General features: G+C 42.0%; 5 protein-coding genes and 1 long non-coding RNA gene across 12 annotated transcripts; 3 read left to right on the forward strand and 3 right to left on the reverse strand.

The window, feature by feature from the left end:
• Window positions 1–29,890: 29,890 nt before the first annotated feature.
• DAP (death associated protein) lies at window positions 29,891–66,570 on the forward strand. The gene is made up of 4 exons (XM_079984025.1): window positions 29,891–30,121; window positions 34,771–34,873; window positions 63,344–63,386; window positions 64,900–66,570. The coding sequence occupies exons 1-4, from the start codon at window positions 30,067–30,069 to the stop codon at window positions 65,017–65,019; spliced, it is 321 nt and encodes a 106-aa protein (XP_079840151.1). The 5' UTR covers window positions 29,891–30,066; the 3' UTR covers window positions 65,020–66,570.
• An 8,612-nt stretch (window positions 66,571–75,182) lies between these two features.
• On the reverse strand, window positions 75,183–111,215 carry ANKRD33B (ankyrin repeat domain 33B). Of its 4 annotated transcripts, none has more exons than XM_079983976.1 (4): window positions 110,389–111,215; window positions 90,898–91,027; window positions 82,961–83,101; window positions 75,183–77,738 (listed from the first exon to the last, which is right to left on the reverse strand). In XM_079983976.1, the coding sequence occupies exons 1-4, from the start codon at window positions 110,896–110,898 to the stop codon at window positions 76,906–76,908; spliced, it is 1,614 nt and encodes a 537-aa protein (XP_079840102.1). In that variant the 5' UTR covers window positions 110,899–111,215; the 3' UTR covers window positions 75,183–76,905. The 4 variants fall into 4 exon arrangements, with proteins under 4 accessions (XP_079840102.1, XP_079840101.1, XP_079840104.1 ...); XM_079983975.1 differs by having other exon boundaries at window positions 75,183–77,759; XM_079983978.1 differs by lacking the exon at window positions 82,961–83,101.
• A 19,335-nt stretch (window positions 111,216–130,550) lies between these two features.
• On the reverse strand, window positions 130,551–136,067 carry ROPN1L (rhophilin associated tail protein 1 like). Its single transcript, XM_079984022.1, has 6 exons — window positions 135,938–136,067; window positions 134,529–134,695; window positions 133,678–133,801; window positions 133,314–133,475; window positions 132,312–132,487; window positions 130,551–130,681 (listed from the first exon to the last, which is right to left on the reverse strand). Exons 2-6 carry the CDS (start codon window positions 134,657–134,659, stop codon window positions 130,624–130,626), a joined length of 651 nt encoding a protein of 216 aa, XP_079840148.1. The 5' UTR covers window positions 134,660–134,695; window positions 135,938–136,067; the 3' UTR covers window positions 130,551–130,623.
• A 160-nt stretch (window positions 136,068–136,227) lies between these two features.
• Window positions 136,228–141,191, forward strand: LOC307220266. Its single transcript, XR_013840796.1, has 3 exons — window positions 136,228–136,371; window positions 137,385–137,649; window positions 141,081–141,191. It is a non-coding gene; the product is annotated as an uncharacterized lncRNA (long non-coding RNA).
• Window positions 138,176–181,431, reverse strand: MARCHF6 (membrane associated ring-CH-type finger 6). 2 transcript variants are annotated; one of them, XM_079983947.1, is made up of 26 exons: window positions 181,219–181,426; window positions 174,468–174,564; window positions 173,285–173,358; window positions 172,570–172,713; window positions 171,121–171,193; window positions 169,826–169,994; window positions 167,571–167,763; window positions 165,920–165,981; window positions 164,594–164,626; window positions 164,117–164,168; window positions 163,360–163,418; window positions 161,840–161,920; window positions 160,848–160,916; window positions 160,679–160,753; window positions 159,612–159,746; window positions 158,428–158,547; window positions 156,293–156,393; window positions 154,656–154,793; window positions 152,648–152,849; window positions 151,251–151,320; window positions 148,026–148,207; window positions 147,033–147,167; window positions 146,441–146,530; window positions 143,268–143,400; window positions 141,055–141,190; window positions 138,176–140,504 (listed from the first exon to the last, which is right to left on the reverse strand). In XM_079983947.1, the coding sequence occupies exons 1-26, from the start codon at window positions 181,235–181,237 to the stop codon at window positions 140,414–140,416; spliced, it is 2,733 nt and encodes a 910-aa protein (XP_079840073.1). In that variant the 5' UTR covers window positions 181,238–181,426; the 3' UTR covers window positions 138,176–140,413. The 2 variants fall into 2 exon arrangements, with proteins under 2 accessions (XP_079840073.1, XP_079840074.1); XM_079983948.1 differs by lacking the exons at window positions 138,176–140,504; window positions 141,055–141,190; window positions 143,268–143,400 and adding an exon at window positions 145,997–146,019 and having other exon boundaries at window positions 146,395–146,530; window positions 181,219–181,431.
• A 5,770-nt stretch (window positions 181,432–187,201) lies between these two features.
• LOC307220258 (carboxymethylenebutenolidase homolog) lies at window positions 187,202–208,705 on the forward strand. 3 transcript variants are annotated; one of them, XM_079984018.1, is made up of 7 exons: window positions 187,204–187,549; window positions 197,517–197,596; window positions 198,615–198,838; window positions 202,068–202,175; window positions 203,232–203,374; window positions 204,031–204,122; window positions 208,175–208,705. In XM_079984018.1, the coding sequence occupies exons 3-7, from the start codon at window positions 198,624–198,626 to the stop codon at window positions 208,358–208,360; spliced, it is 744 nt and encodes a 247-aa protein (XP_079840144.1). In that variant the 5' UTR covers window positions 187,204–187,549; window positions 197,517–197,596; window positions 198,615–198,623; the 3' UTR covers window positions 208,361–208,705. The 3 variants fall into 3 exon arrangements, with proteins under 3 accessions (XP_079840146.1, XP_079840144.1, XP_079840145.1); XM_079984019.1 differs by having other exon boundaries at window positions 197,520–197,596; XM_079984020.1 differs by lacking the exon at window positions 197,517–197,596 and having other exon boundaries at window positions 187,202–187,549.
• The last annotated feature ends 3,961 nt before the right edge of the window (window positions 208,706–212,666 follow it).

Genomic DNA, 212,666 nt, shown 5'->3' on the forward strand with positions numbered 1-212,666 from the left:
CTCAAATTAATTATAAGGAAAGTAAATGTATAAAGTATAAGGATGTCTAAAGAGACGCCCAGAGAGAGCAAATTGACACACACACTCTCCCCCCCCCCCACAAACAGTGATGGAGTGGTGCAGCCGTGAGCCCAAGGTACGCCAGGAAAAGCAAGCCCAAATTACGCAAATAGCTCTAATAACTGAAACGTCTCCCTCACAAATGCAACGATTGTAGAGGGGGGGAAAGCAGCAGAAAAGAAAGAAAAAAGGTGGTAAAACGTCTCTGTTAAAGCTCCTCTTCTAGGCTAGATCCACGTGGTCGTCGCTGCTGGGAATGGACGGGAGACTATCCTGGCTCGCGACGAGACGACGGCGAAGAATGAGGCCGGGAAGAGGCTGGCGCTGCAGCAAAAGGCTGCTGGACACGGTCCCTCTGTGGCACCAGGTTGGATGCCTACCGGGGGGGGTGGGCGCCAGCCAGGTGAGGTGGAGGCAGGGGGCTAACGCATATTGGTTGGATTTGAAACTAGGAATTCATCAAGAGAGTACCTAGGCAGTGAGAGTTATTATAGGAATGATCTCTGAGGCATGAGTAAGTTTCTCCCGTAACCTATGAAGAAAGAACATCAGATGTGAGTCAGGCTTCAAACCCAGTTTAAATCACTTTATCCTAGATTTGTCTGAACCTCTGGAGTGTCAAAGAAAGTTTTATTGATCCAAGTAGCAGTGTTCTATTAAAGGGAAATTTTAGTGTATTGGAGCAGATCTCGTTTTATGAAATCAGGGCATTTGGTCCCCATAGCATAATACTATTTATTCTTATACAAGATGTCTACAATGGATAGTTGTAACTGCTGGTGGCAATTATTACAGTATGACATTTTGCAAATTATAACATGTTATTTTTTCTACAGATGGCCGTGCACACACAAACAGACACACATATAGAGAGACAGAGTCATTTACCCAGATTAGATTTTAACATTACATAGGATTTGACTTCAATTAATCACATTTATATTGCTTTTATCATTTATATTCTTTTTAAATCTTCCATTTCAGCACAACCTCCCAAAAATGTAATTTTTTCCTCCAAATGGCCTGAGAGAAATGATATTTTATTGCATATTAAACATTTTCACGCTTTTGTGATTTGACACTTGTTCTGGGTTGTCAGTTGTTTGTTAAACAATCCTCTTTTTTGACTAATGACCAGAAATCATGACACCCTTTTGCAGAACATCAAGGTAGGGATGGGGTAGAAATTTTGTGCAGTTTGTGTTTAAAAGCACTTTTTGAAACAATGCATGAATCAAAACTCAGTGGTACTTCAAAATTCGTATGTCTGTGAATTCTGCAATGCAGCTCTCCAGCCAATTAATTTGTACAAAAATTTGTATGCTAGGGTAAATTGTACATTAAAAAGTACATTTGAAAACAGTGTAGAAAAATACATTATACTTGCAAAAAATGTGTTATTGGGCAAAGCTGCATATATTAAGAGAAATTTGCACCAAAATGCAGATTAATATGCATGATGATGATTGTTTGTTTGTTTGTTTGAATTACAAACTGATGTGGAAATGAGGAAAATTGAGCTTAAGATTGGAAAAAGGAGAAGCTGGAGAAACCAAAGCTGACAGATTTGCACAACTTAGACCAAAGGTGCAGTCCTCTGTACACTTAAAGGTAAATGACCCCTGATAGTCGCAGATGAAATCTGGGGTTGCGGCGCTCATCTCGCTTTACTGGCCGAGGGAGCCGATGTTTGTCCGCAGACAGTTTTTTCCGGGTCATGTGGCCAGCAGGACTAAGCCGCTTCCGGCGAAACCAGAACAGCGCACAGAAATGCCGTTTACCTTCCTGCCGGAGCGGTACCTATTTATCTTCTTGCACATTTGGGGGTGATTTCGAACTGCTAGGTTGGCAGATGGGCCCGAAAAACGGGAGCTTATCTCGTTACAGGGATTCGAACCGCCAACCTTCCGATCGGCAAGCCCTAGGCTCAGTGGTTTAGACCACAGCGCCACCCGTGTCCCATACACTTACATGCGAGCAAATCCACTGAACTCACAGGGGCAGACTTCCAAGTAGGCATGCATAGGACTTTATTGGGAGAGGCCCCCGTTTTGAAGAAGTAAAACTGATGTATTTTTAGGTCTCTCTAGTAATTTGGCATACTTTAGACTGTGGATGGTAGCAGATGAGCCAAGGTAAGTTCATGGCTACAGCTTGTAGAGTAGTAGTTTAGATTTGATATCCCGCTTTATCACTACCCAGAGGAGTCTCAAAGTGGCTAACATTCTCCTTTCCCTTCCTCCCCCACAACAAAGACTCCTTTCCCTTCCTCCCCCACAACAAACACTCTGTGAGGTGAGTGGGGCTGAGAGACCAGAGAAGTGTGACTAGCCCAAGGTCACCCAGCAACTGCATGTGGAGGAGCAGGGAATCAAACCCGGTTCACCAGATTACGAGTCCACCACTCTTAACCACTACACCACACTGGCTCTCTTCACTGGCTTGCTCTTAGAGAGGAGAGAACTTTACCATGAGCTTGAGTGGCACACTCAGTGCGGCATAGCAGTAAAAAGGACTAGGAAGAAGCTGGGGGCCTTCATGTCCACATGGTGATTGTAAATAACTAACCACTCTCCTTTGCTTTGTATCTGACATTTCTTCCCTATGTGTACTAATGCTTACATCTGTACCACTGTTATGATTCCTCACCTACAGAAGGCAGATGTTTCTTACAGAAATAAAGAACAGAGGGAGGCAGGGAGGTGGAGAATGCACGCCTCTTTGATGCAAGGAAGCAAAGGCCATATTGGCTCAACCTCATCGAAGTACTCAAACCATCAATTTTGTATACGGTAGCTTTGCTCTGTGTTTGGGGCTCATGGGACGAGGAAGAAGAAAGCAGGGAGGCTTGGTTAGCGGCAGTTGCATTTGATATAGAACTTGCTTTTTAGAGCAACAGGTCTGTTGTGATGCATCCATAAAAAGATTGCTGAAAAGAAAGAAAGGCCATTGTGGGTCTTTGGCCTCCAGTCATATGAAAGCACAAAGGGGCAAAGAAGCATGATTGGAGATGAGCAGACTCTGCCTAAGCACTGGAGGCGTAGACGAAAAGAACAATAAGTTCTGCTGTGCTGTGTGATAGCAACTAATGGGTTTTACTTCTACAGCCAGCAGGATTTTCCTCACACCATTCAGAGTAAGAGATACTGGTGCCTGCTCCCTTTCAAACAAGTTTTCCCTCCTGCAAGTCGCTTCTGTTGATTCAGATCTCCCTACCTACAGATCTCCACCTACAGATGGAATAAATGTCTATAATAAAAACATGTAAGCTGATCAGTTATATTTGACGTGAGACACTAATGTTATAGACAGGTCCCTCCAGTGTCTAGTTATGATGTTCCTGGCTGCTGAGAGTAGGTGGCTTATGAGTACTTTGCAGTGTGAGTGTGCATTATTGTCTTGGAAAATATTCAATAGGGCCAGTTCAGTAGAAAGGATTCCATGAATGGAAAAGAGAGGTGCTGTATGCACTTTCGTAACAACAACAACAACAACAACAACAACAACAACAACAACAAACGACACACATACAAACAATTTGAAGCTCAAAAGCACACACAAATTCCTCCTTTGAACTTAGCAAGCTGATGTATTACTTTTCTAGAAAGCCCAGTTCATTAATACATGACAACTGCAATAAAGTCAATGTGCATGGGACTTGCTTGTTAATAGGCCATCTAGATATAACTTAATTTTTATTATTACTGTGTTCATTGTTTCCAAGCAGTTAAACAATGATTACTAGGTCCTGGGTGCTGCTTAGAGTTAAGTCCATGGTCACCTCCCAATTGGTTGGTTCTAGGACACAGTCAATTTGGGGTATCTATAAATATTGCCTGCTTCTTGTGACCAGAGCAAGTATTCAGTGTATGTGCAGCTAATCAAACTAATCCTATTGCTACAATGCCTTTGGATGAATCCCTGATTTCATTTTCCAACTCAAGATCACCCAGAGCACTTTGGTAAGAGGGGACCGATAGTACACCCTCAGTACTAAATTACTCTTGGGATCTCATATTGTCAACCAAAAAGTAATTCTGTAGGGGAGCTTTCTTTCTTCTTCAGCAGGCTTCCTCAACCTCGGCCCTCCAGATGTTTTGAGACTACAATTCCCATCATCCCTGACCACTGGTCCCGCTAGCTAGGGATCATGGGAGTTGTAGGCCAAAAACATCTGGAGGACCGAGGTTGCGGGAGCCTGTTCTACAGTGTCCCACACCCATCTTTGGATATATGCCTCTTAAAGTTCCCTCTAGCATTTTCTGGAGAGATGTCCTGCTGTTAGTTTTAGATTATCCACCCATCACATAGGTGGTTGTCCTCTTGAGCTTTTAAAACTATAGGGTCTCCACACTAGCACTGCTCTGTTCCATCAAACTTGAAACACTTCAGGTTGTAGCATATTTTCTGGAGTGCTTCAATAAGTATGTTTCTTGGCCTCTTTTCAGATCCATGTCACTTTGTTAGATTAGCTCTTCTTCCGTGGAATAGGACTCTTTGTGGCATCACTACTCTAAGAACCAGAGGTTTCAAATTAGTCTGTCCTACCAATGCCTCGATTTGGCAAAGCAATATTGTACCTTGTTCTCTCCCCAGACAAACCAAACAAGCTTAAATGCATGTATTACATATATATTTAACACCGGCTTTTTCAAGTGCCAAGCAAATGCAAAGCTGATGTTGCCAAATCTGAATTGAGATCATTTCAGCGCAAACACTTTGTTTTGCCCCAGACATTGTCATCTAGCAACAACAGAAGACTGAGATAAAGGCATTCATCTGCTTATATTTCCCGTGGATTTCTTCCTATGCGCAGTATGCTCTTGGGCAAGTTATCAAAACCATCTTGGCAGCGCACCAGGACAAGCTAATCATATATTGTGGAATCATAATTATCTGTCTGGGAGTTATTTGCATGGCTCTCGGAGTCAGTATTCTCTGCGCTCTTGCAAAATTAACCTGGAGCCTTAACTGCTCTAACAGCTAAGGCCTCTAATCATGGCTGCAACCCGGAAAGCTCTTTTCAGTATACCCATGAGCTTGCATGTGCCCTCTGGGAATTGATGTTGTCTATTTCCCCTAACTATTTTAGATGCTTCTCAAGCTTCAGAAGTGCCTTGCTATGCAGTATAAAGGAGCTTTGCCTGGCAGTGGTGGAAGGAATATCAAAGGTCCTGCTGTGTGTCTGAAGCTAGTTTCTGGTTCTCTGGAGAATACAAATATGTGCCTTCCGCTGTCTGTGATAGAGGCACTCATTAAAGCAGTCCACCTGAGAGATTATGGTTGTCTGCATTGTGCATGCAGATCTCTCTAAAGATCCACACATCCTCCTTTAAAATGTTGTAAGTTAATACATTTATTTAATGATTTGTAATAGCTGGTAGATTGATGTAGCAAGGCTATAGGATAAATGATACCTGTTTTCCTCCAAATCTCATGTTTCACAGGGTGGTAGGGTAACTAATAAGAGCCAGTTTTTCTGGAACAAAGCAAAAGTACTGGGGTGATGTTGGTTTTTAAATTTTTAATTGCATCTATTGAATGACAACTGGGATATTCGTTGTGGCTCCCATCTAAGTAAAAATGTACAGTATGCTGATGGACTGGTGGATTAGGGGCGCTATGGTCTAAACCACTGAGCCTCTTGGGCATGCCAATCAGAAGGTTGGCAGTTCAAATCCCCGCAATGGGGTGAGCTCCCATTGCTCTGTCCCAGCTCCTGCCAACCTAGCAGTTTGAAATCACGCCAGTACAAGTAGATAAATAGGTACTGTTGTGGTGGGAAGGTAAACAGCGTTTCTGTGTGCCCTGGTTTCCGTCATGGTGTCCCATTATGCCAGAAGCGGTTTAGTCACATGACCCGGAAAGCTGTCTGTGGACAAATGCTGGCTTCCTCGGCCTGAAAGCGATGAGCACCACACCCCATAGTCGTTTTTGACTGCACTTAACCGTCCAGGGGTTATTTACCTTTACCTATACTCTAGAAATCCTCTCTTCTTCTTTTTCACCAGTCCTTCCAAGAACTACTGTATTTTACTGGTCTGATGGGCTATCCTATAGATGCCTACTCAGAAGTAATCCCATTGGGTTCAGTTGGACATATGCTCATGTAAGTGTGTATAGGCCTGCAGTCTAACTTGGTTTTCAAGAAATATTGTTTGTGAATCATGTCAGGAGCACTGTGATTTTTTAAAAAAATAAATAAATGATTTTATGTTCTTGTTGAATATTTGTTTTGCTTTTTCTGATGTATAGGAAAATGTATTTATGAATTTGGAACGAGACTTGAAAACAGAGAAATAAAAGATTGTTTAAAATATAAACACAGAATCCCATTGGACTGTGTCAGGCTAAAAGGTAAAGGTAAAGGTACCCCTGCCCGTACGGGCCAGTCTTGACAGACTCTGGGGTTGTGCGCCCATCTCACTCAAGAGGCCAGGGGCCAGCGCTGTCCGGAGACACTTCCGGGTCACGTGGCCAGCGTGACATCGCTGCTCTGGCGAGCCAGAGCCGCACACGGAAACGCCGTTTATCTTCCCGCTGGTAAGCGGTCCCTATTTATCTACTTGCACCTGGAGTTGCTTTCGAACTGCTAGGTTGGCAGGCGCTGGGACCGAGCAGCGGGAGCGCACCCCGCCGCAGGGATTCGAACCGCCGACCTTTCGATCGGCAAGCCCTAGGCGCTGAGGCTTTAACCCACAGGCTAGCTGTGCATAAATGGTCACTGTACAAAGCAAGCGAGATGTCAAGAGAAAAGAGTGCTAAATCAACCTTCTCCATGACATATTGTCGTCTAACAACAAGAAAAACAGAATATTATAAAAACATATGGAACCCTTGGTTTCTCAGCAGCAAATCCCATTGATAGTCCTGGCTTCACTCCATCCCCACCACATAGTGTGTTCACTCCTTCAGCAGGGATGCTGGACTATTTATTATGCTGTTGGCAAGATAATGCCTTTGCATGTATGCTAGCCTTTCCAGTCTGGCGATGAATACTGAAGTGTGGATAATGAATACTGTGGCCAGCTTTGCCCATGTACGGACGTAGGTAAGGGGCTTATTGTTTCTCTAAATTGTTTGTCTCTCCAAATTGTCTGGGAATTTCTCAATAAAGGCCCATTTCAGTGCTGGAAATTCTTATTTATGTATGTAGTGTCTGGCTTTGCTCATGGTGAGACCTCCTTTTCCCATCAATCTCTTGGTACAACATTGCCCCCAGTCCACTAGTGGTGGTATCTGTGTGCCAAGTAGAGAATGAATGGCTTACCGTACTTGCAACTGCACAGGCTAACACTGGAGCCTATGTTAAGCACCGAATAATGTCATGAAACATTTTCTTGCAATCTTCATTCCATTGCGCTCCAAACGATTCCAGTGGATCATGACAGAAAGCCTTTGATGGTTGCCAACGTTGATATCGAAATCCAGCATCGCCTGAGCAAGTGCGGCTTTCTCCCAATTGAAGTGCAGAGTGTTTGAGGACTGGGACATTCACAAGGAAACCAAAATGCTTGTTTACAAAGCTATTGTACTACCAACCTTACTATATGCCTGTGAAACATGGACCACTTATAAATGCCATCTCCAACTCCTCAAAAGATTCCATCAATGGTGTCTCTGAAAAAAATTACACATCACTTGGGAAGACAGGCGAACTGGGTTTCTCAAAAACAAGTCATACCAAACGAATCTCATTTCTTTTTTCTTTTCCTTTTTGATAGAGTCACAAGCTTGGTGGATCAGAGGAATGCTGTCGACATAGTGTATCTTGATTTCAGTAAGGCTTCTGACAAAAGCCCCACATGATATTCTTGCAGAGAAGCTGTAAAATGTGGGTTGAACAAGGTAACTGCTAGGTTGATTTGTAGCAGGTTGACTGCAAAGGCAAAGGCTATCTGTCTGATACCTTTCAGGGTTAATTATTGTAGCCCTTGGTATTTGTGAATACGGCCTTCCAGGTGTATACGGTCTGTATAATAGTTACACATAGCACTAGTAAAAGGTTTGTGGTGAGCACCTAAAGTATTACCCCCAGCACTTGACACCTTAACACGGGAGCTCTTGCAATGGCTGGGCAACATCTATAAAGTCTCATGTACTCTCATATGTTTGCAGTTATCATGGGCATAGCCTGCTGTGCAAACCTGCGAGCCAACCTTGAGGAAAGCATTTATCTTAAGCAACAACCTTGCATCTGTACATTAAAACGTTCTATCCATTTTCAATTATAAAAGCATTCTGATGAAAAGGGAATCTTTATTTCAGTTTTGCACCTGCTGCTTGGTCCTCTTTTGACATCCTAATCCTTTGTTTGTGACACTATTCATTGCCTCAGCAACCAAGTAAATGCGAATTTTCCGAACAGAGGATTAGGACTCCAGGTGGGAAATAAGAACAACCAAGAACAATGAACCTCTTCTCCGCCCCCTACCCCCACTTTCCAAGTAGTGTGAAGACATTATAGCCCAGATTTGAAAATGTCAAAGAGGGCATCTAATGGCTTGCAACAAAATCTGGGCCATTTCTTGCCACTGAAGCAGTTTTGGAAACTTTGCCTCAACCAGTTAAAAGATCGCACCTGTTGTTAAAACGAATGGCGACCAGATGCCATTTTAATGGCGTAATAGACAAAACGCACAGATAGGGGATTAAGAGAGGAAGAGGCTGCAGGATTTCTGACTGCCAATTTCTCCTCAGAGTTACTAATATATTCACTGGCTTCTTGTCTGGCAGCCTCCGCAGAGGACTAAACAGGCTTGGAACAAAGCCCGCGAACTTCTTGTAGGCTGGCAAATCCTGCCATCTTTAATGGTGTTGACTAGATGGGAAGTGACCTGTGACAAGATCTTGGCAACGATATCCCAAAATCATTGTGAACGGGAAAATTAAAATAGCAACATTAACACATAGATTGTGGAGGAAAACACCTTCAAAAATAAGTGGGGGTGGGGGTGGGGAGAGGACTGGAGATAAGGTTGCAGTTCACTCCATCACACATTTCTTGACACATTTGTGTGGCGTGTCTCTTACAGTCTTGCCAGTTTGTGGAAGACCTGAAGGGTCATATTTAGAAGTTCTTCCTAAAGACATAATTTCCCAGCCGTGACATTTTGCAAGGTACATGTTCAGCAGACATATTATGTGGTGCATTTATTGGTGGACTGGCTTTGAATTCCTGAATGAATATGCGCTGTGGTTAAATTAGCTGACAACAGCCACTATCACTACCCTGGGTCACTTAGATGCTACTTAAATATTAACACAAGCTGTGGGGGAAATCTTCTTTAAGGCCAGGGACCAGACATACAAGGTCCTGAGTTCCCCCTTGGCTCATTCCCTTTTCTTTTAAGAAAACATGTAATTAAGCAAGACAGGGGAGTGGTTAAATAAAAGGTGAGTGCAAGCTGGTCCCCTTAGACCAGGAGAGAGGTACAAGTAGCCATCTAAATGTTGATGGACTCCCACCAGCCCTAAACACCAGAGTGGTTAGAGTTGATTATGAAAACTGCAGTCCAGAATTATCTGGAAGGCTGCACGCTCCCCATCTTTGCCTTTAGCTACATTCTGAGTGGATTCCAATGCAACATGCTCTGTGTAACACTACTTTTGAAAAGTGTTCAGAAACAAGCTCCAATAAGTGTTGGAAATGTAAAGAAAGGGAAGGCACATTTTTCCACATGTGGTGGAACTGTAAAATAATTTAAAATTACAGTGGTACCTCGCAAGACAAATGCCTCGTAAGATGAAAAACTCGCAAGACGAAAGAGTTTTTCGTTTTTTGAGTTGCTTCGCAAGACGAATTTCCCTATGGGCTTGCTTCGCAAGACGAAAACGTCTTGCAAGTTTGTTTCCTTTTTCTTGCAAGTTTGTTTCCTTTTTCTTAAAACCGTGCATTCAGGGGGTACAGTTGCGACTTGACTTCGAGGAGCAACTCATAGCACGTGGTGTGGTAGCCTTTTTTGAGGTTTTTGAAGACTTTGGTGATTTTGAAGCTTTTCCAAAATCCGTGCTTTGCAAGGCGAATAAATCGCAAGACGAAAAAACTCGCAGAACGAATTAATTTCGTCTTGCGAGGTACCACTGTACTGGGATATGACTTATAATGAAATGAAAAGAATGTTTAAGATAACCTTTGTTAAAAGACGAGAAGCTTTCTTATTAGGCATTTTAGGTCAAGATTTGCCAAAAGACAAGAACAATTTATTTATGTATGCTACAACAGCAACTGGAATTTTACTAGCTCAAAGGTGGAAAAGCGATGAAATGTCAATGGAAGAACAATGGCAAGATGGAATATGCCGAAACAGCGAAGCTGACTGAAAGACTTAAAGATAAGGCTAACACAGACTTCAAAAAAGATTGGGAACTTTTTATGATATATCTACAGAAACAATGTAAGGAAATGGACTCACTTGCAGGATTTGACTAAAACACTTACAATCAATGGACATAAACAGAAAACATAAATATGAGGTTAAAATATTAAGAATATAACAATGTACAAATTTAACTTTATTACATGAGGGATATAAAATAACAAGCAGGAAAAGTGAATATGTTATAAACCAGAAAGGGAAGTTGGGGGAAGGGGAACTGCGAATTTATTTTTTGACTTTTTTTAACCAGCAGTGATTATGTTAAAATTTGTTGAAAAATTAATTTTAAAAAATTTTAAAAAATGAAAAGCGTTTGGAAACTACAATGGCTGTAAAATGCTGCAGTCAGGCTTGCTGTGGCCAGAGCAGTTTGATGGAGCATGTTGACTCCGTTGCTGGATCCGCTTTCGTGACTTCCAAGGTCAGTTCAAAGGTGATCACCTTTAAAGCCCTAAGTACCTTGTCCTGATGATACCTGAAGGACCATCTCCTCCAATATGAACCTATCCATCTGCTCAGGTTGGGGAGGGCGGGGCCTTCTCAGCATTCTGCTGTCAGAGTGCATTTTGCATTCCCCATGGCAGTGCCCAGGGTGAAGACCAGTGAGTCACCTGGAAACAAGCCATTAAGAAACAAAGGCAGTGCCATGACCCATCAAGATTGGCTATCAGCAAAGCAAAGGCTGTACCACTGACTGGCTCACTCTGTGACAGTTTATGCATTCCATGTATTTTTCTGGAAATAAAAAAATTAAAAAGGAGTCGGCATCATCTTCATATGATTATTTATATTTGTGAATTCAAAGCAGCTTTCACAGACTGATATTTATCGCACTGCTTCGCAGGAAATGCTGTCAATCACTTCAGCTATACTCCCACTGAAGAAGTGTACGTTATTAGCTGCCCTCAGCCATTACTACGCTTGTTTTGTGACAACCACACATTGCTAAAAATTAATTAAAAGAGCTATTTAAGCAGAAAAAAGCGCATGCGTGGGGTAGGCAAATTCAACCTTTTTTTCCTTGACAACAACGTGCTATACCCTGTAGCAGTTGCTTTGTTTTGCTCTCCAACAGTAGGGTGTTTCCTACCGCTCACTTCCCATCTGTATCCCATTTTCTCAGTCACTGAACAAATGCAATTAGCTTGCAGTCAGCCACATAATGATCTCCTACAAGTACCACTAAGGTGTTCTGTATCCATGGATTCTCACATCATTTCTCCCCCCCCCCCCCCCGAATATTATGCTTTTCAACACACAGCCTGATTCACAGGTCAAGAGGAGTTCCTGCACTTCAGCCCGTTTCAAAAGTAAATCAAGCAGATTTTTATAGGGTTTTATTCTAAGAAATTTCGCTTATCAGAGCAACTTTAGATTCACTGGACGCATGCATGTTCATGACTGCGATGTGGAAAGATAACCTGAATGTTATCACAGATATAGGACCACACAGAGAGCTTGCCCTTCTGTGGCACAATGGGTCAGTGTGTCTGGCTGTTAACAAGAAGGTTGGGGGTTCAAGCCCATCCAGGGATGGCTGTGGGATCCCTACATTACAGGGGAGATGACCCTTCCAACTCTACAATTCTATGATTTCCCAACACTTGAAACAAAATGGAGTCAGTTTATAAATCCAGTTACCAGTCACACATATCCAGTAAATAGAATAGCGTACAGAAATGATAAGGTGTGAATCTGCCACTGGCTAAACTGGATTGGAGACCCCAGGGCATATAATACAAATCTTATTATTTCATGGCTAATTGAGAGTTATATATTCAGCTAAACATGATATGCTTTATGTCCTGGAATATCGCAGGGTGGGGAAACAAAGACGGAGACCCAGACCTAATGAACTTCTTTAAGGATTTTGAACTAATACTCCTACAAGAAACATGGTCAACTAGAGATATTAAAATTAACGGATTCATCTCCTATACGAAACCCGCATTGAAAACAAACACGAAGGGCCGGCCGAAAGCAGGGTTCTGTTGTATGATCAAAGACAACTTAGGGTTTGAAATCAAGCAACTAGAAATATGTTTACCACTTGCACAAGCTCTACTTTTAACCCAAAAAAAAGACTCTTTGCTACTTGTAAATGTCTATATCCCCCCAACCAAAAACAACATCAGTAGCGAAAATTGGTCACAACTAACCTTTTATATAGAAAATCTGTCCGATAAATACCCAAATGCCTCACTGATAATAGCAGGTGATTTTAATGCCAGAGTGGGAACCAACAATGAACAACTATGTAGCAAACTAAATTGGAATACTGATAATGATATCGCACATGCCCTGAAAATAGGACGATTCTCCAGAGACAGGGTTGTTAACAACGAAGGCTTACGCCTACTTGAATTATGTAACAACTTTAATTTGCAGATTGTGAACGGTTCAACAAATGGCGATAGAAGCGGGGAGTTTACATATTTCTCCCCCCGAGGATGCAGTGTCATCGACTATATTCTTGTCCCTTATAATATTATAAATTCGATCATGGACCTCAAAATTGGAACGCGCACTGAAAGCGATCATCAGCCATTATTGCTGTCTATTAGCTTAAAGGACGAAACCAAAATAACTAAGCACAATATCATAGAACCTTCTCAATACAAACAAATGACCCAATTAAAATGGTCCCAGGAAATGAGTGCAGAAGTGGGGCATAAACTTACAGCTAACCTGAGAAAACAAGTATTATTCAACTTAAAGACCACTAATTCCTACTGTGATATTCCTAAAATTTATAATGAAATCTTCCAAATGCTTGTAGAGCTTAGTACTCCACCTAAAGTTTGGGAACTTAAATATAGCGCTAGCCCTTGGTTTGATGATGAATGTTTCCAGCTAAAAAGAAAACTGCGCCAAACATTTAAAAATAATCGCACTAAACTAGAGCCCTCTTATCTTGATGAAAAAAGAAAATACCATTATATTCTGGCCGAAAAGAAACAGAAATACGCAACTCAAAAATGGCTACAATTATTCGACTCAATTCAGAGTAAAAACAACAAAGCGTTCTGGAGCCTAGTGTACGGAGGACTGAAAGCCGAAAATCAACTAACTCTGCCACCAATTGCAGAATCCAAATGGTCCCAATACTTTACATCTGTATTTAACAATCTACACGGTGAACTTAAAGGAAATGAAACCATTAAAAATAAAATTAATAAACTCCAGGAGTGGCCAAGGGTAGAGGAAGAGGAAATTAGAGAGATAGTTAAAAACTTCAAATCGGGGAAATCTCCTGGGCCAGACGGTCTACCAATAGAACTATTTAAGACCTATATAGATTGGTGGGCAGAACCCTTAGCTCAATTGTTTACTCTTATAGATAAATATGGGACCATACCTGAGATATGGTTAAGATCAATAATTATTCCAATCTTTAAAAATGGCGACCCAAAAGAACCAAGGAATTATAGACCGATAAGCCTACTATCAGTGATAGGGAAAATCTACGCTAAGCACCTCTTATCTAAACTTCTTACCTGGATGAAAAATCTAAATTTACCAGGGAAAGAACAAATAGGTTTCTCCAAAGGTTGCTCTACTCTAGACCACTGTCTTACACTTATGCATCTGGTTGAAAAATACAGATCCCAAAGGCAATCTAAGATATACGCTGCTTTTGTAGATTTTCGTGGTGCATTCGACTCAATTGACCGCCCAAAGTTGTGGAGGAAACTCACAGAATTAAAAATTGATCAGCGCTTATTGATTCTAATGCAAAATCTACATTCTTCCAATACCTGTCAAGTCAAACTTAACACCAAAGGTCACCTCTCCTCAGACATCCCAAACTCGAAAGGGGTAAAACAAGGGTGTATTCTTGCCCCCTTTCTATTTAATTTATTTTTATCAGACTTGCCAGATTACCTTCAAAAAATAGAATCACATGCCCCTAAACTCAATCAGAAACCAGTTCCTCTCTTATTATACGCAGACGATGCTGTCTTACTATCACTAACGAGCTTGGGTCTGAAACGTCTTATATCTTCACTGATCCTTTACTGCGAATGTAACAAACTCTCTATAAATTATGAGAAGACAAAAATTTTGGTCTTCTCGAATGGTTGGAAATTAGAGAAATGGAAAATAAGAGGGCAAGAAATCCAACAAGTGAAAATCCATAGATATCTGGGAATCTTATTCCAGAGCAACTTAGGGTGGGCAACCCATCGCACAAATGCCATAAAACAGGCAAAGTGCATCTCATCAGCAGTTGCCCGTTTTTATTATCAGAAAGGTAATCAATTTATTCCTGCGGCCAATCAGATATTTCAAGCAAAAGTGCAATCCCAGATATTCTATGGTATCCCGCTATGGGTCCAAGCATATAACAGTGATATAAAAAAGATTCACTCCAGCTTTTTGAGACGTATTCTTGGACTCCCTCTTATGATCAAATATGAAACAATGTGTGCAGAAATAGGCATACACACAATGGAATACTGGGCATGGTCCACCTCAATAAAGTATTGGTTACGCTGCCATTTTCGCTGCCCTCCATCAAGTCTGCTCGCTGATTTGCTCAAAGACCCTTATAAATCAAGATGGTATCAGCACCTTGAAAAAAAAATTGAATCTTTAGGCATCGAGCTGGAGCTCCTGTACAATTCTAATGAGCAATATATTCTCCATAATATCCTAACTAGACTAAAGGATGTCGAGAGACAAAATATTATGGCAGCTGTAAACAAAATTTGCTCCCCCAGATTCTACGATTTAAATATCTTAGATTGCAGAGCCAATTACGTCTCTAAATTAATAATCCCAGCCCAACGTAGGGCTTTTATGCTGGCCCGTTTGAATGTTTTTCCCTCAGCATTTGTCTGGGGAAGATATCAAAACATTCCCAGAAGCAAGAGATTCTGCAGATGTTCTATGAATGTCCCGGACACTGTAGAGCATATCCTCTTTCACTGCCCATTGTACAGTACGCTCCGTCAACGCGTGCTGTCCCCCCTTTCGGGTGGTCTGGAACCCCAGCAAGCTGAATGTGTGGGACTCTACCTATCCGACGCTGACCAAAGGGTAACGGCGGGGGTAGCCGAATTTTTGGCAGCAGTCCTCCAAGGAGCAGGTTAACAAGGAAAACCACTGATTCTATATGTATATATTTATATTTGTATGTAGCCAACTCCTGCCTTTTTATATATATCTCAAGGCTTTTATATGTTATTTTCCTTTTATGGTTTTACCTGCATAATGCCTAATAAAGGTTTGATAAGTAGATATGCTTTATCTTGGGGATCAAGTGTAGGTAATATATTTAAAAGGAGGAGGCAATAATTATGCTCCAGCAATATAAAATAAGTAGCAATACATGAAAAAGGTAAATGACCCCTGAACAGTTAAGTCCAGTCAAAGGCGACTATGGGGTTGCGGCGCTCATCACGCTTTTCAGGTCAAGAGAGCTGGCATTTGTCCACACACAGTTTTCCGGGTCATGTGGCCAGCATGACTAAACCGCTTCTGGTGCAACGGGACAGTGTGACGGAAACCAGAGCACACGGAAACGCTGTTTACCTTCCCGTTGCAGCAGTACCTATTTCTCTACTTGCACTGGTGTGCTTTTGAACTGCTAGGTTGGCAGCAATTGGGACAGAGCAATTGGAGCTCGCCCTGTCCCAGGGATTTGAACCGCCGACCTTCCGATTGGCAAGCCCAAGAGGCTGTGGTTTAGACCTGTGCTCCCCAACCTTTTTATCGCCGTGGACCGGTAAATGTTTGATAATTTTTCCGTGGCCCGCTTGTTTTGATTTAATAATTTTAATTTAATTGTATTTAAACATGCCTTCAAAATAAAATACAGCTACACCAAAAAATGAATATAAAGTGATTTATTTTATTTAACTCACTAGAATGCCAAATCAATGAGAACCCTGAGCTTGTTTCTTTGCAACGAGACGGTTCCATCTGGGGGTAATAGGAGACAATGACACCCGAAGTGTGTTGCTTATGTCCAGTTTATTCCGTTGTTTTGTTTTGGTTGCTGTTCACTGCAGAAAACCCCGCTTCACACAGATAGGTTGTCGGAAATGGCAATAGGGATTTAAGTGCTGTGGTGGCAATCTCAGGGTATTCCGCCATGACTTTAATCCAGAACATCGGCAGAGTTGTTGTCTCGAACATAGTGAAATATATATATAAATCACAAAAGATGACTGTGCCCCCTTTCAATACAGAGATGCCAGCGTGCTCCTTTCAACAGAGATGCCAGCATGCCCCTTTCAATACAGAGATGCTCCAGCATTCCCCCTATCAATACAGAGATCATCGCGCCATAGTGCTGAGTCTCCTCAATAGCAGAGAACCCCCCCCCCGTGCACTTATGCCTGAACCCGCACAAACACATTCGACCCAGGAGTTGTTGACCTAAATAAGTGCAATAGGCCTGGGTGAGTGAGAGGGCATTCTAATAAAACCATTGCTGCTCCTCTTTCCGTTTGATAGTGCTGAGTCCCCCCCTCCGTGCACTTACCTCACGGCAGCTTCTCTTCAGTCCCCGCGTCTCCGACCTCGAGTCCTCAGTCCTCCCGTGGCGCCTCCTCCTCGGCCAATGGCGAGAGGTTTGCCTTTCGGCCAATCAGGAAGCGGGAGGACCCGCTCCCTGATTGGCCAGGAGGAGCATCAGTGTAACAATAGCGAATTTTCCTTCACTATTGTCACACAATGGGCGGGCTTGAGAGGGCGCAATGCTCTGCGCCTCGGCCACCCGCCACAGTGAAATGATTTGAAGTTCCTCGGGTGGCCCGGTGCCGATTGATCCACGGACCGGCACCAGTCTGCGGCCCGGGGGTTGGGGGACACTGGTTTAGACCACAGCACCACTTGCTCCCTAGCAATACATGTATGCTTGTCCAAACAAAGATCTTATGTTGGGTCTCATGATATGGAAAGATAGCTGTCATATCTGTCTGCATACAGTGGTACCTCGGGTTAAGAACTTAATTCATTCTGGAGGTCTGTTCGTAACATGAAACTGTTATTAACCTGAAGTACCACTTTAGCTAATGGGGCCTCCTGCTGCTGCCGCGCCGCTGGAGCCCGATTTCTGTTCTTATCCTGAAGCAAAGTTCTTAACCTGAAGCACTATTTCTGGGTTAGTGGAGTGTGTAACCTGAAGCGTATGTAACCTCAAGCATATGTAACCTGAGGTACCACTGTATATGGATTATCAACAACAGGTATAATAAGATTGCCAGCAGCTTTTCCTTTTTTATTATTATTGAGGGGGTGGGAATCTTTGCAGCAGGAGATCACTTTAATTTTTGTGCCATGTAAACCCTACATGTGTAGGAAAGCAGGCCAAACCCTCGTGGATTCCAGTACACCAATATTGAATGTATCTATCAGTATTAATCTCAGATGGTCTCAGTACGTAGGAGAAAAAACCTTGAAAAGGGCAGGCTGGTGCTTATCACCATATGCATATGATAGAAGCTGCTAACATGGGAAAGCGCCCCAGGGGTTCTACAACATGCTATGCTTGGCAGCTTTCCTTGTCAAAACCAGCAACAAAACAAAAGCTTTTATTATTTTTTTATAGGTCTCTTTAGTCAGCTAGCATATGTTATCCCATTTTAGACTCTTGGCCCAGCCCAGTGCTGTCAGAATATTTCATGTCTCGCTACAGGAAGCTGCAATATGTCCAAGAAAAACAACTTTTCTTACACCTTAGCCACTCACATAAGGAATCCTAACAGCCTCCGCTGGGAGAAGTGGAATATGGAGGAGATGATTGACTTGAAAAGTTGTCAGCTATTTGAAAGTGTATGGGCCACCCCTTCTCAAGGTTTACAATACATAACCGTAGAAATATAAAATCCTGTTACATTCAGCCAAAAACAATACAGGCAGTGCCACATTCTTATACATGTCTACTCAAAAGGAAGTTCCCCTTACCACAGGGAATTGGAGATGGGATTGCAGACTAAAGCACTAATCCACTTTTAGATTAGCCCTAGCTTTGCCGCAAGACAGAAAAAATATATTGTTATAGACAGTGCTTTTCTTTTAGGAAAAAAAAAGGTGCCAGTACTCTTGAGTACTCCCAGAAAAAGCACTGGTTATAGATTTGAGGGGTGCCCCTCCCTAAACCGCAAACATTGATAAATGGTAGGATTATGATTATTTGTAGCATGGCAGGAACCAACAAATACAATTAGATTCAGTTCTGAATAAACATGCATAGGACCATGTTGCTAGCAACCACAATAAAGATTTTTATATAGGACACAGGTGGCGCTGTGGGTTAAACCACAGAGCCTAGGGCTTGCCAATTAGAAGGTCGGCGGTTCGAATCCCCACGATGGGGTGAGCTCCCGTTGCTTGGTCCCTGCTCCTGCCAACCTACCAGTTCGAAAGCACATCAAAGTGCAAGTAGATAAATAGGTTCTTCTGGCGGGAAGGTAAACGGCATTTCTGTGCGCTGCTCTGGTTCACCAGAAGCGGCTTAGTCATGCTGGCCACATGACCCGGAAGCTGTACGCCGACTCCCTCGGCCAATAAAGCGAGATAAGCGCCGTAACCCGAGAGTCGGCCATGACTGGACCTAATGGCCAGGGGTCCCTTTACCTTTACCTATATAAAAAGCATTGTTTAAGGAAGGCAATAAAGAGACACTTACATTACTAAATACAGAAATCACAACCAAATTTGATGTAAAAAAAAACAAACCCTGAAAATCTACATTGTGTTGTTTAACTCAGGAACTCTGGTTCCTGAGTTCCTTTCTGTGTTAAAAACAGAATGTAATCTGAAGCCCAGCTATAAGCACATTGAACGCATTGATTTCAATGTGACTGCATGCACTGCCACCAAAAATACTGGGGAAGTGTTTTTCTTCTTCTCATGATTGCTATTATCAGAATACCCAAATGTTAGTGATATATTTCTTTCTCTTTTTTTGCAGACTATAAACTTAACTCTAAGTGTTATGTTATCAGTTTCACTTCATCTTGAAAGGATTCCAACTCCGTCTCGTTTTTAAAATATTATACAGGTAGATCGCATCTCATGCTAATTTCACTTACAGTTACAGATTTATGTGGATCGACGATTTTTTTTTTAAAGGGGGGAGCAGGGGGGAACCCCTGGAAGGGCCATCTGAGATCAACCTGCTTACAAGCTGAGATCTATAATATGAAAAACTACACAATCTACATCTGCTGTATAGTGTATATATAAGATTCTACCTGACTAAATCATGCTCAGAGCAGACCCACTAAAATGAATGGTAGTTGGAAGTTTGCATTGACAACTCCATTGATTTCAGTGGGTCTCCTCAGAATAATACTTAAACATGTGGAATTATATTTCTTCCATATAACTTTCTGGCTGTTGGATACAAATTGCCATTATTTTGACCGCTGTAAGCAGATGAAAACATTAGCAGGATTTTAATGTCACTTGTAATGTAACAAAGATTATGGATAACATGGATGGATATAAAATATAGAGTATGGAATAATATGCAGTTGAAAATGTTGACAATAGGACCCATGGAGGGGAAGTCTTGAGATTCAGAGAATTTTTTATACAGTGGTGCCTTGCAAGACAAAATTAATTCGTTCTGCGAGTTTTTTCGTCTTGCGAATTTTTCATCTTGCGAAGCACGGATTCCCATAGGATTAACAGTTTTAAGAAAAAGGAAACAAACTTGCAAGACGTTTTCGTCTTGCGAAGCAAGCCCATAGGGAAATTCGTCTTGCGAAGCAACTCAAAAAACGAAAAACTCTTTCGTCTTGCGAGTTTTTTGTCTTACGAGGCATTCGTCTTGCGAGGTACCACTGTACATGGATATGTATTTGGTATTGTTATAAATTTCTATCTGTAAAATCAAATAAAAATGATTTAAAAAAAAACAAAAACAAAAAGCCATTATTCCATCTCAACCTTTACGTGATTCACAATGTCAAGTTTGCCCTCTGCCCCTTTCTTACCTTGTTTTCCATACCGAATCACTAGATTCTTTCTCCTCAGGGCCACTTTACTTTGGGTTCCTCAGAAATGCCATCAAATTCACACGTTTCTTATTACCTTTATCGGTCTTCAACTGCTTTTCTTCCGTTTTAGAAAACACACTTTTAACCTCTGAAAGATATAAAAATAAGAAACATGATAACTGCCAAAATGTAATAAACATTTCAAAGTCTAATATAATATGAAACTGAAAAAATTAATATTCACTACCATCCGCCAATATTTAATTGCCTTCCCATACTTCCAACATGTGTGCATGTCTGTGAAATCTCTTCGTTATTTACAAATATTTACAAATATTCCATCTCCTTGGAAGACACGTTCTTGTCACGGGGACTCTTTTTGGTTTTGTACAAATTTAGTACATTCAATCTCGTTTTCACCAATTTTATTCATTTTGCAGGCCCACAAGCACCACTGTACATCCATCTAAAAGCACTTTTCTTTATTGTCTCTCTACCATTTCTTGATAAAGGTTTTATATTCTTCTACCTGAGTATTAAATAATATCCCATAATCATTTGATAGCTTATTTCTATTGGTTGGTGTCAACTTTTCTGGTCTTTTTACCTTTAACCCATGATTTACTCCTCACATTTTTTTATTTTTTCCCTTTCATCCCCAGTAAAATTGGAAAGCGTTCCAATTATAAAGTAATGGGGGGAGTGCATTAATTTGGAAGAAGAATGTGCCTCCCACAAGGTGTTTAACTATGATGAATTGCCAATCCAACAGCATTAATTGTCTTTATTGTCTAAGTAGGGAGTGCCCAGGAAAAAAAGTGGTTATCAATTCTGAAAAAAACAGACTTCTGGTGATTAAGAATACAGCAGTCATAATTAGAGATTATATGGTACTTAAAAACGAGTGAAAAATACATTTCTATCTCCCTGAATAAATAATTTCTCTCTTAAAATAAACGCAGCCCATTTTAATACTTCCTGCTGCAGCCTAGCCATCTATATACTTCACCAAGCTCCCCACATGAAAAAGATGAGGTTATATTACACACAGACTTAGCGGAGACAGAATGCAAGGCCTTCACAATGCATTATTTATAGCCTACTACCGGTTCATATTCTTTGGGAGAAAAATGCACGAGGCAAAAGCCCTGAACCTTGTGATTGATAAAGTATGGAACAAAGTTAACAGAAATCTTAAATCATCTACCAAAGACCTGAAGGTAAAGCTCATGCAACAGCAAGGACCCAGCAGACTACATCTAAGATAGATAAACAGGGAATCAAAGCCTGCGACAGGGACTGGGAATATGGAAAGCTCAATATAGCACCAGCTCCTTTTGTTGGACCTTCAGATGCAGTTTTTGAGGCAATGTGCTGTATCACACTCATACCGTTATAAATCAGCCATATTTTTTCTATTTTTCTAATTCTGCAATTCCTGATCTTCACCACAGTTTCTCATGTTTAAAATTAGTTTTTTTTGGGGGGTCAGGATGAGCAGAGGACTGAGGGTGGGGAAAGAGAAAGGGTTGGGTTTTTTAAAAAAAAAAATCAATCTTTATTAAACGTTTTCAACATACAATAAAAGCCAAAATAATCTAGAAAGGAAAAAGCAAGAATAAGTAAGGGAAGAAAATTAAGAAGAAGAGCGGAACAGAGAAAGTAAATACAATATTTCAAACAGTGAAAATCAAGATGGAAAAGTTGTTGAGCTTTCTTTGGTTTTGCCCAAAGTTCAAAAAATGCCATTTTCGAGCTATTTTAACAGCAGCAAAATTGCCTGCTATACGTCCAGATTTTCCCAGACATTTGGATAATGCTGATGAATGTGGATATAGCATTCCGAGCGTATAGCAACCCTACAATTGTATCTTTACCCTTATTTAACATGCAGAAGAGTGAACCCCTCACCCAGGGCCCTTCAGAGAAAGGATTGTTTAACACTTTTCAGCCCAATAATCTCGCTGCTCTAATTCAGCCCTTCCCAAGATGCTTTCCTCCCCAGAGCTACACAGATATTTATGATATAGCTCCAGCCTGAGCCCTACGTAGACAAGCTGTATGGCCAGTGACCTACAGCGTACAGTTTGTTTGTTTGTTTGTTTAACTGCATTCGTGTGACGCTCTTCATCCAAAGATCACAGAAAGAAAAGAGATCAGAAATACCATACTCTGTAAGCAACCAAAACTACTTAGTGAAGTATCTGTCAGTAACAGAGGTGCAAAATCTTAGGCGTGGACAGCTGCATTTGGCCTCTGGAATTACACCCATCCCAAGCTTCCTCTCTTGGCCAGACCTAAATTCTTGGTTGCCTGGCTGACTTGTGAAACGTTTCTTTGCGTGTCGAGGTCCCCAGTAAAGGTAAAGGGATCCCTGGCCGACTCTGGGGTTGCGGCGCTCATCTTGCTTTATTGGCCGAGGGAGCCGGCATACAGCTTCCGGGTCACGTGGCCAGCATGACGAAGCTGCTTCTGGCGAACCAGAGCAGCACATGGAAACGCCATTTACCTTCCCGCAGGAGCGGTACCTATTTATCTACTTGTACTTTGATGTGCTTTCGAACTGCTAGGTTGGCAGGAGCAGGGACCAAGCAACGGGAGCTCACCCCATCACAGGGATTCGAACCGCCGACCTTCTGATCGGCAAGTCCTAGGCTCTGTGGTTTAACCCACAGCACCACCCACGTCCCTTATTGAGGTCCCCAAGCCACCCCCTAAATAAATTACAATTCACATAGAATTTTTGTTTAAGGTTTTTGGCATAATTTTGGCCACAACTTTATTAAAATACATTAAAATGTGAGTGGTTGCTTAGGCATTGGTTACGACCATCTGTCCCCCCGCCTGGGGACAGAACTGACTTCCGGATTCCAGCAAAAGCCAGCAAGAGAAAACAATACTGGGGAGAGAATGGGGCTGGGCACCATACCATCACCCCTCCCTGCATGCTCCCAGGGGCCTGCACGGCCCTAGCCCCTTGCCGGGGATACGGACAAAAGTATGGCAAACCCCTGGATTCCTTTAACGGAATTCCCTTGCAGCAGCAGCAGCATTGGAGGGGCAGGTACAGCCAACCCTTATCCCTTCACCAACCAAATTTTAACCAATGCCTAACTGCAATCTTACAAGTTGTGACGATTTGCTACGCAGTAGGCAAAAACCAAATGGCACCAGCCAATCTGCCAAATGGACAAAATTCCTACCAGGCCCGCGACCCCATGACAGGCATAGCAAGGTCAAAGGCAAAAGCCCTAAATTAGGGAGGGTCGGCAGGTGATCCGATGCACGCAGCAAAAGATATTGATAAAAGCTGCATGCCAAGAATATATAACCTTCGGGCCAATCCTCTAAATGGTAACATCAAAATCTCCCCAACAACCCAGATTGGCCCAATCACAGTCATGGCCAGCCAAACGGTCCTGCCCAGTAACCAAGAGGGGGTGTCCTGTTAGATCCCACCGCAACATGTGCTCTCCATGAAGGTGAACACGCTTTATCACAGGGACATCCCAAGAGATTGCAATCTACTGGGGGAGGGAAACTGGCAGTGATCTACCCCCTTTTTTGGGGGGGAGTTCAGAGTTGTTGATTTATTTTTAGGGGGGCCGGTCAAAATTGTTGAGCTTTCTTTAGGGGGGCTGGTCTCAAAGATGTTGAGCTTTTTTAGGGGGGGGGGGCCTTCCCAAAAATTATTTCACTCACCAACAAGACAGCCACTAACAGACAAACACAGCACTACAGCAGATAACAAAAGCAACCTTAGCAAGAGAAGGTTTGTTTAGGGCAGTGGTTCTCAAACATTTTACCTCAGGGCCACACCAAATTTTTAAATTGATAAGGAATACATTGGACAACAAAAAGAAAAACTGGCATTGCTAGGCGTGTAACATAGAACACAACTACTTTATAATATGATCATGGGACATGCCGCTTCATAATAATCATTCCCAAAATATAATTATAAACAAGCCTCTTACACATGTACCTTAAGTATGTATATAAATTCAGTGAGAGGTGGGAGCTTGCTTTTCCCACATAATCTCTTTTATATTAGGTCTCATTTGTGATAGACAAACTCTCACCAACACAAAGAAGCCTTTCTCTTTTGAGCTTTCCTATTTGTCAAGAGCTGAAAATCCCTGCTCCCATATCTATCCATATTCTGCGAATAAGATAAAATGTTTTGATACTATACTATACTACACCAAAATGTTTAAATGTTTATTTGTTTGTCCCTGAATCTTCCTGCCATATTTGCCATCCTCTCCTGCCACACCTTTGGAGAACCACTGTTTTAGGGCTTTCTGTATTCAGCATTTCAATATTATGGAATAATATTACGCATTTCAATAACCATTTTAAAAAGTGGAAACCTTTTCCACCTGATATTCCTCCCTAGTTTTCATTTGCGCATTCAGTCAAGACTACAAGTCATGTAACTCCTTTAGCTGACTAACTTTACAGCAGCATGTGCTTAAGGTGCTCTCATACCATTTGCTTTTCTAAACTTGTGCAATCGTTGTCAGAGTCCAGGTTACTGTGACATATTTGTTGGTTGTATCTTTAGCCCAATTACTGCTATCGAAAAAACAGACCGAGTTTCTGGTAGCAAACTCAAGGCAGTTTGCAACTATGGCTCCTTGGTGACAGGAGTTTACTATCTGCAAAAACAAAAAACACCTAGCAAAACCTCACCACCTGCCTTTTTAGCACCTTTTGCAACGGTTCAGTGCTAGGAGACCTTGCTAAATAACTCTTGGCTCTGCAGTTAAGAAAGGCATTAAATCCTCCTTCAGATTAGGGCCTGGAAATACTACAAATGAAGAAATAATACCAATGTCTATTTGTGTTTAGAAATCAAAGCAAAGGCTTTGCAAGATAAAAACTGGAGGTGCAAAGGTAACTGCAAAATGTACTTATTTTATTTTTAAAACACTTATTTATAAAATTCCTTTCCAACAGTCCCCCCCCCCCCCCCGATTTTTTAATTAGTTTTCAGTATAGCAAAATACAAATTCAACCAACATGACTTGTATAAACAATGGGTATGGAAGGGGTGTGTGTTTTACAGTATCAAGAATAATATGTCACTTCACCTTTTCACTACTTTTCTAAAAATGTTATTATTTTTCATGTAGGTCTGCTGTGGTATTAGTAAACTGGTGTTATGCCATAATCCTCAGGTGTACAAACGCTAAAAACAAAGTTAAAGTATAAAGACAGTGGAATATAGCCTATCCACAAACAGGACGACATCATCTTATATTCTCACGATAGCCAAACATTCTTATTTACTTCTGGAATCAAGTCACAAATTACTGTTATTAGCATATTGTTTAAAATCCCACCACACTGCACAAAAATCCAAAGGTTCTGCCTTTCCTTGAATGAATTTTAAACTAAATGTATTCCCCCCCCCCCAAAAAAAATTGCAATGTTCCATACAATTTATGCCATAATTGTACAGTTATCAAAACTTTCCTAAGTTGGATGATAGACAGCCTTGCTGTAATCAACAGCAAGGTGGTAAGTTCTTTAGATGCTAACCCTTTATTTGTACCTTGGGACATTGTTAAAATAAAAAAAGTTCTGGAGTGAATTCAGGTGTGTTCTTTATTATCGCTGTTAATTCTGAGTGAACCAGAGGCATGCTGGTACAGTGCCCCTGTACATGGCAGCTCTAGATAGCCAACCTGTTAAGCCAAGTAGGCCAAAAGGCTTGTCTTCCACAGCCTTCCAAACCCCATTTTTTAAAGAGCATGCTGTTCATTTCCTAAACATTTTATTGCCCTGCCTATTGAGCAGGCACCATCCCAGTGCTCTTTTTTTAAAAAATAATATTTATTCAAATTTTAAAGGTTACAAAGGGGGAAAAGAAAAAAACAAACAGAAAAAGACAAATCAAACCTTCCCATAACTTATCTTTCATTTGCTTGTTTCCTTGACCTCCTCACACCTCCCTTTTTTGTATTCTAGTTCAGTTAGATATTTCAGCAAATCCTTTCCATCTTTGTTTTTATCCTAATAGTTTATCTTAATATACTGTAATTTTACATTCTCTTCTTTCACCAATTAACAATCCATTTTTACTTAGTCTTTTATAACATTTCTGCTAAAACCACATAACTTCATTCCAGCATCCTTCTAACATTCCTTAATTTTACAATGTTTCTGTAAGTAAACTTTAAATATCTTCCAATCTTCATCCCGGTACTCTTTTAAGCACCGACTGAAAGCTGCTGTGTGTGTTTAGCCTAGAGAAGAGCGGACTGAGGGGAAATATGACAGCCACCTTCAAATATCTAAACGGCTGTCACATCAAAAATGGAGCAAGCTTGTTTTCTCCTGCTCCTGAAGGAAACAATGGATTCAAGTTACAAGAAAGGAGATTCCGACTAAACATACGGAAAAACTTTCTGACAATAAGAGCTGTTCAACAGTGGAACTGTCTCCCCTGAAAGGTTGTGGATCAACCTTCCTTGGAGGTTTTTTAGCAGAGGTTGGGTGGCCACCCGCCATGAATGCTTTAGCTGAGATTCCTGCATTGCATAGGATTGGACTAGATGGCTGTTGAGGCCCATTCCAACTCTACAATTCTGCGGTTCCTGTTTTTAGGACAATTGTATCAATAGTAATGGGACACGGGTGGCGCTGTGGGTTAAACCACAGAGCCTAGGACTTGCCGATCAGAAGGTCGGCGGTTCGAATCCCCGCAACGGGGTGAGCTCCCGTTGCTCGGTCCCTGCTCCTGCCAACCTAGCAGTTCGAAAGCACGTCAAAGTGCAAATAGATAAATAGGTACCGTTCTGGCGGGAAGGTAAACGGCGTTTCTGTGTGCTGCTCTGGTTCACCAGAAGCAGCTTAATCATGCTGGCCACATGACCTGGAAGCTGTACGCCGGCTCCCTCAGCCAATAAAGCGAGATGAGCGCTGCAACCCCAGAGTTGGTCACGACTGGACCTAATGGTCAGGGGTCCCTTTACCTTTAATCAATAGTAATGAGTTGTGGGCAACTTACACTTGCCAGGACCGACGCCTCAACGCCTTCCACATGCGCTGCATCAGGAAGATTTTGGGCATTACATGGCAGGACAGAGGACCTCTATGCTGGATTGGTCATGCCCACAGAACGGAAGGTGCAGGATCCCTAAAGATGTGCTTTACGGGGAGCTGGCTTCATGCACCAGGCAGATCAACTATGCATTACAAAGGTGTCTGCAAACAGGACACGAAGGTTGCCTACATTAACTCCACTTTATGGGAATCCCTTGCTAGACAACTACAGTGGTACCTCAAGTTACATACGCTTCAGGTTACAGACTCCGCTGACCCAGAAATATTACCTTGAGTTAAGAACTTTGCTCCTGCTCTGGTCAGACCTCACCTGGAGTACTGTGTCCAGTTCTGGGCACCACAGTTCAAGAAGGACACTGACAAACTGGAACGTATCTAGAGGAGGGCAACCAAAATGGTCAAAGGCCTGGAAACGATGCCTTATGAGAAACAGCTAAGGGAGCTGGGCATGTTTAGCCTGGAGAAGAGGAGGTTAAGGGGTGATATGATAGCCATGTTCAAATATATAAAAGGATGTCACATAGAGGAGGGAGAAAGGTTGTTTTCTGCTGCTCCAGAGAAGCGGACACGGAGCAATGGTTCCAAACTACAAGAAAGAAGATTCCACCTAAACATTAGGAAGAACTTCCTGACAGTAAGAGCTGTTTGACAGTGGAATTTGCTGCCAAGGAGTGTGGTGGAGTCTCCTTCTTTGGAGGTCTTTAAGCAGAGGCTTGACAACCACATGTCAGGAGTGCTCTGATGGTGTTTCCTGCTTGGCAGGGGGTTGGACTCGATGGCCCTTGTGGTCTCTTCCAACTCTATGATTCTATGATTCTATGATTCTAGGATGAGAACAGAAATCGCGCGGTGGCGGCGCGGCAGCAGCAGGAGGCCCCATTAGCTAAAGTGGTGCTTCAGGTTAAGAACAGTTTCAGGTTAAGAACAGACCTCCAGAACGAAATAAGTACTTAACCCAAGGTACCACTGTACAGCACATGGAAACCATCAGTCAGGTTGGGTATCCACAGCAGTGACCAGAGGAGGAATGACCGCTGGGAGGAGTGCAGATGAAAGGGCACACCTGCATGGGCACAACTAAACACCTTCATCTGCCCCAGCTGCAACAAAGCATGTCTCTCCTGTTATGTACTGAAGTTCTCACCCTGGGCCAGCAGGGGGATACTGTAGATAGTTATGCAAATGAAGGATTGAAAGTGACTTTCAGTGATTGGATAGTTTGCATGCAAATGAAGGATCGAAAGTGACGTTCAGTGATTGGCTAGTTACAGAAAATGGTTACTGTTGCATTCTAGTGGAGCTCTATATAAGCAGGCTGGCTGAGCTCCTCAGTTCAGTTCTGTTCCAGCTTACAAATAAAGGGCTGCTTTGGAAGAATCGCTGTGTCGTCTGATATGTTCGCCCACAACTTAACATCTCCCATATTGGATTTCTCTACAGCCACGGGGGGGGGGGGGGGCTGCAACTTTCCAACTTAAGCCCCTGAAGGTGCAACTCCTCCATAGGCTCTGGAGACAGATGGGATGCGTAATTTCTAACCTGGTTTAGCATTTTAACTTTTTGCATTGCAGCGGGTTCGGCTAGATGTCCTCGGGGCCGGGGTCCCTTTCCAACAACCCTACAATTCTGTGTTGCAATTCCACCCTAGATTTCCCCCTTTTTGCAAACCGCTCCTCTTCTTTTTTGCAACGTATACCAGCATGAGTCTGACCAAGCTGCGGGGGGCAGTGGAGGACAGGAGTGCCTGGCGTTCTCTGGTCCATGGGGTCACGAAGAGTCGGACACGACTAAACGACTAAACAACAACAACATTGCTTGGGACGCAGGTGGCGCTGTGGGTTAAAGCCTCAGCGCCTAGGGCTTGCCGATCGAAAGGTCGGCGGTTCGAATCCCTGCGGCGGGGTGCGCTCCCGCTGCTCGGTCCCAGCGCCTGCCAACCTAGCAGTTCGAAAGCACCTCCGGGTGCAAGTAGATAAATAGGGACCGCTTACCAGCGGGAAGGTAAACGGCGTTTCCGTGTGCGGCTCTGGCTCTGGCTCTGGCTCTGGCTCTGGCCAGAGCAGCGATGTCACGCTGGCCACGTGACCCGGAAGTGTCTCCGGACAGCGCTGGCCCCTGGCCTCTTAAGTGAGATGGGCGCACAACCCCAGAGTCTGTCAAGACTGGCCCGTATGGGCAGGGGTACCTTTACCTTTACCTTTTTATACATTGCTTGAGCTGAATAAACAAACAAACATACATTGCTTGAGCTGAATAAACAACGTATACATTGCTTGAGCTGAATAAACAAAGCAATAGATTCCCTAGCCAAAAAAAGAGGGGTGGAGAGAGAGTGGAGGAGGCAGCCGCCCGCCCGCCCGTCTCTCGCCTTCCTTGCTCGCAGGAAGAGGAAGGAGCAGCCGTCCTCTTTCCGCGCGTCCCTTTCTCTCTCCTCCTCCTCCTCCCGCTTCGCCGCGCGCTCTGACGACAGATCCGTGCGCAGCCAGAGGCCACGTTGGCAACTGAGGACGCTGCCGGAGGAGCCGCTTTGCGCTTGAGCTTTTGGGGCTGACTCTTGATTTGCAGCAAGCAGCAGCAGCAGCTTCCGAGCGAGCATGTCTTCGCCGCCTAAAGTCAAAACAGAGACCCGGGCTGGACACCCTCCTGCTGGTACTGCTGACCTTCCCCCGATCTCTCTCTCTCTCTTTCCTTCTCTCTTTCCACCTCTCCAGATCTTGGCTTGGCCAAACGGGAGTTTGTTGTTGGGAGGGGTGATTAGGAGGGGAGGAGGGGGAAGCTGGTAAGTTTTTTAAAATTAAAAATCACCCCTCCACACACACACACACACACAATATTTGCATGTCGTCCTAAATGGAGAGTGGGCCGGGGTGTGGGTGTGTGGACATGTTTTGTGCGCGCATCAGGGAAGGAGGCGGGTGCCCGATTCTTTTTAAAGCTGCAAATCCTGTGCACGTTTACTTGGGAGCCACCCCCATGGAGCAGAGTTGGGGTTGTTGTTGTTTTTCTGAGTACAAGAAGCAAGCCCATTTTCATTGAGGTGACGGCCCAAAGTGTGCTTACCAAAGAGTGAGCCCCGTTGAAGCTGCGGGGCTTTCTTCCGGGTAAGCAGGATTGCAACGTTACTGTCTAGTCAACATGCTGAGGATCGGGGTGCGCAGGTGCTGCTGCAGTGTTAATACATGCTTCCTTCCGCCTCTCTTAAAGCAGCAAAAGTTTTGTATGGCCTATGCGTGTTGAAACTTCTGCAAAGTAGGACTTCGTCCATTCCCCGCTTTCCACTTGAGGACGCCATGCCAACGTATGCAAGAAAACAGATCCCGCAAGTGTCTTGTGAAAAGCCACTTGGAGGTCACCGGATGGATCCTCATAGGAGTCTAGTTTATAGACACCATAGCACAGAGGAACATTGCAAAGTGTGTGTGGATGCCATAATACAGTACAGAGAGTTACTGTGTACTATTGCAGCCAGATTGTATAAGCTTTTTTCATTGAGTTTAATAGTGCTTATTCTCAGCTTGGCTGCAGTCCTAGACACACTTTAGTTACATTCTGTGCAATAGCAATATTTGAAGCTACTGTTAAATAAAACAGTATAAAAAAATAATAATAAAACTTCAAAAAAATCCCCAAAGTGACTGTCCAAAGAATTTGCCATGTCCTAAAAGTAGAGGTTAAAACAAAATGTCAAAATAGTAAGCAAGTTTCTTATTTTGTGTTAATCTTTCCATGAAAGCGCAGAAAATTCTTGCTACTGATTTAATTAACTGCCGTGCTTTTCATAAATTATTGTTGGATTTTCAAAAATAAAATAAAAACTCCTGAAGCAAAAATTTCAGTAGAAAAAGATTAAAAACATTCCCCTCCACCCTGAGCAACAGGAATGTAATTGCTTTGTGTCCACATGCTGATTTATTCATTTGTCTAACTTCAACATTTGTTGTTCAGAGCAAAGTCTTAAGCAACTTCCCAGACATTGTGCAATACAGTATTCTGAACATGGAGCTGTCTTGAAGCTGCTGTGCTTGTAAACCCTGTGGATTTCAGAAATCACCAAAGGCATTTTTTAGTGTCTCTTCATTTAACTTCCCTTTCATCTTCCTGGATTATATTGCTCACTTGCAGACAGTACTTCTCTTACTTCAACCTTTAACCTTCCCAGTCTGTTCTTGACCTGTATGACCCCACTGTTTCATGATGCCTTAATCTTGAAAGTCCTATGCTGAAAGTAAGGGAAATAGTTTAAAGAAATTTCATTATTATAAGAGGAAGGCGAGAGATCTAGAACAGTGGTTCCCAGTTAGTTAAGTACTGCAGACCCCCTTTTTGTCAAAAGCCAAGCCTTGGACTCCCTACTTTTGAAATTTTCCCTATCCCTATGGTAGTTTTTGTTACGTGAATGGTGCCACAGATCTCCTGGGGTCCACAGACCCCCAATTGGAACCAATGATCCAGGACATTTCTCCTTATAGTCCTTTTTAATTTCCTGGAAGTGAAGAATACTTTTATTTTTCTAATTGTTTTCTAAGTATCCCCCCCCCCTTTCTACTATATATAAAGAATCGTGTAAACTGAAGGCAATGAAGAAGGAAAAGTAAAAATTATTGCGAGCTGTAGAAGGGGCATGTTTGACTTGAGCTCTGTAGTTTGAGAGAGGACCAGCTGTTGCTTAGGTAAACAGCTGATAAGTGTTGGTGGTGTTGAGGAGCTGAACCGTACATTGAGAGATCAATTGTATCCACAAGAAACAGGCATAAAGCAAGCCGGTGCAAATTAAGCCGGCACAAAGTTATACTAGAACCAGACTCCATTCAGCTGCGAGGCTACTGGTGGTTGAGCTGGCCTAAGCCTAGGAAAAACAAGCCTTTAAAGTAGTGTTTGAGTTACAAAACCCTTCTTGCTATCTTAACTTAACGCTGGGTTGCCAGGTCATATGACTGTGTTGAACAAGCTTAGGATCCAGCCAATTTCCCTTCCCCTTGCCCCTGCCATGTTCCTTTTTCAGGAACACTGGCTAAATTACACTGGAGGGAAATGTTGAAAAATCAGTGTGTGGCACTACTTTGCCCCCTCCTATTTCCCCCTCCCTGCAGATCTTCGCACAGTTAATTGTTCAGAAATTGTCTCTGAAAATGGGTGGCCCCTAGTTAATAAGCTGTGAGCATACTGCTTTTTTAAGGGCCGGTGTGTGTGTGCTCCCACTTCTTCACTTTCTCCAGAACTGCCCCAAAGTGGCTTCTTGGCTTTCCCCTGCTTCTGGCAATCCTGCACAGTGTTTTTAGGCTCAATCTAGCACATTGTTATGTGGACTCAAGCTCCATGGGTTTCAGTGAGTTTTGAGTGCTCATAATTGTGCAATGGATTGCGGTGTTCATGTGCAGAGAGGAAAACAACAAGAGAAATAGCCTGGACAGAAGTTACCAATCAACCCTAGAGAGGAAGAGGGGCCCATTAATGTGTTGTGTTAATAGGCACTTATTACAATCACAAGTCCCTATAGACGAACAAGCACAAGTCCCTCTGCTTTAGAAAAACATGTAGGCAATCAGCCTAAAGATAGTTCATGTGCATCAGTACAGTCCGAAAGGTGGAGATGTTTTTACAGGCCTAGTAAACAAAATATTGGGCTCCAGCTAAGCACTTTCAAAAATAAGATGGAAGATTTCGAAGTCTTAACACACCCTTTAAAAAAATACTGTAGTTCTGGGAACTGTTGTTGAAGGGAATCTGGATCTTTGGGGGAAATGCTATTGTTATTCAGAATGATCAAGGAATTGAGGGATCTCTCACTGATTTCCAACAGGAAAATGTCCTGTGTAATGTAGTAATTCACACGAGTGCTTTTCAGCTATGTAAATGCACTGTAGTTTAATGTAGACTACTCTGTTAAACCACAGAGCCTAGGGCTTGCCAATCAGAAGGTTGGCGGTTCGAATCCCCGCGATGGGGTGAGCTCCCGTTGCTCGGTCCCAGCTCCTGCCAACCTAGCAGTTCGAAAGCACGTCAAAGTGCAAGTAGATAAATAGGTACCGCTCCAGCGGGAAGGTAAACGGCATTTCCGTGTGCTGCTCTGGTTCACCAGAAGTGGCTTAGTCATGTGGCCACATGACCCAGATGTTGTACGCTGGCTCCCTCAGCCAGTAAAGCGAGATGAGCACTGCAACCCCAGAGTCATCCGTCACTGGACTTAACTGTCCAGGGTCCCTTTACCTTTAATTTATCCCACATCCCACGCTGCCACCAACTGCAAGTGATTGGATTGTCCCCCCACGATCCCTGGGAAATTAATCACTGGAGTTAAAATATTGGGAGTTTTTCATCCCAAATCCAGACAACATTATCGGCAGCCAAAATACAGTTCACAGGCTTTGTTTCCAACAAGCACTTTCAAGTGTCTTGATTTGTTTTGGATGCACCGTCCTTGCGAAAACAACGTTAATAATTTGATTTTCCCTAAACTGGTTTGTGCCGCCGTACTCATCTGTTAAATGCATTGTAGCAGTTTGACTCAGTAGGAGTGAAGCTGAGTATGGCTTAAAAGTCTAAATTTCATTTTTCGGAAACTGCAGAAATGAAGTAAGATAATAGCATGGCTGTAAAGGAAAGCCTTTGGTTTTGGTGGTCTTTATAGCAGGCTTGGTACTGGCCTCAGCCGTGCAACTAAAAGGTTGAGGGAGATTGAAGGTACCTATAAGGAGCAGTTAGCTCGAAGCTCCTGCTGTTGGAATATGAGTTATAGGAAATGAAAATCACTGCTGTTTTTATTTTCTATTCCTCTCAGGCAGTAGGACGCAGGTGGCGCTGTGGGTTAAAGCCTCAGCGCCTAGGGCTTGCCGATCGAAAGGTCGGCGGTTCGAATCCCTGCGGCGGGGTGCGCTCCCGCTGCTCGGTCCCAGCGCCTGCCAACCTAGCAGTTCGAAAGCACCTCCGGGTGCAAGTAGATAAATAGGGACCGCTTACCAGCGGGAAGGTAAACGGCGTTTCCGTGTGCGGCTCTGGCTCGCCAGAGCAGCGATGTCACGCTGGCCACGTGACCCGGAAGTGTCTCCGGACAGCGCTGGCCCCTGGCCTCTTAAGTGAGATGGGCGCACAACCCCAGAGTCTGTCAAGACTGGTCCGTACGGGCAGGGGTACCTTTACCTTTACCTTTACATCACAATATCTGGTCCATTTGGACCATCAGAAATGCTCATGGGCAACTTCTGATGATGCAGTACTAATTTCTAATGTTTCATGTGGCTTTAAAGTGTTTGCCTGCCATCATGCAGCGTATCTGACAGGCCCCTTTATTTTTGTTGCAGTCAAAGCTGGTGGAATGAGAATCGTGCAGAAACATCCACATGTCGTAGAAACCAAAGAGGAGAAAGAGAAGGAGCAGGAGGACTGGGAGACTCCTGGCACCAGGTGAAGGCCTTTCCATCATGTGTATTATTATAAATGAGCAAGGCGATTACTCTTTTCCCAGCAAAGCACAGTTGTGGGGAATTGGACAGCTTGGGTGAACACGGAGGCAGCCCTATGGCAAGATCTGCCAAAATGCAATAGATCTCCGTCTCAGCCAAAGATGCAGCCGTGGAACTTGCTCAGCTGGGGCTCAGCTAGCTGAGCTGAGGCTGGTGTGAGTCCCCCAAAAGGGGTGATCTGGGAGCAGGACCAGAGCGGGGCTAGGGCTGGGGACTTAGACTGGATCTGGTGTAACTTTATACTAGCTGAACTTACTCTGGTTCCCTTTACGCAAGGTTCTTGTTCATAGAATGGCTCCCTAAATATAATAACACACACTCAACATTCCACATTTATTTATGCTAATCCAAGTGATTGCATGACAGTTTTCAATGACATCTAAGGTGGATGCAAGGTAGAGAATTCAGTAAGAACTGAAAAGAGTTGGAAAAATAGAATTCCTGCTTTGGTGGGGGCGGATGTGTGTTTGCCTGTTTCTTTTTAAAATCTGTTTTGGCTGCCACCTCTTTTTACCTTTGGGCCAGCCAAGCCAGGTGGTCTATTGAAGATTGAGGTGGTGTTGCAGATATGTAGGGAAAGGGCTGTAGGTAGTTAAACATTTCTTGTATGAGCACAGAGCTATTCAGGGGCTTCTTGAAATAGGCTTTAGTGGGAAATGTTCAGGAAGGGAATGAATGGGACCAGTAGCAGCTTATAAACCTCTGGTGATTTCCTCCAGATTCTGAGCATGGAATAACTGCACAAGCAGAGAGTCTCACTTCTCACACGCATCTGCTTGGCCGCAGGTCTTTTCCTGCTGCTACTTACTCAGTAGAAATTTAAATGGACTTTATTTACTTGTTGTTTTCATGTTTTGCTACATAGAACCATATTGCTGATGGTCAGATAGGCATGGGGGGTGGGAATATGATTTATAAAAAGAAACGTCTGATTTCCAAAACGTGCTAATAATGTGTGTGCTATATCCTAAGATTTTTAAAATCTAAAGTTTTACATTTAAACGATTATTCGAAGGTTGACTTTTTAAAAAGACACCCCACCCCATGTTAACTGCCTTCTGTTTTTCAACTGTCCTCGTAATCCAGCACTCCCAGCAAAAACTGCAAAACAGATCTATTATTTGATTATTGATGTAAAGGTCCAAAATGTATTTTGTATAGTTAAGTTTTTACCTCTTATCTTCAGTACATTTTATTTTATTTTATTGCCATGGCTAGTGGCTGATGCAAATAAAAGTTCTTCTGATCTGATCTGTTCCAGCACTCTTACATGAAAAACTTGGATGGGGCATGAAAACTACACTCCTCCCCCCTCTGCCGTTCATCCCTAGCATAATGGTATTCAGAGGTACCACAGAGGCATGTGGTGTTCTTAATATGATGCAGTGCTTATATAGCTTGCATTTAGTAAGCTTGGCCAAGAGGCTGACCTTTTTTATCAACTGACATTTGCCCAGTGGATAACAGAGGGGGAAAATCAATACAGAAAGTACACATTGAAATGCATATAAAATAAGTACTCGGTATTTTACCCCGAATACTTAAGGAGAACGTGACACTGCTGTGCTAGGCTAAATCAAAGATCCATTTAGCGCAGCGCCAACCGGATTTCTTTGTGAACCCCAGAAGCAGATCATTACTACTTTGGCAATAGCTCAGTTGGTTAGAGCAGGCATAGGCAAACTCGGGCCCTCCAGATGTTTGGGACTACAATTCCCATTATCCCTAGCTAACAGGACCAGTGGTCAGGGATGATGGGAATTGTAGTCCCAAACATCTGGAGGGCCCGAGTTTGCCTGTGCCTGGGTTAGAGCGTAGTGCTGATAACACCAAGGTGACAGGTTTGATCCCCGTATGGGAGCATATTCCTGCATTTCAGGGGATTGGACTAGATGACCCATGGGGTCCCTCCCAACTCTGTGAGCACAGCAGCCTTTACTGCTGTTAATCGCCAGTGTCTGGTGCTGTTAATCGCCAGTGTCAGGTGCCTCTGATCTTGGAGGAAATATATAGCCATCATGACTAGTAGCCATTTGTAGACTTATTGGCCACGCATTGTCTTATCCCCCGTTAAAGCCATCTTTAAATTGGTGGTTCTCACCACTTATTATGGTAACAAATCCCATATTCTAACTATACGCTTAACTGTGTGTTAAGAAGCATTTCCTTTTGCCTGTCTTTAATCTCCCACTGTTCACAATGTGAAACACTTGGAGCGCTTTGGAGGAAAAGCGCTGTAAGTGTACAATTATTTAGGACTATGCGCTGGTCGTCCGTTTACTGGTCAGGCTGTTCCAGGTAGGTTTGTGCTCCCACGAGCGCCGTCTGTGTTCTGCCCTTGAATCAACAGCGCCTCATGGATAACAGCATAAAGCAAAGAATGAAGATGTAATAAGCCAGTAGGGTACAATTTCTCACATCGACTTCTAGGCAAAGATCATTAAACAAAGCCAAAAGCACAGTCCATATCCAAGTAGAAAGCCAGACTGGCAGGAAGCCAGGAAGCCAATAATGTCCAGGTGTGTCTGAAATTGCAGAGCAACCCCCTACTTTGCAGTTAAAAAGGAATGGTATCGTTTTCTCTTCATTTCAGGTCCTTTGAAATACAGAAACCCAATCAGGAGCAAGGGATACAAGCTAGTAATAAATTTTGAACAAAGATTGATGGCTCTTTCCCCCCAACATCAAGCCAAGGAGAGGGGTGCAAGCGGAATGTCTATACTGTATGTTTCTAATAGTTGAAAGTCCAGCAATATAGGGAGAGCCGTATGTTCCTCATTCCTGATCTGCACTTACTGGCAGAAGCTTGGGATTAATCCTGGAATCTTTTGCATGCAATGCGAAGGCACAAGTGTTGTATATTTCTTGAAATCTTCTTATGGCTGCAGCCAGAGACTGGGGTGGCTATTGAACGAAGGGTTGAATCCAGATCAAGTTAGCTGCTGTTAAGTTCTATTGAACTCAGTGAGACTCTGCATGCAGTGCAATACTGCAAATGGCTACTCAGAAGTAAGTCCCATTGTATTTGTTGGGACAGTAGACCCTAGTAAATACGTTTGGGATCGCAGCCTTACTCATGACTAACATTTCAAACAGATTCTTTTTTCCAGTTGCCAAAAAACAAATAAATCACACAACAAGGATTTTCTCCTCTCTCTGAACATTGTACACACCCACCGTTTACTTCGGGTGAAACCATGATGTTTTAAGGAATTGTAAGTGTTTGAAAAAAGGAATCTTACTAGGGTAGTCTTGTGGGAATAACCTTTAGAGAATCATTTGTATTAGGTTCTTAGCCAATAGGTAAGATCCCAGCTAATTAAACTGGGGAGCCAGAAGATAACCAGCCAAAGATAACAACTGAATTGTTGGCAGAGCAACAAAGGTTAATATATTGGCTTCAAAATAATTCATGGAGAGTGCTGAATCAAGATGTGGTCTAGCCTTGTTCTCTCACTTCTTAGCTGGAACTGAGTTGTAGTCCAAAACATCTGGAAGGCACCAGGTTGGCAAAGATTAGGGTATATATACTTAGTGGAAGTGTCTCCCCACAAGGGCACCTAACCTTCCCCTCTTGGCCCAGTTTGTGTCTATTTGCAAGATTTGTATGGGGTTGTACATTTAGGCTTGATTCATAGGAGCTTTCTCCCTTGACATTGAGCAGTAGGCTTCTCGTGGCTTGGGCCTATGCGTTCTGTACAGTCATACCTCGGAAGTTGAACAGAATTCATTCTGGAAGTCCGTTCGACTTCCCAAATGTTTGGAAACCAAAGCGTGGCTCCCAATTGGCTGCAGGAAGCTCCTGCAGCCAATCGGAAGCCCCGTCGGACATTTGGGTTCCAAAGAACGTTCGCAAACCGGAGCGCTCACTTCCGGGTTTGCGGCATTCAGGAGCCAAAACATTCAACTCACAAGGTGTTCAAGATCCAATATACGACTGTACTCAGTTATTATTAGTAGTATATTTATTTACACCAAGCCATTTCCCCTGACAGGGATTCAACACATAAATGGACTGACATAGACATTCTAACCTACCCTTCTCCACTGTCTATGTGCAGGATCCTTTTTTAATAGGAACTCATGTTCTGTTATATGAGCCCCAACTTGTAGTCTGAAGTTCTACACTCCAGGCAGACGCGTAGTTACCACTATGGTGAACATTTGATCGTAGGGACAAGGCAGACTGAAGATAGTGTTAATCACACTCCTCTGCTGCATCCACTCTGCACTGTGGATGGCAGAAGAATTGTGTTGAACTTAACAAATGGTGAGCGAATGAATCCTGAATGTAAGTTAGCGTGATTGAAAAACTCATAATGGAGTCTCATCTTAGTTTGTTTGTTGACTTTGAACTTGGCCCAGTATATAAAATCCCTAAATAAATATTACAGGTTTTCAGCCTCCGTGTTTCTGATAAAAAATGAAACATTTATGCTATTATTTTAAGAGCTGGTTTTGTGCAGTTGCCTTGCTTCTTCTCACTTTGTTTATTCATTCAGCGCCAGATCCTGGTTTTGATTGGCAGTCGTATGTACGCTGGCTGTTGCTTAGCCGTGTCATATTTATTAAGATGAAGAACTTTAATTAAAACCTTAGATTAGGAATTCCTGAGAGGACAATAGATCATTTTGCAAGATCATTTGTTGTCACAAGTGGTGACATGGGGGTTGGAATATTCTGAGCTATTTAGACTGAAATGATCATAACTGTTGCATTGGGCCTCTGGAGTTGCTTGCGTGAGGCAGGCGTAGAATTACATGCCGACTTGTCTGTCAAAATCTAGAAAGTTAATGCAACAGATACACTTGAAGGACAAACAGGCAGCATTTCTGTTTAATTATTAAAGCCTTTATTAGCCTTTGCTTGTGCGCCCCAAGAAATATAGCCAGTAATTAGTTTAGCAAAGTAATATGGGTGGCCTCAACAGGCATTTTCTTTCCTTTCTTTCTTTCTTCCTTTCTTTCTTTCACAAACAAGATAGTTTGCATTTATTTGATCTGAGCTAGAAAGGGAGCTTCCTCAGTGGTGCTATTATCCAAAACTGTGGTTCTTGCTTGTGCATTTATTGCTGCTATAGTTTATCTTCTTTATTTCAAAGTCAAAACCGGCTTTAGATAATTGGCTAGGATAAGGACTATGATCGTTTTGAGGCAAATGAGGTATAAAATGAAAGCACGGAACCAGTAGGCTTGCTAGTTTGTACAGACAAAAAGATAAATATGACAAAAGATTGGCGGAGGGGGGACGCTCGACTCTGAGATCAATTCAGGCTGCGGTGTTTGAAAATCCCATAGTTTATTTGGCTGTGAAATATCTGCTTCAGTTGATTGAAATGAGTCTTCCATAACCATTGCCTCAGCTACTGTTTTGGAACTGAGAAAGTGGACTCTGATCCATGAAAGCTTATTCGGGAATAAATTTGTTAGTGTTTACGACGGTGCAAAGCTCCTTGGCTCTGTTCAAGTGTTTGTGACATTGTAAACGAGGATGGGGCAGGAGCTGGCATGGAAGCGCCACCCACAGTGGGTGTGCCAGTTGTCCTTTAGACCTCCATGAGATTAGTACACAGTTCTTTAGAGAGTTCTTAACCATGTTGACTTCAGGGCGCCTAGAAAACACTTTGGAATGCTCCTAGAAGACTCGCTGCATTTGGCAGCCCTTGTCTAATCAGGGTTCCGATCACGGGGAGAGTTTCTAGGCATGTTCTACTGTACATGCTTGGAACCTTTTACGGACCTGTGTGCTGATCACCTTATCCTCTAAAGGGCAGTCTATGTGCTGGGGGACATTGGAGGCATTGCAGGTGCTGGCAAATTCCTGAACACAACACTTGTTGCAGGAGCAGGCTAATACGGCCATTCCTCTGGGTGGAATGTTTTCTATGAACTTTCCAACTGCACAGACTTTTCTTTTACATTCTCCATCATGCAAGGGCTAGGGTTGGGCAAGAATGTTGGTAAAAAGGAGAACAGAGGAGGAAGAAAGGAACCCTATTGCTACCATAAAGGTAAAGGTACACCTGACCGTTAGGTCCAGTCGTGGACGACTCTGGGGTTGCGCTCTCATCTTGCTCTGTAGGCCGAGGGAGCCGGCGTTTGCCCGCAGACAGCTGTGGCCAGCATTTCTAAGCCGCTTCTGGCAAGCCAGAGCAGTGCACAGAAACAGCGTTTACCTTCCCGCCACAGCAGTACCTATTTATCTACTTGCACCTTTGACATGCTTTCAAACTGCTAGGTGGGCAGGAGCTGGTACCGAACAATGGGAGTTCACCTCGTCGCGGGGATTCGAACCGCTGACCTTCTGATCGACAAAGTCCTAGGCTCTGTGGTTTAGACCACAGTGTCACCCGCGTCCCACTACCATAGTGAACTGTTAAGCTGCAGAGTACAAATGAATTATTATCAGTGATATTAATACTTGAATGGGGTTCGCGTTTGTGTGTGTGTGTGTGTGTGTGTGTGTGTGTGTGTGTTTGCCTTCTCCAGAGAGCTCAGGACTGTATATGTTTGCTAACCTACTTTCCACTCACAATAACGTTATGAAGTAGGTTAGGCTGAGAGAGAGAAACCATCTAAAAATGAACAAGTGAGCTGAGCAGGGATTTTTATCCCGGTCTCCTGAACTTGAGTCTAGCACTGTACCACACTGGGTCTCTGAGGAACATGAACTCTGCGTGTGTGTGAGAGAGAGGGGGGGTAGGTCATGAGGGCTATTAGTGAAAATGGTTTTAATAGTCAAGAGACCTTCAAGTTCTAGAGTTAAATATTTGATTCGGTACGGAAAGAGGGTAAGATAATTTTTTTAAAAAAATGCAAGCAACCTCCCTAGCATTTTTTCATTGTTCCAGTCTGCTTTTTTATTTTAATAACAAAATTTAAGCTAGTAACCATTGTAAAAGTTAGTTATGAATCTCTATATCTTGGAATACAAGCTGTCCAGCTTTCTCCCTGTGTCTTTTAAAAAAGGTCCTCCATCTCTTGCTTTACAGTAGATCCAAGTTTAAAGGCATCATCTGCTGCTATCCCATCTAGTTCTCTTTCAGTATTTCTTTCTTTTGTCCGTATTTTTACTCTAGATTTTTACTCAAGGCCTTTGACCCCATGTACCACAGTGTGACTTAGGTTTGTACAGTGGTACCTCGGGTTAAGAACTTAATTCGTTCTGGACGTCTGTTCTTAACCTGAAACTGTTCTTAACCTGAAGCACCACTTTAGCTAATGGGGCCTCCTGCTGCTGCCGCGCCACCAGAGCACGATTTCTGTTCTCATCCTGAACCAAAGTTCTTAACCCGAGGTAATATTTCTGGGTTAGCGGAGTCTGTAACCTGAAGCGTATGTAACCCAAGGTACCACTGTATTAAAAACACACACAAAAGCATGCTCTGAATCTGGCATGCCTTTAGTGCAGCAGTTCACACCATTGATCTTCAGCGTGCTTGGGTCATGACCCACAAGTCGAATGCTCTCACTAGTGACATCGTTTTGTTTTTAATTTGGTTTGAAAAGAAGAGGGGAAAGTGAGGGGTACAAAAACAGATGTATTTAAAGAATAAAAAAGTGGCGTCCATCTTGGACCTTGATGTTCAAGGCAAGTTCTAGATCTGAAAAGGTTACTGTTGTGTGGCAGAAATTAAATTCTAACTATTGCAAACACACCTGTTCTCTCTCTGTGTCCTTCTGCCCCAAGGCAGGTTGATAAGTAGTACAAATATTCAAGGTGAACAGAATGCTCCCAGCAACTAAAGGGGATGTAGAACAAGTTGTTCCAGTTGTTCTCTTGATCTGTTTGTGGGTAGCTTTCAAAATGACCTCTCTGCAGTTACCTTGCTTAACCACCCCCAATAGTGACAGAGAGCTTTGAAGGCCAGTTCATTTTTCAGATTTGTCACCCAGTCCATATTCCTTGTGAGTGCTACTGTATTTAAGGAAGGACACCACTGTGCCATGCTTCTGCCCATAGCTCCTAAATTACAGGCTTCCACCACCATATTGGATATGCAGATGTTTACAAAGGGAAATATTTGCCCCTGACTTTTGATCTTGCTTCCAGTGGACGGGGCAAAAAAGGGTTTTTAACCGGAGTAAATATTTCTTGGGGACGCGGGTGGCGCTGTGGGTTAAACCACAGAGCCTAGGACTTGCCGATCAGAAGGTCAACGGTTCTAATCGCCCTTAACAGGGTGAGCTCCCGTTGCTCAGTCCCTGCTCCTGCCAACCTAGGAGTTCGAAAGCACGTCAAAGTACAAGTAGATAAATGGGTACTGCTCCGGCGGGAAGGTAAATGGTGTTTCTGTGCGCTGCTCTCATTCGTCATGCTGGCCACATGACCCGGAAGCTGTACGCCAGCTCACCCAGCAATAAAGCGAGATGAGTGCCGCAACCCCAGAGTCGGCCACAACTGGACCTAATGGTCAGGGGTCCCTTTACCTTTACCTAAATATTTCTTTTGGGTCAAATTCAAGTCCTTTTACCTCTTGAATAGTTTAAACTGATACTGAAATGAGCCAAGATACTCTTTCTAAATGCCACCTTGAGCAAAGAACAGGTTTCGCCCTCAAAGCTTTTTAATTTGATGTCCTGCACTTCAACAGGTTTTCAGGGCATTCTTCATTAAAAGTAGGCCCTGATATCCTAATCTTACATTGTTGAAGCTTGATAATAAGGTATGCAGGCTATGCTTTGAAAACCTGATATGAAATCATATCTGCACGCAATCATACATTTAAAAGCGCTCGTTTTTGCTGTTGCTAAAGCAAGCTTGTCTGTTCTGCCTCACTGTAATATCATGGCGTCTTTACCACATTGTGCTCAGTCAACATGATTATGTTTTATACAAATGCCTAGTTCTCACAAATAACAGATGCATTGATAAACCTGTTACTTGATTGTATATCACTTCAGATTGCCGGTGGAGAGTCGCATGGTTGAACGAGCCCCCATACAAATAATAATAATAATAAACCCCTATTTTGTATATTGAGGAGGAGGCCCCGACATCCACTTTTCTGCATGGAGAGAATTTTTCCTGTGAATGAGCATTTATTTACAGCATTCGCCAGCTGCAGTCTGAAGTGGCATAGTCAAAAAAGGTTTACCATTTCATCTGCTTTTTTTCTGAAAACCAGGCCAAAGTGGCATTTAATTGGTGAACTTCTCAATGTAACAGTTCCATGTAGAATCTGAATTCTGGGAACTGTGTTTGGTTCAAGCGATGGCTTCCCAAGGAGGCAGGATCTGAAGTCACGGTTTTATCCTGGCTTGTTTACTTCCAAGGCCCCATGCCATCTGAAATAAGGCAGGTGGTTGCACGCATTTTCACACAATTGGCTCAGTTGAAATTATACAACAGCACAATAGTACATGTGCAGATTCCATTTGCGTTCAGATGTGCTTATCCAGTTTCCATCTGATTATGCCCAGTTTACTCAACTGTGTACAACTGGGCATAAAGACTGCATCCTAATTTATAGCAACAGCTTTAATAAATGAAAAGGGTGGACATGTTTCTGCCCTTAATATTTGCCTTAATTATTTTATTTTATTTAGATTTGTATACCGCCCTTCATCAGGGTGAGTCGCAGGATAAAATACAAGGTAAAAACACAAGTAAATAGTTAAAACAACAAAACAACACCCCCCCCAAACAATCTTGAAACACTTAGTCCTTCAAGTCACAGTTCAGCAAGTGTTTGTTTAGAAGCACGTTTCTGTAAGAATACAGATCTCTCACAAATTTACTGCAAGCTTTTCAGCTACCCAGTATATGTTTTTTACCCAGGGTAGTATCTTTTTCTTATATTTCTTGCGCAGTAAGAAAAAACAGATTGTGCTGCCTGTGCAGCCTCCTTTAATGAGACAAATCCCATAAATGCGGGATCTCATGCCCTCTTGACTCATGCTCCTTTTAAAACACACACATACACAAAACATCACTCACTTTTGGTATGCTGTTGGGTCAGTAAAATTGCTCTGCTACTTGGGATACCAGGGGCCATTCAATTAAAGAAGAAAGTTCAGAACTTCACAGTCTTGTTAGAACACTGTTCTGGTTTGCATGCTCTTTCTTATATCTACCATATCGCCAGCTGTCTGAAAGGCTCCAAAATTAAAACTCCTTCTGGTGTCCACTGCAGCTTTACTTGACCACACAAGGTGGGGGGGGGCATATTCGTTTGACATTGGGTAAGTATTGCTTGACTTGCACATATCTTGTTACCAAGATACAGTGGTACCTCAGGTTAAGAACTTAATTCATTCTGGAGGTCCATTGTTAACCTGAAACTGTTCTTAATCTGAGGTACCACTTTAGCTAATGGGGCCTTCCGCCGCTGCCGCGCGATTTCTGTTCTCAAGGTATTATTTCTGGGTTAGCGGAGTCTGTAACCTGAAGCGTCTGTAACACAAGGTACTACTGTATTTGTTTGGTAAGGCTCTGATCTATAGCTGCTAAGTTCAGCATTCAGCGGTTTGCTCTGGAAAAAGACCTTTAGCACATTGCGCTCCCATTTTTGTAATGCTCTTTTGCAGAGCAGAACCGGATTAAAATGAAAGTTTCATACATTGTTTTCATTTAAAATATGCTACCTTTTGGGGGATACTAACAGTATGCTATTCAGAAATTACATAGTCCTTTTCGGAAGAACTTACGATATATTTGAGAGAAACATGAAAAAGGGGGAAGGGGAAGGACTCATAGAATAGAATCATAGAATCATAGAGTTGGAAGAGACCACAAGGGCCATCGAGTCCAACCCCCTGCCAAGCAGGAAACACCATCAGAGCACTCCTGACATATGGTTGTCAAGCCTCTGCTTAAAGACCTCCAAAGAAGGAGACTCCACCACACTCCTTGGCAGCAAATTCCACTGTCGAACAGCTCTTATTGTCAGGAAGTTCTTCCTAATGTTTAGGTGGAATCTTTTTTCTTGTAGTTTGGAACCATTGCTCCGTGTCCGCTTCTCTGGAGCAGCAGAAAACAACCTTTCTCCCTCCTCTATGTGACATCCTTTTATATATTTGAACATGGCTATCATATCACCCCTTAACCTCCTCTTCTCCAGGCTAAACATGCCCAGCTCCCTTAGCCGTTCCTCATAAGGCATCGTTTCCAGGCCTTTGACCATTTTGGTTGCCCTCCTCTGGACACGTTCCAGTTTGTCAGTGTCCTTCTTGAACTGTGGTGCCCAGAACTGAACACAGTACTCCAGGCGAGGTCTGCCCAGAGCAGAATACAGTAGCACTATTACTTCCCTTGATCTAGATGCTATACTCCTATTGATGCAGCCCAGAATTGCATTGGCTTTTTTAGCTGCCGCGTCACACTGTTGGCTCATGTCAAGTTTGTGGTCAATCAAGGCTCCTAGATCCTTTTCACATGTACTGCTCTCAAGCCAGGTGTCACCCATCTTGTATTTGTGCCTCTCATTTTTTTTGCCCAAGTGCAATACTTTACATTTCTCCCTGTTAAAATTCATCTTGTTTGTTTTGGCCCAGTTCTCTAATCTGTCAAGGTCGTTTTGAAGTGTGATCCTGTCCTCTGGGGTGTTAGCCAACCCTCCCAGTTTGGTGTCATCTGCAAATTTGATCAGGATACCCTTGAGTCCATCATCCAAGTCATTGATAAAGATGTTGAATAAGACCAGGCCCAAGACAGAACCCTGTGGCACCCCACTAGTCACTCTTCTCCAGGATGAAGAGAAACCATTGATGAGCACCCTTTGGGTTCGGTCAGTCAGCCAGTTACAAATCCACTGAGTGGTAGCATAGTCAAGTCCGCATTTTACCAGCTTCTTTACAAGAATATCATGGGGCCTCCCGCCGCAGGAGTTAGGGTTTTATGTGATGTGTAGGAAAGATACAGGTGAAGAACACATAGTGTGGCTTGGGAATGGATTTGCTAAAGTATTAGCAAATGGCCATTACTCAGTGGTTCCAGTTTAATCTACTGGTTTCAGATTCTTCCAGAATGGTCTGTGAATGTTATATAGAGTGAAAAGGTTTTAGACTGAAGGTCTGTCAAGAAGCCACCAATCAACTGAGTAACTGAGCTCTCCAAGACTGGAGTTTTCAGCTTTGTATTATTTTTGTAGTAAGGTTGATCATCATTTATTATATTCTAGCATATTAAACAAAATTGCCTTCGCTTCTTCCTTTATGTACGTTTTACATGACAAACCTAGACAGCATCTTAAAAAGCAGAGACATCACCTTGCCAACAAAGGTCCGTATAGTTAACGCCATGGTTTTCCCAGTAGTGATGTATGGAAGTGAGAGCTGGACCATAAAGAAGGCTGATCGCCGAAGAATTGATGCTTTTGAATTATGGTGCTGGAGGAGACTCTTGAGAGTCCCATGGACTGCAAGAAGATCAAACCTATCCATTCTGAAGGAAATCAGCCCTGAGTCCTCACTGGAAGGACAGATCGTGAAGCTGAGGCTCCACCTCATGAGAAGAGAAGACTCCCTGGAAAAGACCCTGATGTTGGGAAAGATGGAGGGCACAAGGAGAAGGGGACGACAGGACGAGATGGTTGGACAGTGTTCTCGAAGCTACCAACATGAGTTTGACCAAACTGCGGGAGGCAGTGGAAGACAGGAGTGTCTGGCATGTTCTGATCCATGGGGTCACGAAGAGTCGGACACGACTAAATGACTAAACAACAACAAGTCCTCTCTGTTTTGGAATGCCAATTTCTGCTATCGCACCTTACTGTGGATAACATCCATCCCATGCGGTTCAGATAGCATCAATGCCCACTTTAATGGTAACTGTGATTAGGCTCTATATGCCACTTCAGAATGCAAATGGGTCTCACAAGTTTAAATGACCCTTACATGTAAGAATTAAAATGTTGTCCTTGTGAGTAGCATACCAGCACATCAAAGCGCAGTGGTTCATGGGACAAAGGTTTTGCCAGATAACTCGAGAAGCGGATTTTCCCTTCAGTCTGCAAACCAGAGGCTTGATAATATAGAAGACTGAAAGCAGGCACTTCCTTAAAATGGTTTGCCAGGGCACCCTGCAAAAGTCGGTAAGACTTGCACTGCTAGATTAAAAAAAAAAAAATTATAGCGCTGTTAGAATTTCATCTAAAGTTCTGGTCATATGAGACTTCCATCAATGAACCTTAAAAGGGCGGTGAGGTTTCTTCCTTTGATCAAAGCAGAAGTTCAAAAGAATTGGTTCAAGCCCAGATAAGTAGGGGTCAGCTCTGTAAGGTATTGTTATCTTCCAAACCAACATAATTAAAATTGCCTCTTTCACAGTCATGGAAAGCTCTGAGGCTCTGTCCAGGATAAGATGAAAACTGACAGGGTAGCACAGTGATATTGGCTTTGAAATGAAAAAATATAATTGCTGCTAATAAGAATAGGATTTCAGGCATCAACCTGGATTAAGTCCTGGCTAGGTAGACAATTGCCTGGCTGCCACTGCCAATTTGCAGTCGGTCGTCTTCCTGGGCTTTCTCTTGCATGTTGTTGGGGCGACGGCGGTGGCGGATACTGGCACATAAATGAAAAATCTGCCTCCTACACGGCAAGTAAGTCGACTTAAACCGAGTCAGTCCATTGCCTCATTATTTGCACTGGTTGGCGGTGCCTCTCCTCTCCAAGGTTTTAGGCAGGAGTCTTCTCTCCCCCCCCCCCAAGTCCTGCTTGGAGATGTCAGGAATTGAACCAGGCAAAGTACGTGTTCTGCACACCCAGCACCTGAGTCAGTGGACCTAGATGTGAAAAATTCAGTTACCAAGTTCTGGCTGTTCTTGGCTGCAACCTTTTATTTGCAGGTGCCCCTGGCAACTCCTGCCCCTGAATTTTATGAGGTAGTGTGGCATTAGTTTCTTATCCATGAGGAGTCAGAAGGAGGGTGGGAACCTGACTGGGACACACCCAAGCTTATTTCCCCCAATCCAAAACACAAGGTGTAGCCTTGAGTAGAGCTTTCCTACAGCACCTCTAAAACGGGGTGGGTTGGGGAGAAGAACAGGTTGTGTTGCCTGCATTGCACCAGATTACTGAGGCAGTCTGAAGCAGTAAGAAAGATTCTTGCCAATGCTGAAAGTGTCAAGATGGGAGCTTCCTCCTTTTTGAGTGGATGGGGCAGGCAGGTGTGGAGGACTGCCTTGGTCCCGAATGGGGTAACTGTGCCCCTGAAGGACCAGGTGCACAGCCAGGGAGTCATTTTGGACTCACAACTGTTCATGGAGGCGCAGGTCAAATCCGTGTCCAGGGCAGCTGTCTACCAGCTCCATCTGGTACACTGGCTGAGACTCTACCTACCCACAGACTGCCTCGCCAGAGTGGTGCATGCTCTGGTTATCTCCCACTTGGACTACTGCAAGGCACTCTACGTGGGGCTAGCTTTGAAGGTGAGCCGGAAACTACAGCTAATCCAGAATGCCGCAGCCAGACTTGTGACTGGGAGTGGCCACCGAGACCATATAACACTGGTCCTGAAAGACCTACATTGGCTGCCGGTACATTTCTGAGCACAATTGAAAGTGTTGGTGCTGACCTTTAAAGCCCTAAACAGCCTTGGCCAAGTACAGTGGTGCCTCGGGTTACAGACGCTTCAGGTTACAGACGTTTCCGGTTACAGACTCCACTAGCCCAGAAATAGTACCTCGGGTTAAGAACTTTGCTTCAGGATGAGAACAGAAATTGCGTGTCGGCGGCAGCAGGAGGCCCCATTAGCTACAGTGGTGCCTCAGGTTAAGAACAGTTTCAGGTTAAGAATGGACCTCCAGAACAAATTAAGTTCTTAACCCGAGGTACCACTGTATAACTGAAGGAGCATCTCCACCCCCATCGTCTAGCCTGGACAATGAGGTCCAGCTCCGAGGTCCTTCTGGCGGTTCCCTCACTGCGAGAAGTGAGGTTACAGGGAACCAGACAGAAGGCCTTGTCAGTAGTGGCACCCGCCCTGTGGAACGCCCTCTCTTCAGGTGTCAAGGAAATAAACAACTATCTGACTTTTAGAAGTCATCTGAAGGCAGCCCTGTTTAGGGAAGTTTTTAATGTTTGATGTTTTGTCATGTTGGGCGGGGTATAAATATGTTGTTGTTGTTGTTGTTTAGCATTTCCCAGGTTGGGTTGGAAGTGAACCCAGTCTGAAATCCTAGAGAGCTACTGCTAAGTCAATGTAGACGATACTGAGCTAGTAGACACAATCGTAGCTTCTGATGATGAGGGTTTTCTGAGTTGGAACCTAGCAACTCCAGCGTAACATGAGAAGCAGCTTCTATAAATAGTGGGAGAATTAGGTACCATAGTACAGTCATACCTTGGTTCGTGAACGCCTTGCAAGTCAAACGTTTTGGCTCCCGGACACTGCAAACCCAGAAGTGAGTGTTCCAGTTTGCGAACGTTCTTTGGAACCCGAATGTCCAATGTGGCTTCTGATTGGTTGCAGGAGCTTCGTGCAGCCAGTTGGAAGCCGCGCCTTGGTTTCTGAATGTTTTGGAAGTTGAGCAGACTTCCGGAAGGGATTCCGTTCGACTTCCGAGGTACCACTGTATACTTGTTCACTCTTCACAGACATGCCTATTAAGCCGAAATCATACTGATAAAATAGTGTATTTTGGGCACACAATATACAAGCAAGTGAAGGTTGTTTTTGACAAGATTCCTTTGAGGCTAAAAAGCTTAGTAGAGTTCAACATAAGGTTAGACATTATGATGGATTATGAGAAAATCCACAATAGTTAGGATAATGTTTAAGTTAGGGAGAGGGTAGATTCCCTTTCAAAACCAGACATGGGAGAAATAGTATTTTGACCCTCTAAGTCTACTCTAAAGAAGTTAGAGTCCAGCCTACAACCTGAACAAAAAACTTCAACAATGTGTTAATAGGCTATATATAAGTTCACACTGCTTTTCTCATGCTCTCTGGGAGAATTATTTAGGCTTTCCCTGTTATCAACCAGCCTCAGAACTCTTCTTAGCTTAACCTAGGTTTTCGGTCACTTAACAATCCTTTTATACCAACAGTTGAGATTTACTGCACTCTTACACTGCACACAATTGAAGTGATGTTTGATTATAAGAGGACTCAACAATAGTTAGTATGTAACCAGAAGTGATCAATATTTTATTTTATTTATATTACTGTATTAAATTTGTATACCACCCTTCATATGAAGATCTCAGGGTGGCAGGTTGATTACTGTATTTTTTGTTCTATAAGACTCACCTTTTCCCTCCTAAAAAGTAAGGGGAAATGTGTGTGCGTCTTATGGAGCGAATGCAGGCTGCGCAGCTATACCAGAAGCCAGAACAGCAATCCCTCTTGCTGCTTTCACTGCGCAGTGATCCCTCTTGTTGTTCTGGCTTCTGAGATTCAGAATATTTTTTTCTTCTTGTTTTCCTCCTCCAAAAACTAGGTGCGTCTTGTGGTCTGGTGCGTCTTATAGAGCGAAAAATATGGTAATTCCATGAAACAGGTGTTTACTGGACGTGGATGGCGCTGTGGTCTAAACCGCTGGGCCTCTTGGGCTTGCCGATCAGAAGGTCAGCTGTTCGAATCCCTGTGACGGGTGAGCTCCCGTTGCTCTGTCCCAGCTCCTGCCAATCTAGCAGTTCGAAAGCACGCCAGTGCAAGTAGATAAATAGGCACCGCTCCGGTGGGAAGGTAAACGGCATTTCCGTGAGCTCTGGTTTCCGTCACGGTGTTCCGTTGCGCCAGAAGCGTTTGAGTCATGCTGGCCATTACCTGGAAAGCTGTCTGTGGACCAACGGTGGCTCCCTCGGCCTGAAAGCGAGATGAGCGCCGCAACCTCATAGTGGCCTTTGACTGGACTTAACCGTCCAGGGGTCCTTTACTTTTTACTGGCATGCCCTTAAAAATTGTTCCAAAGCATGGAGGCAAGGTATTAACCGTCATTCTCCTTCTTCCCACCCCCATATTCCATTCATGCCACTGGAGTGCATTGAGAAAGTAGGAGCACTGCATGCTTGTTTTGCACAGACACATTCTAGAATTAAAATAATGGACACATTTACATAACTTGGTGGCAGTAAGACGTTAAGCTAAGATGCCACTCAGCTGGTTGGATGGCTCTCTGCAGATTATTGCTGTTGTCAGCCATTTATGTAATGCCAAACGGCCTGCTGCTTTGGAAACAGCAGCTGAAAGTGTGTGTTTTTGAGCAACACTAATCTTCATGTAATCTGCGTAATGTGGCAGATGGCGTGTCTGATTTCCCCCCACCCCCACCCTGTGAATGAAATTAAGACCAACGTACTCTTTCCCCCCGCCCCAAAGACTTCTGTCTAAAAACGGAAATCCATTTTACGCGCTTCGTTATTTTAACTAGATAATTCTGTAATGTTTTGGATGTAATCGAGTGGTGGCCAAACTCGGCCTGCCAGGTGTTTTGGGACTACAAGTCCCATCATCCCTAGGTAACAGGACCAGTGGTCAGGAATGATGGGAATTGTAGTTCCCAAACAGCTGGAGGGCCAGGTTTGGCCACCACTGATACAATCTCACTGATGTGCTTCTAAATGATACCAGGTTCCTTGTTTGTCGCCTTCCTGGAGGCATCCGGTTGGATGCTGTACAAAACAGGATGCTGGACTAGGTTAGCCTTTGTTTAGCTCCAGAAGGTTCTTCCCATGTTCTAGTGTTGCTTCTCCAGGCAGTGGAATTCCAGCTGCTTTTGGACTACAATCAATGGCAGCCGTCATAGTTGTGCTGGCAGGGGCTCATAATAATAATAATAATAATAATAATAATAATAATAATTTATTTATACCCCACCCATCTGGCTGTGTTTCTCCAGCCTCTCTGGGCGGCTTCCAATAAAACACTAGAATACAATAACCTATTAAACATTAAAAGCTTCCCTAAACAGGGCTGTCTTCAGATGTCTTCTAAAAGTTTGGTAATTACTTTTCTCTTTGACATCTGGTGGGAGGGCGTTCCACAGGGCGGGCGCTACTACTGAGAAGGCCCTCTGCCTGCTTCCCTGTAACTTGGCTTCTCGCAGCGAGGGAACCGCCAGAAGGCCCTCAGCGCTGGACCTCAGTGTCCGGGCAGAATGATGGAGATGGAGATGCTCCTTCAGGTATACTGGACTGAGGCCGTTTAGGGCTTTAAAGGTCAACACCAACACTCGGAATTGTGCTCGGAATTGTGCTCGGAAACGTACTGGAAGCCAATGTAGGTCTTTCAAGACTGGTGTTATGTGGTCTCGGCGGCCGCTCCCAGTCACCAGTCTACCTGCCACATTCTGGATTAGTTGTAGTTTCCGGGTCACCTTCAAAGGTAGCCCCACATAAAGTGCATTGCAGTAGTCCAAGCGGGAGATAACTAGAGCATGCACCACTCTGGCGAGACAGTCCGCAGACAGACAGGGTCTTAGCCTGCGTACCAGATGGAGCTGATAAACAGCTGCCCTGGACACAGAATTGACCTGCGCCTTCATGGACAGCTGTGAGTCCAGAAGGACTCATGTAGTCCAAAACATCTGGGAAGGGGCCCCAGGTTTTAGTGTGTGTGTATTGCTTTTGGTTATAGTCATGTACATGTACGCTTGTCATTTTGGGTATAGAAGCAAAAGGGGTTGGTGTAGAAGCACTGTATAGATTAAATCTGGTTTGGGATTAGAGGGAAACTGTTTAAAGGGTGAAAAATAGAGAAAGGTCATCATATGGCACAATGCCTAGCGCTTCTTTGGTCCTTCACAATTTCATCTCTCTACTGGCCTAATTAAAGGGTGTAAAATGTAGATGGAGCCAGGGTGGATTTGATTTAAATCACAAGTCAGTAAGACTTGATTTCAGTCTTTTTTTTTTTTTTTTTTACAGAAAGACTCATTCTTGCTGGTATAATCTTAATATTTACAACCAGATGAAGGTTTCATTTTTGGAATAATAAATTTTCAGAGTAGTTTTTACAGTTATATCAAAAATTACTGATTTGGAATTTATTGTGAGTTTTTAATAAGTTAACTGTTTATATTTGGACAACTTTTCTGCTGTACTTTATTGGAAGGAGAGAAATAATCATTTCTTTAATAACAATTTAAACAATTTATTTAACTAAAACAATAACATTATAGCATATGTATCCATGTTTGTTAACTGATGTGGTTTAAACGGGGTTTTTTTAAAAAAGAACAACAACAACTTAGATCTGCGGCGGGGTGCGCTCCCGCTGCTCGGTCCCAGCGCCTGCCAACCTAGCAGTTCGAAAGCACCTCCGGGTGCAAGTAGATAAATAGGGACCGCTTACCAGCGGGAAGGTAAACGGCGTTTCCGTGTGCGGCTCTGGCTCGCCAGAGCAGCGATGTCACGCTGGCCACGTGACCCGGAAGTGTCTCCGGACAGCGCTGGCCCCCGGCCTCTTGAGTGAGATGGGCGCACAACCCCAGAGTCTGTCAAGACTGGCCCGTATGGGCAGGGGTACCTTTACCTTTACCTTTACAGGAGTCCCTTTACCTTTAAAACTTAAAACAAATCCTTATTTCCTGATGAATAGCCTTTGGACTATAATGTGACTTAAATAGAAAGCTATTTTTAGAAAGATTTTTCCTCCAAAAGCATTTTATTTTAAAAAATCTGATTTAAATAAAAAAATATCAATTTAAATTTAAAAAAATCTGATTTAATTTTTTAAAAAATCATTATTATTATTATTATTATTATTATTAAAATCATTGATTTTTATCCATCCTGGATGGAGCAAATCCAGCAAGATTGGATTGGATTGATCTTTATTACGGCCATTGGCCCGTTACACGACAGTTTCCCATACCAACGTAATATACTTAAACCTCCAAATTTAAAATCGCCAAAACTTACAAAAGACAAACAGGAACCGAAGCAAAACAAAAACAAAGACCACCATCATACATTACAATAAATTTGTAACCTATACATCGCCCTCTGCTCATAAATTAATCCAGCAAGAGAATACCACCATTCCTGAAGACTACCACTTAGGAATGCAAGTGATGTACATGTTTCATTGTGTCCTCATGTACAGAAAGATGATTAAGGGGGAAGATCCTTACCTTGCTCACACAGAAAACTTAGCATGTACTCATGCCCTTTTTTGCAGGCACCAAGGGTAGTTTTTTCATTAGCTTGAGAGAACATTGAATTCTGTTCTGCCACCCTCGCTTCTATTCCCATTCTGAAGTAGTGCAGACCCAGAAAGGCTGAACCATATCCTACATTCTTCCTTTCCCTTTTCATTCAGAAAATGAATTATTCCCTTTCATTTGGTAATGGAGGTGGCTCAATGGATCACAGGGTGCAATGATGCCCATAAGCTAACTTGCAGCTGCTGGGTGTATCATCCGCATTCATCAGGGTGTGATAAAAGTGATGTGGTTTTTCCCCTCAGTTGTTCTTGAAGATTACTCGGTGGGATGTTGGTGCGTTGAGGGGGCATGTTCATGACTGTTGTTCTATTCAGTTGCTACATGCATAATGGATAACTGATTATTATGGATGAGGGCAAACGGTGTTTATCTGCAGTGTGGTTTCTGAGCTGGTGTCTTGTACAACAATAAATTTGAAGCACGGTGTGACAACTTGCTCACTTCTGGTGACATGACATGATCCACTGTCGATCTGTAAGTGGTTTATATGTGGGATGTATCTTGGTTAGTGAAGAGAGTAACTTGCCTCATTCTATGAGGCTACCTTAGATAAATCTTCACAGCCTTTACTTAGTGCTGCTTTAGGTAGATGGGGAAGAGCCTGTTTTCTGTTTCTTTCATCACCCAGGAGAGCTGAGACTTACAAATATTTGCATGGGTAGGTTTGGGTTTAGTGTGTCTTGGTGTTTAGAAGGGGAATGAATGTTTGCTGTCAAAAAGTTCCAGTGTGGGTGTTGAATGGAGAATCTTCTTTGAGCTTCTTTGCAAGCAACATGGTGCCTGAAAAGGGACTCTGGGTTTAATCTGGAACCTAAAAATTGTAGCCTGAGCTAATGTGGACCCTGTGTCCTTGACGCCATCTTCAGGTACAGTAGAAATATAGGTGTGTTCAGCAACGAACACTGCAAGTGGGAGACAGCAAGAATCCCCCAAACTGGCTGGGGTTTTTTTATAGGTATTAGGGGCATGGCATTCTACCTTCATCTAGTTTGTGGAGCAATACCAGCTGCTTGTAGCAATTGAGACCACAGCTTTTTCTACCTTCACTGACTGATCTTGAGAGGCAGAGCCTAGATTCGGGTGTAGCCACCCATAGTCTGGCCCTGACAGTGGCCCTCATTTGCAGGTAATGCCTCATTTGAAAATTAAAGCAGTACACCGTATATCCCTGCCTCTGTCTTCTTCACAGGAAAATTACATGCATGTGAAAAGCCATTGCTGTAAACAATCATTGATGGGGGAAGTTGTACACTGGCAAAATAACTGTGCGTGGAAGAAAAAATTCAATACCTACAAAGCACACACATAGCTAGCATAATATTAATAGGGGGCATTACCAGTAGGTATATAGTTGCGATCAAGAAACTTAACATGCCTCATAAATAAACCCTCTTGCAAAGGAGAGATAGCCTATAGCTTTAGATAGTGCCTCACAAATGCCTTGTAAACACAAATCTTTTGATCTGGCAGAAATGAATTACTGTTTTTAAGAGCTAGTGCCTGAGCCTTTCTGCTTAGAAGCACTGTCCCAGCGATGGATTGCGGTCTGGTAGCTAACGTGACTTAAAGCAAACAAAAAACAGTGGCCCTTTGGGACATGGAATTGTAAACATTTTTCTCACTCCTGCTGTTTTCTTTCAGCCGTTGCCCACAGAACAGCTCAATTCTTAGGAGAGCATTTGCTTCCTTCTGCTTGTGCAGATAAAATCATGAATGAGAGAGAGCTGGAACAGAGGAAGAACTTCTTGGAGGCTTCAGCAAGATTTGGGCACTTGTGTAGTCTGTATCACTTAAAAGCCAGAAGCAAGTGGAATCAATCTGCAGTTAGAAGCTTGGGGACCTTGCCTCCAACATATTTTGCTTCTCTTGAACATTGAAAATTTATCTTTTCTTTTTTTTTAAGCGTAGTATACTCACTAGTTTCTCACATACATAGCTGAAAACACTTTAAAACATGACATGGTCCTCAGAACCAGTTTCTCAGAGGTAATTCAGCCATGCATATTTGTTCTTGCTGAGTCTTCAACTCTGTGGAAATAGAGACCAAATAAACAAAAGTAGCAGGACCTTAAATTAGGCTTGGAAGCAAATGGGAAGTCTGTGTAGTTCTTTCAAAATTGGGCCCCACTTTGTAGAAGCAGCTAGTATTCTAAAAGACAGGTTCTACACTACTTGAAGCTTTTGAGCGGTCTTCAAGGGCAGCCTCATGTAGAATGCATTATAGTAATCTTGCTGGAAAAGTCAGTAAAGGACAGAATTAGTGTCATTTCCATCCACCACCACTCACACTCCCTTTTGCCCTCCACTGGCCCAGGACAAGGGTCAGTGATTGGAGAGATTGCAGTATGTTGTCTCTGTGTGCTACCTTCCATCAAACTGTGGTGATGGGAGTACGTTGTTGTTGTTTAGTCGTTTAGTCATGTCCGACTCTTCGTGACCCCATGGACCAGAGCAGGCCAGGCGCTCCTGTCTTCCACTGCCTCCCGCAGTTTGGTCAAACTCATGCTGGTAGCTTCGAGAACACTGTCCAACCATCTCGTCCTCTGTCGTCCCCTTCTCCTTGTGCATCTTTCCCAACATCAGGGTCTTTTCCAGGGAGTCTTCTCTTCTCATGAAGTGGCCAAAGTATTGGAGCCTCAGCTTCAGGATCTGTCCTTCCAGTGAGCACTCAGGGCTGATTTCCTTCAGAATGGATAGGTTTGATCTTCTTGCAGTCCATGGGACTCTCAAGAGTCTCCTCCAGCACCATAATTCAAAAGCATCAATTCTTCGGCGATCAGCCTTCTTTATGGTCCAGCTCTCACTTCCATACATCACTACTGGGAAAACCATAGCTTTAACTATACCGACCTTTGTTGGCAAGGTGATGTCTCTGCTTTTTAAGATGCTGTCTAGGTTTGTCATTGCTTTTCTCCCAAGAAGCAGGCGTCTTATAATTTTGTGGCTGCTGTCACCATCTTCAGTGACAGCAGTCAGATGGGAGTACAGAAGGGACTAAAGTAGAGATTTCCAACATGGCACCCATGGGTGCCAGTTTACCACTATCTTTTCCATCATGCAGGAAATCTACAATTCATCAGAGACTGCTAGGTTTTCCTGCTCAGATCCTGTTTGTTCAGTTTATCCTACGTTGAACCCGCACCCCAAAGCCACACCCACAATTCATTTCATGCCAGGATTCGGCATTCATCCATTCTGAACAAAGGAGACGTAGAAAGAGTTTCCCTTTGTGAGTGGTTGTGGTTGATATTGGTGCTTTCCCCGCTATTGCTGGGGCAGTTGATGCCCAGAGCATTTTTTGGTCCTATTTTTCTGCTCATTTAAGTGAGACAGCCATTTTGTGTTGTGCCACACATCTCACTATAGCCATTTTGTGACTGGCACCAATAGCACTTTTGCAGGATTCGAGATGTGTGCCCAAAATGGTTGGTGCCCCCTGGACAAAAGGAAAATTAGTCGCTACTTGACACCTGGAAATTCCATCTGGTTATTGTCCTCGCAGGATCCGAATTAAGAGGTGGGCTTGAGAAAAATGGATTAATGACTCATTTCCATATGACTGATTTTTTTTTAAGTTAGAGCAAAGTACATAAAGACTTAACTCTAGGAAGTTTTATAAAATCAGTTTGTAAATAGTTATTGTTGAGAGACTGTTTCTGTAAAGCTACGTCTTTATTTGTGTGAATATAAAAGCTTGTGCAATATAATGCATGGAGTGTTAGACTTGTACTAGAAAAAATAAAGAATTACAGTGGACCCTCCGGATACGAACTTAATTACATACCCCAGTAAGTCCGCAACATGAGGCGCCGCTTCTGCACACATGTACGGTGAAACCCGGAAGAATACATTTCCAGTTTGCCGCGTTTGCAACCCGGAAGTTACCTTACCCAAAGGTAACATAACCCAAGGGTCCACTGTATTCCAATGCCCACTCACCCAGTCTCAGAAGCTCTGTTCCTTCATTCAAAGACCATGTGTGACCATGAAATGCAGAAGGAGTATTGGGCTGCAACTGGCGGCCCTGTCCCATCATCCCTGCCCTTAACAACCTACCCCAGCATTTCCACATTGAGCTGGAAATATTGATGGGAATTTTGGGGGGGGACGTTGTGGCCAACCCACGTAGACTTCTCCCTGCAGTCAGGAACCTTGCATGAAAAATCCTTTCATAACTCTCTGCTCGGTGGCATTGGTAGTTCTGCTGTCCTTTTATGCTTTATGTCCATAACTGTGCTTTGAACCTATAAATGGGACTTTGGTCCAGCCTACTTCTCAGGGCTGTTGTGAATTTAAGATGAGAAATCTTGTGTGTATCACCATGATCTCCTTGGAGGAGATTCATTGAACTCTCCAATTGACATCTTTATGAATTAAACGTATGTACGAGTGTGCGTTGTCGTCCCGTCCCGTCCCCCCATCGCAAAAAATTACATTATTTGCAACTCTGTGTTCTAAAATTACACGGAAGAAAGGATCAGCTTGTCTTTTTAAGTTTGCTTGTTTGCCTCTCTGCGAAGTTTGGAGGCTCAGCAGTGCCATCTTGTGGAAATCCTTGCACATTTTCAGCCTTGCCAGGCAAAAAAACCCTCTTGCAATCGCTTTGGAATGCTTTGATTCTGTGCCGATCTGCTAGCGAAGATTTTGATATGTGAGAAGCAAATTATCAGCAAGTGGCAACAAAGCATTTCAAACCTGTTTTACCTTCAGGACCACTCATTAGAAAAGTCGCGTCGATCAGGTGAAATATTGAAAACAATAGAATGAAGGTTGAGCTGAAGAACCCCCCTGCTAGAGTCACTCTTTGGACCCTATAGGATTGGTGCCTGCTTACAGATTTATCAAAGCAACTAGATGGTTTTTATTACATTCCCTCAGGTCAGGGGAAATCCATATTTTTTAAAAAAATATTTGACAGTTCCCCTGTGCTTTTTGAACTCTGTCATTTTTAAAAGTATTTTTACACTTAAAGTTTCATCTGACCCACTATCCGTTTTCGACAAAGGTATGAGCAATGGGTTATTTCCCTAAGTAATTTGCACATACTATTTTTATAAAAATAATAATTAACTATTTTGTCCTTCTTCCCTGAATTCCATGGAGATCTGTGAACCCACACTCTTGCTTATTTTGGGACATAGCATTTCCAGACACCCCATTCCACATCCAAATAACGATGTCACATATAGAGAGAATATAGAAGCACACAATACTGGCCTACCATATAGTTGGGGACACGGGTGGCGCTGTGGGTTAAACCATTGTGCCGCTTGGGCTTGCCGATCAAAAGGTCGGCGCTTTGAATCCCGGCGACGGGGTCAGCTCCCGTTGTTCGGTCCCAGCTCCTGCCAACCTAGCAGTTTGAAAGCACACCAGTACAAGTAGATAAATAGGTACCGCTCCAGCAGGAAGGTAAACGGTGTTTCTGTGTGCTGCTCTTGTTTCGCCAGAAGTGGCTTAGTCATGCTGGCCACATGACCTGAAAAAACTGTCTGCAGAAGCGGACAAACGCTGGCTCTCTTGGCCTTTAAAGTGAGATGAGCGCTGCAACCCCAGAGCCGGTCGCGACTGGACATAATTGTCAGGGGTACCTTTACCTTTACCGTATAGTTGCTGTAAAGATTACTGCAATGATGTATGTGAATTACTTTGAACAGACTTCAGAGTGGTGTGTGAGTACTTTATAAAGTGAGATGGAAGCGCTGTAACAATAATAATGAATAATAATGAAACTAAAGACCTCAAATCTTACATGATGAAGGCAAAAACACTTTTTAGTATTCCTCATATCTCATTTCACTGGTTTAGTGGCCTTTTCAACTAATCAGTCTTCTGTGTGAGTTCTCCGCAATGTCAATATCTGCCTTGTTTAAGCTTTAGTATTATGAAATATTAGAATTCCATATTATAGGATTAAGAATAAATGAACTCCTTGAAGATATTGATGTTCACCAGGTGCATTTCTTAATAGAAGCACCGAGGGCTTCAAACATTTCATCATAAGCAGGTGTTGGATTTCTTCCCATATGTTATGATATTCTGAAATGAGAATATTCTCTCTGAAAGTTTAGGTTTTATAGTGGCACTTCTTCGTTTTCATTATTATTTTTAAATTGCATCTATTTATATTCGCTAAATGCATTTGTTAAAAGCAAGCGTTCCCTACATTAAAGGAGGCATTCCTTTTTAAAATTTATTTACGAAAGCCTAGAGAGAAAGGTATGGTATGCTGTATCTTCAAAACAACATCTGTCAAACTGGTTTTCATCAGATTAAATATATCCTCAAAGCAGCCATTTATAGCTTACAAAATACTAGAAATGTAGGTTACACTATGCGTGAAACGCCAGCAGAATGCAAAACAATTGAAAGAATGAAACCCTGTTTCCTTTCCATTTCTCTGGAGGATTGGAAAAGAAGGAGGGGAGGCTGCTGTCAGGATTTCTCTATCCCTTTCTATTTTTAGCAGCTATTTGTGGAGAGATGGCAGCGTTGCTGATGTCAGGATGCTGTAAATATCACGAAATCAGGGAATTGGTGTCTTGCACCAGAAATCAGACTCTGATTTCTTCAGGAAATACAGATGTGCAATATTGGCCCCTATAATTGGTTGGCAATATGAAGGCTCTGGAAAGACTAGGTCTGGTATAAATACTAGTCGCCTGTGTCTCCCCCCCCCCAAAAAAAAAAATTGAACAGAGCAAGCAAGCGTCATCTAGCCTTCACTTCCAGTAACTCATCTCAGACACTTGCTTGGAGACACACATTCCAGGCCTGTATGCAGGTCCAATAAGTCATGGCCCCAGCCTGGCTCTGATACATGGGAAGTAAATTATATCAGGGAGTGGAATCCAATTGGTGACCTTGCACTTATGGTAGTGTTTTTGTTTTAGCAGTGTCTCCACTAATAGAGCTCCCATTGCTCGGTCCCAGCTCCTGCCAACCTAGCAGTTCGAAAGCACGTCAAAGTGCAAGTAGATAAATAGGTACCACTCCGGCGGGAAGGTAAACGGCGTTTCTGTGCGCTGCTCTTGTTTGCCAGAAGCGGCTTAGTCATGCTGGCCACGTGATCCAGAAGCTGTACGCTGGCTCCCTCTGCCAATAAAGCGAGATGAGTGCTGCAACCCCATGACCACAAAGGAGGGCATCAGTTGGTTGTCAGAGATGGCTTTTTCCAGCTTTGTTTTTTCCAGCTGAGCCAACTTGAGGTAGAATCATGTGCTCTTGGTGGGGTTTTTTGCCTCCTTTTCCCGAGAGGTTGCTCTTAGATTGAAACGGCTTTCACGTGGAAGTCTACTAAGTTGTCTCAGAGAGAGAACCAGCCCATACTTCTTTGACCCAAGGGGCTTCATTACAAACAACTTCTTTGAACAGCGCCGGTGGATAAATCTGGTGGCTGCAAGTGCTTCTCAAAAAAATGCTGCTCCAAAATTTTATGGTTCGACGGAGAACTGTGAAAATTGAAAGGTCATAGGGAGAATATGTGAGGAAATCATTCAAATTCAGATTTGCCATTATGAAGCCTTTCAGAAAATGTCGTGGCAAGCAAATACTGTGCAGAAACTAGATTTCATGTTTTATTAACATGTTGTTTGCTATTCGTTTTTCCTTACTGTCATGTGTGTTTAAGTGCTTAACACAAATTTGAAAAGTTTGTAAATCAAATATCCTTCCCAGAAATGTCATAGCTAGGTTTCCTGGATTTTGATGCTGTAGTGTTAGCCTTAAAGGCTGATTTAATATTATTTGTCTTATGTTTACTGTACTACTAAAACTTGACCCACCTGGATTACTGCTTTGCATTCTGGCCACAGCACATTTTAAACTCCCATTAAAGCAGATGATAAGGTAGTCCTAGTTCCTTCCACCCACCCACTCCTTCCACCGCCCTCTTACAAGCTCTCCACCACCCATTGCACCAAGCATTGAACCCCAGAGAACGTAGACTGAAGGACCTGTCGCTGCCATGTCATATTGCTTATTTGGGGTTCCATCTTTATTCTCTCTGTGTTATTTAATTTTGAATCTGGAACATCAAAGAATAAATCTTCCAAACTCAGTCATGTTGCACCTCTGGTACATTAACTAGTACAGCAAGGATGGGCTGAATAGATAATTCATGGAGATTGCTATGAGAATGTTGGTTTCCAAGAGTGTCTCTGGCTGTGTTCGTTTGAATTGATTATAAAGTCTGAGTAATAAAGTCTTTGGAATTATCTGTTGTGGCTTTTTGCCCTCTGGCTGTATCAAATGGCACTGTTCAGTTATATAGCTAAATATTCCTCTTTAATTTTCCAGTCCACCTAAACCAACTGTGTTCATTTCTGGAGTCATTGCAAGGGTGAGTTTCCATCTTTGTTAATTTTCAACTGTTTTAAAATCAAGGGAAGCTTTGCCAGTTTCTCGTGAATTTCAACTTCCTTTTGGTTTAGATCTGATGTCTCCTATTCTCATTTTTAATTTATGTCATCATTCACACATGAAGTCCCTATTAAGTGCCGTACAAAGATTGAAAGATAAGACAGCTGCTGACCACAGGCACATAGTCTGATAGACAAAGCCCAGAAAGGAAAAGGAATGGAGAAATTACCGTATTTTTCGCTCCATAAGACACACTTTTTCCCTCCTAAAAAGTAAGGGGAAATGTGTTTGCGTCTTATGGAGCAAATGCAGGCGGGAGGCTCTGCTCAGCGCTCCTTTTAAAGAGCCACGTGGAGCTTTTCCCCGAGGAGGGAGAAAAGCCAACAAGAGCCTCACACACGCTCCACACGGTTCTTTAAAGGGAGCGCTGAGCAGAGCCTCCCACCTGCATTCGCATCTGGGATGCATACAGGCTCTGTTCAGCGCTCCCTTTAAAGAGCAGCGCGGAGCTTGGGGCTTTTCCATGAGGTGGGAGAAGGCACTGAGTGGCTGCCCTCTTTCCCTTCCCACACCTCCCGGAAAAGCCAGCAAGAGCCGCTGCCAGGCTATGCTCAGCGCTCCCTTGTAAGGGCTCCCTTTCGTCCCTCCTCCCGCTTTGCTGGGAAGCCAGCAGAACAAGAGCCGCTGCACAACTATCGCTCTTGCTCTGCTGGCTTCAGCGAGAGCTGCGCAGCTTGCTCTGCTGGCTTCTCAGCGAAGCGGGAGGAGGGACGGGAGGGTTTAAAGCAAGAAAAGTTAGAGCCGCTTGTATGCTCTGTGCAGAATATAGTTTTTCTTGCTTCCCCCCTTTAAAAACTAGGTGCGTCTTATGGAGCGAAAAATACGGTGCCCGAATTGCTCCTGCATGAAGTGCATCATTTAACTCTGTGTTTGTGTGTCAGAAAAGGGCTAGTTGCTGTCCACTTTATAGTGCAGAATAGCATGTACGTTTTGAATTTAGAGAAAGATTATGGGCACCAGTCACAAAATGGATACCATAGGGAGACTTTGCCACCATCTTCCCACACTTGGTGGACAGCAGTATACAGCTACCAGGAAGCTCTCGTTGTGATATTGCAAATTCACACACATCAGCTTGCCAAGTTATGCAGCCATGTGTTTCATAAGTAGTAAAATGTGCAAAACCTGCATTTTAAGCCAATTTCCTAGATTCCTGTAGAGCAGCTCATTTTAACTGATCTGGTCAGCTGCAGTTTGTATGCACCATGGTCATTTCAACAACAGGTAAATGTTTATATTGTGAAATGGGCAAGCTGATACGAACCACAAGCTCATATTCTGTAGCCCAAGAAACAGTTTGTAAGAATCTCTGACATTCTGGCATGTCAGGCTGGAGCAAACACACACACACACACACACACAACTTGCAGGTGAGACAGGTGTTCTCTCTTTTTCTTTTTCTTTTCATTCTGATGTGTTTGTTTTTTAATCAGGGTGATAAAGACTTCCCTCCAGCTGCAGCCCAGGTGGCTCATCAGAAACCGCATCCCTCTGTGGAAAAGCATCCTCCCGCACAACATGTCAACCAACACATCCACCAACCTCGCAAATGAAGCTCCTGTCCCAGGATCCAGCCATAGTGTTTACGGATGGAATGATTAAGAGATTTGTGCTACCAGATCTTTTGAAAGTGGTATCTCATGCTTTTGCCTTAATTGCCTATGGTTTGAATGGTTAAAAAGGGGAGGGGGTGGGGAGGGAAGAGTCTTCAGTCCTACAACTCAGCTGGAAAAAAAACATGTCCCTGTGTACTGCCAATAAAAAAAAATATGGTCATAGAAATGTAACGGGATTGGGAAAACCTAGATCTTTGAATAATTATTTTAAACTTTTTCATTTCTGGATTTTGGCACTACTGGAATGCATTAGATTGGAAGGGGAAAAGGTGTATTACTTTTTGCTTGCCCTCTTCTGATGAGAGGTTTTCAATGTATGAGTAAGACTTTTAGGGCATCCTTGCAATTATTTTTATTATTTTCTTCTTTTTTCTCAAACATGTTTGAGGAAGGGCCGGCGCAATTATTTTTATTTTAGTCTAGGATATGAAAGGACCAGAAATTTCTCAGATGGGTAGATCTCTCTTGCAAAGTGTGGGTCTTTAGGAGATTTATGTCGCAGCCTAGCCAAAGATGAGCCAACTGGTTGGCCCAAAGTCTACATTCCCCCCCCAAAAAAAAAAAACAACAACAACAGAGCAATAAGAGGCAAGAATCCAATTAAAATGGCAAGATTGGATGGTCTACCTATTGCTACACTTTCTACATGCTCAGAAAGTACAGAAACTTGAAACAGATTTTAAGCCTGCAGGAATAACACATGACAGCACAACCGTTCCTAAATAGATAGCTTCAAATTGTAGGATCCGGGTGAATCACATGTTTGAATGCTCTGCCTGCAGTCTGAACTGCCTGCAGTCCAGGAAGGACCCCGCCATATACAAACTTGAATAATCTTACAGTGGCAATTTAAGATCTATGTTATATTAATGCAGTAACGTGTGAAGTACTGGTGGGCAATGACTTGTCCTTTTATTTCATCACAGCAAGCAGAGTAAATTAGCTCTAGTGTGTGGCAAGTGGTCTCAAGATGGTGGTGTGTATTCTCATATATATCTGTTAGATCCATTACACTCATTGGGGAACAAGATGAGTGTTGCATTGCACACCTGGAGATCTCCACCAGCTGCCTATAAGGATATCCACTGCTAGATTTGGGAGCGGGGGATGTAAAAATCATTATGATGAAAGCTAAGCCTGGTCATGCAAACAACCTTGTACTTCGGAATCACTTGGTTCTGTATACTGTACCCAAATTTCATTTACATTTTTATAGGTACTTTATTTTTTAAATGGTGAAACCACACCATTCTTTTTTCTTCTTTTTCGTTTTAATCCTGTAGACTACAATGCATTCTAATAACTTCAGAAAAAGTTGGCTGCTAATGAATCATTGTTACAATTTCTCTTCCGGCAACCATGGAAGATTTCCACTCCCCTTGGGCTTTGAATAATCATTCATTTTTAATGATGAATAACATGAGAAAACTGCAAGAGGAGAGAGGTTTAATAATAATAAAAACCCATTGAAATACTGCTTAATAAAAATGTGTAATTATTTTACGACTGCCATGGTTTTGAAACGAAAGAGAAATGGGGTCTGTTTGGTTTCTTCAGCCGCTGTGTGTAAAACAAGTCAAAGCTTCACAAAGGGCTGCGTACTACTATTTTCCTCAATGTTTAAAGATGCCCATCTTGCCATTAGGCACAGAGGGAACCTCTGTACCCTTGATCATTATGCCTAAATTGATGACAGAACTCTAGGAAAACTAGGTCAAACAGCAAGCTCTTCAAATACAAATCAATATCTGCTTCACAGTCAAGTGTCACAGAAGAACTGCACGTGGAAAAATGCCCCCCAACTACAAATTGGACATGGTAGCTGCTTGCATTGGGTCATTCCTCTGACCCTTGAAGATGTGTTGCTAGGGTGTCATCCATAACTGCTCTCCAGCTTGTATGTGAATTCAGCAACCTCATCTGCAACATCTGGACCTTTCTATGTCTTGGTCAAGACATGAGTCTAGATGCTTTTCTCACATTTTAAGGCAGGGTCCGGCGACCTAAGGCCCATGGGCCACAAGCGGCCCATGGGGGTTGTTTAACCGGCCCATGAGCCACCCCCGAACTGAGCCGCCCGCTCGGCGAGGCACCGCCGAGGACTCGCTTCCATGGCACTGGAAATCACGTCTGCAGACGCCAGAAATCATGTCTGCGCAGGTGCAGACACTGGAAATCGCAGTCACACATGCAATCCGGCCCACAGAGGGATCTCCACTGGAGTGAACCAGCCCAGGCGCGGTAAACCTTGCCGACCCCTTTTAAGGCATGTTTGCCTGGTTCTTCTATGAGTACATGATTGAGCAGAAAGAAAAATGAGTAGAAACTGCCTAATACATGTGGTTCTTGGTGCAGTATGGCCTAGATGTCACTGTGCCATAGAACCTACCTACCTACCTACCTAGATACCGATTCATCAACACGGGCATAGTTGGTGAATAGGAGCAACATGCTGCCTAGAGTTCTTTAGATGGAGTTGATTTGCTGCTCTCTGTATCTAAATAGTTGCAATCTAAATGGTTCTCTTGTTTGCATGTTTATTTTCACATGCAACTGTGAAAAATGTTTTCAAACCCTTGAGGCATTTCAGTGGCAGAGTCTCTCTGCTGAGGAAAACATTCATGGAGTGTGCTTCTCGTGTGCTTATCCATGGTAACTAAATTGGAACTCCGTGTATGGAGGAGGAATATCGCTCTTGTGATGGAGAAAAGGCTATCATTTTCATGCTGTGCTTTGTGAGCACTCAAAATCATCAGGCTGCCCACTGGAAATAGAATGCTAAAGAGATAAATGTTAAAGGGTGTCCTTATACTTATTTCATGTACATATATGCTTATCAGATTTCTGTGCAGATTTCTGTGCATAAAAGTCCTAGAGATACTTGACTTGACCGGAATAAGCCATGTGAACAATAAGAAGTGAAACCTAAGGAAAATATGTTATTGGCTTTATATGACTTGGTTCTAATTTGTTTCCAGAAAAAAATTCTGCATTTTTTTGAAATCAAGTTTCAGCATGTGTAGCTTATGAGGCAAATTCTTCTTTCTCAAAGTGCCATTAAAATGACTACCTTGTGACAAATGAAAACTGAATGCTAGATAATAAATAAAATCTTTTGCATACACACACATATAATTTAAATGTTATTGTCATGAGGTGCAATGTAGCCATCTACTCTCTGAAAGTCTGCTCATCTCAATAACTGTACATGTGATGTATTTTATGGATATAAATCAAACTGAGCTTTATGTACATCATCAAGAAAACATGAGCAACTCTTAAATGTATGAGAAGTCTCACTGGGTCCAGTGGTGCTTGCTCCCATTCCAGTATGTTTAGCATTGCAACCTAGGTCCTATTTGGAGTTCAGTTGCTTATTTGTTGGACCCACTGAAACCAGCACTTAATACCTGGATCATACACCTGCGACAGTTTTGTTTCCATCCCTACACTCGATGATAAACTGACGTGACTTGAAAAGCATTGTGGGAGAGGTAATGTTATCTGCCGGAGATGGTGTTTGTGGCTGCCCATGCAAGGCTGCTTTGACTAAGGTCAATATACCAGTGGATACATCCATTCCTAATGGGGCAAGGCTATGTTTGCTGACTAGTATCCTTTCACTGTATTCGGCACCTTGTTCTTTCTTAATAATAGCTCTGAATTAAAGTTTCTGGAGAACTGCAGCTCATAACGGTCTTTGGGTCATTGGAACCTGTAGAGACCTATGTGCTGTGACCATGGCAACATGAAATATTGCAAATATCCACAAAACGGCAATCACCAAACAATGTGTGATAGATAAATAAGAAATATGCCAAGTGCTGTGATTATTATTTTTTTTAATTGTCAAGTGTATCTAATGAACCATTCAGACCTGTAAAACCTGTGACCAATCAAGCCAAATGTATATGACCAGCCTTAAAAAGTTTCTCACTAGTGGCACGGGGGGGGGGGGAAGGGTACCTCCAATATTAAATTATATCCTGCATTCATAAAAGCCTAAAAGAGATTCATTATTACTAAACTGTAACAGAAGAAAGCACAGACTACCAAGGACATCCTAACCTATCCACTTACCTACTTGGCTGTTAATATCTTCTAATTTTATACAGCCTTGCTACTGGCATAAAATGCATCGTAAAAACTTTACATTAATTATCCATGCTGTGGTGGTAAGAATAAGCACTCCTCCTGTCACTGTTTTGAATACATTCTTTGGATAATGTTAAACTCCTATTACCTCTATTTGAAACATGATAATGCAATACAGTTGTCTTCAGTGTTAAATCAGTATAGACCAGTGTTTCCCTATTTTTTGTCTCCAGCTCTTTTTGAACTACTAGTTCCCACCATCCCTGACCACTGATCCTGCTAGCTAGGGATGATGGGAGTTGTAGTCCCAAAACAGCTGGAGACCCAAGTTTGGGAAATACTGGTGTAGACCCATTGAAATTAATAGGCATGACTAACTTATGTCCATAAATTTCTATGGGTCTATTCTGAGTACAGATGGTGATCGCAGGTACTTTTGGACCCAAAAGAGGGCAGAACGTGGGCAGGGTGTAATGGGGTGAGGCATGCTTATATGCTGCTGATGTGTGCAGGGGCTGGGAATGGAACCACCACACGAAATGGTTGCCACCTGTATAACTTAGTTGGATACAATCAGATTTGGGATTGCGTTTTGGAAGTAAATTTTTTAGCCAAATCTTATTTGGAGGAAGTATAGTTTGTTTGCTTGCTTGGTTGTCACGGTTGACTGCTATTACAAACATCACTGGAGTTCAATTCAAGGATACATGGGAGTGGTTTTTGACGCAAAAGTCTAATACTGCATCTTGGGGAATCCACTCGGTTTTAGCAAAATTTAAGAGAGAAGTATGTAGCATTAAACCTTGCATCCTATTGGGCAAGGAAGCCGACTGCTTTTGAATTTAAGATCTGGCATCTTATTTATCTGGCAGGTGCAGCATTAGATTAGCTTTCAGTGGAGCCATATTTATTGAATACCTTGTGGCAGCCTTGTCCATTTAAAAATTCAGCACAATGAATAACTGCATTTTAAATCACGGTTGCTTTTTCTGTGGGGGGGGAAATTAACCTGAGCTGCCTCACCATGAGCTCATGATACTATGATTAACTGGCATGATGACATCCACAAGTGATGGTTTATCAAACAGAGAGGACATTAGCCTGCAACTGATGTGACAAATGTGACACCTGGAAGAATCTGGAACAAAAACAACATCCTTAAATAAACTCTTCAGTTGAGCTCATTAGGGGAACATTTATTAAAAGCACAGCATCTCCTTTTGCTATTCTGTATATGTTGGAAATGTACGGAGCTATGGTACTAGGTGAATTGCTAGTGTGTTACTAAAACTCTTGGATTTTTTGGACCCCCGATGCAGCAGAAAAACACACACACACATATGCTACAACACAGAGTGGGCTGCTTTTGTATGTCGCTCCTGTGCATAATGGAGCTTTAATCAACCTAGTGACCTTCAGATGCTTTCGACAACCATTCCCATCAACTCCGGCTAGATTGGGGGGGGGGGGGGGGCTGGCATAATGGATGAATAGCTGAAACAAGACACCAGCACTGTGCAGCTGCTACTAGTGTCCTCCAACGCTTAATGTCTTTTTCTGAGCTAGTTAATTCTTATTAATCTCCAAGGTAAACTCCCCGCCCCCCGCCCCCAAAAAAAGAAAATATGTACAGGACATACAGAACACACTGAAGATGCTATCTATCATACAAGAAGTGGCTTCCAGTTTTATAAAACTAGACTGAAAAAAATGTTTCCACCACTCTATGCTAGAAGAAACTCCTGTTATGTTTAATTTCTGTGTCTTGTGCTGCTGTTAGAAGACGCAGGAAAAGTTTAACAAAATGGAACAACTTTTTGCACAGTGCACCAATTTAAAAAGAATGGAAAATTTATAATGGGAAGTTCTGAGCAGGAGTCCAGGTGCTGGCAGTGGTTCCAGATTTTGCCAAAGTAATTATCTGCTTGCAAGATTGCATTGCAGCTGTTTGACTGGTGGCAACTTAATTAGGTTAGTTGTACCTGAATAGGACAGATGCCTTTGCCTTAATCTCACCATCAAAGGCTCCATCTGTGACTGAATCACACGGGAAATCCTGTTTCCTGCCATTGGGTGAGATACATATAATATTCTATCCAATGTTAGTTCTACTCCAAGTAAATCCATTAAATTTAATGGGCATGACTGACTTAGGTCCATTAATTTCAATGGATTTAGGACTTACAACCTTAATTTCTAACTTTTCAACTAAACTATGAACCTGATGGCAGATTACAACAATCAAAGACGAATAAGGATAGCATTAAAACAAATTATGAAAATTAGAGAAATCGCAAACAGAAAGGCAATTTAAAATTCAGTTTGAGCATAAATTACTATTTATCTTTAGGGAGGGGTGGGAGAGAAGAAAGCATTGTTTAGCCACCCTAAAAGAGAACTGGCCTTGCAAGGCTTTGCTGGGAAGACAGTTCTATAGTGAGGGCACCACTAGTGTAAAAGCTCTGCTCTTTGTTCCTTTAGTTTGATGCTAGAGGAAGATGAGTAAACAGGTAAAAGCTTCTGGATTTAAAGACATAGTTTGAGCATATTTGTCATTAACTCAGAGGCACCAAAATGCACATAGGTAATTTGTTAGTGTGTTATATAAGGTTCTGTTGGTTATGAGGGAAATACCTGATTCTCCATTTCGTTGGCATTTAGCAAAGCAGGGAACAGCTAGAGTTAGTTTGGCCTGAGTCGTCATATCTCTTTCCTCCATAAGGTAAGTTTTATTTGCTTATCAAGGATCATATCCAATGGTGGCTTTGCTTTAGTGGAAAGCGCTTCTAGTTGTGCAAGTTGGGACAGCCAGTTTTCACCCATCCTCCTTTCCTCTTGCAGCCCTCCAAGCCATATCTTGTTCTGTTCCAGGAGGTTTCCCCCTCCCCAACACACACCAATGCCTGGACTTCTGCAAGCAGTAGTCCTTTCTGCTAAGGTCACACCAGCTGAAATTCAGAAGAGGCATGTGAGTGGGGGGAAATTTCCAGTAGTTGGCGATGCAACCTCCCTGTATTGCTCCTTGCCATTCACTATGAGTGGTAAAACCAGAAACAATAATAATTTGGCTATTATTGGGGGTATATTGGAAAACTATTTTTTAAATTACCGTATATATTAAAAAACAGAGTGAGTAAAAATTGCATGCTAAATTCTGCAAAAAAAGAAAGTGGTGACAAAACTATTTTCAAACATTTGTTGGTTGGGGAGGAGTGTAATGGTGTGGGGGAGGAATTTATCTTAATTTTATTTTTAGTGCAGAATACAATACATCTCTTCACTCAGTGGTTGCTAATAGGTGTAGAAAAGAATTAAGAAAGCTAACATGTTCTGGCTACAATTACGGAAAAAAAAATCGAGCTCATGGGGTGCAATTAATTGTTGGTTCTGTTTTAAATCTGTGATTAACCCAGTGTTCAGTTTATTGCTCAGATAGTTGGATGCTGTTTTGAAGCTGTAAATTAAATAGACATTTGGGAGGATGAACAGAAGCATTGGGGACAACAACAAAATATTTATTTATTTTGGTAAAATGTAAAATTAGACTCTGGTTTGGGTTTGAGGAAACTTGAGTGGCTTCAGTTATGTATTGTCTTCTGGGTGATATAACTGCATCACCGTACTCAAAAATAAGACACCACTACAACTATTAACTAGTTAAAGCCACTGCAACAAAAAACAAATTGAACGGTTTGTATTGACTTCCATTTTAGGAAAGTCTAGATGAAAAATGTGTAGCCCAGTATTACAAAGGGTTTGAAACAGTGGAGTAGATCCAGGAATAGAGTGTATGTCTATATACCTAGACATAATACAAAACGATTGCATAATGTCTTGTGCAAAGATCACAACCAACTTTCAAAGTAAAAAGGTCAAAATCCTTCAACAGTGGCCAAACATACATTTGTGCGATACAGTATTTTTTGCTTGCTTGCTTGCTAGCTTCTAGGGTTCTTTTCTCATAAAGGGAGTTCAAATGTTGACTTCAGGTGTAGTAGCATAGCACTGCTAATAAATCAGTGAAGACTGAAACTCAGGAAGCAATAACAGAAAAGCAAAGTTTGACTTCACTGTAAAAACACACACGTACATCAATGCTAGCTGAGCTCCATGTATCTCTTGGGCACAATACAGCTAAAGTTCTATTAAGCTGATAGGAAAACATTGGACAGGGGGGAAACTAGTTGTGTTTGCTACCCCAAGATGCAGTGATGGCAACCAATGTGGATGGACAAAGTCATGGAGGGTCAGACATTCAGTAGCTGCCAGCCATGATGGCTATGTCCTACCTCCACTGTCAGAGGTAACATATGCCTGTGAATACCAGTTACTGGGAATCACAGGTGGGGATGCTGTTGTACTCAATTTGTGCTTAAGGGCTTCCCATAGGTATCTGGTTAGCCATTGTAAAAATAAGATGCTGGAGATTAGATGGGCCTCTGACATCATCTGGCAGAGCTCTTCAGTTCATTTGCTTTTGGGTACTATGGCTTTCAACTGGAGAGCAAGCACATAAAGATCCCTTTGATATCAATAGAATGCCTAAGTTTTATAAGCTCTGCCTGAAGTTTTCAGTAAGAATCTGATTTATTGTGTTGTGCAAAAATACAGGTAACGCATTCTAGAAAATGGTCTCTCTCTCTCTCTTCGTGCATCTTAACAGTTTTGAAAAGAACCATTGGCTTACCTGAAGTGTAGATTTAGGAGTGGGTTGCTGGGGACAGCGGTCTGGGTGAGTCCTCTCACATGACCGCAGGCAGGAGCAAAGACTTGTGGAAGGCAGGCACTTGCTCATTTTTTTTGGACTCTCCAAACAGCATAATAATAATAATAATAATAATAATAATAATAATAATAAATCATTTACACCCCACCCATCTGGGCAGCTCCCAACCAAATCTTAAAAACACAAAACAGCATTAAACATTAAAAACTTCCCTAAACCATACACCGAAGCACCTGAAAATGGAATATTATCCTGCCTCCCTCCCAGCTCATAAACCAATTAAAAAACAGAAGAGACAGAACCCCCTCTAAAAAATAGAAATCAGACCATCTTAGGGAAGGCCAGTGGATTGGGACATACCGCAGCACTTCCCAACAACTGGGGAGTCCACACTGCTGGCATACTGATTACAAGATCTGAAGTAATACCATGCGGCTAAAAGCCGCTTCAGCTGAAAACATCTGATCTAACTAATAATGTCTTGTGAAAGTGGAGGAAGACAACCAAATGACTGCCCTACAAATCTCCACTAATGGAGCATTGGCCATAAAGGCGGCCGAAGTTGAAGCTGACCTAGTCAAATGTGCAAAGGTAGGAGCTGGGCTAGGCAATTTCATGGTGTTAGAAGCTGATCATAAGATCATGCTTGTCCCAAACCAAACTGAGGTAAGGCATGCCATAATTTAAACAGAATTTATTGTCTCATAATTGAAAATATAACATATACACATACAAATGGGTTACACCCTTTGAACATTACTGTTTAAATTCATCCCTGAGAGTGATAGTGCATTTCAGCTGAACCTGTCCTTTAGATGATAATCAAAGTGCAAATTCATGTACTTGCTTGTAAGAATTGATTTTTTTAAATAAACTGACTGATTTTATATGTAAATATAATGTGTTGGCTGTGAAGAAAAAATATATCTCTGTTGGAGCATTAGAGAAAGATGCATATACAGTGGTGCCCCACAAGACGAATGCCTCGCAAGACGAGAAACCCGCTAGACGAAAGGGTTTTCTGTTTTCGAGGCACTTTGCAAGACGAATTTCCCTATGGGCTTGCTTAGTCTTGTGATTTTTTTTCGCTTTTTCCCCCTTTTTCTAAGCCGCTAATAGCCGCTAATAGCCGCTAAGCCGCTAATGGCGCTAATCCGCTAATAGGGTTGCTTCGCAAGACGAAAAAAACGCTAGACGAAGAGACTCGCGGAACGGATTATTTTCGTCTTGCGAGGCACCACTGTAGGCAATTTTGCCATGGGCATCTAAAAGCTTGAAAATATTACCAACATCTTTTTAGGATGCCATAAATTTTAGTAATAGCAGAACTTAATACATATCAGCAATTTAGTTTTGCAGAGAACTAATTAAAAAATGGACAAAAATGTATATGCATTCATTTAGTTGATGGTCTTCCGTACTAGAAACATTCATGGTTAGCTAAAGCTCCTGTCCCATATAGACCAGGAAGTAGTGCTGGAACGGTCTCTCAGTTTGGTATTCTGTTTCTCATTTTTCAAATCTTAGATTCAGTTCTTCACATTTCTGCAACAGTCTGCATAAAAAAAAACCCTCATGCAAATCCTTTCGCATTTTTGTGTTTTTTTATGCACACTTTTGCCTAAATTATATACATGCATTTTTGTAAGCACTGCTTGGAAAACTGCACTGCAGATTCAGATACATGTGAATTTCAAAGGATTGCTGTATTCCAGTTCTTGTTTTGATAAATTTGGCTTTAAATGAGAACTGAATCAAATCTCTACCCTGCCAGCAATAAATTCATTGAACTCAGTGGGGTTTATTTCTGAGAATGGTTATGTTTGCACTTTAAGTTCAGTGGTGGTGTTCAATAGAATTTTTGCATGTACTAAAAATGCCTTGAGCTTCTTGGAAGAAGTACCATTCCCTCTATTTCTGATGTTCAGGAAATGAGTGCAGCTTCTTATAAAGCAAAAATGGCACTGCCCACACGCAAGCTGGGAATGTAACAGCAGGTATAGGGGTCTGCAGAAGAAGAAAACATATTTAGGAAGAAGTTGGGAAAGATTCAAAGGATGCTCAAATGTTCAGTGGCCACAGCATGCTGACTGGCTGTTGAGAGTTCAAAAAATAAATAAAAATGGTGTGGATGAGGAATGTGACAGCTGGAATCCTGAACAGGGAGTACGCAAGTTGCAAATTTTGCTGCAGATCTGTTTCAGAATACAGAAGTGGGAGAACCTAAAGTTGAGCATAATCCTGAAAAATAACTGGGGAGGATCCTCAGAAATGTTGCATTTTGTGAAATTAACCCAATTCGTAGTAGTTTTTACACTTTTTATAAATAAACAGTAAAATCTCATTCAATACAAAATATATAATTTCATACCATTTTTGTTTCCATTAACATAACTTTCAGAAGAAATGCTTTACAAACATTTTATTCATAAAGTTGGTTTTCTACAAAATGCCCTGAGATTTTTTGCATCCTTTCAATATTTGGTTTTTTGTTTTTTGAAATTTCATTACAATGTCCATATTTTCTTAAAAGCAAGCATCAAGCTAAAGCCCTTTACTTTAGTGTGGGGGATGGGGAAATCATAATACACTTGTACAAAATCCGTAGACTTGTCTTTTCACTTATCCTCAAGCCAGTGCTTATGAAATCTATTTTTAATATTAGTTTCCCTTGCAAACATACTCTGTAGCTTAATACTCTTTTATGTATAGAAAAATGTCTGATATCCAGACTAGCTCTCACTTCTTGGAGCTTAATCCCATTACCCCTTTTGTGGGACATCTGTTTTCCACCCCAAGAAAACTACCTTTTCCATATTTTAAACCTGTTCACAGATTCTCTAAATCTTTCCTTACATTTCTTGACGTATATACACTTTACCATATCAGTCGCTCTCTAGATGATTTCTTCTCCTTTAAATTGTGTCATTCAGCTGGCCCCAATACAGCAACTTGACTTTTCTATTGATCTCAGTAGTGCTATCATGAGTCTCAGCCTCAGTTCAACTCTTGCTTTTCACAGGAGACCCTTGCTTCTGTTTCTGAGCTGCTTCTGCTTTTTTCTTTTCTTCCTCCTCTGCCTTCTTCCTTTCTTCCTTCAGCTCTTTATACCTCCACTTAGGAATCTGCAGATAAGCCCCATCACCGGCACTGCTTTTTCGCCTGACTTTCTCTGGCTGGAAAGTAGGTGGAGGAGCCTTGTTGATTCGGACTTTGGGGATGACGAATCCTGGGCGCACACTGCTCCTTCTCAGCAAGTGTAGTGGCAGCAAGCTTGATTTCCTTGGAACCACAATGCTAACCTGAGGTACATTTAGACTGAAAGGCTGGAGGCTGGCTCGCCTTTCCTTCTTTTTGGAGACTAACATAACTCTGGAGTTCTGAAACAGCTTCTCATAGCTGTTAAAATGGTCTTTGCTATCCATAGATTTGATTTCCTTGGCTCTTTGTTTCCTAAAGATCTCTTGTACAGCAGGCCTGCGTTTCCCTATGCCAGGCGGACTTCCAGGGCACACGGTCCTACAAGCTATGGCAACAAAAGAGCTCCTTAGACTTGTCGTCACCCGAACCATATGATCAAGGACACCATCTTCTTCAGGGCCTTTGAAACCTCTGGAAGCTATTATTGATCTGACGCCTTCCGAGATCTTTTGCAAACAGGTCTTTGGCTCTGCAGCCTTGGCAAGAAGTTCTTTCAACTTTGGCCATTCTAGCTCATAGTGGTCACAAAATTGCTCAGCACATGGCTTGTCCATAAGTCTTTGCATAAGATAGGCAGATTCTATTCTTCCTGTGAAACATGCCCATTCCTGAGATGTGAATCCACGGCCTGGGTCTGTGGCATAAATGTTTGCCCCTCAAAGGAGAGAGAGAGAGAGTTAGTTTATTATTATTATTATTATTATTATTGTTGTTGTTGTTGTTGTTTTTTAAAAAAGTGCAGCTGACCACATTATATAGGTAAAGCTAAGGATATCCTGAATTTTGTAAGATATTGCGTTAGGAAACTCTGAAACCTTAGCTGCTTGACAACTCTTATTTTGACTGTCAGTTAATATTTTGATAAAACAAGCCAATTTTACTTTGGTTTTTTAGCTACACAAATTATTTAGATATTTACTGCTCAGTACAGAACTGTAGTGAGAGCCAGCAGATATTGTTATGACCCCATAGCTACACCATCAGAAATTAGAGTGATGTTTAACATGTGTCATCATCACAACACAACACAAGTAAGTGCTGCCTGACCTTGCATTTCATTGTCTCATTGAGCTGGAGTTTTAAAAAACACTGTATCAATCTCAAAAGTCTTAATGAAGTGCAGTTTTGTGATAATCTCTGAGGTATTTTAAATACTTTTTTAATTCAAATCCCCAGTAAAGAATGTTGTGGAAGAGTGTATTGTGAATGAATGGTTTTTCTAGGTTTTGTTCCTAGGAAAACATGATTCTACCGTACACACGCTTCTCACATTAAACTTAAACTTCCATTTATCTTATTTTGTTACAGCCCATGGCAGGGGTGGTAACCTTTTGTAGACTAAGGGCCACATTACTCTGCATAAAACTGTTTGTGGCACCCTATTAGTGGGCATGGCTAGATCCAAGCCAGTGGCGTAGCATGGGTTGTCAGCACCCGGGGCAAGGCAAGTAATTTGCGCCCCCTAACCCGTGGATTTGCGCCCCCTAACCCTAACCCCCAGATGTTGTGCCCGGTGCGGCCGGCACCCCCTGCACCCCCCACACTACGCCACTGATCCAAGCTATTTCCTGTAGATACAGATACAGTCGTACCTTGGTTCTCAAATGGAATCCATTCCAGAAGTCCATTTGATTTTTGAAAACCAAGGCGCAGCTTCCGATTGGCAGCAGCAGCTTCCTGCACTCCATTGGAAGCCACGTCAGACGTTTGGCTTCCAAAAAATGTTCGCAAACCAGAACACTCATTTCTGGGTTTGTGGCGTTTGGTAGCCAAAACGTTCGAGTCACAAGGCGTTCAAGAACCAAGGTACAACTGTATCATAATTAAATAAGTGTATCTCCACTCAAGTTTCTCCTTTACTTTTCTTCAGCCTTTTATTTTTCAACATTTGTTTTCAGCATTTGTTTTTAACATTTGTTAAATGATATTGCGGACTACATTTTAATCTGTCCTGTCTCTGAAAAAGGCAAAAGGACCTCTGTAATCCCAGAAGAATGCAAATAGTGTCAATGCCTAGTTGAACAGCAAAATTTCACATACAGCTATTTAAAACCTCAAACTTCAAAATGCAGTTACATCCCCAAAACTGCATGCATGCTATTGCAAAATGCATGGATTATTATTATTTCTATATTTGCAAGGAACAAAAGTCTGCTGAGAAGTGTTTCCCTCTGTGATGATCTTATTGCAAAAGAACTGCGATTGACATAACATCAAACCCACCCCAGAGGGCCAGATGAAATTTTGCTGTGGTCACATTTGTCTACACATATTCAGTTTTAAATCACTTTATATTACATTTGCACTTGCATTTGAAAGCAGAGTATCTCTAAATGTAGCAAATTACAGGTGTAGGGTTTGCAACAGATAGATATACAATTAATGGAAGGATTGCAATTCAGAAAAAGAATGGTATCTAAGGGAGTCTTGCTCCTATGCTCCTCTTTCTCCCCCCCCCCACCCCGCCTGCCATGTAAACTGTACACCACAGTCAGCTCCAAAAACGGACTGGAAGGGGGAATGGCCAGGAGACTCGGAATGTTAGGTCTACAATGGACCTTTCATTTTGCAGATGAAAGCAAAATTACACATACTAAACAGCCAACAAAAAAGTACCAGTAAAAAACAAACAAAAGCTATTGAAAGGACAAATGGAAGAGATGTGAATAGTGTTTGCTGACAATTCCAGCACACCAGATGGCACAGCCAGAAACCCAAATCTGTGGATTTAGGCTAATCTCATGAATGGTTAAGAGGTTAATTTGAGATTACATCTGACCAGAATAAGAGTCAGTGAAAGGTATATCTATCTGAAAACATCCAATGCCAGACAGGAAAAGGAGGAAAGGTGATAGGAAGATGTGTTTTGCTGACCCCTCCTTATCTCTACCCTTATACTGGCAAATACTAAGGCACACTACTCTATATTCTGCTAAATAAAAAATGTTGGCTGTGTTTTTGTTTTATATTTATTTAACAACAAAAAATGGCATTATGTATTCCTCCTCATGTAATTTTCTGCTGTTTTATCTCAGGTGAACTCAAAGTAGTTGACTGCTTTTCCTGCTCTAGGCATTGAAGTTTTGCTACTCCATGTGTGTACATTCCCAGCTGTTCTTAAGATTGTATTTCAGGATCAAGTGCACCAAAATTAGGCTGTTTACCTGTAATGGTGGCCATCTGTGCAGTCACACTTGAGTGTAAAACGTTTTCAGGAGTTTATAATATGTTAGTCAGGGGGTTAGTATTCCTGTCCCCTCCTTTGAGGGAGAAGGGTTGGCCTGAAACAGGTGAGGCAGTTGCCTCCTGTTCAGTTCCTTCAGCCTTGCCATGATGATTTCAACGAACTGACGGCACCAGCAGTGAAGAAACTACATGAGCTGTGACTGCACAGATGACCAATCAAATAACGCAATTTACTGGTAAGCAACTTGTCTTTCCTGTTTGATCTCTCTCCAATCGCACAGATGGGTGACTGGAGCACACCTTGGAGTGTGTGCTGGTACCATCACTGAAAGAGACTCTGAAGATAATATGAACATTTATCCCACGGAACACAAAGATTGAATCAAGTAATAAATAATACTAATGGAATGAATAGTAGAAACAATACAGAGCTCAGGTAATGTTTTCTGTGTTATTGTTGTCGTAGGACTAAGAAAAGAAATGAACGGAATATGGTATTCTCAGCTCCAGCATCCTCTCTGCCTAAATGAGGAAATTCTACCAGTAAAGCTGTAGATAAAAAATACTGAAGATTATCTGCACAGTAACCACAAATAAGTCTTCTCTAATAGCTTGTCAATTTTTTGCTGTATGTTCTTTCTCAGGAAATCTATTTGGGATACAAGATTTGCTTTAAACACTACTGAAGTATTGCAGTGACTTCTTTAAAACTAATCCCACATGAACATAAATAAGGTTAGGTACTTTGCTACCTGGGTCACACATGAATATTCAAGTCCTCCTTCCAAGTGTCATGGCATTCTATCAATCATTCTGAATTACACTGAGTCTGAAAATCAGCATGTAAGAAACGTGTCCATCTCCACTTAGACCTGATTTTCCAGAGAGAAATCTAATATTACAAACAGGGTTTTTTTCAGAATAAGTAACCTGAACATCCCAGTCAGTTTGGAATATTAATATTCCATTAAATTAATACCGCTACACATATTGCAATATTATCTGCAAATGAAATATGCTTGAAGTATCTGAGCTGAGATTTCCAGCAAAAAACATCAGAAAAGCTCCAAGTTTATAGGAATTTTGGGGCCCTTCTTTTTTAAAACGGCAATATTAACGTAGATGTTTCATAGCTTCATTTTTCAACTCATTTCAGTATGAGTAAATTGGTCATGTAACAGCCTACTCAGAAGTAAATCTTATTGAATGAATGGGTCTGACTCCCAAGAAAAGTTGGGTTAGGCTCTAGTTTTACAAATATTTCAAACAACTGTGGGAGTCCACAGCAACCTAACTAGCATAGGAGAAATTTGCAGCTGAGAATATTTGTGCAATTGCCTTTAGATGGGTTGAAATTGTGTATCTTACCATTTTACCATATGTTAAACCATATTTAACAAATGGAAGCCTTCAGGTATTTGAACAGAAGAACATATTTGTATCTCGTGTGAATTCCTGTTCTGTAATATTTGATAAAAGCAATAAGTAATCACTATGGTTTGCCCTGGCTTAGGGATACTCTCTCAAAATAAGGCCGCAATAGCTTAGCTCTGTTTCTCCTGAGCCTTTTGGCAATAAATCCATGTTTCATCCTCTTTAGCACTCTACAAGCTCCATTATTTCTTGCAATTGCTGAGCAGTCCTTAATCCATGAATTATTTCTAAATATAATGTCTGGCCAGTAGCTGCCATCCTGACAGCTTCCCTAAAATGAGCAGAAGTAATAGCCCATCTCCACATCACTTTGCTATTAACCCGTTTCCTGATAACCTGAAATACACAAAAAACACTCTGGTCTCCATGAGCTATTGAAATAACCCTGTGAATAAAAATTGTAAATTTTCAAGAGGTGTGTTTTTAGTTTTTTATTGTTATTGCAGATATTTAGTAACACTGTCTTAATTATGTTGTATGCCCCCCCCTCAGCCCCCAGTTGGAAGAGTGATATAGAAATTTTTAAAAATAAGCATGCGCGCCTGCTGCCACTTAAAGTCAACTTCAGAGGCTCTGCTCCATCCTTATGTAACATCAGAAGATGGGCACTCAAGACAGTCTTTTTTGGTGGCAGAACCACAACTGTGAAATGCCTTCTCTGTAGAGACATGCCAGGGCTCTTCTCTTTTAAGCTTCAGCTGATTGCTGAAGACTTTTCTTTTTTCTATTTCAGGGTGCTTTTAATATAATTTTAGTATTCCAAATGTTACTCTCTGCTTTTAACTCAGCTGCTTTGTCTGCTTTTCCTATTGTGTTTTATGAAAGTTCTGTACTATGCAAACTTATTTTTGCGAGGGTTAGTACAAGTTCACTGGGTTATGCCTTCCATTTAAACTGAGTATGTAAACCCTGCAGGCACTGAAAGGAAATTTCAGCTGCCCTAGATCGTGTTTGGTACTGCTTTTGCAAAATATGGTAGAATATTCATGTTTATAAATAAATTAATGAATTTAGTTTACTTAATGAGATCCATTTGTAGAAAATTCAGTGGTGGAAAACAACAATAAGCAACAATGGTTTTGCATTTCTCTCTCCCTCTCTCTTTGTCCAATCTGTAATTAGAGTAGGCAGGGCTGCCAACAGAGTAAATATCAAGAACTGCAGTCCTTCATTTAGAAGTGGTCTTTACAGTAGTTCAAGGGAATGAGGATAATGAAGCATAGGATTTTTCTATACCTGCCAACATTAAAGCTCTGATGCATTCACTTCGGCCTTGCATTGCAGACTTCATGAGTGCAGTAAATCCAAAGACATTCCTTTTCTCAATATCAAGGCCAGGATAATAGTTTAATAAATACTGTGTAATAGTAATATGTCCTACAAAAAAAAGAATAAAAAATATCAATACAAAAGTGTATTATTTTCAAACCACTGTGAATTCTACTTGTTTTATTTTAACTCTCATATTCTGAAGCTTCAGGACAGATCACACACACTCCTCAGAGTCAAAAAACCACTAAACTATCATCATCATCATCATCATCATCATCATCAAATTTATTATTTATACCTCGCCCATCTGGCTGGGTTTCCCCAGCCACTCTGGGCGGCTCCCAACTGAATATTAAAAACACAATACAGCATTAAACATTAAAAACTTCCCTAAACAGGGCTGCCTTCAGATGTCTTTTAAAAGTAAGATAGTTGCTTATTGCCTTGACATCTGATGGGAGGGTGTTCCACAGGGCAGGCGCCACTACCAAGAACTATAAAATGCTATGGCTTGGTTCAATCCTAAAATAAGGAAGTTAACAAAATGGGTTTCACCCTCTCCTTCCCACACAGTCACTGGTGCTCCCTGAATATGTCTCTCTGAATGGTTGGCAAATACACATACAGATCAGTTACTTCTTTTCCTTAGAAATGAAAGCTATGCAAAATTTTGTTTGCAGTATATTAACTGAAATTTAATGGAAAGTTGATTTGGTCTATCCATATTCCCTATCCCTGCTCAGAAGGATAATTTAAGCTAATCATGGCAGAAGGTGGGTTCTAGGATGTAATGCTCATACAATTTAGTGCCAAGTAGATTAAAGCAGTACTTTTGAGTTATGCCTGGAAAGCTATAGGAAGCTAATTGAAACACTGGATAATGAATCCAGTTTCCTCCTAGCCACTCATTGCCATCACATGCAATTTCCAAATAATCACCAGTGGCAAGCCAAATAGAATGCTTGAGAGTTATAAATATGATTACATTAATGGTAATTTGTGAGAGTCTATGGTAAGCGGAAATAATAGTTTAAAGATCTGTTGTTGCCTTGCCAGCCATAGGAGAGTTCAGTTTCCCAACTCTGCTGTAAAACTCTGGTCATTAAGCTTCTCCTATACTGAACTAGCAACAGGACAGATTATGAACTAAAATGACTGAGTAAGTACCGTAAATAAATAAATAAATAAATAAATAGACACAGTATATATATTCTTAAAAATGCTTTTAGCAGACCATATCAGGCATAATCTCCAGCAGAAGGTCTGCCTGCTTTGCCAGTATCACTGAAATATGTAGAGTGGTAAAAATCTATCACAGGCTAAAATTATAAACGCTAGGGAGCTAACAGTCTGAAGACCAATTAAACCATCAAGCCCTTGTAATTGGACTGACAGAACAAGACAAACATCTAGTGCCATTATTGCTCATTCAGAACATTTCCCCCCACTTGTCATTTGTTGTATGATGGGTTGATGGTTTGTGTAATAATGTAGTCTGTCAGCCAGCTGCAACAACAACAACTTAATTACTGTAAGCGGTATAAAAAAAGTTCCCTCGTCTTATTTTGCAGTCCAGTTAAATAGTCTGCAATACATGTCAGTCAGTTAAATTTATCCAAGAATGTTTATGAAGAAGTTTCATACAAGCAATTAAACAAAATCCATAGCAGAACATCTGGTACAGTTTTAATGATCAGTGGCTTCATGGCACCCAAACAATATTCTAGAAGGAGGAGAGCTGCATGTTTATCTATTAAAGCAGCTTTAATTACACTCAGGTATTTTATGGACAGCTGTGCTCTTTGGTTGCCTCTTTCCTAACTGGAGCCCTTTTTTAGAGTCCTTCTACCTACCGGTAGATAGCGACAGGGTACAATAATGCAAAATTATGAAAGAAGTGAAAATGTCAGGCATTCATTTGCAGTGTCTCTACTTGCCCTGTTCTTAGGGACGTTTCTGATTGAACTTCTGATATTTTCCCGTCCTTATCATGCGCTCATGTCCTTTTGAATTGATCAGCAATGGGCTCTGCTGGAGATCCTTACTGTTGTCTGATCACCCAACCCCTAACACTCTTAAAAGGTAAAGGTAAAGGTACCCCTGCCCGTACGGGCCAGTCTTGACAGACTCTGGGGTTGTGCGCCCATCTCACTTAAGAGGCCAGGGGCCAGCGCTGTCCGGAGACACTTCCGGGTCACGTGGCCAGCGTGACATCGCTGCTCTGGCCAGAGCCAGAGCCAGAGCCAGAGCCGCACACGGAAACGCCGTTTACCTTCCCGCTGGTAAGCGGTCCCTATTTATCTACTTGCACCCGGAGGTGCTTTCGAACTGCTAGGTTGGCAGGCGCTGGGACCGAGCAGCGGGAGCGCACCCCGCCGCAGGGATTCGAACCGCCAACCTTTCGATCGGCAAGCCCTAGGCGCTGAGGCTTTAACCCACAGCGCCACCTGCATCCCCTAACACTCTTAGGCCTACATAACTTCAGAACACTCCTAGACTTTCTAGGTAATTTAAAGTACAAAAATCAAGACATAGGCATGCCCAACTCCACAACAACCACTTTGGAAACTGCTTTTCTATCATTACTAATTTATATCACTGGTGCTCTTTGAGCACCAATGAGTCACTAGAAATGAAAAAGCAACCAAAATGTTCCTGCAGAAACCAGGCACCTGATCCTTACAAATAATATCCTTTCAAAGGGCTGCATTAAGTGCAAAGTCCTACTGCAATCCATGGGAAATAACTTCATTTCTATAAATGAATATAGATTTTCCTTTCAATGTATCTTTTCCCTCCTATTTCTCAGGTAAAGGGCTTCTGATAATAATTGTTCACAACTGCATTAAAACTATTTCATTACTGAGGTGCCCAGTATTGCTGACATTCTGAACGTGCCCCTAACTCCTTAAGCTTCTTTTTACCTGAGCTGAGACCTGTGCTAATTTCCTCATGGTAATAAAAGAAAAATCATGCCAAATAATTTGAAAAATCATGCCTCAGCAGACTCTCGGCCTTACTTTGCCACCTGCAAAATGGGTGGCAGCCCTTACAGAATTGTTAGAAATAGAATCTCTAACTAACAGAAAAGGCCTCACTATTTTTGAGTAAAACTGAGTAAAAGTTAGTAGCAGCATTTTCATAGTACATGCTTCAACATTAGAATTTGGGGGTTTACATCACTGTGCCCTCCAGATGTTTTTGGGCTCCCGGCTCCCACCAGTCCCAGCCAACATGGCCATTGGCCAGGGATTATCGAAGCCGTAGTCCAACATCTGAAGGCCACCATTTTGGCCACCGCGGTGCAATTCATACATGTGCACTAAGGACATAAGGCTCAGGCTGTGTAAACACCAATCCCTTTGTAGTACCAAAGCATACTTTTTGTCACTCTGGAATTGTTCATGGTCGTCCTCAGCATGCTGCTTTCAATCTAAATCCTGCCATCGAGAAGGGTGGGTGGGTGTGGTTATCGGATAACCATTTGAAAAACCTCCATTGATTAGGTTATCAATGCCTTTTCCTCCCTGCATATGCCCTGGGTGAATTAAGAAGGGAAGGTGTAGATACACTCCCCAATTGCTGGAACCACCTTCATCTGTTTTCAAATGGACACACTGTGGGGAAATGCAGAATCAATCTGCACTGAACTTTTATTTTGGAATGAACCAACCAGTTTTTCAAAATGCACTTTTCAGGAGCAAAAATATGCACTAGATCTAGATTGTGTGTGGACTACAAAGAAAAAGGAAGTACTCAGACTCTCACTGATTCTAAAATAAAATGTCATTCATATGCAGTCTCAGTCCTCCAGCTCAATATTTCACTTTGGGTAGTATTGAGCTAAACAGCTGTGCTAGAAATAGGATTAGAGCTAGTGCAATGGGATTTCCCTCCTTTTCTGCACCCCTCATGCCATACCCAAAGCTGTTCCAGAGGGTTGGGGAAACACCCAGAAGAAATTTGGAGGCCCAGAGGAAGAGGTTTTTTTCTGTTGCACAAGGATAAATCCTTGCACTGACAAAACAACCTGCTTAACACTACTTTGAATACAGCCCTGGTAACCTTTTTTAAAAAAAAGATTTGTTCTTTAGTCTGAATTCAGGCACAAATGGTTGCACTATTCAGACTTGCAGTTTCAGGTGCAGTTGCTAATTCAAGTTAATGGCAATCAGTTAACTCCATTTAAAAGCTCTTATAGAAAACAATCTTTATATATGCTCACATTTGAAGCAGCAGGAGAAATGCAAGATGCTAGTAAGAATTTCTACTTTTATGAACTCTTTTAACATAAGGTATCTGGGCTAGGGGAAAAGATTGCCAATACAATGCACAATTAATTCAGAATGTTAATACTCCATGAAAAAGCTTAAACTTACAACTGCTTAGTGCTCTTTCAGTTGTGGGAGCAGTTGCAGACTTCTGAAAGCTGCCAACAAATGTAGCTATCTGAAAAAAGGGCAAGAGAGAATTGAGCACAGTAACTATAGGATAGAGGGATGGCTCTCCTATGCAACTGTAGCTGGTTAACAGAGAAAAAGTAGGAGGCCAGATCTGGACGTGGACTCAGCTGAAGTGTTCCTTTCATCAATATTGGATTCAAATGAGTTCTAGGTTCCTGTTCAGGAGCTTCTTCTTTTTTAACTTATAATTTCAGGTGGCAACAGTAAGCCTGAAATTATGTGTCCTAGGGATGTGTAACTGTGTGCTGTTTTCAAGACAGTTTAACAGTGGTATTAAGACCAGAGATGCAGAATGAAGTCAACAGAAAATAGCAATGTTGGGATCCTGGTAGAGGGGGAAGCAATTGATGTGACATGGAAATGGAATAGAAGAAATGACAGGCCACCCTCAAATTTTAAAGTGCTATGTTGAAAAAGAATCAGCTCTTAAAAATCTATAAATAAATGCAACTTTAATTAAAATGCATAAATTCTTTATAAGGCTGTTTCAAATATATGTCTATTAATTAATAATAGGACTTTGGCAATTGTGAAAACATAGCTCCAATTCTGCCAGTACTAAACTCTACAGTGCAACAAGATCATGCCTGAAAAAAAGGTTTACTGTGAATGCGCCAATCTTTCCCACTTTCCCACGTGGGAGAAACGAACCACAATACGAAGCCAAGGGATGTTCTTGGCTTCCTGATCATTGCTAATTTGAACAAAACAAACTATGATCCCCAGTTAAGCTAGGGATCATAGTTTGTTTCTAGAACCAAACAACAAAGATGGTGAGAACTCTCAACTGTGGCTTACTGCAAGGATGGGAAAGCTTTTTTCAGCTAAGGGCAATCTTACCTGAATGGAAAGCTGTCAGAGGCCACATTTCTAAAGTGGGCATGGCTTCTCAAGAACCCAGTCCCAGTCCCTTCTTTGCAGACTTCCCTTCCCTTACCGAGAAACATCTGTAACACACACACATCTCCACTTCTCTCTCTCTCTCTCTCTCTCTCTCCACTCTTTGCCGGTCTCTCCCTTTCTTGTCTTTTACACACGCTCTCACTGCCTTTTCTCTCAGGAGTCCCTTTCCAGATCCTCTCACCACTGATTAGCCACAACAATCACTTCACCCCAAATATTAAGTAGACAGAAATAATCCTTTTTGCTTTTGTTCTTCTGCAAACCAGAGACAGCCACGCCTGGCAAGAAGCAGCACCCACCTTCCCCAGCAGCAACCCTGAAAAGGCAGGAAGTCCTTAAAAAAAAAAAAAAAACCTTCCTCCAAGGTGGCACCGACATGTCTTAGCAAGTCCATGAACATTCTCCCTCTCACCAGTCATGCTTGGAGCACGTTCAGGGACAATGGCTGTGGAGGACTGTGTGTAATATGTAGCCATTTCTGGATCCACACAGGAGTTAGGGCTGTTACCACAGGGTGGGATGGAACTCTGTCTGGTTGAGGGGATTTGATTTGTTTAGTTTTGCCCCAAATTTACTGGTGGTTAATTGAACTGGGGACTGGCTAGCCACTTAGGAAGGATTACCACACTACCACAGTCTTTGCTTGACTCTCCGTGCTTTGGTGGGTGTCCCCCCTCCCCCAGGAACAAGCCTAGTAAATTGGGTTGGGGGCTGGCAGGTGACTCTGGAAGGCTTGGTGGACTGGATCATGCATGCAGACCTAGCCCCAGCTTACGCAGTGATATGTGATCAAGGCCAATGTCATTCAGCTTTAGAAAAGAGGAAAATAACTCCATACAATTATAGGAAACTTCTTATATATCCTGTGGTCTACTTAGCCTCATTTTCTTTAGGGAGCAGTATCAGATAATGGCAGACAGTATCAAGCCAATGTCAACACTCTGGATTAATACTGAGCTCATTATAATTAAATATAAAGGTCAGAAAAGAGCAGCCTTAAATCTAATCCGTTAACAGGACAGATATATATCCTGGGTGGACACAACCCAAAGCAGGTTATACAATATCTGAGACCACCTAACTCTTGTTAAAAAGCTGTATCAGGCATTGGTTTTCTATAAAGGCAGCTGTGAAAACACACAAATACTTTTGTAGTAAAAAATTATAGCCACACAATACATTTAAAATGAAACAAAACAATTATCAAATAAGGTAAGAGTTTTTCATTTCATTTTTTAAAATGAATATAGCTTAGTTAAAACACACATGTTCTGGTAATGGGATTCCAGAAAATAATTATGAATCATTATTCTGTATCAGCTCTAATATTTTTTTTACAACAGCATTCAGTGATTCCCAAGAGGGAAGTAACTGCCATGCTTGCATTTCACCAAATATTTATTAAATTCAACATGACACATTTTTCATTACACTGTCTATAGGTTGTCAATAATTAGAATCTGTTGTCATTAATTTAATAATTTTAGCACAAACTATATTTAGTTTATAATTCTAAGCAACTCTTAAATAATATAACTAAAATGAATTTTCCCAGAATTTATCATTTCAAAGCTTCATACTTCATTCTTTTGCTAATTCTGTATTGCACAGTATGATGAATTGAACATGATTACATTCCTGGTTTTTATTGCAAAATAATATTTTAAAGCATCTGTGCTCAACCTAATATTTGTTGCACTCTTTCACTGAATTGAATAGGAAAGCTTTTGTATGCAGGACATAACATGATCTTGGGGGGCTGGAGAGAGAGAGGGTTCAGAGCAGGGAAGCTGTGCTAGGCACCCTTTTGTTTTCACTGATAGGCTTATCTGCAGCCCAAGTGTTGCTGTGCTCTCATTACTTCTTTTTCTAAGGCTGCAGCAGCACAGTTGCCTTAGACTCTTCTGTATATTTGTCTGAATGCCAATTTTAAATTCTTTTTTTGTCAGCACAGCAATGGAAAAAGTATGTTCAGGGTTCAGAGAACTGCTTGGGGTTAGAAAAGAAAAATAGAAAACCAAGAAAAGAGAAATAGAAAACAAAGTTGAATACCCTTCTTTAATGGAGTAACTTCCTTAACAAGAGTATTAGGAGGATGGATACAATGCAACACTTTGTTGTAGCTCCCATTTGTAATATTATTACTACTTGGTCAGAAATAAAAGTGGACACTTTTTTCACTAATATGGTAGCTTTAATGGTATACAGTAATAGAAGTAATAGAGAGTACATCATCTTCTCCCCATGAAAAGTATTAATCACTTCCAGAAGATTTAATCTAGTAAGCAGAGCCTGGTGTGCATTAAATTAATAATAGTGTCACTAATTATAGTGCTGAGCTGCATTAAAAGGGACAAGCTTCTCTGAAATGCACGGAAGAGGACAGAGCAGCAATACTTGCTGGGCTAGCCTAAAGACTCGTGGGGGGGGGGGGAACCTGGCATTTGTTTGCTCAATGCAATCACAATAAATAGGCATTTACAATCATGAACTGTTGGACAAAAAAAAAATGAAATGAGGACCAAACCTCCTTACCTGCCTGGGCCGCTGTAATTAGAGCTGTGTTTCCTTCATTGTCCTGCCAGTTTACATCAATGTGAGGGCATTGTGCTAAGGCTATTACAATATCCACAAACCCTTGGTAACAGGCAACAATAAGGCCAGTCTATAAATAAAAAATAAGGTGGTGGTTAAAGGGAAGCAAGCTCAAGCACTTTGAACTCCAAATCTTATTTCACATTGTATTATTTTACATGAGGGCATTAATGTAAACTAAACACTTAGCAGTGGGAACCAAGTGAACAAATCAGAATGCATTGATTATTATTATTTCTAATTTACTTCTAACATTTAAAATGTAGATTTCCTACTCCATGGAAGCAGCTAACAAATATATAAGTGCATAAGATTAAATTAATAAAATAACTGTGGAAACTATTCAATAAAACAATGTTGTTGCAGAAAATAAAGCACCAGATCAAGGACAGGATAAAGCAGTGCTAGGAGGCAGATCTATAAGTGTCTAGCTCATGAAAGTGTAACTGGTCCCGTGTGTGTCCCCCCCCCCCCCCCCCCGCCACGGCCTTTCTACACTTTTTCTGAATAATTCTGTGTTTGGGCTTCCTAAGGAAGAGAGAAAGTCACATAACTAAAGAGCTTCTACATTTAGATATTCACAAAGTCAAGTCAGGGCTGCAATAGAAATGTGGGGATGAGAGACTGCAATTCCGCCGAAGCTGGTTGAACTATGTGTTTGATTCTGGGGGTAGTTTGCAGCATTTCCTCATAACTAGACAATTTTTGCTAATTTCTTGAGAGCTAGTGATTATTATGATAATGATTATATAGTATTATATAGTACTAGCACTACATGCCCTATATTTTGATAAAATCCTCAGAAGAGCCCTGTAAAAATAGGTGTAGCCTTGGAGAGTTGAGGCTAAAATACAGAGGCTACTTGTGAACTCATAAAGGTAAAGGGACCCCTGACCATTAGGTCCAGTCACAGATGATGACTCTGGGGTTACGGCGCTCATCTCGCTTTACTGGCCAAGGGAGCCGGCGTAGAGCTTCTGGGTCATGTGGCCAACATGACTAAGCCACTTCTGACAAACCAGAGCAGTGCAAAGAAATGCTGTTTACCTTCCTACCAAAGCAGTACCTATTTATCTACTTGTACTGGTGTGCATTCAAACTGCTAGGTTGGCAGGAGCAGGGACCGAGCAACGGGAGCTCACCCTGTCGCAGGGATTTGAACCGCCGACCTTCTGATCAGCAAGCCCAAGAGGCTCAGTGGTTTATCCCACTGTGAACTCATAGCCCTAAGCAAATTGCTAAATGAGATGATGGGCACAATCATGGGGAAATTCTCTTGCGCAAACACTTCTAAAATAAATGGGAGCTGCACAAAATACCATTCCCCATAGATTATGCCTGAAATGTGGAGCAGTAATATCTTGCTGTGATGCTGTTACCTCCTAAATAATTATCTTCCTTCCCTCAGATGCATTTAGAAGAAGGTATTGGATAATCCACTGCTCTGTTCCACTTATCTCATGTAAGCAAAGGCAGGAGACAGAAATAGGTCCCAGAAGGGAAGAGCTGTAGTATAATGGAAGTTCTGTAACATTTTAGTTTCATCCCTGAAACGGTTCTACCCAACTACTTCTACTTGCACTTAGCACTAAGAATATATTTGCTGATTACTGTAACTCTCGGGAATGCAACTATATACATTTAATTGATAGGGGACATTTAATCCACTGTGCACATTAGGTACTATTTATGACAGTAATTTATGGTAGCTTAGCTAAGCACTATGGTTTCTCTTTGCTGAGAAATTAATATGAACGTAAGAATAGCCCTGCCGGATTAGGTCAGTGGGCAATATAGTCCCGCATCCTAGTCTCACAGTGGTCAACCAGATGCACATGGGAAGCCTGAAAGCAGGACCTGAGCATAACAACACTCTTCCCTCTTGTGCTTTCCAGCTACAAGTATTTCCAAGTATATTGCCTATGGCTGTCATGCAAAGTATAGCCATCGTGGACTACAGTGGTACCTCGGGTTACAGACCCTTCAGGTTACAGACTCTGCTAACCCAGAAATAGTACCTTGGGTTAAGAACTTTGCTTCAAGATGAGAACAGAAATCGTGCTCCGGCGGCGCGGCGGCAGTGGGAGGCCCCATTAGCTAAAGTGGTGCTTCAGGTTAAGAACAGTTTCAGGTTAAGAACGGACCTCCGGAACGAATTAAGTACTTAACCCGAGGTACCACTGTATTTGCCTGTGAATGTGTAACTGTCATGCAGTGCACACCCAATGCTCTCCCTACATATGTAATTCTCAGTGCAGAGATAAAATCCATGTTTGGAAGCCTGCTTCAGGATACAGAATTCTCACTTCCAAATTTACATTTTTAAAACGATATTTCAAAGAAGCAGAGCAGATTTGAAGGAAGTGCAGGGGCACATGGGAGGAAAGCCCATTGCACTAGCCGAAGCCTTTGTGCTGGTTTCTGCTAGCACAATAGGTTAACTGAATCCAGGTCACTTTCCTTACATTTGCGCTGTATTGGAACAATAAATTAACATGGGGTACATCCTTAGTTTAATTTACTAAATAAACATGGTAAATTAGATCATTCCCTAGGACATCACAAAATTTTCCACTGGAAAAAAAATCTGATACAAATTTCCATAGGCAAATCAGTCTAATATGCAGTTTTCCCCTGAGAATATGTGCCAGTTAATTTTTTCCAAGAAAATCAACATCACTAAAGAGCAGCCAGGTCACTAAATATTATATCACACAATTTAGCTTTTTTTAAGGCTTTGTATTTGCTTCTAAAATCCATTAAAGTGGGGTACTGTTTAGAGGGTTTGGTTGGGAGGAGGGCATTGTTGCTGTTATTTAAATTATTCTTTGTATCTTTATTTTAGATCTTATCATGAATGTGGAAATCATTTTGATGTTTTATTTATTTTTATGACTACTTTTGTTATGTTTGTAATTATGTAATTTTGTTCATGTTGTAAACCGCCTTGTGCATGGTTTTAACTATACAAATAAAATGATAAATAATGCAAAAAAAAAAAAAAAGAGGCAAATAGCCTACAGCTGCAAGTGAAGTTTCCATGACAGCTTTTCCTGCTGGCCTTGAATCTGCTGAGATTGGTTAAAAAAGTATAAGTTGCACCTGGCCAAAAAACATTCCGCTTCACCTTTAGCAGACGCTTTCTGTTAAGATAGGCATTTTTAACATACCTGTGAGAAGCAAAAGTGAACATGTCCTTGCACATAAATTTTGTTGTATGTGATGTCACTTTCCCAATGAAACGCGATTTATTTTTGTAGCCCAAGAGTTTCTGCCAAACTGTATATTCTCATACAAATTTTGGAAGGAATCCTTTAAACTTATGCTAATGCCAAACCTAATCACCATATCAGTCATCTTAGCAGATAATGCCATTTCCTGTCATCTGCATGTAGAAGCAACCACTACTCTATTCCTCCAAAATCTATTTTTAGCAAAGATTTAGATTACAGAGGATTAAGTATGAGATTTTTGCAGACAACACACAGTCCAAAATCAAGCTTTAGTTACACCTTTGCAGACCCACTGATTGAGGGACGGGAGGTGTTACCAGCACACATGAGGGTAGAATTTAAAAACAAAAAAAAACAGCAGCCTGGTTTGGATGATTGTTTGAAGTTTCATAAATCTGAATATGATCTTGTTTCATTTTCCTGGTTTGTTGACTCCCCAGTTAAGATGTAATGAGGAACCTGGGCTCAATACAGGCCAGGATCTTCATGCTAAAGCCAGTTCACAACTCAAGGTGGGAATATCCTTTCCTGCACTTCTTTCACTTTGACAGTATAAGCATCTTGACTCAGGCTGCTATATTGTTGTGCATCAACTACTTTAAAAACAACTCGTCTTGAATCACACACATGATCTGAAAGATTTATATGATCCCAGGAAAGCCAGAGTAGGGAGGGAACGTTCAAACCGAACCTTCACCAAGAGGACAGCGAGAGGAAGAAAAGGAAGGATGAGTAGGGCAGCCTCGGCGGGATGAAGGCGGGCATGAAAACTGAAACCTCAAAGAAGCCTCGGCAGAAAAATGGATGCAGGAAAAGTCTGAAGGACCCTGTTGGTGCGCCCAGTCAGTGTGCCAGACCAAGAATGCTGCATAAAAGTGATCAATACCACAACAGTCAAGGTTCACCCACCAGATGGATACCGAATTCTCCACAATGGGGAGTACGTATAAGGAGGTTCAATATTCATTCAAAGGTGTTTTTAATGATAATAATAATAATAATTTTTTATTTATACCCCGCCCTCCCCAGCCAAGGCCGGGCTCAGAGCAGCTTACAAGCAATAATAAAAACAAGATGAATGATTACAAACTTAAAAACAAAAATAAAATACAACATTAAAATAATGGAACATTAAAATATTAAAATGTAGCCTCATCGCAGGAGGAGAAGGAAAAGAAAAAAAAAAAGAGAGGGAGGGAGGGAATCAAATTGGCTCCAAGCCAAAGGCCAGGCGGAACAACTCTGTCTTACAGGCCCTGCGGAAAGAAATCAGATCCTGCAGGGCCCTTATGAGGCAGAGCATTCCACCAGGCCGGAGCCAGAGTTGAAAAGGCCCTGGCTCTGGTCGAAGCCAATCTAACTTCCTTAGGGCCCGGGACCACTAGGGTGTTGTTATTTATGGACCTTGAGGCTCTCCGTGGGGCATACCAGGAGAGGCGGTCCCGTAGGTACGAGGGTCCTAGGCCGTGAAGGGCTTTAAAGGTCAAAACCAGCACCTTAAATCTGACCCTGTACTCCACCAGGAGCCAGTGCAGCTTGAAAAGCACTGGGTGAATATGCTCCCATGGCAGAGACCCCGTGAGGAGCCTCGCTGCAGCATTCTGCACCCGCTGGAGTTTCTGGGACAGCTTCAAGGGCAGCCCCGAGTAGAGCGAATTACAGTAGTCAAGCCTGGAGATGACCGTCGCATGAATCACTGTGGCCAAGTCAGGGCGGGAAAGGTAAGGGACCAACTGCTTGATCCGGCGAAGGTGGAAAAATGTCGCCTTGGCTGTTGCTGTAACCTGCGCCTCCATGGAAAGGGAGGCGTCAAGGATTACACCCAAACTCTTAACGGAAGTCAATGGCACTAATTGGGCCCCCGCAAGAGAAGGGAGTTGGTCCCTCATCCTCATGCCATCCCAACCTAGCCATAGGACCTCTGTCTTCGAAGGATTTAGTTTCAATCGGCTCCCACGAAACCATCCAGCCACAGCTTCCAAGCATCTGGTCAGTGTGTTCGGGGTCAAGTCGGTGTGGCCATCCATCAGCAGATAGAGCTGAGTGTCATCAGCATATTGGTGACAGCCCAGCCCAAAGCTCCGGATAATCTGGGCAAGGGGGTGCATAAAGATGTTAAAAAGCATCGGGGTTAATGTTAGTGGGTCTCAGATACATGTGTTTGACGTTGCTAAACCTCTAGTGGATGATCTGATTCATGGGGGAAATGGTCTCCCTTTTACATATGGTGTCACTGGGAGTGGGAAAACTCGCACCATGACTGGTTCTCCTGGTGGCAGTGGCCTGCTTCCTTGCTGCTTAGACATGATCTTCAACAGCATAGGATCTCTGCAGGCCAAACAATATGTGTACAAGCTGGATGATAAGAATGGGCTTGAGGTGCAGTGTGATGTTGATGCTTTACTTGAACGTCAGAAACTAGAAGCTTTTCAGACTCCAAAAACTCCATCTAGCAACAGGTGGCAAATTGACCCTGAAATAACTGATATGATCAATGTCCAAGACAACTGCAAAGTAGAAGTTGATGAAGATAATGTTTACAGTGTGTTTGTTTCCAACATTGAGATCTATAACAACTACATCTATGACCTTTTGGATGAAGGCCCCTTCAACCCCATCAAACCAAAACTTCCCCAGTCCAAAAATTTCCACAAGGATCAGAAGCACAACATGTACATTGCAGGATGCACGGAGGTGGGAGTCACATCCACAGAGGAAGCTTTTGAAGTCTTCTGGAGAGGCCAAAAGAAGAGGCACATTGCAAACACTGAACTCAATCATGAATCCAGCTGTTCCCATAGTGTGTTCCTGATCAAACTGGACTGCAGGCACCACTTGATGCCAGTGGAGATAATGTTCTACAGGACAGAGAGCTGATAACCTTGAGCCAGTTATATTTAGTTAACTTAGCAGGGAGTGGGAAAATAAGCAGAACCAAAGTGGAAGGGAACAGACTACGGGAAGCACGGAATATTAATCAGTCCCTAATGATGCTGAGGACCTGTATTGAAGCTCTGCAGGAGAATCAAACTTAAGGGACCAATAAGATGGTCCCTTACAAAGACTCTAAACTAACCCATCTCTTCAAGAACTACTTTAATGGAGAAGGCAAAGTATGCATGACAGTCCTCTTGAATCCTTTTAAAATCAGTTTTCAGAGTTAATTTGAATGCACTCACTTTGTTTCATGTATTATCCAGAAAACACTTTAATGCTTTTATGAAAGTCATCAGTGTTTCTAATATGAACACGAAAAGTAATAATATTTTTTCTAGTATGGGCTGCCTAAATTAAGACTTTATTTCATCCACTTTGTAGCTAAAAAGCAAAACTGATCATGCCAGCAAGATTACAGTTCATCAGAAGACATTGATTTATGTTAATTTATAAATAAAATTGAATTCCAGTATTCAAAATCAGGTATTAATGTGTAACATTTTTTAATTTACTTAGGGTGGGGCTTTCTTCTAAGAACACATATACAAGCATCTCCTCACTTACACAGGGGTTACAATCCACTGCCCTAAAATCAATGGAGATATGATTTTGCATGTTTATTTGATTTATATTTAGTAAACAAAGCTTAAAAGATATATACAAGTATGCACCTCACCCAGCAGATGGTTGCCACTTTTTTGATGGGGAATAGATCCAAGAGCTCCCCCAGCCTACAGCAGTTGGTGGGCATTGTCAAAGCTGATAACACTGGAGAAGCTAGTGTACAGAAGTATTTATTAAACCCAGTGTTGTGTATAAGAATTGCTGCAATTAATTTTGTACAGTTTAAACTGAGAATTTTTGTCCCCTTTTTTCAATTTAAGTTCATCACTGGCCCTGAATTATTGCCTGTGGTCTATTTATTTGCCAGTGGTACAGAAACAAATTATAATTTATTCACAAATCTCTATATTTAGTTATATTTATAGAAACATTCTTTTTGAAAACACCATACTTATCCTATCCTTTTTTGCATAATGGTAGTATTGTCATCTCAATAGCAGTCAAAATAAAACACTCCAAAATACAATATAAAACTGTTAAGGGTTACAGAAAAAATGTAAATATTGAAATGTTTTTGCATCTCTTAACACTGCTTTTTCAAATCATAAAACACACATGCAACATCACAATTTTGCTATAAAACTGCATGCTTAGTTTCAGATCTTGGTAATCTGCTGTATGTATTTCTTAAAGAAGTACGAATTTCCAAATCACTATATTATCTTACATTGTTCTGATTATTCTCCTGTGAATGATATTACTAATGGACAGAGCTCCTACTTTAAGATATGGTTTAAGCAAAATTTACTGAAATGTTTATTTAAAATAGTGCCAATCACTGAATAGGCAAGGCCAGAATTGTGGCTCAGTAATGGAACAACATGCATAAATGTGCAAAAGGTTCTCTATGTCTGTGAGCTCTCCATTCAGTTTAAGGAATGTGGCTATTCTAATGTTACATGAACTTTGAATCTTTTACATCAGTGTTTCCCAAACTTGGGTCTCCAGCTGTTTTCGGACTACAATTCCCATCATCCCTAACCACTGGTCTTGCTATCTAGGGATGGTGGGAGTTGTAATCGAAAATCAGCAGGAGACCCAAGTTTGGGAAACACTATATTAGATGAAGAGCTGGATGATAAGTTTAGAAATGTGTAGTATAGCCCTACTCGGATTTACTACTTCATTTTGCAGATAGGGGTGGGAATCTGTATTTGAATGCTCTCCCACATTAAAATATTATCAGCTGAAAGCTAGTTTCTTAGGGAGATGGTTCTAGCTTAGCCTTCCCTATTAGCTTTACTGAGGGAGGTGGGCAACATTTGCACCTAAAACACTCTTTCTAAGTAGCATAATCACCCTTCCCGAGGGCAACACTGTATCATATTTTTGAACAGGTCATTTGACTCTATGCAAGCTTAAAACAGTAGACCATAGAGCAGAGCTTTCCAAACTTTTCATGTTGGTGGCACACTTTTTAGACATGCATCATTTCATGACACAGTAATCCAACTTTACTAGCAAACCAGAGGTTAAACTAACTCCTTTCCAGCCCCAGGAGGACCGTGGGGAGCATTCACGCAACACACTTACACACTGCGACCTACACACTAACGTGTCATGACACACAGTTTGGAAAACTCTGAGTGTAGAGAGCTGCAGGTGGAGAATGTCTGTGTGAGAACAGCAGCACCTACCAGACATCTACTAAACAACTCAACTAAATATTACAACTCATTGAGAGAAACCCAGAGCAGTAAAACTTATGACCAGAGGAAAAGAAAAAGGCCCTGTGAGTCTCTTTGGGCTTGTGGGACCCATTGCACCACCTATTTTTCCCACGCAAAGGAGGTTACTTTGCTTCTTGGATGGCCAATTCTGGAATAGTCGCTTAGAGAGCTGAAAGGAATCCAGTTTAACCTTCTTGCAGAAAAAAAATTCAGTAAGCCTACAAGAGATATCCCTGTAAGAGCCTGAAATGATATGCAACTCCATCCAGGATAACTGTTCACTCTCATAAGAGTAACAAGAAGGGTACACTGGCAGTGTCTAAATAAATGAGGTTCTGGTGGAAGAGTTCCTTTGGACTCTTGTACACAGGGATAGATGAATCTGTTCGTATTGGTTTTCTAAAAAAAAATAAAACACAATTTTCTTCCTCTTGGGTATTTGTCCACTGTGTACATGGGCAGTGAGAATAGTAAAAATAAGTAATTAATGGTTTTTTAATCGCATGATTTTTAACTCCCATATCAGTATCTTTTCAATGATACATCTGAGATACATCTGTGTCAGATGTACACAAAAATATGTTTACTGAACTGTTGGGAGCTACTGTAAGGAAAAGCAGTCCACTGGACTTTGGGAATGATGTTTTAAACATAAAACAGGACTGTTCCTTATGGTGCAAAATATATTGCCCAAGACTTAAATAATAATTTTAGCAGGTGATCCCAATGCTCACATATATGGATATGTTAATTCTGAATGTTATGACTAACTCAACAGTAACAGGCAAAGGTTCTCCTAAGGCTAAAGTATTATTAAGGTGAAAACCACAGGCTCTGTTGCTACAGCATCTACCTCAACCATTTCCACACCCCCACAGCTTCTGCCACTGGATCTCCCTTTGCATAGCCACTACCCATAGCTCCTTTCCTCTGCTCATAGCCGTCCCAGTCCTCCATCACAGTTCTCCCTCCCTTAGCAATCCCTAGGTAGTGAATGTGCTGCTGCAGTTTCTCATTACTGTACTGCCAAGCCTTCAATTCCCACAGACAGTGATTCTGCCAATTATTCATCTCATGTTTTCTTGATTCCAGCATTTAGCGGGGGAAGCAGCAAAGCAAAGACTGTTCTGACATGACATTTTTTGCCTGGAAACTGCCATACTTTGGCTACTCCTACACTAAGAAGGAAAATGCTAGAATTTTGCACAGAAAGACATATTAGAACCTATGTACATAGTGGACCTAATACCGTGTGCTTGTTTTATTTATCCAAGTAATATCATGGGGACCTAATACTGACTACTCTTGCTATAACAGCATGACTGACACAATTACCCAAAGTGGAAATGTTTACAAATTCTTGTATTTTTCTCTTAAGTACAATGATACGACTTTGAACTAAGCATAGGATGCTGCTTCATTTCCAGTGGCAAAAAAGCACTGATAGCACTGATAGAAGATGTAGAGGACCAGGCTATTAAGTACTAAACTATGCATTTTATGTGGGACGCAGGTGGCGCTGTGGGTTAAAGCCTCAGCGCCTAGGACTTGCCGATAGAAAGGTCGGCGGTTCGAATCCCTGCGGCGGGGTGCGCTCCCGCTGCTCGGTCCCAGCGCCTGCCAACCTAGCAGTTCGAAAGCACCTCCGGGTGCAAGTAGATAAATAGGGACCGCTTACCAGCGGGAAGGTAAACGGCGTTTCCGTGTGCGGCTCTGGCTCGCCAGAGCAGCAATGTCACGCTGGCCACGTGACCCGGAAGTGTCTCCGGACAGCGCTGGCCCCTGGCCTCTTAAGTGAGATGGGCGCACAACCCCAGAGTCTGTCAAGACTGGCCCGTACAGGCAGGGGTACCTTTACCTTTACCTCTATGCATTTTATATCTCTGAGGATTCTGTCAGGATTTATTTTCATACATTTCTTTTAAACACACTTTTATTTTACTCTTTTAAACACTAATTTCAGTGTCCTCCACCAACTACTTAAAAAAATGATGTGCAATCTAATTGCTTTACAAGGTGTTTATTGCAATCCTGCAGCAAGACAAAATTTTAGAAGTCGAATTCTGCAGTACAAATGCAGTCAGAACTCCTACTTATTTAAATACAACTTTACTCACATAAATCCTGCATCCCTAAAGATACCTATCATCATACACGGCTTTCAGCTTTTCATTCACATGGAGACCTCAGAGACTTCAGTCATGGGTATAATTAAATAGGAGGCATTGTATGGTACATAAACAAAAAATCTAGCATGCCACAATGAAGGTTCATCTGCAGCACATAATATGATTGAATACATTTTGGCTCTTCCCCACAAAATGCATCTGAACTTCAAAGAACTTAGAAATGGTGGGAATTTGCAAAGAAAACTGAATAAGTCTGATTTTCACAGAGTAGTTTTGAATTGTTTCCCATGAGAAAAAAACAAAATAACTTGAAAAAATGAATCTTTCCACATTGTGGTTTTAACAATTGATATAATTACTAATTTGCACCCAGATGTGACAACATAAAATGTGCAGCTCTAATCTTCATATGGTTCTTAATTATTCTTTATTATGACGTGGAGTGAACGTTGCAAAAATCTCTTAACTGTTTGGTCTTTAAAAGAGAATGCCAATTTAAATGCAAAGTCTACATTAACAGTGTGTCACATATTGAATATTGTTACTGTACACAGTTGTTTCCATTATATTCTACAAAAATAGGTCAGCTATGACAGTGAGAACAAGAGCTAGCTATTTTTTAAACAATGTGTTCTGCTGGAGCAAGTTAATGCCAGTCAAAAAAAGTGTGACATGTGAAACAAGACAGCAAAATTTCCCAAGGGTAATGCAGATAAAAAGCTCTAGGTGAAGTGGAGAGAACCTCAGAATAAACTATTATGAGCCTAGATAATCCAACTATAGAATATAATTATCACTTCTTGCTTGGGAGACAACACAATTGGGAAAAACTAGTCTAGTTCCTGTCCACATTTGGGTACTTTATGACATATCTCTACTCCTGGGATGGTATAAAATATTGATTATGTAAAATTTTAGACTAGAGGGGGAAAACACATATTGATGTTTTATCAATGAATTATCAACACTTGATGATTACCACTGTACAGTGTGTCCTGCCACCATTTGATTTTTTTTTTAAGTACTTTTTATTCAAGTTTTGAAAGTACACATGTCTATACAAATATACGCTATACAGATCATCATATCACCCAACTTACAAGCATACATATAGATATACAAAAAAGAAAGAAAAGAAAAAAAAAAAACCTTTGGACTTTAGTTAGTCCTGGACTTCCCTCCACCCTATTGGTAAGTATCAAATAACCCTACATTCACGTATTTTCTCTTAAATTTAAATATGTCCTGCCACCATTTGAAAGGTCCTTGGGGTAATGGGAAAATTCTCTCTGTGGTATTTGATCTCTGAGAGCTATTTCAGATTTCATTCATTTAAATTTGCATTTATTGGGAGATGAATATCCTTGTGTAAATGCATTCTTTTTCTAAGCAAAGTTGTTTGTTTAATCATCTAAACCTTTGCATATAAGTATTCATGCAGTTCAGAACTTGGCCTGGCAAATTGAGGTATTATCCCCCAAACTGGAGAATAGCTTGTTTTTTTCACAAGCCCAATTCCAAAATTTGGACCAACAGAGCTTGGTAGGGACTTTAATACCCCATTAATCCCCCAATCCCCTGTGAGCCCCCTGAACTCTGTTCCAGCATTACTTCTCTTCTCAGCAACAGTAAGGAGGTATCACTGTGGACCTATCATCTTATCTGGTGCCTATGTAACTGCAAAAGCAGTCAGTATCCCAGTAAACATAGATTTAAAGGGTGTTTCTGTAACATGGACAATGGAGTTCCCTGGAAATTACCTGATACACACTTTCTGCAGAGTTCAAGGTCCAAGGAAAGGAGGGAGGCTCCACAGAATGGCTTCTTCACCATAACTGGGCTAGTGGGAAGTTAAGGTGTGGCAGGGCAGGATCTCTCAGGATACCTAGGGTTTAATAAAGTGAGGCTCTCACTGATTGCATCACAGAAACATGATGGGATCTGAATTTCAGAATTGGGCTCAGGGAAGAACAAGCTAATTTCCATTTTGGGAGTAATAGTTTGCTTTGCTGAACCCAATGAGAGAAATGAAGCCAAGGGGAGTTTAATCACTACTATTGGGCATACTAGATGATGGGGTTGTAAAATCTGAGGTCTAGATAAGAGAAGGCTTTGAAGATGCTGAAAATTCCCAGTCTTTGGTGACATGTTTTCAGGTACATATTTTGCTATGGAGATTGCTAGGTGGTTGCTTCCCCAAAATTTCTAAGTGGGATAGAAAGGTATATTTTCCCTACCTACTTAATTTGCTATTTTTGAATTGTAGAGTGACAGAGAAAGGGAGGGAGTGCTGCCTTGGGGTTTTGTCAGCTAAATAAACATTTGGGGGGTATTGGCTGACTCTCTGGAGTTCTGATATAGGGCAACAGATTTTGGTGCTGTAATGTTTCAGCTATTTGTCTCCAGCTGTGTTCAACTTACATTTTTGCAAATAAATTCAAATATCATTATAGGCCAAAAGGCTCAAATGACTACTATACAAAGGAAAACAAGCCTAGGTAACTGCCATATTCAAAGAAACCTCTCTCACTGCTCAGAGAAGTAGGGTAAGTATAACAGTAGTTATACTAAGTAATGTACATCACTATGTGAATTTGCCCTCTAGGGTGTATTTTTATGAGGCACTTCAATCCTTGGTCTACTATGATACTGAATACTTCTTCAATATTATTGGACTTTGCCCACATGAATTTTAAAAAAATAAATCCCAAAAGGGGCATGTTGGTCAATTTAACTAAATCCTTAAGAAAACAGTCTCTATTTATTCAGAATGTATGGGGTTTTTTTAGTATGAGTGCTATAATCAATTTACCAGCAATTAAATGTATTTTAATATTCTTTTGGAAGCCGCCCAGAGTGGCTGGGGAAAAGAAGGATAAGAAAGGGAAGCCCAGCCAGATGGGCAGGGTATAAATAATAAATTATTATTATTATTATTATTATTATTATTATTATTATTATTATTATTTATTTTAGATCATGTTTTAGTAGTCGAGGACAATTTCCCCAAGTATAGAATTGCAGATGAGACATAGTCTTGATTATATAATTCAATGTGGAGTACCTTAAACAGTACAGATGGAACATACAAAAAAAAGAGATCAGTGTTGCATGCAACAGAGCTTTTCTCTGTTTATTCCAGGGTCTTTATTTTTGAAGCTCTCCAAAAGATTTAATTCCTTTTGAAAATCCTACCCTGTTTCATCAATAGTTTTGTTCAATAGCTGGAATGAACTCTCATTTCTACGACAAGCTTGTTGTTTAATGTGTGCTTATAATGGGTTGCAATAGGTTCTTGTTTGCTTGGTTAGTGAGCAAAATAATGTATACCTATGAGATTCTGATATTTCTGTGCCCCTCTCTAGTGTATTGCTTCATAGGCTTATGTTTAGCACCCGGCTGCTGAAGCAACTTCACAATTCAGCATTCATGTTTTTTTAAAAAAAGCCTAGCAACAACTCTGTGTGTTTTAATACAGAACATACAGCATCACCATTCAAAAAGTGAATTATTCCCATTTACTATGGGAAAAATTAAAGGCTCAAATGAATGACCCCAGTATCGGGGGGAAACTATAAACAAGTACTGAGTATAAAAGCAAAACTATATTTCAGCACTAATTTTCTCTTGTATTAAAAATGTTGATGCAATATTAGAGTTTTTAAATTTAATTTATTTATGAATTATTAAATTTACCCAGTCATCTTACTAGCCTTCTGACATTGTTATTTTAGATTAGCAATAGAATATACACGTAAGTATATGCTTACCTCTATGCATGAACTTGCATCTGTACCCACAAAATGCATGAATGCACATATATGTCACATCCCATTCTAGTGTAAGCAATTTTGGGTGCAACTAGTTTCAATGATAAGACAGTTAAGCGCACAGTTGATTCTCACAATGAAATCAATGGCACAGAAATCTCTGGCTGGACTGTACCCATAATATTTCGGTACCTGTATATTTTCAAGATTTTTATACTGCCTTTTCCAAAACACAGTAGTTTACAGCATTTGAAACAAAACAATAATGTTCATGTTCATGATATACATATGTCATAGTTCTGTGTCTCTCAAAAGGGCCTTGGGTGACTTTGAGGTGGGCCTCTTTATCACAGCCTGCCCATGGCCTCCTTGCCTGCCTTCCCCGCTCCCTAGTATTGCCAGTCTTTTGGCTGGACCAGTGCCAGCACTAGTGACTCCTTGACCACTGAGTAAAGGTGGCCAAGAAACAGAGTTGTTCAGGGGAAAAGAAGGTCTCCTTCTTCTGAGAGGAAAGGGCCAGAGGAGGTGAAAAAATGAGATAAAAGGTTAATATAATCATCTTTATCAAACAGAGAATGGAAAAGGAGGGTAAGAAAGGAAAGCTGTTATAGAAGGAAGATGTGAATTTAAAGTACCAGGGAGGAAGGCTGAAAGAAACTGGCTGGTTGTGGGGAGAATGGAATAAAGTACAACCTGGGTGTGAAAGGAGAATGGGAGAATATATTATAGGAGATGGGTAAAAATGGTTGAGGGACATATGAGTGTGGGAAGGGAAAAATATAAAAGAATTTTTTTTTCTCCTTAGAGCTTCTAGTAAATTCTGACAGGAACGGGAAGGCTGAGTCACAATATCTCCACAGCAAATGTCTGCATTTAAGTTGTGGAAGTCTGAGCTATGGTACTCCTTGCCACTAGGAAAATGCCGTAGCAAAGAATTTAGCAATTTCTAAAGACGAATTAGATATCAGTAGAAAATTATGTCCTTAAATGCAAGCTGAGTATGTCAAACTCTGCCTCATCTTGGGACTGACTGTCCCTGCACCATCCTTTTGTGACTGGTGGGCCTCAGTAATTTTTAGCTGTCTCAGTTGGGCTCTGGGGACAAAAAGTTTGAGAAGTCCTGCAATAGTTCATATATTAAAATGTGTAACTGTAACAAAGCCTGCAGTCCTATTTTTCCAATGATGTGTGTTGCTATCACTTACCAAGAGAGAGAGGAGCAAGGTAGCAGGAGCTTGGCACGAGTGCAGTGCAGGAATATTGGATTAGATCTGCTCTTGGCCCCAGAACCCATCAAACCACTGCCTTGCCTCTCCCCCTCTTAATATGAGGCATAGATATGTGGGATTGGGAAGGTGGAAGAGCAGTGCAGCTCCACTGGCTGCTACTACAAGAATACATATTATAGGAACACTTAGAAAGTGCTGTCAGGAGTCTCTGATAGGACTTCTGCATGAATAGAGCACAACACCTGAAGTTATTTAATGCATAGGCTGCGGGTGGAGATGGAGTGAGTATCTGAGGACATGTACAGATATCAATACAGGAGAACAAAAATTTCCTTGGCAGTAATGGTGGTGTGGAAAGTCTTTTAATAAATGATTGTAAGGACTGTTGGTGGCTGGGGACTTTTGTAGTTGCATTCCCTCCCTTTGTCAACATAATCCTTGATGAGTGTATAGGAAAAGAATAGACAGGGATACTATAACATGTATTATATACCCATGAACACATCCCTCTATAGTATACTCATCATCCGGGGCGGAGGATTACAAACTAGTCTAAAAGGTGTGAAATCTGTTGCACGTGCACACATACATACACCTTTACCTGTTCAACTAGGTGTGAAGCATAGTATCTTAATCTACTGTGGCCCAGTTTGCCTATTAATTTTTTTGTGTACTAAAGCAACTACAGATTAGAGGATAATGGTACCTTATCAATTTTATGTGGAAAATATTTGAGAAACATTTCGTTACTGATGGCACATAAGATTGACCACAAAAGGCTAGAGAATCAAGGTGTTCACTTCATACGTTATCTTAGAAGCATGATCACCACTAGCAAATCAAACTGAACTTCTTAGCTAGCCATTAGTGTAAAACAGCAGGTGTATTCAGGCCAAACTTTATCAAATCAGGGAATCCATTTATGTGATAAATATCAGTTGTTTCAATTATTAAAGCATCTCCTACATTGTAAGGGCCAATCTACATATTATGTTTAACATGTGGAGATTACTGGAAATTATCCCTTTTACTTCTGTTTTACTTGCTACTTCATCATCCGAACAGCATCACCAGCAGTGGAAGATAGTATCTGCATAGAAACACATGCAGTGTCCAAAGTGGGGAAAAGAAAGAGAAGAACAACATTTCTGAAGAAAGAGGGATATTTTCAAAGCAAAAGAAAATAGGATATGGGATGTTTTTGAAAGTTCTTTCAAAGCGGGAGGGAAAAGTGAGATAGTTTTGAAGGAAATGGGACGTGTCATAGTAGGGTAAAAAGGAAATGGGAGATTAGGCCCAACTATTTTCCACCTGAAAAGAACTGAGATGATGATACGTCTGTCTAAAAGTGGGATGATATCCCACTGCATTTCAAGCCCCAGCACTAGGAGCTGTCCATTCAGAATTTCAAGCATCAAAGGCAAGGAAGTGGGTATTGTATTTTTCGCCCTATAGGACGCACTTTTTCCCCTCCAAAAATGAAGGGGAAATGTGTGTGCGTCCTATAGGGCAAATGCAAGCTTTCGCTGAAGCCTGGAGAGCGAGAGGGGTCGGTGCGCACCGACCCCTCTCGCTCTCCAGGCTTCAGGAAGCTATCCACAAGCCATGGGAGCCTGCGAGAGTTCCCGCCGGGCTCCCACGGCTTGCGCAGAGCTGCCTGCACCCCGAAGCCCCGGCGCACTGAGCAGTCGCGCCGGGGCTTTGGGTAGCTCTGCGCAAGCCGCGGGAGGGCTCCCACGGCTTGCGGAGAGGAGCCTGGTCTGGGGGCTGGGGTCGGGGGAAGCTCGGGCTTCCCCCGCCCCAGCCTCGCGTCTTGGGGGGGGAAAATTTTTTTTTTCTTTACAGTATTTCCCCCCCCAAAAAACTAGGTGCGCCTTATGGGCCGGTGCACCCTATGGGGCGAAAAATACGGTAAATAAAGTTACAAGAAAAAAGTGCAAAGTATTTGGATAAATTTGGCAAAGTATGATGTAGGTGTGACACCCTTTATTGATGGTCTTTGGGGTGAGGATGTACAAATCAGGGACTAATACTAGACATTATTACAGCCTCAGTGGAAGCTGTCCGCAAAAGCCTTTTCACGATAATCATAACATGTAAAAAGTAAAGCAATGTATACAGAATCCGTGAAACTGTTTAAGATTTTAAAAAAGATCACCTCGTGGTGCTTTCTACTTACCCCATCTATACTGTATTGCCCGTGTGGTAGTAAAACTTCTGAAGGAGACTGGCTGAGCTGGTGGAATGCCATAGATAGAACTTAGAGAAATAAATAGTCTACAGTAGCTTTGCAAGTAAGGAAAAGCTGTCCATTTGTCTGGGATTACAGCCTCATAGAGGAGCTAAGGATTGGGAAGAGGTCCTAGTGTTCAGAGAATATAAGGGACAGAGAGACTAAAGGTTGAAAAACGGGTGCAGAGAACGAGTAAACTGGGAGAAAAGAGAAACGGGATGGTGAAAACAAATGTTATTCTTCACTTCCTTTCTATACTGCTTTGTACTTTTTAAGGAGGGGAAAAACCTCAGAGCGGTTTACAGCAAAATCTTGACCTTGCTCATACTTGAGTAAGCTACCGTATGTTGAGGGAGAGGAAATAGCCACAGAGGAGACAAGGCAGCTAAAAGAAATGCAAAACAGAAAACTCTCCTCCATGCATTTAAAGCAAGTAAAGGCTCTCTAGTCTATGCATTTGAAGAGGCATTTCTTACAATCTGCCCAGTGCACCAGCAGCAACGTGGGGATGGTCACGACCCCACAACTCTGTTCTGCATTAGCAAAATGTGTGTGAGGGAACATGAGAAGTGGACTGATGGGTGGAAACGGAGCCCAGAAGGAGATTCTGGGGCTGGACACTATGGACAGGAAAGAAATGGTCTGTCCTTGGGAGAGAGCATTGGGACTTGGGACTCAGGCAGCTAAGAGGACAAAGGAAGGCTAGGCCTTGCCAGTTGCGGCTTTTACTTGTGATCTGCACCTCTGTGACTGGGGCACATTATAAAAGGCCAAAGGCAGGCCTGCCTAAACTACAGTTTGATTTTGAACCATGGGTTGGCTACAAGATAGGGGCCCAGAAGCAGGGCCTTGCAGAGCCAGGCAGAGGCCCAGGCCAGGTAGATACAGTGGTACCTCGGGTTAAGTACTTAATTCGTTCTGGAGGTCCGTTCTTAACCTGAAACTGTTCTTAACCTGAAGCACCACTTTAGCTAATGGGGCCTCCCACTGCTGCTGCGCCGCCGGTGGACGATTTCTGTTCTCACCCTGAAGCAAAGTTCTTAACCTGAAGCACTATTTCTGGGCTAGCAGAGTGTGTAACCCGAAGTGTATGTAACCTGAGGTACCACTGTAATGTGCCCCCCACCTTTTTTTTTTTTTTTTTACCCTGGGGATAACTGAAGTCTTATAAATATATAAATAATTGTGAATATGCAGGCGGAGGCCCCTTTTGGAATCGGAGGCCTGGGCCAAGTGGCCCATATCCACCCCCCCCCACCCCGGTTTGGGCCTGTCCAGAAGCAGGGCTTGATTTGCACCGGAGTGAATGCCAGTAAGGGCAGGAGGCGAGGGCGACGGTTACTTCCCCCTCCCCCCCGACAAACAGACAGCGTGGTGTGGCCTAAGCTCAGAAATGGAGGAGGAATAATAATAATAATAATAATAATAATAATAATTAATAGAAGAAGAAGCAGAGGACACAGGGACAAATGGGCTGCCTGAGGTGAACTGAGGCGTTTGACGCGAGAGCTGAGGGAGCACTTTAAGGCCTACTTTCCCGCCTTTTTCCTCCCGCTCCGGCGCGCGCCGCTTGAGGCGCTTCCCCCAACCCCTGCACCCCGCTCACCCTCTTGTTGCGGTCGGTCTCCTTGGCCTCCTTCTCCTCGGGACCCTGCCGGATGATGGCTCTCAAGGCCACGGCGTTGTTGGTGCAGCAAGCTCGGAAGAGGGTGAGCGCCTCGGGGCTTCCCGCCGACGAGTCCGACTCTCCCAGAGACCAGTCGTCGCCGCCGCCCTCGTCGTCGCTGTCGCCGTCCGCCCGCGGCGGGTAGAAGGAGTCGTCGGAAGCGATGCTGCGCGTGTCCGGGAGGTCCGAGAAGTCTTCGTACTCCTCGTAGTCGCCGCCAGCGTCGTCCTCCTCGCTTCCTCCCTCAGCGCCGCCGCCGCCGCCATCGCCTTCGCTGCCCCTTCGCGACCTCTCCGCCCCGGCAGCTGGGCCGGAGCCGACGACGACGCTCCCCTCAGGCGCCGCGGCTGCCGGCCCGGCAGGCTCCGAGGGCGGCACGGGCAGGTGCTTTGCCGCGGCGGGACTCCGGCCCTCCCCGGCCGCTTTGCCGTCTCCAGACAGGAGCACCATCGTCGCCTCCCTTCACGGAGGGAGGTGTTTGGACTTTATTTCTCTAGGGAGCTTTTACCTTCGGGAGCGAAAGGTCGCCCCTGAGGCGCCGCCAGGTCTCCTGCACGCATGCATCCGCGTTCAGACGTGCAAGGCCCGGCGGGATGACCAGAGAGGGAAGAAGAGGGGCTGGGGACCTGCGACATAAAGAGTTGCAACAGGCACTCCTGTCTTGAGAGGGAAATGCCACCTCCCTTTTCCAAAATAAAGGGGATGCGTGTGTGCGCGCACCGTGGGGCAAAGCTGAGCTCTCTAGCATCCAAATATTTTTATTCTTTTCACAGTGAAAGCAAGAGCATACCGAGAACAAGCCACAAATGCTGAGCTCTCTAGAGAAAAAACCTTGGCCCCAAGGACAACATCCTCACACTCCTCTGTACAGGACACTCTCCGGACCCCACTTTTTTTTTTTTACTAAAACACAAAACCCAGTGCTAGTATTATTTTTTGTAAAGAAAGGGGCCTGCGATGCCCTGACATGCAACACAGCCCCTCTTCAGGTGCACACGAGAAAGTAGGTCTCTCGGTCCCAAATCTACTTAACTCGCACCAGAGCGACAAGATCAAGAAGGGATCCACTGAGGATCACGCTCCCCCGCCCCATAATCTATGCCGTTATCTCAAGAGACTTCAGATGCAAAAAAAAAAAGACTACTGCACTCATCCTTTTTGCCCTACCTCGACTTTCTATTGAGCCAAGCGCAAAGAGTTGGGGCTTTCTTCCCGCATTTTTGTCAGGTTAAAAAGGAAAAACCAGTTATTGGCGACTCCAGGCTATCCTAGCCGTTGGGATGACAAGGCATTTCTTGCCAAGGGGGACTGAGCAGCGTCTCACCCCACCTCCTTTCCCGCCGCAGCTTCCTGATTGATGCGCGTGGGTGACACGGCGGTGGAAAGTTTTGGGGAAACACGAGCGGTGGCTCCTGACGCTGTTGCAAAGCGGGAAAACCCAGGCTCGTTCCTTTCCAAGAAGGGCTGCAAAACGCCGAGGCGAGCGAGAATGCAACAAACTTTCTTTGCCTCTTGCTTTTCTGGGCAAGGCGCTCGCTGATCTCCAGCAAAAAAAACCAAAAGCAGCACTTCTCACGCTATCCTGTTTCAACCGAGCACAATACTCCGAAAAGGTTTCCAAAGCTCCTCGCTTTTACCAAAAGGGTGACTTTTGCAACCAGGAGGGTCCTTTTTTTCCCGCCAGAAAGTTTGTTCGCACACGCGGCAAAACTGGGAGCAGCTGAACTGAGAGCCTCCCCTCGGGGACCATCCGATTTCCTGAAATTTTATTGTAACGGTTGGATGAGCTAAAGCAAAATTTCTCCGCGCCGCCGGCTGCTTTTCAGAAGGCCAGCCACTCTTTCGTAAGCCCTTGTCGCGAAAACGAGGGAGGGGGGCGGTGCTGGAGAAAAACCACAACAATAAGCAATATTTCCGGCGATAGATCTTGTTCCAAATATGGTCCGGGAAAGACTGCGGGAAGAGACAGAGCGACCGACACGTTTAGAAAACTCCTGGCAGTGACTCTTAATCCGATCACCAGAAGATTGAGGCTCCAGCTTAGCATGTTGACATCAGGGACACATTTGCAAAGCGATTTACATGCAGCTGTCCATGTTGAGGTTTTATGCACCAGCGAAGAAAATTGCTATTGACAGGTGAGTAATTTGAATTCCCTGAGTACCTTCAACTTTATCTCCTGCCGGGCTTCTTCTCCTTTTCTTAGTTCAGTAGTTTTGCAGACATGTATGGCTTCGCTAATGTTTTACACGACCCCACCTCCAAGTTTCCTCAGGCTCGTCGTCAGGTGTCCCCATACTTTCTGGGCGGCGGGTGTGAAAAATCGGGGTGGGCAATAGTAAATGAAAACATAAATGGAGTTGTTACAGTTGCTGAATACAACTATTCGGGAACCCATAACTTTTGCGGGGCGGAGCTGTGAGTTAACATCGCTGCGGGAAAAAGTACAAATCCATTGTATGAAGAGACACAAGTACATTTTATACACGTTTTAGTGGTATATTTTAAGAGTGAAAGATGCGTTTGAAAAGTAATCACACGGAACCTGCGTTCTTGGAATCGCCTATTCGTAGTAAATCCCTTCAAATAGTCGCACGAGCTAGTCAATACAGAGACAATAGTCAATTGAGTTTACGCCAAGGAGGCAGTGGTTCTGTGGCATTTTTAAAAGTAATACCAAGAACAACAACAATCACAGAAGTAGGATGGCTTTTCTCAAAGGGACCAGTGTAATAAATACGTCAGAGTAAAGACCTTTGTAGGGTTGCAAGGTAGCAGTTTCAAGCATAGCTATTTAATAGGATTATAGTTTTAAATGCCTGTGATCTGTTCCATTCATCTTGTCTTTGGTGATCTATATTTAGAACTCTCTATTGGATGCTTGTCTGTTGCCAGTGGACCTTCTTGCAACTTTTTCTGCAAATTGACATAGATTCAATCCTGCTGCTGCTGCTGCTTGAAGGGAAAGGGAGCAGGTATGTAAAATTCAAGAATTTTAGTATTTTCATAACCATATTAAAAAGCTGTAAGGAAGACATATACATAAATGGATATCCAGAGTAAGTTTAGATCATCCTTGCAAATAATTATTTGCACAACTTGTTCAGGGCAAGTAACAATTCCTTCCTTGCAAGCAACTTGCCAGAGCTACTGCCAAATATGACCCATCATTTATTGGTGTGATCAGTACTTTTGTGACATGGTCAGTTTATACTTATTATCCTCACGCTTCCCTTGCCTGGAAACAAGGTGTAAGCAACGTGGTGTGCTCTATACTGCTGTTGGATTACAGCTCCCATCAGCCCCTGCCAACATGGTCATTGGTCAGGGATGATGGGAGTTGTAGTTCCAAAACATGGAAAAGCATAATCTTGGCTATCCCTAACCCCATTAAACACAACGGAAACTAAGTAAACACCAAAGGATTGTTCTGTATCAAAGGAGTCCCAGTGTTGCACTCAACCACAGTTCCCATGTTTTTTTGGAAGAAGCTGTAACAGTAAACCAATTTTAAACTAGTTTGAATCTGTCATTTATTTGTGCTCTAACAAAGCTATCAAGGGAAATTAATTGGAGAGGGAGCAAGGGATAAAGTGGTGAAGAAGAAAAGGTAAAATACGGTAAATACAGTATAGCAAAAAATACAGCAAGGAAAAGCCAAGGAAGAGGGGAAATAATCTAAAAGAAAAGCAGCAAATGTGTGTTGCCTTATACAGTAAACACTTGCCAGCTTCTCCTCACTTGACATTGAAATATTGTATCCAGATACCCTGTTTGCTTTAATTACTGTTTTCATTGTAACAGTGTGTCTTGAAACAATATGGGCAATCTCAAAGGTTATTTTGAAAGCATACTGTACATCCTACTTTTTGTGATGTGGAGTGAGACCGGGTAAAAGACAACTTCCCATGTTGTGCTTTCCATTTTTCTTTAGGACCATACACATTGGTTGATGTAGATATGAGCCTTTGATAGTGGTGTTGGCAGATTGTGGCAGGAGAAGAAAAGAGTTTTCTCCCTGGTGCCACCGCTGGATCTAAGTAGCCTTTTAGATATGCTTAATTTGTAGTGTGGGATGTGCTTGAGCTGAATCTTGACATAGAATTAAAAACATTTAACCTGAAAATCCTTCACTAATCCCAGATGTGTCATGTGGCTGTGATTACTCAGGGGTGGAAATCTCTCTGCATGTGCTCAGGGGTGCTGCCTTTTTTGTGATTCATATGCTTCAGGTTTAAGTGTTGAGTTTAACTAGTTTATATTAAGATCTGCCATCAATGGAAATTTGTTTTAGCATTATAGTCAGGGTGTGCCAAAAAAAGCAGTTAGCAGGTGAGTATTTTGGAAGCCTGTTTACATTCTAAAGAAATATATTTGTTATGTTTTATCATTCTCATGGTGTTTTATTGGCACTCCTAAGTTTGAAGTATAGATGATGAAGGAACAACAAAGCCTCAGGCAGCATCAGTTCTTTCACTGAAGGGATTTCCATGTTCCAGGATGCACATGTTTTTCTTGCAGTGTGATGCCAAGCATCATTAAATAAATTTGGAAGTCTAATTACTCCTGCATTCAGCGAAGCTTAGATAGCTTTTTTCATTATCCTTAATGATATGGGCACAATTCACCAGGAACTTCTCCCATACAGATTTCATTAAAATGGATGGGATTCGCAATATGTATTGATTTTCAATAAAACTTGAAAGAATGCAAAAAAGCAATGTGCTTTGTGCAATGGCTCCACCAGTAGGGGATCCTTGGCCTCAGTTCTGCCCTCTTAGACTTTAGATGTATCAATTGCCTGTACAGGGAACTCCGTGTGCAACTAATTACTACACCTCCTAAATTATACACTGGCATTATGAAATTCCACTTCATCTCTGACACAACCCATTGCCCAGATGGCCTCACTCCCTTCTGTACTATTGAGGTGTGCATCCAGCGAATTAAAAAACACAAACACAATAGTACTTTTGAAAGTCAACAACATTTGTAACTAGACCTATCTATTTATGCCAGTAGTGAAAGCTTTAGGGTGAGCAGTCAGGGAGGACCATGGAAATTTTATAATAGGTGTTTCCCTTGTAAGGTAGCTAATACGTTGGTGTGCACAGAACAGATGTGAGTTACTACTTCTGCCATTCACTTAGTTCTGGATTCGTTCCATCCTCTGTAAAATAGCAAAGATAATAACATCTCTTCAGTATGGCTTGTCAGACTACATGGTTCCTTTAACCAGGACTTTCCATCTCCTGTGTCTATAGAAAGTATAGCATAATAGTGTTCCATGGTTTCTGGAGCTTCTGAAATGAGCAAGCAGCGGTGAATATAACTGTGGCAAAATGCTGATCTGCTATTATTAGTCTGAAAGCTGCTCTTCTGGTTCTCTCTCTCCACCTAAATAGAACTGGCCTTGACTGGTAATTAAATGGGAGGGTGCTTGGAACTCCGTAAATGCTATCAAGGAAGACACTAATATACTGTAATAGTTAAATGAACCCAATATTACTCATGCCTACATGATCTCTTACAGACAAATAATATTCCTATAACCAAAGATCCCATTTAATAACAAGCTCTGCAAACATTCTTGATGATCAAACATTTAAAAGACTGTATTTTATAAGAATGCTTGGATGTTTTGACATTAATATTATTGGCAGGCAAGAAGCAGGATCCAGCAGAAATTTCATGAACAGCAAGCAGTTTATTTTAGCTGTTGCTAATAGTCTTAAAAGGTATAATGTGCCTGCAAAATGCCTACTTCTTTCTTCCTTTGTTTATATTTGCTATTTATAATTTATAAAGCATATATTTTGTACCATGCACTGAACATTACTTAAAAGAAGTGAACTGTGCTTTCAGAGTAACAATCTAATTTTTTTATTGTATATATAAAACAGTATGTTCCCTTGGGTTCAGTAAGGTTACAACAGCATTGATATTAAATATTGTTGTGGGAGTGTTGTTTGAGCTCTGGGCCTTGGGTATTGTACTGTGGCACAGCTCAGCTGTTCACAACAATCACACACTTCTTACACAAACTGCAACAGAGAGATTTGCACTATTTGTGGATTATTACATAGTGATCACTTTCAGATGCTGTTCATTCAGCAAAAGAGGGGGGTCCCCCAAAGCAGTATACCTTGGATGTCAAAGTCCAGGGTAAAGAAGTGCGTCTTCAGCATATAGTGAAAGCCGTACAGTGAAGCACCTCTGTGGAGAGGGAGTTCCACAGATAAAGCACTCTTCTGGACTGCCATGCCCCACACTTCTGAGGGTGTCTCAGAACTGCCAATAGAACCCCCTGTGCATATCTTAACACCCAAGAGTATTGGTCAAGATGGAGACAGTCTTTCACATGTTTGGAACCTGTCATTCAGGACTTTTAGACACTAATGTGAGCACCTCAAATAGGTCCTAGAAACAAACAGGTAACTAATGTGGCTATTTTAAAATGGGATCATATAAGTTCTAACTGCAGGGGTGGGGAATCTTTGGCCCACGGGCCAATTTGACCAACCAGGGGTTCCACTTTGGTCCACCAGGCTATTCCACCCCCAAAAAAAGCCCCACACCTACCCACCCACCAGCTGGTGTCACTGCTGTCAGCTGATGGGCAGGAGGACAGAGTTTAATCACGAGTTGGCAGTGCTCCCAGCAGGGAATAGGATCTTGCTGCCAGGCAGCAGGATCTAATCTCCGCTTTTCAGCTGATGAGCAGAGATTAAAGTCATTTGTCTTTTCCTTTCAGCAGGTAAAGGGATGGCGCCAATGCTACTGCCTACCTGCTTAAAGGAGAAGCAGAGCAAAGTGCTGTTTGAAATAGCCTATTCCCTTGGGGTGGAGGCTAGGAAAGAAGTTGCTTCAAAGGATGCTTTGCCACTGTAAGTCAGTCTCCATGCTTCCAATGGAAGCACAGCACAGAGACTGCCTTTAAGCACCATTTCCACCAAGCTCCCTCCGCCTTTAAAGGAAGAGAGAAGCTGGTTCAAAGGTTGCTTTGCCGCTTTAAGAGAGCCTCTGTGCTTTCATCTTGAATTAAGATGGCGAAGTGAATCTTCCAAATCTGAATTGATTTTAACCACTTATTTCAAAACTTCACTGATTTTGTGGTTTCTTAGAGTGCCCAAGCAACTATAGGTAAGAGCTTGCTAGTATAAAATATATATGAAGAGCATTTGGGTGAAACTTCATTGACACACAGAATAATCCTATATGTGTCTACTTACAAGTGAGTCCCATTTAAGTCATTGGGGCTTACTCTCAGGGCTGTAGTCGCAGGTATATCTTTAATCAAATACTCCAAGAACAATGAACATAGTTAGGCTAAGCCTTAGCAGATGAAGCATTGCCAGTTGATTTCAGAAAAACAACAACATCCAGGCATTTTAGAAAACCCTTTTCTGGATTAGTCCTGCAGCATTATTTTAACTGGTAGGAGGACTGCCATTTTTTCCGCTCACATGCTTTAACAACAGCCCAGTACACACTACTATCCAAAGAACAGCAAGAGGAATTCTGCTCATGCAAAGAGCTTTTGCTGATCCCTTTCCTGCTTCAACTCTTTACACCTGCTAAAATCTGTTCCCTGGGTTGGTATACCCTCCTGAACAGCATGACACAGGCTGTAACTGAAGGGTGGTGGGGAGAATCAGCAGGAAATGGTAAACCTCTTCCTCCCACACTACTAGGAGCTCTTTCGATGTAAGCCGCAGGGATTAGATAATGCTTCTTTCCTTAAAATGGTCACGTGTAAGTAAAACTTTAAAAGGTATGGAATGGAGATAAGTAGAAGGATACCTGAAAAAACTCAGCTGTTTGGTGATTTTTTTGTATAGGGGCTTGTAGTTAAAACCACAGGAGCAGGAGCAGTTTTTCCTTTTTTTAAAAAAAGAAGTGATAACTCTGACTGGTGGGCAGAAAAGCCAAGGTAGAGAAAGTCTTGGAAAAACCTATGAGCCACTTAGCAACAAAAATTACATAGTGATAATAATTAGCAACTGCCATGATCAGCAGGTGTGCTAAATGTAACCATAAATGAGCCTAGTCAAGAATTCAAATAATTTATGTCTCATAGGAAATGGGAGCTGTTAAATGTTTGGAAAATGAGAAACTGAGTGAAAAAGCTAAATGGTCACTGTCTTTCCCCCACATTTTCACATATTATGTCATGTCATAGTTTATTTCTATACTTTTTAGGCAAAGGTCCCTGAAGCACCTAACAAAAATTAAAACACAGATGGCATAGTAAAATACAAATCATTGCAAATGAATATATGTTGTATTTTAATATACTGCTACCAGCACAGATTTTTAAAAGACTGAAAATGCACAACACCAAGAAGTCAGCAGCAACAGGCTCAGTTACAATGGTACCTCTGGTTACGTACTTACGGTAATTCATTCTGGAGGTCCGTTCTTAACCTGAAACTGTTCTTAACCGGAAGCACCACTTTAGCTAATGGGGCCTCCTGCTGCTGCCACACCGCTGCGGCGCAGTTTCTGTTCTCATCCTGAAGCAAAGTTCTTAACCCGAGGTACTAACTCTCAGTTAGCGGAGTCTGTAACCTAAAGCGTATGTAACCTGAGGTATCATAAAAGGCTTAACATCTGCCATGAAGAGGAGAATGAATAAATCAAATGTGTTTCCTAAGGAATGCAGTTCCAAAGTCACCATGGAGAAAGTCTAGTCTCACATACCCACCAGCCTAATGGTAGGATACAGAACAGTGCCCCGCAACCTCCAAAGATCTCAACAAGTGAGCAGGCACAGAAAGTGAATTGCTCCTACTTGATCCAAGTGTCTCCATCACACAGATCAGCATTCTAATTCAAGATCAAGCCCTGGTTGGCCAAGGTCCATTTATTGACCAGGAATTCAACAGTAGGCTAGGAGGGAAGTCACCATAGGTTGGGAGAAGATTTGGAAAGGGAAATTCTCTTACATTCTTAACCTTTGTTCCCCTGGAAGAGCCTAACCTTTTACTGCCATCTCCTTCAGACCACTACACTCATAATTGCGAGGCCTAGTCCCTCTTACCCACTAAACATTTCCTCCCTCTACCATCTAAAAATAGTATAAAATATCCAGAAAATGCAAAACAGGCAAGAATTAATACAGAAAAAAAGGCTTTAAGGCTATGAACCATCTTTCAAAGTGGAGCAGTGAGAAGAGGAACCAGAATAGGAGGTGGCAACTGAGAAAGCCCCTCTTTCCAATGTAATCTAAAATGTAAGGTGCCGGGCAGTGTTAATAACCTTTTTATATAGATTGGTTTTGGTGTTGTTGCCGTTGATGTTCTTTTGAGATCCTTCCAACTCTACAATTTAAAACAACAACAACAACAATTTATTTACCGTATACCTCACCCATCTGGCTGGGTTTCACCAGCTACTCTGGGCAGCTCCCAACGAATATTAATAATAAAAAAGACATCAAACATTAAAAACTTCCCTAAACAGGGCTGCCTTCAGATGTCTTCTAAAAGTCAGATAGTTGTTTATTTCCTTGACATCTGATGGGAGGGCATTCCACAGGGCAGGTGCCATTACTGAGAAGGCCCTCTTCCTAGGTCTCTGTAGCTTCACTTCTCGCAGTGAGGGAACCCGCAGAAGGCCTTCGGAGCTGGACCTCAGTGTCTGGGCTGGATGATGGGGGCGGAGACGTTCCTTCAGGTATAGACTCAATATAGATTCTATATTGTAATCAGCATCTCAAGGACCTTTATAGGTATGGTATGGTATGGTATGGTATGGTATGGTATGGTATGGTACGGTACGGTACGGTACGGTACGGTACGGTATGGTATGGTGTATGTCCTCCAAGTTCTTCAAGCCCACAACAATGGAAAGAGCAGAAGCAGGACCAGCAGTAAGAACATAAGGTGGAACATTTATTGAGGGAAATATTTTCCTTTCCCCCTTAGCCGGCCTAGGACCCAGACCTAGAATGGAGACAATGTGAGTTATTGAGAATCTCTGCCTCTGGGATGTTGCACCAGTTATGCTCTTGCCCAATTTTATAATGAGACAGAATTTTACTGATAATATATCCAATGCAGATGGAGCTGTCTGAGTTCATTATTTCTGCAAGCAGGAGAGTGTTTTAAAAATAAACCCTAGAGCATAAGAAAACCTTTGTCTCATTCCAAGGCAATATGGTGAGACTGTGCCCTAGAGAGGCAGTCTTGGATGCACTCCACCACAGTACTTCAAGGGGTGTCGGATAACACCAAAAGACTCAGTAGTAAGACAAAGTTTAACATTAATTAAAATAATTACTGCAAAATATGTTTATTTCATGAATATCCAGCTGCTTCTACAAACTGTTTTTGCTTTGTAAAATTGGCCTGAATAGTTAATGGCAGGACAAGGGGATACTGTCAACAACAGGTGTAGCAAAAGCAATTTTCAAAAACCCAACCTTATTTCCATCAAAGTTAGAATGCAAACTACTGGGCATCAAATCTGATTTGATAACTGCACACTTACATGGTTTTGTCTTTAAAATGTTATTTTAAAAATATGATTGGAGAGGTAAAATGTGCTTTGTAAATATAGAATTAATTAAATTAGGGTACAGTACCCCACACATTCTGTTATATCCATGATACAGGCAGCTAACCAGGCAAACCTCAACCATACCTGAACAGAATCCCTGAAGTTCCAGAGGTTGTGAAACCCATTTTGTTCCTGGAACAGATTTTGTTGCTGTACTGCCAATTCACGGTCACAAAAAACCCTAAACCAGAAATATATTTTTTTTGTTTAGAGTATACAAAATATGTATACTTTGTGTAGTTTTCATATTTTTTAGACAGGACAAGTAAAATATCTAAACAATAAAATAAAAGCCAAATCACATAGTTACCTGGAAGTAAGATACACTGATTTCGAGGTGAGCCTTTGATTTTTGCAGCTGATGGGTCTCAAACCCCCATTGTGTTAGGGACTTCCCCTGCATACAAAGAAAGGCTCCAGTGGATTGAGCATCTGAGACCAATAATGGTCAAGAAGATGGTTTCTGCATGGGCTGTAGAGGGAAGTGAGGCGCAGATGGGACTCACCCACCTGGGAAGGTAGCCTGTCTAGGAGAAGGAAAACTCATCCTAAACCTCTACTGTCTTGCGGCATATCTTTAGGAGAAGAAAAGGCTAAGGAATAAACCCTACACAAATCCAGAGTGGAGTTCCTATGCCGGTTGGATGGAGCCTTGAACGCCTCCTTCTGGCAACTCCTGCAGCCAAGCTGGCGCCAAACATATTCTGGGAAGAGGGTCTTATTGTTTGGGCAGCCCATGACCTCCATATACACTGCTCAGGCTTGCATCCTGGGGAGGTCATTTTGGTGCTGCTAATGCAGCAGTTTGACTTCACTCGTGGAGGCGCACTCCATTGTCTCGAGACAGACGGATGCCAACAAAATGTACAATATTCTCATGGAGTTCCTATTGATTTAACTGGGAATTGTGCAGAATGTCCTGCTGAACTGTGTCATTTTTACAGCAGGTTCTCCGCCTCTTCAGCATTTGGAACCTTATCTACACCTGGATGGCTGCCAGCAGGAGTCCTTATGCAGATCACTGCTTTGAGGAAACAAATCCCCTCTCAGGTGTGGGTGTACCATTTCCAGACGTGGCCGAGTCTGTCCATCCGCCAACTGCCTTCACCTACATCTGCTACATCCCCATCTGGGAAATTACAAGACTGAAAACATTATGTTGAAATAGTGAGACGTCCTTCATATGTTTCATATTGGCTACCGTAATAGAATTAAACAAGAACAGAAACAGCCTCATGAGGAATTAATCCTGAACAAGTATAATACTTAATTACTTTTCCAGCAGAAGGGTCAACACTATGCATACGTATACATACATACACACACACACACACACACACATATATATATATATATAAACAACAAACAGATTGTTCTCACTTATAGATGGGACTAAAAAATGGTTAAACGTTGGAAATTTGACATGATTGAGCTAATTATCCTTAACAGATTAATCTGACAAGTACAAATATATTGGTTGGGTATACTTTAACTCAACATAGTGTGTTCTTGCTTAATTTAGGAGCTAGAGTGTGACGCGGCAGCTAAAAAAGCCAATGCAATTCTGGGCTGCATCAATAGGAGTATTGCATCTAGATCAAGGGAAGTAATAGTGCCACTGTATTCTGCTCTGGTCAGACCTCACCTGGAGTACTGTGTCCAGTTCTGGGCACCACAGTTCAAGAAGGACACTGACAAACTGGAACGTGTCCAGAGGAGGGCAACCAAAATGGTCAAAGGCCTGGAAACGATGCCTTATGAAGAACGGCTAAGGGAGCTGGGCATGTTTAGCCTGGAGAAGAGGAGGTTAAGGGGTGATATGATAGCCATGTTCAAATATATAAAAGGATGTCACATAGAGGAGGGAGAAAGGTTGTTTTCTGCTGCTCCAGAGAAATGGACACGGAGCAATGGTTCCAAACTACAAGAAAAAAGATTCCACCTAAACATTAGGAAGAACTTCCTGACAGTAAGAGCTGTTCAACAGTGGAATTTGCTGCCAAGGAGTGTGGTGGAGTCTCCTTCTTTGGAGGTCTTTAAGCAGAGGCTTGACAACCATATGTCAGGAGTGCTCTGATGGTGTTTCCTGCTTGGCAGGGGGTTGGACTCGATGGCCCTTGTGGTCTCTTCCAACTCTATGATTTTATGATTCTATGATCTTTACCTGCTTTCTAGTTAGATCATTCTATAATTAGTTACTGCTTTTCTATCAATTAAAACCAGACCTGGTTCACTAACTCCCCACCCCCCACCCCCAGACTTAATGCTATAGCCAAGAAGACCCTGCCCCATATACCTACCAACCGTGTCTCTGCTGGCAGAGGGATGTGAAGCAAGGCCACTGTCAAAGATCTAAATGGGTAGGCAGAATCATGTGGGAGAATTAGGCCTTTTGAAAATCCTGTTTGCAACCCATTTAGGGATTCAAAGGTTAGGGACACAGGAAGCTGCCTTACACTGACTCAGAACAATGGCCCATGTAGCTCTGTATTGCCCACACTAAATGGCCATGACTTTCCAAAGTTTCAGACAGGACACTCCCAGCTGGGAATGTGCTTCAGGACACCTGGAGATGCTGGGAAATTGAACTTGGGACCTTCTGTATGCAACACAGATGCTTTACCACTGAGTTACCATCCTTCCTTTGTGCTGGTTGTGACCATCATTTTGAATTAAGCCCAGAAATGGACCAGAAGCCAATCTTGGGAGTATAATATTGAAATATTGTACTCTGAGAAACCAGCCCTCATTGCCATTCTAACTGGAGTATTTCAAAGTACTTGAAGTTTATGAATACTTTTCAAAGGTACTGTATGGTACTAATCCAGTCTACCTGGTAGTAGCCAGATCTGTCATCTCCAGCAAAAGTGGGCAGCTGGTGCATTAGCAGAAGCTGAGCAAATATACTCCTGGCTACAGTGGTCAATGGATCATCCATTAACAAGACTAGACCTAGGACCATTCCCAAGATGTGAACGGGATCCTTCAAGAGGAGAGCAACCCTGTCCAGAACAGATTGTACACCTAATCCGAGATCAGCTTTCCTACTGACCTAAAGCACTTCTGTCTTATCTGGATTACGTTTTATCTTGTTAGTTCACATCTAGTCAATCACTGACAGACAACAGTTCAGGACCTCCATTGCCTCCCTAAAATCTAATTGACAAGAAAGACAGAGTTGGATATCATTAGCATTCTGATGACACAAGAACCACTGCAACATTGTGCTCCCTAGCCCCATCCTGGCAAGGCATTCCAGAAGAAAACCACAGTCAAGATCCCAGGCCAGCGTGAAAAATACAGATTAAGCTTCCTTTCCAGGCCAGAGCCTCACCTGGGATGAGGTGTGGATGGTCCATCACAGATAAATCATTGGGTCTTTGCCAATAGAGGTTGCCAAAGTTACGCTGAGCAATGATATAGGCTACAGGAAAAAATGTCACCTTTTAAAAGTAGGCTTGGAATATTGGGAATGGTGGTGGGGGCAGGAAGCAGACAGAAGGGGAGGAGAAAAGGGTTTTCTGGGAAGGAGGAAAAAGGAGGCAGAAGATCAGATCCATCTTGACAGGCTGAGACAAAGCCACGAAGATGGCATTTGAGAAGCCTTGAGTATCTAGTGCTGTACTACTGGGTGAACAAGCCCCTATTGAGATGTCAGTGCTATAAATGCTGCACTCACTCCATTGAAAGCTTCTTGTGTAAATGTGTGAAAAATAAACTATATCGTAAAGTCACGACAGTCTCCACCACATCTTGATTGCCTACAGAAACGTGACCCTGGGTAAGACGCCTCGAATCTTGGCAGAGATTGGACATGGCATGCAACCTTTGTAACACTATGTTCAATCGGACTTACTTCCAGGTAAGTATGTATAGGATAGCAGCCTTCAAGTGTGAGCAGGACTGCTTTGAATAGTCACCTAAACATTAACACTGAGAGTGAAAACTAGGACACTATGTAAGGTATTCTGAGCACTTTTTTCTTTTTTCACCTCCGGATTCCCTGGCCTTGACAAACACTTATTTATCCCTACGGGCGTGTATGAATGCTGGTAGCTAAGTGCAGTTTAAACTAAATGAATGTAAATCAGATAGCAGTGTTTATTTTTTTAAAAATGCACTTTCTGACTCTCACTTGTTTTGTTTTTTATCTGAATGTAATATAACAAAATGCATTTTTTTCATAAAATTATGGATGAAAATTATGCATGCACACTTGCTTAGCGAAGATAATGTTATCTGCCTCAGAAGTCTGAAAGAAAACATTAATATTTGACTTTTCAGGATATCTTTGTATGCTTTTGATTCTTAATGTCTAAAGAAAATGAAAATCAGGGACTGGGCAAACCTGCATTGGTGTACCTTAGCTATTTGGCTACTCTGTAAAGACTCTTCCTGTAAAGGGTCCTTTTCAAATCCCAGTAGCCACACAGAAAATGCCACTGACCTAACACCACAGCTTCTTACGTTTTTGACAAGCTGATAATTTGTTATCCTGGCTGTGCTGGAAAATTGTAGTGAGGTGAAGTTGCAAATATTCTAGAGTCACCTGCAGTACCTCATCCTGCCAGCAGAACGTCTAGCTTTTTCTGTCTCGCGGGTCTACAGGGGAAGCCACAGGTATCTCAAGACTGCTACCTGCTAAAAAAATAGCAACTACCTTGATTGAGTTATGGTGGCTGCTGATTAATTTATTTGAAACCTTTTGAGACTATATGAACTAGTTTTCACTCTGTTATTGCATGAAACTCAGGAACTAGGACGTTGTTTTGCCAGGAGCAAAAAATGGTATCACAAAATTAACCATCCAGAGCAAACAGAAGTGAGGCTGTACCTACTAAGCATTGCTGCTGGTACAGGGACCCCCAAGAAAAAATGCCCATTTCCTTTGCTGTGTGACTTGGAAATCCAGGTTTCCTACCAAGAGGCTTATCATCATTGGAGCATCCATTCACCTTCACTTTTTTTATAGCAAGGAGAGGGAACCTATGGTCCTTCAGATGCTAATGACCTCTAACTCTTAGCAGCCTCAGTCAGCATGGCCAGCAGTCAGGCATGATGGGAATTGCAGTCTAACATCAAAAGTGCTACAAGTTCCCCACCCTCCTTAGGCATTAGAGATTCAGCAGGGCAAATTTTGATTCAGTTTGCATTAAAAGTGAACATATGTTAATTGGAACACAATCATCCTTTTAAATTCTCACTTCTCCAAATTTTGCAATGTAGTTTTCCGGCCAAGTAATATAATAATAGCAACAACAACAACAACAATATATGTGCAAAAATGCATATACTAAGGTAAACTGCGCATGTATGCATAAAAATAGCATTCAAACATAGTTACATATGGGAAAATTGCATACAGAAATGTGTATATTAGGGGAAATTCAAAATATTTTACTGGCAATACATTTAGAGAGAGAGATACAGTGGTACCTCTAGATACGCACACCTCTGGTTGCGTATCCTTCAGGATGCGAAGGCGGCAAACCCGTATTTTTCCAGGTTTTGCCGTGTGCACATGTGCAGAAGCGGTCCCTCCAGTTGCAGAAACCTTGGGATCCGACCGGAGCTCCGGAACGGATCCCGTCCACAACCGGAGGTACCACTGTATAGATATAATCACAAACAGATAAAGAAATATGTGCTGGTCCCGGGGGTTAATCAAGAGGCAAGGTCCAAGTCCAGTCCATGGTCAATGAAGCAATATGAAGGCAGTTCGTAAAGGCCGAGACTGGGTGCTGGGCAGGGTTCAGGCAGGGACTGAGAACCACCAATGTTGGTCCCACAACTTGAGACTGGGGCTGGCTGGCTTTTATCTGCCCCGAGGCACAGGGCGGCCCCTATCCTCAGGTGACTCGCCTCTCCTGGCCTGGAGGCAAGCACTCCTGCTGCAGGAATTTAGTTCCCTCCGCCTCTTCTGCCCTGAGCCTCTGCTGCTCAGGAGAGGATGGAGGGTTACCGGACCCAGAGGCAACCTCAGCTTCCCCTGACGGGGCTGAGAATGGAGCACCTGTAGGCAATGGGTCCTCACCTCAGGAGCCAGAGCAGACTCAACTGGTGCCTACACCTGAGGATCCGGCACAGGTGAGGACCCTTCATGCTCAAGCCCCAGCCCTGGCTCAGCTGGTTCTGGAGGCGGGGGATCCTGTGCAGGCTGGGATTCCTTAGGTTCAGCATCTGAATCCGAATCCCAGGCCATCACAAAATGTGGGGAACTGAAGACTGGAAAAATGAGATAAGGATAAACCCAAGCTGGCATACCTGTCCATTCCTACCTCTGACCCACAGGCCAAGTCTGCCATCATGATGTCATATGTGATGCCAGCTGTGAGACAAGTAGAGATGCAGCTGAATCAATGGGGAAGTCAATCACACTGCTGATTCCTGCAGAAAGTGGCTTTGCCAGCTCTATGCTAGATGCTTTGCCAAAAGTCTGACATCCACCTATCAGAGTTGGCCCACAGGGCTGGGGATAAACAACAATCTGGCCCACCTGGCTTTAAAGGTTCACTACCCCCTGCATTGGGACGCAGGTGGCGCTGTGGGTTAAAGCCTCAGCGCCTAGGACTTGCCGATCGAAAGGTCGGCGGTTCGAATCCCTGCGGCGGGGTGCGCTCCCGCTGCTCGGTCCCAGCGCCTGCCAACCTAGCAGTTCGAAAGCACCTCCGGGTGCAAGTAGATAAATAGGGACCGCTTACCAGCGGGAAGGTAAACGGCGTTTCCGTGTGCAGCTCTGACTCTGGCCAGAGCAGCGATGTCACGCTGGCCACGTGACCCGGAAGTGTCTCCGGACAGCGCTGGCCCCTGGCCTCTTAAGTGAGATGGGCGCACAATCCCAGAGTCTGTCAAGACTGGCCCGTACGGGCAGGGGTACCTTTACCTTTACCTTTTACCCCCTGCATTAAGGTATGCAAAGGAGAATTTGTCTCCTCTACTGCTGTTGTGTAGGAATTTCAGTAGGTGCAGCTTTTATGAAGCCCTAAATTATATGTTGTGCACTTAGCGAAACCTCGAGACCATGCACCAATTTCAAATGTTGTAAACCCCCACACAACCTGTCAAACTTCACATGGTGGGGTTTGGGGGTGGGGAGATAAGGATCTAACCTGGTTGGATCTTTTCCCATCCCTGAGACATAGGAATTGGTTAGTAAACATACTTGTTCAAAAAAAAAAAGGAATTTCAAAATAGATAATTGGGTGAACTCCAAATTAGTTAGTTTCTTGATGTTTTAAAACATGGTTGGGTCATATTTTAACAGCAAAATTTTAACTATGCCTAAGTTCTATCGAATCAATGGGCCTTCCTCTCCAGGTAAGTGGAATTAGGATTGTAGCCTAAATTGCCTTGGTCTAAATAAATCTTATGTTCTTCATGACTCTCTGGTTTGGAGCACTCATTTGTTTTGATCATTTGCATGCTTCATGGGCTTATTCCTCCCTACCACTTGAATGTCCACAAAACCATGTTACATCTGTGACCTAACACAAATATTGCAATTTATGATGTATCCTTGCAGAAACAAAGAAACAGAGGTCAAGATCCCAGCTGATAGACAGTGAGTGATCGCTTTGCAGATTTGGCAGCAAAAGTCAACTAAGGTCTGGGGAAAATTGTTACAGCTGTACTGTGTGATACTTGAAAATCACAAAACATATGAAATGATTTGGTACTCTTGCTGAGGCATCCTCATCCCCTCGCTCCTATCTTGAATTACTTCACCCTTTTCCCCAGTCCACATATTGCTTTGTCCATTATGACACCCTTTGATAAAAGACTATGTAAAGCTAGCAAAAAGGTGGAAGCCTATGTTTGCATGTTTTAAGTCACATTACTATATTGGGACTTGGCTGCTCTGGGCTGAATTACAGCCATTGGACACTGCAATTATGCAGTTACCTAGTCACCTATGATGGATGAGAAGAAATTGCTTTCAGGCCTGGTTCCATTGCTAAGAAGTTGTAGCATTGTGCTACAAGTCCCACCTGTGAACACTTACCCTGATGTAGTGGCAGTATAAACTGTGGTCCTATGCTGATCTTAGCCAATGCTATTTTTCACCCAGCATGCATACACACACACACACACACACTATATATATATATAAATATTAAATAATATTAACTTAAAATAACTTCTTTGGTTTTCGTGTTTTTAGATGATGGTCAGAAAGGTCCAAAGTCCTATCTGGAAATTATTTTACAGATACAAGATTATTAAAAGCCCTGCAGAGTTAAGTACATTCATATTACCAAACAACAACAACACAACTACATTCAGGTGAGTTCTGAGTAGCTTGGAAGACTGTAAATTCTTGCAGGACTCAAAACATAAAACTTGCATGTATTAAATCAAGTATATTTGCAGGAACATTTGAGAGCCACTTCTTCCTTCCAAGACAGATGGTAGTTTCTTAAATTTGATGAAGCAGTCTGTCAGATTGCCCTGTGGCAGCAGAGGGAGAGGGTAGCTGGATGGGCAACCACAGGAGGGGCTGAGCAGAAATGTGAAGAACTGGTTAAGATTTGAAAAAAGAAAAACCAAAATTGACAACATTCACAGACGTCTTACCTGTAGCAAACTAGAGTTTGCAATTTAAGAAAACCAGCAAACTGGCTTGCACTTGCACACAAATCCCATAACGATCCTGGAAGTTAAGAAGGGTGGGAGAGTAGAGTACATGAGGCCAGAGGCCCTTAGGGGCTTGTTCACAGAGCACCCATCCTCTTTTACTAACATATTAGCAGGTGGGGGGGGGATTGGCTCTGCTACTCCTGCTCCACCATTCTATGAATGTCTTTTTATGTCTCTTTGGATGCTAATGTTTCCAGGGGTGCCACATATGATCTTACTACAGGTTTCCTTTTTCATAAGGAGTGGGAGACACAAACATGTCCCTCTTTTGTAAAACAAATACTCTCCTCTTCCCACCTAGACCTGCTGCAATATAACATGAAAGGCATCATGCTAATGATACTGCATTGGGGCTAGCATGTTGAAATACTTGGGAAGAAAACAAGGCTGAAGTATTTTGCAGATGTGATCATTAACCAAGTCAGCATCTTTTCAAGATTATTAATTACTAACTTGCTGATCCTACAAAAACAGGAAACATGTCATCTTATTTCCCCTAAATTAAATCACCTGCACTCTAAAGCAATTAATCCATTTCTTTGTGAGAGTGAAGGTCTGAATCAGCTGACTCAAGACAGCCTTGTGCAAGTTCAAAGTTGAATACATATTGAGCTGGTGATGTCAAAGGAATAAACATGACGTTTAGAAGACATCTGAAGACAGCCAGTGTAGTGTAGTGGTTAAGAGCAATAGACTCATAATCTGGTGAGCCGGGTTCTCTTCCCCGCTCCTCCACATGCAGCTGCTGGGTGACCTTGGGCCAGTCACACTTCTCTGAAGTCTCTCAGCCCCACTCACCTCACAGAGTGTTTGTTGTGGGGGAGGAAGGGAAAGGAGAATGTTAGCCGCTTTGAGACTCCTTCACAATTTCATGAACATAAAGGACACTACTACAGGTAGCATATTATTAACTTTAAAAATCTGTACTTTATGTCAGATAATGTTATGTTATTCCACATTCTCTTAAGTCCTGATTTAAGGTTTCTTTAGCGGACGGAAATCTGCAACTCCAACCATATCTTCCTTGCGTGACCTAAAATTACAAGAAAACGTATTACTTTTCATTATTAATGCCCAAATAAACTTAATTTCAGTTTACATTCATTCTGTGGTACTTCCTCTCATCCCATTTGGATGCAATTCTAACACGAAAACATTTGCATAAAATAAGAGGAACTCACGGTAATATTTTCAGAGATGTGTATAGGGATATTTCTATTCCACAAGCTAGATACCCCAAATCTCTATATGTATGTACCTTCTTGTTTAAATCGTGTACTTCATAAGCTAGGATACCAGCATTATAATATAAGAGCCAAAATAATATATTAATATTACCCTATTAATAAGGTGGGTTATAATGTAGTGAACTGTTAAGGTCGTATCATATCCAGCCTTTACTAAAAGAAAGTGTGTATTTGGAGGTGAAAAGTAGTTTGAATATATTTCTCTAAGCTTGGCCATCTCCATAATTATATGCTAGATACCACAGTACTGCATAGATGTAATAGTCTAACATCTTGACCCATTGCAAATGTAACGACCTGCCCCTGGGCTCACACATGGACTCAATTTTCTCTGACAAGAGTTTAGAAACTTTCACTATTTTAGATTAACTGTGTGCGGCTAGCCATATCATCCAAATCCAGACAAACTGGTTAATCTGAACTACAGCTAGGGGAAATGAGCCAACTTCAAGCCATAGTTTGTGAAGCTGGCTTGTTTTCACTAACCATAGTTAAAATTAACCACACAAGAGTTTGGACCACACGCTACGCTATGGTTAATCTAAAAGGGAAGCAGGAGGGCTGGGGAAGAATAGCAACTCAAGCTTCTGCTTTGTGTTAGAAGGCTCCAGGTTCAATTCCTGGCATACCCAAGTAGGGAAAGACTCCCTGCCTGAAGTGTTTGAGAGCCAAAGCCAATCAGTATAGACAATACTCGATGGACCAGTAGGACCCAGCTTTCTATGAACCTAAGCTTCCAGTGTCCTAATTACCGCCATGCTGGAGGAGTGGATGGGGTGCAGGGAACATACACAAGCATGGGGGAGGCTAGGCACATTTTCATTACACTGAACCACTACTTATTGTTAGATCTGACTACAGCCAGTTTCCCAATCTCTTAACCATGGTTAAAAGATCAGGACAAAAGCACGTTTTCTCCTCTCGACTGCCACATTAATCTCCTTATCCCTTCATTTTTCAGCCTAAAGTATTGAGTAGAAATACGTTTGCAGCAACCCTAACCGTAGCTGACTTTAAACAGAATTTGAAACTGGTTTGCAAGCTAGGATTAAAAGTAACCATGGTTAGCATAAGCCTCAGTGCAGATTAATATTTTCCACTCTAATTTAATTCTCAATTTAAAACAGGCAAATATTATTAATATTTTTAAACTTTTTATTGCTGTTTTATTTTTTCTTTCGGTAACCAAATTCTCAACTCAACTGTACAAACTACATTGTAAGAAGCTGCAAGAAGCAGCTACAGGGGAAACTTCAAAGAGCAATTCTCCTTCAAAACTGGTGAAAAAATAATATGTTAATCTGATCGTGAAAACCATAGCTTCAGAAGAACAAATAAAAAGAGCCTGCTTGACTAAAATGCAGTTCCAAGCCAAATCTGGATTCTATTACATTCAGACATCCAATTAATACTTACACTTGTTCTTTAAGAGCCTTGAGGAATTTCTCAGTAGATTCCTCCGTTATCTCCTCATCTAAGCTAGCCAAGTAGCTATAGATAAATGCAAAAGTGTCATATGGAATGCGGGCTGCTCCACCTTCTGGATCATTTGTAAGAATTTCACAGGCATATTTCATAGAAGTGAGTAAGGACTGAAAAAGATAAAAAGCAAGCATACATTAGCAGCCATGCGCTACAATAAAGTGAAGTGATGAAAGTACATAGTGATCTGTGCATAGCCACTGCAAGAGCCACATCAAACACCAATGATATATTAGCAAAAAGTATGGAAATTGTGTAGAAATTATCATGTGTGATGATGCTGCATGTTTCTAATTTATTGCATCTGCCAGGAAGTCATGGCTAATTTCACAGAGATGTACTGGAAAACTGCACAGAAGCATGTGCCATCACCAGGCTGTAACAATCTACTAGGATTCACATGCTTTTTTCTACATGTTTTCTGATTAATGCATTCATAAAATCTGAAGCACTCCTCAGTTTACTAGTGTAATCCTAAAAGGTGATAGGTAATCTGTTTATAAGCCAAAAAAGAAACTCAGTATAACATTAAAAAAAAGAATGCCATCCAGTGCAACTAAACAGGCATAACCGAATGGCACCATGGAATGAATCTGCAATTCAGGTACATGTTACTCCTAATTTCTGCTATGACATGGTCTCTTAACTTCTACTTAAACTGAAAATTTCAGATAATTTGCTCTTGGTGAATATTAGGAACCAAATAAATGATACTGTTAAGGAAGAATCATGTCACCTCTGTAAAGAATGATGAATGTGAAACTGTTTCCAAATTTTGAAAAGCAGATTTACAAAATTTAAAAGTTGAAAAACTGTGATCTAAGGCATGTCTCAAAATCCAGAGAGAGCGAGAGAGAACATAAATATAGAATCTTGATCTTTCAAAATTCTAAACACTGCAAACAGGTACACATTATGTTTGATAGGCCTACATACCCCACCAAGAGCGCTACATGCAAGGGCAAAGAACTTCATCCATTCCACTCCTTCTGCAAAATTGCCCAGTCGAAGAAGGTTGCGGAGCTGTTCCATTGGCAAGCACAGGTTTTTCCACTTTCTCTGAAGGTCCGATATTTCCACAGTTTCCTTTTCAGAGAGCTTTAAAAACACATGTACATCATAAAGAAACCATAAGAAAACAGCATGGAAAGTTAAGTTACTTCTAAAGAACATTCATTTTAGATGTTTAAATCATTTAAAATCTATACAGCGTTCTCCCTAGGTTGCCAGCTGTTTTTTAAAAAAAATTCTAAAGATGTTTCATAGGAATACTGAGGACACATTTTGCAAAAACTTTTACCTGTTTATGCAAAATTTTAAGGAGTCCTGGAGTCAGACCAGTGTCATTTTTCTGTGTGGCTACTGGCCTTTCAAGACGGTCCTTCACAGGAAGAGGTTCTCCATTTGACAAAGCATAGAAATACCTATGATAGCACAAATGCAAAAATATGGTTCAGGTCAAATAAAGAAATATTCAAAATCAGTACATGAATTTAAAGGTCAAATGTGTGTAATGGCGGCCCAATAGGCCCTTTCAGTGAGAAAAAGCCATTTCCTGTTAGGGTGGAAGGGAATAGGGAGACTTTTCCTCCCATAATGCAGGGAAACGTGGATTTAAAATTCCATGGGATGAGGCCTTGCGGCTGGAAAACTACTAATGGTAAAATAAATAAGCATCTCTCTCTGCCACAATTCTGCTACCCATTGGGAAACATTTATTTTCTCATTCTTAGAGGTTGTTCAGCTGCCATTGCACACCAATGCATTAATGTTGGTTTAGGCCAAAATGCTCAAGAATGCCAATTTGGTTAGGACTTTGAGTGGACTGCCATTTCTCCATCCTCAGGAACTGTCTTTCTTCAACTCACTGTTTTTATTATCATTTTGTCTAAGCCAGACAGTAACATTCATGAGCCAAACCTGCCAAATTGGCTCATAACCTGCTAAACTGAGCAGGTTTCTGTACACACAAGAGTTCTCTAGCACACCTGCATCAAGCTGGACTGACCTCCCCTTGCATCAGGCACAAAAGTTGTGCAAGGCGGCTTTGCCTGTGCTGCCAGTTGACCACTCCCACAGAGATGCTATCCAATAGTGATTGTTATGTGAAGACTTCTGGATCAGGGCCATTAGTTTCAGTTTTCTACTCACGCATAAGACCACTGAAGTACATCACGCGGTTGGGTCCTGATAGCAGCCTTGGTAAATTGTTTCATAATATCTGGCAGTTCAGGAGGAACATGGATCTGCTGCGCACAGAACATAACATCTGGAACAGGCATGGTTGTACTAGGTCCAAAACCAGAAACCTAAGAGAACTAAAAAGAACATTATTCCTAAACAGATGACCCTCAGGACCCCTTCCAACTCTACAATTTTATGAAGCTATTTCAAGCTGTCTTACTTTGGATAACACAAATTTAACTGGATAACTCAAAAGACATGTACTGGCCTTGCCACACCGCCTGATCTTCTTGAACATGGTAGCATTATCATTGCTGTTTGTCGATCCTCCCTCCCTGGTCAAATTTCCCCACACATACGTAATAATTTCCCTTTCTAGAACATTTCCTTCAGATTTGTTCTCAGCACAAAATTTGTATATTACAGCATCAATACTAACACAAAAAGAGACCAAAAGTCACGAAGCATAGCTAATCAAGTAGATGCTTGTCTTAAAGGGCTGCAATCCTACATATAAAACTCAATCACGTGCCCACCTACTTGGAAGTAAATCCCACTGAGTTCAATGAGGTGTTAGGCTTGTTGCCATCATTTCTTAGGAATATATACTATTGAATTCACTGAGAATTGCTTTCAAGCAAACATACTGGAAGTCTGAATTGAAGTGTGTGTGTGTGTGTGTGTGTGAGAGAGAGAGAGAGAGAGAGAGACGCATTGTGGCTATGGGGTACCAGAGAGTGTCAACTACAGGAGCCTAAAGCAGACGGCTGATCCTGAAAATGTCCCTTCTTGTACAAAAATCTGTTCTCACATCCAGCAGGCTTTTAAGAATAAGAATTTATGTGTGTAGGTTACGGACTGTTCTCTGCACCTATCATATACTGCTTTCAACAACAAAAAAGGGGTAAAAGGAGCTCACCCGTGTACAACTGTGCACTGTACGCACTTGGGGGGGGGGGGCTGTGATCGCACAGGATTAATCCTGGCTGTGCAAGAGATTCTGCACACGGGCGTAGCCAGGGTTTATGTTGGGGGCGGGCAAAACCTCAGTTAGTTAAGGATTTCTATTGATTTATTTGATTTGGAGGAGGGTCGCTGCCCCCCTTGGCTACTTCCGTGCACACACACACACACACACATACATATATATATACACACACACACACACACACACACACACACACACACACCCCAGCCAACTAAGAGACGGCAGGATTAATACCACAATGACTTATCACAAATGGATATGTGTGTGTGTGTGTGTGTGTGTGTGTGTGTTATGCAGTTTTTTGCCTCGCGAATGTCTCCCCCCTCCTCCGGGGTTGAAACGGCCCCCGGCGACTCGAGGAGAAGCGGCAGAAGCGGAGGCCATTTACCTCGCCGGGGCTTTTAAACCCCTCGCCCTCCCTCGCGCTCTTTCTCGAAAGGGACGAGGCGGCCCGCCGCCGCCGCCGCCGTTGAGTTGCTATGGCAGCGCGCTCGCGCCTCGCCGTCTCGTAGCAACCGCGAGAACCATAGAGAAGCGCGTGTGGGCGGGGGGGGGATGGTTGTTCGGCGGAACGCCTAGAGCGACACTTGAAAAGACGCGTTCCGTGAGGACGCGAAAGGGGCCGTGGAGAAGGGGGGGGGGACTCTATGGTGGAAACCCCTCAGGTGCTTCGCTGTGGGAGCTGGGATAGAAAAGGCCTTCGAGCTTCGGGCCGTAACTGCAGTCTCTGTGTTGATTCGACGTGCTGTGGGCGGGGACATCGGGGACGCAGGCGCAGTGGGAAGGGAAGGGAAGGTGCGTTTAGGTTGCCCAACTACCAAGGTGGGTCCTTTTTTGGGGGGGGGGGGTTGTGCATAGAAGCCGCCTCGAGTCTTGTTAGAGGGAAAAAGGCGGCGTATAAATATCATATATAGATAGATAGATAGATAGATAGATAGATAAAATATTTATAAATAATGTACTATATTATACATTCTTTTTTTTTTATTAATTTTTAAGGAAAATTTTCTTTTACAAATTTAAATAACACATTTCATATCCACTATAATACTAAATTCTTTTGGACTTCCCCCCGCTCCCTCCACAATCCTCATAATTTTAAATTTATTTCACATTTCCTTTATGATTGTATTGCCAGTTAATTAATCTTTACAGCTCTTATCCCTCTTACAATACCCTTTCTCGTCACAAAGCCTCTTTAAATCCAACTAGCGTTGTCTGTTCATCACAAATATTTTCCAGATAAATCGTAAACTTTCTCCAGTCCTGTGTGAACTTGTGATCTTTCTGATATCTAATTTTTCCTGTCAGTTTATCTAATTCCGCAAAATCCATACTATATTATACATTCTCGTATACAGTATATGGCTTTTTTCAAAATAATGGGGTGCATTGGGACGATTTCAAAAGCATCAATCAGCGCTCTCCCCATTCTTTGGAAACAAGACAGAGATTCAAGCAATTGTTCACATTTTCAATACTGCTTTGATCTTTAAGAAGGGCCAGTTTTTTGTTTTAAAAAGTAAACAAAGCATATTATAGGATCATAGAACTGTTGAGTTGGAAGGGACCTTGAGGAGCATCTCTTCTAGTTCAACCTCCTGCAGTGCAGAATAATCATTATTCCAATTATTATTGGAACTGAACATTGCACTTTGATGTGTGTGATCTTCACATTCATGGTGTTCACAGCAGTGACTTGTAACTAGAGATTCACACTTTTAAGGATCCCAAAACGGTGCCAGAGTTGGGTGGCTAAGGAGAGATTACTGGGAGCAAGCCTATGACAGAGAACATAAGTTTCCGCACCTCGTAAATCCTGGTTTGCCTTTCAGCTGTCGCTTTTAGGTATGGAATTCTCTGAGGTACTCACAAAACTCATCCATCCACAAGGATCCCTTGCTTCAAAGAATGGAAAAACTCCAAGCAGAGAAAGGGAGACATAGGTGTCTCCACTGAAACTAATGGGGACAGCTATTTGCACAGAAGAGACCTGCATTCAGTCAGAATGCAGTGTCTCTCAAAACTATGCACTGTGTCTCAAAACTAATCTCTACAGCCTTGAAGACTGGAAACTCGCTCAGACACTCTGTGCACCAGGTACTGAAGAATGTTCTCATGGCACCACAGAAAGTTACCATCCTACTAGCACTTGGAATATATATATAGCTGAACAGCTTAATCGGAACACTGTTTTGTTCCTACAGTATTACCTTATATTTTGATTTACTGATGTCAATCCCATGCCATTGTTTATGGTTATATAAAAAAAACCCCTACAAATATCACCTTCCTTTGGCAAGTATTCTTGGGCTTGCAAACTTGGGCTTTTCTTTTTCATTTTAAAGTACGTTTCTAGTCCTTTGAGGCAACAGCAAAACATATAGGAAATGGGTGGTGAGATATGGATAGCCAGTATGAAGCACCCCACATACTTCCTTTCCCATTACTAATAGAAGCACAATACATAAACCTGGGAGTAAGTGCACTTAATTTGTGTAATTGATACAAGTAAACAGAATCCAGTTTCATGTTGGCAGCCTTTGGTTCTACCCGCTCCACTCCCTTTAGAACAGAACACACACAGCCCTGCTTTGTGCTGCAATAAGATAGCAAGTGCCAAGGCTTTTTCTTAATAAACTTTAATAATCTTTGCAGATCAGGTTGTCCGGGATAAAAACAAAAATTACAAGATACTGCATTTCTGCAAAATGCTACAGGAAAAAGCACAGCATCGCTGGCAATATCCCAGTGGTAAGACTGCTTGGATATTAAAAACAAAAACAAAGACCATCAATGACAGATAATTGTGCAACCAAACACATGTATTACCAGAAAATGCAGTATTTGGGGGTAAAATATGCTCCTGTACAGAAAAGTACACCATTATAAATATTGAAATGTGTAATATTTGCATGTCCCAGAGGATCAGGCACAAAAGACTCAAAATTAAGATCTTTGTACAGTGAATTAGAAGTGTTTTTGGCCATCTCTAATTACTATGCTCTTTTTATTTGGAATTTTGTGAAATATTTATTTAGAAATAAACCTCAAGTGTATCAACATATTTTATAGCCCAGAATGTCTAAAATGAGGTAATGCTGCAAAATACCAAAGATGGACCTCTTGTTAGATAGTCCAGTTGGATAGTCCAGTTCCACTTCTATTACACAATTCTACTATTCTACTGGGCATGAGCTTAGATTGTCAGAAATCTTAACTCCAACCACCACCTCTGCCCCCCAAACATGGAACCAGAACAGCTCTCAACATATTTCTGCTTTTTCTTTCAAGCACAAAGACATATCCTGAAGACAGTAGACAAATTCCTTGGTAACCTATTCAATACACATAATTAAATATACATGATGTTCAAGGACACAGTCCTGAGTGGCCACACAACTGCATAGCATTAATGTTTCTCAATACAATAAACCTAAATCAATTTCTCACTGTTTTTGAATAGGATGTTGTGTGTTTTAAGCACACAACTGAACTGTACTTAAAGCTTCGGCATAGTTCCATTTGTCTGTCTCAGAACTATTTACATTAAAAATGCATATCCACCTGCAGAAAATAAGTAAACGTATAAAAATATGAGAATTGGTGAACTTGATTGGGAGGGCCTCTTCCTTAGCGCTATCACTGTAAAGATCAGCTCTTTATTTTATTTTTGGTTCTCTTTCTGCTGTTGTTAATACTATAAAGGTTTTCTCCCATAGAATCTACTAATTTCCCCAAAAAACCTCTAGCATTACTGCAAAATTAATGCTAACCATTTACAGAATTACAGATGTTCATTTTTAATATGATATGGTATAAAGTCGATAGTAGAAATTGCAACTTTGGTTGTAAGAAGGTTTCAGGCCACTCAAGAAAAAAGGAGGGTCTTTCATAGCAATGTTCCAGCCTTTATGTTCTCTGTGCTCTTGAATAAACTTGTCAGATAACCTTCTGCACTATTCTCTAGAGAGTAAATAAATCCTTGTAAGCATTTAAACTGTATAGCTTCAAAGATGTAAAAAGGAAATATTGGCTTATGCATTGGAAATGCATTCTTCCACAAACCTCTCAATTAGCAGATTTAAGTATTCCTGCCACTTAGCTCTAATGAACTTTGATTTAAGTGCTTAGGAATTCATTAAAATTCTGTCTTTCAGTGCCAAGGAATTAATGCCTTCCAGCCAAACAAGCAATGCCAAAACTGCTTGAAGGAGAAAAATTCATCTTGATTTACCAGTTACTGTACAATATTATAAACTTACACATGGAAAAAGATAATCAGGCAATAGAAAATTTACATCAGCTTTGATGTTATAGAAAATGATAAAAAAAATGAAACTTATGTGTTCTTGCCAAAGCCACTTCACTGCTGACTGTAATGGTCATTTTGTTTTTATATTGATGAGCCCCCAGCTTCGCAAAAATTACATTTGGGAAATGGCCAGAGCCACCATAAAAATGCAACTGTTTTCTTTCTTTTTTTTTAAAGTGTCTTGCCTCTTGCAGTATTGCTTTGTGGCACATATGTCAACAGAACAGCAGTCCAAAACAAAGTGGCAACTAGATTTAATAAATTAATATTCTTTTAAAGATGTACAATGAACATTCATTTTTTAATTCAGGGTATTAGGGTATTGCTATTTACACATTTACAGATCTCAGCGCTGATAACTTCAGAAGTTGCAGGTAAAGGGTGCACAGCCTTGACTGCTTTCTGAACGCCATGAAAAAAGTAAGCCAAAATTAAAAGATAAAAACCCAGCTGAGAGGACTGTTGGGAAAGACACCCAAAGAATGAAGACCAGTCAATGAAAAAGGACACAAAGGCAAGGGAAGATCAAGTAATTCCATGTGAGCGTTTCTATTCTTGTGAAGACTGAGGGGGTGGGGCTGGTGTCCCTTGTTTTCCAGTTTTCCTTTCGTAATTCACAAGTCGCTGCCCAACAAGGTACCTATGATTTAAAAAACAAGCAAACACACCATTATGTTTGGTCATATGCCGTTCAAAAAAAATAGGGGGCAGAGTAAATGGGGAAGTATTTTATTTAAAATACTTTGCTGATGGAAAATTTGCTTGCAGCCATTAAGATCCCAATAGCAAGTATATAGAATACATTTTTAAAGCTTCTTATATAAAAGGAATGGACATTCAAAGTACAGAAAGTTACGAATATTTTTATTTTGAACACCTGCTTGATCCCCTTTGCACATTCCAAATGGGCAGGCCATGGCATACCAACACGAATCGCTTCACAGAATTTCTGGTTTTGAAGAAAAGCTTTCAGTGTTTCCAGCGGCAGTGACATTATCAACTCTATTTAGACTCAGTAAATCTGACAGTATTCTGTCACCTCACTGTTCATCCCAGATGCTTCAGAAAAGGTTTAAAATACCACTTTCACAATGCTCCAAAATCTATCCATCACTTCTAGCTTCCTAAAACTTTAGCATACTAGTATTACTGCCCCAGAACTGATGAACTTTACTAATGTAGGTACTCACTTGTCATTTTTAATGTGTTCATAAAGGCGCTTGAACTGACGGACCTGGAAAGATAAGATCCCCATCAAAACCACCACCATGAGCAGAAAAGGATAAATTCGACGTTGCACTAGGTTTTGCATTTCAGGAGTGACACCTGCAAAAAAGTTAACAAGAGCAAATGAGCTAAAGGTTAAAATAAAGGCTTTACATTTCAAATATTGGAACTGGAGCAACCAACAAGCAAAACTCTACCAATATCAACCTCTTGATTCTTGCCTTTCATATCACCAAGTGATACTGCCTTATGCTGCAGGGCTTGTCTCTTTGCTGTGGGTGCTCAGCGGCTGCTGGTTTATGTGAACAGAGAAGAATTTTTCCTGAAACCTCTTCTGCTTACTGGTATTCAGATTTTTGTCAGCAAATAGGTTGCCAGAGTATCAGAACATTTCTGTCTTTGCAAAGCCGAATTCATAGATGCTGAAGCTAATAAAGTTATGGCCTGTTTAATATCCAGTTTCATGTTTGGTTTATTACCATGTCACACACCCCACATATTCTGTAGGGACAACCATTTTTTATAATGGAAGCTCAGAACATGAACATGTTGGTTGTTGCTCAATAAGCCATTCTCCACTACCCTCTAGCAAGCTACTGCCACATACAGAACAAAGTAAGTAATGCAGTGTTTTCTGGGGAAGGGCACATTACTTATCTACAAGGAGAAGCCACTGACTACAGCCACACTGCAAATGCTGTAAAGTCTTCCAACTAGTATTTGTAATTTAGTTCTATGATTCACCTGAACAGCTCTGAAATGGAGAATTCGAAATACAAATAATTCTGAATCAATAATTCAATCTTGAATGCTGCAGCCATGTTTTTATTTGAGTGATTGTAAGTTCATTATGCATGGGATGCAGGGGGCGCTGTGTGTTAAACCACAGAGCCTAGGACTTGCCAATCAGAAGGTCGGTGGTTCGAATCCCCGCAACAGGGTGAGCTCCCGTTGCTCAGTCCCTGCTGCTGCCAACCTAGCAGTTCGAAAGCACGTCAAAGTGCAAGTAGATAAATAGGTACTGCTCCGGTGGGAAGGTAAACGGCATTTCCGTGCGCTGCTCTGGTTCGCCAGAAGCGGCTTAGTCATGCTGGCCACATGACCCGGAAGCTCTATGCCGGCTCCCTCGGCCAATAAAGATGAGCGCCGCAACCCCAGAGTCAGTAACGACTGGACCTAATGGTCCTTTCCCTTTAAGCTCATTATGTCCTAGATATACCATATTTTTCCGTGTTTCCTCCAAATTTTTTAAGTTTAAAATTGGGGGTTGTCTTATACATGGAATGTATACATGGAAAAAATATTTCTTAATTTAGGGCTCAAAAAATAGAGGTTGTCTTATACATGGGGGCATCTTATAGATGAAAAATACGGTACTTCCAAGGTGACAAATGACAATGGGTGGAATTCAACATCATATTCTTCCAGTTCTTCCAGATGGAACAATCTCCCCTCTCCTCCCCCCATGTGTGGTTCAGGGGTTCTCCTGATGCCACCACCCCAAGCCAATTTCAGATATGCACAGGGTTGAGGGGAAAGGAGCCCAGTTGCACAAGCGGAAGCCCTTGTGCAGAGTTTCCACCAACGATGCTGGTTTGGTGAATCCCATTCATTAGGTCTTTCTTCTGAGTAGGGCTGCCCAGTATTGTGTTGTCACTGAACTCTAAAATACTAGCTATTTTGTGGTAGTAGCCCTACACCCCATCTGATTGTTGTTTATGTATTTTGTACAATTTCTGTATAAATATTCACATATTTAATAGGCTATCTTTGTTTACCTGAAATGATTCTTTTTAGGGTGATATTTTAGCCACCACCTTCAAATTTAGCACATATTTCTATTTCATTTTTAATGACCTAGAAGTACATTTCTTTGAAAACAAAAGCTGGGAATCTCTAAATTTCAGCTAAAGCCTACCAGCTACTAAACAGCTTCAGGATCTATGTGTTGGCCAAAACTCTCCAAATGATGTGACATGATGGTTTTCACTGAAGCTAGCAAACGAAATACTAATTGAACCTTTGGGCAAGATACAAAATGTGGTAAGTGAAGAACAGCTACCTAATGGACATGCTCGACAGAACACTCATTTGACATTCTCACAAAAGATTTGCCCCGATTCGTATCTTAAGCTGGGACCCACACAATGAAATCTGTATGCCCATCTGCACTTACCTAGTAAAGGTACAATACCAGAAGCTATGATGTATGGTACACAAAGAGAAAGCAACAGAACTGAGATAACAGGCGCTGCAAGCTTCCGTATTATAAAGTGTAAGTCAATATTCCTAATTCCATTTGCATAAACCTGAAACAATAAGACCACAGTCAAGATGCATGAAGGACGGCTGCCCGGCCCCTGCCATTAAACGTATTACATACAACAATCTCCATATTTATGATTAAGAAGGAATGACAGCATTATAGCATTAAAATATTAGCATTAAATGTGGCAGTTAATATTTTAATATCAGCATTAGCATGTAAACGATGGTTTAGTGCTATCTAGATGAGCTGCAGGCTGAAGCAAGCCCAAACAAATTACTGAGCCTGCATATCTCCCCCTCCATGCACAGCCAGGAGCAGTTCTACAGAAAGTAGTTTCACTTACAAATTAAGGTTGGCTTGCTGCCTCTTACAAACCAGGAATCCTGGCTTACAACAAACTCTATTAGTTTATGAAGCCAGTTTCATAACCCATGAGTTGAAGTTAACTTGTTTTGAAACTTAATACAGTTTGCTGCAAGCCAGGAACTGTATTCCTGGTTCATAGGACTCAGCATTCTTCATTCTTTAAAAGCAAAGCTATTGTTTGCAGACACTTTGCTTGGGCACACTGTATCTCATCCACATAGAGCTAAACCACAGTTGAGTTTCCACATACAGTGGTACCTCTGGATGCGAACAGGATCCGTTCTGGAGCCCCGTTCACATCCTGAAGCGAACGTAAGACGCGTCTGCGCGGGTCGCGTTTAGCCGCTTCCGCGCATGCGCGCGACGTCATTTTGAGCGTCTGCACATGTGCGAGTGGCGAAACCCAGAAGCATCGCGCTCCGTTACTTCCGGGTCGCGGGAGAGCGCAACCCAAAAATATTTCAGCTGAAGCGTATTCATCCCAAGGCATGACTGTATCACTAAACAGGTGTTTTAGTATATAAATCAACTAAAGCAGATTTGGGAAGGAGAGGGAGAGTTTTTGTGGCACAGGCAGAAACCTCTGTGCAAATGGGACAACTTGGTTGGACACAACCCATTATTTACGTCCTAGTAATCAAGATCATTTTTTCTCCCAATATATAGAAATAAAAATATACAGTAATTAAACAAAAAGCTCAACACAGATAGAAACCCAAAATTGGGGGAGTGGGGACACCTGGGAACAGGGTATGTGTTGGTTGCTGCCTCATTTGTTTATATAAACAGGAGAAAAAATGTACAAGGAAACAAGCATGTGTCTCCAAGGAGCTGTGCATTCTGTATTATGGGCCCAATTCTGTGGCACTTCCAGTTGAAGTCAGACAGCTCCTCTTCCTATTGATCATCCAACACCAACTGAAGACTTTTTTTTATTCCAGCAGGCATTTTAATTGAAGTCTTATTTTATAGTTTTAACTGACTTTTACCCTTCTGCATTGCACACCATTCAGAGATTATTGTAGTTAAGTAGTATATAAATTGTTTAAATAAAATAAATACACTTTAATAATTTCAAGTTGTTTTTAAGTCTATAATACGTGCTGCTTACTACTGTAGATTCCTCCATTATTGTGCATATGTAAAAAAATGAAAGTATGTTTTGTACTGTGTGTGCAAGGTTTGGTTATGGCTTATACCATGTGACCATTAGAAAGCCATTGTAAAATTATAATACAGTTGGATTTAACCCATATTGCCATTTTAGTTTTTAAAATGATACAACCAAGGGTACTATATGTTGAAGATGCTATAATAAGGGTGATCTTTTTCACATTTGCCATGTTCAGATGATAATGGCTTAACAGAGGTGTGAATAAACCTTCCCATAACCAAACCAGGAAATCTACAGATATTTATATCTGAAGAAGGAAACACTGGCTAATGACTCTGCAGCAAGGCAAAATATGAAGTCGTGGTTTCAAGTGGGCTTCTAGCTTATTCCAAAATTGTTTGTCAAAGTTTCCCAGTTCAGACAAAACGGAAATTATAGGTAACTTAAGACTTCCTCAGTTGTTTGCTAGGTTATACTGAGGAACAAAGCATCTTATTGAGCCAGGATATGATCATCTGAACAAGGTAACAGTAAAAGCAGAAATAAAACTTAGAAGGTATAGAGACAAGGCATGTTCAACTCATGGAATAAGAAACATCCTTTGGGGGAAAATATTTGATAAAAGTGTGTCTTATATAATAAGAAAGGTTTCTATAGTGTTATTTGTTGCAATTTGTTTAACACTTAATTTGTTTGTTATATTTGCTTTGAAAAACCTAACCAAAAGTAGCCCTGTAAAATTTACTTATATTTTCTCCCTGCTTTTTCCCTTAACACTAGTGACATCCCCGCTGTGCAAAACCTTTGTCAACTTTTGTCACATTCGCCTCTGAGTCGTAACCCATTGTAATGTTATGCTTTTGAGGAGTGGGGAGAGATGAGAGCTATTTTGTAGCTTCTTGGTCAGGAAAACACAGTTCCAAACTGAAAATTCAGTAATACTTTATGGATATCAAGCCAGTCTCCCAAGCAAGAGGAAAGATGCTAAGTTTTAGAGGTAGCTAAGGAAGAAGTAAACAGAATAAACCAGGGATAAGGGACCTAGAGTCCTCCAGATGTTAATAGACTCCAACTCCCATCAGCCACAGCCAACATAGCCAAAATGTCAGGGACGGTGTAAGTTGCAGACCAACAAGCTCTGAAAGGCCACAGGTTCCCTAGTATGGGCAATTTAATGGTCTGTATGTTTTGTTTGGGACGCAGGTCGCGCTGTGGGTTAAAGCCTCAGCGCCCAGGGCTTGCCAATCGAAAGGTCGGCGGTTCGAATCCCTGCGGCGGGGTGCGCTCCCGCTGCTCGGTCCCAGCGCCTGCCAACCTAGCAGTTCGAAAGCACCTCCGGGTGGAAGTAGATAAATAGGGACCGCTTACCAGCGGGAAGGTAAACGGCGTTTCCGTGTGCGGCTCTGGCTCGCCAGAGCAGCAATGTCACGCTGGCCACGTGACCCGGAAGTGTCTCCGGACAGCGCTGGCCCCTGGCCTCTTAAGTGAGATGGGCGCACAACCCCAGAGTCTGTCAAGACTGGCCCGTACGGGCAGGGGTACCTTTACCTTTACCTTTATGTTTTGTTTGCCTCCCTTGCACCAAAGAAGCAGTTCTTACCTGTTCAATAACAGTTTTCAGCCACCACTGAGGGCCCATCAGAGTTATGGCAGCAATTATTTTGGCATGCAGAACACCAAGAGCCCAGTCCTAAGTCAAAACAAAAACAGTGATTATTTCTATACCATCGTCAATATGCACAGTGATTGTAGAGTCAAAGTGGGCAGGCTCTTACATACACACCCAAAATTGTTGCCTATAATTTGCTAATGTAGGGAATTTGCTAATACAAAGGAAGGGGAGGAAAATAGATGCAGGGACATATATGAAATGAATGTGTGTTATTTTTGTCACACATATTTAGAGTTAAGTTATAAATGTGAATGTCGCTTGATTTTATGTAGATCACCTTAAATACTTTTTTTATGAAAAGGCAGGGAATATATAAAAATAGCCCTATGTTCACTTTGAGTTTCAGTTACAATGAAGCTCACAGTTCTAAGGCCACATTCATTAGTTTAATTTCCTGCAAAAGACAACAGTTGGAACTATTGAAGTTTTATTCATTCATTCATTCCCCGCCTTTTTCCCTGGCGGAGATCAGAAGCCTAACTTCTACAACAGCACTCAAAACGAAAAGTACAGAGCTAACCTGCCATGGGTAGAATAGCGGTGTCTGGTCCAGGGGAACTCTCAAAGGAGCAACAATAACCAGCTCAAACAAAAGTCCAAGCAAAAGTGGAACTACACCTGCCAGCAATATAGCAACTATTAATGTCTTCATTATCTAAAAAGTAAAAGAAAAAAAGAGAAAACTTAATTTAGTGACACTTCAAAACCTTGTGGCTGTACTTACACAACATCACAATAAAACGGAGTGCAAAGAGAAACAAATACGCAGAACCAGATTTAGAAAGGATTTAGTGGGTCCTTTGGAGCAGTAATTTCTGAGGCAGCTGCCTCTTGACAAAATATATCAGAGAAAGCGCAGAGAGAGTAATGAAGGAAAGGAAGTCTACTTTCCTTCAGCTAGCACATATGAACGAGAGCTCACTAGGGTTCATACCCGGGGTCAGTTGTCAATGCTACAACTCTTCCCCAAAATATGTGAAGGCAAAGTAAGGAAGTTTGTGTTACAATGTGCTGAGTGAGGTTCAGCACTAATACTCTTTGCCAAATTCTCCACTCCAGCTTATGCTCAGAGGACAAGAGTTCAAAGGCAGGTTTGAGAGACCTAGGCTCTCTCCTTCAAGAAATCAAAGAGTGGCTCTGGTCTTTCATTAGCCTCCAGCCTTTGTTGCCCAGATCTGGTGAATAACTGAAGGCCATGAAGCCTACGGCAGTTTGGGGGGGGGAGATGCTACAACTAATTATTTCTTTGATTTCCTCTTTCTAGAGAAGGCCCATAGTGGAGGAAACAGTTGCTTCTTGAATAGTTAGACAAACACTCCGTCCACATCAAACAAACAAACAAACAAACAAACAAACAAACAAACTATTAATTAATTAATTAATTAATTAATTAATTGTACCCCGCCCATCTGGATGGGTTTCCCCAGCCACTCTGGGCGGCTTCCACAAAGACCAAAAATACACTAAGTGCTTCCCGAAACTTAAAAGAAATGCATTTTTTCAGATGACTTACCATGAGGGACCATTCCTTAACTTTCTGAAAAATCACTTGGCGGCCCTGTGGCATCCAAGCAACAAGCACCGTCACCGCCCGAATGGTAAGCCAGCAAACATAGAGCCCACAAGCAGCTGTGTACAATTCATGGATTTTGGCGGTCCCTGTCCAAAAGGACATCAGCCAACGGCCAGCAAATACTAAAACCAGAAACATTAATGAATATTTAAAAGAAACACACACTACCAGACAGCCATAGAATGATACGGGCCCAGAGAATTCATAAGCAAAGTAGCTTAAGAGTTTTCTCTCACTCAATTGCAGCCCCCGGTGGTGCATGACAGCCGCTTTTGAACGGAGGGCAGTTTAAAAAGCAATTCGTAATATTGAATGGGAACTACTTGTTCAAAGAAAATAAAGTAAAAAGTTACATTACGTTTTCACAAGCTGATTAAATCCCAGCCACTAATTTGAACAGATCCAATTTTGTTTTAACCCCAATATTAAATTTATTAACCACCTTGCACAAAGAAAAAACCAAGTCAACTAAAATCTGTAAAGCATTTGCCCCACTTTTCAGGAGCTAACAGAAATCAGGTCAAAAACACTCCCTGCTGTAAGACAATGATAACTGTTAAAGTGATGTGTACCAAACGAATAGTGCCTGAATTCATTTTTCTTTAGAAAAGACATGTGGATGGTAATTATTTGGTGCTTGCATCAGGAGATCTGGGTTCAAATTCCTGACCAGCCACAAAGCCTACTGTGTGGCCTAGGGCTAGTCACAGTGTCTCAGCCTACAGCCTCTCTCTCAGAGTTGTTGTGAAAACGGTTGGAGGGGAGTAGAGAGGAGTACCATGTATGCCACCACAAACTCTTTATAGGAACGGCAGAAAAAAAATATGAGATTTCCAGACAAAGAAACTACACAAGTTTAGCCCCCTTAAGGTATTATTATCCCCTGTGAAGTTGTATATAGGAGTAAATAGCAGGGCCATACTGAACAGCCCCATCCCCAGTATCTGAACGTACAGATATTTTGATTAAATCACCTATGGTTAGAGCAGAGGTCGGGGGCCAATCTTGGGCCACAAGGCCATTTCACCCAAACTACACCCACCTGTCAATCAGCTAATGTTACTCTGAAGGGTGGTGAGGTCAACAGATGGGCAGAGTTGGCAAGTAAAAGAGTTTTATCTTCTAATAGGCTATTTAATTTTTCAGCTGTGCTACAAGATTTAAGGCACTGGGTGGCCAGGAAGCCCAATCTTACATATATTTACTTGGATGTTAAATCTGCCCATGTTAAATGGGACTTACTTCCAAGTAAATATACCTAGGACTGTAGCTTTAAATTAACTAGCTGGCCCAGAATTAAGTTTAAGATACTAACTGATGCGAAAGAAAGAGGGGGCTTTGCCCTGCCAGACCTAAAGTTGTACTATGAGGCCGCAGCTTTCTGCTGACTAAAAGACTGGCTACTTCTCGAAGACACTGACGTACTGGATCTGGAAGGTTTCAACAATGCTTTTGGTTGGCATGCATACTTATGGTATGACAAGGTTAAGATCAATAAGGCCTTTAAGAACCATATTGTCAGAAAAGCAGTGTTTAATGTCTGGACAAAATATAAAGACTTATTGGAAAATAAAACTCCAAGGTGGCTATCACCTCTGGAAGCTAAGGCCCGAAAAAGACCCAATATGGAGGCCAAATGGCCAAAATATGGGGAAATATTAGAAAAAGATGGAGACAATTGGAAATTGCAGAGTTTGGAGAAAATGAAGGATAAAGTGCGAGACTGGTTACACTACGCTCAGATTAAAGAAGTCTTTAAAAATGACAAAAAGTTAGGGTTCCAGGTGGAGAAATCGAAATTAGAAACAGAAGTTAGAACCTAAGACCAAGGTACTTTCAAGAATGTATAACTTGCTGTTAAAATGGAACACACAAGATGAAATGGTTAAATCGGCTATGATAAAGTGGGCACAGGATATTGGGTATAACATTATGTTTGAGGACTGGGAAAGGTTGTGGACCACTGGGTTGAACTTCACTGCATGTAATGCTTTGAAGGAAAATGTAATGAAAATGATATATAGATGGTACATGACCCCAGTTAAACTTGCCAAAATATACCATTTGTCTGATAACAAATGCTGGAAATGTAAAGGAAATGAAGGAACATTCTTTCACCTCTGGTGGACGTGCCCTAGAGTGAAGGCCTTCTGGGAAATGATATATAACGAGTTGAAAAAGGTATTTAAGTATACTTTCCCCAAGAAACCAGAGGCCTTCCTCCTGGGTATTGTCGGCCAGAGGGTGATAAAGAAGGACAGAACTTTTTTCCTGTATGCAACAACGGCAGCAAGGATACTCATCGCTAAGCATTGGAAAACCCAAGATCTACCCACACTGGAAGAATGGCAGATGCAACTGATAGACTATATGGAATTGGCTGAGATGACTGGCAGAATCCGAGACCTGGGAGAGGAGAGAGCTGAAGAAGATTGGAAGAAATTTAAGATTTACTTACAAAAATACTGTAATTTGGTTGAATGTTAAGGAGGATGCTAGATCATAAATAATTAAGCACCACTAAATTAGATGTAATCTGGATGATAAAGGAGATTCAGGAAAGTATAAATTTCTTTTTTTTTTTTTTTTTTGGAGAATTATTAGATTAAATTAAACAATGAGATTTAAGAATGTAAATAAGTTGATAAATTGCTGGAAAAAGTTTTACAATGATGCAAGTGGGAGCGAGAGACGTGAGGGAGTCCAAAGAAGTTATGAAAAAGATGTCATGATACATGTTATATTGTTTATTATTTTTGCATTTCTGTATTTAAAAAATCTTAATAAATATTTATAAAAAAAAAAAAAATTAACTAGCTGGCCCAATAAAAATTCATATTTACATTACATGAAGTCAGCAAGTTGAAGCAATTTCTAAAAGCTTTAAGGCGTCAACATGGTATTTTAGTAAGCACACATCGTAACAGCCAAATATAAATATGAAAGATGCCAAAATGACTATTTACTTTCGTTTTTACTGAAATAACACTGGTCTAGATATTGATTTATGAAAAAAGATCAGCATATTCAAAGTCCACACAACAGAAGATACGCTGTTTTCTGCATTACGTTTTCCTATTTTATTTTTCCATTCAAGCAATTTAAAATTAAATAAACAAGGACATGTTAATAAGCAGCAGCAACTTGCTACTGTGAAATACATACCTGGTAACGTTAGGCAGATAAGACTTGCTATCAGTAGTGTTATACACATGAAAATGATTAACAAAAATATCTGAAAAACACAAAAATGAAGTGGAAAAATTGTAAAATCTAATTACAAAGAAAAAAGCAATAAAAAGGACATTTGGAAGACACCTTAAAATTTAGCAATTTTATTCCAATTGTATGAGAGCCTGCAGTCAAAAGTAGAAAATATATTCATGAAATACCCTGTGTGCCTAGAAGTCATTGAAAGCATTTTGACAAAGCAACAGGCTCTGTGTCTGAATTAAGTGATTAACATTTCTGGTTGTCCTAATGCCCAGATCTTAAGCATTTATTTTTTTACTCGAAAACTACTGTATGTAGTCTTCAGAGAATCATGTTAGCTTTCTCTCCATGAGATACAGAATTTTAGACCTCCACATATACATTCAACCTGGAGAGGCGGACCTCAAGGCTAACTGAACATAAAGTGGCTTCCTCTGCAACTGGGTCTGACAGCCACACAGTGAAGGATCACAGCCAATACCTACAATTACACATTTTGTTTTCCGACTGCTTCCATAATATACTTCCTAAAGTAAGTCACACATCCCTTTTATCGTTGTTCCTTTATGTGATGCCAATAAGCCCCAGAGTGGTGGGAAACCATTCCTTTCTGTAAGAATCGAATGGGCAAACAAAGGAAACAAGATATTGAACACTCACAAAAATACTGCCTTTAGAATTACTTGTTCCAGATATTGAAAAGAAATGGAGAATTAATTAACTAGATACCAGTGAACTAAATTACGTACAGTGGTATCTCTAGTTACGAACTTAATTTGTTCCGGAGGTCCGTTCTTAACCTGAAAACTGTTCTTAACTAGAGGTGTGCTTTTGCTAATGGAGCCTCTTGCTGCCGCCGCACCGCCAGCACACGATTTCCGTTCTCATCTTGGGGCAAAGTTCTCAGCCCAAGGTAACTCTTCCAGGTTAGTGGAGTTTGTAACCTGAAGCGTTTGTAAGCTGAGGCATTTGTAACTCGGGGTACCACTGTATTAAAGCAGGGTTGGCTAACCTGCCCCACCATCTGATGTTGCTAGACTACAACTCCCATCATGCCTAACTACCGACCATGTGAGCTGGGACTGATGGCTGTTGAGTCCAACATCTAGAGCAGAGCTTTCCAAACGTTTCATGCCGGTGACACACTTTTGAGACGTGCATCATTTCGTGACACAGTAATTCAGTTTTACTTGTAAACCGGAGGTTAAACTAACCGCTTTCCAACCTCGGAAGCATTCACAAGATACACCTACACACTGCAGCCGACACACTAACAGTTTGGAAAGCTCTCATCTAGAGGGCCAGAGGTTAGCTATCACTGCTTTAAATGGACAGTTAGAACAACTCACCCTGAGTGGAAATTTTAAAGGCCGACGGTAAGGTTGAAAGCCAACAGGTCCTCCTTGTTGTAGTATGGCTTGGTGGGCTGCATGAAGACCTTCTCCCACAACTGGAATGGCATTATTATTGCGAGCAGGTTGGTTATTAGGCTGTTGGTTTGCATTGTTTTCATTCTCTTCCTGGTCTCCAAGTAAGTAAGAATGCAGATCCCTGAAAAAACGTTCCTATTAGTATTTAATGAATGTATAGGTATGGTGATTAAAAGCACGATAATACCTCTACTTAGGTGCCCCTCTTGTTATATATCCTTCGGGATACGCACGCAGCAAACCCGGAAGTTTATTTCCGGGTTTCGCCGCATGCACATGCGCAGTAGCAGTCTATCGAGCCATGCGCATGTGCAGAACAGGCACCTCCGATTGCAGAAACCTCAGGATCCTACCGGAGCTCTGGAACGGATCCTGTCCGCAACCAGAGGTACCACTGTAATGACACAGAATAGCTATCAAAGGCCACTGAAATCTGTTGTGCTTTCACAGCTGTTTTTAACATGCTACATGGTTCTGAAACCAAACATCTCATTACTAACTGATTGGAACATCAAAAGAAAAACAACAGCCCTAAATGCAGCATCACAGATCTGGAATGAAGATGACCACACACCCTACATGGGATAGGATTCAAATAAGCAATGTGAGTGACATCTCTAATTCCAAGCATTATAGGGCAGGATAACTAGTGTATTGTCCTATCTAATTATTAGTATTTTAAGCATTTTTTAATTCTTCTTCAACCGAAAAGGAGCCTAGAGCGGCTAGCAAATCAGTAAGAAACAGAAGAGTTCCTGTCCTCAGGCTTACAATATAAAAGGTAAAAAATACAGAAACAAAAGGTAAAAGCGATGGGGAGGTCAGAAGGAAAACAAACACAAGCACCAGTTCTTTAAGGTACAGTGGACCCTCTGGATACAAACTTAATTCATTCCAGGGGTCCATGCGCACCCAGAAAAATCCATATTCAGAAGCGCTGCTTCTGTGCATGCGCAAGCAGCAAAATCTGGAAAAATACTTCCGGGTTTGCTGCCTTTGCAACCCAAAGTTTACATTACTTGAGAGTAACGTAACCCGAGGGTCTACTGTACAGTTCTTACAGAAGGGAGGGAACCTGTTCTGGTAGCCTGATGGAATAGCCATTGATAGATGGTGAAAGAAAGAGTAAATGAGCCAAAAATGAAATAGTCCTGTTCTTTCTCAGCTTCAGCCCGATGGAATGAAGTCTTAAAATAATTAGTAGTAGTAGTAGTAGTACCATTCGCATAAAATAATTAAGATTCAGCAAATCTTAGGATCAGATGATCATTTTCCCTGTCATCTGTATGTGTGCATGCTAAGTTTCTTCAGGAGTTGGTTAGCTTTCACACCAAGCTCTGACATCAAACATCCTATGAACATAAATTACTAGTCATTCCTACCCTCAAAGATTGCAGAAACCAGCTAAAAGCCTCATTTTATCATATAGCAGAATTTCGATATATATTTATAAAAAAATTATATTGCTTCCCCCTTCCCTGCCTGAGAAAAATAGGTCCCTCAAGGTGTCATGAAGTTTCGTGGAAGTGAGATTTATAATTGACACTACTGAGCAGCCCCAAAAATGGACTTCCGAAGAGCAAGACACCTAGAAGAGCTTAGCCTCTTATACCTGGGGTGATCACATTGGAAGCTGCGCCCAGGCTATTTGAGGCATTATAGGTAAGAGTAGAGAACGCAAAAACAAAATAATTATTTCCCCTCTTGCATAACCATCAAACAGATAAATATTAGTAAAGCTGCACAACAATTTCCATTGGTACACTTATACAGAGTAGCTTTTTAAAAGGTCATCATTACAAACCTCTGAATTTTTGCTATAAACACTTATTCTGCAGTATCTAAACATTCCATTTTTATTGCCTAGTCAACAAAAAACATTAAAGACATGTGGGTTATTTGTGCTTTATGGGTTCTTTACACTTACAGTAAGTACCCAGCAGTAACAGTCCATGCTCGTACAAGACCCTTCAACCACTGCCTTGTGTGTCCTTGTTCAAGCAAAGCTGGAAGCACCACCTGAAGCAAAAGTAGTTCTAGGGAAAGTTCACTCACAGGAGCATCACTGGGAAACAAATAAAGCAGGGATGTCATTAACAAATACCTGTTACATATATATAAAACTGGTATTTTCTAAGGCATTGAACAACCTGCAGCCTAGGGCCACTGTTGGTTTATATCCTACCTTTCCCTCAAGTTGGTCCCCAACCCCATTTTGTGCAGCCCCAACAACCCCCCAAAGTTGCCCCATTCTTCCATCCCATTAGAATTCCTTTCTTCCTGTTTGTTTTCTCATTTCCCCTTTGTCTTTTCCCTTTACTAGTTTCAGGAAAATGGTAAAGGACAGTATTTTATTTGAATAAAAATAAATTGATGGTTTCCCCTGGTTTTATTACTTGGAGGGAAAGGTGGTGGGGTAGCACACTAGCATCAGAAAGGCATTACTTGCTTTCCAAAACAGCAGCTATTGTATTTTTAAAATCATCTGCATACTTATTGAGAGTAACCCCATCAAACCAAGAAGAGATTACTTCTGAGTAGGACTGGAAATTCTAATTTGACGTGGCCATGGTGAAAACTGAAACATGGTGGTTTTTATTCCATATTAGTTAATCCAAAGCACTTTGGTGGCTTCACCACCATCTGAATGCATGCACTCAACAGAAAAAAGGTCGTCCACCTGTTTTATAGCTAGGATTCTTGCCTGGTTTGAAAGCAATACTGAACTACAGTGGTGCCCCGCAAGACGAACGCCTCGCAAGACGGAAAACCCGCTAGACGAAAGGGTTTTCCGTTTTGGAGGCGCTTCCCAAAACGAATTTCCCTATGGGCTTGCTTTGCAAGACGAAATGTCTTGCGAGTTCCTGCGGGTTCCCCCCCTTCCCCCCCTTTTCCTAAGCCGCTAAGCAGCTTATCAGCTGATCCGCTGATAAGCCGCTTATCAGCTGATCCGCTAAAAGCCGCTAAACCGCTAATAGTGCTAATCCGCTAAGCTGTCAATGGGCTTGCTTCGCAAGACGAAAAAACCGCTATACGAAGAGCCTCACGGAACGGATTAATTTCGTCTTGCGAGGCACCACTGTATGATTTGCTGTTATGTGCAGAAGCTTTGTGCTCTCCATATTCTCTTCTACCACCACTGATCTGGCCACTAGGAGATCAGAAGCTATCATCTGTTTTCATCTGGTTCATCATTATGTCCAAATTCAAAACTATGGTTAATCCTAATGGTAATTTAGAAAAGCTAGGATTGTAAACTATGGTCTGTTTAGTTAAAGTACAATTAAGACTAATAACAGTTTGTCCTGATTCAGACATAACAAACAGTGGTTAGTTATGTCCATGCCGGAGGAGTGGAAAGAAAGCTCGCAAACCTAAGAATCCTTCATGTAATGAAAAACCAAGGTTTAGCATTATGTCTGAACAAGATCATTGTATAGTTGGTATATTGGAACACAGTTTACTGAACAAACACAGCCAATGGTTTGTTTAAAATATGCACATATGCATTTGCAGTAAAAGAACACACTATGGAAGACAGAAAATATTCCAAAAATAAATTACCTGTAGAGCATTACATTATATGGAAGAAAATGAGGCAGCAGATATTTAATAATTCGTATAGGAAGCCAAAGCATGAGCAAGACGATTGACCCGAAGACAATCTGCAACAAGGAAGATACTCTGTGTGACAGCCTTAATTTAAAGTCTATTTATACACTAGCAAAATGCATGGACTGGACAATCATGAACAAGTTATGAGGTTGTGCACTTCCTCCTCTGCTCTGTGTGCATTTTCTGTTCCTATCTGCTGCTAATCATAGTTTGCCATAACACTGAAATCAGAACAATCTGGTCAGCCCTGAACTTAACAGTAAGACTCAGCAACCATTTTCAAGCCATGATTTCCAACTCTTGTTGTGAACAAGTGCTAGCTAGCCACAGGCAACATTTGCACATCGTGCTCGGCCAAACCATAGCAGAGTGAATGTGCTGGTTCCTGAGGCGCAGATCAAAACTGCTTTGTTCCTCCGTGAGGTTTTTAGGTAACAGCTAACCAAAGGTTTGGCTTAGTGTGTTGTCCAAACCTGGCAAGATGGTTAAGGCCTTTCCTCCTTATCCAAAACCTGTAACCATAGAACAAATCTTGGCCACAGATGGTGCTTAGGAAGGAGAGACCTTAACCACAATCCCTTGGCTTAACTGTTGCCCCAAGATAACCTAAAAAGCCTAAGCAGGAGCAAAGTAGGTATGAGCTCCTGTCTGAGAGCCAGCACAGCAACACATTCACAGTAAGCCATACTCTAGCTTAGTATGTCTTAATTTCTGAATGCCATGGTAAACCATGGTTAGCACAAGACATGGAAGCTAGGAGAAGAGGGAGCATACTAGTTAACTGATTGTTTTTACTCTTGCAAACTATGGTTTTGATAACTCTCTGCATCAAAAAACTGTTTTGTTTCTTCTTCTTTTCTTTTCAGTTTGCACAAGTTGTTCACACACCTAAGCAACATAATCTATGAATCAATAAATCAGAGCTCCATTGCAACAACCTGAAAGTACATTTTTAAATTTTTTGGCTCACAAGTTACATTATGGGCCTACTACTAAAATGAGATGCCAAAGAGAAAAAGAACCAGCTAAATATAATGTCTGCACTGGCATTTGGATAATTTACCTGTAGATGTGGGTTATCAAAAGGAAAAACCTATTTATGTCAAAATCTGGATACACAATTATTGGAAAATGAATCAGGAATGTTTACTATTTAGGCTGGGTTGTCACTTCTGCCTGGGATATGTACACACTAAATTTTAGACAATCTACAAAACTGAAGCGACTGGATTTATTTCTGACTCTTCTCCTGGCATCAATTTTTGGGGAAGCAAGCTAAAAAGGACTGGATATTTTGCCCCAAGAACCAAAATGTCTTGTGCCTTGTCTGCTTAGAATATAATATCTTGTTGTAACAAAACTTTATTCTGTGCAATTGTATGCTTCCTAGTAATCTAAGTGACTTGAAGATTAGACATTTTCCACACAAGAAGCCCCACGTACTTGCTTTTAAGTAACATTTACATTATTTTCCTGTAATATGATCTACTTTTCCTTGGCACTGCTGAACAGTCTAAGCTGGTTCTTGCTGAATCATCATACTTCTGTATTTTATTGATACAAGTGAAACTTATTTCAGCAGTAAGTTACACAGAAGAAAACTATGATACCAGCAAATATTTATAGAATGGAAAAGAGACTTCTGGCCCCCATGGGTTGTATTCAACTAACTTTAACTCAGAATAGATTAATTGAAATTAGTTACCAAGATTTAGGCCTATTTCAATGTGTCTACTCTATGTAAACATGAACTGAATACAACCCAATATCTTTACACACAGTTAGCTATTTCTTGGTATGAGCTTTCGTGTGCATGCACACTTCTTCAGATATCTGAAGAAGTGTGCATGCACACGAAAGCTCATACCAAGAACTAACTTAGTTGGTCTTTAAGGTGCTACTGGAAGGAATTTTTTTATTTTGTTTTGACTATGGCAGACCAACACAGCTACCTATCTGTAGTTAGCTATTTCGTTTGCTAATAAACAGAGAAACAAACATTAAAATTCTAAATAGAAACTGAATAGAAAAAACATTAGTTGCTATAAAAACTTTTTGAAGAGAAACTGGAAAGATGTATTTACCACTGATAAAATAAACCTCCTGAGATGTCTATAAATAGGCAGGTGAATCATTTCTTGAACTGGATTAAAGTCTGGATCATTTAAGTTCCTCAAAAACCAGAGGACGCCAGGTCTCAGTACCTGAAAAGAGAATATTAACATTTGAAAGAAAAATAAGTATAAGTAGGTTGATATTTGAAGGATTACAAGTTCTGACATTTCCCCCCAATAAATTATTATTATTAATAATAATAATAATAATAATAATAATAATAATAATTTATTATTTATACCCCGCCCATCTGGCTGGGTTTCCCCAGCCACTCTGGGCGGCTTCCAAAAAAATATTAAAATACTGTAATATATCAAACATTAAAAGCTTCCCTTCAGATGTCTTCTAAAAGTCTGGTAGTAGTTGCTCTCTTTGACATCTATAATTACCGGTAACATTATAGAGACCATAAAAACTCCTTATTTATGTTCAATATGGTCTGCAGATTAACCAAAACACTACCTACCTTCTCTCAAACTAGTTTAAAACAACTGAGCCAGTTGTTACCTGAGGAGGTAACAGCTGAGTTATGTCCAAGAGAATTACACGGCTGAATTTTGTCAAACATGGCTCTCATGCTCCCTCTGTTCATGTCAATTCCCCCCTCTCTTCCATGGCTTACTAGGCCCATTCCTGTCCTTCAGTCAATGGCACATGGACCACAAGGTGCAGAGGTTCTATGCATGGGTGAGGGGAAACCTTGAGGGTTCCCAGTTCTCACATTCACTTCCCAGAAGCAATGTCTGCAAGGAATACCCCCTACCCCTTCAGCTATACAATGCATGTTCTTACACAGCAGGCCATGGCTCAGCAAGGGTTCCCTGCAGTTCCCCATCCAGCAGCCAACTCTGCTGCCTGCCCTTACAAGCAATTTGTGCAATTTTCGCTCACACATAGAATCTGCAAAAAGCAGCCGTTGGGACTGCTCCTGTTCCACTGCAGAATAGCAAGCATATGCAAGACTGGCACTCTTTATTACACCAGTACAAGTTGTAGGGCAACACCTTGTCCCACCCTATCAATTATTTCCTGTCAGCAAAGGCTGGTGAACAGAGGTGAACACAAAAACAGAAATGCGGATGACATTAGCCATTCCAGAGCCACATTCTTACAACATATGGTTTTAGAAAATCACACTTCAGTCAAACCATACCTCTCTCAGCAAGAGAATGAAGGAAGCAAAGTAGAAGACATACACCATTCCCACTAGCCAGTGTAGGAACATTGTAGTGCCGGGGGCTGACTGAAAGCTCAATTCTCTATCCTTCAAAGTAGCATCAAACATTTCCTATGAAAAAGTTAAAACAGGGAAGTAATTCTTTTTAACTCTCAGCAACTAGTAAAATTGCGTCTTTATTTTATTTGTACATAACAGCAAAGTTCTAAATATATATTTGTAGACAGCACTTAGCAATGGTGAAAAAATAATGCAGACCTCGCACAATAAATCTTAACAGACAGAAGTATATTCTATAAGATTTTCCACAGCTTATATATGTCAGTTTTCAGCACAGAACTGTGTAGGCTTTTAAAATGAATCACCTTTAGTATAAAATCACTAAGAAAGCCACTGGAGATGGAGGATCCGTAGTCTTTGGAGATGGTCAACCACATTTGCAGCAAAACTATAGCTAACGATTAAGGTGCAGCAACCTTATGGAGATGGTAGGGGGAGATGGAGAATCTGTGACAGGGCTACTGCCATTTCCTATGTCTTGCAGGCTCAATGAGGCCAGGCCAGGAGATAGGGATGGATTCCCCGCTGTCATATTCCATTTTCCTCCTCTGCCAAGCTGAATACAATGGGAGGGGATCAACTACCTCGATTCCAGCATCCTTCCTGGGAAGCATAGGATTGTTCCTTTAATCTCATAATAGTCATAATAACCTGTTTGAACTATGCCTGGAGAACAAGGAGGCTTAGGATCCTGTGGACCCACCACCTCCCTTTACACAGCTGGTTTTTGCCTCCATCACTAGCAGGACAGCAGTGGACCCTTTAACCCCTGCATTAGGTGTCATCCTGTGGATGCCCTCTATTCTCCACCAGCAGAACAGCACTTCCGCTGCAAACTATTAAGATTAGTTCTTAATAGTCATAACTTCTTTTTGCATTACTGGTCCTATTTAACAGACACAACCTACATAAGCAACCCTCCTCCTGACTGCCCCTTAGAATGCAGTGATAAATGTCTGTCTCCTAATAAATGCTAATCTTACCAGAGAGCATATGTCCAGCCACCAGCCACAGATGAGGGGGAAAACACCAATCTCTACCACCACTAACAATGACACCTGCAGAGGAGGAAAGACAGGTTTTTTTATTTGGACCAACTACTGAATGTTGATTTGTTTTATTAAATAGACCTGCTTTTTAAGGCTAGAATACCTTGACAACTATATAGCACACTCCAAGCAAGCGACGTGATCTCTGAAATTTTACAAGTGCTGCCAAGCCCTGTATAAATATGGTCAAGGAAAGTGAAATACTGATTTGTGAAGCAGAGGGCAGAAGAAGTTCATAGGAATGAGTACTGAGCAACTAGAAGCCTGGAAATAGGAAACTGGTTGAAGGGGAAAGTATTCACTTAAATATAGATTTAAGAAATGTTTAAAAACCGTAAGATATTCCTCACAAACACATATGGTCACTGTGGACCCAACGCTTGGTACCCCTTAACTACAGTTGGGAGATCTGAAATGGACCACAGGAACACACACTTCCTTTGCCCAGACCTTCCTCTCTCTGCAGCAAATGTCCCGCTCTTAATTCTTACATCAACCCCAACATTGTTAATGATAAAAGTTTTCAAGAGTTCCTTCTTAACTAAAACTTGGAATCAGGTTTTGAAGCGAGTACGAAAGCCTTCTTAAGAAGGAACCCTGGTAAGCTTGACAGTGGTTAACATTGCTACTGATGTAAGAAATCAGGGCAAGAGTAGAAGGAATTGGTGCCTCAACAGGAATGAGGTTGCTCCAATCCTACAGCACGATCCTAATATCTTACTTGCAATTATGAGTTTCCCAATGGTGCGCCCACACTGCTCCCATAAAGAGATAAAGACCATAAAATCATTGTTTCTTAGGCAAAGGTCGTGATTCACCTACCCAGCTCCATCAGCAGAGGCCCTGAATGAGGACTTCCACTTATGCAATGGGGCTTTCTTCCCTTTCCTCCCCACGTACCTGAGACTGTCTTTGGGGGTTGGGGGAACCCAAAGAATAGCACACGTGGGATTGCAACATCTAGCAAGATGAAATGCTTGTGGAGACAAAATGTTCATCATTGTGCAACACTGAATTCCACCCTGTGTACTTAACAATGACCATCCATAGATCAAACACTGAAAACATGTGCAGTCAGTACTTATGCAAGGATACATGACAAACGATTAGTGATACTGCCAGCAGTACATAGCCAACTATTGTCGTGATTAGGCCTTCAAAGTGAGATGCTTGAACCTAAAGAAAACAAAAACATGTTTAGACTGTGAACTCCTTGGAGTAAAAATCTGTGATTTATGCTTTTGAAGGTTTGTAAAGCACCAAGTACACTGGTAGGGTAGAATAAAATATTTCAATACCACTTGTGACTACCAAAATGTGTTGATACAGTGGTGCCTCGCAAGACGAAAAGAATCCGATCCACGAGTCTCTTTGTCTTGCGGTTTTTTCGTCTTGCGAAGCAAGCCCATTAGCAGCTTAGCGGATTAGCGCTATTAGCGGCTTAGGGGCTTAGCGGATCAGCTGATAAGCGGCTTAGCAGATCAGCTGATAAGCGGCTTAGCGGATCAGCTGTTAAGCGGCTTAGCGGATCAGCTGATAAGCGGCTTAGCGGATCAGCTGTTAAGCGGCTTAGCGGATCAGCTGATAAGCAGCTTAGCGTCTTAGAAAAAGGGGGGGAGGAAAAAAAACCCGCAGGAAATCGCAATACATTTTCGTCTTGCGAAGCAAGCCCATAGGAAATTCGTTTTGCGAAGCACCTCCAAAATGGAAAACCCTTTCGTCTAGCGGGTTTTCCGTCTTGCGAGGCATTCGTCTTGCGGGGCACCACTGTATTTGCAAGTTATCATCATTATTTTATACTTCCAACCTCATCCAACCCCAGCCAGCTACCATGGCTCAATCACAAATTTTAACTGTTATCTATGAAGGAGTCACATGACCTGGCCACAGTGATCCATGCGACGGTCACCTCCAGGCTTGACTACTGTAATTCGCTCTATGCAGGGCTGCCCTTGAAGCTGTCCCAGAAACTCCAGTGGGTGCAGAATGCTGCAGCGAGGCTCCTCACAGGGTCTCTGCCATGGGAGCATATTCACCTAGTGCTTTTCCAGCTGCACTGGCTCCCGGTGGAGTACAGGGTCAGATTTAAGGTGCTGCTTTTGACCTTCAAAGCCCTTCACGGCCTAGGACCCTCGTAACTACGGGACCGCCTCTCCCGGTATGCCCCACGGAGGACCTTAAGGGCCATATATAGCAACACCCTAGAGGTCCCGGCCTAAGGAAGTTAGATTAGCCTCAACCAGAGCCAAGGCCACTGGCTCCGGCCTGGTGGAACACTCTGTCTCATGAGACCAGAGCCCTGCGGGATCTGATTTATTTCCGCAGGACCTGTAAGACAGAGTTGTTCCACTGAACTTTGGCTTAGAATCAGTTTGATTCCATCCCCCTCTTTCTTTTTCCTTTCTCCTCTTGTGAAGAGGCTGCATCCTAATGTTTTAATGTTGTATTTGATGGTGATTTCTATCCCTTCCTGCTGAGCTTTTGTGGCCAATGACAGCAGCAGCAGCAAAACCCTGCTGCTGCTTTCTGCAAAAGTCATGTTGTGGGACAAACTGTGTAGTTTGCCTCCCGCATGTTAAGTTTTAAATAAATGCATAAATAAATAATATACTTACATATTCTTCAAAGCCTAGCCCAACAATAGAGAAGTGACCAATATGATAGGGACAAAACGCTAGGAGGGAGAAGGGAGAAAAAAAAAACTAATGGAGTTTACTCTTTTCAACAATTCTCTGATGTGTGGCTTAAAATAATTTTTAATGAGCTAGCAAAAGGATAGAAATCTTTATGCGTTATCTGTTCAGCGAGCTACACAAAAGCTACACAAAAAGTTTTCCATCATTCTACCCCTAGGGCCCACAAGATGGCTGAAATTACTGAGGTCCCCACCGGTCACAAAATGATGGCAGACTGACATAATCAGCAGGCCATTACTGAAATCATCTTCTACTGTTATCTAATCCATCTATAAAACACTACAAAAGCACTCCATGCTTCAGTTGTGCAGCTAAGGGATAGGGGAGGGAACAGAAATAAACCTCTGGTAAATAAAATAAAAAACAATTCTAAGGTGTTAGGGCTGTGATGTCAAATTGATACCATTGTGTACTGTCATTTACACAGACTTACACATGTTTAAACAAAGGAAATTTGAAATATTTCAAGTGCTTTTTTAATGCTTTTCACAGGCAACCAAACTTTTAGTTCGATTACTGGAAACATTACACATTGGGAAATGCATGCAAAGAAAATCAGAATTTCGTCTCTTGAGAATATTACAGAACTGTTGCTTAAAACTAATCCAGCTCTACTCCAATTTGGGCCCATATGCACAGCAATTATCCTGAAAGAGCTGTAAATGCAGTTACTTACCAAAGACAAGAATGAACAGTGTGTTTAATGACACCACCCAGAATACATGTTCCTAAGAGAGAAAGAGGGGAACATTTCAGAAATGGCAATATCAAAGTATTTGAGAAGTAACTTAAATTTCTTATCTTGTGTTCTCATTAATCACCCCATTTTGCCACTAATTTGTAGGTACTGAAATGTTAAAGCTTTTCTCAAATAAAAATTAGTAATATCAGTTTTCCTCCTAACAGGACAAAGGATATTGCAGGTTCAAATTTTCACAGAGACACAATATAAAGCACATTTTTTTTTCAAAAATGCCTAGCATAATCACACAGGAATAAAGGTGCTATTACTTCTTCTGATTCAGTAATAAAATGAACTGAAAGTATCTGATATAGTAAGACAATATACTGAAGATTATAGATCAAGAAGACAAACAGATGATGCGAGACACAATCCAACCACAGAGTTTTAGTGCAATAAAGCTTCACTTACCAAAAAAACTAGGGATCCGTCAAGTCCAAGCATCTAGAAGTAAGAGATGATTTTGCTGTCAGTAACCAGAATCATCTACATTCACGCAAGATTCAGCAGTGTCTGAAGCATCAAGGATCTGTTATCCCCCATCATTTTTTACAATACTTGGGAGAGGTTGCAGAGAACCACAAAGTCCCCTAGGCTCTCTTCCACTTTTTCACATTTTTGGAAAGAGGATTTAGTGAAGAACAGGTTGGCATGGTCTGTTTAGCCCTGCCCTTATCCGTTCCTCACTACATGGCTATCTAGCCAGTTCATCCAACTGGGACAATTAGGCAGCAGCTTTTCAAACTTGACAATGTCAGGCTGGATCTGTTGCCAGGCAATACTGTGGCAAAGAACAGATAAGAAGAATGAGTCAAACTCATATAAGAATAAGCTTTAAGATCCGCCCGCCAGATGTTACATGAACCTGCACACACCTGGCAAACAGCTGGTGCTTAGGGGATTCCCTAAATATATAACTAGCTTAAAACTGTGGACCAAGTTCAAAGAATTTAGCACATATAGGAAATGTGTTACTTTTATGTTCTTTGCAGTGCAACAGAATAAAATGTTGTGTGTGTGTGTGTGTGTGTGTGTGTGTGAGAGAGAGAGAGAGAGAGAGAGAGAGAGAGAGAGAGAGAGAGAAGCTCACATGAGTTTCTAGATGTCCAACAGAAATCATTCATGATTGCCAGCTTAGAAATCTCTCTCACAATAACCTTGACAATATTTTTTCTATATTCTCCAAGGACTGCCATGTGCCTTAAGAAACTGTATTAAGCAGTGATACACAGGAACTAGGAACACAGTTGCCTAGTTACGCAAGAAAAATGAATTTTACTCTGACAAAGCATGCCATGCCACCTCTGAAACCTCTTTTTCTTCTTCTTTTGTAACTTCAAGAGGTAACTGGGATCAGAGAAGCAGCATGGTGGAAGGGGACACCCAGTTTTGTCATTGTTCACCACTTCCCAATTCCCAATTTGTCTTCACAAGCAGCTTTTTCACACTATATATTTCTCCTCTCAAACACCCCCTTTTCACCCATTTCAATCACATCCACCCCAGAGAAAACTTTCCTTGTTAAAAAGGAGCCATCATCCTAGCATTCGACAACCATGGTTTCCTGCTATGAGGAAAGGCCACGGTGGAGGGTGCTGGTTCAGATATATCTGTCCAAGGTCAAAGTTCGGAAAAGCATCCTGAACTGGTTCCAAGATTATGGGCATTATTAAAGCCATGCCATGTCTGAATGACTCAAAGCAAACAGCACTTCCAAAATATATAGTCCTTACTCACTCTCTCCCATGTAAGCTCTTCTGCTGCTCGATCCCATTCCAAAGCATTCCAGTTCATATCATCTAAATAGATAATTAAATTTTAAAATAGATAAAGCTCAACCAGGATAGTAACACTGAATAACTGGACAGGCCTCTTACGGCCAATTTATTTATTTATTTATTTATTTATAAAATATTTATTAAAGTTTTCAAAAAATTATCTAAAATAAAAAGAACAGAGGAAAAGTAAAAAGAAAAAATACATACAAAACATACAAACCACATACAATAACAAGTATAATTTCAGTCCTTTATGTTCATAAACCTTACTTTCCCGACCTCCTCGTACCTCCCCTTCCTGTACTCCAATCTCTAATTAGTTCAGTTCAGCAAATCCTTCCCCTTATCTCTATTTACTTTTTAAATCTTCCTTTTCTTAATACCTAATCATTACAGCTGAAAACCCCTTAATTTCCAAATCCACATCGTTCTTTCATTCAGTAATTTTACAATTTTTATTAAGGTAGTCCTTAAATTTCTTCCATTCTTCTTCCGCCGTCTCTTTTCCCTGGTCTCGGATTCTGCCAGTCATTTCTGCCAGTCCCATATAGTCTATTACTTTCATCTGCCATTCTTCAACGGTGGGTAGATCTTCTGTCTTCCAATACTTTGCGATGAGTATTCTTGCTGCTGTTGTGGCGTACATAAAGAATGTTCTGTCCTTCTTTGGCACCAATTGGCCGACCATGCCCAGGAGAAAGGCCTCTGGTTTCTTCAAAAAGGTAAACTTAAATACCTTTTTCATTTCATTATAGATCATCTCCCAGAAAGCCTTAATCCTTGGGCACGTCCACCAAAGGTGAAAGAATGTACCTTCAGTTTCTTTACATTTCCAACATTTATTATCAGACAAGTGGTAAATTTTTGCAAGCTTGACTGGGGTCATGTACCACCTATAAATCATTTTCATAATATTCTCTCTTAAGGCATTACATGCCGTAAATTTCATGCCGGTGGTCCACAACTGTTCCCAGTCAGCAAACATAATGTTATGACCTATATCTTGAGCCCACTTGACCATAGCTGATTTAACCGTTTCATCCTGGGTATTCCATTTCAACAGCAAGTTATACATTCTTGATAATATTTTAGCATTGGGTTCTAACAGTTCTGTCTCCAGTTTTGATTTTTCCACCTGAAAACCGATTTTCCTATCTAACTTATAAACCTCCATTATCTGATAGTAATGGAGCCAGTCTCGCACTTTATCTTTCAGTTTCTCATAACTCTGCAATTTCCATTTATCCCCTTCTTCTCTTACGGCCAATTTAAGGCACACAAGTGTTCTAACAATAAAATAAAATATATTCTGCATGTTCAGATAAAATGGTTGCTAAGTTTGTTACTTGTAGTAGGTTAAGTATAACAAACCACCCTGAAAACCTGATGCCTTGTTCCCACGAAGTTCACCAAATTACAATGGATTGATTTTTTAAAGGCTCTCATAAAAAGACATTAAGGCCAAGTTTGTGTTTTACTGATGTGTGGCAGATTTTACAAATTCTTATGAAAATTTCCAGGAAGCAAGTCATGAAATCAAATAGCCAAAACACAACCCTATTATCCTGGAACAGGGTACAAATAAGGTCGTTAAAAACTAAGTAATATACCTTGCCCTCCATTGTTGGCATCTGCAGCATCTTCTACTACAACATCTTCTTCATCTTCATTGTCTTCCTCTTCTTCATCTGGTTGTTCTTCCTGGATTTCTGGATTTTCACCTACAACTGCATTCTCAGCTGGCTGGTCTGCAGGCTGGTCAAGTGCAGCATTTTCAGCACCTCCATTTCCTACACCCTGAACCTGGCACAGAAGGGAAAATAACACAACTTAAAGAAAATTCCTTCCAGTAGCACCTTAAAGACCAACTAAGTCAGTTCTTGGTATGAGCTTTCGTGTGCATGCACACTTCTTCAGATACCTGAAGAAGTGTGCATGCACACGAAAGCTCATACCAAGAACTGACTTAGTTGGTCTTTAAGGTGCTACTGGAAGGAATTTTTTTGACTATGGCAGACCAACACAGCTACCTATCTGTAACTACAACTTAAAGAGTTCTGCTATACTATGATGCGTTCCTGCATCATTAGAAATGTCAGCAACACATCTGAGTGTTAAGAAAATTCACTTGAATTGTTTTTATCATAGATTTGCAAAAAATAATAATAAAAGGCCAGAATGATACAACTCTTCAGAATTTAAAGAAATGTTTTAATAAAGCATGTAGGCGTCAGCTTCATATGCATCAAAATTGTTGAAAATGTTAAATAAAACAAAGATGGTTAAGTGTGTGGCAGGTCTCTACTGCCATGGAGTGAAAATTAATGCCCATTAAAAATTATGATTTCCCTCTTGTCCAACTTTATCCTATCTAGAAAGATGGCTACAAGGAATCTAGTAAAGACTGTAAAGATGCCTTGCCCCAGAGCAAGATGCTTATTAAAATATCAACACATTGTGGTATCTTCTGCTTGTCAGAAACATCTGCAGCTTGGTCTCCCTGATATACACAAATCCATACCAGTATGAGACATTAGCTACAGCAAATAAAGTCCATTTCTCAAGCTGTACCTGAGTGACTTCCCTGGGGAACAGTATCTTAAACTGAGAGGTGAAGAGGAGCAATTGGAATAAATCTATTCTCAAAAATTCAGAGGAAGCCAGCTTCTTCAATCTGATCAAGACTGGGCAGGTACAGTCTCAAATAGGAAAATTATTCTGGATGTTTAAAGAAAGATGATGCAGGCTGAAGGGGGAGGGACCCCATTTCACTGTGATAATTGAGAAGAACCATGTTTTAGATTAGCTTCCAGATGCTACTTTAGATGTTGATCTCAGATTTTGAGGCTATAACAAGGAGTTTAACGTGTTCCCTCTTTGCTCTCATATCCTTACTGTGAAAACAGGACAAGGAACAGAACTTGTAACATATGCACATTTAGAAGTAAAACAATGGAGACTATACTACACAACTTTCTACAGACACCTCTGTAATATCAGCTTCCTAAGCTAGGATCTTTCTTGTAGAAATAAGGCACATTATCTCCTGTTGCAAGTATCCCACTAAATATTTCTGGTATTACAGCTGCTATGTCAGTTTCACAGTGTTGCACAGCTTAATGATCTATCTGAATGAAGTCATTCAAAGACTCTTAAGATATTTGATAAAAGTACAGAACAAAACACTATACAGTGGTACCTCGGGTTACAAACGCTTCGGGTTACAAACTCCGCTAACCCGCAAGTAGTTGCCTTGGGTGGCGAACTTTGCCCCAGGATGAGAACGGAAATCATGCGGCGGTGGCACAGCGGGAGGCCCCATTAGCGAAAGCACACCTCAGGTTAAGAACGGTTTTGGGTTAAGAATGGACCTCTGGAACAAATTAAGTTTGTAACCCGAGGTACCGCTGCAGTAGGAAAGTTGCTGGTACTAAGTGCAATCCACAAGTCAATGAAGCTTCTGCCAGAAGAATGCATTATGCAACAGGATATGTGTATTTATCTACCTAGTCAAAACAAAATAAAAAAATTCCTTCCAGTAGCACCTTAAAGACCAACTAAGTTAGTTCTTGGTATGAGCTTTCGTGTGCATGCACACTTCTCCAGAACAGAACAGAACAGAACAGAAGTGTGCATGCACACGAAAGCTCATACCAAGAACTAACTTAGTTGGTCTTTAAGGTGCTACTGGAAGGAATTTTTTTATTTTGTTTTGACTATGGCAGACCAACACGGCTACCTATCTGTATCTACCTAGTGTTAGACAATTCTATATTGGGGGGGCGGGGAGGAGAGAAAAAGCTAATGTGCAATAGAGAGGAATTCAAGCTGAAAGTTGCAACCGAAAAACTGAAGGACATATTACCTCATTCTGTTGCCCAACACCATTGATGGCTTGCTGCTGATTTTGTTCCAGCCACTGTGGTGCTCCTCCGTGGACAATTTGTTCACGTAACCATACAAGGCTGATAAATGCACAGAGTGTGCACGTCACCACAAAACAACCTTGCAAACAGTCTGCCAGTAAATTCTCTCTATTGAAGAGACAACCAACACATTCTTTACACCCATTATCACAACTGTTACGTTCCAAATGCAAAATCATTGTCGACTCACTCTGCAATCAGTCACCCACACTTAGGTAAGACCTCCTTAATGGTACCAAATTTACCTGATTTTGAACAAAAGAACAAGTCAAGATCTCCAGTAGAAATCTCGCTGTGCAAGCCTTTAGTTATTTCAATTTAAATCTATTCAATCTGTCATGTTGATCTCAAGTTGCTTGCTATCTGCACAAAATTATTACTTAGAAGTTTCTCCAGCATCTTCATTCACCTGATGATACTAATCTGATCCTTTATTTTGTTGATGAAGCATTTAAAATAAGGTAGTGTAAGACATTTACTTTCTTTTACTTTATTATTTATTACCTCCTGGAGATTTTGAGCTGGTGAGAAGTTGTAGGAATTAACACTGGGGATCATTACCAGGCCATAGATAGCTTCCCTGTATATTTTTGCATTAAGCTCAATTATTTAATACACTGATAAATAAATACATCTCATTTTATTTCTACATTATAAATTTTTGCATGAATTTTCTATTCCATTCCAATATACTATTTATTTTTAATTAAAAGGTTGCCTTTCTGCTACGGGCTCTCAAACAATTAAAATAAACAATACTTTTAAAATGTACATAATAATGTAGTGTGTTTTGCAAGCATAACCTGAATAACTGCTGTCCTGGCCAGGCAGAGAAGCAGACAGTCTCATCTTAAGACAAGTTAGGCTGGGTTCCTACATGTGAATACTTACATTTTCACAAAACAAAAGTGGTATCTTTTCACACAGATAGACTAAAGCAGAGGCTATATACAAAAACATATTTTATTCATACTAAAACTGGGAAATATTTATTTTGTACAGTGATCGCTTTCTCTATTACTGAATTACCCAGAAGCGCTATTCCCAGGCTAGTTATTAAATTCTGTTCACTTACAGTATATTAAAACACACAGACCGGACCATTAAGAGGAATAAATAATAATAATGCTTCATTCTTTAATTTTCTATCCTATCTCTTTCATTGTAAGAGAAAAATAGCAAGCTGTTTAGAACACAATGTGTAGAAATATCTATAGTATTAGCTGATACTTACGTTGACAGCATATCTAATGGCAGTGTCAGTAGTGAGCTCACAGAGCCAGTAAACAAGCACTTGTAGATACGGCCTAAAGGAGTAAAAATTGACAATAAATGCAATTTCCGCCAATTAAACCTGGGTTCTTTGGGGGAGTTAGGAGCATCCTAAAGTTCATTTTAACAGGCTAACAATGCTTCAGTAACAAGCCTAGTAAGATGAGGGAATTCAAACCAGGTTTGGGGTGGAGAGGAGTGTGTTCTTGCAAACTAATCCCTCATCCCTTATGTCTGGAAAAAGTTCCATTTGCTTCAGACCTTGATTTCAAATAGCACATTAAGATAATTTTTAGGGGAAAGGCATCAGGAGCTCCAAACTTTCTTGTATCAGGTTCTTAAGCAGTGAATATTTTAGAATCTGTGAGCATTTGCATCTATGTGTGATTCATAGAATCATAGAGTTGGAAGAGACCACAAGGGCCATCGAGTCCAACCCCCTGCCAAGCAGGGAACATAATCATATTCGATCCAATTACCCAAACTATTCTTAACTATAACAAAGTTGTTACAGATATTTCTTGTATAACATGGGAACATATGCAAATACCACACCTGGAGTACTGTGTCCAGTTCTGGGCAACACATTTTAAGAAGGATATTGACAAGCTGGAACGTGGTCAGATAAAGGATCTGGAAACCAAGGCTTATGAGGAACAGTTGAGGGAGTTGGGTATGTCTGAGAACAGATATAATTCCCATCTAAACATATCTCTAGGGCTGTCACATGGAAAATGGAGCAAGCTTGTTTTTCCTACTCTGGAGGGTAGAACTTGAACTAATGGATTCAAGTTACAAGAAAGGAAATTCTGACTAAACATCAGGTTGGACTAGATGACCATTGGGGTCCCTTCCAACTCTATGATTCTAAGAGATGCTGGCAAACAGACCACAGGAGAAGAAACTCTTAAAGCTGTGAGGATTAAAAGGCACATGCAAGCCAGAGAATAACCTTCACCATCTTTTTGCCAATTAAAATCTAAGACTGCAGTCTACATGAATTTTAACACAGGCAAGAGGCAATCCAGCTCTTGCCATTCTGCCAGCATCTATAATACCAACATAGCTAAACTAAAAGAAAAGCAAACTTACTGTGAACTCCTACACAAAGTGCCTCAGAAGGCAGCTTAAAAGGTCCAGGTGTAGCATTGTTCTCTGTGCAAGCACTAGGGATATTTGTGTTTTCCAATCACCTTTGAAGAATTATGCACACAGCATTCATAGCTGCTTTTCCTGAAATTCAGTGATTAAGAACCGGATATGACGAAGGTTGGAGCTTCTGACATTTTCCCCCTTAACTAGCTTACTGTTAACCATGGTTCTGAGAGCTCCCTGACAATAAAACGTTTCCCCTCCCTCTTGTACTGCTCAGCCATATGCATATTATACGTCCACAAAATGAGATACTTACATGCTGTAAGAGGTACAACTCCTAACCATGCAAAGGCCACAAGTGTATAGTGAAACCAGTATCGTATTGCTGTGCCAATACTTGTAACCAGTCCAGCACATATGTCTTGGATTGGAAGCCGAGAAGGCATATCTGGGGAATAAACTAAGAAAAGAAAGAAGGGAAAGGATTGCAATTTTACTTCTACCACTCTGAATTGTTTTTATGAGAAACATCATAGTATTCCTGCAAAATTTCCCATGACAATGAACTGAAAATACTACATGGTCATCTATCATTATAGGTTTAAAGCAAAATAATGACAGAGACCAATTTAGATAAATCCAATCTGCAATGTGCCTTGCTTATGAAAGTGTTGCTGTGTCAGGTGGCACATCCATAAACTCCAAAATGCTCACTAGCAGTATGGGTGTTATTTTAAAATGAAAACAATGGGGTATCATATGGGATGCTATTTACATGAAGGATTTTCTAGTGCTGTTGTCGGATTTCAACCAAGCCAGCCAAACCATTGTTTCGGAAGGGGTTACAATGACTTGGCCATATCTCAGATACACAGCTTAGGGACAGTGCAGTGCCTACAATATTTAGTTTACTGGAGACAAGCACACTGCTGGTGAACCTGCAAATTCACATGAAGACACTCTGTAGCCTAAAACCACCATAAAGAAAAGTCTTTGTTTAAACACATCACAAACTCTCACCATATACTTACTTGGTGTGAAAGCAAATCTATGTTTACATAATTCACAGTATTCTTTTCTGCTGTGTTTGAGCCACTGAACTAAGCTGCAATTAAAAAGAAACATGAGTACAGTGTATCTACAGTTTAAAATCTACAAGTTATTTTTTGAGAGTCAGAAATTAAGAAAATGCAGCAAAATAATCAGTAACATATACTTTTAAGAAAAACATTAATAATCCAAATTCAGAGGGATAGAAAAACAGATATAATGCCTTTCTTTAAATACTCTTGTTTTGTTGATAGTGAACATGTTTGAAGAGCATACGCATACAGTTCAAGAGCACTGCTCTCCAGAAACCGCAAATACAGCTACTTGGCTACAGTTATGAAAGGCATTCTTAAATGCCAACTAGAGCAGAAAGGTAGTATGTAAGTTTTCAAATCAAAAAAGACTAATGCAAAGGGCAAAGGACCATGTGCTACACGTGCAAGGCTTTCTTCGGCAACCCCTTTCTAGAAGCAGGCTTCTGTTCCACATTTCTCTGTTCTCAAATGTGAAGGGACCCTCTACAGAGGCTTCCTATATTATTTAAGGGGCTATGCCATCAAGGGAAAAACTGACATATCTCCTTGGATTGAATACAAAGTAAATTTACAGGGCAGAAGCTAACACCGCATTACATGTCTTCTACTATTGAAGTTGGCCCTTCACCTTCCTCTTCTCATCCCTGTAGCACCTTGAAAGCCCCCCTAAATCTGCACCAGAGGGTCCCCCAACACTTCAGAACAGATTTTCAGGGCACATGGGAAGCAACGAGGAAAGTTAAAGTCTCACACAAACAGCTATGGATACAACCACAGAAATGACAAAAAGGAGCAAGCATTTAAAATACTAAACACTATTAATACATAGATCTAACCCTACTAATAAAAAACAATATACCCTTAATATCCAGCAATTCTATAAAGGGGGTTCAGATACTTCTTGTATAATCCCATTAATTACACAGGGATTAAAAATAATATATGCAGTTTTTCTTCTCCACACCTCAATACTTCCTTAACATGTAAACCTATGCTTATGGGTTCATGGTCCACCAATTGGGAACCACAGAGCATTATTTATCTGCCAGATTCCCAAAATGTTCATAGCGATTTCATGCCGTAAGCATATATGAATAGGCATTGACATATTTTGGAGGAAAAAACTTACCATTCTTGATGAATGAATTTAATACTGCCAGTGCATACACACGGATGATAGAGAGGTTTCTCAGGAGTTCCTTCAGATCGACATACCCTGCATATGTCTGTTAAACACAAATAAAATACAGAATAAAACTAACAAAAATGCTTTCCATTATAATGAGATACTTCTTTAAGTTTCCTGGTGTATCAACTTTTCCTAAATAGTAAAAAAAAAAAGTGCCAAAGGAAGATCAGTAAGTGTCAGCTTTTATCCCTTGAATCTGACATTGGTGCACTGCTATTATTTTAAGATAACAAAAATAGGTGAAATACTATATTTAAAGCAAGAACATTAAAAATACTTTTTGGCAGATGTTCTTAAACAAGCAATTTTGCAAGTGTACTCTTCAAATGCAGGATGTACTAACAAGCCACAAAGGAAGTAACAATAGCAAGTTCTACTCCTGGCTCTTATATTGACCAGTCCAATGTTGAAGCCTAGAAGCTTCATTGGGCATTCTCCTGTAATCTGAAAAACACTGCAGCAACTCACATTGCATGGGGCTTCAGTCAAGAACATAGGAAGCTGCCTTCTACTGAGTCAGACCACTGGTCCACCTTGTTTGCATTCTATGCTGACTAGCAGCTGCTCACTAGCATTTTCCAGCAGGGCTCATTCCCAGCCCTACCTGAAAATGCCAGGGACTGAACCTAGAATCTTTGGCATGTAAAGAAAGTGTTCTACTATTCAGCCATGGCCCTGATTAATCTAACACTAACACAGGAAGAATATTAAAATACTCCCAAATACAGCAGTCTCCTCAATGTTGGCAAAGACTGGTATAGATCCAAGTTTCCCTAATAACAGGGTTTAATTTGTAACAGGCATCAATGGAATACAGCCCCGATATCCATTTTCAAGGCTGCATTCATATGTACAGTGCTGCCTCGCAAGACGAAATTAATCCGTTCCGCGAGTCTCTTCGTCTTGCGGTTTTTTCGTCTTGTACAGCACGGCTATTAGCGGCTTAGCGGCTATTAGCGGCTTAGCGGCTATTGACGGCTTAGCGTCTTAGCGGCTATTAACGGCTTAGCGGCTTTAAGAAAAAGGAAACAAATTCGCAAGAACTCGCAAGAACGACTCAAAAAACGGAAAACTCTTTCGTCTTGCGCGTTTTTCGTCTTGCGAGGCATTCGTCTTGCGAAGTACCACTGTAATGCTAACTTAAGCCATGGTTTAGCATTAGGGTAGACAAGCCAAAGTGAGCCTTGGGTTTACACGCTCCTCACAAAATGTTAAAGGTCGTAAACTTCAGCTTCACAATAACTGCGGTTTAGCATTATATTCAAACCTTAAATGCAATCTTAGCTACCGTTTGTTGAAACGAGCCAGCTTCACAAACAATGCTTTGAAGTTGGCTTGTTTCAGAAAACCATAACTAAGATTAATCAAACTTTGTCCAGGTTCAGGTGTCACAATTTGTAGCTAACCTAAAACAGAAATGAAATCTCCTTGGCTCTTCCTCATAGGTGACAAGAAAACCTATAATTATTTAAGTGTTTTCAGTTCTTGACCATGCATTGGATGCTTGTATAACACAGCAGAACCGTAGGAAAAAGTGATGTGACAGTTCTATAATAGCCTAACAGCTGTGACAAAAATGAAATAATGTGCATGGAAAAGATCTACATGAGAGTGGCATGGGGATAGACATCACTATCACTGCCTTACCTGGCAAGAAATTGAAAAACTAGAAGCAACGGTTCAGAACTTACCTGGCAAGAAATTGAAAAATGTTTGGGAAAGGGGAGAAAATATGTCCATTTGGTAGTGAAAACATCAACAGTAGCTATAAAACATTTACAAATGTCCTACATGGAATCCAAAACAAGAGAAATCAGTCTCTGTCATCTGTTAGAATATACTGGACTGTGAATCTAGGAGAAGCAGTGAGTATAACAGTCACCACTCTCTTTTCCAGAAGTAACAAATTGTTCTTTGAAACAAGGTTTGTGTTTGCGGTATCTTACAGGTTTCTTGGAGCATGAAAATCTCACAATGCTCTCTGATAAAGGTCCATGTTACTCCTCAGTACAGGAGTGGGAAACCACAAGACCTAATACAGTTCCCCAGGCAAATTTTTCTGAACCCTAACAGCTCACCAATTTTGGCAGCAGTAGGGAACATGAAAAAAATGAAGTAGGCAGAAAGGTTTAAACACAGCACCCTAATGAGGATGAGAATCTCAACCTCATAGTCACCAGACATGGGATGATAAGCCACTTTTTGGCTGATCTGTACTGAAGAAGAGAGTTGTATGTCCCAAGTATGTGAATGTATGAGACAGGATTTGTGAAAAAGTGGGTGGCATATAACCCCTCCAGGGAGATAAACAAATGTGAAGGTGGGCAAAAACAATTAACTACCCCAGCTCTAATACATCCTTTAACACTGTGGTGGGAGGGGTTAACTGAATGTTTTTAAAATTAAAAATTAATACAGTTTAAATGAGGAAATCATTAAATGGGGGAAATGTTAATTTTATGGCTCTGGGTTAACGTACAGGTTAAAATAGTTATTTAACTATTATTGCTCCAATACACAAGAACAATTCTAACCTAGTAATCCTAGTCAGAAAATACAACTGAATATACATTTAAAATGTTTTGAAAGGGGCATGAAGTGAAGCAATTGTAGCTAACATATGCTAAGAATGGACTATCATGCCTCAGTTTACTAAGCCAAGATATGCACGGGCCTTTCCCCCCACCCCCAATAGCTGCTTTGCTTGAGTTGCAGTTAAACCAATAAATGTTTCGATTAACCATATAGTCCCATTCCATCTGAACTGAGGAAGCACGGTTACCAGCTCTGAAACAAACCAGTATGTTAAAACAAAAAATGGTTTAATATCCTGGCTTATTCCAAACCTGGTAACAGCTGGTTGAAATGTGTCCAAAATAACTGCTAGTCTATACAGCAACTCTTAAACTTAAAAATTATTATAGGCCACAATGTTCCTGCAGAGTTAAGAAATAAGATTTAAGATGGAAAATTATTAAAATTTGAATTCTTACAAACACAAGGACGCACAATAATTACAGGGACAATTCCACTGCACATGGAGCAAATCAGGTTCCATTTTATCTCCTTCATTCTCCAAGGCCAGTGACAAGCTCTCTAGGTCGAGTCTATCAGTAAAGTGTACACTGAGTTCTTTTAACAGTGGAACATGTTTCAAGGTGGTGATTTGCCAGACCAAGTTGCAGAGACCCAAAATCTACATATTTGGGTTTTATATACGAGTCAGCTTGTTAGGCCTCTGTTTTTAATATTATAGAAGAGTGATATTGGAGTCTCATCCTGTGGGGCCCCATTCAGTTAGTGAGACAGCAAGGAAAACAATCTGGCCAAACCTTGTTGAAGAAAGGGTTCGGCATACATGACTTTCTACTTGTCCAGGGGCACTGTGAAAGTGCAGATTAGGCCTTCAGCTAAATTTTCAAGTCATCACACTCCTTTTTGTCCATTCTTGTCTTCACTATGCTGCAATGTTAAACACTAACTTTGCAGTTTCTTCTACCCTCCTCAGCAATTAAATGAAGTTAGGTCATAATGACCAATAACTGGGACACAATCTCTCAGATTCATTTGGGTTACAATCTTTACAATGTTAGGATGAACTCCTGGCACAGACTTGCAGAATCATCAGAAGACTGCAGTGTTCAAGCTTTTTAAGAAGACTTTATGCTGTGTTTTTTTATTATTGTTGTTACATAAATTTAAAAACAATAAAATATTTTTAAACAGACAACAACTTTAAGGAAAGCAGACCTATCTATCAAGATTTTTGGGTGTCCAATTTTAGCACTGTGGCTCCTGGAGGGCTGTTGTAGCAGCTTACATTTTCAAATGGGGTTAGGAACCTAAACATCATAGGTGCCAACACTACCAGTTCATTTACGCTTCATTCCGGTCTCTTCTTAACATCAACCTCAAGGTAATCATAACCCCTCCTAAGCCCAAAATAAATCAGACATCAAGAATAAATTATCAAAGCAATGATACAGCAAGTTAAGAAGTTCTGGGGATACATGTCCCCAAAAAGTTCACTTGCCAGCAATCCAATTTAATATCTTCTAAATCAGGAACTACTCAATTGGCTTATGAGCAAATGTTGATGTATTTTACACAGAATGAATTGTATTTAAAAACATATACAACTTCAGTACTCTTTTTTTTTCAATTAAAGGAAATCTCATCTGAGCAAAACATGTTTCTGTGACACCATAAAATGGTCTTAATTTCTTGACCACTTTTGGGTGGTGACATGGATATGGATTAGAAAGTTGTTTTTTAAGGACGTGTGCCGCTTGTCTAACTTTTACCTAAATAAGCATTTCTCTTCCAATTACCCTTGTGACTGTTAAGCTTTTTACATAAGCAGGTATAGCATATGACATTTTTAATTCAGAACTAGTTTAGCAGGAGGAAAGGGAGAAGAGAAATCAATAGGAAAAAAGAAAAGTTTTATGGTGAGACTATCATTTTTCTATCATGACAAGCTGAACAATGCAAAGATGCACAATTTACCCAGGAGTACAAACATTATTAAAAGTAAGCAACAAACATCTCACCAGGTGAATCCACTACATTTTCCGAATCATATTTTGAAACAGAAGATGGGAAATAACGCCATGCTTTCAACACAGAGTTATGCCTCTTATTTCCCATTACGAAGTGAAAGAAGAAAAGTTTACGAAAAGCCTATAGCTGTAGCAGCAAAGGAATTACTGTGGCACAAACTTTCTGATGCAATAGGCTCCTACTTACAAAACCTAATGCCATTTAGTCTTCTAAGGGACCACAGGACCCTGTTACCATTTCCTACAAGAAAATGCTTAGCACACCTACCCATAGCTGTCAACTTCTCCCTTTTTTTAAGGGAAATTCCCTTATTCCGAATAGGATTCCTCGCAAGAAAAGGGAAAAGTTGACAGCTATGCACCTACTATTTTGGAACATGTCCCACCCAGCAGCTTTTGGAGGGTGAACTGTAAAAAAAACATGCCCTACTTTGCAGCGGAAAAAGAAAACAAAAACCAAGCAGCTGTCAAAGCTCACTGCAGCTGCCTACAACTGTAGCCTCACCTCTCTGAAAGGTTACCTAAGATCCACACTACCATGGGGGAAGGGGGGGGGAGTGTAGCCAGCTCACACACATCACCCCAGTCATAGAATCAGGGAATTGTAGAAGGGATCATGAGGGTCGGAAGGGACCATGAGGGTCATCTAGTCCACCCCCTGCAATGCAGCGATTTACTTGCCCCTGAGATTAAGAGTCTCAAAATCTACCGACTGAGCTATCCCAGAGGACTGACACCTAGTTCAATCCAACCCTATTGGACATTGCCTTTCCCTCCCTACCAAGGAGGGGATGCAGGACAAGGAGGTATTGATTTGTTCTTGTTTTATGTATTTTGTGGCTGGTTTGTTTTTTTAATATTATATTTTTGCGCTGTGAAGTGACCCGAGATCTGCAGGGGGGGGGGGGGAATATACAAATGTCAACAATCACAACCACCTTCCTTCCTTCCTTCCTTCCACACACACACACACTTCAACACAACACACACACACACACAGAGCGTTCCGTTTCTGATGGGGTGTTTATTGGGTCTTTTTTGTTCTTGTTTTTATGTATTTTGTGGTTGGTTGGTTGGTTGGTTGTTTCTAATATTATGTTTTTGCGCTGTGAAGGGACCCGAGATCGGCAGACGGGGGGGGGGGGGGCGGGGGGATACAAATGTCAACAATCACAACCACCTTACACACACACACACACACAGAGCGTTCCGTTTCTGATGGGGTGTTTATTGGGTCTTTTTTGTTCTTGTTTTTATGTATTTTGTGGTTGGTTGGTTTGTTGGTTGTTTCTAATATTATGTTTTTGCGCTGTGAAAGGACCCGAGATCTGCAGAGGGGAGGTAGGCATACAAATGCCAACAATCACAACCACCTTTCACACTCTCACATACACACAGAGCGTTCCGTTTCTGATGGGGTGTTTGTTGGGTCTTTTTTGAGAATCCCGAACCAGCATTCATCCCCCCCCTCCTCCAACAACAACAACAACAACACACAGCTGTCAATAAGCACACACAAAACACCCCCGTGCCGCATCTGCTCGCCCCTCGCGTGCTAAGTTCCCACACACACACACACCCCCCACAGAGCAACAACATGCCTCCCTCCCCCCAAAAAAACCCCAACAACCCACAACCAGAGGCACCCCGATGTTCAGTTGTAAGGTTTTGCCAACCACGACCACACACAATTGCCATGCACACCACCGACACACACAAATCACACAGCGACCGACAACAACACACCTCCACACGCATACCAAATATATATATATATATATATATATGCGCGTGTGGAGGTGTGTTGTTGTCGGCCACTGTGTGATTTGTGTAGATATATACACACACACACACACACACAACCATACACACACACACACACAGAGGCCCCCCCCGCGACGCCAACCGTCCCCGAAGCGGCACCTGAGGCGCTCGGGCGGGCCAAGGGAGGGAAGCTCAGGTGAGGCGCGCAGAACCCCCCACGGGACGCCTCCCCAGCGCAGGCCAAGCTTTTTCCCACCCCCACCCGCGACCCTCAGGCCGACGGCCCGGGCTCCTCCCCGCCCCTCCGCTCGCCCCCCCCCCGCCCGCCCCCCTCACACAAGCCGCCCGAGGCTCCAGGCCGTTACCTTCCTCGGCGGTCTCCATCTTGTCCGGGTGACGCAGGCGGGGCGTGACGCAAGCCAGAGAACGTGGGGGCGGAGGGAGGGAGAGAGAGAGAGAGCGATAGAGAGGAAGAAAGAAGGAACGGGCCCAGCGGGCTCCCGGTAGCCAGGGCCCGCTGCGGCCTTGCCGCGGGCTCCCCCTGGAGGTTTCTTCGCGTCACAGCCCCCCCCCCCGCCCGCGCCCCGCTTCAGCGGCCTCCTCGCCAGGGGAGCGTCACAAGAGAAGAGTTCTCCCCGAGCGGGGCGCGGCGCGTCACAAGCGCGGCGTGAGGCCGCGCGTGCGTCGTTGGAGAGCGCGGCGTACAATAACCGCAGCCAAGCCTGTCTTGGCTAGGTAGTGAAGGAAGGGGTTAAGGACCACAGAGCGGTGGGTTGCTAGAGAAGGCACGGCTAGGCAACGCCCCCCTCAGCTTCCGGGGAAGGTGGGGGAATGTTTTCTATGGTCCTCCCCCCCCCCCCCTTCTCCTGTTTGAATCGTGTAGGTAGCTGCATGCGCTAGCCAAGACTCTGTACTTCTAGAATCATAACATTATAGAGTTGGAAGGGTCCCCCAAAGGTCATCTAGTCCAACCCCCAGCAATGCAGCAATCTCAACTGAAGCTTGAAGATATTATTACTATTATTATTATTATTATTATTATTATCTGAAGATTTTTAGGGTAGTGTGGGCGCAGAAAGAATAAATGCCATGGCACGCCTGTGTCACCCCAGCTGGATGCCTTTCACAGCCCCAGCTGCAACAAAACATGTCTCTCCTGTATCAGTCTCTTCAACCACAGCAGAAATGGGGAAGTCCGGTGTTGGGAATTGAATTCTGCAGGCAGCAAAGAACAAAGGCAGCTAACAACTTGTTTTATGGAACTATTTTTCCAACTCCCATGTTTCATAACTGAAATAAAGCTATGGTATCAGTTGTCCATTGATTATTTTACAGCAAGCTTCACATTACCACATTTGTCACGCACAAGTGACATACTGGCCAAGTTCACATGTGTGTGCAGGCTTCGGGAGAGGAGATTGCAGCCACTTCACACATACACCCCCCCCCCCCAAGTTATGGCACAAATTGACTTGGCTCAGCAGAGCAGAGCTGGAACTTTCTTTTTTTCTTAGGCTGCAAATGGCTAACGTAAACATCTGCTGGCAGGTGGATTAGTAACTCTTGTAGACTTTTTTGCAGGCCTGATTCTAAGCTAAATGTCACACTCAATGCAGATATTCAGAGGCAGACCAGACATTAAACAGGGTGAGGCCGCTGCCTCAGGCGACAGAAGTGCCCCAGGAAGAACGTAAATGCTTACGCTGCCTGCCCCCCACCTCCACCTCAGCAAGATCACATCCATTTTGGGTGAGATCTAGCGGAGTGCATGAGACCTGAAATCTGGGGTGAGTTCTCACCCCAAATCAGTGCAGTCTTGCCTCAAATTGCCACCAATGGCAACGGCGCTACTCTGCCAGCGGTAAATGTGGCGGGGTAAGTGGAGGTGGCAGGAGACGATATGTGGTGGCGGGAACAGTGGTAATAATAATAATAATTTTTATTTATACCCCGCCCTCCCTAGCCAAGGCCGGGCTCAGGGCGGCTAACAAGCAATAATAAAAACAAGTTGAAGGAGTACAACTTAAAAACAAGATTAAAATACAACATTAAAATATTGATACATTAAAATATTAAAATGCAGCCTCATCACAGGAGGAGAAAGGAAAAATAAAAAAGAAAGAGGGGGAGGGAATCAAATTGGCTCCAAGCCAAAGGCCAGGCGGAACAACTCTGTCTTACAGGCCCTGCGGAAAGAAATCAGATCCTGCAGGGCCCTGGTCTCATGAAGCAGAGCATTCCACTAGGCCGGAGCCAGTGTTGAAAAGGCCCTGGCTCTGGTTGAAGCTAATCTAACTTCCTTAGGGCCCGGGACCACTAGGGTGTTGCTATTTATGGACCTTGAGGCTCTCCGTGGGGCATACCGGGAGAGGCGGTCCCGTAGGTACGAGGCTCCTAGGCCGTGAAGGGCTTTAAAGGTCAAAAGCAGCACCTTAAATCTGACCCTGTACTCCACCGGGAGCCAGTGCAGCTGGAAAAGCACTGGGTGAATATGCTCCCGTGGCAGAGACCCCGTGAAGAGCCTCGCTGCAGCATTCTGCACCCGCTGGAGTTTCTGGGACAGCTTCAAGGGCAGCCCCGCATAGAGCGAATTACAGTAGTCAAGCCTGGAGGTGACCGTCGCATGGATCACAGTGGTAGGGCAAAGCAGCACTTTCCATTTCACCTCACACGGCAAAATGGGATGGACCCAAGTGCCTTGTCCGCATCTCAGGCCCCCAGATCTGAAAGTGATCCTGTAACAGTGGACTAGATAAAATGGACCCATTTCAACTATGGCGTCATATCCCCACAGAGGCAAGCAACTTTATCTTTGAAGTTCTTGGCTGATGTGTAATAGCAGGCATCGCAGCGCAGATCAGCTGATGTCAAATGCTTCACTGCTGAAAGTATTGTCTTCACTGCAACACAATAATGATTTTAATACTTCAAAACATCCCGGAAAAAGAGCACAGAGTAACAAGCAGGTATAATTACACCATTGCCTCATAGCTAAGTAGTAATCACAGTGGCACCTAATTAAAATGGTTGGCTACACCCGTTTTCTGATATTCCCAAATGGCCTTCCTTCCTCTAAAGAAGAGATGACTAAACACATATTTTATTAGAGTTAACCTAGTACATTAGAAAGAAGCATGTCAACCTTATCTCACCTAAATAGAAGGAAATTGCAACAAAATAATAGTATTTCCTTTTTTCCCCTTTTAATACTGGGAAAAAAACACATAATTCTTTCGCAAAAGGCAAGCAACTGGAGATTTTTACATTCTAAATCTAGACACCGGGAGCAAGTAAACTAGACCTTGGGAGGCAAGTAAAGAGTCATCACTGTTCAGTATTGCCAAATCCATAAACCAGGAAAAGGCCTTCCACATTAAGGCCTTTCACATTTATTTAGCAACACTGGCTAAATCACCAGAGGTCATTTTTCATCATTTAGGCATACCTGTGATGTTGCACTTAATCATACCCCTTAAGCCACCCTGAAGGTTTGTGGTGACCGTCACGGCCTTGGGTAGCATAGCAGGGCATCCAGCAAATACTATTATCTTTTCAATGGTTCAGTAGGAGTATTACGCCATAATGACACACAGAAACACTTCAGTTGCACCATGCTAAGACCAGAATTGGAGAGCTACTTTTACAGAGCTTATACCAGGCATAGGCAACCTAAGGCCCATGGGCCGGAAGTGGCCAATGGGGGTCATTTAACTGGTCCATGGACCCCCACCGCCCGCTCGGGTTGGCTCCTGTGCACCATGCTAAACCCGCATGGAGTTGAGCAGGGACCGCCTTCCACGACGCTGGGCAGCTTCCCATTGGCTGCAGGAAGCTCTTGCAGCCAATGGGAAGCTGCGCACGCTTCCTCTGCTCCGGAAGGAGCACCGGATATGGCGTTTGCGTGTGCATGCACACTCTGGCCTACTACGGCGTCTGCAGGATCGCGAACCGACCCATGCCTCAAAAACTTTGCTGAACCCTGGCTTATGTGGCTGAACAACCCCTTCCTCTGTTGTTTACTCGTGTCTATTTTTGATCTGTTTTAGATTCTTAACTCCCTTTGGATAGGAACCTGTCATATCTGTTTTGGGCAAAAATGTTGTTTTTCTAGGAAAAGGTGGCAGAACTCACCATGAACGCCTCCCTTCTTCTCTTTTAATGGCAATGGCGCCTACTTGAGAAGTGCCGGAACTTAGTTCCAGTGAGTTCTGGCTGGAAAAAAATAAAGCCCTGGCGAAGATCAACTGTGTTCTTTAATGTTGACATAGGTGGCAAAATCAAACTAAACAGAAATAAACTTATCAGTTTCACATTGACCTTTTTATTTAAAAGTTAACTTTTCTTAAAAGGAGTCAAGGTACAGATCTAGCAGATTTTCCTTTCTGTAGGAAAGGAGATTAAAACTGAACGTATTATGTGGTATTTTAAAGAGGTTTAATGCAAGATTACCAGAGTGACTGGATGTATCATCTATTGTGGCACGGCACAATTTCTGGCTTCCCTGGGAGGGAGGGAATGAAATTTTTAAATGTATCAGTACAGTATGTACAATACTAACAATCCCCTGTAGTAAGAAGAAGTACAGTCCATAACAGACACAGCTGCATCTTGACTGTAAGATTAGACCCATGGTGAACAGAAGCACACTGCCAGAAATACAACTAAATTGGTATTACATCTCTGTACAGAATTGACATTGGAGGTTTGTTGGTCGCATGGTTCCTACAGGTTGCAATCCTTTATCCACTCACCTAGGACTAAGCATCACTGAACTCAGTGGGACTCACTTCTGAGTAGACGTACATAGATTTGCAACATTGATATATTTTTCCAGATTATAAATTTCGCTAGTTTGGAGGGCGCACTGAAGAATGATTGCTTGATCAATTAACACATCCTCACGAAAATTCAACAGCACTTCAGGACACATTTATCTGAACATATACATTATTGCATGTGATTTTAGCCTAGTACACAGATTGTCACGAAGCAATTTTCGCTCCTTCGACGCACTTCTGTGTGCTATTTCCGTTATGTGCACACTTTATCCTAGTACAGTGGTACCTCTGGTTAAGTACTTAATTCGTTCCGGAGGTCCGTTCTTAACCTGAAACTGTTCTTAACCTGAAGCACCACTTTAGCTAATGGGGCTTCCCACTGCTGCCGCTGCCCGTTTTCTGTTCTCATCCTGAAGCAAAGTTCCTAACCCGAGATACTATTTCTGGGTTAGCAGAGTCTGTAACCTGAAGCGTATGTAACCCCAGGTACCACTGTACATGCATTTTTTGCAGACATTAATTGGCTATGTACATTCTCTGCAATATTCAGAGAGGTGCAAATGTCAAAGAGTGGTTGTTTTTCGGTTTGCCTATTGCTTCAGAATGCATGAATTAGGTCAGATGACTGTTAAGTGTGAACTAAATAAATATTATCCCCTATCCCTATGAAAGACATGCTAACCACATATCCAGCGTCAACTGTAGCCAGCTGGAGACTTGTCACACCCACAGAACAACAGAAGCCTAAAGCTGACTCGAGACAGTATGTGCCTAAGTAGCACCAACTTTGCATGACTGAACATGTGGCTGGGGCTACAGCAGCGTCCCACAACTGTAAAATCCTGATCCTCAAATTTGTAGCAGAGAATATTGGGAAGGGGACACATAGCACATCCCTTTCCTAGAGCCACCCCCCCCCCTTCCTGCAAAAAGCCTTAAAATTGGCCATCTCGGCTGATCGCTGAAACTGGACCATAAAGAAGGCTGATCGCCGAAGAATTGATGCTTTTGAATTATGGTGCTGGAGGAGACTCTTGAGAGTCCCATGGACTGCAAGAAGATCAAACCTCTCCATTTCAAGGAAATCAGCCCTGAGTGCTCACTGGAAGATCAGATCCTGAAGCTGAGACTCCAATACTTTGGCCACCTCATGAGAAGAGAAGACTCCCTGGAAAAGACCCTGATGTTGGGAAAGATGGAGGGCACAAGGAGAAGGGGACGACAGAGGACGAGATGGTTGGATAGTGTTCTCGAAGCTACCAGAACGTGTTTGACCAAACTGCAGGAGGCAGTGGAAGACAGGAGTGCCTGGCGTGCTCTGGTCCATGGGGTCACGAAGAGTCAGACACGACTAAACAACTAAACAACAACAGCAACTCTCTACACTTTTGCCACGTATTAAGTTTCTTCTACAGTAGCCACAGGAAGAAGCGGCAAATATACATGGAGAAATCTAAATTATATGTTCAGAGCCAGAGATCTTGCCAGGGGGTTGTCCTTTCTTAGCTTAAACAGAAACCTAGACAGCTGGTTGCGAGGAAATTGCATAGTGCCTTCTCCTTAGCAGCTTCTCTCTGTTCTTCAGTTGTTACCCCCACCCCGCCAAAAGAAACAACTCTAAAAATCAGCCTTGGGGAACAAGAGAAGCCTGTCTCTTTGAATCCACGTCCCTTCCCCTTTCCTGTCTTTCTGGATTAGGCATTTATCTTCAAAGCAGCCTCCACCTTCTTCTCCTAACTTCATATCTCCCATAACATCGGAAAGGAACACAGCACTGGAATAGAATCTGAGCAGCAGCTATAGAACTGTTACTGGTGCTGCATTTTTTCTTTTCTTACATCAGCCGGACAACCTGCAAGTTTCTCCTCATCGCCAAAGGAATCTTCCTTGGGTTTAGATTACAACCCCTCCAATCCAGGTATGTTCAGGTAGGGCAATAATGCCTCCTACCCTATCCTGAGGTTAGGACAGCTGAAGTTCTATAAAACCGTGGAGCAAAGGGGGGAGAAATGGAGATTCAAGCAGTGACAGGTGTTACAAATAATGGTGGTGTATTTTAGTGGCTTTGAGTGTAAGCTACCCATCAGGAACTCTTGGCTTCAGATCTTACCTCTGCTTCAAACTCATTACACGACCGTAGCAGACCATTCTCTCTTAGCCTAACACCCACCCAGCCCACTTGCGGTCAGGGGATAACAATAATAATCAACTTTACATGGTTGCTATTGTTTTTACACAATAATGTATGTGCTCTGAACACCCAGAAGAGCTATATAAATGCTAATGTGTTGTTACTTAAATTACTGGAACATATTTTGCAAGGGATTAAGATGCTAGATTTTATATATTACATAGTAGGAAATGAAAAGAATCCTTTTTTATTTTTGAGTCCTCCCACAAAGAGTTCTATACTGTATTCTATAAAAAGAAATAAAGGAATGATTATTATGACTAATATTCTTTGAAGTGCTTAAGACAATCTTCAGCTAGTGTTACTCACATTCTATCTGTTTTGTATGGAGAACATTTTTGAATTGCTGCCACCAAATCATAGAAGATTTCCTACTGAAATTAGCAGGATACCTGTGCAAATATCAAGAGAGGGACTCAAGATAGGGCATGCTTTCAGATAGATGTTTATTGTGCAAATGGTGATCCTCATGTACACACCAAAATAGCTGTATCTGGATTTTAATCTGGATTTACCCTTTCCATAGGGAATTTGATAAATAAAAAAACAACAACCCATCTGCAAATTAAGCCCATCTACAATTATCCCAAGTACATGTAAAATACATTGCCAGGGTGTACAGTATCTGAATGAGGGATGCGGGTGGTGCTGTGGGTTAAACCACAGAGCCTAGGACTTGCCGATCAGAAGGTCAGCGGTTCGAATCCCTGTGACGGTGTGAGCTCCTGTTGCTCAGTCCCTGCTCCTGCCAACGTAGCTGTTCGAAAGCACGTCAAAGTGCAAGTAGATCAATAGGTACCGCTCCGGCGGGAAGGTAAACGGCGTTTCTGTGTGCTGCTCTGGTCCACCAGAAGCGGCTTAGTCATGCTGGCCACATGACCTTGAAGCTGTACGCAGGCTCCCTCGGCCAATAAAGTGAGATGAGCACTGCAACCCCAGAGTCAGTCACGACTGGACCTAACGGTCAGGGGTCCCTTTACCTTTGTACAGTATCTGAATATGTTTGAGTTTCAGAAATGTATGTTCAAACATCTGCTTGGCTACCAAATTCACAGGGTGGCTACTGTTACTATACAGATTTTTCTCCCCTTCCCTTTCTTCAGGGTGCTCAAGGCCCCTCTTCAATTTCACCCTCACAATAAAGCCTGTGAGACAGGCTAATGTGGGAGGTGGCAAATCGCCCAGGGTCACTCAGTGTATTTTGACCTTGACTAAGCAATTGTGGCCCAGTTCAAATGCAGCAATATCGGACTAATGAATCATAATTTATTAGACCAAGAGGGAACATTGCGACCTGTGCTCGCTTCACTCATGCACCATAATAGAACAGTTCTGTGGTTTGCTGAACCACACAGAGGAATTCAACGTGGCACATAGCAGATTGCTCTGTCAGCACAAGCATTTCTGGTTTTGCCTCCAAGTTTATTAGTTTGGACATTACAGGCAAATATGGCTTAATAGCTCACAACTGGCTGATTGCTCAGTTGGTAGAGCATGAGACTCTTAATAAGAGTCATGCGTTTCAGAGGCATAGTGGGTGGCAGGAGGGCCATGGCCCTGGGCACAGAATTCAGAGGGGGTAATCAGGTGCCCCCATGACAGGCTCCCTCAGTGAGGCCAGAACTGCGGCAAGGAAGCAAGCCAGCCCGCCTGCCCGCCGGCATGGCCCTCCACGACCTGGGCTCCAGCAACCCACGCTACATCACTGGTGGGTTGGGGCCCCATGTTGGGTAAAAGATTCCTGTATTGGACTAAATGACCCTTTCAACACTGCAACTCTATGATTCTGTGACTGTATAACGTAAGTGCTGAAGCCAGGTGCACAAAGGGAGGGGTGTGGATGGAGTGTGCAGACACACAGCCCATTATCAGTCTCTTAGAGTGACTGTTGCGGGGGTGAGAGGCGATTTTGTATGTAAAAATTAATGCTAATAGTACCCCAGCTAAAGGATACTAAGGCTAAAAAAGGTAAAGATAAAGGGACCCCTGACCATTAGGTCCAGTCGTGGCCGACTCTGGGGTTGTGGTGCTCATCTCGCTTTATTGGCCGAGGGAGCCGGCGTACAGCTTCTGGGTCATGTGGCCAGCATGACTAGGTCTAGGCTAGATCTACACAGGCTAGATCTACACAGCTATTAAAAAAAGGTTCTGAAAATGCGCTGCAAAAGAACATCATAAAGCTCATAAATGAAAATATCATTGAGTTGTGATCAATGGGGAAAGGAAATTCACACAGCTGACTTTTTCAGTTTGAGGCTGCAATCCCATTAATATTTACCGGAGAGAAGCTGCAGTGTACTCAGTGAAACAAACTTCTGCGGAGAAGACACATAAAGAAGTTTGCACTGTAACCGGTGTAGGAAAGAAGATAGCATATTGTTTGCTGGAGTCAATCAGGAGAGAGCAACAAGAAATTGGTTCAAATTGTGGTGATGCTTATACCTGAAAGCACTGTTTAAATACCCGCTGGTTGTGTGCTTATTTGTTCTAGATACCTTTATCCCATTTTTTCTTCCACTAGAGGGAACTCAAAGCATCTAAAAGCATAGAAGTACAAAGGGAAGAGGCAGCAAAGAGTTTGACTAGCCGAATAAATACAAAAAAGCTTAAGGAAAGGCTGGAATAGCCCCAAGCTAGGTTGATTCAAATATGGATCACACAGCTATTATCATCTGCTACTCTTTGGTCCATTTCCCTTTAAATGGGCATGAAAATATTTGTCCACCATGCAGGGATAATTGGATTTAATCATTAATGTGCATACGCTGTGTAGTTATGATGTCAGATGTAGGGACAGGGGAGGAATTTGGTTCAGTTCACTTGAAAGCAAAGCTCCCTAATTTGCTCTTTCCAAAACAATATGAGAACTGAAACCCAGACATCCTTCGAAATTCACACTTTTCTGAATTTTGCCATGCAGTTCTGTGGCCAAGCAATGTGTACAAAAATGCATATACTGCAGCAAAGTGGGCATAAAATATTATTCAACATAAAAAAAATGCATTATATTCAAGGAAAATATTTGGCAAAAATGTGTATATATTGTTTTTATATAGTACAAGCTGAGCATTGGTTATTAAGCATTGGAATAGTAAAGCGGTTTAGAAATAAATGATAAATATATTAGGCAAAACTGCATACATTGGGAGAGATTTGCTGGAAGATGCTGACTGAGTTTCAATATGACTTCCTGATATAAGATTGTGGAGAACTAATTGGGAAAATTGAGAGAAACCAAAACTGCTCATCTGTAGCCTGGTATCAATGAATAGCTGAAATGAGTCAGGGTGCAATGGAACTAATTAGGAACTGGGCTTTTCCCAACCAAATTTCTTGAATATTCCAAACTCCTCTCGTGCACTGCCCTAATTGCAGAGACTCCCCTTTTCAATATTTTCACTGGCTAACAACTTTTCTCAGTGATGACACTGACTATGGAATAGACTTCCCGAGGAAAGCCTGGCAGGCTACTGTATTACTTAGATGTGCTTTTAATTCCTTTTGGAAAAATGCACTAAGGTCTCTGAGTCTAATTTGGTTGTATAGAAGAAGAAGAAGAAGAAGAAGAAGAAGAAGAAGAAGAAGAAGAAGAAGAAGAATTTATTATTTGTACCCCGCCCATCTGGCTGGGTTTCTCCAGCCACTCTGGGCGGCTTCCATAAAAACCAAAAATACACTAAAATATCACAGATTAAAAACTTCCCTGAACAGGGCTGCCTTAAGATGTCTTCTGAATGTCAGGTAGTTATTTATCGCTTTGACATCTGATGGGAGGGCGTTCCACAGGGCAGGCGCCACGACCGAGAAGGCCCTCTGCCTGGTTCCCTGTAGCTTTGCTTCTCGCAATGAAGGAACCGCCAGAAGGCCCTCGGCGCTGGACCTCAGCGTCCGGGCAGAACAATGGGGGTGGAGACGCTCCTTCAGGTATACTGGGCCGAGGCCGTTTAGGGCTTTAAAGGTCAACACCAGCACTTTGAATTGTGCTCGGAAACGTACTGGGAGCCAATGTAGGTCTTTCAAGACCGGTGTTATGTGGTCTCGGCGGCCACCCCCAGTCACCAGTCTAGCTGCCGCATTCTGGATTAGTTGTAGTTTCCGAGTCACCTTCAAAGGTAGCCCCACGTAGAGCGCATTGCAGTAGTCCAAGCGGGAGATAACTAGAGCATGCACCACTCTGGCGAGACAGTCTGCGGGCAGGTAGGGTCTCAGCCTGCGTACCAAGTGGAGTTGGTAGACAGCTGCCCTGGATACAGAATTGACCTGCGCCTCCATGGACAGCTGTGAGTCCAAAATGACTCCCAGGCTGCGCACCTGGTCCTTCAGGGGCACAGTTACCCTATTCAGGACCAGGGAGTCCTCCACACCAGCCTGCCCCCTGTCCCCCAAAAACTGTACTTCTGTCTTGTCAGGATTCAATCTCAATCCATTAGCCGCCATCCATCCTCCAACCGTATAGAAGTCTATTTGGGTGGTTTAGATCTTTCTTTCTCTTCACCCTTGCTTCATACATATGACCCACAATTTAAATGTTTCTTTAAGTGCAGTCGCTTTATTGTACAAGCATGCTGTGTGCTATAGTTAATTAAATTGCTTTTAGTAACACAATATGTGAACCTCACTAGGGTATTATTATTTTTTGGTTAATTTATTTATGATAAATTTGGAGGCCTTTCAGATATTATATGGTATTACTATTATTATTATTATTATTATTATTATTATTATTATTAATGCCCCACCCATCTAGCTGGGTTTCCCCAGCCACTCTGGGTGGCTCCCAATAGAATATTGAAAACACAATAAGACTGAAACACAATAAAACATCAAACATCAAAAACTTCCCTAAACAGGGCTGCCTTCAGGTGTTTTCTAAAAGTCAAGTAGTTGTTTATTTCCTTGACATCTGATGGGAGGGTGTTCCACAGGGTGAGCACCACTACCGAAAAGGCCCTCTGTCTGGTTCCCTGTAACCTCACTCCTCGCAGTGAGGGAATCACCAGAAGGCCCTCAGAGCTGGACCTCATTGTCCGGGCTGAACGATGGAGGTAGAGACGTTCCTTCAGGTATTCTGGGCTGAGGCCGTTTAGGACTTTAAAGGTTAACACCAACACTTTGAATTGTGCTCAGAAATGTACTGGGAGCCAATGAAAGTCTTTCAGGACCAGTGTTTTATGGTCCCAGCGGCCGCTCCCAGTCACCAGTCTAGCTGCCGCATTCTGGATTAGTTGTAGTTTCTGGGTCACTTTCAAAGGTAGCCCCACGTAGAGCACATTGCAGTTGTGCAAGCGGGAGATAACTAGAGCATGCACCACTCTGGCGAGACAGTCTGTGGGCAGGTAGGATCTCAATCTGCATACCAGGTGGAGCTGGTAGACATGCCAGGAAGAATAAAAATGTGCAGGGGGGTCAGCTCAACCAGCTGGACCCACGCCTGACTTCTGTGCATTCACCTGACCTTCTGCCCTAAGACTAAACACATACAGAAGGTCAGATGACACTACGGAATGGCACAAGACCTTGTGGTCCAAGCCAATCTTGTCCTAAATCAAAGTTGTCCTCTAGCACTGGACTTAAGTTATTTCACCCATCTCTTGTAAACCAGCACAATGTGCCAGGCATGAGTAGCTGGCAGCTCGGAATTATTACTGCTGCAATTCTTAATTCAAATTCCATCCCATCCTTTCCCCCGAAGGAGCCCAATAAAGCACACATAAAATAATAAACCAAGCAGCAATAAAAGAATGTGTATCGAGAAACAGCATAGCAACAAAAGTCCATATAAATTTCCCAGTTCTGAATTTTCTTCTTCCTCATGCTGGCATTTTGAATTTCAGTTCAGAGCCGCTCCCCAAAATACAGACATTTGCCACCCTTGTTCTCCAGCATGACATGTAGGTGGGAAGGACAAACATTGCTGGCAAATAATTGCTGATGGAAGGTTCTGGGAATAATGAGGAGGAACACTTGGTGCTTCCAGTTCCATCTACACTGAGGGTTGCCATGAGGGTGGCAACGCAAGATTCATGCAAATGCCCCACTGGCTAAACAGGATTCTGCTGAAATTGTTGAACTCGCCAGCTGCTTGGTCTTTAGTGCAGACCACATCAAAGCTAGTTGGCTGTGAGAACGAGGAAATCCTGGAAGAGGAAATGGTGGAGGAAATGATTGCACTAGCAATCTTGTTTTGATGAATCAGGGACTTGCCATTATATAAGAGCATTTCCAGGCCACAGGGATGCCAACTAGAATTAAATATTGGGGTGCCAATGTAAGCCCCACCCTGCATAAACACACCCTCCAACATTTCTCTGATAAAACCAGGAACGTCAATAATAATAATAATAATAATTTATACCCTGCCCATCTGGCTGAGCCTCCCCAACCATCTGATTGGGTTGCTCCAGCCACTCTGAGTGGCTCCCAACATATATAAAAACATAATGAAACACTAAACATTAAAAAAAAACCTTCCCTATACAGGGCTGCCTTCAGATGTCTTCTAAAGGTTGTAGAGTTATTTATCTCATTGGCTCGTGGGTGGCATAACTCCATACCCTCCCACATTTCTCCAATTAAAATAGGGATGTCCTAAGGAAAAGTGGGACATTCTGGGATCAAATTGGAAACCAGGACAGCTTCTGTAAATCTGGGGCTGTCCCTGGAAAATAGGGACACTTGGAGGGTTTGTGATCACAAGATGTGGCACCATCTATTTTTAGCACAGTAAGTGTTCAGTTGTTATGCATTCATTCACCATATACCCTATATACATTTATTGCAACTTCCCTTGTGGAACGTTCAAAGTGGCATTTTTGTTTTATCTACAGAAACTACGTTCATTGTTGCTGCATTTGCTCTGCAGAATGTAGTTGTGGGTCACGACATTTATTAGATATTGAATTATAAGTGTCCGAATTCTACTCTCCTCTGTCTCAAAACATGGCCCAACTATTGAGTGGCTTTACTTTAGTCTTAGTTTTCTCTACGATTTAAAGGTTGAGCAGCCATTTATTGGGACCATTCCCGAAATTAGATGGTTGTTAATCTGATTTTTATAAAATGATTGCAGATGCTTGCATTGACTTGCTTCTGTGCATTTGACATTATACAGTATTTAAATGACATTTATGACTAATAAACGTATTTCCACATTAATTTTGATGGGAAAGAATTACACAGAATGTGTACACATAGGAATCTACCATGTCCATTTGTAGCATTCGAAAGTACATCAAATACATGAATCCAGCAAAGGCAGGTAGAAGACAATCTTCTGCATGACTTTTGTTTACTCAGTTTTTGCTGATTAATTTTCTTAGTTAACATATTGATGCCCGTCTCCACTTATTCACAGTGCTGTTGTTCATACACTGCACTGGCTACCAATTAGTTTCCGGGCCCAATTCAAAGAACTGGTTTTGACCTATAAAGCCATAAAGAAGTTAGGATCGCAATACCTCAAGGACTGCTTCTCTCCATGTGAACCTACCCAGACCATCATATCATCTTCTGAGGTCCTTCTTTGTTTGCCTCCTCCATGAGGGGTCCATAGCGTAGCAACATGAGAATGGGTCTTCTCCACAGTGGCTCCCTGTCTGTGGAATATCTCCCCAGGGAGGTTCGCCTAATGCCTTCATTATACATCTTTAGGCGCCAGGCAAAAATGTTCCTCTTTAACCATGTCTTTGGCTGATTGTGGACGCAGCTGGCGCTGTGATCTAAGCCACAGAGCCTAGGTCTTGTCGATCAGAAGGTCGGGGGTTCGACTGTTGCTCAGTCCCTGCTCCTACCAACCTAGCAGTTTGGAACCATGTCAAAGTGCAAGTAGATAAATAGGTACCACTCCGGCGGGAAGGTAAATGGCGTTTCCGTGCACTGCTCTGGTTCACCAGAAGCGGCTTAGTCATGCTGGCCACATGACCCGGAAGCTGTCTGCGGACAAACGTCAGCTCCCTCAGCCAGTAATGTGAGATGAGCTCCACAACCCCAGAGTCATCCGCGACTGGACTTAATGGTCAGGGTTCCCTTTCCCTAACCTTTGGCTAATTGACATCTAATGCCCTTTTAAAATGTGTTGTGGAGTGGGGGATTATTGAGGGTTCTTGTTTTTGTTTATCTTATGTACAGTCATACCTCGGGATCAATACGCTTCAGGATAAGTATTTTCGGGTTCCGCTCCACTGCGACCCGGAAGTAACGGAGTGCGTTACTTCCGGGTTTCACCGCTCACGCATGTGCAGACAGTCAAAATCACGTCACGCGCATGCGCAGAAGCGGCGAAACGCGACCTGCGCACACACAGTCACATCTTACGTTCTGTTCAGGATGCGAACGGGGCTCTGGAATGGATCCCGTTCGCATTCTGAGGTACCACTGTATTCTGTATTTTGCATTATGCTTTTATGTTGTGAACCACCCTAAGACCTGCGGGTAAATAATTTGAATAATTTAATAACAACAACAACAAGCTGCTTCCAATGGCAACTATTACGATTGCAAAAACAATTAACTGCAAGAATGTAGCAACTAGCCATCAACAATGATGTATGGACAGGCCTGCTTCCAGCATATGCCTCTCTTAATTGCAGATATATGCCTTGCCCCGTATTCCTAGTCAGCAATTTGTATGAATTCCAAGGTATTCAGTGTTCAAATTACTATTAGCGCAGATTACAACAACTTTTTCACTAAGGTCTCTTACATCAGGCCTGCTGTCTGGAGGCAGCTGAATTGACAATTACCAAGTTTTCATCATTTGCTTAATAGCACTCAACTGCCTTTGAAGTGGGACCCCGCCTTTCAGTCTTATTAAAGTGCAATGTTTTTTCAAGCATTGCTGCTTTGATGTACCTTGTGCTCTGGCCACCCACTCAACATGCCCTCTGGTTGGCATGTCGATTTTAAACTACAGTTTTCTGCAGGACTTGATCTCCCTCCGCAGGGCCTGTAAGACAGAGCTATTCCGCCTGGCCTTCAATTTGAATTAGCCTGATCCTCTATTCCCTTTTCCCTTTCCTCTTCTATGAAGAAACCCTTTCTTGGAACCACACATTTAAATTCCTCCCTGGTCTCCTTGCTGGCCCCAGTAGGACCATCTTGGTTAGTTAGCCCTGGTGATCATTTGATGTCTACTGACTGGGTGTTCCCCCCCCCAAAAAAAAAGACTCCTGAATTTTATTGATATTGATGATTCATTTTATGCTGTTTTATGCTGTTTTTAAGTCACATTTTAATCAATGTTTTATATTTGCTTTTAGCCGCCCTGAGCCCAGTTTTTAAACCAGGAAGGGCAGGGTATAAATAATTTTTTTTTATTATTATTATTTATTATTCTGTTATTCATTCTGTCTGTTCCCAGTTTATATACTTCAAAGACGCTGGAACTTACTTTCATCAATTTTCACAATCACTACAACTACTAGTAATCTTTGTTTTAATATTGGTGTGTGTATAGAACTATGCTGAAAGAAGGAGGCTTTAAAAAACAACCCCCTTCCTCATTTTTTACTTTTACATGAGTTGCTGCTGGCACAGTATTCAAGGTGTCCCTTTAAATTTGTCCTTGGCACTTTGGTCTGAACTTACTTCTGTTTCCCATATTGTGCTTTCTTCTTTTTTTCCAATCTAATGAAGCCCTTGATTAGTTGCATCAGATGTGCTTGAGAAAACACCCAGTGTTTTTTTCCCCTCTCAGCAGGTACTCAAGGATACTCAGTACCAGCACCTCTTTTTGTTGTTGTTAAAAAGTGTGGCACTTACTGTGACAACTTCCTGGTGAGTACTGGAACCTATTTTTCTAGAAAGAAAAACACTGACGACACCTGCTGCATTTGTGCTGTGAGGGGTTCTATTCAGGAGGTTAAATAATACCATATTTACTTCATGGAACTGGCGGAAATGACTGGCAGAATCCGAGACCAGGGAGAAGAGTCGGTGGAAGAAGATTGGAAGAAATTTAAAGTTTATCTACAGAAACATTGTAAAATTAAGGAATGTTAGAAGGAGGCTGGAATGAAGTTATGTGGCTTTAGCAGAAATATTATAAAGGATTAAGTAAAAATAGATTGTTAATGAATGAAAGGAGGAAAGGTAAAGTTACATTATATTAAGATAAATTATAGGATAAAAATTGGGAAAGATGGAAAGGATTTGCTGAAATAGCTAACCAAACTAGAATACAAAAAAGGGAGGTGCGAGGAGGTCAAGGAAACAAGCAAATGAAAGATAAGTTATGGGAAGGTTCGTTGTGTTTTTTAATTGTTTCTATTTTTCTGTTTATCTGTTTTTTATATAAAAAAATTCTATTATGTGTTGACAATTTTTGTTTAATTTGGAGTTACCTCTTTTTGTAACATTTAAAACTTTAATAAATATTATTTTAAAAATAATAATAAATAAACCTGGCCAGCAAAAAATAAATAAAAATAATACCATATTTACGTGAACTGAACGCGTCATCAAATCTAATGGGCACCTCAAAACACTGAAACCAAAAATGTATTTGCTGGCGAATGTAAATGTGTCATCAAATCTAATGAGCACTCTAATTTTATGAAGCAATTTGGCCAAAAAGGGTGTGCGTTACATTCGAGTAAATATGGTAGTTAGACTGGAGAAGCCAGTATAAGTCGCAGTTTCAGCTGAATTTGGGGGAACCACTTGTGTTGAGCTATTTCAATTGCTTTTGTTCCGATTTGCTCATTTCTGTTGCTCCGTGTGGGTCATTTTCATTTTTTTAACAATAGCTACTTTTTGCTTATATTTGACTAATTACATTTTGTTTACATTTCAGTTTTCTGTAATGACTAGTCAGGATTTACCTTTCCAATATGATGTTGGAAGAAGAAGCACTTACACGGGGCGTGGCCAAGACGTGCAAGTTGATAACATCAAAGCATATGTTTGCCAACCTCCTTCCAACACGGACAAAGCTGTGATTGTGATTCACGACATATATGGATGGCAATTCCCAGATACCAGATACGTTGCTGATATCCTCGCAGCTAGAGGATACATGTGAGCAACTGGTTCTTTTTAACCTTCCTCAATCTCTATGTTATGGTTGCGAGGCCATAAATTTGACCTGGCTTGTGATTTTCATACAGAAAAGTTATTTGTCACCTCTTGTCTGAATGTCTTCCTGAAAGGCATTAGTCTAATTAAAAAACGTACATTAAGAAAAATTACCTGAAATGGGGGCACTTAATGCATTGTTTTATCTTAAGTTCACAGTGGATCTGGAAATAAAATGGCTTACAAATAAAGAATTTGATGGGTTGAGATAGGAATTTTGTGGTCTTGATATATGGTAATGTTCATAAGTGTACCAACCAAGCACGTACATCGATCAGCACAGGAAGACCGACCTGAAACCATTTTGATTCCTAAACTGAGCAAATGTTTTTTTCTGCAAGATCAAAGTGGGAAACCTCCTCATTGTCTCTTTCCTCACAAATCTTGTCTTAAGGGCACATTCCTGTCTTAAGGGCACATTTAAGATATGAATAAGGGACGCAGGTGGCGCTGTGGGTTAAAGCCTCAGCGCCTAGGGCTTGCCGATCGAAAGGTCGGCGGTTCGAATCCCTGCGGCGGGGTGTGCTCCCGCTGCTCGGTCCCAGCGCCTGCCAACCTAGCAGTTCGAAAGCACCTCTGGGTGCAAGTAGATAAATAGGGACCACTTACCAGCGGGAAGGTAAACGGCGTTTCCGTGTGCGGCTCTGGCTCGCCAGATGCAGCTTTGTCACGCTGGCCACGTGACCCAGAAGTGTCTCCGGACAGCACTGGCCCCTGGCCTCTTAAGTGAGATGGGCGCACAACCCCAGAGTCTGTCAAGACTGGCCCGTACGGGCAGGGGTACCTTTACCTTTACCTTAAGATATGAATAGGGTGTGAGCCTGTGGCCTGGCCCAGGAACTAAGTATTTATCATTACAAAAGACTAGCCAGGCTTCCCAGGCAATCCAATCAAGTAACCTGCCAGACAGGAGATAAACAGTGACAGGAGAAAAACAACATTCAAATTTCTGTTTTAGACCGCCTTTTCTGTGATGTAGGTATGATGTATATGGGGGGGGTCTTAGGTTACACCCCTTCTGTGATGTATGTATGATGTATGGAGGGGTGGTCTTGAGCTCCGGGGCAGGGAATTTAAAATGTCTATATATATAAGGCCTTGTGCGCCATTGTTCGGGGTTCCACCTCCCTCCTGCGATGTGGTGATGACCCTGTTGCAACAGGCTTACTAGCTGCTTTGCTTCTCAATATTCTCTGGTTGGCCTCTGTTATTTTCTCCTACCAATAGGGAACCTATGTAAGGACTCTATATGGGCTCTTGGATACCCCGTAAGGGAAAAGGGCAGATTTTTGTTTACATCAGGGTTCAGCAGGGCTTTTCATAGCAGTGCTGCATAATCCTGTCCCTTCCTCAGAGAAAGTGAGTTCCGGTTGGTGGTGAAGCTGGGCTTTGCTGGGGGCCTTGACCAGCAAAGGTCCACTTCAAACACCACCACAACACTGTTTTCACCTAGCACAGGGTATGCAAAAAGTTCAAAGATACTATGAGGGAGCTCTCTGTTTATATGCTCTTCTGGGTGAAGGGTTCCCACTGAGGATGTTTCCCCCAATAACTAGGTAAAGGTAAAGGTACCCCTGTCCGTACGGGCCAGTCTTGACAGACTCTGGGGTTGTGCGCCCATCTCACTTAAGAGGGCAGGGGCCAGCGCTGTCCGGAGACACTTCCGGGTCACATGGCCAGCATAACATCGCTGCTCTGGCCAGAGCCAGAGCCAGAGCCGCACACAGAAACGCCGTTTACCTTCCCGCTGGTAAGCGGTCCCTATTTATCTACTTGCACCCGGAGGTGCTTTCGAGCTGCTAGGTTGGCAGGCGCTGGGACCGAGCAGCGGGAGCGCACCCTGCCGCAGGGATTCGAACCGCCGACCTTTCGATCGGCAAGCCCTAGGCGCTGAGGCTTTAACCCACAGCGCCACCTGCGTCCCCCAATAACTACTAGACTACTAATATCCATGCTAAACATATAGCAAAGCACTGAGTTAGCTGCAGAGTCTAGATATGAAGGGTTTAGCAACAGACGAATCAAAGGGTGACTCAGGAGGGCCTTATCAACAGGACCCTCATTTTTTGGCATTCGGCAAATTTCACAACTTGTTTTTATGTGCAATGGAGCAACACGCAACACACCTCAGCTTAGAAGTGCAAATTTCTTAATTGATACAGATGGTGTGGTGTCATATTGAAGAATGTTAAATGTTCGTTTATACAGTGGAACCTTGGTTGTTGCGCACTTCGGAAGCCGAACAATTCAGAACCTGAATGCTGACAACCCGGAAGTGAATGCTTTCCGTTTTCGAACACGCCTAGGAAGTCAAACAACTTCCGAGGTGTATTTCTCCATTTTTTAAAAGGAGTTTGCCGACTGGCAATTGCAACTCAGCTGTCAAACGTTTTGGAAGTTGAACAGTGCTCTGGAACGGATTACGTTCGACAACCGAGGTTACACTGCATTAATAAAAATGTATCTGCTCTTATGCCACAAATCAACTGATAATATATATGAACCACTCCTTTTTCAGTGCCTTATTTTGTTTTTGTGTTGTCATTTTTTGAATTATTATTTTGACTATGGGCCTCAAAAGGTAGAAGTGGCCCAGGCCTCTCTGGGTCTCAGAGTGGACCTGCCTACAGACAGTGCACGCAGGATTGGGGTATTATTATTATTTTGCCCATCCCTTGGGACACTCCCTAGACCAGACACCCTCCCTAGGCCAAAAGCTTTCTGTCCTGTCTTTTCATTGAGTCCTTTTGCCTTGCTGGAATGTGTCATTGAACTGTGACACTGCCTCTTCCTTTCCTGGATCTGGAACTGTTGCAAGTGCAAGTCACACACCAATTGTGTAATGATCTAGAATAAGAATTTGAAGCACAAACACTCTAGGTTTAAACAACTTAATGAAAATAAATGCCTTTAATATGTGAATTCTTAACTGCTGTACATTGGATGAATGTTGGCTGGATGCCACAATGATCTGAGGTGGTGTCGATGAAAATGATGTCATTATTGCCAATCACAGCACACAGGGAGGGAGTTTTTGCAAAGATTGTCACTGGGGAGATAAGGGTAATACTTTCCTGCATGCTGCAATATCTCTATGCGCAGACTTAAAATGACATATTTTTTTAAAAGGCTGAACAGGTTATGGGTAACATCTGTCTGCTATTCCATACAGAACCATATGCCCAGATTTCTTCCTGGGAAAAGAACCATGGAAAACTACTGATCGTTGGCAGAATTTTGCGGACTGGTTAAAGCACCGAGATCCCACAAAGGTGGACAAGTAAGACTAACATTTATTCCAAAGCTATAACTAATCGATGTAGCTAAGGGGACAACATAAGGTTAATTCAGCATCGACAGGAGAGTTGAATTTTGGGAGGGGCATTGACATACCCTCCAACATTTCTCCAATGAAAATAGGGATGTCCCATTCCAGAATGATAATTTAACTATTAATACCCCACACATCTTACTGGGTTGCCCCAGCCACTCTGGGCAGCTTCCAGCATATATAAAAGCACAATAAAACATTTAAAAAAACTTCCCTATACAGGATTGCCTTCAGACAACTCAGGAGTCGGATAACGCCATACCCTCTAATATTTCTCCAATTAAAATAGGGACATTCTAAGGAAAAGTGGGAAATTCCAGGATCAAATCAGAAACTTGGAAGGCTTCTCTAAACCAGGGACATCCCTTGGAGGGTCTGTATTGATTGAGCTATGCAATATGATCCTAAGCATACTTATTCAGAAGCCAATCCTGTTGAGATCAATGGAACTTACATCCAAGAAAGTCTGCATAGGATTTTAGGCTAAACAGTGGCAGACCTGAGGCTCTCAAATTTCAGCAGCACCCTGCGCATAGCTATAATTCGACACGCCCCACCTCTGTTATTCCTTAACAGACTTATTAACTCCCCTTCATGGTTTACACATTCTTTTGACATTCAGTTTAGTATTATCAATCCTTATCACTCTTCCATGTTCAGTTGTTCCTCTTACAAGTGTGTAAAAAATAAGGAATAGCACCAGATATCCATTTTCATAGATAAATTAAGCATTATTTCCTGTGTTTGTACTTCTATAAAATTCCACATGGTGCCTCTCTTGGTCGCCAGTTGTGGGCAAGCCCACACTTTTAAAAGGGCATGTGCCATTCAAAGCAAATGGTTTCATTTAAGATCAGTTCCCATAATTTAGTGGCCCTCTGATAACCCAGCATCTTCCTGAGTGGGTCAGTGCTTTTTTAACAGCAGGTGAAGGTGGGAAAGCAAGTTTTGATAATATTGCAATTGTATGTAGATGTCTTAGTTCCCTTTTGTTCATGGTTGTAGGACAGCTGCTATTTTCATGAAGTATCTTAAGGAGCAGCACAATGCAATGAAAATCGGTGTCATTGGATTTTCTTGGGGTGGAATGGCTGTACATCACTTGATGTTGACAAATCCTGATTTTCAAGCTGGGGTATCCCTCTATGGTAATGACAAATGTTTGTAAACTTGAGCAGGCTCCTATGCTTTTGTGCATTGAAACATTTATAGTCTAAGTCTGTGTAAGGATGAGCTGCAGCATTCATGATGGCTATTTATTTCAGCAACATATGCTTCGTTCTCTCACTGTTCCAGCAAGGGGAATAAGGATGCAATCCTATGTGCCTCCCTAACTTCTTGTGGCAGGGAGTTCCATAGGGTTTGGCCCACAACACCTCTTCTTTTTTTCTTCCACATAAGTTCAGTTGAGTTGAGTTTCACTTTCACAGAAGTTCAGTTTAGCATCACATATGAGCCAGGGTTGCTGATTTGCAACAAACAGTGATTAATCGCTAAACACACTAACTCAATAAACTTTTTCTTTCAAGTGTGCCTCTTATCTGGGACCTCAGCCATCAAACAGTAAAAATTATCCTACAAGGAAAATATAGGATTTTCCTGGCATTTGATTGCTATAAATCATTACCTATACTACTGCTAATTAAGCTGAGGGGGCATTATTGTTTTTTAACTGCTGCCCTTGAGAACATGAGAAAGAACGGATGAGAGATACATACCGCTGAAGTAAATAGAAACCTTTGTTCTCTATTGACCTTGAAGAATATACTACTTGATTTAACCTCTTTCTTTAAATATGCTTTAGGAATCATCAGAGACTCTGAAAGTAGGTATAATTTGCTGAATCCTACCTTTTTCATGTTTGGTGGAAAAGATCACACCATTTCTTCTGATCAGGTAAGCTATTGCACAGTGAAGTCTCTGGCAGAGGGGCCAAGGCATGGTAACATTACAATAAACACAAAACAATCGCTTGGGATTTAAACAGGCTACGGCTTTATTAATCACAGGTGTCAGCATATTTTGGCACAGACATCGGGTGTATATCTTGAATCGACCAACCCTTTCTACTGGTAGATTATTTGGTAAGGTTAAGGTAAAAGGTAAAGGTACCCCTGACCGTTTGGTCCAGTCGCAGATGACTCTGGGGTTGCAGTGCTCATCTCGCTCTGTAGGCCGAGAAGCCGGCGTTTATCCACAGACAGCTTCCGGGTCATGTGGCCAGCATGACTAAGCTGCATCTGGCGAACCAGAGCAACGCACGGAAACACCGTTTACCTTCCCGCCGGAGCGGTACCTATTTATCTACTTGCACTTTGACGTGCTTTCAAATTGCTAGGTTGGCAGGAGCAGGGACTGAGCAATGGAAGCTCACCCCATTGTGGGAATTCGAACCGCCGACCTTCTGATCGGCAAACCCTAGGCTCTGTGGTTTAGACCACAGCGCCACCCGCGTCCCCCACAGCACCACCCGTGTTAAGGACTGTACATCAAATTGGAGTGATGCCTCCAAAATTACCATTTGGGAGTGCTATGGCCCATAAGCCCCTGTCTGGGCATCTGCACAAAATCAGCTTCCCCCAGATTCCTTTAATGGGATACCCTGATTCCTTGGAGTGGTGGGGTGACTCTGGACACCCTCGCCCACCTAGACTAAGAATTCAACTCAGTGTCTTATCCACCATCAAGATGCGGCAACTAACTTCCGGGTTAGCGCGATCCGAGTAATGGCGGATTCCCTCCGAGCTCCGGAGGGAATCGGCTCCATTGCAGACGGGTCTCACCGCGACGGCGACGCGGGGACCCTTAGAAACCGCAGGCGCGGAAGCCTGCGGACCTGGTGACTCGGCGGGCACCTAAAGCGCCCCCCCGACCCACGAAGAGCCTTTTTAAAGGCTGCGGAGAGGGTACGGGGAGTGGCATGGTGCTGTGAGTAGACCGCTACTGCAGTGGAGCGAAGCCGCGAGCCATGGCCGGAGACCGCTGACTTTCTTCCCTGAAATTCGGACTTTAATTAATCCGTGAGTAGATTGGAATTTGGACTCTAAAAAGTTTATCCTTGAATTTGGCACGATCGGGGGATGTGCTAAAGGGAAGTCCGCACCCCCCTGCCTACAGAAAATTTAATGCAAAGATCGGAGAACTAAGGTGGAGAGTTCTTTCTTTGGTGTTCTGTAAAAGATAATATTTGCATGAACTTGACAGAAGAAGATGTGTGCTGGAGAGTAAGAGTGGATTTTTAGAAGTTTTTGTTTGAACCTCCCCAGACCCGGGGGTGTCCTTTATGTGAGCTGGAGAAAAAGGAATGAGGAGTTTGACAGCTGTCAAAGGAGCTGTCAAACGGGCAGCGAAAGTTAAAAACTCTATTACTTAACACTTTTTGGACTTAATTTGTTACATTTGAACTAAAGTGGTTGGAAATAAAGTAGGGAAATAACAAAGTAAAGGACTATTGGAAAAGACTATTAAGTAACCAGAATCCCCCTAGGGGAAACATTGAAACATTGCAATGGCTGCAGATGGAAAATTACAGGCAGAGTTAGAAAGAATGTTCTTTCTTGTGGGAAAACTGGAGGAGCAGACTACGGTCATGAGTAAACAACTCATAACCTTGAACTCTAAAATAAATGACTCTGCTGAAGGTACAATGGATTTGACTGGGGAAAAATCTGCAGCTGAATCAGAAGAGATAGCTTTGGAACAGGGGGAGAGTGAGCAAGGGCTAGTACAGATGGAGACTACCAACCACAAGCCTACATTGTTAGAATACAAAGAAGAAGACCCTTGGACTACAAATCTGCGAAAGATGCGAAAGAGGAGGGAGGAAGCCCCGGGAACATCTGGAATATCTGAATTTAAAAGAAATAAGAAATATGACTGGGGCTTCCTATTTGAGCATGGATTGGTTGATCTTCTGCAGCAGCTGGTGTCAAGTACTTTGGATGGAAGAAATTCTGATGAGACCGAGCTGGAACTTCCCCGAAACCTGAGGACCAATGAGGAGGGCTACCAACAAGATCGGCAAAGAGAGACTGACAAGGACTTAAAGGCCTCAGATGTGAGGAACCCAGGCTAAAAACTGTTGTTATGGATGTGGGGACATTTGGAAGGGACAGAAACCGGGGCTGGGGGGGGGGGAGGAGAACTTGTTTTTAAATCTTTATGACTTTTGTGTTTGATTACTATGACCTATTTTTAAGATTAAAGGGAAATTCGTGGAAGGAACTCGAGTCGACCTTAGAAAAGGCTTTAACATTTATAAGAAAATTGGATAAGTAAAATCTGGCCAAGTAAATGGTTTTTTTAAAATATATATATATATATATATACAATAATAATATGCAAAGGATGAGAGATATGAATTTGCTGAGTTAATTTAACTGAACTAGGATGTATGAAGGGGGGGTGGGGGGAGGTCAAGAACTGGGGTTAGGAAAGTAAGGTTATGAAATTTTATATGTGTTGTCTTTGTCTATGTGTGTGTATGTTTGTCTTCATAAAATGTGAAAATTTAATAAAAATATTTAAAAAAAAAAAATCAAGATGTGGCAATTGCTTCTTGGGAGAAAAGCAATGACAAACTTAGACAGCATCTTAAAAAGCAGAGACATCACCTTGCCAACAAAGGTCCGTATAGTTAAAGCTATGGTTTTCCCAATAGTGATGTATGGAAGTGAGAGCTGGACCATAAAGAAGGCTGATCGCTGAAGAATTGATGCTTTTGAATTATGGTGCTGGAGGAGACTTTTGAGAGTCCCATGGACTGCAAGAAGATCAAACCTCTCCATTCTCAAGGAAATCAGCCCTGAGTGCTCACTGGAAAAGACCCTGATGTTGGGAAAGATGGAGGGCACAAGGAGAAGGGGAAGACAGAGGATGAGATGGTTGGACAGTGTTCTCGAAGCTACCAGCATGAGTTTGACCAAACTGCAGGAGGCAGTGGAAGACAGGAGTGCCTGGCGTGCTCTGGTCCATGGGGTCACAAAGAGTCGGACATGACTAAACGACTAAACAACAACAACAGGCAAAAAAAAATAAACACACTCAGATAGGTCCAATTTGTCTGAAGGCAAATTCCTCCCTGGCCCTGAATATGGCACCTGAAGACTTCCATAGCAAGGTCTTCTGCACGGTTACCCTCAGAAAGTGTAGTGTATCCAACATCAGCTGAGACTTAGGCTTGGGTACAGCTTGCTTTTATAGCTCTCCTGCAATTGGTTGCAACCACCCAGGCGCGAGCTCAGCCAGTGGAGGAGGAAGTGGCTGTGCCAAAGCTGGAAGACCGCCCAATACCACCACAGCCATGCTGGACCACAACCACTGCTTCTTTCCAGCTGGCAGTTTAGCGTCCATTGTCTTCCAATTCAAACTTTCTTGATGCTTGCCATGGCCTCTTGAGTACAAGCTGCAATTCCTCTGTAATGAGGGACAGGCAGCCTCTATGTGCACTACTTTTCTGATTTAATATTATTTTGCATCTGTTTCTGACAAGAAGAAGCATTGCCACAAATGGAAAAGGAAGCATACTGGTGTGTTAAAGGAGCAAGGCAGAGAATGAAAGACTAACCATATTTGATACAGGTGGAAACGAATTAAGAGAGGAAGGCAGGCAGGCAGGCAAAGACAACATTAGGTCTGCTCCAGTGAGACTGTCTCCATCTTCCACCTCTTCCACCCCATCCCTGGGCAAATTAGTATATTAAAATTAGTATATTAAAGTTGTAAACGGCTTTGGGTGCGTTGGCATTAAAATGGTGGATTTTTTTATTTTTATTTTTAAAAAATAATTGCACTCTGGCATGGTAGAATTCAATATTGCTTAACTGTAGTTATGGCAACACTAGATTTAAAGAAAAATCTTGAAGGAATTCAGATTAAAAGGGAGCAAATTTGGAAGTTTTGATTTTTAACTTTCGTAGATATCTAATGAAATTGATTGTATGTTACAGGTCACTTTGCTGGAGGAAAAACTGGCAGAATACTGTAGAGTGCCCTTTAAAATCAAAGTCTATCCTGGACAAGAACATGGCTTTGCTCAGTTAAAGCCTGACGACATGAAGCCTGAAGATCAGCCTTACATAGAGGAGGCAAGAATGGATATGATTGACTGGCTGAACAAATACATTATGTTTTGAAATTTGAATATGTGGCTTTATTTCCTCGCCGCCGCCCCCCCCCAAAAATGCAATTTCTTTCCCCCCTCTAAAATATTTATAGATTGTGGTGCTATCTATCGGAGAAAAAAAGAAGATATACTATAGAGAACTTTCAGTAATAAATTATGAAATATTTATAATGGAAGGTCCTTGAAATCATTGTCTGACACACAAAAATATGAGCATTCGGTACTGGAAGTGTGCATGCCTTATAATGAACTTTATATTCTAAGGCTGCCTTAAAACTTATTCTTCTTTTTCCCCATTTTATGTGTTCCATTTCCTTCCCACCCCAAGAAAATAAAAATGTTCAGGATCTGAAAATGCATTATATACTAGCCATATTTTGGGCCTTAGGCTATGTACAGCTTAAAATGGAATAAGTTTGTTTCCCATACACTCACACCGAGTTTCAAATCAGATTTCTACATTGCTGTATACACCAGGGAGGGCGTGGAGACGTCGTCACCTGATTCACCTTACCTGAATCTTCCAACTACATTATTTAAGGCAACCAGGACAGTGCACAGTATTCCAAATGCAAGTTTTGCCACAGATTTGTATAATGGCCTTATGATACCGGCAGTTTTGTTTTCTCTTCCTTTCCTAACGACCCCTGGTGTGGAATCTGTTTTTCTTCAGAGCTGCCGCTGGGTTGACATCTTCTATCTACTTACAACTCCAAGGTCTCATTCCTGATCAGTCACTGCCAGTTCAGACCTGATAAGCATATACTGTATGTGAAATAAATAAATAAATAAATAAATAGAGGTCTAATATGCTGTTTTGCATTCACACCTCATTCCCATGCTGCCATTGCCGGTCATCTGACAGGTTGGCAGACTGAGCTGCTTAACTGCTTTGTTATGTATTGAGTTGAATAGGATCCAAAAGGCAGCAGTCTGATTGGTCCTAGAACAATAGGATTCAGAATGCAGCAGTCTGATTGGTCGTTGTTAAGTAGTGGGTTGACATAGCAGACGACACAGCGATTTCTCCAAAGCAGCTCTTTATTTTGTAAGCTGGAATAGAACTGACTAGCAAACAGCTCAGCCGGCCTGCTTTTATAGGCAGCTGGCTGTCAACATTGTAGCAACAACAACCCAGAGTTTCCCACCTAAAATAACTGACATGGACCTGAGTGAAAACTATCTACAGTATCCCCCTGCTGGCCCAGGGTGAAACTTCACTACATAACACCCCTCCCCACCAAGATAAGGCGTTAGTTACAATCGTAATGGTTTCCCTATATACAGCACTACGCGTAATGGTTCAATTAGGCACAAAAGCATATCGGTTACATTTCCCATACTTAGACCAACAGTGATACATGTCCAACAACATAGTCCTTTAAATAAGTTGGGCGCTTGGAAACTCTGCCAGACCGCTGGGGACTGGTAGCCAAGTCCGGAGGGCCACACAGTTCTTGCTGAGGCTGTGGTGCGACCCTAGGTGGCGTTGAAACCAAATCCCCTGGATCCGCTGCTGTGGGTGGAGCCTCCGCAAGTGGAGTGGTCTGAGTCTGTGGTAAGTCTGGCAGACCCTCTGAAGCGGCTTGGTTCGGCTCCACGCTGGCAGTTTGCGAGGGAGGTGTAGGTGGAGCCTCGCCATCTGTAAGTGTCTCTTCTGGAGCCACAGGTGCAGTTGGGGGCACCACGGTAGTGTCCAAGTCCCCAACCCTGCGCCTAAGCTGGTCTATGTACCGGCACCACAAGCGTCCGTCTTTGAGTGCCACCTGGTACAAGCGAGGTCCAGTGACTCCCACTACTGTGGCTGGCACCCAAGGAATGTCCCCCACATAGTTCCGGGCAAAGACCTGGTTTCCTGGGACAAATGACCGCGGCGCGTTGGCACAGCCTGGGGGTTCAGCCACGGCAAAGTCCGGGTGCAGCCGGTCGAGCGGTGACCTGAGGCGGCGGCCCATAAGCAGTTCAGCAGGACTCCGCCCTGTGGCCGCATGAGGGGTGATGTGTTGCACGAACAAGTATTCGGCGACCCGCTCGTGCCAGTCTCCCCGGTCCAGGCGCGCCAGTGCCTCTTTTGCCGAGCGCACCATTCTTGATTACCTCCTGGGGCACTAGTGGATGTGGCTGATCCAGTGCTTAAGGGCTCTCCTGCCCAACAGCCAATGCCAGGGGAGGAAATCTGTTTCCTGCTTTCTGCAAGGATCCGCTGCTCACATGAGCATGCAGCCAATCCAGTGGGCAAACCCTCTCCCACCCAATATCAGATAGAAGAGAGGAGGGTCCCAGTGGATCCACAAAGGTTCCTCTCCCCACTCCCACATGAACACCCCGTGAGGAGCAGCCCAACCAGCAGACAAAGCTTCACCCACCCAACAGCTGATAGGAGACTCACAGCAGATGAACATAGCTGTCAACCGTCCCTTATTTGGCGGGAAACTCCCTTATCTCAGCGCCGTGTCCTGCTGCTGTCCCTTATTGATGATGTCCCTTTAATTTCCCGGGTTTCAAAGGAAGCAGCTCCTCTCCCTCCCTCCCTGCTAGCCAGGGAGGAGGGAGGCTCCAACTGTGTTGCTTGGCTGCGTTGCTCACCCAATAAGGAGTCTGGGGGGTGGAGCTTGCATGCCTTGTGCCGATCAAATCGGCTGCGTTGCCTGGGGACTCGCCTTTGCTCAGCGCTTCCCAGCGGAGAGGTGATGGTGGGTTTCCTTGCTGCATCCCCTTTGCCGGGTTGCTGCGCTGTGGGAACCACCGCTTGAGGCTTCGTTTGGCTACTGGCTGGGCTTTCTGCCTTTGGCTCGGAGGGGCTCAGAAGTTGAACATACCTGTGCCCAGAAAATCCCTTATTTTGGCTGCTGATCCCTTATTTTCGAGGCTGCTGGTCCCTTATTTTCAAATCTGTAAGTTGACAGCTATGCGGATGAAGCATGATCTCCATTCTCTTATGAACACCAGAATTGATTCCACAACAGGATACTGAACAACAGAGCTACAAAGGGTCCATCCCTGGGATTGGAGTGATTATGAAAGGGTCTTTTTTAAACTTTACAGATTTTAGAAAGTGAGCGTGTTAGCAGTGAAGGAGGGCGACATTGTATGGACCACGCTGATTAGATTGAGACAGAGGCAACTTCAATTACACGTTGCACCTTGGCGTGGACAAGCCTAGACTTGGGTGGAAAGATTGCACAGAGCAACTCAGAATTCTTTTTTTAAAAAATTCAAGATGAACCTTGCGACCTCTGCACACACCTAATAAATAGCATCTTTGCATTTCATGGAATTAAAATCCATATCCTCCCTTCTCAGATGTATGGAATACTAAAATAAATACAATATATATCATATAACCTACGTACAACTCCCAAAATAACTGTCATAACGTTTTCTTCAACGTATTAACCACCAAACCTGAAAATACCTGCTGTATCTGCAACAAATCTGCATCAGCCAGGGTGCCACCAGGTGTAGTAGTAGCAGTAGTAGTAGTAGTAGTAGTGGGCGTAATAATAATAATAAGAATAATAATTTATTATTTATACCCCGCCCATCTGGCTGGGTTTCCCCAGCCACTCTGGGCGGCTTCCAACAAAACACTAAAATACAATAACCTATACAATAACCTTGTATGTATTACACCATTTCTTAAAGGTCTGCAGTGATTGTCTTTGTGCTTTCAAGCCCAATTCAAGTGCTTACAGGGACATATAAAGCCCCAAACAACTTAGACCCCAAATACCTCAAAAAATGCTTCCTCCTACATTGCAACATGGTGATTCTACCACCTTGTGTAAGGCAGGACCTTCTTTGTGGTGGCCCTCAATGTTGTGGAAAGTGCTCTCTAAGGTGTGTCTCGTCCTGTCACTAAATATGTTTTGTTGGCATACCAAGATGCACCTTTTTGCACGGACTTTGGAGTGGTGGAGAATTGAGAGGATCACTCCCTCTGAAATGTGGCTGCTTGTTTGGTTTGCATGATATGGTGTAACCAGGCCTTATTTTCATCCGGCGCTCACCGGAACTCAGTTCTGGCATCTCTCAGGTGGGCGCCATTTCCATTCTAAGAGAACGAGGGAGGTGTTCTGGCACCTCTTTTTCTATAAAAATAGTACTGGGTGTAACTGATCATTTAGAGTTGTTGTGCACTATGTGGTTTACTTGCATTTTAGCCAGGCACAGGCAAACTCGGCCCTCCAGATGTTTTGGGACTACAACACCCATCATCCCTAGCCAACAGGACAAGTGGTCAGGGATGATGGGAATTGTAGTCTCAAAACATCTGGAGGGCTGAGTTTGCCTATGCCTGATTAGCTGTATGTAAC

This window comes from Podarcis cretensis (assembly GCF_951804945.1).
Source record: "Podarcis cretensis genome assembly, chromosome: 7".
Classification (NCBI taxonomy): Eukaryota; Metazoa; Chordata; class Lepidosauria; order Squamata; family Lacertidae; genus Podarcis; species Podarcis cretensis.

Excerpts from the sequence above, each read along its gene's own strand:
- DAP (XM_079984025.1), top strand. The coding sequence starts at position 30,067 with ATGTCTTCGCCGCCTAAAGTCAAAACAGAGACCCGGGCTGGACACCCT. Across the intron at positions 30,122-34,770 it reads GGCTGGACACCCTCCTGCTG|TCAAAGCTGGTGGAATGAGA; the intron begins GTACTGCTGACC and ends TTTTTGTTGCAG. Across the intron at positions 63,387-64,899 it reads TTTCTGGAGTCATTGCAAGG|GGTGATAAAGACTTCCCTCC; the intron begins GTGAGTTTCCAT and ends TTTTTTAATCAG.
- LOC307220258 (XM_079984020.1), top strand. The coding sequence starts at position 198,624 with ATGACTAGTCAGGATTTACCTTTCCAATATGATGTTGGAAGAAGAAGC. Across the intron at positions 202,176-203,231 it reads GATCCCACAAAGGTGGACAA|GACAGCTGCTATTTTCATGA; the intron begins GTAAGACTAACA and ends TCATGGTTGTAG. Across the intron at positions 204,123-208,174 it reads ACACCATTTCTTCTGATCAG|GTCACTTTGCTGGAGGAAAA; the intron begins GTAAGCTATTGC and ends TGTATGTTACAG.
- ROPN1L (XM_079984022.1), bottom strand. The coding sequence starts at position 134,659 with ATGCCTGTTCCAGATGTTATGTTCTGTGCGCAGCAGATCCATGTTCCT. Across the intron at positions 133,476-133,677 it reads TTAAAATTTTGCATAAACAG|CTCTCTGAAAAGGAAACTGT; the intron begins GTAAAAGTTTTT and ends GTGTTTTTAAAG. Across the intron at positions 130,682-132,311 it reads AAGGCTCTTAAAGAACAAGT|GTCACGCAAGGAAGATATGG; the intron begins GTAAGTATTAAT and ends TTGTAATTTTAG.
- MARCHF6 (XM_079983947.1), bottom strand. Across the intron at positions 171,194-172,569 it reads AGTTGTACCTCTTACAGCAT|GCCGTATCTACAAGTGCTTG; the intron begins GTAAGTATCTCA and ends TTACTCCTTTAG. Across the intron at positions 140,505-141,054 it reads GAACACATTAAAAATGACAA|GTACCTTGTTGGGCAGCGAC; the intron begins GTGAGTACCTAC and ends TTTAAATCATAG.
- ANKRD33B (XM_079983975.1), bottom strand. The coding sequence starts at position 110,898 with ATGGTGCTCCTGTCTGGAGACGGCAAAGCGGCCGGGGAGGGCCGGAGT. Across the intron at positions 91,028-110,388 it reads AGACCGACCGCAACAAGAGG|ACTGGCCTTATTGTTGCCTG; the intron begins GTGAGCGGGGTG and ends TTTTATTTATAG. Across the intron at positions 83,102-90,897 it reads AATTACAGCGGCCCAGGCAG|GACATATTACTATTACACAG; the intron begins GTAAGGAGGTTT and ends TTTTTTTTGTAG.